Genomic DNA, 288358 nt, shown 5'->3' on the forward strand with positions numbered 1-288358 from the left:
AGTAGGATTAGGGGTAAGAACCTATTCTTTCTTTAAAGAAAGGAGAGCCGAGATAGTGTTTCAGGAGAACACTTCGGAAGAGATTCAGCTAGGAAGTAGGATGACACCGCAGGGGGTGGTCCTGTGGCCCCTACTTTAATATGGCCATGAGGAAGTTGCAAGGGCAGCTAAAGGTGCTTGGTAACCCGAATCTTAAATTCAGGATGTATGCAGATGACATTAATTTGTAGATAGATAAGGGCAGTTCAGTTCAGTCGTGTCAGACTCTTCATGACCCTATGGACCATGTCACGCCACGCTTTCCGGTCTCTCACTATCTTCCTAACATCACATAACTTCATCTGCAGTGCCTCGAGGATGCCATCTAACCATCGCATTTGCTGCCTACCCCTTCTCCGGCGGCCCTCAACCTTTCCCAACATCAAATCTTTCTCCAGCGACCCCTCTCTTCTCATCATATGACCAAAGTAGCAGAGCTTTAACTTTAGAACTTGACCCTCCAATGAGCAGTCAGGGTTTATGGTCGGCAATATCGACCGATTTGATCTTCTGGCAGTCCAAGGAACTCTCAAGAGTCTTCACCAGCACCACAATTCAAACGCGTCAATTCTTTGGCGGTCAGCCTTTTTCACAGTCCAACTCTCGCATCCATACATCACAACTGGAAAGACCATAGCACGAGTTATACGGATCTTGGTTGGCAGACTAATGTCTCTGCTCTTTACTAGGCGGTCAAGGCTAACCATAGCTCTCTTTCCCAGAAAAAGGCGTCTCCTAATTTCATGGTTGCAGTCTCCTTTCGAGGTAATAATCTTGGAGCCCAAGAAGAGAAAGTCTGTCACAGCTTCCACTTCTTGTCCATTGATGCTCCAGGACTTGATAGGGCAAGACGCCATGATCTTTGTCTTTTTAATGTTCAGTTTAAGCCCAAACTTCTCACTCTCTTCTTGTACGCGCATCAGAAGTCTCTTGAGTTCCACTTCACTTTCTGCCATTAAAGTGGTGCTTATGAGAAAGTATCAAGAGGGCTTTGGGGCTGCCTATGACAGCATCTACTGAGAGGTTGCTGGCTATGGGAATGCATAATAATTTGGCGGAACTGATTGAGGCGGTAAATGTCTCGCAGCTGGAAAGGCTCACGACCACAAGGGTGGGAAGGGTAATTTTGGAAAAAGTGGGGCTGAATCCGGTTAGGGAAGGGGCATGCAGGCCACCTTAGGGTGGAAGGCACGCGAATGTATTATAGTCACCCCATTTCCGAGAAACATGCACCCGAAATACAATAAAGAGAGAAGCCAGAAAAGGCCGAAGCTCTGGCGGGTGGAAAAAGGGGGGAAGGCACCTTAGCGGTAGTGGTTGACGGAGGATGGGGCTCGATCTCAGCACTATCGATTAAGAGTGATGATATTGATGTGGCAGAGGAGGTTGCAATAGCTCTTGCTTGCATCGGCACAAAGGCCACTTATGTGTTCAGCGACAGTAAAACTGCAATTCAAAATTTTTGTAGTGGGAGCATATATCCCATGGCACTCAAAATTTTAAGACAAAAAGAATTGAATAGGACAATTAATCTGATTTGGACCCCAGCGCACAAATCTGTTAGTGGCAAAGAGGCTGCTCACAACCTGGCTCAAGATCTCTACTGCCGAGCAGGTAGGAATGAGCAAGTAGAGGAAGGCTACAACGGAGAAGGGAGTCTGCTGTCGTATTTTGATATGACGCAGTATTATAGAAGGCAGCATTTGAAACTACCCCCTGCAGACAAGACTAGACGGTAAACAGATGGTGGCATGGAGGCGTCTGCAAGCAATGTTTATCCAAATCCGGTCTTAAATATACCCAGATTTTGAAGAGCTGCAGGATTTGTGGGCAGAGGGGCACCCTGAACCATATAATATGTGTTTGCATTCCCAAGGCAGGGCAAACAAAATTGATAGCAGAGTCTGCTGTCGTATTATGATATGACGCAGTATTATAGAAGGCAGCATTTGAAACTACCCCCTGCAGACAAGACTAGACGGTAAACAGATGATGGCATGGAGGCGTCTGCAAGCAGATGTTTATCCAAATCCGGTCTTAAATATACCCAGATTTTGAAGAGAGCTGCAGGATTTGCGGGCAGAGGGGCACCCTGAACCATATAATGTGTGTTTGCATTCCCAAGGCAGGGCAAACAAAATTGATAGCAGAGAAGCCTGGGAGGCTTTGCTGGAAAGCCCAACCCCGGAACACCAGCTACTAGCAGTTCGACTGGCCGTAGAGATCCAGGGGATTTTGGCCAGCATCTGAAATGGATTCTCACCTGCCCCAAGGTGCTTTAGGACCTGGGGTAGAAAAGAGGCTTTTCTGTCGGACAATAAAGTTGATTCACTCACTCACTAAAGAGTGCTCCAGAGGAGGTTCCTTCCAGGATGGGATCTGTATATACCACAGATGCACCTTTTTCAGCTAGACAATCATTGCATGCACAGAAAGCCATAAAATCAACAGCAGTGCGCTGTTGCCTTAAGTGGCCACCTGGCAGCTGAGGCAAGTAGTAGCAGAGTGAAGTGCCTCCTGCTATGCCTATCAGGTGGGAAACTGCAGAGTTGAAAATCCTGTCCACGCACTGATGGGATCAGAAGATAGGCATCAAGTGACTTGGTGCTTGGCGTATGGTGAGAACGGATGAATGACAAGAACTCATAAGAAAACTGCGACAAGCGCCAAACACAGCACGTGACTAGGGTGGTGCTAAGAGAAGCCAATGTGAGACCAGCTAAACCCTTAAACGCATGTAGGGAATATATTTCCCTACATGCGTTCTAATTCTAGAGCCCAGAAAAATGCATGTGCGGCCAACGTATAGTGATGGCACATAGTGCGACACCTTGTAAATAAACAAAACGATGCTGCTCGAAGTTTTCTATAACATCACACCATTTTTCTCTTATAAGTGTTTATGCAAGAGTCATTTGCCACAAGGAAAGTAAATTACATATACTGGGCCTTAAAAGTAAATAAATTTTAGCAAATTTGTACTTTGGAGCTTCCTCTAATGAACAATTGTTTTAGAACCTCATTAGCCTTCACGTGAAATAAACAGTCTGATCCAGATATATCGCGTGGGAATACAATTTCCTGTAGGCTTTTGGCAAAATCTCAAGCACTTTCTAAGCCTTTTTACTACCTAAATGACCAGGTGTTTCATGGCAGAACCGGCTTGAAATCTGCTTTTTGCACTCTCATAATGTAGACCAGCTAGTGGCTGTTACCTGCTCATAAGATCCCCCTCAACCAAGTGCAACTTAACTTGGACCTCCAGTGCCCTGTGGTAATTACACAAAAACCAGGCCACTTTTACTAGCTGCAAGAATATTAGTGTGCAGTGAAAGCCTCACAAGTGGCAGATGCGCCCTGCTTTACTTCATTGTTGACTGAACTCTTGCGAACAACCATTTGCTGTATTGACTCAAATAACGACTGATGATCACCTCCGCTTCCTGATTAAAGCTATAAAGGCAGCTCATGAGCAGTTACGCTATGAGGAAATGTTCAAATGTCATTGCTACAAGACACCCGCACATAAAAAGATAAATTCCGCTTCTGTGCCTACAGGGAAGAACATTCCTACAATTTCTGCTTCGCATATTCCTTTTTAACGTCCCTGCCTTTCTAATCTATTTCTCACCTTCTCTCTGCATCATATAAGTTCAAGCAATATCTGGCTTCAAGATGTGTTAAGGTACTAATGAAAACACCTTTTTTGAAACATTTAATACTAGAAGAAACACTCTGGGCTATTAAGTTTAAACTTGCAAGAGCCAAAGAACGGAGTAACCCAAGGGTAAAAGTAAAAGGTGGAGGGAGATTTGGCGGGACAAGAGCAATGAATTATGCAAAAACTGAAGCCTAAGGTGCAAACCAGAGGATGAAGGATGAAGCCATGGAGCAAGAAACCATTTAGGAGGTGAAACTCCAGTCAGCACAAGCGATCAGGGCCACAATTGCAACGCCGACGGCACGGAGCATGATGCAGCCGTATGCAGTGGCGGCAGTATGTGGCGCGTCGTAGAAGTCGCCACGACAAAAAAAAAAACATGGACCGATTGCCTTGGCACCCAAAACGGCGGTAAAATCTTTCCACGCCTATAGGCGCCGCGGGCTTGACCTTTTCTGGTCGCCGCAAACAGCATAGTTTCCACTCCTAAACGTTTCTTGCTCCGTGTCCTCAGCATACACCAGCCAATTCTACGGTGCATGCATCCACATGTCGCCTGAGACGAGGCCCATGAAGTGAGACAGGTCTTTCCACTGCTAGAACTACCTCACAGGATCAAGTGCTGCACTCTAGCACCAACAAACATCCCACTTCAGAATGAAATGGGAAGGAGTTGTCACCTGAAGGATGATTATAGGCGGGAGAGTAGCAAGAACCACTACTGTGACCTACATGTTCCCCTACACATGCCCAGATTGCCATAATGGTGCCAGATGACTCCACAAGCAGGCCTGCTGTGTCTGAGCCAATCAGAGCACGAGTACTGGCAGTGAGCAGTAGCATGCCAAGGAAGTCTGATCATTCTATGCAATTCACCTATGCATATCGCAAAACCTTAATACCCGACCAACTAGGCTCAAAATTTTGCATTACCAGGTACTGCATGTCTGTTGTTTTTATAAAGAACAATTCTACAGAGTTGCCCTCCATAGCAAAAAAGACATCTCCTTTTTAAACAATTATGCATAGTGACAAACGAAATGATTGGTCTGGTTTCAATTATGTGGTTCAACGTCCCGAAGCAACTCGTGCCGAGACACACCGTAGCAGAGGGCTCCAGAAATTTCAACCACCTGAGGTTCCCTAACGTACACAGACGCTTTCTGCCCGCTGCAGCCGGGATTCAATTCTGCATCCTTGGATACGGCCCCAACCACTGCGCCAGAGCTGCATAAGAAACTCGTGCTAATCAAAAACTACGGCCGAATTCTGGTCAAAAGTCAACATGCAGACAGTAAGTTGAGGTAAGGAGGACTAGTTAAAACACTGCAGTACTGCTACCACCTCGTGAAGGAACCTATTCTCTATGGGAACGCCATCAACGAAGTCTGCATCAAGGAAATTGCTTTCTTTTCACTACAAAACACTGAAAAACTAATTCCGCTGCGGCTTCCACCCTGCTAGCGCTAAGCGTGAAAAGCAGTCCAGTGACCACTTATTGTAAAGGTGCATAGCTTGCTGTAATGAAACAGTTATACTCAATGCAGCGACACAGAGAAGGTAAAAAAAGAGTTCTAGCAAGTAAAGTCTGTAAGTCAAAGTTTATTCTTATTCATTTTCTTTTTTTTTTTGCTGCTCAAAATCATAGATGTGGAACATCTTAGTTCCAGACGTTCTATGTACACATTTTTTTTTGCCATCATCCACCCTTGCAACGCACTCATTTCAGAGGCATGCCAACATCAATTCAAAATAAAGAAAAAAGTGTCGGCTGTTGTATCTCCACACGTGCCCCAAGTATATCCCTCTCCACTTGTGCAAAAGTTCCTTTGCAGTCATGCACCACACAACACGCATGCCAGAACTTTCCAGTCCAGAGAAAGAAAAAAAAACTGCATTTTAAATACACGTAAAGGCACCAAAACGGTCTCCTTTTTTTTTTTCATTTTGTTCCCCTCAGAGAGAGACTTAGTTGTACCAAAAATTCTAGTATCCTTTACAAACAGTACTGCAACCTTGTTTTTGAAGACACGCTTTCCACCAGTGGCGTAGTCAGCAGTTTTAAATTTGAATATTTTTCCTAGCTAAAAAAAAAATGTTGTAAAGGCAAAGGAGAGGAGGACAAAGAAAAATAGTAGGGAGGTCCATGACTGGAAGAATATTACATGTGAGCCCCCTATATTTTTTTTTACCTTTCTTGTACACAGTGCCACACGTACACCCAACGACCACCACCATAGAAGACTTTGTTCACTATATTAAATAACGAGAAAAAAAAAAGGAATGGTCGCACCTTCAACTGCTTTCAGAAGGAAGACCATATTTCCCCCCCCCCCCCCCATCATCTGCACTTGGTGCTGCGAGGATGGTCAACTTGACGCAGGGAAATGTAAACCTATAAAAAATAATCCTAACAGAAGTAAACAGTCCCGACAATGCTTCTATGGCCAGTCACGGTTCGCCTCACAATCCGGCCACAACATGGAAGTATGTGCAAGAAGAGACACGTCCTGCATTCAAATATATTCCTATATATTTCATATGTATAATATATATTTATATGTATATATATAATGTCATTATATATATATATAAACGCAGGCCTAGCATGCACAGCACAACAAGCATGCTGCATCTCTTGCTTGCACAGAAAGCAACGGGGCAGCTCAAGAGGAAAAAAAAAGGTTCCAGCAAAAAGCAAGGATAAAAGAGACTCCAAAGATCAGCTCAACTGTGATTGCAGCAAAGGAAGAACAAAGAACGTTTCCCCCCCCCCCACAGATTTCCACAAAATGTGTTAACCCGGCAGGAGTCTTTCAAAGCTCGCCACTATTTCATTGCAACGTTGCGGGAAAATCTTGAGGGCCTAGTCATGTACACAGCCTGGCACTTTTGCACAAGAGTGCAGAAAAAACAAAAAGGCAATGTCTGTCGGCTAAAAAAAAAAATAAAGACACCAACCTCCTCAGTGAGAAGTTCGTAGTAACAGGGAGGAGATGGCATTAATAACACCCACGCAAGGTTGGAGCAGAAAAAAAAAAGGGGGCAATCATTACATTAACTAGTCACTTTCTCACTTGTGTCAAGTCACTTTCTCATGTGTCCATGTATGTTGTTGCCAGTTCACGGTCACCGAGGAAAAAAAAAAGTGTTCATGATCACTGTTGCTTGATGTGTCAGACAGCTGCCACCGCTGTGCCCACCAACACAAGAAGTTCCTGGGATGTATGGCCGCCGGACGAAGACCAGGCCAGAGCAGGAGGAGGGGAAAGGGTGATGCAGTGAGGGAGGGAGGCAGCAGGGCATTAGAGGAGGAGAGCAGAAGGGAGGGTGAAGGAAGGAGGCATAGTAGCATCAGCAGGAGACGGCCAGCCCATGTACTTCTTTTGTCGCAGTGTCCACCACGGCATCTCTCCCCTCGAGCACAGTCTGGCGAGGACGATGCAGAGAAGCCTTGCTTGGTCCGTGCGAACCATGACATGGGCCAGCGAAGGAAAGGAGAGTGGAGAAGAGGGCCCTCCACCTCCTCTGCCCACGGCATGTGGAGTGGCCAAGAGACTGTCGGAGACGCGCATTTTATTATTATTTTTTTTTTTAGTTCTCTTCTCCAGACTCGCCCTCCATTTCAGCGAGCCAGGTGAAGAAAGAGGTTGTGGACTTGAGGGCGACACCTTTTCCCTCCTGCTCGGCAAGGTCCTTGCTGTCGGCCCACCGCTGAAACGCATCCTCAGAGACAAGGTCACAGTCGTAGAAGGCATTGAAGAGCTGCACGAGGATGCCTGCAAAGCATGAAGAATGTGCAGCGGTTTGTACCTTTCCACAATTCCTGAGCTGTTACTGTGGCTACGTAGCCTCCTTGTGCGTTGATTGCACTGTGGTTCAAAACGGCTAGTACAGCTTAGACTTGGGCTGACCAAAATCCCGCAGCCAGCCAGCATTCAATCTGTGTGTCATATGTTAACAGTTTGCCCAGCATACTTGGACTGGTGGCATTACTTTCTGAAATGATTCTATGATGCCCTTGCTGTATGGCAATGTGTTGCAACACCCACCCCCAACTAGCACACAGCTGTCTAAAATCTCAAGTTAATGCAACAGCTGTACTCTTGAACCCAGAATTGAAGTCCTGCTCATACAAGGAATTATTAGATGCAGCATGCACAATTAAGTAGGCATCCAATGCTGAAAGCCTAGGTATACAAGTGAAGCCGCATCTGCAGGAAGCCATGCTCACTCAGATTACTACACATATGTCGTGAATTTGCAAACAGCCGTACCAATTGCAACTATGAAGCCACATAGTGCCAAGTGCTGATATGTAACCCTCTAATAGACGCACCCATACCACACACTGCGCCACAGATTTTTCTTCTAATGAGAAATGCAAATCAGTGACCTATTTCCATTCACAAGTGTCAAGAGTACGGTACAAGCATCTGATCAAGAGGTCTCACCTTTCGGATGCTCGAGACGGTTGACCAAAGCCTGTAGCGCATACAGGGCTTGCAACTCTCGCTCCTCATCGTGGTTGAGGTACTTTTGCAAAAGGTCCCCGTATGCCTTAATCAACTCTTCTTTCAACTCCCCGCTGCCATCACGGTGCACTGCAGACATGACAACAAAGAAGTTGTGACATCTCCCTCTTTCCCTCAGTGTTTCATGCCTTCTGATATGAAGCACCGTATACTTACTTGTGATGGCATTCTCAGCTACAGCTGTTACCAAGGCACGGATGAATGGTGGGTTTTTCGTCTGGGCTTCACCTAGATTAGACTAGATTAGAAATGAGAGAAAAGAAGTGAAACGGTACTTGAGCAGTGTCCTAGAAGTTAAGCTGTAATGCTGCTTACTTTGCAAGAAGAAAAAAACGTAGAAACACATAGGTAGGCCAGAGTACAAGTAGTACCTTAACTGTTTTAAACAGACTTTAAAAGCATCTAAAATGAAAAACAATTGTGTGGCCGTAAGGAGTTGCCACCACTGCACTGAGCCAGGGTTTCTCACAATGGAATTCGCATACACTAATGCTCGCACTGAATGCTTGTGGGCACAAATAATGCACAGAGAACTGAGTTGGTTAACCAAAACTGGTTGGTAATATTTTTCGGCTTTAAAGGTGGGTCAAGCGTTGGCAAAGCACTAGATGTCTGCCTGAGGCAAGAAATGAAAAAACTGATCCTCTGTGTGGACTGTGGCCCACATGATGGCTCTTTTCGCATGGTTTGACTGCTTTAGTGGCACTGTGCACTGGCGATGAGTGAGGTGTGTACAGGAAGGAAAGAATGCGCGTAACTCTATAGAGGTTTTTACTGCCCATGATTTCGAGGGCATGAAACGAAATCGTATGAACAGAAAACATAGCGAGGTTTTACTGCATTTAATAAAAACTGAAAACAAATAAATGCTTACACCGCTGAAGAAAGCCCCATTCACAAGAAACACTTGACTGATAGTTACACTCCCATTCCGTTAGCATTTTTGACATAGCAAGGTGGTGTCCTCTGTAAATACTGCAACTCATGGGGTACCTTAAGGCAAACAGAGAAATCCTACACTACGCAAAGCTGAAACTGATGCCTGTCAACTGCTACAGCAGAAGAAGAGTATGTATGGCGTATTATTTGGAAAAATGCACCACACCCAAGACTTTCCTCACATTCAGAACTGCCCACTGTACAAGAGAATAGCTCACCTCAATCCACTCGATGATGTTGATTGAGGGAGTCCCTTTTGAGCGGATGAGGAAGTTGAACTGGGACTCAAGCTCCGGCATGGACGCGGCAGATCCACCAGGCGTGCGGCCAGCAGGTGCACCGGTACCTGTGCTTGAGGCAGCCGGTGCTCCACCCAACGTGAAGGCAACACCCTGCAGCCAACAAAACCCACCCTTAGCACTCTCACCCAATGCGAAGCGAACAACAGAGGGATGGCACATACATTAGCCTTGGCAAAGGCTTCGGCATCCTCCCCGGGTGCCAGGAAGTGACTCCACTGGAGGCCAGCTGTCCGCCACATGTTGGCAACAGTAGACTCACCCTGTCAAAAACATTCGAGGGAATCGTTTATACCTGGCTGCAGCACACAAGCTTACTACGAAAGGTGGCATCTTTTACGCACCAGGGTCTTGGCGAGGTGTGCCAGCACGCAGGCGGCCAGCCGTCCTGCCCTGCCAATGGGGCGCAGTGGCTCAGCCGCATCACGCAGGTACTGCAGCGCCAGGAGGTCCAGGAACAGTGGCGAGACCAGCTCAGCCACATACTCCCACACCTTGGGGATGTCCAGCTCCATGTCTTCGCCGTACTCCAACACACCGTGCAGACCCTTGGTGAAGACGTCCAGGGAGAACACTTTGCGCTTGAGCAGCTCCTTGAGCAGCTGGCCTGTTAGTCGGCGAGCTTCAGGGTTGCGGTCCAGCGTGTGGGCTATGGCTGTAGACACCAGTTGGTCCACATTGCCCGGCGATGCAAGCTCCACCACGTTTTGCACCGCATCTGGCAAATCACTGTTACAGAGGAACTGGTCAACCAGAGCCTCTGTCCGTGTTTTCAGCACGTCCTCATCCATGTTGGCTGGCCCCTTGAGGATCATCTCAGGTTCCCTTGACTTGCTGTCCGCTCGAGCAGCCTCTGGCGCGGGAGACGCGGCGGGAGCCGAAGGCGCAGCTGCGGGTGCTGGGGCGGCGTTGGCTGCAGCAAGGTTCTTGACAGCTGCCAAGGCAGCGTCCCGCTCACGTGACTGCGATGGTGTCTTGCGTGCACCCATCGATGGCATTGGCGGCTGCTGCTGGCTGCCTCCCCTACCGCGACTCGACTCCCGACTTGAGGCTGTTGACCGCTGAGCGCCACGGCGAGAGTCATAAGATGGTGCATCAGCCAGCGCAGAGAAGCGATTCGTGGCACCAGAAGGTCGCCCCTCAGGCTCCTAAAGAGGAAACCATTCAAGGTCAGAAACACCAAAAGCTGTATTACTCAGACTCTGCACTCATTCCATGCAATGCAGGCTGAATCCTCACCTGGCTGGAGGACTTTCCACCCCCGCTGCTGCCCTTGGCCCAACTGGACATGCGAGAGACGGGCCCCAACTGAATGTTGTCCATCTCTGTCTGTTTGGTGCTGATCTGCTTGAGCTTGTTGAAGTCCACGTGCTTCTTGCTTGGCACAGTGTTCCAGCCGTCCTCAAAGCCACCACCACCACCCGCACGGCCACCCTTTCCTCGCCGGTCGTCGCCTCGTTTGGGCCGTGGCATCGTGTCCCGCATCAACTCCTCATTCACGTGCTCCCGCTGGGCCTCTTCATGGATTTGGTCTATTGTCTTGGGGATGTTCTCATCTCGCCTCGGCACCCATTTCCTCTGCAAGTGTAGCACAAAAGCAAGTCACATGCCGGCAGGATAAACACAAAGACAGTCTTTCTCACCCTGCTCTGCATGAAAAATTGATTTCTGAACCCTCACAATAGAGAACCAAAAGCACTTAAAGCAAGTCTTTCTCGCTGTTCAGGTAGTGAAGCAACAAAGAGTACATAGTCCTACTTCTGCATACTCACACAGTCCAAATGCATGACCACTCTTTGTTCAAAGATCGCCCCACAGTGCCCAAAACTTATGTAGCAAGGGGTGTTACCATTTAGAAAAAAAAAAAAAAAAAATTGTTTGCAAAGAACACTCATTTTCCAAAGCTATATCCACTGCTGCACAGCTTTAACAAAAATATGGATGCAGACAAACAAGATCATACAGGCGAAGTAATCTTGAATCTTACAAGAATGGTCTTCTCTTTTCGACACGTAAAAAGGCATTTTAAAACGACTTTCACAATTCTATTTTCCTTCAAATAAAATACTGTTAGGCTAAGAATATTTTGTCTCAACTTCCTTACATCAAAAGCAAGGTTTTCCCATTGAAAATAATTTTTCAAAACTGTACAACTGCCTTCACCTACTCATGCCCAAGATGAACCTCAAATTTAACAATAATTGCTGTGCAGGGTCCCATACATTACATGATGAGTTGAGAACAGGAGTGAAAAAAGCAGTTTCCGTGAGGCTTGGTTGTGAACATCTTAGCTCTGGTAACCACACTGTGTGCACACTCCATGAACAATCATTCAAATAACAACAGCCAAATGTTAATGAAATTATTCAGCACCAATTTTCTTACACAAAATGCAGTTGTGCACATACTCATCGAAATTCTGTGAAATCTGGGCTATCCGTCGACATCTGGAACGCTTCCCAATAGACCTTTCCAGTAATCCCGCCGCACTACCGAGCGGCTGCGCAAAGCCCCCTGAGAAAGCGGAGCACCGCTGCGCTCGCGTCTCTGCTGCGCTGCTGCTTCCTGCTGTTTTTTTTTAATTATGTTGTGCCCACCATTCCTTTGCATCATGTTGTACAGTTGAGGGTTGCGTTCTAAAAAATCAGCAGACACGAAAAAGTTCGGCGTTCGCCCACTGCAGCTCCCTGTGGCGGCGTGCACATGCACAGTGCGGAAACAACTCTCCGCTATCTCTGCACCGACGCGCGTATCTGAGGCCAAAAGTGACAGGAGCAGCTCGTTGCCATGGGTACGGCGCGTCCGCTGTAGCGGCGTGCGCCACGCATGGCGACCTTGGCTTTACATGGCATAGTGAAGCTTTCGCTTCAAAAGTCACGAAAAGGAAGCACCAACAATGCGCACGAGAACACGCATGGCGGCAGAAAGCAGCGACACAGCACACCAGCACGTTTGCTAGCAGCAGAAACGGGTCGCAATCGCTCCATTCTCCCATCATGCTTTGCGCGGATCCGCCAGGGGTGGCGCGGGACTGCAATTTGTGGAAAGGTCTATTGCGGCCACTGTATGTCACACCTTAGCTCATTCAGTATGCCTGCTGGAATCTGGTAAGCTTGCAAGTTGGCAAACTCCCCTTCGAGTGCATCAATTGTTTGTTCTCTTGTTTCACCACTCTGCTCGGGCAGAATAGCAGGAACGCCATAATAAAATGAAGTACAATGCCGAATGAAGCAGTTTCTAGCGCCTGCAATTGGGCAACTTCAGCCATATTCAGGTTGACGTCTTCCAGCGGGAACTTGTGGCAAATATAATCACATGCTGCAGTGAAGTAGAGACATACAGCCGAGAATTGCTCTTTCTCATTTGAGCTCAGCGTCTCAACTACAGAGCTCCATGGGCAACATCACATGATAAATGGCATCTCTTGAGAACACCTGGTCGCACAAATAGTCAAGCGATCCTCGAGAAGGCGTTTCGAGAGGCCCCTGAGCCCATGAATCTGAGGAGCCTGTGACTGAAGAAGGCAGTTTGTCTTGTCAAAAAAAAAAAAAGGTATAACATTTTGGACAAAAAGACAGCATGTCCTGCTTAACTGCATGCCAAAAAAATCAGGCGCTCTTCACAGGTCATGTGGCCGGCCTTTCCAGATTCCTTGCTATGAAGTTTCAGTTTCTTTGCTTGTGGCGCTAAATGAGCTTTTCTTTTTAGCGAAGATCCATTGCAGCCGGTGCTTTTTTTTTCCCAACACCTGCAGCAGCCTTAGGAAGGTGTGCAGCAGTCTTTGGGGCCGGTGTAGGGTTCTTGACGATTTGTAGAGAAGTCTTTGGAATCTAGTAGACTCCAAAAACAAGCTCTGCTTGAACATTTTCTGGAAAAGTGGTCCAGCCTGATCACCAACACTTAGCGGGATGTGCTCAACTCTGTGAAATGGCATTCTGCACGAATCACAGAGGTCGCTATCACTGCATACAAAACTTGTCAGGCTTGGCTGGCTGTCCAAGGCTCGCAAGTAACCTTGGTGCTTTTTCGAAGCAATGTGGATCTTGATGTCGGACTTGCCACCATGTGAAATGTTATCACAGGCACACATGGTGTAAAATCCGAACCTGTCCTTCCTTAGAGGGCACGAAGCATGGAAAATCAAACGTGCACGACTTCAAAGATATTTGGAAGTACTGTCACGGCTTTGAGCCTGCCATAGTACCGCAAAGCCGCTACGGCTAAAACACCAGAGTCACACTGCATCGGATGTGGCCGCAGGTCACACAAAACCAGGGGCCAACACCCAAGTCGTCCAAAGCCTGACTAAGGCGGTATCAAGTTTTGGATATGGATTTGTCTCTCACCGAGTAGACAGAAGTCACTAAAAGGTTTGCAGCTGTTGATGATATCACGAACATGTGTTGCCCTCTCGTGGCCGTGAAGGGTACCATATTAGTGTTAATAGATGTCCGCACTTTTTTTTTTCTTTTTTCGAAAATAAAACATTTTCCGTATAATTTCACGCAAAATTCGTAAAATTGTAAGACTGGTCAAAATTTGTACATTTTATGAAAAAATTTGGAACAGTTGGCAGTAGTTTTTCAGACATTCCAGCATAGTTTTCTCATAAAAGTAATGAAGCTTCAGTTCCACCATATCCACAACAAAATAAAGGCAGGTAAAACAACCCCTAAGAACTGGAGAAAATACACTAACATGCCTCCTTTCTCAATTTTTCGAGACTGTTCCAGGTTCTTAGGCAGATTACATGAACATAAAATGCGAGCACTTTTCTTTGCAGGTTGCTTACGGTCTGTCACACTAGCATGACATGATGCTGACCCGACAAAGACACCAAAGGTTGGCCAACTCGTCGGCTGACCGTGTCTGGGAACAGCCAAGCTGTCACACTAGGCCGACGACGCTGACAGAAAACATGAAGTCTTCCCGGTGTGACAGGTTTTGAGGCCGGGGACACTGACAAAACCAGACTCGAATGCTGGTGGCAGAGTTTTCGAGACATCGTCCGCCGAGCAAAAACATTCTCAAAATGCATGCAGACTGTACACTATGCTGACGGCAAGCCCCTTTCAGCACTAACATGCAAAAAATTATAATTGATGCATAAAGCCTGACCCACACGCGAACGTGAGTTGCCAAAATATGCGGGGCCACCGAATGCATGTTGAATGTAAACGGCAGCATTTTCTATTCACGTGTAAGTTCAGAAAGCGTAGATTTGCAGCACTTGTCGAAATTACGAGCAACCTTTCCGAATTTTCCAACTGCACAGAACAGTGCAAAATGAACGAAGCATGTGACAAAAAAGCGATTAATTTCCTGGAGCAAGTATAGAGCTGCAGATCCTCCTGCATTTCGATCGTTGTGTTTACAGTCATAATGCCTAGTTGCCGCGTCGCTACTTCGCAAGCCAATTTCAATGCTTGATTATGCATTATGCAATAAATTTGCGCTAGAACTGAATATCAAGAATGTGTGCAAAAAGAGCAGAACTTGTGTTTACAGCAGAGCCAACAGCAGCCATGGCCCCGCAGCTGACCCTATAAGACTGGTCAAAATTCGTACATTTTATGAAAATCAACTGCAGACCCTGTGAAACCTGCTGAAGAATTTACAAAATCTGCTAAAGGTTTTATCTGCTACTGCACTACACGGCATGATTTAAACTATCAGCAGTTTGCTCTTAGCAAGCTGGACAGTCTACAGTTAAGCAGTAAACTATCGCTCCAACTGCCTTCGCTACTTTCACACTGCAAGACAGCATATCAGCTAAAATATCTCAACCACTGAAAGCACTGATTAAGCCCAATTTTTGTGGTGCAGTGGTTAGTGCAGTTGGCTATGAAACAGTAGGTCATAAGTTCGATCCTGCACAGAGGGGTAGCATTTTCTTTTTTAAAATATGCTGCATCTTATTTGCCATGGACGGCTTTTATTTTTCAGAACACTGCCGTTCTGACCCAGCAATCACAACCATAAAATACTGGGAAGCATTCAGTCTCAGCCCAAAAATCACAACTGGCGAGACTTGTTTTGGTATGGTTGAATTTATGAAACAATTAAAAATAAACTGTCCCTTAACTTATAAATTATGAGAATAAACCAAGTAAAATAAAAAAGGGAGTAGCTATAAAAAAAATTTAGCATGGCAGAAAAAAAAAATGTTTGCGTCGGCACAGCTTGACGTAGACGCAGACATCAGAAAGACAGCGCTGTTGGCAGACCAAATCAGCGCCATGTTATGCAAGCATGATTGGCCCTTTAGAGATATGAACTCCCATTTTCTTAAACATGGCCAAAAAAGAGACCCAGCAGAGGAGGGAGATGGCACTCACCATGCGTAGGTCGATGACGTCCTGTAGCATGAAGACCACCCGTAGAGAGACTTCCCGCTTCTTGACGATGTTCTCCATTTTCCGGAAATACTCGTCCAGCTGCAATTTGGGATTCACCTTACCCCCCTGCACGGCGACACCGGTGGTAGCGAGAGCAGCAGCGGTGGCGGTGTGAGCGAGCAGATTATGATCGAAGGGGGATCAGGGTTGATGGGGGAAAGAGGAAGCAACAAAACAAGGGTGCAAGTGCTAAGTTAGGGCAACGCAAACAACAAAACAAAACTGCACAAACAAAGCATAAAACCAGATTTCTTACTCTCCCAGTGCATGCAAGACTCTCATACTGAAATTAAAATACACAAGGCAGAAAAAAAACCTCAGGCAAAGTAATATTTGCAACTGGGAAACTTGCAAACTTTGCTAAGCTATATCTGTATGCACAGAGTTGCATTGCACACATGCATGCAACAACATACTTTATCAGCATATAAAACCAACCCTCCTCCACCACCACCACAAATGCAAAATTAAACGCAATAGAGGAAGGGAAAGATACCACCAAATGCATTTTTCCAGAATAAGGCACCAACTCTGTGCACAAACACTACTCATACCTAGACATATTTCAGTAGATGCATTAGGGCAAAGGGTGTGCAAAGTGGTAGTCAGAACATTAACAAAATGCAGCACAAGTGCACAAAACGGGGAGTGGCTGTCCTTTCACCTCAGCAGACAATGCGCATACCTGACATGCTTTCAAATTTGTCTTTTCAATGTAGAGGAGAACATAGATTTACTAACTCCTGTTTGTTGACATATTGTCACAATGAAAAGGAATGCAAACAGTGGAGCAGGTGCTTTTGTACACTATCAGCAGAGCCTGGTTTTGGAAAGCTAGTTTGAGGGTGGGTGTCTAAATTGGTAATGCCACAACTGTTGCAAGCATCTGTTCCCGATTGCATAGCAGCTGCCACCAGTGCAGCGTGACTTGCCCAGTTTTCAATGCTAGCCTCGCCCCGAAGGCGCAAGTCTTACTCAAAACCATAACAAAAAGGCAGTGCCATGAGCAGACCAGTCAGAAAAACCAAAGCGCCACCTGCTATGGCTTCGATGCTATATACAGCTAGAAATAAACACTGGGTAGTGCACGGCCAAGCGTGTAAAAAAATTTACGCTGCTGATGCAGGCCGGCTCAAGTGCGTCTCATTCCACAGAAGTTTCCTAGCTCTGTTCACAAAACACTGAAGTTAGCAGCTAACAGCACAACTGTGGTCAGTTTTGCATGTCAAAAACAGTAACCACATCACAGGCAACCGTCTTGCAAAATCTTAACATCTGCCCTTGCTTACATGGCATGAAAATTCTGCCGTACTAGATTTCAAAAATACTTGGAAATGACGGGGCTCTGCGCCCGCCATTGCACGGCGAAGCCGCTACAGCTAAAATACCCAAGTCGCACTCCACCGGACAAAGCTACTAATCTTGCAAAGGACGGGGCCAACACTGAAGTGACTGAAAACCAAACTTTGTTGGAGGTGGGCCCGGGGTTCGCCTGGCAAAGCCCCGTTCTTAACCCGCACGTACAAAGGCAACAGCAGCAACAGGCATGACAACTGGTTTGCGGAGGCGCTTTCAAGCTTTGGATAGAGATCCGTGGCCCTAGTAGATGACAGAAGTCACTACAGCCTTGCCGCTGCTGATGATACTATGAATACATACTGTCCTCTCGTGGCAACGCAAGGTACCAGGCTGTAGTTTTAATTGATTTCCATGCCTGTTTCCACAACTACAATATTTTCTGTAAATTTTCAAGCATGATTCATAAAACAACAAGACTGGTCGAGATCCGTACATTTTACGGAAAATTCGGAAGAGTTGGCAGGTATGGCGATGAGATTTCAGAGCCACAGAGCTTTCAATGCACTGAGCCGCCAAGCAACAGCATAGATTTATCCGAGTGACACATACTCTTAGACAACCAGGCCAACGCTACACTGTGCCCACAGTGCAGAAAAACCATGCGCTCTGCTGTTTGTATTTCTTTTCATCACTACAGTGCATGTTTGAACTCACTAGAACTGCCAGGGCTGGAGTATAGCCAAAGTAGTACGGCAGATGCAACTTACCGAGATGCAAGGACAAGGGACATAACATAAATGTGCGCAAGAAACTAGGAAATGGCAGTGAGCAGGATAAAATGTTAAGTGTAGGCTCCCATTGGCTGTATGCAGACAACCCTCTTCCATGTGAGGCAGTGAAAGAGGAAGCGCCGCAACAAGGGGCCACGAGGCACTTTGATTTGCCACACCATGACTCACTAGACCTCGTAATGCCCAAGTACTGGAACAGGATCCCGGACAGGCAGGCAGAACGCCCGCGCATTACCGAGGACCACTGGAGGCCAGCTTATGAGGTGTGGGGATCACAACACATGTACACATCATATTCCCGACCCGCATTTTGGAAGTGTCCACTTCAGTCTGTGCCAATGGCCAATTTGGTGAGCCCCAAACGCGGAAAAGGCAGCAGCGTTACAAATTACCTGCCTTACCAGCTATCGCATCAATAACTGAAAAATATGCGACTATTACAAAACTGGCGCCACAGATAAAAGTAACTGCGCAAAGAAACCTCACAAGGACATGCACACGTGGACACTCTCAGGACACGGGACCAGCTTTCGCTGCAGCAATGAAAATTTTGATGAACTTGCAACAGACCAATAATTTGCACAGGGTGCTACATTTTAAACCTGGCAGGTTAAGAAATGTTCAGATCTAAAGCCGTAACTTGTGACTACGCTGCCTTAACTGAATCTTAAGAAGGAATATTCAAGCTCCTAATACCATAGGAAAAAAAAAATGGAAGTAAGGGGATAAGAAGATCAGAAGTAAGTACACTAGCTTGAAACATCAAATTACCACGATATTCTTCAGTATTTTAGTTTTATGAGTATAAGTTGCTCAAGTTTTGACCGCCCTAAAATTTCACCGCTCATTCCTATTAAAGGGCACAGTATGAGTGCATTTTATCCCGAAGTACACAAAGTGCTTGCCACTGACCTGTGCCCCCTTGGCCGCAGCAGAGTCAAGTTCCTTGCCAATGGTGATGAGCAGTTTGCACAGGCACTCTAGAGAGTCCTCATCATTGGAGTTGATGAGCCGCCTCAGACAATCAAACATGATGGGTGCAGTGAGCATATTGAGATTATACAGTTCGCCTATGAAGCGGATGTTGCCTAGCGACCGCCTCTTAGACTTCTTCTCGTCCTCAATCAGCTCCTCATTGAGCTTGGCCTTTTCTTCATCAGTGGTGGCCTCCTCAATCTTTTTAAGCCGCTCCGCCTTGCGGATGTCATCACTGGTGTCCTTCTCGAACTCCTTCTGGCACTTGAGCAACAGCAGCTTGCGGAAATTCACCATCCGACCCTCGGGGTCGTTGGTGACGGGGACTTCAAACATGGCAAGGTGCTTGCACATGTTGGCATAGGGCACACTGAAGTTGGGCTCGTCCAGCGCTTTTTCAAACACAAGGTCGATGACCCGGTTCAAACGCTCTTCAGTGTTGATTTCCAGGTTCCGCACCTGCTCCACCAGCGACTGGAACTTTTGTGGCGTCAGCTTATTCAGGATGCCCCGGACCCGCCGGTAAAGATCCTACAAACAGCAGTGAATAGAAATTCATATTAACTTTTCAACTCTATGGCATCAGAGACATCTCGTTACAGCAAAGAATTGTAATAGGACATTGTATTTGCTCACATCCTTAAGGGGGGACGCGGCCTTTGAAAACCGAAAAATCGCGAAACAGTCGATTTTTGGAAGATTATATATTCCGGTAGTATGTCTTATAAGCTACCATTTCTGTAATTATCAGTGCCCAACTCGCCGTAGAAATACTCGAAATTAATTATTTAACAAGCGGCGGCAGCCGCGGAGCAGCGAGCAAGCGCCGAAAATTCCCAAACTTCGCGCGCGCGCCATTCCTCTCCCGCCGAACTGAGCGCCGCCATCTTGGTCTTGTTTTGTTTGTGAATTCTTGCGCTTTCTTCTGCCACCCTCGGCGGCGGCAACGGCGGCGCGGTCGAGGCGTGGCTTGCTACCGATTGAGAGCCTCGTGGCGGCTTTCAAGTTTCCCGCGCTCGAATTCAAGGCTGCGATTGGGCAAAGCGCGCGCTCCGGGAGAATGCGGGGGATTGGACGACTACTATTGGCTGCTGCGGCCGCTGACGCGTCGGTCTCCGCCTCCCCGCGTCGTCTGCTACGGCTCTTTGCTTGCTGTCGTTGTTGGCTGTCTTTGTACTTCGTACGTTCTGTTTTGCCTTTCGCCATTTTTGCGATCGCTGAATTTACGATCTCTCGTCGTGCCCTCTGAACGGTTTTGTGCAACGTGCGTGGTCGCTCACGATGCCTCGAGGTGCGACACGCATTCAGTGCAGACTTGGCTAGCTTTTTTTTTTTTTTTTTTTTTTTCCGTTTCGGCGCTTATGCCACGGAAGATAACCCGGGAAGTCGATTGTCGCGTTTGGGCCGCTCCTCGTTCCTCCGTCGAGATGCCGCGATAGATAAACCGGGAAACCGCTTGCTGCGTCTGCGCCGCCCATCATGCTAGGGCGAAATGCCGCGGGGGAATCGGGAATGCCGATTGTCGCGGCTTGCAGAGCACAGGATCGACGGATCTCTGCTTGTGGAAAGTGGTCCGCGGCACCAAGGCGTTCGCTGTAGCCGATCGGCTAGTAGCACAGATGTTCGCTGTAGCCGAGATCAACGCAGCGCCATAGCCCTAATTCATATTTTGACGGTCGCACCGGACTTGTTCGTGATAATTGCGAGTGTTCGTCTTAAGAAGTTAACAAATTACTATGGCAAGTCCCTGCACGATCATGACAACGTTGAGGAGATGCAGAAAGCTGTAATGGCAACTTTTTACCACGTAACATCTACCGATGAGCACCCACATCACGAACTTTGCCCCCAAGGACCACAGAGTTGGTGCAAACACCAGGCTGCAGAAGCAGAGGGCAAACCTCTGCCCTCCCACAACTACCAGCTTGCAAGGCATGTCGCAGATGCATTGCTGCCTGTTTATCAGCGGCTATCTGATGTCCAGCTCCTCAGCCGATGTCTTGGGAAAAAAAAACAGAATGCGGCTGAAAGCCTTCATTCAGTAATTTGGTCGCTGCTGCCAAAAAATAAAAATGCATCTTTGACTGCAACAGAGACGGCTCTCAACGAAGCAGTTTGCAAGTTCAATGCAGGGACCCGCCGTGCTTACACAGAGTACTGTGCGACACTTGGGCTGCAAACTGGCCAACATGCCCTTCGCAGAGCAGTGGAAAAGGACATCTTGCGAAAAAGAAAGGCAGCAAAATCACTTCTATCTCGAGGCAAGGCATCCAAGAAGCCTCGTGTTAAAAAGGACGCAAAAGACTATAACCCTGATGCCTTTTGATGATTGAAAGAGAAGGTGCAACTTCGGAAGCCATTTTCTCAGTAATGTTTTTTTTGTCGCTTGCTCCGATTGTTCCGCTGATTTCTTCGTGACCGTTGAAGCTATTTTGATGCGGTTTTTTTCGCTGCATTCCTTGAGAAATGGTTCAGGTCGTGACATTCTTTGTTTTCCAGTACACCGTTTGCTGACTTACTGATTTGACTAGTTGTTCACTGTCTAGATGCATGTTGTACAGTCTGCTCATAAAATATGAAAACTAAAAACTTTTACATTGTAAATAAAAAAATCTAAGAATGTCACGACCTCATCCATTCATGCTGGAATGCAGTGCACTTTAAACAAGTCTTCTATCTCATTTTGTAAATTGCTCAAGCCTGGTACAAGATGAAAAGAAGGAACATTTTATAAATAAAAACGTTGTTGAGATACCAGTTTGAAATTTTTATGGTGATATCACAGAGGCATTACCAGTAACCCTGCCAATTTTTATCAGAATCCATGAAGAAATAGGAAAGTTGATCCCGAATGCCACGTCCCCCCTTAACTTCGCCATCAAAAATTAACTTTTTCCTCGCATTACCGCTGCACCCCTAAATTTACCACTGCATGAGTAGTCTCCTGAAACTAGTTGGTCCAGACATATGGGTGCATGATGAGGCTGCGTTAGTACGCTCAGGTGTTGGTATGCTCTCATGGCCACGGAGATAGAGAAAAGCAAACACTCTGCTGGTTTGCGATGTTCCTCGTCACTGCTGTGAATGCGTTACTTTTGGCATGAGAGTATGAAAGACTCCGTGAATTGGAAGGCTCTGGAAATTCTGAGCACCTGGAGTTCTTTAGCGTGCACCACCCTCACACAGCACATGAACGCCTTGCTTTTTACCTCCATCAAAAAGCAGCCTCCACGGCCAAAATTTGATTCGCGCCGGGTTCAGGAGTCGAGCGCGTCAGCCACTACGCCACCGTGGCGGAACGCATGTGTTAGTTTTATCACCATGCTGTCAGTGCTGCTTCACTCAAGCTACACAGCTGCTTTCACGCTGCCAACAGATGCTTTGGCATCACGTTTTCTGTCTAGTACTGGCAACAGCAGATCAATAAGCCAAAAACAAGAATGCACCAGGCCATCGTGGTCTGAAGAGAGGAGGAGTTTCCTGGCATTAATATGTTACTACTAGACTCCATCAAGGCTCTTCGGGTGGATGGGTGTGGCGTGTTAATGTGGAGAAGCAGCAATAATGGGTAAACAAGCAACCAAACCTATCCAAACTAATTCAAGCAAATCAGAAAACCATTACTGTTATTAGTCATAGCTCAAAAAACGAAAAATTGGCCTCACAATGAAAAGTTTCATGTGTGCCCGATCAAACACACTTCACTGATGTCTGTTAATGCCTTTACTATAAAAGTAACGAAAAACAATATGTACAGTCTATGGAAGATGAACTGGGACTTAGTTTCACTTCGTATATCTAAGTTTAGCCGTATTGTGAAACACCGAATTATTTGAGCGCAAAAAATTGTTCAGCTACTGTATGAATCAGCTGTAAAGCACCCATGTCCAGCACTTTTCCTATTCTGGCGCTCTGTCGACCCGACGTGATCACAGAGCAGCATGGAAGTCATTTATGTCATGAAGGAAGTGAACTTACCTCAGATGCAGCATCCTCAGCTGCAGCGTCGCCGGGCGCCTTGTGAGAAGGTTTCCAGGCATTTTGTGCTGCATGCAGCTTAACGTCCTGGTTGAGCGAACTGGACAGGGTGATCACCTTCTTGGGTTTGTCCCCACCGCGGCCAGGCTGGCTCTGCCTTCGACCGGGCCCACTGCCGCCACCACCGCCTGGGGGTGGCCGAGCCACACCATTGCGAGCATATGAAGGCATGAAAAGGTCGGGGTGAGCACCGCGTCCCATGGGTCCACCAGGGCCACCTCCCATCGAGGACTGGCCACCACCCTGGTAGGGGCCACCCCGGGGAAGGTCTGGAAGCTTGTGCTGAATTGCCTGGGAAAAAAGAAGCAGCGTGCTCTAAAAGCAGCACTAGGAAGCAATACCAAGAGCAGGGAACATGTATTAATTTACATGTATTAGTAACATCTGCACTCTGTACTTCTAACATCGATAGTTATGCTCAGTGCATGCCATTCTTTTTTTGTTATTATTTTATGCCCTTTGGCATGAGGGACTAAATATATTGATGCAGGCCTGTGGCCCCAATGAATGCCAACAGCTCTCGGTGGTGTGGCCCATGAGTCCACACAGGACAAGTTGTGAAGAAATGGTCTAGTGTCGCCTCCGTAGCGGGAGCTGGGCATTCAACTGGTTACCAAGTAATTCTTTGTCAACCAATATCATGAATGGCACATCTCACACCCACAACCAATACAAAATACCCACCCTCACTAAAACCAGAACTGCTGTGTGAAAAAAGGAGAAAGTAGAGTACCTGTTCTTAAAGAGTTTCTGAAACCGCTTGAAACCCTAGCTGCCATTTGGCAGCACCAAAAAAAGTAACAAAAGCTTGAAGCTAATCCTTTATCCTCCCTCAAACAAACAGAATTGGATAGGTTCAGCTTTGGAATATCTCAATGAGGCAATGCAGCTTTGGCAACGAGAGATGCCGTCCGTAGTGAAGGGTTCCATATTGCACTTAACGCAAGGTCCTTAAACATGCACAGACATCACACTATACAAGGGCACCTTACATTTTGCCTTATCAAAAAGTGGCTGCTGCAGCAGGGTAGCACACTCGCCATTCTTGCGGCATTCCTTTCTTAAAAAAACGAGTGTTATGGACATTTTTTTCGAACCCAGGCTTCCACTCACAGAGCGCCCTCACCACCAAGCACTATGCAAGGGCAAATATAGAGCAAAGAATGGTTAACATCTTACGGTGTCCTTGATGACATCGAGGTTGGGCAGGCCATAGGGCTTCTTCAGCGACATGGGCTCCCCCTGGAGCATGAGCAGGAACTGCCGATCGTACTGCTTGCGGCCATCCGGATTCACTGGGCTCCACTGGTCCTCCCTGTAGGTGTACTTGAGTGAGGCCACCTTGGCATCACCACTTTCCTTGCTACTGCTGCTCTCCTCTTCCTCATCACCATCCTCCACCTCTTCATCGGTCACCGGTGCAGCAGGCGCCTCTGATCCATCCTCGACGGCCTCCATGTCTGCCTTTTCTGATGAGTCAGTTGCTTCGACAACTGGCAACGTGGTGGTGGCAGCGGCAGCAGCAGCTTCCCGAGAAACCCTCAGGTTCTCTTCGTTCTTGATTTTTACTGCCTGCACATTCACAGCGAGACCTTTCCATCACAACCAAGCACTAAGAAATGGGGTTCCAGTAGCATCGGCACATGCTTGACTGGAAGCTAACCTCGACCCCCCCATGCAAATCGGTCACTGAGCACAGCAACGCAGATGCTTTTACATCACCTTGCAGCTAATTACGCAGCCAGTTTTGCCATGGACTACAACACCAGATGGCTAGAAAGTTAGCTTTCACGTGCATTCTGTTTCCATTATTAAAATATGCTGACACCTGCGATCACAAAACATTACTACAAACCAACACCTTCTGCCTTCCCCATTAACTCCCCGATCATACTTTCTACGCTGCTACAGAGCATCTTCACAGGGAGTACAAGTAACCCATGTAGGCCCCACATACCTTCCTGTGCTGCTCATCCTCTCCGGCCGATGAATCCGCCTGGTCAGGCGACGTGAGAACAGTGGCTGTGGAAGCTGCCTGTACCGTCTCAGCAGCCGCCGCCGGAGGAGGAGACACTGGCACACCGGCAGGTACAGTGACAGGGGCAGCAGCAGCGGCAGGCACAGGACTTAGCCTCATCGGGGGAGTGGGAGTCCGTGCAGGTGCCTCGGGAGCCACAGCTGCTGCCACACTGGGATGGGCTGCTGGCTGCTGCACAAGGCCAGAGAAGGAACTCAGTCCAAACTAAGCCTGAAGCAGCAAGAGCAGAACCTTGCAGCTACACGTACTACAAGCTGTTTTACACAACCTTGAGGACACAGTCTGCCCGCTTCTGCCATTTTTTTTTCTTGAGTCTATCAAAAGCTGCTTTTTTTTTTTAAATTGGCAAACACCAAGCTGTGGCACTGACAAGCATCAGCCAGATTATAGACACTGCCAGGCGAATGGATGCCTTTACCATATTCTTCTAACCAACTCTTGTCAGCTGCGCCCACGTGAACCCATAAACTTCCCAACCTCAACAGCCCAACTAACTTTCTGCCATGCTTCTAGAAAGCACTAGAAGCATGGCAGTCAAGCCTTGGCAAAGTGGGAACTTTAAACATGAAATTACTTGTGACCTATAAAAAACAAAATGTGCTCTGTGGCACAAGTTGAATGTATGTAGGCAGACAGAACAAAGGACCAATGCGAGCAAGCATTTCAAATATCTGCATTCCTACTGTGAAGTGACACTTTGGAAGTATTCTCGCCGAGTGCTTTCATGCCAGCATGCGCAAACGCAACGAAAACTGAGCAAAGCATCAACAGCGCTAACTGCATAGCAACAATGCCAATTTTCTAACAAGGCCCATGCCACCAAGAAAGTGCAGCAGATCCAGTTTGTGGAAGCAACGCACACAAAATCAACAGGGTAGTAACAATGCACGAGAAAAAATTACTGCATATCGTACATTAGCAGCGCACTACTTGCATAGCAACAATGCCAATTTTTTAACGCTACAGATCCAGTTCGTGGGAGCAACGCACACAAGTCCGACAGGGTAGTAACAATGCACGAGAATAAATCACTGCATATTGTTTGCCAAAGCTACTTTTAACTAGCACAACCACTGTAATACATAAAAGGCTCCACAATGCAAATATTGGGAAATTGTGCATGCACCAAAATGCAAAGCTCTACAATGCTACACAGCTTGCACTTCATGCTAGCATATTTTCAATGGCACTCCCATTAACAAGACCAGATGCTAACACATGCTGACCAACAGCCATGGCGTCTCACCTCTTCCCTGTCAACGAAGGCGTCCATGTCACCACCTTCCTTGCTCTCCCCCTTTTTGTTCCACTCTTTCTTCTTTTTCTTGGCTGACCTCCTGCCTTCCTTCCCTGCACCACAAGAGAGGACATCCAAATTGTGAATCATTGTTGAACTGTTTACGAAATTCCTTCTTTAAAGTGAGCCACACGATGACTATTGGCTTTGAAATATGTACTTTGAAATATCATGAAATACCATGAAGGCTGAAAGTGCGAAACAAAAACAAAAACAACACTTCAAATGCCTTTGAGAAATTAAAGGCCACATGCCCAATATAGTTATACAGTGTTCATGCTGGTTTTCAGCAAGGACATTCAAGGACTCCCAAAGACCCACAAATATTTTTTTTTTTCAAGGACTTAAAAACAGCATTTTATTAAGAAAAAAAAAAACATTTTTTACATCACCCATATCTAACATTGTTGCACGCAACTTGTCACACAAGACCAAGGAAGTGTTGGGGTAAAAAAAAAATGTAAAAAGATGAACCTTTCTTGAGGGCCATTTTTACCAACAGAGTTGCTAGTAAGAGTACAGTGGCTATAATAATAGGGGACGATCCAGAGGGCGCTCATGCAACTTACATGTCCACTCACTGGTGTCTGCTCTCTGTGCAGTTCCATTTCTATTTTTCGACTTTTCTATTTTTACATGGCATTTTTATTTATTTGCAGCTATCTAATGAAGGCACAAGGAACCCTTTAAGTACTCGCTAAATGTAGCAAGGCATGGCAGAATAAAGCTATAGGAAGCAATACTTTTCTAAACATTGCATGTATATCCGTGCTTAGCCCAGGTAAACCATCGCTGATTTTTTTTTTTTTCATTGTGAATTTTGTTTTCCGAATAGCTAGGTGAGCAGCTTAAGAATTACAACATGGGGATAAAGTTGTAATTTTGTTTCCGGAATTGCTGTATGCTTCGCTGCAGATTTTGCCTAGGCTGTTCAATTTGGCTGTTTTTCTTTCTGTGAGCCAAGAAGAAACTCTTCTGTTGGAAAAGACAATTTCATTCCATTATTGATCATGCACTGAAGCAATTACCACCATTTGTTTTTTTTTGTTTCAGTCCAGCAGTATTTTTTAAATAATAAGGAAAAACCCAAGGAATCGAGATGCTTGCAGGCTATGCTTCAATGAAACTCTAGAGCTGCGCACATTTCGTGTTCACGTTCGATGCTGTCAAGCAAGATATGTGAACACTTCAACAAAACCTCTGCCTCTGAACACAGGCACATATATATTAACTAGGTCAGAATGCAAGGCTGTCGCCAGGGTTCTTCAGTAGTTTGTAGTGTCTAGCTGTTACATAAAGAATAGCACGCTCCTCAATCGGCGCTATGTTCAGTGATACCCCACTGATCTCACAAACCTTATGATGTATCAGAAAGTCCTCTCTATGCGTGCATGCATGGGATTAAAAGCAAGTCGATCTATGCTCAGAACTGGCCATCGCATCATCAGACTACTCACATGGCAGTGACTGTAGGCCCCAATTGATCGTTATACATCTTCACTTTTATGGCAGTGCTGGTACAATGGGCACAGCCTCACCTTATTATTTTCCTTGAAACAGTTTTTGACATGTATTGCGGCACCATCAGAAAAAAGGCCGTGACCTTGCCGTACAGAAGGACCGCCCAAGATCGTTCTATCAATTAGCATTTGCAGTTGTGCCGTAAATAACGTGCTAAAGCTGATGTTACAGTACATATTTTCCAAAGCAGCTCACAAATGGCAGTGTTGCACCTTTCAATTATTTCGGCACACAGAACAACTCTTCATAGCACGATTTGTATCCGCTTTTGTAAAGAGGTACAAAACAATGATTTTGTCGCCAGCTCATCATACACCTTAAGGCAGAATATGCAGCAAAACACAACGCAAGGCACCCACATCACACGCGCACTCCAGCGTTCAAGCACATATTTCACACCCCGACCCGACTGCTTCAAAGCTCCCCATAGGCGCCGCTTGGTAGCCACTGAGAGCGGTAACTGCGTTTCTGGCCGCAGCCACACCTCAGATCTGTCTTGCTTCCGCAAGCTATGTCACTGAAGGCATCATGGAATTGACACCTAGTTGTACCAACCCAAGACCTTTCTTTCATTTAACTGCGGCTGCAGTTTTAGTGTGAAACATGCTAGGCCTAGCAACAACTACGGCAGCCAAGCAGCCACATAGTCAAGTCTCCTGAAGTGCCTGCAAGCGGCATCATTTCGAAAAGACTGGCACCTGAACCAGGATGCTCAGTTTTTGCTTGAATGCAGTACGTAAACATTCTAAAACAAAGCAGTGCTCAATCACTACAGCACGCATAGAGGAAACTTTCCTGCGTGGCAGCACAAAAGTCTGCGATGCCGACGTCCCCATCATTTCGCTGTTCTTACGGTGGACAGAAAATTCTATGGAATCGCATTAGGTGAAGCTTACGCTGATCTTGAGGAGAGACGCACGCGATTGCTTTGTGCTGGCAAACCGCTTGGTTGCTACTGTATACGCTCCCTACGCTTAGGGTGCACCAGGTGCAGTGCCCGAACCGCGTTCGCATCGAGTCTCCTTTCCCTTCAAGCCCAAGCCTTGCTTGTGGAGATTACCGAGCTACAGTAGTGTGTGGCGTCAAGCGGAGACTGAGACTTCGCTTCGCAACACACTTCCCGAGGGGACAGCGATAAAAGTCGCGGCAGAGGTGTTCCAGTAATCTCCAACAAGACGACTTGCAAAACAAGAAAGGATACTAGTGTTTTTCCGTGGCCATCTCCCTCGCCACACTAGAATTCAAGGACCCCACAAAAATTTGTGAACTCTCAAGGCCCTTGAAAACACTTTTTCCAAATTCACAAGCACCCGCAGGAACTCTATTTGTATCACATAGATATGCATGCACAGTAAGTGCAATAAAATTCTCATTAATTACTACTGCCAATGTGGTCCATGTAACATGGCAGCTGGGAGGAGTTATACAGTGGAAAAAATAATCCTTGTTTCAGTTAGATGAAGCAGCTCCAAAGGCCCAATTTTTTCCAGTGTTACTGTGCCATCATCTTGGCCTGACATAGTTGTTGGTACCTGTTTTGAGGCCTGACTAAATGAATTGTCAACCAAGCAAAATGATTGACTCAAAAATGAGAGAGGCCCTTACACACTCAAACCTGTTTCCACTATCTAGCATCAGAATATCGGAATCATGTAAACTCGGGGTGCATTAGCTGAAATGGCATAGGGAGCCCTCGCTTCAAAGGTCTCGAGACTTCACAACACCTCGGGCCAACCCGGCATTTACGCTCTACTGCTACCACTCTCCAAGGAAAATCATCTGCAAAAACTAGGTATTATACATGCGCCAGTTTCATCTGTGCCTCACTAAAGCTGTGTCGCAAAAAAAAGTTCTCGCACGGGTTTGAAACCCAGTCGCAGAAAACAAATCAGCTTTCCTGTCCCAGGTGCGAGAGCACTGTGCTATCGCAGAAGCCGATCATGACTTGTGTAAAACTGCAACACTGCCGCACTGTTCAGCGAGCATCATCTTCATTAAGTTCCATCTGTGCCGCTCATTCATTTAACTCGGGTAAATGCGCCATACACATACGCCATCTGGGCGAATGCGGGCAAGGTCTGCGAACATAGTGTCAGGAAAATCCACCAGGCACTATGACAAAAACAGTCGACGTGGCATAGAGGAAACCACTTTCACTAAGGAGAAAGACCACCACAGCCATACCAAGACCACCAAACAACGAGAAGCCAGACTAGCCAGCTGCCGAGAAGCTTACCAAGTACGAAACCATGCCAAGTTCTAAGCCAGTGTCATTCAACATTTTTTTTCTTTAAAAAAAAAAAAAATCTATACGCATGTATAACTGGCATTTTATGTCAAGGGCTTACTGCTGCTTTAAAAAAAAAAAAAAAGAGGTCTATAAGTATGTATAACTTGCACGTCATGTCAGTGGCCTTGCTGTAGCGGCAGCATGATAATGGACCCTTTGGCTACCCTCACATTTTTAGGCGCATATAACCAGGTATGCTTTTGCACAGGCTGGTTGCGTTTTCTTTCATATTGACAAAATGGTACCCATGGCGATACATGTGCTTGCACAACACAAAAGCAAACATGATCCACATGATAGGGAAATGTACGCACTAAGAAAACAATTCACAGACAATTAGGAATGAAGAAACATGGGAGGCTCTCATGTCAAGCTCGGACCCAGATAAGCAAAAAGAGGCCATCAATCAACCCCAGGCAGTACCACACCATAAGAGATCCTGGCAGACGCCTAGCCATGGAGATGAAACCACCCCTCAAATTACATAAAAAAAGCTTTCTTTCTCTCTCTCTCTCTCTCTCTCCATAGAAGTGCCTCCTCTTCTGAGAGTGAAGCACTTTCATGGGGAACCAATATGGTGAAGAGGGAATGTGGACCCCTTATGATGCACTGAAAAAAGGAAAGTGCCTGGGTCACCCTGTGACCCTGAATGAAAGCTTACTAAGAACAATACCCCATATTCACTTAACTAATGAGCGGATAGAACCTGTCAGCAGCCCAAGACAACGAAGTGTTTCTTAGCTGCCTGAACTAAAAGAGCACTCAAGCTTTCTGGATGCTTAAGCACATTTCTCAGAAACAATTTCTCCACAGTGGTGTGGCAGTAGATAATCAGCCTATCGACGTATCACTGCCTGCGGCATGCTGGCAAACTTCCCTCTTATCCTCCACACTTATTCACAATAAAGCTTTATCAGCTTCAGCCTTTCCTCAACTCACCCCTTTCCAAAGCATTGTTTTTCACTGTGTGCTGGCAGGTTGCAGAAGCTCAAAGTAAAAGAACTTGCTAGTGTCTACTGCAACACAATCAGGACTTGATTATCGTTTTGACATTACCATGCTGACGGCAATCTAAGGTGCAAGCTAAATTTGTTATGGAGTGCCCAGTAGAGGTTGTTTTGATTGAAAACTAAGTTTCAGTCCCCTATTACCACTGCGGTTGCAGTGATGTTACACCAACATCCATACTGAGACCAAGTGACATGCCGACTGCAGGAGATGGTGGCCCATGCACGTGTGCACGCATATCACAAGATTTCAGGAGCTAAGTAAGGACGTAGCAAGTAGCTGTGCAAGTAGTGTGTATACACATACAATCACACTGACCCCCACTTATTGGCGTGAATAATACAATGGTGTGTTTATATGCAAGTGCTCCACCCTTTCTCACCATCACCAGGGGAAAAACTGGGAACTAGAAGGAAAAAACAGACACCAGTACAAAATTTTAAATTATCGAAAGGAAGGAATGATGTTGCCATTTAGTATAGAGCACAGGGGGTCTTCTCAGCCACGTAGTGGCGCTGAGTTAGCATTAGTAGAGGTCCTTCTCGTTAGAGATGGTGGGACAAAACATCTTTCCATCAAGAGGTTCAGAACACTGGGAGTGTACTACAAGCCGCTTGAAGTGGCTCAGAAGCAGACCCCCTGGGCTCTATCTACACTAGACAGACCATAAAAAAAAGGGAGGTCCGCTTTCGCTCTCCAATAGTAGCAATGTATGCCCCACATGGCAAAAGGCGAAAGCTACAGTGCACTGGCCCTTCATTCCCCCATTTCCATTCCGATGCGAGCGACCAGCTCACTTCGAAGACCACTTCTTGAGTAGCAAGTTCAAGGTCACGCCGTTCTGGCCCACCTAGAAGCAAAGACCACGAGAACTACACGCTGAACGCCACCGATACACGGTAGAATCGGCAAGCAGGCCGGTACGTTCCGCTCGCCGAAAACAATGCGACCAATTAAGGACCGCCTGCCAAAAATATCCGCGGAGCCACGCTAATGGCGCCAGAGGCGCTAAAGGGCCGTCTGCCACGCCATACAAGCGTATGCATCAGCACCAACCTACGCATATGCTTCGTTTATCTCCACTCCTCTTTGCGACTTGTGTTCTTCTAGCAGCACGGCCAGCAGAGAGGCTAACTCTCTCCATGACACCCGATCGCATTCCGTCCACTCTCGCCCAACCGCATTCCTTACCCTCGACCACCCTGATGAGGCTAAAGAGTAAGGAAAAAACGTGAAGAGAACAGCGCCTTCAGACAGTCATTTAAAAGCAAGAATTTTCCTCAGAAGTCCAATTAAGTTGACCAGACGAGAGGTATGCATACAAAGATAACGAAGTGGGGTGGGTGGATAAGTTCTCCTGCGGAGGGTCAACATGCACTCGTGTAATTGAGGGACGCAGATAGGCACTCGCCAACCCTTTGACGCCGTGGCGTCTTTCTGTACACGGCCGCGCCCCGACCTCCATCCCGCGGGACATCCAAGGCCCTCCTCCAGACCGGATACCGAGACGAGGGTTAACAGCAGCCGACCAGCACCGCCGGTGAAAAGTGGAGGCTAACCAAAAACGGCGCGGTGGATCCACGAAAAATCAAAACGCGTGAAAAAAAAAAAATTCCATCGGCAAATGCAGCTGAGACGGTGTCAGGTGCGGTCCCGCACAACTGACGACGATCGCAACAGCGATTGTCAAACCACGACACGTTCAAGTCGGGCGTTGACACATCGGAACAAAGAAATAAAAGTGAGCAGCGATTATGCAAGTTTCGCCGCAGCTTTACGCAACGTAACCACATATATACACGAAGAGAACGACCGGAGCAATGCGCTCACCTGGAAGGGGACCGTGCGAGCCGTTCATCGCCGCTCGGGCTGGCGGCGGTCGCAGACTCGCCATCATTGACTTGAAAGGGGACAGCAGAGCACAACCACGTGCTTCAGACGGACTCAAACGCCAGCAAAATGTACGACGAAGTTGGCCGTCCCAGTCTCCGCGAACGATCCGCGCGGAGAAGCGAACTTCTCAGTCAAGAGCGCCTTGTCGGCGGCGCTCAACGCACGCGTCAACAGCAGCGCGCACGGGCGGCGCCGGCGACAACAGCCATCGGCGGGGCGCCGGCGATCCCGGCGGTAGTCCTAGCGGCGGCTGCAAAGGCTGCAAGACGTTCCACCGCGACAGCGGCACAGTACATCGGGAGGCAGAGGGGCAGGCAGTATGACGCCGTCGACGCAGACTCGGGGCTTGCAGTCACTGGCGCAGACCGCCTCAGGCAGAGGCCCGATGTGTCTGTCCCATGCTGCCGGAGCACGCAACCAAAGTGACCTCGTGGCGCGCCGGCGTGGTCGCCGCGACGAACTACGTCGCCGCTGGGGCGACACGCGTTGTTCCTGATGGTCGTGGCCCGCCGCCGACACGCGACAACGGCATCATGGCGTCGAGGGCGCGCTTATCTTCTCCTTCGATGCGCAGTCAAGACAGCAGCGCAACACCAGAGACCGACGACCGAAATGCGCCGAGAGGCAGTCGCGGGCGCGAATACGCACGGGCAAACTCAAGGAAGGCAGTGAGCCGCCGATGAAGCCAACTGCAGCCGTCGCTTCGGACAGGCCGTGGAGAGGAGGCGACGGACGAGTCTTTCAGCAGAAGCGCCCCTTTCCTGTCCTCTCCACTGCCACCGCCCCTCCCCCCCCCCCCCTCCCTCTCCTCGAGACGACTCCTTCGGCGGCTGGGCCGACTGTGTCCGCGCCCGACGCACGCACACACTGCCGACAAATTTAGAAACCCGCAGCGAACAGGGCGAGCGCTGGCGCGGCATCCCAGACCAGGAAGGGAAACCCTCGAGCCGCCAGCCTCGAAAGAGGAGCGCGCAAAAAGAACAACGCCGTGTGGGCAGGCCGCGGCTGCAGTAACGCAACACGGCCGCAGTGAACGGCCCACACACAGACGCCGCAGCGTCGCCTTCGCGCTTTCCACTGTTGAATGTTCCAGAGGCAGACTCAAGACCGAAATCGCCGCTGACGTTGACCTGCCTTCACCGGGCGATCTCATAACCGAAGCGGTATCTCCGACATTCCGAGAGGCAACCGGTGCAAAAAGCCAGTAGCCACGGAGGTGGTGATAAACTCCGAAAATCATGAAAAAGAACCACGGTCTTGCGATTTCTCGACACCGATGAAAATAGATGTCCAGCATTATCTCACGCACGTGCCAGAAGAGGCAAAGCGCGAAAAACTACGAGACTCGAGCGCGCAGAGAACAATGCAGGCGGCGGCACATTGTAGAACAGCAGACAGCTGCTCTCAATCGCGTAACTCCCTCCCCACTTCCCGCCCTTCCTTCCCACCGGCGCACGCACCCACGAGGGCGACGTCACGCCGAAGACCGCCTACGCACGCAGGCAGTCGTGAACAGACAGACGGCGGCCCATTCATTTCTTCGCGGCCTTACGACGGGAACAGAAAAAATGGAGTGCCCATCTCGCACCGACCAGCGGCGTCACTACAAACATGTAGCGGGGCCACTCTGTGGCTCCCAAACTCCAATTAACCAATAAACGTTTCCACCACCACCACCACAACGGTTCACTGCGGTAACTGCGCAGTGCGAGGCTCACGAGGAGTCAAAGCAATGGTCCGTTCAATTCCCTTCATACGATGGGTAACCCCGAGAGACCATAAACATAACCTGAACAATAATAACAATGGCCTCAATAGCGCGCACCTCCGACTGCCCGCGCCGTCGTGCTCTCCATCTTAAACGCGGCAGCCGCTTTTCAGAAATTTTTGGTTAAGTGAGGTAAAACTGAACCATGCGAACGCTCTTCCGGTGCCGTTCGTAAATTGTCCCTCACTTAAAATTTGAAAACGTTAGCAAAGATAAGGACGATAGAACTTCGGGAACAAAAGGTTGGTTGGTTGATTTATGCTGTTTAATGTCCCAAAGCGACTCAGGCTATGAGAGACTTCGTAGTGGAGGACTCCGGAAATTTCGACCACCTGGGGTTCTTTAACGTGCACCGACATCGCAAAGCACACAGACACCCGACTCGGTCGAAAAGCGGCCTGGATTCGGTCCCGGGCACAGCCGTCGAGCGCCCTAACCACTCTAGCTGTGCGGAACCGTCCTTTTGTTTTCCCCCCGCTTCTTCCATCTAGCAACGGCCTGGGTGTGCTGCTTCGCGTAAACCCTATGCCAAACGCAACAAATGTCGGAAAAGAAATGCCAGCAGCGATTACGCCAGCCGTTGCAGCTCCTTGCACGTCTTCAGAGACTCGCTCTCCGTTGCATAATAACCGCCTCGTCCAAACCTTGCCCGCCAGCGAACGTTGTCGAAGGCGACATAACGCTACCGGTGATGAAAGGGAGGCCGGTAGCAGCGGCTGTACGCGGGTCCAGCCGGGCGGGACTGGAACGGTGGAGTTCCGGAAAGGTGTCGCAGAAACGACGCTCGGGAAAAGGAAAGAACAGGAGGGGAGGGGCTGCTTCTGCCGTCGGGAACCGAGGCTTCTCGAAACAACGCGAGCCAGCCAGCCAGGCTCGCAGCATCGCGTAACCCGCCGGTCCAAGGCCGGATAATATTAGTTCTCGCGGACGCGCGCGCGAGCGAGCACCTTGTCTTTCCCGGTTTCGTATCGCGGGCGGGAAGCCCGCGCCTTCTCCCAAGTGCGCGGGACCAACGAAGCAAACAGGGCGTCGGCGCAGCGAAACGAACGTCTTCGTAATCGGTTAACGCCGCACGAAACACGACCACGCGACCTTGTCTAACGAACGCCGAAATGTCGATATCGGTACTGTCGAAACCGATCTGAAGGGGGAACTGCGAAACCACGTGGCGTCGACGGGATATCTGCGTCAGTTCGGATATGGAGAGTTCGAATCGACACGATTACACTGCACATACGCCTGGAGGGGAAGCAAGGACTGCAGAGAAAGATAGCCTCGTGCTTCGTCAATACTGCGATTCTCGCAGAGGCCGCCGACACCAAAACTAGAGTACATATATCCTGGTTATTAATATAAACAGCGCGAACACGAAGACAAAGGACAAGATAAAAGAAAGCTACAGTACAAGCGCTGACTCACAACTATGCCTAAGCTTGGAGTAAAGGGCTTAGGCATAGTTGTGAGTCAGCGCTTGTACTGTGGCTTTCATTTATCTTGTCCTTTGTCTTCGTGTTCGCGCTTGGAGTAAAGGGCTTAGGCATAGTTGTGAGTCAGCGCTTGTACTGTGGCTTTCTTTTATCTTGTCCTTTGTCTTCGTGTTCGCGCTGTTTATATTAATGATGAATAAGTACCAACTCGCCCAACAAAGTATCTCGATATATGCTGGTGTCACTGCGACAATTGAGCTGTCCGTGGAAGGGCACCGGGCCAAGGGGGAACTGCGAAACCACATGACGCCGACGGGACATCTGCGCCAGTTCGGATAGAGCCAGTTCGAATCGACACGATTCCACTGCACATACGAGTGGCGGGGAAGCAAGGACGGCAGAGAAAAATAGCCTCGTGCTTCGTCAGTAGTGCGATTCTCGCAGAGGCCGCTGACACGAAAACTAGAGTAAAACTAGAGTACAGATATGCTGGTATCAATCACTGCGACAATTGAGCTGTTCGTGGAATTCCGCGATGAGGTCACCGGGCTTCGCTTTCACGCAGCGAAGGCTGCGAGTGCGCCGTAGTGGCTTGCTACAAGATTAGCTCGGACCTGACAATGGCGATCCCATCAGACGCCTGATGGGATCACGCTCCGAAATTGGAGAGTATTAAAACACAGGAACCATACCGCTTAGGGGAATAGCGTGGAGCGAGTGCGCATGCTCAGAAATTGAACTTTTTCCAGTAGCGCGCCCCATTTGCGGCCGCCAGGCGATGTACAGTCTTTTCCAAAAAGCAATCAGGATGCGTGTTCAGTTTCTCAGACGCGTGTAGCGTAAAATTCGTACCACTACTGAAGCTGTATATCTGTACTGCAGATGTGATGTTAGGAAGATAGTGAGAGACCGGAAAGCGTGGCGTAACATGGTCCATAGGGTCACGAAGAGTCGGACACGACTGAAATGACCAAACTAACGGCGAGTTCCTGTCCTCACTTCTTAACAAGCTCTTATCCTCAAGGAATCAATGCCAGCTTTAGAATACAAGCGAGAAGCAAAGCATGCAGCCTGGTTATTTTTGGTACAGACGGTACATTTGACGGGACGGATTACATAGAAATTGTGTAGAAATTCGTCCACAATAGTGACGCGGGCTTATTTCCCAAGCAATCTCTTGAGAGTTCCTTGGACGGCCAGAAGATCAAATCAGTCGATATTGTCGACCATAAACCCAGACTGCTCATTGGAGGGTCAAATTCTAAAGTTAAAGCTCAGCTACTTTGGTCATCTGATGAGAAGAGAGGAGTCGATGGAGAAAGATTTGATGTTGGGAAAGGTTGAGGGTCACCGAAGAAGGGGTAGGCAGCGAACGCGGTGGTTAGATGACATCCTCGAGGCACTGCAGATGAAGTTATGTGATGTTAGGAAGATAGTGAGAGACCGGAAAGCGTGGCGTGATATGGTCCATAGGGTCACGAAGAGTCTGACACGACTGACCGACTGAACTGATTTGAGTACAGGGCTGGTCTCGCCTAGCCTGTGCAGAGACGCGCGAGTCATCTCTGGACACACCGTGACAAACACCCTCCACCCGCCTGTTAAAGGAGTATAGATACTTTTTGAATTCGTGTTTTGTCGTCTTTAATGATGCGTAAGACATTACTGTATATGGATAGCCTTATGATATTTGCCTACGGCCGCTGAATAATTTATAACCGAATTTCTTTTCTCACCAGTTTCGGCTTTAAGAGTCGAGCGATGGCTGTGACGTCAAAGTCATGGTCACGTGAGGGATAAATAAAACAGCGATATAATCATTTCTGCGTCGTTTTAATTCATCGTAACACTAACGCCAGCCTGTCAGGAATTAGGACAGGAATTACAAAAGGTGAAGAGTCGGCTATTACATCGCTGTTTTTTCATGCCGCGCGTGGCCAATTCTTGATTGTGACGTCACAGCCATATCTTGGGTGCTTAAACCAAAACCGAAACTGGCGAGAAAAGAAAATTGAATATTACTTAGAGGCCGTAGGCAAAAACGGTGTGGTGATCCATATACCGGAATGTCTTACGCGCCATTAACAACAAACAGAATTTGGTGTCTATAGCCCTTCAACCCGCGACAACAGCTCGCGTCTTCTCGCTTGAGGTGAGCAGGGGTTTTTGTTGTGTGTTTGGTTTTACGGTGCGTGCCTAAGCTAAATCTATCGAAAGGGGTTAAATTTTACTTATTTAGCTTGGAATGTATACGGTTGCAGTAAAATCCTTGCTAGGAGCTCCAAGCTGTTCTGTGAGCTTCATTGCTGGGAAAACCAAACGCTAATGACTTATGGACTCCCGTCGTAATCCAGGCACGCACTATCGTCCCATGTCGTGGCGGTTGCAAAAAGCGCGCGCATGTCTTCAGCACCACGTTTACAATGGTATCAACGCGCACAATAAAGCCAAGGTAAAGCAGTTTGACGTCCTGAAGCTCGAAAACCGAGACGTCGGAAAAGAGAAATGCCAGCACATTCGCTGCCTAACCTAACCATAGGAAGATAGAGCGGAAAGATCCACCTGTGCTGCCTTCCAGGTGCGATGCACCTGCACGCGTTGCCTACCCCTGCGCTGGTTCTCTGCCTAACCTAACCATAGGGAGATAGAGCGGAAAGATCCACCTGTGCTGCCTTCCAGGTACGATGCACCTGCATGCGTTGCCTCCCACTGCGCTGCACAGAACTACTATCGTTCGCGGTCGGGCAACTAGTGTGGCGTAAACCCCTGGGGAGAGGAGGAGCGGCAGGCCTTGTTCAGTCTAGGTGGCTTTGGTGCATTCCGAAGCCCCAGAGGATGCTAGCACTGCACGTAATTATTGCACAGGAGCTTGTCGCGTTGATGAAGCTAGGGACGTCGTTTCGTGGAAAAGCACGTGCAGCGAACTTTCCCCCCATTTTCGTACGACATCCCAGCGAAAATGGAGACCGAGGAGGCTTCGCACATGCGCAGCAGCGCTACTTAAAAAACGTCCATTGCCGCAATCAGTTTTCCCGGAGGGAGGGTAATGGCTTGAGTGTAAAGGAAGAGCATGTAGAATAGCCCCCACATACTGCCACTACACCCACATTTCCTGCAGACTGAGGCGAAATTACAAAAGGATATTCCCCACCAAAATTTGTTCCAGGTAGCGGGGTTGGGTTCTAGGTTGCACAGCCGGCTGCTTCTATGCAGTAAAAAGCTTTCAAAATAAAAAGCTCCAAAACTGCCTAAATTTCACAGAACCAGCTTACCATCGAGCGAGGCACAAAAAAAAAAAAAAAAAAAGACTTCCGGTTTTGAGGATGTTTACTCTCCAATTCACATCTAACCATTCCAATCCTTACAAGGCTTCTAAAGAACTTTCTTGGAGAGGGGACACCATACCGCTGTTCAGAAGAAAAAAAAAAGGAAAAGATCCTAACCATCTCTGACCGCCACAATGCCCGATTCCTTACCTCCCCCTTCCTGGTATCATCCAAAAGGATGACAAAAAATAATTCAACCTCTGGTGCCCAAGTGCATGTCATCCCCAAAAACGCATTTCCATTCTGTATGTAGCTAGATTGACGCGAGTTGGGTTCCTTTGTGTACAGAAAGGTCGGAAACGCAGAGGAAGAGTGCAGAGTGCCAGTCAAGCCTTTCCTTTTCAAACCTCCCTCTTTCAATGCAATTACCAACTCCTATTCTCGGAAAGGACTCTGTAGGAACGACCCGTGAAACATTTTCCAGGGCCAGATATGCCTTCTCCCCTGCCTGAAAGAATAAGCTAGCTCCCCTCAGCTCAGCTAGCTCAGCTTTGCACATTGTCCATTGTACAAAGCATGGCCGGACATTGCGCGGATACATGTGACTACAAGACTGACTTCTGGGGAACCATTTGACAGGATTTGGTGCTCGTGTGAGACTGGCTTATAGCATAAAGGGTTAAATTTTAACTGCTCCTTGGAACCCTGCTTCTCTGCAGGGCAAAAACCCCTTTACCATGGCAGTCAAACCTGTTTTGGGGGCAGAAGTTGGGTGCAGCGCAGAATACTTCCATGTCCAGCCTGATGTCATGCACAAACCTGTTGAGTAGAGGGGCACTCACAAACGGAAGGGTTCTTAATCCCATAACTGCGACAACAAGAAGAGGGGTGCGGGAAATGGACGTGGCCATTATTGCCACAATAGACGTCTCCTGCACTGCACCTAATTTCTGCCCCCAAAACAGATTTTGCTCTGCAGAGAAGCTGACTTCTAGGTTTCTGCGACCCACCTATTATGCTCCAGGGTAGGCGACCAAGTGGAGAATTGAGGGCCTCATGGCCACAAAAGATAAGCTGGAACCCTCAGGTAGTTGCATATCAAAGGAAATTAGTAATTTTTAGAACCTCAACAAGCAAGCCCTATCACGGCCGCCGAAGGTTGTCCCTGCGTATGGCAAATTTTTGCGGCTTCTCGGGGCATTCTGGCGCAGCGTGGCGCCAATTTAACAAATTTCACGCTTATGGCGCAGAAATGTGCAGCTGTATCAAAATGGTGCAATTGGCGCAGCCCATCCAAAATTTTACGTGTGGTGGTCCCGCAACCTCCATAGGTGGCCCTCACTACTGGATATGCAGCGCTGTTGTTCGTATCAATTTTCTCGCGATTATTTTTAAACAATTATTTCGAGCCACGTGCCTTCTTCGTGTAGCTATCTCCACTCGCAAGCATGTAAGCGCAAGAAATTTATGCGCGTGTCGACGTACAGGAGGTGGAAGTATAAAGCTCGGCTAGTTAGCAATAGACTCATATTTTGCGAGCGACAGCGCTGCTCCTACCCGCCCTAACGTAACAAGCACGCCTTCGAGTCGCACGATAGGTGCGCCGCGACAGGTGCGCCGAAGCAATCACGCAAAGGGGTTATGCCTGCGCGACAAGCAATAGCCGCATGCGATGCTGAACAGCAACGCAGCAACGGTTGGGCACACTTCCGGGGACGCTGCTGCTGCTGCTGGGTGCGTTGCAATCGGTGGCGACAGCGTGAGGCGGCCGACAAAGGCCTACCAAACCAGGTGGCGGCGTGGTTTGGGTCACGCTAGCGAGCGCTAGGAGCAACGACCCACGGCATACGCCGCAGATCTGCACGCCCCCAGGAGGTAAACCCCTGGGATGTGTCGAGCGCGTGTTAAGGCGACGCAATCAGGCGCCGACGACCCATACGAGGAACAAGACGAAACCTCGCAGCAGCAGGTCGACAGTGAGCAGAGAACCACGGCAGAACTGAGAAAAAAAAAAAAAAAAAAAAAAGGCAATATAACCCGCAACACCCATTTCGTGTCCCCACTTCAAATGAACGTTACGTCAGTAGAATAGAACGCCTCACCTCGAGCTACCGCGGGAACCTGGTGCGCACGGTATTTTTTTTACAACCTTTACTCGTGGAACTTCACTCAGTCTGGGACGTAGAAAACGGGCGTCTAGCCGCACCAGCCATGTTTGGAGGGGAGCAAGCTGCCTCGCCATGAAAGAGTTCCTACACACTTTGTTAGAAGGCATAAAATGGGCGTAGGCGTACAAAAATTGTGCCTAGTGGGGACTGCAGTTAGGCAGGGGAAGGTACAACGCTATTCGACGTCGGTTTTGTACAGGTGTAGCAGGTGGCGCTAAGCACCTCTCAGCCGACTTCCTCCTCTCAATCCAGCCCTGCCTGGCGCATTAATACGATGCGCTTTCCTAGCGCATTACCCGTTTACATAAATGCGACAACTAGCGCGTCGAATCGCACCCGGTTCCTAGCGCGTCGCGTTCAGGTAAACAGAGGTAACGCGCCAGGAAAGCGCATTGCATTAATGCGCCAGACCGGGCTGGATTGAGAGGGGTAAGTCGACCTTTTCCGTGCATGTAAACCCGATCGCATCGCCTTAAGGACAAGATGGCGGCGCCCGGCGAAGTGGCGGCCGCGCTCCACTGTGTCTCGGGTATATTGTAAACGAATGGTGAACGAAGCTTTTTATTTGTCAGAACATGCCCGCACCACACAATTTTGGCGGAAAGACACCTCTACTTTTAAGATAGCTGCTGCTGGAATCGGACAGCTGTTAGGCTTAGCGAGTAAGCGTTGTATGGGCGCCATGGGGACCGCCAGACAGCACGGAATATTCAAACAGCTTGGGGTTGGATAAATAAAGGCGATGAAGTATTTAATTCTGCTTGATATGCAATTTTTATTACAGCTTTCCTCTTACTCCACATAAAAAAAAAAGGTTAAATCCAATTTGGAAAATTTACAACCTGGAGCCACCGTTACCTTCAATACGCGGGTGCCGCTACCACCACGGCAGAGATGATGCGCTAAATGTGAACGCTGTCGTATCGCATTACCGTGGGGCGCTACTAAATGCGAACCGATGCGCTACTGTCGCGTTCATGTAAACACGGCTGGCGATGCGCTAGTTGTCGCATTCATGTAAATACGGCTATGGACCCGACAGGATAGGGCTGAGTTGCATTATCGGGTGGAAACTTGTTACAGGGTTCAAGTAAACGCCGTCTGGTCGAGAAGTGAAGGGGTGGACAGGGGTCGAGTTGATTCAACTCGGCCCCGCTGCAGGAAGCATGCAAACGCGGTCGGAGTGAGTCGGGGCACAGTGGGAGAGGAGCACTGCGCGGAAAACGGTAGAGACGCGTGGGAAACAAAAAATCTGGTCACGTCTGCTAGTCCTTCGCCTCGACGCGAGGCGCCGCCATAATCGCCGTCGTCGGGTTCATGTAAACCTAGCAGGATCGAGTCCATTAAACTCGACCCCCGCAGTCGGGTGTATGTAAACGGGGCTTCTGACGAGATGCCGACCTGAAGCCAAAGGATTTTCGTCTCAGCCGCAAAATGGGGCCATCACGTCATCATTAAAGGCCAAATGGTACTTAAAACTCTGGGAAATTATTTAATATCACAGCAAGAAACAAATAGCATCTCATGACCCTTCAGTCTTTAATGGAGCCGTCACGGATTCGTTTTGCGGCTGAGACGAAAATCCTTCGGCACCAAGATTTTTGACCTTCGCAGACTTCAGAAAACATGCTCAGAAATTTACTGCGGGTTTAACATAAGGCTACGTGTTAGCTATGGGGGACATGGGATGATCGCACAGTACACGAACGCCTTGTGCTTCGCTTCAAGGGAACGCGGCCGCCGCAGCCAGGTTCGCCTCCGCGTCCCGCGACTCGCAATTACGGCCTGCGATGCAGGGCATCAGGCCTTCGGTGAGCCACAAGTGTGCGCATCGCATGGCGCCCGATCGAGGCGCCGTTGCGACGGGCGCACACGTGATCAAAGAACAGCAAACTGCCTTGCAAAGGATTCACAAACCTGAACGAACTGCAGCCACTGAAGACAAATCCTTCCACCGTCTAAGAAAAATTCCCCACGTCACGCCTCAGGCAGTAGCCTGTACAATGTATTACACAACGCAGGCTAACCGACAGATCATCTCTCATTGAAGCATTCACATTCATCACTGAGTGCTTTTTAAAGGGCAGGGCACGGGTCAGAGGAAAAACTGCGCCGAGACAACAGCATACAACGTGCCTCCCAGTTGTCCTGGCTTAGCACTGTTCTGACACTTTCCAGTCTACTGCCAGCAACCAACATTGCAACAGGTAGCATTCATTGTTCTCGGCGGAGTCAACCACACGAAGTCGGTCGTCGCTTTCACTTTCCCTCCCTCGCCGCCATGCAGAGAGAGAAAGGGCGGGCAAAAGAGAAGGCGGCGTGCGTCCTTCGGGAGTGTGGGGGTTATAAGGGGGAACGGTCTTCCGCCCCGCTCCTACTCCGCAGGTGCAGCGTTCTCGCTAGCGACCCGCGGAGGGAACAAAGGACGGAGAGAGGACGGGGACGACACAGCGGTAATACTCGAATACTATTTATTGCACTTGCAAATAATACAGAGCATGCCGGCTAGCTATACATCAACAAGGTTTTCCTTGGAAGGGGCAAGGCTACGTAAGAAGGGCTTTTGACTCACCGGCTGGGGAATGGGGGTGCGACTTCGGCAGCGGACATTTGCACGCGCCGTGAATATGGCGGCCGGGATCTCCCGTGCGCGCTGCATTCTTCGGACGAAGCCGTACCACGGCGTTTGCCGCGGGAGGCGGCGAGAGCGTGCGGTATTTACCGGTCGCTTCGCCGTTGGGAACCAGAAGATGGGCGGTCGTGCACGACGGGGCGGGGAGGTATTTACCTTGCGTCCTTCCGTTGTCGCGGCTCGCTGTCGTCTCTCCTCGGCCGTAGCCGGTTCCCGCCGATCTCGGCGCATCTTGCCCTTTGTCCTTTTTCGGCCAATGAGCGTCGCGTCTGCGACGCCTAGCGGTGCGCTCCTGCGCCCGGCGGGGGAAGAGGGAAACGCGGCGCAACGAGCAACCCGTTTGGGTTACTCAACCTCGGAAGAGAAGGAATACTTTTGTACCCTTCCTCCTCCGCGGCGCGCGGTGCTTCGGAGGGATGCGCGGTTCTCCGCGATCGCTACACTCCTCCTCCCTAAAGACCGAACGTCACCTGAAATCAGGCGACAGTAGGCCGGCAACGACTTCCTTGCCGCCTTGTCTTGCATCCAACGCCGCTGTCCGGGTGGCTAGTTGGGATGGTCGGGTAGTCCGGGCTTCCGTACACTTCACTGCGCAGGTGTAAGCGCCGCCACGGCGGTTTCGCGACGTCCAGTGCCTGGAGGGTTGGTTGCGCCGTAATCTTTCAGTTCGCTGCTGCACCGCTACTCTGTCTGCCATGAGCACGAATTAAGTCCTTTGCCTCGCAGCTTCCGATGATCACATGGCACCGCTCGTCGGTACGCCGACCGCATGGAAATGCTGTCACACAGCTGCGACGACCGCGGTCACATCCACGCGCGCGCACTCACGCACACACGCCACTTGAAGGAAACACGGCGGCGATATCCGAAACGCTTATCTACTTCTTTGTTGTCGCCATCTTGCCCTTCGAAGTGTCAGGCCCCATCCAAAAGGATAGGGTCTCCAGCAAGACCTTCACCAGCGTTCTTTTTGGGAAGACCCAATAAACATCTGGTTCCGGGCAAAGTCCTGTTCTGTGTTGTGTCGTATTTTGCATTACTACTTTGCGGCCGTGAGAACGGCTGCACGTGGTGTGTGATCGCGGGAGCTCTGTGTTTGCGGCCTAGACCTCAGAAGAGGCTCGACGGCTTAATAAGAACCCCCACAGGAGCGACCGATATGCGGGTTGCACGCATGTATAAAAGCGCGAGCCGTGGGCGGCTAAACGGCATCGACCGTTGCGCAATGCGCTGGCGGCCGCCGGCGGAGAGAGCGAGGAAAAAGCCGGTTCGGGCTCGCAACACCTGTTTCCCTCTCCGCCGAAGAACGGCGGCCTCACACCTGCGCTCCAAGTCGGGACAGGCACACATGAGCGTCCAAACACAATGCGAAGCGGAATGGCACAGAAATAGAACCGTACTCCAACTGGCCCTCGTATGACGTCAGTCGCCATTCATAGGGACAACGAGCAAGCGCGTCCTAGAGAAGACGCACGCACGCACCTACGCTAAACCAGCGGGTTATTTCACGAAGCTTGCACGTTTTTCAAAACGCGGCGACATTCAACTGCCACCAAACGAACGGTGGCCGCGCGCCCTTTGAAGGTCCATTTAACGGAGCAAAATGATGCGAGTTGCGCGTCGCCAACTTGGCACCTCGGAGCACCTCGGAATACACCGAGGAAGGAGTCGCAGAAAAGAGACCGGTCTAAACTCACCAACAACGCCGCAATGGTGCCGTCCCGGCGGCTACCCGGACGTCACCGGGGGTCCAACGTCGTCGCCACGCCGCAGGTGATTTCCGCAGCAGTCCGACCCATGCGACTTAGACTAAGAGGCGACCACCAACAACCATCACGTCATCGCCGCGTAAACAACAGAGACGAGGCGATCCGGCGCCGTAGGCATCCTCCCGGTGAGAGAACTGCGCGAAGGCAGATATCCGTTTAGCTCGCAAGGATGCCGACGTCTCGGGAGAGTGCCGGGGGCGGTGTCCAAGCCAAGCTCCGATACCTCGTCGACCTGGTCGAGCACACGGTTCAACGCGATCAGCGAGCGGGCGTTGACAAACACTGCACAAGACTACGGGCACGGGTCGCAAGATGGGCTCGGGCCAGCAGCCCAACACGTGAAGAAGAGGTCAACACACCTCACGGCGAGCGCACATACGGCAGTCGGATCTGCGGACACGTCGGCGATCGGAGCCGACCCCCCAAGCGCGGATAACGAAAATCGGACCAAGCTGGCGAGTGAGGCCGCACCGGCGAATGGGGGCCACCGCCGCGGAGAGCAGCTTCCCGAATCAATCAGGCCCAAAATGCGGGGCCCTGTCCGCTTCCCATGTGGTGCGAGCCGTGGCAAGCACGACACGTTTGGCACGGCTGCTACGCGCACACGGTCCGGGGGTTTGTGGGATCCCCCCCGCAGAAAGGAAGTGACGTTGCGGGCCGATCTTCCGGTCGACGCGGCGCGACGACCTCCGCAAGCGTCGACGAACAAGCAGCAGTACCAGGCGGCGGCACCTCAATCACGTGGCGGCTAAACCAGTGAGAGGGCTCTCCCACCCTTCCTCCAATTGCGAACACATTACGGAGAGAACTGTAGCCGGGGCGAAACGACGGCAAAAGAGAAGTCTTCGCCTTGCCCGTGCATACCCGTGCTTTGGGAAACCCAAAGGGCCGCCAGCCACGTTGTTCCTGGACGGGGGAGGAGAGAAGGCGCCAGACGGGGCGAGAGAAAATTCGAGCGGAGCCCTCTGCGGCGGCCACACAACTCGTTCCTTCCTCGAGCGCGCATAGCGGACGGGTGACGGCGGCCACGGATACACGCCTGACGTCGCAAGGACGACCGGAGGTCGCCAAGGAGGACACATCGTGCGAGCAGAGAAAATAAAAGGACCGGCGGCCGCCACCCGTGCGCAGTTGCACACCCTTCATCGTGCGAGCAGAGAAAATAAAAGGACCGGCGGCCGCCACCCGTGCGCAGTTGCACACCCTTCCCGCAAGATCTCTCAGCCCGATAGTATACGGGCGATCACACAAAAATCGAAGGCGCATTCCTCGACTAGCACCGACCTGTTACGTCGGCGGCACTCAAGAGAGATATGTGGAATGGAGGGACGTCCGACAGTCGGGGGTCACCGCCGAACGCAACAGCTGTTGCCGATGCATCGCACATACCGCGCCAGCTGCCGCCTCGCTCAGACTACGCCAAGTGACGAGGACGAACTGCCTCTCACGCATGCTTCGCGTGCAGAAGAACCGTCGAGTCCCACCGGACATATCGACGCCGGCCATGACACACAGCTATATCTAACGCTAACGCACAGCTATCTCGTTAAAGACAAATTTACCGTGTCACAGCCACCCTCTCCCCCCAATGACCACTACAGCCGCGAGGTGTCGTGTACAGCGAAGATGCAACCCAGGCGACGTGCGCATAAGAAATTCGATACGAACAGCGAACGACGGCACCCAATCAAAAGCGACGCAACTCCGGTTTTAGCTGGGAAACAATTGCACGAGAGCTCGGACTCCAAAAAAAAAGAAAAAAAAAGGCGGCGAGGTACAAACGAGGCAACCGAGGAAGTGGGCGATGCGAGATGAATGACGCCCACCACGGCGGGAGAAGAAAAAAGCATTGAACACACACGCCCGCTCCCAAACGCGTTGGCCGCGTGGCCTCGGGGACGTCAAGTGCACGCGTAGTAACTACTGGCGTTACTACTACTACGAGAGGAGGGCGGCGCCGGGCTCGGCTGCCACGAACAGCGACGTCGCTAAAGTACTACCAGTGGCTTTAGGCGTCGCGACGCAGCAGCGACGCCGACCGGCGCACGGGGCGAGGGTGGGGGGGCGCACGGAATCGCGTGGGATAGCGATTGCGCCATCGCCGCTACATCAACAGATGGTCACACCCCCCGAACGCGCTTTATCCCAACTTATGTTACAGAAAAAAGTTAAAGGAATTAAAGGAATTAGGAATTACTACGTCAGCACTCATATTACCTGCGATGGTGGTGAATCACGCTGCATAACAAACTAGAGAGCATATTGCAACAAAAGATATTGTCACTTATTTGCTAATCATCTAGTACTCCCACAGAAACGCATTAAAACTGCGCCCCTGCTGAAGCGAATCCCGGCAATGTCCCGAGGGGCACAACACGTGCAAGGCAAACCTGGACGGCGACCACAAGCGCGCCGGCACGTCCCGAAGACCTTTGGAAAACGAACATCGCCGCAGAGTCGCGTACCGGCAGTGGCTGGGTCGCAGCAACATGGCGGCAGAGTCTGGTCGGCGGCAGCGTCCGCGGCGACCGCGACAGCCGCGAAGGCCCTCGGCTTGGCCGGCCGGCGCCTGCGGCGTCGCCGGTCGCCCGCGGGTCTACCCTGCGACGGCTCCGTCCTGCTGCTGGTCGGGGGGCCAACCGCCCACAGCCTAGGCACGTGGCCTGGACACGAGCGGCAAGACACGCGCTCCCACCCCTACTTCTTCCTCCTCGTCTTCACCATCCCCATTTAACGCAGCAGCCGAAAACGGGTGGCGAGAAGAGGCACCACGAACCCCTCGGGTAACCGCAACGGACTGAACCAATCCCTCCCACCAAGGCAGTGCGCAGTTTCCTTATCTATATGGCAGACGGTCAGCGGGCGTCTCCACGTTGCGGGAACAGACATCCACCTCTCATTCAAGATTCCCTCTTTCAAGGTTCTAAAGCTCTTGAACCCCGCACTTTCAACCTGAGGTAGCAAACTAGACGGCCTCTGCCTTGTCCCGACGCGTAGCAAGCGTCAGTGGGATCTTCACAGGCAAAGAATGAGCTGTCCATACGGAGTCTGTGCCTGTCCTTCGAAATCAATGTTCCGCCATGCAGTAAATGTCTTAGAAACAGGTCTACATGTTTCCTGACCACAAAGCCAAGAACATTGTGCAAGGAAGAGCCGCCTACCATTCCTCCACCCCTCCCCCACACACTTAACCCAGAGTAAAAGATCCAAATCTGAACTTACTGGTCTTCGACAGCAATGGGACTAAGAGCTAATACTAAGGCCATCTCTGACTGTAGTGTATCCCCAAGCTGTTGACACATGTGCCATGTGCAGCCACACATTTCAAGGGGACACTGTACAAAAGAGTTACCAATTTGTCTCAGAAAAAGCCATCTACGACAATGACTACAAAAGCTCCACCGCACAACTTGGCTCACGATCTATACTCTTCTCGCAAACAGAGCGACTAGTTTCGAAGCCATTTTCATGAAATGGAACCTATCACTAAGCCACTGGAGGTTCTTACTGAAGGGCTCGACATCCATTCCATGCGTGTGAAAAGTGGCCCGAGAACTTCAGACAAGTGCTGCTGCTGATCAGCTCTTTTGAACAAATCAACTTCAGCATGTCTCCACCATGCCTCACCATAAACTATTCCAGTACAATGTCGTAAATCGAGATGCAGCTTTTGGAAGTTGCAGATGCCAGCAGCATAGCCATATTCTCATCTCCATGGGTTGGGCTAAGGATGCTCAGGAGCCCTCAGGCTGGGGCCGGGCTCCCAAATCCCGACTACATGCAACTTTTGTGGTGCAAATATGACCATAAGGCACTGGGCGTATCAAATGCACAATGAGAAGTTTTCTTGCGTCCCCTCCACGCGCAAGCATTAGAGTTATACCCAGATGCCGGTCCTCATTTTTCACGTGCCCTCAACATGAAAGGACCTCTGCTAGCCATCCATGACCAAACAGAAGGGCCGCTTATGGGTATCAACTTTTCACTTTCGTGACTTGCACTTCAACACCAGCGAATTTGTTAGGGGATCCAGCTGGGAGGCCGGCCGGACGGCACGAACACCCCCCTGCTGCAGCTTGCCTCTGAGAGCACCTAGTGAAAGCATCCGTGGTGCACGTGTTGCCTCTTGCGTCTTGGCCACGACAACGCACACGTGGAAACACACATGCACACAGTGGACAGGAGCTCACCGAGCACTTGGCTACATAATCAAACTCCTGTTCCAATGGTTGACGGTACGTATGCACTGCGCCTCCAAGTATATCACGAAATTGTCATCTTAAAGGGTATCCAGAGGTATCCACATTTAAAATGGTCCTCCCAGTTAGTTGCCAGAGGGAGCAAAAGCCAGTCGGTCGCTAAACCCACAAATACCTGAGTGTACTGCCAGTCGTCACGTTGGCATGCTCGACCTGGTATCACTTTTTCCAGCAATTTGCCACATACGTTTTGAGTCAGCGAGTTGCCCCTTTTGTGGTTGCGGCATCCACAAAGTAGCAACTTTTGCAGATGTCTGCCAAAGAACTAGATGAGGAACACAATGCACAGGAAGTGCCGCTACATAAGAATAATGCAGTGGCCTTGTATTTGAGTGCCACATCGCTGTTTGTGTCGTATGTGCATTCTTTATGGTGAGGACTGAACAAAATTTCCTGCCCTGGCCACTGGCTCGTTTATGGTCCATTTCACAGGACTCTTGAGGTCACACCAGTTGGGAAACTCCACTTAAAAAAACAGCTATCCTCCATTGTCACCACTGCTATCGAAAGACCTTTTTTTATCTCGCATGTCTACGGCTGTTACGTATAAGAATTATTTCTGATTGTGTTGACAGGTTTAGAGCACTTAACAATTTCATAATTTGCACTTTTGACAGTTTAATGACCATGGGCATCAAGACAACTTTTAAACACCCAAGTTTAAAGACAATCGCTCATCTCAGCTCTGACACTGGGAATGGCGTCAGAGCTGAGACGAGCGATTTTAGATTTTGCCCGTTTTTGAGTGCACATACGTAGAAGTCAGAATGTCTGACTCTCGAAATTGCTGTTTGCAGACCTGCGAACCTCAACACAAATAAGGTCAGCATATTTAAAATGACTAATTCCATTAGTGAAACAGCAATTAGCGTAGTGCAATCTTTCAAGTTTCCAACATTTCCAACTTGCCCATCAGGTCAAGTTGTAGCGCATTATGTACAGAGAAACGTCGCGGAATAAATTTCACGCTTTTTTGACACTGCTACCACATTGCACTGTGAAGGATGCGGGGGAGGCCCTTACTATTTTCAAGCAGTTCTTTGTTTTTATGCCCCTCACATTGATGGGAAAGTGAAAACTAGCCATTGGCACACTGTTCTCGTCTAAAAACCGGTGTCGTGTTTTGTCGTCAATCGGTCTTAAAGGACCTCGTGGTGAAAGTTAATTACCAAAATGTGCAGCTGACTATGACTGATGGCACAGGTACAATGTCTCACCAAGTTCATGACATCCGTTGCTTGACAGGTCTGCTTGGATGCTGTATATTCCTTCATGAAAATTTGTTGTCCAAGTATGAAGAGAAAATTGGCGGTTTGCTGAAGTTGGCACTTTTCTTGCTTTAAGATGCCTCAGATTGTGAATTGGCAGATGGTGAACAACTCAATAGTTAGTTTTTTGAAAGAGAAAGTTTCTGTTCTTGACAAGCATAACAGGTCACCTCGGTACTCTGCAGAATTGCTGGTATTTTCAAGCATTTTATTTAGTTTCTCCGCATGCTTATAGGTTCTTTCGCAGTTCCAAAAACAGACTACCCCATCAATCTCATCAATCTACAATATGTCGTACAGTAGAACCCCTTTATAGTAGTCATTGGGAAGAGCAAAAATATTTACTATATCAGGTCTTTACTATATCAGTGGTTGGTGATGACATGGTCCTGAAGATGCTGTCTGGCAGTTAAATAGGCACTTACTGAACAAGTCTTGTTGCTTAATGAAAAAAAAAGAAACTAATACCTTCCATCTCGCGTATCATCTCATCGTGCAATTTTTTCATTATAAAATATTTTTACATGTTGTGGAAGTACTTCTTAAGCATGAGGATAATGTGATTACGAATTCAACCAAGTTCGATTTCATGTGAAAACCAAAGCCTTGCATGAATATGGTTTCCCTTTTTGCTGTTTGTGTCTTTTAAAAGGCACTAAATGATAAATGCGCATGGCACTCAAGTGCTGCAAGACCGCACTCGCTGCACCTTTACTTTCTGCCTACGCTGTCTCATGCTTTGTGCTGCACAGTGCAGTGAATGTTCACTCATTTCTTCCCCTTCCCTATTTCTTGCTGCACTTTTACTCTTCTTTAGTTCCTGAACGGACCACGTTGCCACCTTGCTATATTTGTAGAGATTTACTTTTTTTTTTCCTACAAGCTTTCTTTCATAGCTCCAAAGCCTCCGTAAAGTAGGCTTCTCCTGACTGCTGCTGCGCCTAGTGGCAAAGCCACCTAAACAAACACTGTTATTTTTCTGTTTTCAAATACAAAAAATCTTTGCCTCGCGATTCTAAGTAGTGCGCGGGTGGTGATGTCATATCGTGGGAGTCGTCGCCGCGGCCAGGAGCACTTTAATATAACAGACTAACCAAAAACGTCTTTACTATAAAGGGGGTAAAATGTACAGTGTCTATGAAAGATGAACTGGGAATTCGGTTTCACTTTACTATTCATAGTTTACTATAGCGAGATTCTACTGTATATGTAACACCACAGTTGGTAATGCCCTATTTTTCTAAACAATCTTTGTAAAAGAAAATATGCTCATATTATTAACGAAATGGCTGCAAAAGAAAAAGAGCGAAAACTAAAGACAAAGAATTAACTCTTGCTTGCTTGAAACTGTTTTTGTTATTTTCTTTTCAGAGTTTTGAAACCAGTTTTCGTGCTGTATTAAATATAACCTGCATCTCTTCTAGTGTTTTCTTTGTGTTTGCATCTCTTCTGTTGTTGTCTTCACTTATTGCATCCTATGATTTAGCGGCGTAACGGCATGATTACCTCCTACTGGAAAAAAAATATGCGACTTGTGAAAGTCCTGTGCACTGTTCATTTTAAATTTAAAAATTATTTCAGATGTATCTTCATACATCTGCGTATTGATTTAAAATCAGTAATACCATATTTACTCGCATAATGCTCGCACTTTATTTCACGGAAAATTGATGCTAAGTTGGGAGTACGATAATTATGCGGGAAAATGTTCGAGCAAATGTTTTGGGAGCGCTAAAAGCAAATTTATATAGGTACAAATTGAGATTCGTAGGTCAGCTATTGTAAATATAATCAAAATATTACTTTAAAGCAGAACATACCCTTGTTATAAAAGTACAGGGTCGCCAAAAGCACGAATTGCTAAAGCACTTTATTTACCGCACGCAGCCTCACCATCACTCCTCGAGTTTCGTGGTATAATGCTCACAGCAGACCATACAGTTCTAATCTTGATCAGAGACTTGATCCGAGCCCGTGTCGACACTGCAATCGCTGTCTCCATACTACGCAGAACTCAACGCCGAAGTGCCTGCTGGCAGTGTGGTTGCCGTGCTGTAGCCCGTACTCGAAAGCCTTTCAGCATAAAAGTAGCTGTATAACTTGCATAACGCCCCACCGCGATGAGGCACCAAGAACACGGTAGACGGTGGAACAAAGCAAGCAACACGGACGGAACAAAGGAACAATGACAACAAGACAGACAACTCGCAAAATGGCGACGACTACAAGCATCATGGAGGCAAAAAAAAAAAAAATAGCATAACCGATGATCCACTCGAGCAGGCTATTGCCACCTAGTAGCGCGTGCACACAACGAGGCTAGCTAGGTTCAGTAGCACTCCAAAGATGGTGCTTGTTACTACTAGCAGACGACTCTTGAGGTGGTAAAATTGGTGGTGCGATGATTATGCGAGGAAAAAACAATGCCAATTTTTGACACCCAATGTGGGGGTGCGAGAAAATACGCTAGTTCGCCGAAATGTAACTGCTTATACCTTCAAGAAAACAAGACGAAAAAAAAAAGACATTCAGTTAGGCTCTGCACAAGCAATAAACATGACTGAAAAAAAAAAAAAGAATAATTTTCGAAGAGCATAATGAGCCCCCTGAACTGTGCGAAAGGCATGAGAGCGTGGAAACCGAACCTACAGGGCTGGTTGTTGTAGTAAGGAGACGTCGCGATGGAGAAGCCTTAGAAGTCTAGGTGATGTTGGTTAGAGCCACGAGAGCTCCCTTGGCCCCAAGGCAAAACATGAACAATACCTATCCGTCCTTGCAGCTAACAACACAACACGGCCGATTCATTCTAATTGCGCATGCAACAGAGTTTGCTCCATCATTTAAATGAGGATGGCAGCGCCAGCGAAGTGCTAAATGCTGAAAGTGCAGTGCTAATCGACCTCTTTTTTGCTGTAAACAATGTGACGTCAAAGAGCAGTTACCCGTTGAGCAGAAATGGCCACCTTCACTTCTCAACCGATTTTTGTAGTCGCAAGCGCCGACTCATTCCAATTGCCCCGATTATACGTGCCTCGCCTTGTAATCCAATCCTCCTCCTCCCATTTAGAGGAGTACCCCTGTAATTTAAAGGGCATGCTTTGAGCAACGGCCCAGAAAAACTTGCTACGATGAGATGACCATTCTTGACACCGCACGCAACACAACTGCGTTGATATGGATTTAAACACCAAGATCAAACCTTTAAATAATTTTGCTTTCACTTTGGCGAACACGAGGTGTCACACTAGAATGGCAAACCAATGATGTCCCTTCATTAATGGCGTCACTTGCATTACCTGATGTAATGTGCGCTAAGCGGGGCAAGTGCCCGACACTGCACCTCGCTGAGAGGCACAGAAGTGCAAATTTATAAAATGTCTTCCAAATATCAGCTCGTTTTTGAGGCTATCTATAAGCAGCACAAGCTCCCAATGGTCTGTACTACTCATAGTAAACAAACCTGTGGCTTCTTTATAACCATCTTTCAGAGACTCTTGTGCCTTAAATTCGCCATCCTGAAGTATTTCTACGTCATCACTTCAACTAAAATTACCAAACAATTCCCAGAATGTACGTTGCTGCATGGGGCGTCTTTTGCACACGAAATGCTTACTGTCAGGCTCTTTATTCACCGAGAGGAGAGGCTTAGAAACCACTGTAATGCCCTTGTGTTTTTAGGTTTTTGAAACGTGTCTGCAGAGAATTGTGACAGATACATGCCTTTTCTATTCTGTAAATCAATTTCAAACGCTGCTGATGCCTGCTGTACTAACGCCTTCTAGACATCTGGGTCTGCTTCTGTTTGGTGTGTGGTGCGGCATTCGAGGAAACGGCAAATGAAAGGCACCGCACGGACGCCTGGATCAGACGCCCGGCAGGGTCAGCTTCGTATATGCATGAATCGCCTGGTTACGTTATGACCTGTCGTGACGGTACATGGCGCACACCTTGTCGAACACAACCGGCATTTCATTGAACGCATCAAAGTTCACCGATGTTCTATAATTCTTTTTTTCAGGAAATTAAAAGTGCAGTATTTGTCACTTGTGGAATCCCGCTATCCTCATGGTAGACAAAGGGAATTATGATGAACGTTTCATGATCTGGAGCGTGACGCAGTTGGTAAAGCGTTCAGCTGGAGATCCAAGGGATAGAGATTCGATTCCGGGTGGAGACGAGGTTTATTGATTTTTAACTAGCTCCCTCAAAAGTGTGACACCCTCTGCCGACAGCTCCTGCTATGAGGCATGAAAGGCTCTCGCCTTAAAACGCGAGTGCTACAGGTGTGCACCAAAACGTCTGCACGACCCCGCTAAGTATTCTTGCTGCGTCCCCACCACGGACAGTCACCGGCATGGTGCCACCGCCACCTCCTCTTGGCGCCATGTGGCGCCAATACTAGCCCCTTCACATACAACTCCATCCACGACCGATGTTGGCCGCAACAGCTCTATAAGCTGAGCTATCGTCTGGCTCGGTAACGAGGCATGCGGCCGAGCGCGATACAGGAGGATCACATGGCGTGATGTTTGGGCAAAGCCGCCGAAACAAACCCTTCAACACCAGGTGCGCTAAGATGCTGCCCTTTAACCGGGATCGAAGACTATGCCAGCAAAGCAACATCTACCGCTGGTGCACCGCCGCCTACAAGAAACAACCACCACACTGCAGCCTGTCACAACCAGCACGGCTTTTTTATTTTTTTTTTTACGCGGCCAGCCACAGTTGTTTTTGCTTGGCGCAAATTGGCTTTGATCGCCTGCTTAGCCAATGATGCCAACAGTGCTAGTGGGGCCTCTGATGATGATGATGGTGATTATGATGCAGCTGCAGATTCCTAGATTTTGTAAAAACCGTCCCTACGCGGGCAGAGGCAACCTATCGGAAGATTTAGGGAAGTGCTCGTACAATCGGTAAAAAAATTGTAAGCCATGCGGACAACAGAAGGGTTGGCTGGTATACCATGTCATCCACATTCCTTGACTAGCATCTGCTGTACACCACTGCCTGAATTTCTGCCTTCAGGACATTAAGCTATCGATTACGCAAGGCTGCAAGCCTGATAACAGGCCCCGAATGCCCAAACATGAACCGCTAATGCTTAAAAACGACCTCTCTTGCCTAAGTTGCACTGTCTCAGTTCCAATCACAACTGAGAATGATGTGAGCAGGTGCCACAAATAGCCCACAGTAGCACATGTGGGATGCAACCTGCCCTCCAGGCATCCTCTACAAGCCACGTCACTTCCATACACACATGTATGCTCGTCTAAAATGAAAGGATCAGTGCCAGTCAGGCTCGGAACCAGTTGCCGACTACAGTTGAATCCCGCTATAACGAAATTCACGGTGCACAAAAAAAAATTTGTTCTCGCGGAACTTCGTTATCGCAAAAATTTGACGTGAAACGCAGAAAGAATTGCCCAAGCAACAGCAAAGGCGTTTAATGCCAAAAATCTGTAAGCTTGGTTTGCTTACGCTTCACAGCGAGCAACGCCGTCACGCGATTTTCGCACTCGGTCAGCAAACCCATTGCAACATTGTCGTCTCGGACAGCAACGAAATTCCTGATGACATCAAAAGCGTCCATCACCTGTACGGCGGTTGCCGCAGCCGGCGCTTCCTGTACGTCGTCGTCTTCTTCATCGGAAGAGTCCTTATCATTCCGGGCAGCTTTTATGATCTGCTCATCACTCACATCTTCGTGAACAACAACACAAGCGTCAGCGCCGATGTATTCGTCGAGCTCGAGATTAGGCGGCACGGTTCCTATTTCTCCCAGCGTTTTCCAGGCGGCCGCGATCCCCGGAGCCGGTGACGCCTCTTCGTCGTCGTCTGTAACGCCTGGTGTTAGGCCAGCAGAGTGTACGGGTCGACCTTCGGCAAATCCGGCGTGCCTGAAACAGTTCACAATTACTGAGCGCCCCAGTGTGCTCCAGGCAGCAGACATAATCTGCAGTGCCACGTACAAGTCCACCTTCGTGTCTCGGCCGGTTTCAGTGTTAAAAAGCAGCCGCTGAATTAACCTCCCGCGGTAAGCGCGCTTCAGGCTAAGAATCACGCCCTGATCGAGAGGCTGTAAGACAGACGTGCAATTGGGAGGGAAAAACCTCAGCTCCGTGTTAGTGAGCTTGACTTCGTCGGAGTGATGCGCTGAACAATTGTCCAAAAGCAAGCAAACTTTACGGCCCTGCCGCTTCATGTCGCGGTCGAATGCCATCATCCACTCGGTGAAAATAGCGCGGGTCATCCATGACTTGTTGTTCGCCTTGTACTGCACAGGTAGGCTACGAGTTCCCTTAAAACAGCGCGGCTTGGCACTTTTGCCTATGACTAACGGCGGACGCTTGTCCGAGCCATCCATGTTTGTGCAAAGCAGCACTGTGATGCGTTTTTTGCTGTGTTTGCCACCGTGACAGCGCTGCCCCTTGAAGTCGAGCGTCCTAGCCGGCAACATCTCTTACAATAGCCCGGTCTCGTCGGCGTTGTAAATGTCTGCAGGCGCGAAGTTGCTTAAAATTCCGGCCATGTTACTCGCCTTCCAAGCAGCTGCTCCGTCCACGTCTGCTGACATTGACTCGCCGCACAACACTTTTCCAACGATGTTATGGCGGGCCTTGAAACGGTTTAGCCAGCCAATGCTGGCTTTAAAATCATCAATGCCAAGTAGGCATGCATAGTTCAAGGCCTTCTGCTGGACGATGCTTCCGGACAGGGGGACGTTGCTGGCTCGTGCTTCCACAAACCACGCATGCACTGCTTTGTCCAACTCTTCATGGAGGGGCCGCGTCACCTTTTTGTGCTTCGAGGATGTGCCTGAAGCAAGTGCCATTCTCACGCTGTCCTTATTGCCTAGAATCGTTGACAGCGAACTTGCAGGAATTCCGAAGTCTTCAGCAATTGCCGCTTTCTTCCTTCCGCTTTCTGCTTGGGCGATTATTTGAGCTTTTTGCTCAAGGGAAAGAGTTTTGCGTTTTTTCACTTGCGTTGCCATCGTGGGATGAAAACTCGTCGTTGTCGAAGAGAAAGGCAGCGAGTGAACAACGCGACCACGACACAAAGCCAAAATGGCGGAACTGCAATCACGTGATTTCATGCTTAATGTGGCTTTGGATTTGACTTGGACTTCTCGCCAATAAAACTAGTTTCGGTTTCGATTTTGAACGCGAAAATTTCGTTGAAGCGGAAACGCTCTGCAAAAATGGTTCGTTGTGCAGAGAAATTTAGGCCATTAATTCTTATAGGATACTCGCGGGGAATAAAAAATTATTCGTTGTCGCGGAAATTTCGTTGTGGCGGTATTCGTTGTGGCGGGATTCAACTGTACACCATCGCAAGAACTGGAGAACAACTTTCTGTGCCTCTGCTGTTAAAGGCCCGCTGTCCACCCTCCGGTCGAAAATATTTTCTTCCCCGGTGACTGTGAGACTTCGCCCCTAGAATGCAAGGCCGCAAAATGTTTTTGAAAAGAGTAACTAATAACGCCGTTACAGCCACCGCAATCACCCGATTCTGTCATGCTGCTCTCCTTCCATTCCCTCAGAAAGGTTTTCCACTCTCCTGCTCGAGGTCGTCTAGCCTCCGCAAGACAAATTCCCCTTCCTCCTCCGCGTTTGGCGGGAGGTGGGGCGTGGCACTCGGCAAGCGCGAAGAAAAAAAAAAAAAAAAAAAAAACAATGGCCAAGGGAACGCGCGCCGCTGGATTCAGTCTGGCCGTGGCGAGGGAAAAGCACGCAGCGAGCGGTAGACACCCATCCTTCTCCCGTCAGTCAGCGAGACGGACCAATGGACATCGTTCGCGGTACGTACGTCATTACTGGGGCCCGTCGGGCCAGCGCAGGAAACGGGGAAGCTGGCTTCCCAAAGGAGAGTATGAGAGAGCTTTGAATTGTATTTTTGATGCTTTGTGGCGCGCGTGTCACTGTAGCATTTTGCACAGACTATCTCCGGTACCTGATCGAAACACTGGGCTCCTCTGCTTAAAAGGGCCTTCCCTGGACAGTGGCCCTTTAAGGCTGCACAAAAAAGAGAAGGAGGCAGACCTCTGTACCCGTGCCATGGGAATCGGGTTACTCGTGGTTTGTCATGAAAACATTCATAACCCTCATCCCGGTATATATTTTGCACACAACACCGCTGTAATGCCACAAGACACCATATCTGCTATAGCACTCCTTTTAGCCACCTCTGAAATAGCAGTGAAGTAAGTATGATTTGTGGTCTCTACACTCACTGGAATGCATTGATCTTGCATTTGCTCGAGAAGAGTTTCTACTGAAATTTTTGATGCGTCGAACAATCTCTTTTTTTGCACTCACTACAACAAGGTCAGACTGTACCTCTAATTCTGTCCTGCACAGTGGAATCTAAAGAATTTGAAATAGTGCTCAAAGTCATACCTTTTGCTTCAGGGGTAATCTTCAACTCTGATTTCAAATGCTCTGCTGTCGCCACCGATATGCGATGAGAATAAAAACCCATCTGAACTAAAATACTCGCACTGAAATGCAGTGCGGCAACTTGGACGGTGCCTACATCATATTTAAATTTAGGCACAGACCTTTTCGAGTACAACCATCTTTCACTATTGGACACACACAGTCAGGCCTGGATATATCAAACCAGTGAAACCGAATACTTCAAATTATTCCCTACAGCCCACCATCTTCGTACAATTCACAGTGGTAGTACCGCCTCACTGTTTGACTAGCGTTGTGACAAACCTCCATAAACGCGACCGATGCGATAGCAAGCTACATAGCCAATGACAAATCAGAGCCAAGTTTACCAAATGCAACTGCGATGATAATACAACTAGCGCCATCTTGCGGCGAGCACGCCAATCCAAGCAGTAAACTAGCTGTGGCCTCCGAGTGCCATGCCGCTGGAGCCGATCATGGAGTCATCCACATACTCTGTCCTCCCCCTAGCGGGCCCTATTTTGGACCAGTCAGAGCCCCTTGCACGCCTAGGCCTTGGTTCACTTTCTTTCACACGTGTGACGAGGTGGCCGAGCGGTGTGCGTCGCGAGTTCTCCATCTGTCTGCATCATGCCGAAGCTTGGACAGAAACATCGGGTGCTTAGTATAAATGACAAGGTGGAGATTGTCCGTGCCATCGAGAGAGGGGCAAAAGTGTGCTGGCATATATGAGAGACTTGCCGCTCTAACTACTGTGTGCGGCATTTGGAATGCCAGAGAAAAGCTACTCGGCAGTGCTGCCGCGACTGAGAAGAGATATCGAGTACGAGGATCAACATTTCCGGATGTGGAGGAGGCACTGGTGCGATGGCTGAACACAGCTCGGTCGAAAAACCTACCAGTTAGCGGACCTCTCCTCGTTGAGAAAGCCCTGGTTTTCACCTCACAGCTCAACCATGACAACTTCGTGTGCAGCAATGGCTGGCTAGCCAGATACAAAGCAAGACACGGAATAAGCACGAAGACCGTAGCTGGAGAAGGAGCCGCGGCTGACACTGAAGGTGCAGAAGATTTGAGGAATGGCTGGCTTGGTCAAATTTTGGAAGACTATACGCCTGACGACATATTTAGCCTCGATGAGTCCGCGCTCTTCTTCAAGCTACTGCCGAATAGAACGCTTGCGTTCAGGGGAGAACCGTGCACCGGCGGCAAGCATGCCAAGGACCGCATTTCAGTTGCATTCGCATGAAATATACCTGGAAGCGATTAGCTGCCACTGCTAGTCATTGGCAAGTCAGCCAAGCCAAGGTGCTTTAAAGGTGCCCCACTGCCATCAGGAGTCCTTTATAGGAATAACACCAAGGCATGGATGACTGGGAAGCTTTTTGAAGAGTACGTGCGCTTCATTGACCACCGTTTTGAGGCGAAAGGAAGAAATGCTGTTACCCTTGACAACGCATCGACACACGTTGCGGTGGATGGCCTCAAGGCACTGAAGCTGGCGTTTTTGCCACCAAACACCACAGCGATTGCCCAGCCCTTGGACCAGGGCATCGTTACAGCTGTCAAGCAGCTCTACAGGAAGCACCTACTGCGCAGGATGCTGCCTGCACTGTAATGCGGCAAGGTGTACGCCACTGACCTGCTGGGTGCGATTTACCTGCTGGAAAACTCATGGCGGCAGGTCGAGTCTGCTACCGTGCAGAACTGTTTTAAGCACGCAGGTTTTCGCGAAGTGTGAGCGGGTGACGCAGACGATGCAAGCGATATCACCGGCGTCCCAGACCAAACATGTGAGGACCTGCTGACTGAAGTACTTGAGAGGGAACGTTCTTCAGAAGGCATTACCTTCTCTGAATTCAGGGACGTCGACAAGTAGAAACTTCGCCAGACATGTCGGAAGAAGCCATTGTTGCCTCAGTGATAGCTCCAACTGACAGTGACGACGATGACGACACCGAAAGTGGCAGAAGCTGCGCGGACTGAGCGTCATGCGGCTGTTCGCTGAAAAAAGGGGGCTGGCCGAAAAGCTGGCTCGGGGCCTGAATCAGTTTGAAGCTGCTGTTGTCGCTGCCAGAGCACCGCAGCGTCGGACTAAGACTACCGACTTTTGCAGTGCAAAATAAAGGCTGCATTTTTTTTCAACTTACTACCCGTTTCCGCTTGTTTTTTTGGCAGGTAAGTAATTTTACGCTACTCCTGTTAAGCCATAGTACCGTTTAGTATGTACTTTTTTAGAGTTCCGGCCAACTATAGCTTAAGGGGAGACGCTCCTCGAAAAAACTTTTTTTTTTAATAATGAAGTCAGAAGGCTGAAATTCACACAGCTGGTATAAATTGAGCTCCTGTTTCTATATATGTAATCAGTTTTTTGATAGCTATAGTAGTTCAATTGATATGCTCTATGAAATTTATAATTATCACCTTTCTTGTGCACACAATTTTTGTTAGTAATTATTATGACAGAGCATTTTAAAATACCCTGTGTAGTTCATTACAAGCCACAGAGTGTTGAAATCTAGGTGAAATAATTTTTATCTGCATCTTTTTTAACAAAATAATTTTTTGAAATTAGGGTGTCATTTTCTTTTGTTAGTCAGTACTTTGTTATGAAATTATAATAAATATATGATGAGACTAGATATATAAACAAGATTTCATCACTCTATACACTCCAAGGAACATCTGTGCAAAATTTCATTGTGATCCAAGAACTACAAGAGGAAAAAATTGTGTGCACAAACTTCAAAAATGGGCAAAAACACCAATTTGAGAAAAACGAAATTGAAAGTTTATTTGCATGTGAATGCCAAAGTTCTCGCTCATATCACTTCAAACTTGGTGCAAATGTAGCTCAAAGTGTTCACTACTGCACTAAAACACTAGAATTCCCCTGCTGCATATGTTTTGCCCTCACAGTTCTTGCGAACTGAGTCCTCCGTACGGGCTCGCTTCACCTGGCTGCGGCGATGAGACTGCGCTTCAGCAGTCAGCTTGGTCGACATCTTCTTGATCCTTTTTTGGTCGCTTTCCAAGCTGAGTCTGATCAGCTGCTTTGAAGGGAGGACACCCAGTTCTTCCAGCACTTTTTCAAAGCTGGAGTGACCCCTATTAAACCACAGCACTGCAATGGCGGTGGCAGTCTCCACTGCAGTCCGTGAGGCAAACCGAGTCTTTGGACACAACATCCAAATCTTGCTGTTCAGGGACTGCGTGCCCCTGTACGGGCACGCAGTCCGGTTCTTGCGGAGACGAAAGTTGCGTTTCTTCTCGTCGTTCATTACGGGAAACTTCCGATAAGAAAAACGAACGCAGGCTAGTCCTAAGAGGCGATGCGATGCGAGCGGATACGAAACTGCTGGGATGGCTCCACTGCACGGCGGCAGCCAATGGCGGTCTCGGGTTCGCGTCACGTGACGGAAAACACGCTCGGAAGACCGCAGGAAAAACATTTTTTTTTTTTATATTTTCCCGTGCAGATACGAAACTGATGGATGTACCAGTCGAAAGAAGAAGGCTTTCGCCACATTTTGCAAATGGCCGCAATGGCGGCAAGCGCCGATGCGCTGAGCGGCGGCAGCTCAAAGATGGCCAAAATTTGGCAGCACTCACGATTTTTTCGGTCACCGCGAGTCATTTGGACGCGTTTTTAACTAATTTCTCGTACAAATTTAGTTTTCATATTTCGCTGCATGAAAGTAGGATGTTCAAAGATGATAGTGCAAGCAAAAACAGAAAATCGAAAAATTTCGAAATAATGCCGATTTTTCGACCCGCGTCTCCCCTTAACAAGGTTTTACTGCACTGCATGAAGGTACACGAAAGTAGCATTCTATATCTAGCCCAATTGCACCAGCAATCCAAGCTGCCATTCTAAGAGCAGTGCCCTTGTAATAATGCGGTGAAGCTAACATATCTATGTAAAAGCCCGGCAGCAGCCATTTCAAGATCTTTGCTGCCGAAGAATTTGCAGAAGCCAAGACTACCTTAATTTTGATGAGCAATTAGAGTTTATAGTGTACTAGCAACAGGATAAAACGTCAGGAGGCAGTAGCTAGTCCCAAAACACCATCCATAGCAGCTTTATTGCAAAGCAGTTTATACTTGGCAACGCAATGTGAGCAGTGGGCTGCAGTACACTGACAGGTGGCACCTTGCTAGTGCAATGTAGTTGCGCTTCTGAACTAGTGAGAAGATCACTTATTGCCACTTTTTGGACACTTATATAGGGATATACTAAACTCATTTGCAACCAATTTAGAGTCCAATACATCTGGGTTTGACCATATCAACCTGACAAAGCTTACCTGATCACTTCATTACACAATCATTTACATTCTTCTAAAACTATGATTCAAGGGCTTAGCCGTTGATTTCTGAATGTTAAATGCGTACACTGTTGAGTGTTGCATACATATGTTGTCCTACAATTCACAATAGTTCCTTGAAAAGCGGAGCTGTGCAGCCAGCATGAAGTGACGGGGGACTGTGGCTTTGTAAAAAAAACTGCTTGAGAGATTCCTCCTGCAATCCCCAAATCTGCGCATTTAGTGCAAAGCAGGAGAAAAGAAACAAGGAAAAATGCGGCCAGTTGATTTAACAGCGAGTGTGGTGGTAAAATCGAGCAACAGCAATATAACAAAGGGCAAAGACTCACCATCTGTCACCTCGCGCGGCATCTCCGCAGGTGGCACTGCAGCCACTGTGGGCGATGTCTTGGCAGGTGCAGGAACCACTGGGGCAGCCTCCTCAGCCTCTCTCCTTGCTGCTGCTGCTGGCGGTGGCGGCACTGCAACTGTCACCGCAGCCTGAGGCACCTCTTCCACAACCACATGCGTCCTAACTTCTGCGGCACTGTTTCGTGTGTCCACCACTTCCGCTACTGGCACTGCGCTGCTCTCTGCATCGTCAGCACATGCCGGCGCCTCAACCGGCTCAACACAAGTTGCCGGAGTGGCAGCAGACTCTGCTGCCTCTGTTGACGTAATGCCCTGAGAAGCCGTTGCATCGGCAGCTCGTGGTTCAGCCACGGTGGCCACGGGTGCAAGAGGACTGTGTGGCTCTCTCCTCTCTTCCGTGGCGACAGCAACCTCACTTTCTTGTGGACTGACTGCTTCTTCAACAGGAGTGGGAGGTTGCTGCTGTGGCTGCTGCTGCTGCTGCTGCTGAGGAGGAGGAGGAGGAGGTTCTAGCACCGGGGTTGGAGAAACTTTTGCTGGCGGCGGACCTGACGAGGCCGCCGCCGCCACCTGGGCGGCAAACATGCCTGCAATGTCGCTGGTGGCCGACGCTGGCTGTTCCTGGAACGGGCAGCAAGAACAGGTTCAGCAAACCAGAGAGTGGGCAAAGACTGTTTTCGACATTTGTGTTACCAAGTGCATGCAATCATAGAATTTCTCAAACAGGGCCACTACGAAGACAGCCAAGAAATCATCTTTGTATCAACATAGGCATGTGAACGTGGACAAATAGGCTACAGTATGTTATCACTGACAACCCCTAACATTTTTCTGATATCTCACATTTCCGAGGTTAGTGGCTGTTGCCGGCCCTTGGTGTTCAAGCGGCTGTTCTGGCAGCCCACAGCACACAACAGTAGTTCATACCACTCTTTCGTGCTGGCAGCAAAGCAGTAGCCGTGACAAAACAGAGTCTGCCTCTAACAACACGAGTGTCAACCATTCTATCCCTACATGTGACCCTGCTTCCAGGGCTGAACTTGAGCACATCACTTGACCAGAGACAGTCAACCAAGATGTCCAAAGATCAAATTTCATAGAAAAAAAAAAAAACTACTTCGTGTAAACACTTCTGATTACCACTATGGTGGAGGAAGGGGTTTGCAGTTTTGTGACCCTTCACAGTCTTCACATACAATGGTTACACTGACAATAGCGGCAACAGGTGTTTAATGGCTGTACTGCCGTTGGTACTTCAAGGGCAAATGCACGGGCTTAGACAAAGCAGAGATGTGAAAGCAAGCCTGCCATTGCAAGTTCACTGAACAGCCCATTTCGGCAACGCTTCAATGCATAGTCCACACAGTCCGTGCAGTGAAACATTCTCAAAACATGGTGGGGCCATTGCTGAGACTGCTACTGTGTCCCACTGCAAAAAGTGCCTCGTGTCTAATACGCTTCTCTTACGCTTGAATTCTGCTTTATTCCATCATGAAGTGACAGGATTCACTAAGAAAATCTTTTAGTTCTTTGTAACATACTATAGTGCGCTGCCAACTTGTTTTATCCTGCTCAATAAAAAAAAGATGTTTCCCGTCTGTTTCATTGTATACAGATGCGCCAAAGGTCATTCACAAGTTAATATACCGGGCGTCCCAACTAACTTGAACCAAGGGATACAAAATAATACATTTGAGGTAGGTCAGTGAAACCAATTGCATTCAACTGCCAGCCTCCTTGCGCACTACAGGCGATTTTTTGTTTTGCAATTACTTAATTAGCTAATTATGTTAATTTTTCTAATTGATTAAATATCGACTTTACACCAAACATGTGAATTGAAAACTTGTAGAGCAGCTCCAGAAACCCCCATTCCATTAATTGCGATAAAGAAAGTCTCACGTGTATCTTTTTTTCTGGGCTCAAAAGAAAGCGCGCGAAATACAAATAATACCACGTGACTAGTGCATTTGAGCGTCGCGATTGTGGTGCTCTCAGTCGTGGTTTGAGCGAACGAAATTAGCTGCGGCCGTGTCTCCTTTGCCCCATTAAAGCGGCAGGCCGATATGCCTGCGATGGCTTCTTCGCCCGCCTCCGACAGCCGGCCCACGTGATGGTGCAAGTAGCACCCAGAGCGGCGAGCCGACACCACCGGGATTTTAACAAACCCTCCTTCTCTTCCATCAGCGAACTTTACGGCAAACTGAGGAGCGATAAGATATCAGCCACTGAATCTGCGCATACAGGCTTGGGTAAAGGGGAGAGATGACATGTGACTCGACTAAAATTAGCGCTGCACCTTCATTTGCCGGATCTTTATCGTCATCCGCCTGTCGTGATGTAGGTTGCTGCGGTGCACAGGCCTGGCCAAGATCGCGGTGACGACGGGCGAGCTCGAGCTCGCTCCAACCATCGCCAACATTTCTGCCTGCCGCTGCAACGGGACCATCGGGTCACGGCCGCAGCTGATTTCGTTCGCTCAAACCACGACTGAGAGCACCACGATCGCTGCGCTCAAATGCGCTAGTCACGTGGTATTATTTGTATTTCGCGGGCTTTCTTTTGAGCCCGGAAAATTTGATATACGTGAGACTTTCTTTATCGCAATTAATGGAATGGGGGTTTCTGAAGGTGCTCTACAACTTTCCAATTCACATTTTTGGTCTTAGGTGAATATTTTTTAAATTAGAAAAATTAAAAAAAAATAGTCAATTAACTAATTGCAACACAAAAAATTGCCTGTAGTGCGCAAGCAGGCTGGTAGTTGTATGCAACTGGTTTCACTGACCTACCTCACATATATTATTTTGTAACCCTTGGTTCAAGTTAGCTGGGACACCCGGTATATACATGAAGACTTTTAAGAATGCTCTTTTTGTTCTCTCTGCTCTATAAGAGAGGTGCATGAGAGCAAACTCAACGTTCTCCATGACCACTTGCAGCAAAATTTAAGCTATCTGCTGATATTTTTTTTTGAACATTTTTATTCAAACTGAGCAGTGATTGGGTGCTTCATTGAAAAAGCAGACTACAAAACCCCATATTTTTTTTACGAGACTTGCAAGTTTCAAATTCTGCCAAAAATCCCGATGAATGTGCAGTTTCAACTCTAGATATATCGCTATAATCGCCCAGCATTTAGTCGGTGCCGTCTTTCACAAAAGCACAATGGGCAATGGTGATGGTGCTACGGCCGCACCTTTTGCGCCGCTTCCCCTCCCTCCAGAGATTGCGATGACGATAGCATTTATTTCCGAAGACCACACGCTGCGCCCCCTTGCAGATTTTTCTGGCGTCATTGGCTTCAATGTCTTTCATTATAGGGTCATTTTTTTTACTTACATTAGCTACACTCGCGTAGCAAGGAACCATTGGTGGTGTTGAAGTTTTGCTACACTGATGTAGCTGGTGTAGGTTAAAAAATAGTCCTTTTCATTCAGATATTCAGACAAGTTTCCGTAGTAAATATCTTCTGTGTAGTCGAAATATTATCGTATCCAATATGTCAGAGATAATTGCACCATTGTATGTGGTTTATTTTTACAAAAGAGCTATAAAAAATTTGGAAAATCCAGAGAATTTGATTGTTAGAAGCGATATATCGTTACCACTGGTATCGTTAAGTAGATTACACTGTACCGTTACAGCATTTATATCACCAATTTAGGGAATTCTGGCATTACCAAAATTATGGGGCACAGCTTGCATTACTGACTGCGAGAGTCAACAATCCACAAGCTGCCGAATTTTATCCTAATAAGGCCACAATGTTTAAACCCACGGATGCTATGGAATACTTTGCAGCTGGCGATATCAAAGAGCCCAGCGCCTGCAGATCTGTAGACTATCAACAGTTTCCACTCACCGAAGTTGCCGGAGGCGTCTCGGCAGGTTCAGAGTTGATGTCATCAAAAATGTTGCGCCCTGTTGCAGGGTCCTTAATCTCCAGGATGCGTTTTTGCCGCGTCTGCAGCGGAGGTGCTCCCTGCTGATAGGCATGCTGGCCCCGAGGCGCCTGCACCTGGGGCGGGGCACCGCCACTTGGTAGCGGCACGGACATCATCCCTGGTGTGTTGTAGTATGCTTGCACTGCTGATTGGGAGCAAGAGCAGGTGGAAGAAAGAAGAGAGGGGGAGAGGGGCACGCATCATATAAACAGTACGTGAAAATGCACGTGCACGTCAACATCACACAAACGGACACCTCGAGCCAAGTACAGTACAGCCCACTGCTGAAGAGAATGTGAGATCGCATGTCCTGCTCGCTTTGAAATGCGCTGCCGCGGACTACTGATGAGAATGGGTGGCATCATGTACATGCCGGAAAACCGCAGCAAAATTTGTGCCATTGCCTTGCGCCACTGTTTACGAAGTGTGGCAGCCTTTGATTGTGCTGTACAATCATATACAGGACAAACTCGAAAAGACCATGAAAATGTGTTCAATATCTAAGTTATTCACAAACAAGACCCTGGAGCCTGCTGGGTGAGTCTAAATAAAAGCAGTGATTAAGGGGGGATATTGCTCTTAAAGCTATTTTTCTTAATTTTCGACCAAACTTGATAAAACTAGGTAGTCTGATTCAGTTTCTTGCGCTGATTTCAAATATGTAACTTTTTCTAATTGGCCAATTAGTTCAAAAGATAGATGAAATTGTTCACAATTTGCAGAAACAATGAAAAAGTAACCACACTAAAAAATTCATATTGACACTTTGCTAGGTACTAGAAAGCACAATGTATACAATGTTAGGAGCACTTTGTTGATAAAACAAATATTAGCGATGTTATAGCATTTCAAAGTCCACCATTCAAATGTGGGTGCCCTACTGACTGACCTAGAGTAAAATTAAAAAATTTTTAAAACGTAAATAGCAAAATCTGCTCCTAACATTGTGTGCTTTGCACTTTTAGCTACATGCCACAACAAACATTATGGTTCTACCTCCATTGAAGGCAGAGATATCGCTTCTGCAAATAAGCAAGAAGTCAAGAATCTGTGTTTTGAGAAAACGAGAAAAAAGAGATTGGCTCTCTTGTAATCAAAAATGTAGAGAATATATTGCAATATTTTGCAATGTAAGTGAGTAGAAGGCACTAGGGATGTAGTCAGACTGACTATGGCCACCCAAAGGGCGTTTTTTGAAAGCGTGCTGCACGTCCGCAGTGGTCTTGCACTTGTTTGCAGATGCCACTGCTCGGCGGAGGTCTTTCTCTGCCACGTACTTCATGCTTGTGTCCCAGGGTTGAGGTGCAGCTCTTTCAATATTGCTGCAGAGGAGTTTTGGCAACCAGCATTAAATCTCATAACAGCCTCAGCCACAGCAGCTTGCACCGTGAACAGTGAGGCATGCTGTTCTTTTCGTGCCAGTGACCATATCAGGGAGTGGAGACATTCATTGGCGTTTTGAGTGCTGCCCCGTTGGCACCGCTCAAGAAGCCTTTCATCAGACAGGCGCTCATAAATGGGCAACAAGGCCTCACATACTTGCTAAGGCAGATTGTAGCGGTGCTTAGGGGCTGTCTCACCTTTAGCTCTTGCTACATTTTGCCGGCACTATGAGCTCGGTCCTGGTGGGCAATAGCTGTGGTCCGACACCAAGTCATTTGATGTTATGTAGCGATAAGTGGCCATCGCTGCCCTCTTCATTCCTTGCACATCACCCTTGTGAGTCTTCAGGGCCCAACCATAGCAGCTTGTCAACTTTGCCACTAGGTCCGCGGTCAGTTTGCCTTTACCACAGAGGCTCTCCAAACCAAACCAGGGCCCTTATGTTTTGTGATGAGGTTTCGCAAGCTCGTGCCCATCCGTTTCTGTACATGGTTGATAGTCTTCTTTCTCAACTGAAATGTACCCATACACCCGGGCGTCCTGCAGCGCAAGAAAAGCGCGGCTGTCACCATCTGAGAGTAGGGTGGTGTATCTCAGGTTGTGCCGTTGCAGTGATCTCTGGAAGAGGGTGAGAGCAGCCTCAACTTTCATTTCACCAGCCTTCTTGGTGGTGTTTTTCTGGCATGCATGGGTCTCCTTCCAAGCCTTGTATGCTGGGTCATCTTTGCTTGGGGCACGCTCGCAACCAGCACAAAAATTACTCAGGACCACGTAATCAAGAACCAGTCCTGTAAACAGCTCGATGACCGTGCCGCCGCCGATATGGGACGAGTGGCCGCGAGTCATCCAGGAACCGTCGTATGACACAGCAATGTTTCTGGGATTCGCAACCTGCAACTCATCATATACCGTATACACGCGTGTAATGGCCGCACTTTTTTTTCCGAGATTGGGGTGAAAATCAGGGGGTGTGGCGATTACATGAGAAAAAAGACAGCGAAAAAAATTATTTGCGGTGGTACCTGCCTTTATTATTGCAAAAAACTCCTCGTCCTCCTCCGCTAAACTCGTCGAGATTTCAGGCTCGTCCCGTGTCCAAAACATCACTCCTCGTCGTCGTCCTCCTCCTCCTCCTAACTCATCGGGACTTCAGGCTCGTCCTTGTCCCAGATGAGGTCATCCTCCGTACCGTACTCGAGAAGTGAGTCTTGAACTTCCGGAAACATGCTCTGCTTCCCTCAGAAAGCGCGCCTCTGAACATTTGTTTTCCTGAGGGCATCTTCTTGGGAGCACCATCGCCGTACACAGTTTTCGTCAACACCGAACTTTCGTCCAGCCGCTCTTTTTCCTTATTTCGCGTAGTGAATCACTTTCAGCTTAAAGTGAGCGGTATAGCTAACATATTTTCCCATCCAGGAAAAGGAAAATCTTCAGCTCACGAGCGCAGAACAAATCAGGGCAGCGATGCATTCCGATTGCGAGATCGCACGTGATATGCTTCGGGCGATCGAGGAAATGGCTGTAAAACAGAGGAGCGAACAGACTTGGATTGGACTGGATTGGATTTGCTGGCCTCACCCTTTGTAACGGGCGGGCATAGCTGCGGCTAGGAGCGCCCCCTTTGTAACGGAGGTGGTGGCCGCTGCCCCCATGGTAGACTTTTTTTTTTCCTCAAATATTTTGTTCTTAATTCTTATTGGCAATTCTACTTCTAACCTTACGCTTCATTTTGGCTTTCACTTGATTTTTGGGCCCCAGCTGGCGGCAGTAACCACAAAACGTTCCGTATTTCTTGCACCGCACAGTAGACGGCACTGCCCAACTTCCTGAAACTCATGGTGCGGCTTTTACTCGGGAAATTTTTTAAGTTCTTTTTTCCCAATTTTCTTTCTAAAGTTCGGGGTGTGTACGCGTGTATACGGTAGATCCCGGACTGACTGCGCGCACAGAGACGTTTCTTCTCGGCAGCAAGAGCTGCCGCAGGCGCCAGCTTCTTCTTTATGTACCTTTGCCAAGTTTTGTTGTGGAGGCCACGGTGCGAAAGGTTCATGGTCGCAAAAACGTCATTGAGTGCCGTTTGTCGATTCCCAGTGGCTTGCATCGCAAGCGCAGCAAGGACGTCCACAACGAACGGGTTGCGCTTCTCTTTTCCGTTCACACGGGGCGAGCTCTACGCCGACGCATTCGATAATAATCTTTATGACGAGGCCATATTCACGTTCACCTTTCCCTACCGTGACGCTACCGCCCCACACCTTGCACTTCACAAAACGACATCAACGCGAGTCCAAACTGACGACAACGAAGCCAGTCTCGATGTCCGATGGCACGGCCGCAACATTTTCAGCGCGAGTGAAAAAATCTTTCGCTTGGTGGCCGGTGCTGACGAAAGAACTTGTAGCTTTTCTTGGGCTTTTATTTCTCTCTGCAACAACTCCGTACGCTGCAATATTTCGGTGTCGCGCTGAATGCGGCTGCTGTCCGGAATGCATTTACTCGTCGGCGATCCGGTTAGGCCTAAGTCCACTTCGGTACTGTCCGCAGCTTCGGCATCACTTGCTGTTGGCGGCGGACTATTCTCGACGCCGGCCGAAGGAACTGAGCGCTTCTTGAAGTTGTAGGCCGATCGTTTCTTCTTTTTGCCAAACTTGTGACTCATGACAAAGTTCGCCGTTGCTTTTGACATCGTACCGCACTCGTCACAACCCTACGACTGAACAAGGAGAGACGTGTCGCCTGCGGAGAAGCAGACGACGGGAACTTTGCGCGGCCAATCACCGCGTGCTTTTCAATCACGTGTGCTGGCTCGACGAATAGAACCGCGCGTTTGGACTTTTATTATGCCCAGATTTTGATGCCACCAGTAAGCTGGCGGAGGCACTTGTGGCGGGAAATGGGAAAAGAAAAGCCGCTCTTTCCAACGAGACCAAGATGGCTGCGATCGCGTGTGTAGAAAACGACCTACGCGCCTCGGGAAAAAACGTTTTTGCGCGGATTTCAGCTGACAGTGATGCTATAAATTGATTCCGTGGCCCAAATACTGCACCGCGAGATATAAAACTTGGCGAGTTAAAGGAATAATAGCTACAGATGCTGAAAATGTCAGTTTCAAAAAATTTTAAAGTGAACATTCAGCAAGAGATTGTAAAGAGAATTTATTGCACTATGCATTAAGTGAATTTAACATGAAGCAAGTGCAGACAGTTTAAAATGGCATTGCGAAAACTGCGCTGCCACCCTGCTGGGGTGGCGCAGTGGTTAAAATGCCCGACTACTTTTCGGAGTACACGGGCCAAATCCGACCACTGGCGGCTGCGTTTCGATGAAGGCGAAACGGAGACTGTTTTGCGTGCCGTGCAATTTCAGTGCCCGTTAAAGATCGCCAGGTGGTCAAAATTACTTCGAAGCCCCATTGGTTTAGTTCTTAGTCTTGTTTCTTTCCCTTTGTCAGCAAAAAATACTCGATTTCTTTCCCTCACTATATTTTCTCTTCAGCTCTTCAAGCACATTAACGATGCCAAGTTCGTAGCCATGTCTCTTGCAGCCTACCTGCCAATTCTATAAGTGGATGCACTGCACACCTTTACGATCAGCGTGGATAATGCACAGGCATTTTCAATATCTGGCCATCTCTGTGCTGCAATGCCAGGTTAGTTAAGAATTCGACAGCAAAATTTCAAGCCCAAAGTCGAAAATGGTTGCAGTCTGTGCCCATGCACCTTTTCGCCCACTGAGGTAGCATGCAGCATGTGACAGGGGACGCAGTGGTGAGATCTTACTATGTCAGAAATGTGAAAAGCTTCCCCAAAAGGCCAATGCCCTGCAACGTAGCTCCCCCGAGATGTGGCACAAAGATGCATGGAAGCAATATTGAGGGTTGTCTTGTTCTAGCGTGGAAGTGTTTTCTTTATACTACACATTTTCTTCCCTCGATAGGACCATGTTGACGCCTCGAGAGTGCATTCATGGAATCTTCGTGGTTAGCACTGGATGCGAAAAATTTGTCCCGAAGCATGTGTGTTGCATTGAGTGTATGGCACACAACCATCTAAGGTTATCATGTGCCAAGCACAGAGATAAAACTTTTTCTAACTTCCAATTCGTTAGAGACTTTTGTATCCTTTAGAAATACATGATAAGTCAACAAAAGCCCTCGCCTCTAAAATGAAAGAGATGTATAACTTGGTAAACAGTGTAAAATGTTTTTCCTTAGTGCTTCAAATTTTCTACACGAGCATGAAATGGTTTGCAGCGAGGCTGCCTCCACATATTTTGGTTTGGTTTATGGCATTAATGCTGCAAAGCGACTAAGACTACGCGAGACGCCATAGTGGAGGGCTCCAGATATGTCGACCAACTGGGCTTCTCCAACGTGCACCGACATCACGTAGCACACGAACCCACTGCTTTTCACTTCTATCGAGAAACTATCACTGCAGCTGGGCTTTGAAACCCGAATCCTTGGGCACAGCAGTCGAGCGCCATAACCACTGCATTGGAGCGCTGTCTCCGCATGCATCACATAAAGCTCTGTCCTGTTTGGCAGTATGAAGTTATAAATTGTGTGCCTTATCAAAAGACTGGATGAAATCATTTCTTTGAAGGATACTTGGTGAGTTCACTATTTCCATTCTCCCAACACAGGTTTTACCAAGTGCAGCTTATTATTTACTTATATTCCTAGTGGACTGCCATCTATCCCTTATTTTACAATGCACTAACTTCAAGCAATCTTTAAAGGGTAAATTTACTTTCTTGATTTGTTTGTCCTGCGCTTGAGCCACGCATACGTCTGCTCTCTCATTGCCGTCGATTTCGACACGACTCAGGCCCTCAATGCTTTATCCCTGAGCAATGGCTATTCGTTCTCTATGATGCTTCCAAGCAGTAGTGTGACTGCCTTTCTGGGGTAAAAAATTGCGAGTATGCTAACGCAGTCTGTGTAAACAGTGCTGTTTGTAATTTTGTCATTTACTATTTTCCTAAAGCCACAGAGATGACGTAACAAACGGCAGTCGAAATGAATGAAGAGTGCGAAATTATTTTCCTTCCATCTTCCATACCCCAACCCCCATTTCCACCACCTCCATTTCACCAATCTAGCTAGTGGGGATACACACTGATCCCCTGCCCCCGTTATAACAGCCGCAAGTAATTGTCACGTGAGTTACGCGTGCCGTTAGGGAGGTTGGTAAAGGAGCGGGCTGAAGAAAGCGTCGGTGGCGGCAAAGTATGGCATACCCGACACAACCGTGCTGACTATATACAAGAATCGGGAGAAGGTGTGGAAACAACTGCAGCAAGATTCTTCTTTGCTGTCACAAAAGAGAATTCGTGCGTTGAAGTACGAGAACGTGGACGCAGCACTCTTCAGATGGTTTTGAGAAGTGAGGGCTCAAAGCATACCAGTAAGCGGCCCCATGCTCCAAAAGCTAGGAGCCTCAATACTCTTCTAGGCCAGGACGACTTTAATCCACTTAATGGGTGGATCCAACGTTTCAAAGACCACCATGTCATCAGCTGCAAAGTTGTGTGCGGTGAAAGCGGAGAAATGAACGACGTGTCCATCGCAGCCTGGCTCCGCTTAAATTTAGAAACTATGCTCTCGTCATATGCAGACCGGGACATCTACAATGCTGATGAAGCTGGCTTATTTTACAATCCACTGCCCAACCGCAGTCTCGCGCTGAGAGGCGAACCCTGCTCTGGCCTCAAGGCTTCGAAGGAATGTATCACAGTGTTGTTTTGCGCAAATATGGACGGCCCTGGTAAGCGTTGCTTGTTCATAATTGGCGAACCGGCGAGGCGACGTTGCTTCAAAGAGAGAATACCTGCCAGTGACATACAAAGCCAAAAAAGCGTGGATGACGCAAAAGATTTTTACAAGCTGGCTTTGCAAGTATGATGAGGATATGGTGGCAGAGAAGTGGCGGGTTGTGCTTATCCTTGACAATTGCACAGCTCGTAACATTCAGCCAAAGTTGACTGCAGTCAACTTGAAATTTTTGCCAGCGACACAACCGCTAAAAGTCAGCTCCTTCACTAGGGCGTCATCGCCACTGTAAAAGCACTCTACAAAAGAGGTTTGCTGAACATACAGCAGCAGCAGCCCCTCAAGGTGCATCTAACGGGCGGCAATTGACATGGTTGTTGCTTCGTGGTGGAAGTTGAAGGCCAAAATAAGCAAGTGCTTTCAAAAGGCTGGCTTCATACGCAACGCCGAGGCTCTTGAAGCTGAGGAACAGGAAGACTTTGTCGATGAGGCGATGAGGCAGTCAACGCTGACGTGCATATGTAGACACTGGCGAAAATGAGCTGGCTGTCTGCGAGGAAGCGAGCACGGACGATGCGATTGTCGAAGCGGTGCGCAGTGGCGTGGAGCTTGCGACCGAAGATGAATTGGACGGCGAGGACGATGTAGACCCGATGTCAGATGTGGCGTGCAAGGACACGCTCGAATGCCTGAGCTAAGTGAAAATGTACTGCGCGAGAAACAGCTTGAGCGACAAGGCGCTTCAGTGTTTAGGTTTTGTTGCGAATGAGATCGTTCGGAGTGCAGTGAAAATACACCACCAGACGAAAATCACCGCATTCTTCTGCTGACAATGCACTCGTGAGATAAACATTGTTCATGCTGAGTTGCAATGTGTGTGTGTGTGTGTGTGTGTGTGTGTGTGTGTGTGTGTGTGTGTGTGTGTGTGAAATGTGCAATAAATTGTGTTTAAAAGGCAGGTTGCCCGTTTCACATGCGTAAGAGCCTAAAAACGCTTATAGTGCAGATTTTCGCAACTCCCGCAACTTAAGTTATAAGTGGTCTACACTGTACTCCCTACGCATCACTCTGAAAATGAGGCTCATCCCTTGGCAATGATACACAGGCAATATTTATTCACTTTTCATGGTTGTAATTTTGTCGGCTTCAATTTTTTATGTCACCATTCTGCTGAGACTCAAGAACTTGCACTGGCTGAAAATGAGATATCGTTTCTTTTTGCTTTGAATGCAAAGAAAACTGAATACAGAGTTGTTCACACTGTCGCATTCTCAAAACCGGTTCCTCAGGCATCTGCCCACATGCCCTAAGTAGCGCTTACCACATGACAATGGCGTCCTTCACATGACACCACTACTACAGGGAACTTTTTTTTTTTCTTTTCTTGGCAGAGCCCACATTTAAGCAACATTGCCAGTGTTGCTATAGCTCACACTTTAAAAAACACGTTCACATTTGCTGCTGAACCCCTCTCCTGAGCTTTTGAGATATTCAACAGTAAATGGTATAACCACGAACATTCTTTTGCTTTCGTTTAGTCATTCTGGGACTTAACGTCCTGAAGCAATTAATGTCATGAAAGGCACCATAGTGGAAGGCTCCAATCAATTCCTACCAGCTGTAGTTTTTTTTAACATGCACCGACATTGCACACCACAAGAATTTCATTTAACAAGCTTTCTGCCCAAATTAACCAATCTGATATGTATGCTGCTTCCTCTAGGCGTTCTGTCTGCTCTTGAAGGCCGTTTTGTGGTATTTGTGCATGAGTGCGATTTTTTTTCAGGCATAACTTGGCGATCCCATATGGTTAAGCTTTTCTAGTTTATATATCTGTACATAATCTGTACGAGACCTTTCACACACAGTGGCATGCAGCTGTGGCTGTACTGAGGCAGGAAAGTCTGCCATCTCGTATGTACTTACTTTGCTGGGACTGGAGGTAGGGCTGGTGGTGGTAAACAAACTGTGGTGCTGGGCTGAACTGGCCTGGCCGCTGAGAGGCATACGGCTGCAATGAAGAGGGCAAGCATGGAAACGACCCTGCGACAGGGCAAGCGGGTTCAACACGGTTCACAGTTTAGTAATGCAGGAGCCATTTTAACAGCTCTTATGTGTCAATTTTTTCTTATGTCACATAGGATGCAAAAGGCAATCCCGACAGCGCGCCAATGTCTACACTCTTCAGCCACGGTTCCCGCGGCCGCTTTTGGCTTTTATCGCAGTGCACGTGAATTATTAAATTATTTCAATACACTGTTCGTCCATCTTGGGACTACTAGAAGAATAGATTCATTTTGCTTTCGAAAGCTGCATTTTGGCATTGGAAGAATGCAATTTGGTGCAATTTTCCGAGAACTTTGGAGCACTGAAATATCGATTTAAAAGCGCTCTGGAGCATGAGGCTTTTAGTTTACAAATCGTAGTTACAAATCGTAGATTGAGAAACAATAAAGGCAAGTTAGTGTGTGAGGCAGCAGCAAATGGTGCATCACCAGGGTGTCTAGCAAACCACTATTTTCAAACTCTCCGACTTTACCAGGTCTATCCTGATTATTTCGGTTGCAATTCCCTGACAAGTGAAAAAGGCTCAAAAATATGGCTGCTCATGATGATGAGCATATACAAATAATTCCCGACAAAAAGCTATTCATATTCTGCAATTTATAATAGTCATCATCATTTCAGCGTGACTATACCCACTGCAGAGCGAAGGCCTCTCCCATATTCCTCCAATTAACCCAGTCCTGTGCGAACTTCTTAAACTCATCCACCCACCTAGTTTTCTACCACCCCCTGCTACGCTTTCCTTCCCTTGGAATCCAGTTCGTAGCCCTCAGCGACCATCGGTATCCTTTCTTCGCGCTACATGTCCTGCCCATGACCATTGCTTCTTGATTTCCATTAGAATGTCAGTGACTCGAGCTATTTCTCTGACCCACTCTGCACGTTTCTTATCTCTTAACGTTATCCCTGCCATTTTTCTCTCGATAGCCCTCTGTCCTCAACTTAAGTAGAACCCTCTTTGTTAGCTTCCACGTTTCAGCCCCATAGGTAAGTACCGGTAAGATGCGACTGTTATAGACTTTCCTCTCGAGCGATACCGCTAAGCTGCTAGTCATAATCTGGGAGTGCTTGCCAAATGCGCTCCATCCCAATCTTATTCTTGTTATTTCATTTTCATTATCCGGATCTGCGGTTACTATACCTGTCCTAAGTAGACATATTCGCCTACTACTTCCAGTGCTTCGCTACCTAGCATAAACTGCTGTTCCTTCCCTAGGCTGTTAAACATTGCCTTAGTCTTCTACATATCGATTTTTAAGCCTACCTTTCTACTTTACGTCTAGGTCACCAATCATTATTTGCAGCTCATCTCCTTGGCTACTTAGCAAGCAATGTCATCAGTAAATTGCAGATTACTGACGTATTCTCCATCTACCCTTATCCCTAACTGCTCCCATTCCAAAAGTCTCTGAATACTTCCTCTAGGCAAGCTGTGAATAGTACTGCGGAGATCGTGTCTCCTAGCCTAACACCTTTCTTTATAGGAATTTTGGCAGCGCCCACGGCCACTAAAGGAAACTGCATCTAAGTTACGAACTTTCAGATTATTGATAAATGTGCAATCACCTGGGAAATAAAATTAGCTGATGACCTGCAGTAGCGAAAATTCTTGAAGATAACAGCCGTAGAGTCAAAGGGAGACGCGAGTCTTAGAACTGTCGAAAATGGTCAAATATTGATTGAGAAAAACTCATTTTTACAACGTTTATCCGTTCGCCCACCTGCACTCAAATTATTAACGCTGAATTCGGTCAGGAAATGCAATAAAAAAATGACTTTCGAAACGTCATGGCAGCCACGAAATGCCCCCTGAAAAAAAAAAAAATTTGTTCTAAATTCCCGCGCACATCGCCGGCATTGCAGCCAGCCGATTGCCACCATCTTGGGCTTGGCTTGAAACTGTCTTCTTTGTGCACAATTTGCGCTCTCAAAATGGCTTCACTCAAACGAAGTGGCAGATAGTGGCGGCGCGCGCAGATGTTCCGAAGACCGTTTATGGTCTCCGATTGGCTTTCACTACTGGCTGGCGTACAGACGCATTTTTTTTTTCTTTCTGTTTTGCGTTCACCGACGTGGCTGCCGCTTCGTGCGTGACTGTGTTTGCGCTTCGTGTTTCCCTACGCACCACTTTGTGCAGAGTTTTTCCTTGCGATCGAGATGCCAGGAAACAATAGATTGTAACGTGCCCACAACGAGCCTTTGGAAGCAGATGTAAGAAACGGGCGTGGAACAAAACCCAGAAGACGCCGGCCATAAACGTGCTGTCGGGGCCTGCGTTACAGCCGGTGCCAGACTTGTTAGGTGTGCAGGGAACATCAACCATGCTGTCCGACGGCAACACCGCGGGTTCAAATTACAACGCGAATTGTGTCCCAGATCACGGTACACTTCAAATTGACGACGCCGCCGCCGCGTACTACTCTACGGCGGAGCAGGCGCACTGTGTTGAGTGTCAGCGCAAAATCCGTCCTGTTAGGGAAGTCAGCGACCCAACGAGAGTTTTACCTTTGCCAGAAATACTTCTAGAAACTACTTTGGCGTCAGCGCGAAATGCGATGCCGGTATCAAGTTCGTGACTGCGGATATAAAAGTGTGAAGCAATTTTTATCGCGCATACGAAGCGCGGAACCTGTGGCGAGATCACAAAGAAATGAGCAGTCAACCACTCGAGTGTCACAATGGACCTTTTCAGGGCTACACAATGTTTTGCATGGTGGGGCTCAGGCCTCCTTGGCTCCGGACCGCTAGTTACCTCAAGAAACATTCCGGGCTCAAAATACTGTCCTTGCAACTGGGTACCCTATCTAGCCCTGCGCTCTCGTTGGATAAAAAGAATTTAACCCATAACTTCGAGAAAATATCTTTTACAATTCCATCATGGATGGAATAGGGACTTGTTTTGCAGGAGGACAGATAGTGAACGTTCAAATAAAATTTGCAGCTGAAAATTCTTCCCAAAATTTTATGCAGTCAGTGTCAAAACTTGAAATGCAATTTTCTCAACTTCATATTTTTTACCAACATGACTAGCCTTACGAAACTTTTTATTATCTTATTGTGGCATAACTCTAACGAGTCATATACTGCTGAATTCAGGAGCAATTGAGCTGTGCAGCTACTCTATTTTGATGTTGCTAGGTAAATATCAAATTTAGGTTAAGTAATGTCAGCTAAGTATATTTTAAAATTACGGGCATTTATAGTGGGGCATAATGCACTTCACTGACAATATAAATAGCATAGCTCCACATGGCAGGTATCGGCTATAGCTAATTTTAATCGGAATAAAATAATACTGATGGAAAGGATACTAACGACCCGTAAGAAATGACCTAATTAGACTAAGTTATGTTCCCATAGTATGAGAACTAATTAAGATAACGTGAAACAAATTACATTTTTGAAAACAGCAGGAAGAAATGTGTGTGCATGCCGAATTTTGTTTCAATATCTAATAAAAAAATTTGGTTTTAAGACCGGTGTCTCCCCTTAGGATGGGAAAAGAGGAAAGAAAAATAAAGTGATTTCCAAAAGGTGATGACTGCAATAGCAGAAAGCTTCTACTAACTGTTTCTAAATGACGCGACAATTCATAAGCACCCGAAAGATGCCTACAAAACCAAGTCACTTTTTGAAGAGGAGCTTCCCAACTACTATGGTCTAAAAGCTACAAAACCAGATCACTTTTTGAACAGGAGCTTCCCAACTGCTATGGTCCAAAAGCTTTCAGCCTCAGAACACGTGAGCCGCCCACCCAGCAAAAAAGGCAGGCCAATCAGAGCCAATCCAATCAAATATGTACACATGTGCCTGGCTGCACAGCTCGCCGATCGCTTTCGCGCTGGCTGCTGCCGGCGCAGTTATTTCTGCTTTTTGTTGAGTACTACTCTCACGCAGCGCTTCCACATATTTTATTGGGCGCCCAACTCATGTGCGTATTGGTTCTTCTACTGTGCCAGCTCAGCCATGCATTGGCGTCAAAAGAACATATCGCGCCTCGCTTTGCGGCATGGCAGCGGCCGCGCGCTCAGCAAGAAAAAAAATGCATTAATAACATACTTGCTGTGCACCAGCTTAAAATGAAAATGCACTGCAGAATATATCCTGCCATTTTCACTGACTTGGCGAAATTTTTGATGGTTTCCATGGCATTTCCCAGATTTTTCCTGGTGCATGAAATTTCCCTGACAATTCCCGGTTTTCCTGGTTGCTAGACACCCTGATCACTAAGTTCGTACCACTTTCCAATGTTTAAAACAAATGACCAACCACGTTATACAGTCGAACCTCGTCAGTGAAGTAGTATTCATGCAAATGAGTCTTCTGACAAAACAAAAAATGTGCACCAATAAAGACGACACAAACTTGTGAAAACACTTTTTTTATATTAAAAGCTTGGTATAAACATGAACTCCCGCCTTTCGTTGGAGAGCAAAAATGAACGCAAGTGAGGATTCTTCCTCCGCACAGAAATTTAATTTAAAAATGTTCAATCTTAGCCTTGTCTGTGGCCTCTACACCATTCAGAGCGCGCTCTTCTCTTTCTGGTTTTTCGTTGTTTTTATCACCTGCATCATCAGCGAGAATCAGCTATCGATGATTTCTTGGTCGATAATTTTGGCCTCCACATACAGTGACGCAACCACGTTGTTATCAACAGTGATGAACGACGTCCTAAAACATAAAATTGGGAAGCGCCAGCTGACGTGGTGACAAGGCTAACACGTTTCCAATCTTCTTCATGGTGCCTTTGGAGTAAGTCTTCAATCGGCACTTCAACTTTTTGCTCGTCTTCAAGACTTTCGACATGCTAGGTACAACAACGAAGCCCGTGGCAATGTGTACTTTTTTCACCTGCTCTCGACCGTCCTAAATAACTTTCGTCACAAGCCAAACTACGCTTCTGCATTGCTATTTTGCTCAATGGTGTCAACTCTCAGACTGAAGCGCACGCACACCGATCAGGCGAAGTGAGAGGGGCACGGCAGGAATATGCAGCATGTTGGTACTAGTTTTTGTTGCTGGCCCTAGATGGCCCGGCACACGAACGCAAGGGCGATTACACTTTCTGCAGTGGGCGATTCAAGCGGCTGAAAACTTGCGTTCCCTGAAGCTTTTTCCCCAGCTCCTTTACGCATTTTTTTGCCATTTGAATGCAAAAAACAAAGACTGCTTCGCTACAACAAATCGAGTGTTGCATTTTGTTTCGTTATACAGACAAAACTCCCATAGATATAAAGCACACACGAACCAAACTGATTTTACTCCATTTTATCCGATAATTCGCTAAATCCATGTTAAATATAGCAAAGTTCGACTGACGACTATAACGACTGGCGATAGGTGCAAACGACTTCAGGCAGTTTGTGCGCATTTTGACGGGCAGATCACTCTTAGCAGCAATTTGCACCACCAGCAGCGCTGCTGCAGATTTTCACACATTTGCTCTACAAGTGACTGCCATTTACTCAATAAGACTGCATAGCGTAGAATGCTGCATCATTTGGCAAAGGTGATACTGAGCTAGACGCAACAAGTGTACAAGCCCCGCCACACTTTTTTTTTGCAGCCTTGCGATTTCAGGGGAGTCTGCTTACATTTTCACCAGGCTTAGATTTGAGTAAATAGAGTACTGAACATTAAGTAAATTGCCCGGGGCCTCTAAAAATATTTTGTTCCATTCAGAAATTTGCACTTGCGGTCTTTTGTTACTGTGGGTGTTCCACTGCACTGCACACAAAACTCAAAAAGAACAAAAAAGTGAGAGGGTAAAATAAATGGGACAGTTCCCCATTGCAAATACTTACGAGCCAAGCAGCATCAGTGATCTAGAGACAAGCAGAGTAATTGCACATCACGTAAGCAGAACAAATCAGCACTAAAATGGCAGCGTTCACAATTAACCGAACTTGGCATGCCACTCAACAGAAGTATGCCTTGATTAAGTACAGCTGCAGAGTCAATTGCAAGAGGGCAACGTCAAAAGCATAGACTCAACATTCACTACCCTTTAGCACCTTCAAGAACCACCTGCAATTATAACTGCGACAGCATCACATTATGGTTACTCTAACTGTGTATCCTTGGCGAGAATAAATTACTCTTCAGCACAGCAATTGGGGCACACTGATGTGCACATCATCATCATCCTGACTATACCCACTGCAAGGCGAAGGCCTCTCCCATATTCCTCCAATTAACCCGGTCCTGTGCGAGCTGCATCCACTTGATCCCTGCAAGCTTCTTAATCTCATCCGCCCACCTAATTCTCTGCAGCCCCCTGCTACGCTTTCCTTTCCTTGGAATCCAGTTTGTTGCCCTAAGCGACCATCTGTTATCCTTTCTTCGCGCTACATGTCCTGCCCATGCCCATTTTTTCTTGATTTCCATTAAAATGCCGGCAACTTGAGTTATTTCTCTGGCCCACTCTGCATGTTTCCCATCTCTTAACGTTATCCCCACCATTTTTCTTTCCATGGCCCTCTGTGTTGTCCTCCACTTAAGTAGAACCATCTTTGTTAACTTCCACGTTTCAGCCCCATAGGTAAGTACAGGTAAGATGCAACTGTTGTATACTTTCCTCTTTAGCGATACCAGAGTGCACATGCCAGGGCGCTAGTGCACTCATCTGACAGAAAGGCGAGTGGAAAACGTCAGGAGCTGACAACAGCGTAGCCCCAAACAGGAGCACTCGGGTGGCGCATGCAGCACACTGACCAGGTTCATACAGTTGCTGAGCAGGATGGGTGGCTGGGGCAAGTGCTGGGTTGCTGGGTAGCCGGCCGCCTGGTTGGTGAAGTTGGTCATGAGGGCTCCAGAGTAAGCGGCCGTTGCCACGGGAGGCTGCGGTGGGGCCCCCGGAGGAGTGCTCAGGGGGCTCAGGCCCAGCTGGGCAGCCTGGGCCAGAGGAGGTGGCCGACCGAGGGGTGCGGGCCCACCCCCTCCAGAGGGGCCCCGCCCACCCGCTCCGCCCACTTGCTGTGGCCCAGCCTGCACCTGCCACAACCCACTCATACTCTCCGATCATCGTACGGCATCAACAGCCAGCTAATGGCGAATTCTGCTGGTCAATCCAGAGCAACTTTTACTGCTCCACATTGCAAATGCACTTTCCCAATGGTTGTTTTAGAGCAATTCCCTCTGCAGTAGATCGAGCTGATCTCCTGGACACAGGCAGACTACTTAGCCATCACTTCGACGGTGCAGTTCCATCGCCCCCAGAATGCTCAGGCCAAGTTTGTTAGCTATTAGCTTAGTATGATGTTATCAAATCATGCAGCATACATGCAGCAGAACTCCAGATTAACTTATCTTAAGGTATGCTGGCATGGGCAAATCATTTTTCACATCCACTGAAACATGGCCCCTACCACCAGGTTTGAGAAAAGGTAGTCCTGCTCAGTAGCCAAGAGCTTTAACTGCTAAGTAAATGCTAAGTAATAAGTAAATGAATGCTAGATGTCAACAGTTATATATCTCACCCCAACCGGATTGAATGCCGGCTGAAGTAGCTCAGAGCAGCAGTAGCAACAATGACGAAAACGTGTGATCTACAGAGTGTTCCATAAAGTATGTTCTCTGAACTGCATCACCAACTACCGAAAGTCCCAACAATCATGCTGCTTCAGACTACACTCATGTTGCTACTATCCGCTACTAACTATCGGAATGAAGCGGTATGCATAAATTTATAAATTTCATGCATTTCCATTTCTAGCACTGAGCTTTATTTGCTGCAGCCAGCAGGGCTGGCAAACTGCGGCACACCTCAGAAGTTAACTGCATGATACAGCTCATTTTTAAAGCACCGCTACATATAAAAATGTGGCAGGAGAACGCCAAGTTCACCTTCCAGGAATGTTGGTGCAAGACAAGTTCTGCTCAGCACCCTGTTGAAGCAGATTCATGTTTTGCTGGTCAAACAGGAGTGGTTCACTCCATGGTGGACTTGGCACCCCACCCTAAGCCAACCAGCAAAATTCGCCATGAGTAAACCTTCCGCTAGTCTATAAATGACTCGCATGCCCCACACAGGAAAACAACCTCAAGAACATAGTAGCCAATAAGCCAAGTGCCCACAAAAGCAATTCTTTTAGCAATCTGTGAAGATGCACTGAAGGCAAAATTTACAGCCTGCCAGTTTTAGCAAGTGCCTCTTACTGTACAGGCATTTTTGCTCTGAGCTTTAGTCAATTTTACCAGAGACGAGTGAACTGAATGACCTGAGATGCTGAAATCAGTAAGCACTGTTTGGGGATGCCTCTATGATTAGCCTTTCAGAATAAAGTTCTCTATATTCAGGAGAATTGAATACTTGGAAAGCACATTCTGATGAGAACCAGAAAGTCTTAAAATGTAATGTTAAGCTCCCCGAGACTTTAGCATAACCTTAACGGCTCTGGCAGAGCATATCTCTGAAAATGAAGTCTACCAAAATGGCACCCAATAGCCCAGCAGTTCCACCCCTGCAAGCATGTGTATTACACCCTGCCCAATACTTGTCCACAAAAGCACACACGAGCTCAAGAACAGCTGCTGAATGATACATGCTCTAACAGCAGCTGCATACTGATCTAAGAAATCAGCAGACCTGGCCCCTCCAACGTGTTCTGCCCCTCTTATAATAAAAGCACTGCCAGGGGCTCACCTGAGGAGGTACCACCTGGGGATTTTGCTGTGGTGGAGGGCCTTGCTGCACCTGCTGTGGCTGCCTTGGCTGGTAGTATGCCTGCCCCACATGCTGCCAAGAGCCAGAGGTCACAATAACCGGTCAGTCATGCAAAATGCAATAATCAGCATCCTTCTCTGTGAAAACATTTACCACTCTCACTGACCCTACACAGAACACAAAAACACCACAGCTGACACAGGGTAGGCCATATACAAACCCGACCCTTTTCCTCAGGATCTGCCCAGTCTAAAACACCACAGCTGACACAGGGTAGGCCATATACAAACCCGACCCTTCTCCTCAGGATCTGCCAAGTCTAAAAAAAGTGGGACTGGTAGCTCATTGATCTCTCTACTGAGCCAGAATCATTCAGAAGTCCGTCGTATATCGACTTTTTTTGCGATTTCATTTTCAGAGCAAAATGGGCAATAAGCATGACCTTGCACTAGAAAATTATCTGCATTAACATCGATAGCTCTCATGTATGTGTGCCCTGTGTTCATTAGGTACAAGGCAAAAACGCTTCTAGCGCCACTGGTTGCCAAGAAAATGGGTTACTTGTCACAAAAAGTGATGTTTTGAGATAACTGGCTTTGAACTGAATAAAAAGCACTTTATCACAAAATTATACTCAATAAATGCTAACAAGCATTTGTTTCAAAAGCCATATGCTTTCAATAGCCATGTGCTAAATATTCACCTCAACAATCACTATTTTTCTTGTTTAATCGCTTTTCCGATTTTCAGGCCTTTTTAGCGATCAGCCGTGAGCCTACGGTGGAAGAAAAATTATCCAACGGTGCAGCGAGGAGTGGCTCTTTAGTGTGACCGTTATGCATAATGCGGCCGCCAGGTGCAGCACTGGTACTGGCAGGCCTCTTGTCGCTCATTTTGGTTTGTGGGTTTAACGTCTCAAAGCAACTCGGACTATGAGAGATACCGTAGTGGAGTACTCCGGAAATTTAGACCACCTAGGGTTCTTTAACGTGCACTGACATCGCACAGCACATGGACGCCACTTCGTTTCACCTCCATCGAAGCGCAGCCGTCGAGACCGGGATTCGATCCCGCTTCCTTGGCACAGTAGTCGAGCACCATTATCACTGCGCCACCCCGGCGGGGCAGACTGACACTTCTATGACCGTGCTTGGCCCAGGCGCGCGATCTCAAAACGTAAGATATTCGCTTTCTTGAAACAGGCTTAATTTTTTGTTGGAGAGGAGGAGGAGGAAAGGCAGGGAGGTTAACCCGTAAAAGAAACCGGTTTGCTACCCTGCAATGGGGGAAAGGGGTGAGTGGATATAAAAGTTGTGAGAGAGGGATGGATGAAGTTAGTACAGTCAGATCACAGACATGTCACAATCACATCACGTCACAGGTGTAGCTTTATAGTGCTGTCCCCATTCCGTGCTACTATTCAACTCAAGGACCAATTTGCGCTTTGGCGTGTTCTCATAAGAAGGCATTTTTCTTTCTTTACCAATGTATAGCCACATTCCCGAAGACATGTTTCATCCGTCTGTATGTGCTGCCAACGCCCAGAATATTGAATAATTACAACTTGTATAAGACTAGTGGAGCCCTGTGGTGAGCGGCATTACCACAGTACAAAATGATGGTCACCATAGGAGTATTCAAGGCTTCCAAAACCACTGCCTTGGTGTTAGCCATTTAAATAACAGTCATATGATATGATGAAAAAAATGATATTTCGGGTAAAACTGCACTCAAATAGTGCATCAGTAAACCACGTGTTTTAGGCAGAATGCTTGAAGTCAAGAGCCAATCTCTCTACAACAAACTGTTGCAACTTTTTTACTGCCGACAGATGAAACCTAACAATCGCTCTAAACCTGTACACAAAAGAGCTACACATTGCATATACATATATTATCGTGAGGCAACCAATAGTAAAGGAATAAAATTCCTTTGCCCGTGCCAATGTGAAAACTTTGTGAATTCGAACTGCAAACATTTGAATTGGTTTTATGGGGCTTATACCCGTGTTACACGGACAATTTCAACTGCCGTTCAGTTAAATCACAGTTCAGCGTTCCAACTGACGTTGAACTGAACGGCAGTCGACTGTAGTTACACGGAACATATCGCGAACCTCAGTTGACCCCCAGAATCACGTGATCCTCCACATGCAAGCAATTCTTACTAAAAAAAGTGCTTTATTTTTCATATATAAATTACTTTGTACAACATTTGCACACTTTATATTATTAAATTGCACATTTTGCACGAGTTTTCTTTTTCGAGTATGGAACAAATGAACTCGACACAAAGCCAAGTCAATCCATTTGAGGTGCGTCTGGCTTCGCTGTTTAATCGTCGCTTTTTGCTGCCGCTTCGCGCGCTTGTGTTTTGACACTCGTTTGAGTATTTAAAGTTGCAGGCTGGGACTTGCGTTAGCTAAGGCAGCAACCTTTCATGTGATTTTAGAACGCACAGCGGTTGGAAATGCCGCCGACTCGGTCGATGCGGTGCGTCCGCTGACAGCCACCTTGTCAGTTGACTGGTTCAACTGGGACCGCCGACCTCAGTTGAACTGAACCGCAGTTGAGATTTCAACTGCAGTTGGCGCTGCCGTGTAACATCGCTAACTGCCGTTCAGTTAAACTGACCGCCAACTGAACTGCCGTTGAAAACGCCCGTGTAACAGGGGTATTAAGGTCCCAAAGCGACTGAGACCAGGATGTCTAGCAAACCACTATTTTTAAAATCACCGACTTTTCCACGTTTTCCCTTACTATTTCAGTTCAAGTTCCCTGAAGAAGAGGCTAAAAAATGTAGCTGCTGATAATAATGAGCATAGACGAATAGTTCCCAACAAAAAGCTATTTATTTATATTCTGCATTTTACAATAGTGAAGGGCTGTTAATAGCCGGTAAAAACGTCAAAAGTTTACTGAAAATTAAAACCACATCGATCTTAGCCTCAGCAGAGCTCTTTGATACTACCACTTGGGAAACTTCCTATAAGCCCCATATATAAAAAAAAAACAGCGATTTTCATTGGTCAAAATCCGGGCGTATACAGAGTGCCTCGCATTGAGGCACCCTAGGTGCATAATAGAGGCGGCACCAGCGGCCATTAAAGGAAACTGCGTCTAAGTTGCAAACTCTCAGATTGTGGATAAATGAGCAGTCACCTGGAAAATAAAATTAGTTGAAGACTTGCAGTATCGAAAATTCTTTAATATAACAGCCGTAGTGTTAATTAAAGGTAGACGCGAGTCTTAGAGCCATCGAAAATGGTCAAAAATTGAGAAAAACATTTTCTGAATGTTTATCTTTTCAAGCGCCTGCACTCAAAGCCAGGAAATTCTTAACGTCACGAAATACCCCTCCAAAAAAAATAAACTTGTTCGAACTTCCTGCACGTGCCGCGGGCGTTGCAACCGGCAGATCACTGCCATTTTGAGCTTAGTTTGAAACTGTTTTCTTCATGCAGAATTTGCGCCATCTCAAAATGGCTTTGCTCAAGCGGACTGGCGCGTGCCGGTTTTCCGAAGGCCGTTCACCGATTAGCTCTCACGCGATGCGCTTTTCAAGCGCGCAGTTTCGAATCTCCCATTGGCTGGCATGATCAAAGTGTCATTTGTTTTCTTTTGCATTCGTGCCACTTCGTACGAGTATGCGTTTGCGCTCGTGTTTCTTGACACACCGCTTTATGCAAAGTGAAATGTAAATGCACTGCAGAATGTCTCGTGCCATTTTCCCTGACTTGACGAAATGTTTGATGGCTTCCCTGACATTCCCCTGATTTTTCCCGGTGCATGAAGTTTCCCCAACGATTCCCAGTTGCTAACAACCTGGAGACGCCGAAGTGGAGGACTGCGGAAATTTCAACCACCTGCGGTTTCTTAACGTGCAATGACATCGCATAGCATACAGGCGCCTTGGAAGTGCAAACATTCGAATTTCTTGTCAATTCAAACTGCACTACTTGGTCTGATCAAGCTTCACAGGAGTGTATGTGCAAAGCAGCCAGCTGATCCAGACTTGAGTCGTTTCTGCCAAGGCTCATTTGAACTATGGTACAATACAACTTAAAATAAACAGCACTGCTAGCTATGGGTCATCGCACGCTGCACTGTATTACTCCTCTGAACAGTAAACAAAACCAGCATTTTTTTTTTGTGATGTTTATTACGTCGAGACAAAAAAGGATATGAAACTAGACCATACCACACAAACCGATCCATCAAAATTCTTGAGCTTAAAATTTAATTTGATTATAAAAGCAACCAGAAAAGCTTCCACAGTGAACTATCTTCTGTCGCTGTCATTACCCTTAAACAAACAGCAAGGCTTTCCACAGTAAAGTGCCTCCTCAATTTAGCCTGTTCACAACCATGGACATGCGTTACTTGTGTCGACAGATAGCCCTATTTATTCTACACTATCTAAAATACCTCCCAAAGATTGAAAGGAAAGAGTAAATAACATGTAAACAGAGCAACAAAATGTTCGCCGTGGCAGCCCCAACAACATAGCATTTATGCCGGAAAGCAGCTGCTTAGTTTGAAAAATGAAGCCCTTGGAGTCCATTTCTACAGGATAACCATTTTAAACATGAACAAGGTCTAATGTAAACTTTTGTAATTAAAACAAAACAAAAACATGATAGCATCGGTTGCAGTGTTCTTTAGTTTAGGTTTAACATACCGATGTGAGAGGCTACGAAGGGCACCGTAGTGCAGGGCCTCTGAATGTTTGACCACCTCGGGTTCTTAAGCACGGACATCGTGTGTACCGACATTGTGATGCTACAGTCTCGCGTCCATCGAAACGTGGCAGCCAGGACCAGTTTCGAACCCGGTGGCATTCACCCAGTGACACATGTGCTTTTTCCCATGAACAGCTTTTGCAAGTAAAGCTGAGGACAATTTTCAGAGATAAATACAGTGATGCCTTCTGTACGACTCGGAGCCTCATTTGAAATTTGCCAGTCCCACAAACAGCTGCAAGAGAGTTGATTCCTTTGTCGTTCTCTTCCTGTAAAGAGAAGAAAGAGTGCACCCTCTTTCTCACCATGGTGGCCGGGTGCTGGGGCTGCTGTGGCTGGGGGGGTCCCTGCCCCAGAGGTGATGGCCCCTGGGCCAGGTACAGCCCACCCGGAGGGGGCGGCTGTGACCCCAGCGCCTGCTTGCTCATCTCATGGGCCCCGGCGGCGCCAGCGCTGCTCACGCCCCCTCGTGACAGCGGCTGCACGTGCGCAGAGGACTGAGGAGAAGAGGCAGCACCAAGACAAACAGTGGCATACTTGTGCTTTACGACAGCCCACACTAAATATAGACCGAATCATGCAAATGCCTCCAATTCACAGTTCTATTTACATGGGTAACCTTTAAGTAGTCAAATTGCCACTACTATTCCCCTCCACACAGGCAAAAAAAAAAAAAGAGCTCCCTATAACTGAAATTGAAGACAAGTTCTCCCATGCATTTCAGTCTAACATTCCAAATACAACAATGACACACATACTCCTAAAGCTCACCCCTCTGATCTCTCCACAAATTTCCATATTTGGTGCCCACTTTAGCAACAAGTGCGCAAAAATGCAACGTAGGTGCAACAGCATGCTGTTTCAGACAATATGACTCGTGCTTGCGAAATCAAGCTCTTCTGTCATCTATATAATGCAAGCTAAATGTTGCTTGCACGGACAGAAGCAAGCATGACTTCCATATGCATATAACAATTTGGGCAACAGAGAATGCCAAAGCACGATCCATATCCTTCGACCCACAAATGTACTTGTACCTAAGACCCATTCAACGCAGACGGCCATACCTTGTCCATGTTTAACTTAGCTTCTCGCATTGAAAACAAATGTAACATCTGAGAGGGAGTAGGAATCCAACACTTACATAGGCGTGTTGCAGTCTGTAGTCTTCTGTGCTCAATCGGCAACACAGGCAAAGAAAGAAAAGAGTAAGGGAGCACAATCAAGCTTCAATCTAAAAAAAGGAATCTTAACAGTCACCTCCTCTAGTTTCCCAGCATTAGCAACAATCAAAATATCGCGCTTGGGGTATCCTTTAGACGACAAGTACAGGTCCCTTCGGAAATCATCCAAACCAACCTATACACAACCTTAAGTCCTGACTGTATGCTCAAGGAAGACAAAGGCCATTGAGCAAATGTAGTGTACCAGAATCGGCAGACAAGCCTTGGTCTCACTGGCTCCTGAAATACGGCAGGGCATGTGTAATCAAATGATACTGAAAGCAATGGTGGCACTCCATTTTTGTACCTCCCACCTTTGTCAGTATCTAAAACAATGCAGAGTACTACTTTCTGCAGCCACTACTTTTATCGTGCAGCTTTTTAAGTGTGATTTTGTTCAATGCATTGTGATTCCAGCCACAGGCTGTATAAACTTCAATGCATTGTGATTCCAGCCACAGGCTGTATAAACTTTCAAAGACTAATTTCTCAATAAAGGTGGACAGTCACACCACAACAAAACTAAACATTGGTTATGCTGATGGCCAGCTGCTTCACGGATTTTTCATGCCAGGCCAATGCAGAAATGTTCCACATAGGGATGTGTGGTTACTAGATTTTACAGCTTTCCTGCAGGACAAGCAAAAAAGAAAATCGGCAAATTTCATTGTTGCTCCTGCAAATGATCATCGAACATTTCTTACTAGCTGTTACTGAAACACATTACTGCAAGCGTAGCTTTCTAAAAAACGTATACACCAAATTATGGCTGAATTTTTCTGTTTGTTTGTATTACGTAAGACATTACTGTATGCGGATCACTACGTGGTTTTCGTACGACTATAAGATCTATAATTGAGCTTTTTTTTTTCACCAGTTTTGCTTTCAACAGCCAAGCAACGGCTAAATAATATCGATGTCAAACCTAAATCACGTGAGGAATTTTTTTTTCACCAGTTTTGCTTTCAACAGCCAAGCAACGGCTAAATAATATCGATGTCAAACCTAAATCACGTGAGGAATTTTTTTTTAAAAATGCGACGTAAGCCGTACTTCTTCACTCGTTCCTGCTCCCAAGGCAAGCTGGCTTCAGCATTGTGACAGGGAGAGATTATATCCCGGTTTCCCGTGACGTACACTCGACCGATGTCCTGAGATTGCTTTATTGTTGAAACCAAAGTGAAATAGGCAAGAAAGGATTTGATATTAAGTTATTTAACGGTCGTAGAAAACTAGCATATGATCTAAGTCTAGTAAGGCCTTACACAATACTACAAAAGAATAAAACAGGCTACCAATTGGATGTCTATAATTCTTTAAAGAAAAAAAGAACGTCTGGTAGCAGGTTGAAACTAGACTTTCCTGTAGTCAATGCCCAATACAATAGAGATGCAAACAATGAACATCCCATTATGCTTCCGCCTGTTCTCTTCTGGCTGCTGTGGTCGAGCCACACAAGGTATAGGCAAAATAAAGCTTTCAATAGATCCTTTACACCAACAACAACTTGCAAGCATTTCACCGGGCTTAGCAAGAAGCCGGAAAACGGGTGCACTCACCTCGAGAAACCTGCACTGGATTCTGTGTTCTGTGCTGTATACTGATTGAAGAAGCAGTCAAGGATGATACACACGGTACACAAATGGCAAAGTGCATTCGGGAAGCACACTTCTTAAGTCATAAAAATTGTCAAACTTTATACACAGGTAAGCTGTTTAACAGTGGAAATACTCGGCAGACACGAGCTGAATAAAGTAAGGAAGATTCTAAAATGAATTTACTGAAGCCTGAACTTCAGCCTTTGCTAAAGTGTGCTACAGCAATCTGCAAAAAACAGCCAATGTGTTTCTCAAAACAAAACTTTGAATGCACTGAAGACAACTTAATTTCGTGTACATTAATAGGAAAACTTTTGTTCAGTAATGTTGTTTCAAGATTACTAAAAGATGGGGAAAAAATGGTATGGAAAAAATGCCGGCCGTAAATGTTCGAAAATCTATTCTCCCCTAGTTCTGAAGTTTAAAGCATGAAATGATGTGCTTTATAGTAACGACTTTTCTGCACCGTGTACTCTGTCCAAAACTTGAAATGTACAACAGCCTAGTGAGGATCACAACTACCTGTACTATCCTAAAACTCCTAATTTGGATTTAATGTTCTTGAACTAAACAAAAGAAAAAAGAAGTCGACACACACGAGGGTTCACCTAGCACGCTCCGTCTTAAATGGCAGCCCAAGAGGCTTTTCAACGTCCTCATATTTATCAAAACCTTTCAGGTTTCCTTCTCCAACACACCAAATTTCAAATAACGTAACAAAGCAGGAGATCATTATCAATCAAATGTGCGCATTACATCCGGCGAAGCAAGAAACGGCCGAAAGGCGGAGATGGTCCCGAACAGTATACAATCTCACGAGCACCGCCCTCGTTTCCCGCTGACGTTGGCTTATTATCCGGTACGGCGTAGCTGATGTATCGCTTCAAAAAAACGAAACAAACACCAATCGTGGCAGTGACCTGTACAGTGCGCAATCCCCACCCTCCCTCCCTTTCCTTCAAACCCCCCTCGCATTTTCACTTTTAAGCCATGAGAGCACATATCGGTTGTATTCTCTGGAACCAACCCCACGGGCTGCAAACACGCCGAAACCCGGTATCGGCTGCACGCGACGAGCGAACCACAAGTGAAAAAGGATGCGTCCACAACGAAGCAGAAGCCGAACTGTCGGCCAAGAAGAAGCTCGCGCCGCTCTCGTCGCCGCCAGCACCGTCTCCTTCGACGATCGTCGTCACGAAGGCCGAGGGCGATGCCGCCGCGGCCGGCAGCCCCCGCCTCCTCCTAGCGAAACGCATGCGAGACGTCTGCTGCTTCGCGCGGCGGCAGCAATCCAAGATGCGACGACGACATGGTGCTGCTGTTTGCAGCGACAACGAACGCACCAAACGAAACGGACACGAGGTCCCGGGGCCGTGGAACACCGCAACCAAGTGGCACACCGCAATGCCGCGGCCGTCACGACAGCAAGCAGAAAGCAACGGCAAATCTGCACGGGAGAGGGGGACCGGCGATTGAGCTCCTGCGCCAACGCGCGCTGCCGGCGGCGAGCGAAGCAGCGGCAACAACCCGTGACGTAGAGAGGGCGGCCCGATGACGTCAAGCGCGGCGCGTCGGCGCTTCTTCGACCGATGCCCGAGAGCGCGCGGGCGGGCGAGTTTCGGCGGCGGCGGCCTTCGAGGAATGCCATCTTTACACATCGCGCGCACAAGCGCTCTCTTCGCGTGGTGACCGCCGCCTCCTCGCCCTCAGCAGCGTACCGGCACGACAGGCGCTACGATGATTTCAGACGCCGCTAGTGAGTGACCCGCATCGCGTGGGGAAAGGGGAGGAATGGAACGAAGGCGGATCGGCATGCCGAGGAATTTCGCCACCGAATTACAGCAATGAGAAAAGAGTATTCGATGCCGAAGTCGCACATTCTACTCACTCGAAGCACAAATGGGCAGCTCCAGTTCACGCGCGCGTAATGCGCTTACAGATCAGTTACACCGCGAGAAACATCGAACGAGCTGACGTTACGCGATAGCTATCTCAATCAGACGAACATAGATAGATAGCTACAGCGGCCAACCAACTCGGACTGCCCGCGTGGCACACGCATTTGACACACTAAGGTGTGATACCACGACGTTCGAGACAATCGGCAGCCGCTTAGTAACGATTACGATTGAGGAGGAGGCAATGACAAAGGCGGGTCGCACCAGCGCTTGTTCTACAGTGTAACGCCCTGACAACACCGAATGTGGACGCGCCGTGCCGGCGAACGGTGTCGGGAACCTTTGCTCCGCTTGTCAAAGAAAGTAGATGGTGCAACAAAGCGGCCGCAACTCTCTTCCTCTCCAGACCCCCCTTCGCACAGGCCCGAGGGTAAAAACATCCCGAAATGCGGCGCAGCCAGCTGCTACTACTACGCAGCGCCTTCCAAAATGTAAACAGGCCGCAGCTCTGGCAACGCTCGTCGTCGCCGCTGTAGCAAAACATGGGAAGGGGGGCTTCGTCAGCGGACGGGTTAAACGACCGACCGAGCGCAGTGGCGAAGTGAGCGCAGCGATGTGTCAATCGGTCCGCTGGCTCTGTCACCACACGACGCCCGCCAGGAGCTCACGCCCTCTTCGACTCCCTCTCTCCTCGTGATCCGGCCAGAGAGCAACAACCAGCGTCCGGAGCCGCGAAAACTGAGGCTCGACAGCAGCGCGCAATTTCCGGCGCCCACGGGCAACTGGTGTGGTTGGGGGGAGGGGGCATACCACTGGCACACCACCGTTCCACCAGCGCGCGCCAAGACGTTTCCGAGAAGAGGCAGCCGCCTTTATAAATCCACTAGGCTGCACTCTTCCGAGAAAAACAAATTTGATAAAGAAAACAGCACACATGATAACCCAGTGCCATATACTCTGAAAGAGAACTACCGTAGCAAATCACGATAATATTGATTAGGTGAAACGGCCTTACCATCTCATGGAACAATGGACCCATATGGTTACAAAGAACGGTCTCGCTGGCCAGCAAACAATGAAATTTTAAAAGATGCACAATATGTGGCAAATGCACAAAGATTTTCTGCGAGCAAAATAAGTTGAAGCTGACAAAAAGATAACCGAGTCCATGCCGATAAGATTCTCGATACTCAGAAAACGCTGCCCTTCCCAACGACTTTTCACTATGGATTATATAAGGTTGCCAATTTACAAATCCTGGCTTAGTAGGACATACAACCGATGCAATCATCGATCTCGCCGACATGGTCTCATGCAACACGAGCATGTCAAATTGTTGGGAATGAAGGTTCGGTGCACTGGCCGTTCGGCGTGCTTTTTTTTTTTTTTTGTCTCCTCCGATATTGAACGCCAGGTTTCCAGCAATTTTTTTATAATCCGCCCACCTTAATTCATTTCCAGGATGGGCCAACTGTCTTTGGACAATTTCAAATTTGGCAGTGGTCTCTGACGTCATCTCTCAAATGACCGTACAGGAAATTCCGTTACGGAGAAGCCCCCATTTTTTTTTTTTTTTTCCGCGGGGGGTATTAAATTGCTTTATCGACTCTCGTGTAATGTTGCGAGAGCAACTCCGGAGACAAAATTTTACAACTCTAAGCTCTCCCACACACGCGCATTAGAACGAATACGTACACAAACCGAGATAAGAAAGGCCGTATGTGCTGTATCGGCCAGGATTTGTAAACACAATCCGGTCCCGGATTATGTTAGCGCATAGCACGCCGAGGATGGCTAGCATGATAGCACGCCAAGGCCGCCCACCGAGCATAAATTGCCGCTCTATGAAAGTGATGTTCAATCTCTTTGGCTTCTTTCCTGTTATTTTTTTTTATTCTCCCTCAGATACTAAATGAGTCTCTCTAGTCTCTCACGGACACTTTGGAATGCGAGAGAAAAACGCACATCGCGATAGATGAAGGATAAGATAAGACCACGGCGACTAGAAAACGTTTCGCTCGTCGTCTCTCGAAGTGCATGTACAGGCGTCGCAAATCAGAGAACCGCGAAACGTGGGTTCGGCTTTTCTTAGGGGCCCGCACCTCGATCCCCCTCCTGTACGGCAAGCGGAGTTGAAACATTACACCCCTGCGACTCTTTCCCCGCGATGCGGCGCTTGACAAATATCATGGCCCTAGGCGCTACATGTAGGCTCCCTAACCGTGGCCCTTAGTGCCGTGCAAAGGCTTGGTCAAAAGAGCAATCAACTGGCCGCTCTTGCTTAACTGACGGAAGATGAGCCTGATAAAACGCAGAACGGCAAGACTGCCACTTCGACCAGGATTCATGACACACGAAACGTCGCGCCTCAAACCAGACAGCCAAAAATGCTTCCGTGACGGACCACGCTTGGTCACGTGACAACCACCAGGTGACAACTTGGTGTGTGTGTGGGGGGGGGGGGGGGGTTCCCTCTCCACCAAGAAAACACAGCTATGGCGGCAAGAATAAACAACGATGTATCAACCTCCCAGACCATGCTCATCAAAAACTTGGCCCCTCGGTTCGCTCGTACTGCGGCGCAGGCAAGCGACGGCAGACGAGCCTCAGACGGCGGTAGCGGACTTTGGGGCAGCGCCCGGGCCGGGGGGCGACGACCAACACGCCGGTGGAGAGAAAAACACTCCGTCGCCGCCAACAACACGCCGCGAACGTCCAGGTCCACGGCGAGAAAGGGCTGCGAAACCCGGGAGAGAGCCGCTACGAACAGCGCTTCGTCGTGAGATGGGGAGAGGGGTGCAAGCGAAAGGAGCAACCGTCATCGCAAGACTGGCACGTGCAGAGCGCGTGCTCGCCGCGCAACAAGCAGGCCGAAGAGCGGCCAGCCGGTCAGCCCAGTCCCCCGATTGCAAGAGAAGGCGCGTGCTCCGGAAAATGATGGCATGCCGGTGCGGTAGTGCTTGCTTTCTTTTTTCTTTTTTTTTTTTTTCTTCCTGCACGGCGAAAGCGGGTCGCGGCGAAGTAGCGGCCGCTATGATCGCTGAAAGCCTCTAGTGCTTTCAGCGATCTTCAGAGCTTTCAGGAAAGTACTCGAACGGAAAGCCGAACAAGAACCGTGCCTTATGCCTGACTCCCAATTGACACCACATCGTGACGTCACAGTCGACGCGGGTAATTCGAACAGTGCTTTAGGACGGTATTATCGATCTGGCCAAGTTCAAACTTCCGATATTATGTTTTCCCCCTCAGCGCATAATGTGCGACCACGAGCTAACTCTCGAGCCACCAATCAATCTAGCGAACACTTCGAGCCATGTTGCGCAGTTCGTGTACGACGGGGGCGTCGTTTTACGCAGTAGCCCATTCACGATAAGTGAATCAGTGCATTGAGGAGGTGCTCCCTTTCGAAACTGGCCGGCCCACAACACAACGTTCCACAGTGAGCCATTGATCGAAAACACGACTGCTTCCCGCGGTCGTTGACGTGTTTCGGTTGCCTTTTTCGTTGCGCGCCAAGCCGGGGGTGAGTTATGACAATGGCTGGGCTCGTGCGCATACTGCTAACAGACATAGCACGTGCACGCAGTGTACGCACTACACGTAACTGTGAGATGATACAGAGCGAGCTTTTATTTTCTTGCTGCGCGAGCACTGTGAGTGATCGCACTGCACGGCGGAATAAACACACTCAACAGCACATATCATCGTCGCAGGAGGAGGGAAAAGCACCGGAATCCGAGGCCAGAACGCAAGCAACAACCGGCGGCGACGCCGGCGGAGCGCGGCAACGGTCGGAGAGCGGTGAGCGCAGTGCGGGCGCCACCGGCACCACGGCCACCAGAAAGTGCACCGCCCCAAACGCGCGCGCTCAAAGGTCAACGCATTCCGCGCCGCGGCTCGCGTACCCTCCTCGCAAACCGCGCGAAGCCGCGAGCAGCGCCCTCCGCGAAAGCGACAGTGAAGGTGAGAGAAGAAGAAAAAAAAAAAAAAAACGCACGCCGAGAGGAAGCAACGAAAACTAAAAAAATAAAGAAAAAAAAACGAATGGGGCGAGAGTGTTTACAACCCGAAAAGATGAAGTTAACAAAATGCGGGTAAACGAAAACTCACGAGGCTGGCAACAACCCTCCTTGCCCCCGAAGGGGCAAAGGACTCGAAAAGGAGAGGCGATAGCGGCGGGAAAAACTGATGAAAAGGTAAAAACGACGGAATAGAAAGGGGGGGGGGGGGGGGGGAGGCCCGAACGCACAGGGCGAAAATCCACCGGGCGTCCGCGGTGACAACGACAGCCAGGTGAGCGGTAGCAGCCTGTCGTGTCCCGCCTTCTCTCCAAACACGGCTTCGCAGTTTAGGGGGGGGGCAGCCGCGAGGCGCTGAAGGTAAGCGCAGGGCTCGTGCCCGCGCTGTTGTGCCCGCATTCTTCCTCCACAAACGAAGCGCGGTGTCTCCCGCCTCCCCTGTACAACGACGCCACGAACAGGTGCGAACAGGGTCTGGCAAGGCAGGCAACGAGGCACGTGCACTGCACCACTGAGGGAACCAACCCGGAAGATCGACCGACGAAGACCACGCGCATACCTTTCCGGTCCCCCACAAGCGAGACGGCAAGAAGAACATAGTGGAAGGTGGAGAGTGTAAAGAGAAGATATCAGTCAGCACGTACCGGGCACGGACAAGAAAGGCACTGCACGTGCGACCACTGCGCGAAAGGCCAAAGGCGCGGTCAAATTCTCCAGTGGCGTGAAACGAAAATGATCTCAACCTGGTTCACTTCTCGGAGAACGATTACACGGGAAATAATACAAAGAATAGAAATCAAGTTGTATAAGTAACCCCGAACCGAGTGGTATCACCACAACTGCGCCAACGCTGGGAAGGAACGGGACTAGGTGGGTGTGAAACAAGGCACCGCCGCCGTAGAGAAATATCTGGACTACCTAAGGATTCTTGACGCGCGCCGACGTCAAACGGCACACGGGCGCCTTTTTGACATCGAAATACGGCAGCCCGAGCCCGGGTCCTCCGGCTCAGTCAGTAGTCGAGCGCCTATATCTACTCAAAGACAGCGGAATATAATGACGCGAGACGACCGCGGCGATACTGCAGTTGTGGGCACGATTACTGGATAAACCTTCTTCCCGCGTGACTGAGACGATCCGACAAAGCGTTTGAGCACCCACCTTCCCCGCCACACGCACACACAGCGAGTTATGTCAGCGTCTCTTCGCCCATCTACGAAAGTGACTGAAAAAAGCGCACGTCGCGTCTTTCTCAGCACTGCAGAACTGCGTAACCTCCGCGTGGATCACACTACACCTTAAGCGTTTAGCACAGACGGCAAAGGTACGCCCGCCGGAATCCAGAAAGACGACGCAAAAGCTGCAGAGTTCAACCGAAGAAAAAAAAAGTTCACAAACCGCTCCGGGCCCGCAGACCTCCCCCAACGACACAACCAGCCGCACCTGGGAAAACGAAATTTCGAATGATTGGCACTAGTTCTCTGGTTCGATCGATAGTGGAATTTCAACAAGGGCGAAATACCAAAAAAAAAAAATAAAAATCGGGGAAAAGCTCGTCTTAGGCGCGCTTTAGAGACAATTAATTTGCTCAGATTATTCGAAAACATTCCACCCGGTTGATTCACAGGCCACCGTTTATTTTAGAGGGGGGGGGGGGGGGGGGCGTGAAATTTCAGTGTCACGAGTTTAATCGGCTCGTTCTTTTCCGAAACCACTACGGACACGGCGGCGCAGTGCAGAGTTCAGTTCCCCCTTGGTACTGTGCTACACCAAAGCACGGCATGAACTGCATTGTGTAGGAGGTGTAGAGTAGCGACTACTATCCAACGACAGAGGCGCGAACTGCGCTGTGCAGGTTCAAGCACCAAGCGGGTGTCACTAGTTTCTCTTTTTTTTTTCCCCAGTGGCTTCACCACAAGACATCGTGCGCTGCAAAGGCGGAAATAACCGAGATTCGACGATCGGCCCACTTCTTTCTCCTGCGAGAGAGAATCCAATCTGCGCGAGACTAAACAGGAAAAAAAAAAAAAAAAACGCGAACATAAATCCTCGTAGAGAAGAAAATGGCGGGAAAACGAAACAAAGAAAACTCGCGGTGGCGGAGCGTTAGCGAAACAGCCGGGGCTGTCCGCCGCTCAGAGCGCGCAAAAAAAGATGCGAGCAGAGGGAGAAAGGGGGCCACCTGCTTCCAACAGGTGGCAGCCATGCTGAGGCTGGCAATTATTACAACGGCCGCCGACATGAGCTCGCGCAACGCGACGCTCCTCTCAGTCCCAGAACAGGCGCCCGAAAAGGGCTGCACACAGAAGTCGCGCAAACCACCATCACGCGCGCAACCAGCAAGCGGCGTTATCGGAGAAAGCCCGGTAGGAGTCGGACATGGCGAGCGCACAACACGTTTCCAAATACTTCAGTGCAAGAGCGCGAGCTTTTCGGTACAATTTTCGACGTCTCCTAAAAGAAAAGCAAGTGTGGAATAATAAGAATAAATGTTTAAGGAGGAAAATTCACAATGGAGATCGAACGAGCCGCTTAACGAAAGCCGGGGAACCGTTATTTAGTGGTGATAGGTGCCGGTAGTAACGGGACGACCTCTGACAGATCGCAAATGTGAGGCACAAAACACGCATGGAGAGAACAGGAAACCACAGGAAGGGGCATTTCAACACAGCGTGTCACGAAACCCACAAGCGACGTGTGGAAAATGCAACGCCGCCTCGAGCGACTGCGCGCCGCAGCACGCGGTTCAGATTTCTCCGCGGCAGAGAAGAAAAAAATATATTTACAATTATAAACGCGGCAGAGAAGAAAAAATATTATATATTTACAATTATAAACGCGGCAGGCGGGGTGAAAATAAGGACCGAAATCCGAGCCCCACTGGAGAAACAACGGAGAGCACGAGGAGAGAAGGGGTGTGTGAAAAGCAAACAAAAATTAAAAATTGCAAGTTTGCGCCGCAAGGCGCAACCTACCCAAAAGCACAAACACTATCGCCAAAAGCATCAGATGAAACAAATAAGGAGGAGGACGCACAGCATTCCGACTTCCGCACCGACTGCAGGCCACCTATTGAGCCGATGCTAAGATCAGAGCTCGCTTGAATACCGCTCGGTAATAGCTAAGACGCACATTATCTTCTTTTTTTTTTCCGGTTCTGTCTCCTCAGGTACGAAATCTACCCAACGGCATGGCATCGCTGTGCGATTACGGTCAATCGGGTCCGATTTCATTTCGGCGATAGCGCTAAACAGCAAAACCCTCCCCTCGACGAGTCTATTGGTGGCTCTGGAACAGCTTGACCGGAAAACTTCACGACTGGAGTTTTTCGCTCTTCCTGTTTTCAGCCGGCGATGTCTATCAACCATTAACTCCAGTAAAACTATAACGCGCGACGGAGTCGGCGCCTTTTGTGTGTATATATAAGAAAACTCCGGGATTCTTTCCTGGAAAAACCCGTTCTCGAGTGTTGGACAAAAAAAAAAAAAGGAAAAACACCATTACCAGCTCCGGAACACGGCCGCAACGAAAGGCACGCCTCGACTTCGCTAGAACGGGCTATCTCCCAGTTTCCCACCGGTCACGAAACTCCCGACGTCATCGCGTTATGGTTGGTTTGTGAGGTTTTAACGTTCCAAAGCGACTCGGGCTATGAGAGACGCCGTAACGGAGGGCTCAGCAAATTTCGAACACCTGTGGTTGTTTAACTTGCCAGGATTCGATCCCGCATCCTTGGGCGCTTCACGATCGCGTTAAGGAACAGGAAAATAAAGCTGTAAAGAAAAATCGCACTTTTAATTGAAGCGAGTGTTTCGGGAATTGCTCGCAAAAGCCGTCGTTTTTGGAACCGAAACTGGAAAAGGGGGCCAGCCATTCCCAAGAGCAGGAAATGACGTAGAAATGGGCACAACCGGACCCTCTGGCGCTGCAGTTTTGGCATTTTGGCGGCCTGCTGCTATTTGAGGAAACCTCATCGAGTGGGCACGTTTTATATTCGGGCGTTGCGAGGGGTGCGAACGCCAATCGCATAAACATACATCGCTGGGAACGAACGCCAACCGCAAACACGGTCTACAATTTGTTTTGCCCTTTGTTTTCCTCAATTTTGGACGCATGCAGTGCGACCGTTATCCGACGGCTGTACAGCCTTCTCGGCAAAGGAATCGAAGCAGATAAGCACACGAGATTAGCACAGAGGAGACATGTACTGCTTTTCCGGATGTTTCCCATGCGCACGCGCAGATGGCCATGCCTTATCCCAACCTTTGCACTGGGCGCAGCTCGCGTCCTGTAAAACGGTTCGTGTTTGCGCCAGTACGTATCCGCTATGATAAATATCTCCATCATAAAAAAAAAAGAAAAAAACTTCACATTTGTAACAAACCTAGGGCCTCCGCGCCATGTATCAGCTTCCAGAATTTTACACCACGCCGTCCGTAATCCGTGTTCCCCCACAATGGGCCCGGCTTGAGTCCTCGAGTGGCCGTTTTTACGTCATATCCGGCAACTTGCCCAACTCCGCGACACGCCGCCAGGTGCACGCGTCGTCGGCTACATTGCTTTTTAACACCTTTTTAACAACAGAACTTGGTTCCTGCAAAACAGTAACGTTGTCACGGTTAGCTTTAGTGCTTAACGACTACGTTAACGGGCACTGCAGCCTGGGCAAAATTTCGTTGCAGTCGGCCTGTAAGGGTGCGTTTCCGTGTTGAACCCTCAACCTGGTATCCCCTGAAATGGGTGTAAAGTATTACTTTGCACCGGGCACTGCAGCCTGGGCAAAATTTCGTTGCAGTCGGCCTGTAAGGGTGCGTTTCCGTGTCCAACCCTCATCCTGGTACCCCCTGAAATGGGTGTAGTGTTACTGTCACTCCCATCGATGGGGTGTGACAGGTACACTACTCTCTTCCCGATTGTTTTGCAGGTTCACAAGTTTGCTTTAGAGCTGTACAGGTACCGCCTGATTAGAGAGAGACACTAGTCGTTTTTGGCAGGGCGTGCGCTCTAGGAAGGAACCGAACTGCCCACGAAAAGAGACCGACCATATCTCTCCAATTATGAATATGCACTAAAATCACGGCGCCATCAACTATGACACTCAGATATGCAGTGCGCGGCGTGTGCCTGCACATGCTATCCGTAAGACGGCAGTTTTGGTGCCCGCGTAATGTTCATCGCGCCGTTTTCTAGAATATGTACTCAACAACAAAAAAAAAAGGGAGACAAAAAAAAAGCAAAGCTCACTGTAAAGCGGAGGGAAGGTGGCCCTGACGCAAGTTAAACTGAGGTCGCTCGTTACCTCAGCACCGTTCCCAACCGTTCTATCGTCGTCATAGTTGAACGAACCCCTCCGGCCCACTACCATGTATACGTCATTGCGATCTGCCGACACGCACCGCAATGGATACGTACCGGCCGCAACAGGCGTGAGCCAGGCAAGGCCCAAGCTAGACGCTCCGCAAAAACAAAGGGGGGTGCGGAACCGGAAGGCGGAATAGCGAAACCATGGATACGACGGGAGCGCCCGGGCCAAGGATTCCCGGGGCGATGGAGGCCCAAGGTTGAGGGCTCACGACGCGCAACTCACGGCAGCAGCACGCGCGCGTCACCGTGACCGGGTTCCACTCCCGCGCATCGACACACGTGCACGGCTGCCATCACGCCGGTCCCGGTGGGGAGAGAATGGAGGAGCAGGAACGCCTGCACCTGCGCCATTATCGTGTCGAAGAGCCGAGGGAAATTTGAAAAATTCAAAGAAATTCGCTACGGAACGAGGCAGAAAAAGAAAGAGGAAAAGAAGGGCGGGGGGGGGGGGGGGGGGGGGCATGCAACGTCGGAGAACGACGCAGCGGCAACAAGCTTGATACGACGTCGCGCGCAGCTGCATGCGAAAGTCACAAACTACGCCACGCACTGAAAGACTGTGAAGGCTCCGGATTGGCCGGGCCGCTGCCTACGTCACCGCTGCGACGACCAGGACGTACTACTACTTGGCTACGGTGGCAGCAGCTGCAGCGCACAGCGGTTCGAGACTTCTCGGCACCGACAGGTGCACGCGCTCGGAGTTGAACGCAACGCGTCCACGTGGCGGACATCCATCAGCGTCGCGAGCAACGCATGCGCTGGTGTCAAAGTTCAAGGACTGCTCAGACTTTTAAAACGGCGCAGTCTTTTTCGGCACAGAGAATGGCTGCGATTCAACGTTTAAGTCCACGTCAAGAGAGCGGAAAGCGAGCCGCGGGCCCGTCGTCCGCTGGAGGAGGCGACAAGGCGGCTTGTCGGAACGTTGGCTCGGCAAGGCCCTCTATACCCTTGTTCGGTGCTCTTTCATACTGCGTGGCCAGTTTTTTTTCTCTCGTTCTACCCTTGACCATGATTCCGCACCGATGTAACCACCATGAAAACGCTATGTGTCCCCGTAGGCCCAAGATTGTCCCTGGCCGAGAGGCGTACCACAGGGGGCTAAAGGTATAGGCCTTAACGTCGCAGTATAGCAGCCCCTCATGAAAGCAGCTATTTCCTCATGTTAGAGATCACATAATGAAGATACCCCCCTCCTCTCGACGCTGTTACCGCGAGTAGCAACGAAGCTGCCAACGCTGGGCAAGCTTGTAATTTTATTGGTCGCTTCCCCCCCCCCCCCCCTCCTTTCATTTCTAGAAAAATCCAGGTAACCATGTGGCGACACATATGGACGCGGCCGTAGCGAGTCACTGCGGACCGCGCAAACAGTTTGGGGCTGGTTCTCGCTTGGCTCGACACCGCGCTTCCACCGACGACAGGCCCCCCGCATAAGTCAACTACGTATACATGCGCACGCAAAGTGCGGGCAGACAGACTCCATCCGACATGGACAATAACGGAGTGCACGACTTTCCCACAAGCAGTAACAACGCTGCGAGATCCCGCGAGTCACAATTAGCAGATAAGAAGGCGTGCCAGAAACACTCCATCCACCAGCGAAAACGACAACAGCTGCGCTCTGCTCCATCCTGCTCACCCAATCATTCGCTTGGTTTTTGAGGCATTCGCTACGGACTTCGGCAGCAGACGGAACAAAGCGGAATGCAGACGCTGAACGAACTCTGCCCCGATAAACCCGCAGCGATGCAGACGAAGATAGCTGCTACAGACAGTTCAAAGCTCGCCCCGCGAACACTCGGAAACCTTCTGACATTTCAATGCTAGAATGCTGAAACATGCCAGCGGTGGAATTCATACCCTGGGCTAAAGTGGTATTCGAAGTAGTACAGACCCCCCAAGTTTTCGTTTTGTATTGCGTCTGTAGAATGAAACGTAGCGCATCAATAGAGACCTTTAGTTTAGCGCTACTACGCGAGAGTCAGTGCGCATGCGCAGATAACCCCGAGGCCGACAGATGGCGCCACGTTCATGTCTAATTCGGCCGGACGCGCTGTGCTGACGGTGCGCGGTAGCGGTAAACTAAAGCCACGTGGTTCGCAAAAACTCAGTTTCGGTTTCATCCGCCTAACGAAGGCTGTGACGTCACAGACGCGTTGACGCTATGTACAATAAACTGCTGTATTATGCACCGCTCCAAAGGAAGACACGTGCATCAGATTTTTGCGCCTCTACACCGTTAAACTTCGGGAAACCATTCAGCCTGCAGCGTCTGCAGAAAATTTCAGTCTGCCTAGACAGCCTTGTACTGCTTACTTTCAAGACTGGCCAAACTTGCACTACAGCAACTCTAGAAAATCAAATTGAATAGGAAAAAAAGCCATCCCAAGGCTTGTAACTCGTCAAAGTTCAGAAGCAAATGATGAAAGCCTGAACTGAAGACCTCCATTCATAGCACACATGGAAGACAAGCACCTGTGTTGAGAGTAGTGATTGTACTTGACATGGTTTTCATAAAGCACGTACAACGGCCCATGACGCATTGCAACTTGCACGAATGAAAACAAATTTGAATGATAACCATTGCAAGAAAGAAAAAACATCACAAGATGCTTAAAGGTTTAACGGTTATATTCTAAGCCTCCTGACAAGCGACTGCTCAGGGTTCTTCCCGAAATATACATATGAAGACCATTGCTCAAGGCAAATGACAACAGGAGGTGGTTTGGTTTGGTTTGTGGGATTTAACGTCCCAAAGCGACTAAGGCTACGAGAGACTCCGAGAATAGCGGAGGACTCCGAAAATTTCCACCACCTGGGGTTCTTTAACATGCACTGACATCACAGAGCACCCAGGTACCTTGCTGTTCGCCTCCATCAAAAAGCGGCCGCCAAGGCCGGGATGCGATTCCGCATCCCTAGGCACGGTAGCCGAGCTCCCTAACCACTACTCAGCCCCCGGAGGGGCACAACAGGTGGTGATGTCATTTGCTAAATCATACCATAAAACTTGTACTCTGCTAAGCTGGGCTCAAAAAACATGAAACAGTCGAAATTTCCCTGATATTAGAGCCGCAAACCATTTTGTAAAAACACACCTTGAAGAAAAGTAACTAAACAGAACATAAAATAGCACAATGTAAAGATAAACCAAGTGAAGCGGCACAACACCATCATTCACACAGAGTAGCTGAAACAAGCTCAACTCCTCTAAATACCACACCTGACTAACGAACTCAGCCATGTTCAATAAAGGTGCCGCGCAAGCCCCTTACTCCAACCTACAAAAATGTATGGCGGCTGCAGCAAAACATGATTAACACAAAGAGAGGTGCTAAAATGCTGGGGACGCTTATCTTAAGGTCAATTCAAGCTCCACTGAATAGCGCTGGTCTCATAAGTGTGCGGCTGTCCCTGACCTCGGCTAAATGATGCAAGGCAGTACTCTAAGCCAACTGCATCACGCAGTTGGAAAGCAGTTTGGATAACTTCCAAGGGTGCGTCTGGGCAAGTCCATAGACGATGGCTCGGACCTTGAGCTAATGTACACCGCACACAGGAACGAAATTGTGCATATGTGCTTCGGCACCACTAATCTTAGGTAATAGTGAAAAGCTGTACCTTGCAGCTATACACGGTTTTTGAACAGCATTGACTCAACAACAAAAAACAGAAGTGCTTGGCAAGCATTTCACATTTCAGTGATGCAAGCATTGAAAGCTATTGCTTGTCGATGTCAAATATAAGCAGACGTCACGCTACCATTACATCGCTATTAGTCATTCGAATACCACTAAGATTGCAGAACATGGCAGTGAAGTATTATCATGCAAAGTGATGACCACAGCTGGCTTCAGTTATGCTTCAGCAGACCAGATGAATTAGAGCAGCCAAAGGCAAGAACAAATAGCTAAAATTGTTTCGAGACACCACAAAGCCTTGCAGGTTTCCCATTGCTTTGGGATGCAAAATCATGTGAGCAAAGCTGAATGTACTAGGTCGCAAACATGTTATACAAATCCTAGCAACCAGCAGAGTTCAAGAAAATCGCAACCTCAATGATGCGGTAGTGAGAGCCCAAGGGAACGAGACAGCCAGTTTGGAGCTCTTTTTTCATCAGGTATGTCAGTTAGGTAGGGTTGACATGCGGCGTTCCTTCCCACCTACACTCCGACGCGACAGCAGCCTAGCAGGTGTTCTCTTTTTACTTCCGTCACGTGCCTGTGATGTAACGCTGCGAGACTGGCCGCATAACAATGTAGCTAGCACCAACTGAGATGCTTGCAGGCAAAGAGGGTCCTATTAGCCGTCTTGACCACATATGCAGTCAGAAGATTACACTGCAATGTAGTTTTCAAGAGCTGCCCCCATTTATGTGCTGTATACCACTTTCACTCCCGACAATACCAATAAAACAGAACCTTGCTAAAGTAAAATGTTTCAATAAAGAGCACACAGAATGTTTGAAAAGTTTATATACTTTTCCACGACTGGCAAAGGTAGTATTCCTATTATTAGGTATAATTGCGTCTGATGTAAGGTGCCAAATTAAATGGGTCAATTATCACGTTCTAGCAATGAGCTTATGCATTAGATTGGATAGGTAGACTCGGAGACTAAATAGATTATGTAGCCTGATTCTGACTTTCTCCACCTTTCTTTCAATGTACTAGCTCTAAAGCCCCCATTCAATGATTTCACCGCATCTGCCTGCTTGAAGCAGTTGACAAGAGCGGTCAAATTGGGCAGCCCTTTTAGGTGGGAACTGAACCATCAAACGTGGTACTTTAAGGCCATGCAGGCAGATTCGTACAGTGCTGTTAATGCGGGATGTTATGCCAAGAAGTCTTTCACATGTTTCGGTAAATTAGGACTGTATGCTAGTGAACACGTATATACACAGGTGAAACCAAAGTGTCAGCGCATGCAATTCAGATTTGGCCTTACCACGCTAAATCACCCCTCATTTTTTTTCTCTACCAGGGGTCACCAAAGCAGCCGGAAATTGGTGTTGCATTTACGCTTAACCAATGAAGTCTGTCTCCATCTGTGCACTCTGTAATCATGCATACCAAGAAAAAAAATAATTTTGATTTAAGGGACCAAAGCATGCCACAAGATTACAGAGGAAATGAAAAGATCTTGCCCCATAGTGTTAGAATTCTGCACTGTAGCACTTAAATAATTATGAATTTTGGCGAGGCACTAGACTGCATAAAATAAGCTGAAGTGACATATTGCACTGAAGCCTTGTCATTAACAAAAAATCCCACTTGACCAGACTACAATAAAATACAATTTAAACACTGTTAAATGCGTGCATCTTTTTTTTCTTCTAGAAATGCTAATTCAGGACAGCCTCGCAGTCAGCACGCGATTCTGAGAATAAAGGCTAGCCATGGTAAGTATACACGCCCCCTACAATGCACCTACCGATGACAAGCAATTGTCCCTTCAAAGCGACGATGAAGTGTGAGCATTTGCCAATTGACAACACTGCTATAGTCTTCCATAAGAAATGTGAAAAATATTTGGAAAGCACATTTATTAGCAAAAAGAGGAAAATTATGCACAAGAATCAAAGTGCGACACTTGGGCAAACAATGTTCCCCTAATGCTGGCAGCAATGGACACCAGTACCCCCCCCCCCCCTCCCCAATTTTCTATAAGCAACCAATTGTTAGGTAGGAAAAACTAGCGAGGAGTGACCTGCATATATTCTCCCAAGTTATTCGGCACCCAACAATGTCCTAAGAAAGAGGCCTAGTTCGAAGAAGCCAAAATTTAAGCAAGGAAATAAACTGCCCTTTCTTTTTAGTACATGCTGCCACCTACATTACCATAAGCACTCTGCGAATGACGCACTGAACATAACTTATAGGAACGTGGAAAAAGAATGTTGAACTGTTATTTCACATATCGTAAACCTATGGGGGTTTTCGGGGCCAACTACTGGAGGCATTTTATGTTAATCATAGTACTTAACGGCAAATAATGTTTCAGCATTCCACCACTAAGTCTGCGAAAAAGAAACTCTGCGCAATTTTCACCTCCACAACGTAGCTAACATATCTTCCTTGCGGCTACACAGGACGCAGCATTTTAATGTGTACACAACGGAGTCTAGACCAGTTGCTTCGTAGCGCAGCTGTTCCACAAAACAAAGAGGCCTATAAATTACTGCTATCTGGTGTCTTTTCCTTTCTTAGCGCTCCTCAACGCATTCTAGAGTTTGGAAGCAGTCTCGTGACCGTAACATTCTGCTCCATATCGTGTTAAAACATTAACCAGTTTAACACTACGAAAAACAAGACACATCTGAGAACTTTCAAATTTGCTCGCCTCTGAAGCCGCACGTTCACCCAAAGTGCCCTTGGGAAGAAGTTCATACGAGCTGTTAATCAGTAAAATGTTACTCAAATATTAACACCACATACAACTGGCAGCCTACCTAAACATGAAGGTCCAAAAAAATCATCCCAGTATTTTCTGCGTAGTACACATAGTGCAGAACGGTCTAGTAATAGGCCACATTGTGTGTTTTCTTTCGCACAAAACATGTGTCGCCTTGTTAAAGCAAAAATAGGCTGTGCAAACATATCACCTTATGACGTGCACCAGCAAAATACCTGCCCACATCTACTTGTGTAATCGTAAGATTAAATATCTTGGCCAGTAATCTGTACCTTAGTACAGGATATATAAAATATCTCAAAGATCTGCAACCCCTGCCAGCTTATAATGTGATCCACTTTTGCAAAGCTGAGACCAGATGCAGGTCCCCATGACCTCAAAGCACAAGACGTGACAAATGTGATGAATTTTTGGCCAGTTTAATTGCAGTAGTACGTCAACACATGATACTCCTAAATGAATTCTTGCACTATTTTAGGCTACATAAATTTCTTCAATCTGCATGTTATAAGAAATAACCTAAGCAATGTTAAGAGCAATTTGCATGAGTACACAGTATGTGAACGAGTCTCAAATCTATCCTGCTTTTATCATTCTTTGCTTGTCAGCATGTAACGCATGAAGAAATAGTGGATATCAGTTTCACAAGGTACAAATGAAAACTGTAAACCTGACAATCTGTCAAAGTTAAAAAAGAGAATAAGAACAGCTTAACCTAATGCAACTCCACCTTAAGTCAAGGAGGCTGCACTTTCACTAAAATATGAGATCTTAACAGCTAAGCAAAGGAAAAAATAATGGCACTACCACGCAGCATCCCTTGTGTGCAGTAGTCTAGCAACACAATTCCCTGCTAACAAAGCAAAAGCTCACTGCAACTCCTGGTTACTACAGGCAATGCTTGAACGTAATTGGAGCCTCACAGACCACAATCCAGGCAAGCTAGCACTCTCCCCGAAAACCATGAGCTCCTCGGCAATTCCAGATTTTATGACCCTGAGATTGAGTACTTCAAACAAGGATGACATAAACTACCTTTCACAACTGAAGTGTAGCGAGATCAGGGACAATTTTAAATGGGCTCTTAGAGCTGGTGGACCTGCGTACTACAGAGAACGAAAGAGTAGATGCCTGAATACTGCGATAAATTTTCGCTTCTGAACACTCACGCACTTTAATCCCCATTTTACCTGCTGTCGTGGCTTAGAGGACATAGAATTTGGCTGCTGGGTCCAAAGTCAATGGATTGAATCTTGGCCAGAGAAGCCACGCCCTTGAAGAGGAGATGCAAGCTGAACCCTTCGTGGTCGAAATTAATCAGGAACTCTCCACTACAACCTACCTTGTAGTTCACGTTTCTTAAAGACATTAATCCAATATAACATAGCAATGAAGACAAAAAGCAGAAAAACGAACTGGCTATGCATGATGATATACCAGCTCAATCTCAACCTTATAAAGCACCTCATATTACGGTGGGCTTGGTGTACTTTACTGTCATGAATGGTGGATGCCAATTATTAAATGCAATGGAATGCTACCTCGCCAAAGAAGCAGGTTCTAAATCTGTGTAGCTACAGTCAGGACTACGTCCGCTTGGGCAAACAGCTTGAGAATTCCACAAAATAAAGGGGGCCAATAAAATTCTGGACACTGGTGCAATGAAAAAAACAGGCTTCTACATTTAAAAGCAAATCTGCGCAGGACGCACACAAGATTGTTACAGTAACAATTGTCCCTTCATTCCCTGATAACTGAGTATACACCTGTGAACAAAGGCACCATCACCTTCTATGTAATCGAAACGAACAGCAAAAGGCCACAGGCATGTATGGACCTGTATTGTCCTACCACATGGTACGATGGACCAACCAACCGATGAAAACGACAACACGCTACACTACCAACTCAGGCGGCGCGAGAGGAGACGCGTTTCAGAAAATTCTAGTGGCACAAAGTCTCGTTTCTGTCTGGCTGAGTCCTCGTGAAATATATTTGTGGACACAGGCCATGATGTCTGTCTGGTTCTTCTACGTCACAATTCCGTCAGAAAAAAAAACTAGCTTTCACAAAAATATTCCAGCACACCTGCCAAAAACCAATCATATACAGTATCAATTAGCAAAAGCAAATTTATAGCTTGCTTGCCAATCTCACTTCAAGAGCATTCCCCATTTCCCAGGCAAAAATGAAGCAATCCCAAACAATAAATTGCCAACTCAATTGGCATACTTCTAGAAGATAACCACAGAAACTGCTGCATAGCACGATGCCGTCACCTACCTATGCAAGCAATGCCACCACCTACATGTCGACCTCACACCGGACAGCTGCACTGTGAGACCTTGTAATGCTGCAACCCATTTTATTTTCACAAAAAGCTAACGGATAAGCAGGTAAGCAGAGACCATTCCGTCAGGTGTTTACTGGTCCTGCAGAAATTTCATTAATGTCTAGGAGACTAAAGCCTCATAGCATAACAAGCCGCGTCTCCAAGTAGATGTGTATATTGAACTTTTCGGGTCGACTGGGTCGCTGGGTACTACGTCTTCAAGAATACACCTTCACCATCACTTATAAATCTGGGCAAAAACACCGACGCTGACGCTCTCACTCGCTGCCCATTGATACCTACTGACGCGGCCCCACATACGGTCTCCTCTCCCTCTGCCATCCGAGTCAGCCTTCTGCGGGCCACCTGAATGTTGCACCCATCGCTACAGCTCCACTCGAGAACAATGGCGATTTCTCGTCCCTGCAGCTGACTGACCCTTACTGCAGCACAATCATCGCTCGCCTCTGTGGAGAATCAGATGTCCCAAACAGTCGCTTGCGCCGTCAGCTTCGTCGGTTCCGATTTCACCATAGAACACTTTACCGCGACGTTTATCACCCTACGGGTCAACGCTGGGTACCCGTTGCCCCTCGCTCCCTTCGTTTTAAAATTATGGAGGCTTACCACAACGACCCCACTGCTGGACATTTAGGCCACTTTCAAACTTACGACCGTATCAAGAGCCGCTACTTCTGGCCTGGGCTTTCTGCCAGCGTCGCCAAATATATTTCATCATGTCAGTCTTGCACAAACGTCCGTTCTTTTTCAGAACCAGCTGGCACACTATGTGTACATCAGCTAGCAGGCATCTTTTCAGCTATCGACAGAGCTTTCTTTCAGCAGTGGGCTTGGTTCCCAAGGCACGAAACTATGCCACAGACACCACTGCACCTGAGAAGTGACACACAGACACTGCACCCCTGTTCTGGTACACAATGCCATAAAGAAAAGCTACAGCCACATGAAAGGTCCACCAGGAAACCAAATGTATGACAAGCATTGTGGAAATACAAAAGGGGAACCCTCCACAGGGAGATGAGCTTCACAGAGGGTGCTACATCTGCATGACGTGTCAAATGAACGCATTCATTAAGCTTCTCTCTCAGTATTGTCAGTGCACAAGAACAGATTTTGCAAATGCCCCCTCCAGTGCACTCTTGAATCACAGTGACTTCTTTAAATTGGCAACCAAATGCACCAAGGTGATAATGTCAGGTGCAAAACAGCCCTGTGAACCAACAGCATACCCTGCGACAGTATTCCCAATACGTTTCTAACTCAAGACCTACTACAGTACAGACACGCAAAGATAGCACTGCTCCAGCACGCATGTCTTAATTTGTGCCTTTGGCCGCTAGGATAGACGCAATACCGGCAAAGTGGCGCTAGTATATGCCTGCTGTGACAAATGGCTACCACCATTATTTTATTCCATAGAGGATATTAGTATCATTTATCCATGCAAGTGCAGACACAAAGCAAGAGGCAGAACAGATACTCTCCTTTTCTGTCCTAGAGTGAAAAGCTTGTCATTATGGCTGTTTTAACTGCAGATTTTGAGAGAGGAAAGAAAGCCTAAGCAGATGTACTTAAATGCAAATGCAGAATGCTGATCTTTGACGACAACCATCAATGGCTAAAAAAGAAAGTTGGTGCACACAGCTCCATAGGGCCCCACTATCTGCACAGGTCCATAGTATATACAGTAGGTCTTATTTGTAACATATGCTCCTAGCTGCTCACAACTATGTTGCTGCACCACTGCAGGCTATGGATTTAGAAAGGCTTTTCAATGGAGGCCTTTTCTCTACACAAATGCTCTTTTCTATAAGCGAGGCAGCTTCTCAGAATGAAGAAATAACCCAAGAAAACAATTAACAGCACAGGAAACAAATGAATGGCGAACATGCCGAGCAGTCAGAATGGATACTAACCCGAAGGCTGAACATATGCAGAGTTCCCTCTTCCACTGTGGCGGTTGTAACAGTAGTTGTAATATGCCATGAATCAGGACACCACAGAAATGGGCACAGTGCAGCCTTGCCTGCACTGTGAGCAACTGACTGCTTGGGCAGAAGACAGTGGGGCTAAAAGACTAACGTTAATCAACTATCAACATGTTGATGGCTCAGCATGGAAACATCAGATAACGAGCAAGAGATACTGCGGGCTTGGCCATACAAACCAGATTATGTGACCTTGGCCCCTAAACAAACCATCGGCACTGAGCCTCCCAAAGGCTGGTATTATAAGAGCTTTCCCTAACTGCAGCTCAAGCTGCATAAATCTTATCTCACGCACATATCCAACAACCTCCAACTGCAGATAAACATATCTACGAGAGGCTGCCTTGAATCTCAAAATATATGCTGCTGCACATCTATTTATGCCAGCAGATGTGAAAAAGTATCATATGTACATAATCCTGGTGCTGTTTTACGTACAAGCCTAAAATGTCATTCAGCGCTTCGAGGCATTTGGCAAGCAGACCTAAATTTTCCAAAGGTAACTCGATATATCTCTTCTCGGGTTCATTCGTATTTGTACGCTTACCGCATGATCGATGAAACTTCTTACCCATTAAAACAAACATGGCAAGGAAACACCCCTCTTGCCTAACATATCCAATGAGTATGTTAATGTGAGAGAACTCAACTACATCCAGGAACAACTGTAAAGTACCAACACCATGTTTCAATGTTTCCTACCCAACATTACTAATGAGAGCACATACATGGCACCACTCACGGCCTAATGAAACGAAACCTCGCTACAAGTGAAAGCCTTAACAATACGCCACTGCATGCATCTCACAAACCGGCCTAAATGTACGTATGTGACAAGCATCAGACACCTCCACTAAATAAATAAGAGGTGGCTAGGACTGTACGCCGGGGTGACAATACAAGACCTCGATCCACCGGCTTTCCCACGAAATAAATACGTAAGAATGGAAGGCAAGTGTAGGGGCGTCTTTTCCTGTCAAACTCGAGCCAATGAATGAGCACGGAAAGCAAGACAGCGGCCTAAACCAACGGCGTCTGAGGGCATGGGGCAAGCACAGCACAACAGGCGGTAGAAAACGACTGACGAGTACTTTAGGACCCGCCAGAAGCTGATTTCCGACGCTAGACGCTGACCAGAACAAAGTGAAAGCCAGCAGTGAAGCGCTTGGGGCCAAGAATGCCAGCTTGGACGCGAGCGTGGAAGGATGGGCAATGGCGCAACGCCGATACGTGCCGAGGAGGCGGGGTGCGGCCTCCGACCCTTCTATGCCTCCCAGGTGCGATGCCCGTACAAGCCGCGGTTTTCCGAAACAAGAGATCGCCGTACACCAGGCACGCTGGGCTCCCCCTGAGTTCACGCGTGACGTGAGCACCTCAGCGTCGCCGACCGAGAGACGTCCGCTGACCCAAATATTTGGCCCAGCGAAACCGCAGTCAGGGTCACACCGCGGCCGTGTCGGCGAATTCCGATCGTCCGTCCCGCCGGGGACCCGGCACCGGCGCGTACCCGACAAACGACAAGACGGCACCGATTTTGTGCGGGAAGAGCTAAACTGAAACTCCGGCGCACAGGAAAGCGCGCGGAGTTGGCGGTCCGCGAACCCAGCTGTTACGATCGCCGACGACGGCATCAAAAGCTCGCATTTGGAGGCGGTATTGGCCCGAAAGAGGCCGGCAAAATCGCCGGTAATCGTCAGGCAGTTACACACCACGGGACACGCGACTCGTAATCGGCCGCTGCAACAGCGGCCCGGTCCGTCTGCGGTGGGCAAAAAAATCACGCTCACAGCGACGGGTCATGCGCCTAGGCCTAAAAAGTCGACGGCCCCTAAGAGCGGACAACGGGGAAAATATCGCAAATTTAGGGTTAAAAAATCAAGTCAAACCTTTCGGCGATTCTTCGGCGCACGGCGGGTAGGTCCAGGGGTGAAATCCGCAAAAAGGATACGTATGAGGTCCTCTTGACTGCTGCGCTATGTTTGGCGAAACCCCAGAATATTTTGACTTCTGAGGTAGGCTCATTGCAAAGCGAGACAAGGATGAATTGGGGTCCTCATAGGTGGCGAGCGATGCCTCATACGGGTCGTTGCAGTCTGCACACTCATAAAATAACCACTCTAGGCCCTAGAGTAGACATCAGAGCTCGAGCATAACGTCCACAAAACCTAGTATTAATTATTTTAGCTGTTAGATTGGGTAGGATATTACATCAAGTGAACAATATGGCTGACAACAGCGCGTACCACCGCAAGACGACGTACTTCTAACTTCCTGTCCGCGGCACCACTTCCGGTCTAAATGCGAACGCCCGCTTACCACCGAAACCGAAAAAGAAGATAATACGGGGAAATAAGCGAAGAAAAAAAAATTATTTTGCATTGTAAGATCGGTGGAATGCATTAAAAGGCAAAGTTAAATTCTGATTCGTCGAAGTGCCGAGAACACCGTTATATAGTGTTTTTATTTTTCTGTCTTCGGCCGAGATAGGCTGCTCGAAGCGCTCGTAAAAAGTACGACGTAGCAAGTGAAGGGGGCCGCAAATGTCGCTTGATCGCTCCCCGTTAATGACCGAAAAGCTAGCGAACGCAATACACCTAACGTCGACGCGCCACGATACGTACTTCTAGAAAATGTTTTCGATGCCGGTACCGAGTGCCACGAGACAAGACGACACGCGCGCAGCACATGCGCTAACTCCCCAGCATATTAATAAAAAAAAAAATGAAAAAAAAAAAAAAAAAAACGCGCGTACAGCGCTGTACCCAAATGAAAGCCTCAAAATTCTAATTTAAAGACTGAAAAAACGATATCCCCGAACGAAAACGAATGGGCAAGCTACGAACACGGATAAGACAAACTGCGACGTCTATCACACGTAACCAGTGCGCCGCGAAAAGCCGATCACGCCTGGGCGCAATCGTTGCGACCAAAAAGACTGTTAGCAACAATTTTTTCTGTTCATTTTGTAAAGTTACCTTTCGTCCACATGTAGGCAAGGATACTAGACTCTTGTTCGGGTTTCCTCAAAGCAAAACAGCGAACCAAGGCCAGCACCGTAAGCGAATACGACGTGCGCACTACGACGTCTGCTCTGTCCGTCTCCAATCGATGCGTTTTCCCGCGCTTTGGACAGAGGGCGCCACATACCCGCGCGCAAATGTTGCAGTTTGGATTCTTTTGCCTTCATTATTTTTCTCGCGCTCTTCGGTAGTGTGGCTGCCTCTTCCCACAATGAACTTGCTTCAAAAGCGGTGGAGAGAGCAGAACGCGAGGAGTGAGGTAAAGAACCAGCCACCGCTCGAGCATGGCTCGACGTCGAAGAGAAACGCTCTTCATCACCGTGATTTACTTCGTCGTCTGCTACAGGAGCTACCTGTCAGATGCGGCGGCTACACCGGATAAAGATCTTCGTCCGCTGACGCAGGTAAGTAGTGCTATTAGCAAGCACAATAATTAACTGCAACCGAGATGACCTGACGAAGCCGAAAGTTTATATTTGCAATGTGTGGACGCGCAAGTGTAGATGAACGTGCAATTTTTTTAAAGGCTACTGATGGATTAGCTCCCGTTATAACGAAATTTCGATGTAGAGAAAAAAATTTAATTCGATAGTTTACGAGCAGTATATTGAACTGAGCCTTACCTCTTGGTTAAAATTAGCCTTCTAACGATAACATCTAGCTCTAGCTGGAGAAAAATGCCATTTTGTGCTGGCAAGTTTGCAGTCAATAATGCTAAATGCGGGTTTAGAGCATGAAGCCTTATTCTGTGTAGATTAAACGCATGCTTTAAGCTCGAAAACCGCTTTCCCTGGTACTAAATACCCTGTTCTTCTTGTTCACAAGAGAGGCTCTTGCAGATAACTGTGCCCGTCATGTGAGTTCTGAGGAGCGGTCTTATCTTCTCAGTGCTCTTTTGCTAGTGTTTCACGAGTGTCGACACACAAAATCGTCCTGTGTCATAACCAGCTTTCTTAATGGTGTGCCACGCGACACCGTTGCACTTTCGCTTTAGATACCAGCTCATCTCGAATTCAGACACGGTACTAGTTCTCCACTGATGTTCTGCAAACCGCGGCCGTGTTACCCGAAGCAGTCATACAAATTTTAGTTTCTTTTTTTTTTTCACTCTTTCCTTAACCTTCAACGTAGCAGATAGAAAAAATAGCGAATATTTTCAGGCGCAAACTGATTTTATTGGATAATCATCGGTCGCGATTTGCTGACGTGAAATCAGATACATATTTCGCGGTGATGTGGCGCTGCGCTTTCATGTCTCTGTGCTCTAAAAGAAAATCGTATCGATGCCTGATCATTGACTATGCACAGTGCGATGTACTACATGTAGCCTTGAACTTCCGTTTTGGCCGCCACTGTCCGATCACGCAAGCCGCCACTGGATTATCGTAAACTCGCTAAAAGCGAACTATGGAAATTGGACTAACAGATTGCAAAACGCTCGCTCGAGGAAGAATTACAGGTCAGAGCTTATACACATCTTTCTGCCCGCAAACAAATTTTTTTAGTTTCCTGAGCGGCCGGCTTTCTGAAGGTCAGCACCACCCAGAAGCTCGGTACTTAGGTCACATAAGTTTTAAGTGAAACAGTGGTCCAAAACCTAAATGTCTCTTGCGGTTAATTCTCGAAAAATAGTTCAGAAAGGCGTTACCTGTGCCTGTATAGCGAATTATTATGGCGGAGTGCGCACAACGTTTCGAAAGTAGATTAGGATTTTAGACAAACTTGGATGGTTTATTTTTTATCCGCAGTCTCGCATGTGTCGTGATAATATGCAAACTGTAGACACGTTTAGCGGTGGCCGTATGCCGCACCACCCTGCTTACAGGGTTCAGCCTTATCCATCTATATTTATGTCAAATTTCGGCACCATTAACAGGTTTTGAGGCTTCACTACTAAAGCAATACATTTCTGACTGCTGTTTTTCACTAACTGTGCAAAATGGCAATTCCCCCTCGCGGGTAACTACCACCCATATCACTCTAAAAAATAAAATACATATTTAATAGCGAAAAAATCTCGCTATAACACCAATAAAATTGCTGAATTTAATACCAGAAGCTACCGTAATTTAGGTCATGACATATGCCGTTAAGTGAAGACGGACGATTCGTCCGTAATTGGTTCATAATTTTTATTTTTTTTTCTTATCTTGAATACATTACGCTTTCAATTAGCAACTGCACCCAGTGTAATCACGTGAATATTTGCATATTAGGCAAACAACATCGCAACGTCAATATGGTTTCTGTGATAACAGCTGTCAGCATGTTAACCTTCAAAACAGTATTCATCATTTGCGCTATCACTGCGGTCGAAATTAAATAACTGGGGTAAATGGGCAAGCGCCCCTGGCGCCAGAATTTAAGTGCCAGAAATGGGACACCCTATATATAGGGTAGATATAATATATGCGCTTATATATGCTAAGGTGCATATGAGTATACATTGTATGCGGGTTTCTCTCTTGTATGGGTTAGCTACTGTTTTAAAAGGACACTGAAACCAAATTTATGGCAACAGATTCGTAGAAGTTGTCTTTGTGAGTACTCGAGTCAAATTTAAAAGCACTGCGTGAAGCCTATAATTTGCAAACAATCTTTAAAAAATGCCCTTGAAAACCGCTTGATGGCAACCGATTGCGCGACTCCACCGCCTGTTCGTTGATGGCCGATAGAATAGCGATTGTTCGTGCACCTTTTCTAGTTTTAGGAACTTTTCATACTCCCATTTAGCTGAAGAAACTTCCGTAATCCAATACATGAAATCTGTGTTACGGATTTTGTTTTATTCTTCAAAGTGTCCGTTCTAAGAATTACGGAGAATGGCTGGAAACGAATTACTCCTAGGTTGTACGTAAATGAGAGAGTTTTTACGCTGCATCGTGTGATATCATTACTGGTGGCAAGAAGCTTTATTCGTCGTGTTCAGCGTATGCTAGTATAAATTTATATAACGCCGTTAAAAAAAAAAGAAATTCTGCGACAAAGGCGCACCTCATGCAGTTCGGATTAAGCAGATTTCGCATTAAGCGGAGCCATTTAATGAACTTCATGTTGACAGGGCCAAAGTATCGCGTCAAAATAACTGGAATCCTTATAAAGCGAGTTTAGCATTGGATCCGCTCAGATATTTTTGCGCTTTCCATAATGTATGAGCCGACGCTTGAAGTTGTGCACGCGGTTCGGAATGAAGCGTGGAGAGCTGAAAAATATTTTGCAGCTCGGCAAGTGGCAAAAGGCAGACATCAGGGTAGCCACCATTGGTGGGCGTGAGGGCGTCGGTTTTATTCTTTTCTTTGAATTTCTGTACCATGCGTTGCACCGAAAACGAGATTGACGCTTGTGATACTGTGCTGTGCGATGCCAGTGCACATAAAAGATCCTCAGGTGGTCGAAATTACTCCTTCCACTACGGCACCCCTTTCTCTCTTTCTGCTTTCACTCCCACTTTCCTCCCTACCCTTATGGTGCGGTTCAGGCGTCCACAGACTCCCCTGATGGGGATGGGGCAGGTAGGTCACCGCCGCTTGCGGCGGGGGCTTGCCTGCCACCGAATTTTTATCTGTTGTAGGCCGTCATTGCACCCGCGGTGGTGGAAGACGGCTGTTGTTGCGGCGCGCCTCTTTCTCTCCCTCTTTCTTTTCTTTCTTCTCTATTTTCTCTTCTGTCTGCACGAGGCAGCGGAGGTGGCTCAGCTACAGAGCCAGTAGCAGGCCCGCGCATTTTCTTTTCCCTCTTCCTACAGCCACAACAACAGTACAAGTGTAACAGATACTGCGCCTTTCCTTTCCTGTGAACGAATTATTATTATTATTATTATTATTATTATTATTATTATTATTATTATTATTATTATTATTATTATTATTATTATTATTATTATTATTATTATTATTATTATTAATTTTGATACTTGCCTTGGGGTTGCGTTGCCTATGAGTGACGATTGATGGGTGAGGCGTCCTTGGAGATGCTTAAACTTACCCCAAAAATTCCGACCAAGCGCATGTTTTCAACGAGTTGTTTACGAATACAATTTTCTCGCATATATCATAGCATTGCACCAGGACAATCGGCAAATTCACAGATTATTCCCCGGGGCGCTGTGAACTGTTTTTACATTTATAGTAAATATCTTGTCCATGAGAGAGGCCATAGTGGAGGACTCCGGAAATTTCAACCACCTGGGGTTCCTTAACGTGCACTGACATCGCACAGCACACGGGTGCCTTGCTTTTCGCCTCCACCGAAAAGCGGCCGCCGAGGCCGGGATTCGATCCCGCATCCTTGGGAGCAGTATAGTCGAGCTCCGTAACCACTGCGCCACCCCGGCGGGGTGAAACAGAAGGGATTACAGGTATAGGTGCTCGGCTCTTTGGGCATACTGTGCGATGTCAATGCACATTGGAGAGCCCCTGGTGTCGGAACATCTGGAGCCCTCCACTATACAGTTAAACCATATTGTTTGAGAGGCCCAGGCGAGGAGGAAACGTGTGTGCTCAATATGGATCGAAAGGGGAGGCTTTGTTCTGAATAGCCAACCCACTTGAATAAATTTCCTTTTTATTTTTCTCCGCTCCTTCCTAGACGTCATTGCGGGCTTTCCTCTGTGTAGAACTTTCTCGCCAGCATAGTATACATATAAAAGCGTACCACCGAAGTGTAGCCGGCCGCGTATTTGGGTTTGCTCGGTACGGTGGCTCCGCAAGGGACAAAACGACAGAAGAGACGAAGAAAGCGGGCTGTTCCGACTAGCATCTACCGCCCCCAGGAGCCGAGCAGCCTAGCGATTAGCGGCGCATGCTTTTAGCCGGCCTCCGCTGCACCGGCGGCACGAGGGCAAGTGGAACAGTGCAGTGACGTCAGGCAACATTTGCCGCTTCGTTTGCCTCGTCATGCGCCTTGGCGCACGGGCAGGTAGGACCGCGCAGCTTTTCTCCGTTTCGCCTGTCTCACTGAACCCACTGCGCGAACCACTGATACACTTGGCAGAAAGAGCGCGGAAGCGCTGGGCCGGACGCCAGCACCGGCCATGGCGAAGCATTTTTGAGCAAAAGCTCGCGCGTTTTACGACATCGGCAATGTCGAAAGTGTTTGTTTTTGTTGTCACTTTGTCAATGTTGTGTCCTCGACCTTGGAGGAGCCTTAGAATGCGAATCCCGCTGTGACGTCACGTACAATGAAGTCTAAAGCCGTGGCAGACACGTTCGGAACTTCGCACCCTTGTCATCTAGTGATGACCTAAGCCAGTTTGGGCGACGATTTTTTTTTTTTTTTTTTTTACTGCGAATTACCCTCATCATCCACTGTTCTGAGTGTTCTATGTCCCATGCAGCTACGGTGCGGCAGTATTTTTGTACGTGCAATAGCGGCGAAAAAAAAATCGGAATGGAACATGAGCGTATCGTTATATGTTTATCCGGTTATCGAAAGCTGTTGTAGCACGGTGATGTCCCATTTGGAGAAAGTTATGGAATTTGAGGAGTAACCTTTGGCTAAAAAGGAATTTCTACGAAACCTTATTAACCAAAGTCGCCTCACTTCTTTCGAATCTACCAAATTTTCAAGGTGACGCAGTAAATAAAAAAGGCCTCGATAGGAATTCTGTTTTGGTCTAATTGAGGAAATTTTCGTTGGCGGCACAGAACATGACACGACGATTATTCCTCTTTTGATGCCATTCCGCTTTTATCATGGCGGTTCCCCGCGATAGCGCGTAAGATATTAATTGCGCCAATCAAAAATAGCAAAGCGAATAAAGCTAGATTAGCAAATAAATAGTCAGATTAGCGACTACTGCTCCATTCAGCTGTGGATTACAACCACGGGTTTATTGTTCAGCCTCTCGAGTTCCTTTATTTTTCTCATGAGGTTTCAGTGTGTTGGGTGGTGATCCACAAAAGTCTAGCAGGAGGAGAAGATTGTAATGTATACGTGCATAGTCCATTGATACAGCATGAGAATACTAATGAAATGTGATTAAGGCAAAGGATTGCTTGATATGCAATCATCAAGAGAAAAGAAAAAACCGTTCTACGACGAATATGCATTGACGTTTGACCAGCATGCGGCTGTCTCTCCTGAACCCCGCCAAGAACACATCGGAGTGGGAGGAGTCGGAAGAGACAATGACCCTGGCCTGTGGTTGATACGAGCAGTGAAACGGGGGGGGGGGGGGGGGGGGGGGGGGGATACTGTTCGTACTCTATAACAACGGTGAGAGGTTTCCTTGCGCAACATGCGTACGTTGTGGGAAAGCAGGATATTCATGCATGTCACAATCGTAGCCTAGATCCGGTCAGGGCTATAATTGAGTCGCTTTTCCACACGGTTGGAGTTCGAGCACCGTGGCAAAGCACCCCGTCTTAGAAGCGGATAGATTTGATTTGTAGGAAGGGAAAGGCGCGGTAACTGTCTCACCTGTTTTGTGTGGACACCTCAACCAAGCCGTAAGGGAAGGGAGGAAGGTGGGCGTGAAAGTGGAAAGAGCAGCCGTAGTGGAGGGCTGCGGAGTAATTTCGACCACCTGGGGATCTTTAAAGTGCGCTGACATCGCACAGCACACGGACGCCACTTAGTGTCGTCTCCATCGAAACGCAGTCGCCGAGGTCGGGTTCGAACCCGGGTACTCCGGCGGCACAGTAGTCGGGCGTCTTACCACTGCACCACCCCGGTGGGGCCTTAGAAGCGGCTTGATTGTTTTAATTGATTGATTTATAGGAAGGGGAAGGCGCGGTAACTGTCTCACTTGTTTTCTGTGGACATCGCAACCGCGCCGTAAGGGAAGGGAGGAAGATGGGGGTGAAAGTGGAAAGAGAGAAAGAGCAGCCGTAGTGGAGGACTACGGAGTAATTTCGACCACCTGGGGATCTTTTAACGTGCGCTGACATCGCACATCACACGGACGGCTCTTCGTTTCGATGGAGGCGAAACGAAGAGGCGTCCGTGTGCTGTGCGATGTCAGCGCACGTTATCTGCGTACTCGCTTTCATGGTAGCTGAGAGAGAGAAAGAGAATTTTCGTTTGACAGATTTTTGCCAAGAAAAGGAAAGGCGTAAATATTAAGAGAGAGAGAGAGAGAGATTAAGTGGGGACAGCTGCTGATAGCTACAATGTGGCTTAACAGACATTATGTTGTGACTGGCATCCGTGTAAACGCCTCCGTTAAAAGCTCGTGTATGGTCTCTCATCTACTTAAAGGGCAGAATATTGTGACGAAGGAACTGCACTGCCTCACCTAAACCACAGGTGCCTGTTGTTAGTGCCAGGTGCACCGAGACACGAACATAAATCTATAGGCGTCATATATAGGGATCATATTGTGCCTATAGAAGAGAATTTCCACGTAATGAAGAAGACAGCGCAAAATCCGGTATACACATTTTCATACCGTGCACCGTCACGTTCCAGCTGAGCGATATTCGCTGAAGGTACATTTAACAAGGAATTTGTACTTATATACGTAGTACCTCTGCTTAAAGGGCTGAACTTCAATTCCGTCGAACAGAATTTTTCGCTGTGCGAATAAATCGACTCAACAACAATAATAATAATAATAATAATAATAATAATAATAATAATAATAATAATAATAATAATAATAATAATAATAATAATAATAATAATAATAATAATATCTTCATATAGAACAGGAAATTCGCCGTATCTGTCGCACTTTTTGGACACCTGAGCTGCGCCACCAGAGAAGGGACTCTTGCAACCCGTTTGTATTTCTTGAAACGATGTCTCAAATGATAGGGTGACCAAACGATACAGGGTGTGCCGGTAGACTCAAAAAACGATAAGGATCGAATCAAAGAAATGTTGTCAGCTTTCTCAAGAATTATACCACGCTCCTTAAGAAGCAATGTCACACAAACGAAAGTCGATGAGCTTAGCGTGCTTGGATGCATGCTGGGTAATTCGCCATGTTGTCGTCGTTGGCAGCAGACGATGCAGCACGGCACTGCAGCACAGCCTCGTCTATGGTCGCGTAATGCGCGCAGGCGATGCTGGCGCGCCCCGCGGAGGAAGAGGTGCAGGGGTTAAGATGCCCGACTATACTGTTCCGAAGTACCCGGGTTCGATCCCAACCGCGGCGTCTGCGTTTCGATGGAGGCGAAACGAAGAGACGTTTGTGTGCTGTGTTATGTCAGAGCACCTTAAAGATCCCCAGGTGGTCGAAATTATAGCCCTCCACTACGGCTCCTCTTTCTCTCTTTCCACTTTCCCACTTTCCTCCCTTCTCTTACGGTGCGGTTCAGGTGCATACAGAAACAAGTGTGAGAGATACTGCGCGTTTCCTTTCCTGTGAACCAAGTAAAAAAAAAAAAAATGGCAAGATCGGACAGGCCGACTGCGGGTTGTTCACCATCTCCAAACACCCGAGTACGAGAAGGCAAAGGATCCCTCTAAGCGAAGCCGACGCGAATGGCTCGCGTGGGCTAGCAAAAGCGAGATCAACGCTAATCCGCCATGATGTTGTCGTTGGCAGCAGACGACGCAGCCCGGCCCTGCCCACAGCGCGCAGTGCGCGCAGACGATGCTGGCGCGATCGAACAGGCCGACTGCGGGTTCTTCACGATTCCCAAAATGCGTCTGCACGAGGGCGAGAAGCTCTAGCGACGCCGGCGCGAATGGCTCGCACGGGCCAACGCACGCGAGATTGACGCTAAAGTATCAAACTACTCGCCAGAACTGAAATCATGAATGTCGGCGATGTCGACAGGCGGCCAGATCCAGACGCATAGTGCAGTCAGTCGTTGGCGCTTGAAGAAGCGTAGCTTGAACAGGTCCGCGACGCACTGTTTTGCATTTCTCATAGCGCGCCCGATTTTTCGGGCGCAGTGTTGACGCGTATGTTCTTCAGGAATCTGCCGACAATTGCGCGCACGTAAAAGCAGCGCATGAAAAGCCGCGAGTTTTCTCTGTGGAGCGTCGAAAACGACAAGGCACTTGCTCAATTCAGCCTGGCTGCGCTGCTCGCCGTCTGCTGCCAGCGACATCATCATGGCGGATTACCCAGCATGCATCGCTTCATGCAAGCTCCCTATACAATTGAGGGTTGGGAAACACCCCGGTTTGCAATTTCCTGCACGTAATTTCTTCTTCTCTGCTGAGCTGTTTATGCGCTGGTGGATAGGTCTTACGACCGAGCTTGTAACGAGAATGCGAGTCAGTGCGTCAACGGCGATCGTCCGGAAAGTGAGCCCTCGGGCGATCGCGTGCGCCTTCTCGTTCCCCTCAAGGCCCTGATGAGCCGGGGACCAGATCAGTACGATTTGTTCTGCTGGCACTTGCGCTTCTTTCAGAATTTCGGCGGCTGCAGCAGAGATTCTGCCCATATTGTAATTCCTAATGGCTGCCTTAAGCCACTAACTATGACACTTGTACCCTTTTGTGTTATTGCTAAAGCAATGGCAACCTTTTCTGCCTCAGTTGAACATGGTGCGAACCTTCGGAGTGTTCAAAGCGGACAGATAACGTACCGTCTTTGCCAAAAGTAACCAGGCTGCCCGATTTGCTCCTTAGCCCTGTAGTTAGGCGTTTTACAGGACATGCCAAGTTATTAATCCCCTGTGTGGAAAAAAAGCCCATCACTCTTATCTGTAAAGACCATTTTTTTGCCCTTTGAAATAGATCAAGGGCTCCAAACACGGTTGAGAAGGAAACCCTGCAGCCTGGTTACTTTTGGCAAAGACGGTACCTAGAGCAACTAGGGATATACCCAAAATTCCCCCGTTGCCAAAGAACATGCATCCGGTATTTCACGAAGGTAGACGCAAAGATAGGGCTGTGGCCCTACAAGTCAGATTTGAAGGTAGAGCCGACGTGCTCTACACGGACGTTGCCGAATACGCTAACAAGGCATCACACACAGCGGTAGGGGAGTAGAGTGTCGTGCTGCACCGTTACAATTACGAGTAATATTCAGGGCATGTGCCCTTAAACAATCCATAATGCACTTGTCGGACTAGGTTACGTAATAAATTTCACTTACCTGATTGACTTACAAATTGATTGATACATCGACCGATTGATTGATTGATTGAGTGAGTGAGTGATTGATTGATTGATTGATTGATTGATTGATTGATTGATTGATTGATTGATTGATTGATTGATTAACTTATTTAAGTGACCTCTATTGGAGCTCCACCACCGAGGTCCTTAACCATTGGTTTACCACACGGCCATATAAACTCTAAGGGTTCGCGCCAAGGAGCAGCTTCCTCCCCCCCAAGGGAAAAGCCAAGCTCCATTCAGAGCACTACACATACACGGCGGAGGGTGCAGTTTAGTCGCGGACCAGGGCGCGTACATTGTTACAGTCGGGCACGTTTTGCTTCGCCCGCAGAAAACGTAACACGCCCCTCACCCGCGCCGACACTTCCGTGCGGTAAACACTATATAAGCGCCGCCGCAGACCCATCTTCGACCCTGCCCGGTTTGTTATGGCTCCGGTGATGAGGGAAGAGTTAACGCTATGCAAACAAACCACATCGTATGTGTATTTATATCTACTGACTTTTTTTCTGCTCTCATTCTTTCCCCTTGGGCGCAGACGAAATAAACCAGAGCATCGCTTTCGACGGCGCGTGTGTGTGTGTTCGCGCGCGCGTCTTATTTAGGGTTTCCACGCTGTGTTATCCAAGCGACTCGCAGCGGCGTGTGCGCTATATATGACTGTGAAAAACGGATTGAGGCCCCGGCTACGAGCCCCGTGAGTGGATTCTGGAAGCCGGCAACGCAATGTTGCTATTGGCGGAACGAGGATACCGGAGCCCGTTCCACCTACGAAGGTTTTGTTCCTTCTTGAAAAAAAAAAAAATAATTACGACATGAGGCGAGTGATGGCTGTAAACCAAAAGGGCTGAGTAATTCGCTGCCTTAGAAGGATCAGATAAGTCCGGTGTAAGTAGCTATACAATTACTCTGTTGTTACTGCTACCCCTATACTGCCCCCACCAATATACTACTACTACTACTACTACTACTACTACTACTACTACTAATAATAATAATAATAATAATAATAATAATAATAATAATAATAATAATAATAATAATTATTATTATTATTATTATTATTATTATTATTATTATTATTATTATTATTATTATTATTATTATTATTATTATTATTATTATTATTATTATTATTATTATTATTATTATTATTATAGTTTTCCATTCTTCTTGGGATAGGGGAAGGCGTTCGAACTGGTTTAGGCAAGGATACAGGTGAATGTACAAATACCCGCAGGCACAGGGAGAGACGATGCAATGATGGCGTAGAGGTAGAAAAACCGCCTCGCATGCAAGTGAACCGTGGTTCAAATTTCTGTGCCGCGAAATTCTCCACAGATTAAAAAAAAAAAAAAAAAAAAAAAAAACACGAAAATCCACGTGCCGATGGAATTACATAAATGTTTGTGGTGCGACCTGATGCCGGTGAACACCTGCGGCAACGCATTCCCTCACCAGAACAGGATTTGGCTACCCTGGTGTATCAGTTGGCCACAACCTCCTATGATTAGTCCAAAAACCCTCGGCCCTCAGTCACCAGCTGCTGCGGAGCAACTGACCACGGCGGCGGTCAGACCTGTGACGCAGCAGGGGGTGCTAAGAAAGCCTGGCTCCGCTGGACAGGCCGCCATTGGAAACTGACCCTGGCAACGTTTAACACTAGAACCCTAGCTTGTGAAGCTAGTTAAGCAGTGCTGTTAGAGGGCATGAAATGGGATGTCATAGGGCTTAGTGAGGTTAGGAGGCCGAATGAGGCATATACTGTACTGAACGACGGGCATGTACTGTGCTATCGAGGTTTACCGAAGAGGCGAGAACTATAGGAGTAGGTTTCCTTGTCAATAAGTACATAGCGGGTAATATAGATGAATTCTATAGTATTAATGAGAGGGTGGTAGGCATCGCAATCGGCTTAATAAGCGGTATAAACTGAAGGTTGTACAGGCCTACGCACCTACATGCAGTCATGATGACCAAGGTAGGGAAAAAGCAGGCATGGGGACCAGGCAGTGGGTGACTATGGCATTGGTTATATAGAAATAGCAGGGGGGAGTTACTAGTTGAGTTTGCAGATCGCAATAATTTGAGAATCATGAATACCTTCTTCAGCAAACGGAAGAATCGGAAGTGTACATGGAAAAGTCCTAACGGGAGACTAAAAATGAAATTCACTTCATATTGTGTTCTAACCCCGCCATTATGCAGGATGTAAAGGTAATCGGGAAAGTGCAATGCAATGACCAGAGGATGGTAAGGCGACCAAAATGCAGACCGCACACATTGCTAGCGGGAGAGTCGGGAGACCCTCCTCGCTGTACGCGCGGGGAAAGAGTTTATTCCGCTCTTTCCCTTCCCACTCCTTCCCCACGCAGACCAGTTCGGGTGCCGTAGAGAAGATGCTCACGGTAACGGGAAACATAGACTGGGAATCGTCACAGTTTTGGTTGCAGAAATATTTGAATGATGAGGACAATCATTAATCGCGCATAAATATGTTAATTTAGTTGTTTTTTTTTTAAGAATTAGGCTGCAATTACATGAGTGTGGAAGTGAGCAGCATGCCGTTTTTAAGCCAGCCGTATAATTTTGTTCAGAAATTTGGGCTTCCAAATATGCACTCAAAACTTTTTCAGATTTTTCTCTATATGGTAGAAAATGTACCGTTTGTGAAAGTACTTAACATTACGTCTAACTGCTAAATGTGGTGCGACAGTTTTCAGGCCGCCAACTTTCGGACCAATAAGCGAGAAGGATGTTGAAACACGACCTTGTCCGTCGGATATTTCACAACGGGCATGATTAAAGACTTCTGTACAATCACCGGTCATCGCTCAAGGCAAACATTCCGAGAAAAATGCTGCGCGCGTGGGAGATTTCGTTTGTAAATATACGCGCTTCTTAATGAGAGGGCTCGAAGCGCTATACGCTCGCGCACTCACAGCAGGGCGCTGCGCTCGAACGTCAAAACACGACGTGTACGTGTCTTTAGTTTCAAGCAGAATGAGTACAACGCTTGAATGGCTCGCGCGCAGGCTTTGCGCTTGACAGCTTCCTGCTACGTCGCGTGTGGAGACCGTTGTTGGAGCTTTTGTTTTTTCGTCGTCTGCTAAAGCGTCCGCGGGTGCGTAGCAGACGATCCACGCGTTGGCAGACGGTTGCGTCGCTTTGCGAGTAGTCTGCGACGTATACATACGCACATGGCGCATCTCGTGTTACCGTATATCTTCACGGCTGTCCTGAAGGCAGATAGTGATGGGGTGGTTCTCGCACATGTGGGTGCGCCGCAGCCCAGTTATTTGAACCACTTACGGACGACATGTAACTAATTAGGCGCGCAGTTACTCGACTTGTATGTACATGACACACTGCAGATGCTGGAAGCAATGCCGCTGTTGCCGAGCGGACGTAAAAGCTTATCCACCATTCTGTGCCCCAAAACATTTATTTTAAAGTCCTCCTGTCAAGATTAGATGGCACTGCGCCGACACAAACGACGATGAAGGTTTTGTGGGTTCTCCGGCAGAAAACTGAAGCTCGAGCTTCAAGTGCTTTCTCTCTCTCACACACACACACACACACACACACACACACACACACACACACACACACACACACACACACACACACACACACACACACACACACACACACGCACGCACGCACGCACGCACGCACGCACGCACGCACGCGCGCACACACACACACACACACACACACACACACACACACACACACACACACACACACACACACACACACACACACACACACACACACACACACACACACACACACACACACACAATACTCCGGATGCTATCTGCAGTGTAACATCTAAACCCAACACTTTACTCTCAGTTCCCGAACCCAACAGGGATCGAAATACCAATCTCACATTCTTCATTTCCCTCAGCCATCGGTGTTCTGGACTGAGGACTCCGCACATTAAGGACAGCTGCAAAAAATCTGAAATAAATGTTTTTATTAGCCGCATCACGTCTGGAAAGGGGAAATACAGAGACCCTGAATAAACTTGAGCGCTCAACGAGAGAACAGAGCCCTCTTTTTCCTTACTCCGTGGTTCAGGTGTCCACAGAGAAGAGAGACGTTTACTGTGGCTTTTTGTTTCCTCAGGTCCGATTTTCATGTCTCTTTTCCATGCCAGTCGCAAAGGTGGCCATAACGTTGCACGGTACCAAGCACTGTACGTCTATCGACGCAGCGGCGACGACGGAGTAGCAGTTGTTCGCGAGTAACCTCGGTGTTGGAGTTGAGTTATAACTTGATGATGCTGATGTATTAGTGAGTGCTTTGCTTTTCTGTTGCTGGTCTGCTAACTTCAAGGATGTGTTGCCTCGAAGCGTTGCCAAGACTAAAGTCGGCGACCGACGAGCGGAAGCTCTGCCACCGTCACTTTTAATGTCTGACTGCACGATGCATCAAATCATCTTGAGCTAATCATTTTGTCCGGCGGTTAGGTTTTGGTTAGGCAACAAGAGTTTTAACAACAGACTGCTTTCCGTCACGGTAAGCACATACTGGTGGGCGAGTTCGTTTGATATTCTTGCAATAAGGTCCTCCCGTGTCCTCTTTTCTGTCCTCCGTGTATTTTTTGGCGCTTTTTTGCAAGGATTCCGTCACGGGCAATACTGTGTGACGGCTACTGAGGACTTGAGTTGTATCCGACTATAGTTTGTGTCGGCATTTTTTAGCATTCTCTTTACATGGGAAAAAAGCTGGGATGATATGGGAGAGAGAGATTTTATATTGGATGTCTGGAGGCTTATAGTGCGTCTGATAAGTGGCAGCTCGAACAAATATCGCTTGAAATCCAGGTCACTTGGACAAACGAGCGCGCGACAATATATGATGCGTGATTACGCTGCGAGAGGCTGCAGATGAACCGAAGGATTTTTCGCAATTGATTTGCCTGACTTTATTTTTATTTATTTTTTTTTTTTCAGTACCGCGAATGATCGCATGGGACAGAGTTAAATGGAACGCAACTGGACCGACCAACAAGAGCTAGAAAAGAACGACGCAAGTCGAGATAAGGCGCCCCAACACGGCTGCACTGCGCTGCTTGTCGTGCCGTGTTATCATTCACATTTCGTTTTAGCTGCAGCTGTTCCATTTACACAAAGAGGGCTTCCCACGCTGCATATCTCGCAGGGAAGCGAAGCTTGCGAACTACGCCGCGAGTGAATTACCAGGAGACTCCTTAACAATCGGACAAAGAACGTATAGTAGCTCTCACGAAGCAAACTATCAAATAGCGTTTTCTTCTGCTTAGCGCGCCTGCTATTTACGGGATCGAAAGGGATAAATTCGATTAAACCGAACGTTCGAATTAAGCAAGTCCGCATCAGTGAGGCTTCGCTGTAATTCAAACTCATTTTCGACCCTCTTCGATTTGACGAGGCTTGTCTGTGCCAGGAGTGTCGTCCTTCCTTGCTGCGACCAAGCATAGCTCCATCCCGATCCACGGCCGTCTTTGTCCTCTTTTTTTCATCTCGCAGCTACCTAACACAAGCAAAAGAGCAGGAGCGGCGGCAAGCAGGCACGGTCGCCGCCGGCATGCCGAGATTTCCGGTCTCCCCGGCACACTGATGATGGCGCTGGTCGTGGAAATCGGTTGGCTTGTGTGTTGCGTGCGTGCTCTCTCTCAGCAGTGGGCTCATTCTCCTTCTCTCTTCCCTGCGGGACGAGAGAGAGAGGAAAATGGCGGAAGGTTGCCAGGGCTGCGCTCAAGGCTGCGCGCTGTGTCATGATTTGTGTGTGACTGCGAGCGAGCGTCGCCGCAGCTCGGCCCTCTCCAAGGCCGCCTTGGGCCAACGTCGGCGAATGGGAGAATGACACTGTATAGTATATTGCGCGCTTTCGGTGCCCCATTGGTTTCCGCGCCTGGCGGCCAGCTCTTTCTATCGGTTGCGTGGTGCGCTGTGCCGCGTTTCCGCGAGCATAATGAGCCTAGTTCGCAAAAAATAATAAAGACGTGAATTCACCCGCTCGAATGTGCACGTGCAATGCGCACGTACAGGTGTATATGTTCGATAACGTACACGTTCCTTATCAAGCCGCGCCGTCCCCGTTGTGCACCCTACCTGTCCTTAATCCACACAAATAGGACTATATGCCATGCTGACTAGCAAAGAGCGTAATCGCAATAGTAAACGTCCAACGAGCTCGCCGCGGCCAGTGACGGAAAGAATAAAGCTGCGATTACTTAGTGATCAAGTAGCTTGCGTGCTTGTTTATTCATTTATTTTTACGTGCTAGAGGCGCATTCTGCGCTATACGAAATGCCTGCAATCAAGTGTTTGCCGTTTCACTTTGTTCAGCGTGATCTGCGCCGAGCAAATTGGACGTGGCACCTGTGTAAATTTCCGCCATTTAAGGAATTGTTCTACGAAAGTGAAATACGAGTTCGGGAGTTTTGTGCATTACGCCAGCGTCAGATGCGATCGCCGCTGTCAGAAGATGAAGCTGTCGTTGAGAAAACGAAACTATATATAGACTATGTACCCTTTATAGTTTTCGAAGCGAAACACTGAATAAATAGAGAAAGGAAGAGAGAGAGTGTTAAATAAAAGAGAATAAATATCGTAACAAAGACAACTGGGCACAACGTGGAGAGAGAGAGAGAGAGAGAGAGAGAGAGAGAGAGAGAGAGAGAGAGAGAGAGAGAGAGAGAGAGAGAGAGAGAGAGAGAGAGAGAGAGAGAGAGAGAGAGAGAGAGAGAGAGAGAGAGAGAGAGAGAACAGCTCGTCGCGCTACTGCTCCGATTAGCTCTTGATTGCTGTAGTCGTTGAGTATACTGAGTTGAGTTCAGTGAACTTTCAACTAGGCCAGTGCAGCATTTAAACAGTTCACGTTGCTGCGATTGCGCGCATTTGTACGCAGCTTGTCCGGCTCTTTCATCGCATACTAAGCGCGCTGTCCAGGGGGGACTAATTATCTAACCAGCGTGTCTCGAGCTACCTAATCTAGCTGTTCCATTCTAGTGTACACCTACTGTGGCCCCAGCACTCGTTCGAAGCTTTGGTGCGGTAGCTACCATGACGCGCACGATGAATCATGATCGAACAAATTCGGTACATCCTATTCCGTTTCGTCGGGCTCCGCAGAGAAGCTTCTTGCAAAACTCTCTCTGATCAGTGATGCATGTGGCTGAGAAATACTCTGGCTTCATACGCGATCCTGCCTTGCATAGATTTGAATCTCAAAGCCAGTTTATTGAAATTAAAATTAGAATTAAAATGCGCCTTTCTGATTGGTCGGGCGTCCAGTTAGAGCTTCCTTGTAAGGGTGAAATGGGATCGGGAACGTAATGCCTATAAAGTACGGAAGGTTTTCGCAGTAGAAAAAAAAAATGCGCGGAAATATTAAAGTAATTGTATACACCAATGTATGCGTGCGTAAGCATTCTTGCTGTGGCTCCGTAGACTGAGCAATCCTTGCCGTCACGTCATCAGACGTGTCGTGACATGCTATGGGTGAGGTAGAGGTCAGATGATATATGTGGCCGGTTGTCACGTGATGTGTTGCTATGGTCATGCGGTGTGTGGCTGACGGTCACCTGGCGTGGGTTAGGGGAAATGAACTTTGAATGAATTACGTATTAATTGATTAACTACACCTAGGTAGGTGCTCGCTAATGAGCTAATCAAGTTCGTATTACTAGGGACGAAGACAGCTCAAAACAAGGACACTCAAATGCTGTCTTTTCTTCTCTTTTTTTTTTTTTGTCCCGTCTTCTTTCCAAGTATGAATCACCAACTAGCCCAGCACCATGCTTTATTGAAAAAAGTTGGTATTAACTAATTAAATACTATCAGTATAAAGGTCAAGTTATAATTACAATTATTTGTACTATTATTGTGTCTCCTATATAAATCTAGCATAGCGGCCGCGGCGGTCGCTTTTTGATGAAGGCGAAAAGCAAGGTGCCCGTGTGCTGTGCGATGTCAGTGCACGTTAAAAAACCCCAGGTGGCCGAAATTTCCGGAGCTTTTCACTATATGCCGTTCTCATAGCCTGAGTCGCTTTGGGACGTTAAACCTTCACGTAAACAGCTTTAAGACGCTCCGCGTGGTAGCTTGTAACTCCCCTGCCGACCATGCTTGGTGGTCCCTGTGCACTCGGCCCCCTGGACAATGAGCCAAAGCCGAAATACGCTTTAGTGATGCCCTAGTCGAACTGCAAATGTTTTTTTCAACCTATTAGAAATAGAGCGTAAAAGGCGCGAGCCCGCTTTCATTGGCATGAACGATTCTTCATTCTGCTCAAAACGTGTACAGTAAAGGACCTGCTTCCTTTCGTCGCCACAATTATAACAGATGGTCACCGTTTATATGTCCTCTTTTTTAAATTTTTTTGTCGATTCCGCTATGATTTAGAATGGTAATCTGCTTGTTTACCTACTATTTCAAGATAACATGCAAATTAGCGCGTTGCCGCATTAGCGTTCTATCATTGTGTTGGCTCTCTCACCCTCAGTGCAAGCATGCCAAAGCAAGCCTTATGCATAACAGCGGCACCATCATTGTTCTGGGGCGGTACGATCAGAGCTCGATTGCTTGTGTCTCAGTTACACCATTGGGTGTACAACAGTTTAATCGCGGTTTATATATCGCCCTAAAGACACGTGCAGCGCTTTTTTTTTATGCTTACTAAGGTAATTGCTCCGACGACCGCATGTAGATGTCCAAGCAATACGAAAAGGAACACTTCGTTCGGAGTGGTAAGACAAATTTATTTTTACTTCTACGGGGCCCTTATCGATGAGTATCACCGAGATCGTTCGTCCAGAGGAAAATACCTTTGCAAGATACTTCCTTCCCTCGCGCATTGGGGAGAGAAGAATTTGTTGGTAGCACCAATGCGAGGCGCTTTCTTTCACTGCAGATCCTGGACATATACACCGTCTCTCACTCTTCACAAGTGCAGCCGAGAACAAGCGTCGGCTGTTCCGTGTCTGCAAGTATTCGGTCCCGCGAACCAAGCAGCTAGTTACGCAACCAGCAGGAAACGAAACCGTGCGACGAAAAAGTTCGAGAGAGATAAGGCGGTTATGAATTACTCGCGCGGCTAGCAGAGAACTCCAGGGCGATAAGAACGCTCTCCTTAGCCTCACATTCTCCTATAGAGAAGAAGTAGGACCGAAAAGACGACGGAGGCCTTTATTTCTTCCTCTTCTACTTTTCTTCCTTAAAGTATTTCGTTTCAACCCCACACAGCCGGCTGCCGTGCGCGGCAGCGCGTGCAGAGAATACGCAATCATTCGTCGTTGTCGAGTTCGCCATCTATTCTTTCACCCTTGCGCAAAAGGCGCTTAAGCGCCGCGACGTGCTTTATTTGCGTTGGTGACGCGAATATCTTCCTAATAGCCGCCGTTGGAATACAGAAGGCTCCACAGTAAGCCGCGGGGTGAGGAACCATTATTTTTCCTACGGCGCCAACAATGAATGCTAATTAAGTGAAAAGTATGGGAGGGGGGTACACTCCGAATGTGCCTTGCCTACTTCTTCTGTTCCCTCCTACTCTACTCTTTCTTTTTATACATGTCTTTTCTTGCTCTCTAAAATCCCGTCGCTCTAAAATCTGAACGCGCATTGTATAATACTACATGTCTTGCACTCAGAGGAGAGCAGAGAATCGTGCAGCGTTTGTTGGACGAATGCAAAGAGAGTAGTTTTTGACGTTGCGTCCCAGAAACCGACCGACCAAGCGACCCCCCTTGGAGCAGCAAACGAGCCGTGTTGGATGGAGCAGAGAGAGAGGGAGGGTGGCGCCCAGTTGGTCGGAATTGGCTTCAGGAAAGAACGGTGCTGTGAGCACCGAGCCAGTGAGTAAAACGACGAAGCGAAAGCCCACACAACTTTCTCGGAATGGGGACGAGTCGATGTATCGCTGCTGGTGCGGAAATGGAGGTGGATAAAGAGAAGACGCTGGAGGCGTGGGCACACGCGGGATATTGTTTGCCGCCCCGCAGAATTTTCCGCCTCGCGAGTCGCCACGATAATTCGACTAGCACGCAAAACATAAAAGGGTGTAATAAATATGCGCACCCCTGCAGAAGATATATGAAGCTTCTCGTAATCAGGGGTTGCGGCATACGTGCACAGTCTTGTTGAAAGCTAAACATTTCGACAGATTTGCCTGTCTGGTTGGGTTGATAACTAAATAAGACTTGAAATTTCTCCAACCAACACTTCTGTTTTATAAAACCCGACGTTTCGGAGCCGGCTCGGCTCCTTCTTCAGGGGTGCATGACGCGGGGCTGCGTGCAGCTATAAGTAAAGGAATGGTCGAGGGGGAGAAGAAGGTGGGGGGGGGGGGGGGGGGGGGGGAATGGGGAGGGGGTGGAATGTGTGTGAAAGGAATGAGAAGGAAGGAGGGGGGTTTAGACGAGTGAGGGTGCCGCAGGTGCAGGTGTGCTCGCTGGCGACTTTTTTCTTTTCTTCTGTGAAGTGGCCAGGAGAGAGCGAAGACCTTGCAAGTATACAGCAGGGAGGTTGCCTGTTGTCCGGTTGATGTTATTTGCGGTAGACTGTATGTGCCATGACTCGAGGAGGCGTCTTTTGCGGTAATTGGTCTCGGTCTCCAAGATGAACGTTTCTTCGAAATTTATTCTGTGGTCGGAATCTTCTGAATGTTCAGCTATGGGGTTGCGTTCTCTTGAAAAATTTCGTACATCGTTCTTGTGTTGCCGAATTCTTTCTTTTAGGTTTTTTGTTTCGCCAATGTAGCTAGCATCACAGTCGGCGCAGGGAATTTTGTAGACAATGCCTTGGGCTCTTTCTCTTGGTGGTCGATCTTTGGGGAAGGGTAGCAGGCTCCCCAAAGTGTTTGAAGGCTTGTGCGCCACTAGAATTCCCTCTTTTCTTAGAATACGGGCGATGGTTTCGCTGGCGCCTCGGACATAGGGGACAGTGACGTACTTTTGAGATGTAGTTGTTTGCTGCTGGTTATTTTCTTCCCGGGGCCTGTCGTTGCGTTTTTGGCGGCGAATGATTTTCCGGATAAATTTTTTTGGGTAGCCGTTCATGGTTAGTTCCTTGAATATTAAGCGTTTTTCGTTTGCTTTGTCGGGCTCTGTGGTGCAATGTGTTTCCACTCTTTGTAATAAGGTCTTCACAACTGACGCTTTATGGCTTGTCGGGTGGTTCGAAGTGAAATGCAGATATCGCCCTGTGTGGGTGGGTTTTCGGTATACGGAGAATCGCAGGCGGTTGTTTTTTCGGGTCACCAGAACGTCCAAAAACGGCAGGGCACCTCGCTTCTCCATTTCTAGGGTGAACTGAATCTCCGGTTGAATGGAATTTAGATGAGAGAGGAAATTGGAAATTTTGGACTTCAGATTTCTTAATAATTGAGAAACAGTCATCGACATATCTCAGAAAAATTTTTGGCGGTGGGCGGAAAGAGTTGAGAGCTCGTTCTTCGATGTGCTGCATAGTTATATTCGCCATAGCGACAGAGATGGAGGCACCCATTGGTGTTCCCTTAACTTGTTTGTAGAATTCTCCTCGGCATGAGAAGTATGTGTTTGATAAGCATAGTTCCAGAAGGCGGCATATCTCGTCTACACTGAGTGGGGTTCGTGCGCTGAGTGTATCGTCGCGTTGTAGGGCTTCTCGAGTGGCGGCCAACGCGAGATTTACAGGGACATTTGTGAAAAGGGACACCACGTCAAAGGAAACAAGGCACTCGTCGGCCTCAAGGCTCACCTGGGATACGAGTTCGATGAAATGCCCGGCGTGTCGGACGTGGGTCGCGGTTTTTCCCGTGATTGGTGTTATGAGCTTGTGCAGGTATTCCGACAACGCACGGAGGGGGGAGAAACGGAAGTCGACAATTGGGCGTAGAGGGACTCCCTGAGTCCCTCCCCCCCCCCCCCCCACCTTCTTCTCCCCCTCGACCATTCCTTTACTTATAGCTGCACGCAGCCCCGCGTCATGCACCCCTGAAGAAGGAGCCGAGCCGGCTCCGAAACGTCGGGTTTTATAAAATAGAAGTGTTGGTTGGAGAAATTTCAAGTCTTATTTACAGTCTTGTTAGCTTCAGTTATGCTGTAGGTAGAACGAGAGGAAGAAGATGGTTTACACGGTATGAAAGAACAGTGAACAAGAGTAGATGGGGGGAAGCCTCAGTTCGCAGGTCGAGCCAACGTTTCGACAAGTGGGCTTGTCTTCGTCCGGGCCTTCGTCGACCAGTCCACTTGTCGAAACCTTGGTTCGACCTGCGAACTGAGGCTTCCCCCCATCTGCCCTTGTTCAGTTATGCTATAGTTCGATTAAAAATCTGAGCATTTCTCTCATTCAGTTCCTGAAGGCGAGCGGATGGGGCGCCCATTCAGATTTTTAATTGCCGTCGTGTATCTTTTCCCGTCTTCTAAATATTCCACTGTAGTTCATTTGACTGCCGAAGGTGGCATGAGCTAACCTCCACTCTGTTTCGGGCCAATCAGGGATATATCGTTGATACATGTACACATCCCTGCATGTATCTAATGTACCGTTGATACGTGGGTTTCGAGGGGAGCTTCGCACCTGGTGCGGGCAAGCAGATATAATGATGATGAACAATTTTTATTGGTACAAAAAGACAAAAAAGAACATTGCTTGTTACTCTAAGGCGCTCATTGTATACGTGTTGGTTCCATCACAACAGACACTGCAGTAGCCGATGGATGGCAGAAACAAAATAAGCCGGAACAAGAGTTGTTGTCGGGCTAGTTGGCTTGAATCATGTAATGCCACTAAGGCTATGCGCAAAAAAGACAACACAAAAAAACAGAGGCAACGACAGGACGAGCGCTCGTCCTGTCGCGCTCGTTGCCTGTCATGTCCTGTTGCGCTCGTCCTGTCGTTGCCTCTGTTTTTTGTGTTGTGTTTTTTTGCGCATAGCCTTAATGGCATTACAAAATAAGCCGGCGACCTGGTAACGCCAGCTTGGCAGTTTCCCTCAACATGCATGCACTGCACGCTTTCTACTAAAGGCGGGGATGCCAAGGTGCAGGTGGGGACAAAGGTGGAAAGAGTGCGTGTTTGTCGGAAAGTGTTTAAGAAATTATGCTGATTGCTGGGGAGGAGTTGGGATACTATACGCGATGGCGTTGGGGAGGTCGTCGGCTAGCTAGGTGAGCGTGTCGGATCGGTAATCGGCGCGCGGGTGGAATATATATTGTCTCTCGAGCCTGGGTAAGCTACGAAAGAACCCCCCGCTGAGCGTAGGCGTTTGCGCGAGGCACTTCCTGCGTTTGTTTGACGAGCGTTGTGAATGCAACGCCTCGAACAAGAAGGCGTGGGGGCTGCCTTAATAAAAGTGACTCGAAACGAGGAGAGATAGGCTGTTATTTTATTAACTCATGCGCGAGTTTGTTTGCGCATACGCGCGCGCTGGCATGCCTGTGAATCAGTCGAGAAGGCCAGTATTTTCTATCTGGCCCCGATAATATTAAAGGGAACAAGTTAGCTGGTATGTGAAGCCCATAATTCATCTTTGCTCAGTCGTCGGACCTACAGAAAGCTACTGTTAGCTAGGTCCACTCGTCCCATGGGGAGAGAACTTAGAATTAAAAAAAAATACGAGGGCGAAAGTCTGAGTGTCGCATTCTGTAGGCAATTAATTAAGTACGTAATTAAGTAATTAATCATTAATTATTGAATTACTTAATCGGTCATGATCTATTTATTAATTAATGATTGATCGTTGATTGGCATAGGACCATATAAGGCACGCGTTCGCGCATTCTGTGGTGGTGCTATGTGATTGGTCGAGACCTCTATGACGTCATCCCGCCTTGGCCAATCACAGCCGCCGCAAAAGCGGGACACATTTTGTCCACGACAGCATGAGCCATTAAAGGCTTTCGCCTTAAAAGTGATTTTGAAGTGCGTTTAACTATGTATTATGCTGTACAATAGGTTAATTTCACTATGACAAGCTGCACAGAGCTTGCTTCTGGCCGGAAACTTGAAATTGAGTAAAACAATATTGGGGACACTGTCGCAGTTTCTCGTTCTCTGCTTGCTTATACTTACGAATCCCTTATTCTATGTCTCGTATATCTCACGCATCCTTTTTACCATTTAGTCCACGAATCCAGCTACCAGACGTAGGCGACCAGCGGACACAGATTTTAACCAAGGCACACGAACATGGGTGTGTATAGCCTAGGAGATAGCGTCCCTGACTTGGAATCCAAAAGCACTGGAAGGCTGATTGCTATTCCACCATTCCACCTCAAATGAGCAACTCGGATTGGTAGCTCTTTCCAACTTTGTGATACTGTGTGGTGTCGCTAAGTCACACAACCCATCGAACAGTACTGGGCCACGTACTGCCGGCTAATACCTGCCGAACCATGCCCGTCATTTTTCTCCCACAACCCCGACAACGCTGCCAATGCCGGATTTTCTGAAGCACATTAAATAGCAATGCATCCTCAGTGTTCAATCTGCGTCACAAGATCACGGGCGTAAATATCCGTGCTTTCCTGTACGCCCCGTGCACCGCTAGAGGAGCCACTGAAAGCCACCTAGCAGTCATTTTCAAAAGTTCTTCCGGGATACGATCTTGCCGCTGCTCATGCGTCGCTGCGAGAATTGCCGACGTTCGCGGCGGCGATATTTCTCTTTGCCCCCCCCCCCCCCCCCCCCCCTCTTCCCCTGCCGATTTCTTTCTACAGTGGCCTTAAACATAGAAAATACGGCACCCTTTGTGCAGAAGCGAAAACATTGATGATGTTTCAGCCATATGGGAGAAACTAATGCGTACAGGCTTCAGTTGCATCCTGCAAACAAGCGCTAAATGACTATCTGCAACGCTGAGTCCCGCTTTACTCTCGGTATATGCTGCATCGACTGATCAATTACTTCAAACGATTACTCGCCGTTTTCTCTTTCTTTTTCATTTAATCTGCCTTTCCTTTGCAAGCTCTTTTCATACAGGCTCATGGTAATGTGCCTCCACCCAATTTATGAGTCACACTGCGCCAACCACCGTTACATCGTGCCAGCACCGCAATCTTACAGGTAGGAGGAGGAGGAAATAACTTTATTCAACGCACTATTAAGCATCGATAATGTCTTCGGCCAGAGTCACCAAGGCCAACGGTCTTTGAGCGGGTCAGAGGCTAACCAAGCCCGCCACGTTGGGAGAGGAGGGTGTGGAAAGTGAGGTGATTGAATTGCGACAGGGCATGAAAACATGCTATGTTCTAAGTTTGCATAGTGTTCGGAACGATTTGGGCATGCGGGGGAATGTCTGATTCGGTATGCGTTATAAGTATGCGTATATATTGATTCGTCGGCCGAATTCCCAGGATTTTAACGCTCTGTCGCTGAAGGTTACGAGTCAGAAAATTTGGCGGTGTCGTCATTTGTCGTGAACGAAGCGTATCCCGACGGAAAATTCCCGAGCAGTTTAAAACGTCCGGATGGACGCTAAATTTCTCAAGGAAGTTCCGTAACGAAGGTATGATAATTAAACGGAAATGAAAATTGAGTTAATTTTAAGTGACGGTGGAAGTCGAAACCAGGACTTTCGCGTCGAGTTGCAGACACAAGCTCATATATATCGCGAATGCTCGTTGGTTCAAGCTGAATAAAAGCAGACCTATTGAATTCGCGATACGCTGAATGCTCGCTGACATCACTGAACTTTGTAGCTGCGGCAGTTACACCATAAAATGAAGCCTTGCGTGTACAACCAGGATAAGGCCAACGCTTAAGGCCAAGCCTTAGCCTACGCGGGGCATACGAAACGAAAGGCCGGCGGCAGGCGATTAAGCCTATTGTAATGCCATTTGTAATGTCGAGTCACCGAGGCGCCTTCCAACTATTCATTCCATTGTTAAACGGGACGGCTTAGAGCAAATGAGCTGTAAGATGGACGATCTGGGTGCGGATACACCTAACACGCATCGCTCACGACGCGTGAAAAGAGACACGTTCCGCGAGGCCGCTATATTGGGGTGCCCGGGGCTGAGTGGCTTGGCGGCTGAGTCCACCCGCCAGCAGGGGAAAGAGAGACTGCTTGTGTCGTGTCGAGTTTGGCTCTTTCTTTTTCCTTCTGCGTTTGGATCCCATTCCTTCTACTCTCCTTTTTTATTTTGCACAATGTTTACTGCAGGAAGCCGGAATTGAGGCCGTTAGCCCGCTCGGGGCGATGCGAGTAGTATACCGCTTCACGCAACAGCTCTGCGGCCTTAGCAGACGACCGTCGGCACGGGGCAGACGATTTTTCTTCCTCTCTCTAGCTGGCAGACGACGCTCCACGCAACGACGGCCGCGCACAGCTAGCAGACGACGGACGCCACGAGGAACGCACGATTTCTCTTAGCCTTGTGTGCAGGGGTAAGGAGAAGGCGACGACTCATTTTGCCGCGGAAGACAGGCCGCCTCCTTTTTTGCGAGACGCCGCACCGCGTGTCTATTCGCAATGTCGAGTAGTTCGTTGTGCCGAGCCGCTTGCGTGTAATGTGCGCGGAAGAGATTCGCCGAGGATTGGCGGCGCCAAAAGAAACTACACCATAAAGAAACGTCATCGTGCGCCGCGTCGAGGAATGGGGAACGTGGTTGTGGAGGTGCTACGGACTGCATGGTGGTGTGCCGGGCTGGTGAGGCTATGTAGCTGTATCAGTATAGCGGTGGTCGTTGTATATTCAAGCGGATGTGTTCGTGCATCTGCTAAGGAACGCCTCAATTGCCGCGGGAAAGGAAAAAGAAAAAAATAAAGGAACAAAGTAAAGAAATAAAGATAATGCATGTAATCTCGTCACAGATCTCTAATACTTGCGAGATGAGCTCTGAAGTGAACCCGTGAGGTGAAACAAAGAAGAAAAAAAAGAAAAAAAAAAACTGGGCAACACGAAAAAAAAAGAAAAAGTGACGCGTCATAAGTTGCTTGTGACAAGGCATTTATTTGAGGCATCTTTACTGCAACCACTACACTTGCATTATCTGCCGTAAGATTCGCGAGTAATTCCTGGAACGAGCTTGCGATCACTACGATGAAGTAGATATAAAACATTAATTTCAGCTGTTGAAGGAGGGTCCCGTTCATGGCAGGAGGGCCTTGCCCAAGAGTAGGGAGCACCCCCCAGTCCATGGCTCGGCGATCACCAGCAACGTCGTCTAGTTCTTATCCACAAGTTTTATCGACACTACTACAGGTTTTTTCTTTTTTTTTTTTTTTTTGCATTAATGAGCATTTTTGCAGCTGTGCGCGCCTCTAGCGGCCGTTAGTAGCTCTAGCGGCCGTTAGTAGTTAGCTCTATTGAAAGGGATACGAGGGAGTAGAACCGTCATTATATCCATTTTCAATTGTAGCCTGTTGACATCACTTTAGGGCGTATAGTAGAAACAATGCTGCAGGACTGTGTTTAGCCAGAGCAGATGTGCGCGATCCCGGCGCAAGAATGCCTGACTGACCCACCTCTGTACGCGCCTGCCGCGCAGTACGTTAACTGTCAGAGATAAATTGTCTTGTTCTGGCTGATTTTCTTTATTAAACCTCCACCAGCACATGTGCAGGGACCACGTACTATAACTGCGCCTAATTATTGTCCCGAAGTCTGTCGCGTCGTTGATCTAGAAAGCGCCTTTCATGGACGAACACCTGTGCAGCGAACTCGTCAGCTATCATTGTAAAACATGCCACGCGAAAACGGTGGCGAGGAGGCATGTATGCCCAGAATGTTACTGGAAAAGCACGCATTAAGGCACTGTGCTCTGCTTGAGCAAATGGTAGGGCTTTACTCCTTCCGTTCGCCAAGCACATGGAAATTCCCCCTCCTTCCTTCTCTGTTCTTCTATCTCAATTGGTGCTCCCGCATTACGCGTTAGGTGCAGTATGGAAGCGCTCGCGCAAAATGCTTTCTGTTTTTCTTCTCTCTCTCGCTCTTTACTTTTTTTTTTTTTTTCGCGGGGCTGTTCACGCCACCCTATCTTCGCGAAAGCATTTCACGTACCGCCGAGCATAACGGCAGCGGTCTTCGAGCCCCCCTCACGGGCTCTCCGCAGTCGGCAGCTCTGAGGAACACGGCAAAGAGCATCGACCGCGCGCTCTAGCTGCCTCCGCCGCGGCCCTGTTTTGCTTCTTAGCCCTCCTTCCTCCTTTTGCTGCTCCCCGTCCCTTCTTTTTCACTCGGAGTGAGAGCGCGCGCGGTTCCTTCTTTGCTTATGTGGTTGAGACGCGCCACCATCACTGCCCCGAACTCTGCCTTAGCAGGAGCAGCTATGCTTGGCGCTGTGTCCCCCCTGTCACGGGATATCTAACGCAGGCGACCGAAACACACGTTGCACACGTCGTCTGCTCTGTTCTGCGCGCGCGCCGCAGTACATCGCACCTCAGTTTCGTACTTGTAATTGTAAACACACTATACTTGCATGCGCTTTACACGACTTCCTGTCCGGTGAGTTGTCGTCTTGCTTCCTGCCGTCGGCTGCGATGCACTAAATACGTACTATAATAAGCGCGCAGGCGTGCAAGCGGATGGGAGCGCGCAATATTGCACCGTCTTCTGCGAGCGTGCAGACGACGTAGTCTTGGATGCGACAGCAGGAGCAGACGACGCGTGTGTGCGTATTCGAGATGACGGGCCAGAGGCCGCGTGCAGACGACGTCTCGGATGTGGCAGCAGGAGCAGACGTCGCGCGAGTGGGTATTCGAGGTGATGGGCCAGAGGCCAACGGGTCTTCAGGCGTTGGCTGCTGAGGCGGTTGTACTGTCAAGCATGCGTGCATACATATGCCCGCGGTGGAACGACCCGCGCGTGAGCGTGGGTTGCTGTCAGGGCAACCCTGTTGCGAGCTAGAACGCTGCGGTGCGTTCTGGCTGGTTGTGATGCTGGGTAGTGTATAACTAGTATAACCTACGCTTTTGGAAAAGGCGGGCGGAGGAGGATAAAAACTGCGAGCCGTTCTTGTCGCGCGGAGGAGTGACGTGCGTGGGATCACTGTGCGAACACGTAATGCGCATTAACTGCCGGTTTAAACGCCCCATGCAGCCCTTTCAAAGTCCCTACTCGACCGTTTTAGTGTGATCGCGCCTGAGACTCCATGAGGTTAAGGTTTCTGTATACATGTGGCCAGAAGCGGGCTTCATCCTGAAAACATTTGCCCGTTAGCACCACCAAACGGTCAAATCTGTCAGTGCATGTTGCATCGAGGATCAAGTGCAACACACCAGCGTTCGTGTGCGCATGACACAGGTGATCTCTGCATTAACAGACCAATCACAAGAGTAAATGATATCCGGTTTTTTCATAATTGTCTACTACACCAAACAAGTCAGGGACATCAAAATTCCTCAGCTGTCTGACCTGCGTCCCGAATATGCCAGCGCCCTTGCCGGCCTTTTGCGGTCATTCAGCGACATTTTTGATTTCGGTCACGGATCCCTGGGCCAAACGTCCGTCGTCACACATCGTATTGATACTGGAGATGCCCGACCTATTCATCGACGGCCTTACAGAGTTGCTCTTTCCGAACGCAGGATCATTCAGGACGAAGTAGAGAAAATGTTGGCAAGCAACATTATTGAGCCGTCGAGCAGCCCCTGGGCGTCTCCGGTAGTACTCGTCAAAAAGAAAGACAACAGCTGGAGGTTTTGCGTTGATTATCGACACCTAAACAAGATAACAAAGAAAGACGTGTACCCTCTTCCAAGGATCGATGACGCTCTCGACTGCCTGCATGGTGCTAACTACTTCTCCTCCATCGATCTCCGTTCTGGATATTGGCAGATCTCTGTTGACGAAAGAGATCGTGAAAAGACGGCTTTTGTCACCCCGGATGGCCTCTACCAATTCAAGGTGATGCCTTTCGGCTTATGTAATGCCCCTGCGACATTCGAGCGTATGATGGACTCCCTATTACGCGGGCTCAAATGGACCACATGTCTGTGCTACCTCGATGACGTCATCGTATTTTCATCAACCTTTGAAGGCCACCTTCATCGTGTTTCGGCTATTCTTGGCGTCTTCCGACGAGCTGGCCTTCAGTTGAACTCTAAGAAGTGTACCTTTGGTCGCCGGGAACTCAAGGTCCTAGGGCATTTAGTCAACACCCATGGCATCCAACCGGATCCCGACAAAATTCGTGCTGTAAGGGATTTCCCTAAACCGAAATGTAGCAGCGACGTGCGTAGCTTCCTCGGTCTTTGCTCATATTTCCGGCGATTTGTACCAAACTTCGCAGAAATAGCCCGTCCGCTCACGCAGCTTCTGAAAAAAAGAGGTCTCCTTTACCTGGGGCCACGAACAATCGGTCGCCTTCGTCGCTCTTATTGCCCACCTCACCGGTCCGCCAGTGTTGGCTCACTTCAATCCGTCAGCGCCCACAGAAGTGCGCACCGACGCAAGTGGTCATGGAATTGGTGCCGTTCTCGCACAACGTCAGCTCGGGTTACCCCGCGTCATCGCCTATGCCAGCCGACTCCTCTCTGCGGCCGAACAAAATTATTCCATCACTGAACGTGAGTGCTTAGCCCTAGTTTGGGCCATTACAAAGTTCCGCCCTTACTTGTATGGGCGGCCATTCACAGTAGTCACTGACCACCACGCACTGTGTTGGCTTTCTACACTCAAAGACCCTACTGGCCGCCTTGGACGTTGGGCCTTGCGCCTTCAGGAGTACAATTTTTCAGTAGTTTATAAGTCTGGCCAGTTGCATCGAGACGCCGATTGCCTGTCCCGTCATCCAGTCGACCCGCCAAGCCAACCTGAATATGACAATGACGCTTGCGTGCTCTCTATTTCTGATTTCTCCAACATTCGCCATGAGCAACGCCAGGACCCTCAGCTTCGCGAAATTATCATTCGCCTCAGCGCCGATCGCGATGACCCTTCTCTTCGTTTGTTTGTGCTCCACGACGGCACCTTATACCGGCACAATATGCGACCTGATGGCCCCGACCTTCTACTAGTAGTCCCTCAGCACCTACGCTCAGCCGTCCTTCAACAGCTTCACGACGTTCCTACAGCGGGTCATTTAGGCGTCTCTCGCACATACGACAGTGTGCGTCGTCGGTTCTTTTGGCCAGGCCTATATCGCGCAGTCCGCCGTTACGTAGCTGCTTGTGACCGCTGTCAACGCCGGAAAAAGCCATCACTTTTACCAGCTGGACTTCTGCAGCCAATCGACATCCCCATAGACCCATTTTCTCGAGTGAGTCTGGATCTTCTAGGACCTTTTCCACTGTCCGCATCGGGGAACAAATGGATTGCGGTGGCCACTGATTACACAACACGCTACGCGGTCACACGAGCAATACCAACCAGTTGTGCAACTGATGTCGCTGCTTTCCTCCTCAACGACGTTATACTCGTCCATGGAGCTCCCCGCCAACTGCTCACCGACCGTGGCCGTTGCTTTCTGGCTCGTATAGTAGACGAGATCCTACGGCTGTGCAACGTTCGTCATTCTTTCACGACTGCCTACCATCCACAGACGAACGGGCTTACCGAACGCCTTAACCGGACACTGACTGACATGTTGTCTATGTACGTTTCTGATGACCACCGCGACTGGGACATAACGCTGCCATTTGTGACATTCGCTTACAATTCGTCGCGTCACGACACTACCTGCTACTCCCCCTTCTATCTTTTATACGGCCGTGAACCTCTGCTTCCTTTTGACAGCCTGCTCCCGTCTGTCACCACTGCCAGCTCATATGCTCGTGACGCCATAGCCCGAGCTGATGCTGCCCGCGTTGTTGCTCGCAACCGACTCGCAGCCTCTCAGCACTCCCAGAAACGTCGCTATGATTCCTGTCATCGCGACACCGAGTATTCTTGCGGCTCTCTCGTGCTGCTCTGGACTCCAGCTCGCCGCGTTGGCCTCTCGGAAAAACTTTTGCCCCGGTATACAGGACCCTACCGTATTTTACGACAAGTGACACCAGTGACATACGAAATTGCGCCATTGCATCCCGTCCGCCATGCCTCTACACCACGCACCGAGACGGTCCATGTTGCACGCCTAAAACCGTACTACATGGACCCTGGTTTGGACGCTAGTACGCACCGGGACGGTGCTTTTCAGCCGCCGGGGTAGTGTCGTTGTTGTTGTTGTTCTCCTCTAATGTGATGGCACATACCCACATAGGGGGATCGGCCAAGAATTGGGGTGCAGAGATATTAGATTTTGAGATGTATAACTACATCGGAAAAAAAAAAATAATAATAAATGCTAGGGAATAGAGAAGGAAATGTAGATATGATAAACCAAAATATATAATAGTAAATACTAACGCACGCAGTAAGAGAATAGTAAGATTTATATGTACAGAATAAAACTTCAAAGCATATTAGTCAGGTAGACGTTTTGTTTCTATTAAGAAGTTTTGAATGGCGTTGAAAACATACCTGTGGCTGTACCCAAGCATGGTGGCACCGAACGATAATAAAATTTGGCTGCTCAAATTAAGACCCAGCTGTTGTAACGGCTTCTCTAAGTACCGTTTTCTCATCATGGTAAAACGGCGGCAAAATATCAAGAAATGGTCTATTGTTTCCGGTTCCCCGCAGAATGCGCAGACAGGAGAAAGCGCCAAACCAGACCTGTGCATATAGAAATTTAGGGGCGGAATACGACAGCGTAGCCTTGTTAGAGAGACCTCAGTCTGCCTTGATTGACATGATTTCCTATTCCACGAATACTTGAGGTGCAGGTAGTCATCCGAGGATAAAATAGATCCAGACTGCGTGCTTAATAAGGCACGCCGCCGAAATCTTGCTGCTGTTATGTACGCTGTTGCCGGGAGGATGGGCAATACAGGGCCGTTCAGAGAATCTTTGGCTAGTCTGTCTGCAATCTCATTGGCTGTCACATTGCTGTGTCCTGGTACCCACACTATATGTATGAGCCTCAAATGTGAGGGGAGCAATGAAAGAAAGGTGTTTAAAATTTGCGAATCCATATTCGAAGAAAGCGACAAGCACAAAGAATAAGAGTCTGTAATTACAGCCACTGTTGATTATGTTGTGTCTAGTTTGCGCAGAGCAAGCACCACCGCCAGCAACTCCGCCTGGAAAATTGGAGTAAAATCCGGAAGACGGACTGAAAAAGCCCAGTCTAAAAGCGGACAGTATATTCCAACGCCGGCTTTTTCATTAAATTGAGAAGCATCCGTTGCTATTGTTATGCTAACTGGAAGACTTTGTAAATGATCTTCTAATAATCCATTTAAAATGTGAGGTGCTAAGTGTTTCGCATTATTTGGGAAAATGTCATCAAAGATAATTTGAACCGACGATGCACTTACTTTTGTTGGAAAGATGTTAGAAAGGACTACGTGCAAAGGTTGTAACAGATTTTGCACTAGAATTACCTGCGGGGTATGAAACCGAGGCCATACGACTCCAAAAAAGGAGTCTGGCTCGCAACAAAAAATTGATATGGAGCGGTGGAATTGTGATTCATATATTTTCAGATACGTCTGGACAGTCAAGAATTGTAATCTAGTTATTAACGGTGGTATTCGGGCTTCAAGGTATAGTACATTATTAGCCACGAATTTGGGGAGCCCAAGGCATAATCTAAGCGCTTCCCGCTCTAAAAGAACAAGCGGACGAATTTTGTAAGCAGGTGAACCAGAAAATAACACAGATCCAAATTCTATAATTGGGCGGACATACATAACATAAATCATTAATAGTGCGTCTCGCCGCATCCCAGACCTTGGACTGCTTAACCTGCGCAACATACCCACAGCACGTGCCCCCTTCGCTGCAACATGTTCAATGTGATCCCTCCATGCCAGATGGTCATCGTAAATCACCCCTAGATATTTCAAAGACTTAACTTGAGGAATCATTTCCTGCTTAAATGTTAGAGCAAGAGTTACCGGATCCTGAATTTGGAAAACAAGGAACGCGCACTTTTTAACATTTAATTTAAATTTTAAGTCATCTAACCAATTTTGAAGGAAGCTTAGGTACGATTGCAGGCGCCTGTTGAGGGATTGAATGTCAGGTGCAGCAGTAAAGAATGCGATGTCATCCGCATAGACATACGTGCGGATCTCCTGATGAGTGGGAATTGAACTCATTAAAATGTTAAAGAGCACGGGCGAGAGAACTGCCCCTTGAGGGACACCTCTGGTTTGTTGATATTTGCTAGAATGAACTCCATTCAATGAACAGTAAAATTGTCTGTTTTGTAGGAATGTAGATATCCAATCAATTAAGTATTGTGGAAAGCATAGCGATTCTAATCTGTGCAATAAAATTCGGGGCTCTACACTATCATAAGCCTTCTCTATATCTAGAGTCACCAATGCAGCATGCATTTTTTTGCGCCGCGCAAGAAGAATTCGACTCTCAAGGTCGGTATGTGCATTCCATATTGAAAATTTTGCTCGAAATCCGATTTGACAGGGACTAAGAATATGTTTTTGTTCGACAAACTCGGTAACACGTTTGAGTACGACCCTTTCAATTAATTTTACCAAGTTTGATGTTAAAGATATTGGTCTGATATTTTCCAAAGTATAGCCACCGCCATTGTGTTTCCGTAAAGGAATCACTTTGGCTAGTTTCCAGTCACCAGGTATCCAAGAATGAATAATTGAATAATTTACCAATTCTAACAAGGAATTTGGAGACACTTCAAAGAGGATTTTTAACATTTTTGACGTTACTCCGTCAGGGCCAGGCGCAGCAGTTGGCAACGTCATTATAATCGAAGAAAGCTGAGAAAAAGTAATTTTAGGAACATCCTTAACCGTATATACTGGGCCTACTAACGTAGGGTATTTGGGAAGTGTTGACAAAAAACGCTTTTCTAAACCTTTAGCGATGTTTTCTACTGTTCTAAGAGCTTCTTGAGGAGTCGAAACACATGAGGGTAAATTTTCTGAGACAGGAATCTTTTTCCGCGATTTTAAAAACCTGAAAAGTGCACGTCTGTTATTAGATTGTGAAAGGTAATTGAAATACTCATTATCATAATTATCTTTCGCTTGTGCGACTGTGCGTTTAAATGCAGCTGCAAAAAATTTATAATCATGCCAATTTTTGGGGCACTGGTTGTGAAGGAGCTTCTTCCATGCAGCCTTTCTTCTTCTATAATCGCGCGAACAATCTGCATTCCACCATTTTGGTGATGCATTGCCTTTAGATGTACGTACTAAAAATTCACACTTCTTACGACAGGATGCAATAGCCTGGCATAATGTTTGCGATTTTAACTCTTCCGTAGACTCAACCACAGACTCAAGAGACGAAATCAAAAATGAGTGAAACTGGTTATAATTTACGTATGATCTCAACTGAGATGTCGGCAGAGTTAAGCGGCAGTTAACCTCAAAAACAATAGGTATATGGTCGCTAGAGGTGCCACCATCAATTGTCGACCAATTTAGTATAGAAACACTAGTGTTTGAAAAAGTTAAATCTATCACAGATTGACTGTGAGCACGTACAAAAGTTGGTAAGCCAGAATTCATGCAGTGAAGGTTATTGTCTGAAAGCCAATCCCACAGACGCTTGCCGCAGGGATCCGTCTTGTAACCCCACGATACATGGTGCGAATTAAAATCTCCAGCCAAAATAACCGAATTTTGACAATTAACTAGTAGGTGGTCTAGAGATCTGGTGTCGTGAACACCATGAGGGAAATAAATATTCGCTAATGTAAACGGACTGAACCCTGGAATTTCAAAATCTAGAGCCAATAATTCTGAATCTAAACTAGAATATTGAAAGGAAATCTTAGCCCTATGACAAAATTTTGAAGAAACTAGAATTAGTAACCCACCACCTCTTGACTGGCGATCTTGTCGAAATGATAGATAATTTTGTAAGTGAAAATGTTTTTCAGTTGTAAGCCAAGTTTCTTGTAAAACAATTATTTCTGGATTATGTTTTAAAGAAAGATAAACTAAATCTGTAGTAGCTGAAAGAAGAGATCTACAATTCCACTGAAGAACTTTTAACTTTCCTATGGTTATGCAATCCGGGCAGCAGCAACAGCCTGCCCCAAAATGTTTTCCTTTGGTTTAGATCCTAGCTGTTGCTTTTTTGATTTTGCTTGTGGGCGAGGTGATGACGGGTTTGACAACGGGGATCCACTGCGTTTTAGAATTCGCGTATCTGTCTCATCCATATCTGCATCGTGAGCCTCGTCCGACTTGCTGGAATTAGGCATAGGTAATGCGGAAAGAGACTCATTTTGCGAACAAGACATTGCAGCTAATGAGTGCTGCACTGATAGTGAATGTCCAGGTGCCGTAGAAGAAACCATAGCAGGTTGCACAGTCTGAGTATTATTAGCTGCTAGAACATTGGATATGCATTCTGTGACTATTGTCACAATCCTATCCACCATTTTGGTCATGGTTGCTTCCATAGCAGTTATTATGGTTTTAGACATCGTGGAATCTAATGGAGCTCCTGAACGGGCCGACACACCTGCATACCCATGAGCTCTGTCTTTAATTTCCTGAATTGCCTCACGCCTCGAGCAACGTTTACGGTCAATAATCTCCAGAATTTTCATTTCATGCGCTCTAGAGGGACATTCCAAAGAATTTGCTGAGTGAAGTTTGCCGCAAAGACAACATTTGAGAATTTGATCTGAGCATAAGTGTGTTTTATGTACTTCACCGCATTTGCAACACCGCAAAGTGGATTTGCAACCGCCTGCAGTATGGCCATAACGCCAGCAGTTGTTGCACTGCAGCGGCTTTGATGGTAGGTGATCAACTCTGAATATTAAAGGCCACGCTTTAATCTCCGATGGACAGACTGTGCCTGCAAATGTAGCAATAACCGATTCTGTCGGCACACGAACATTATTTAGCTCCCGGCTACAGCGATAGACCGCAACAACGCCTGCCGCGGAAAGAAGGTCAAGGGTTTCTTGTGGACTTAATGAGGAATCTACACCTCGGACTAAACCTCTTGTGCAAGCCAGGTGTGAAGGGATAAAACTGCTTACCTGATGAGAGGCGAAAGAGGAGCATTTTAGCAGGTCCTTTATGCATGATAGTTCTTGCGAACGGCAAAGAATCCCGCCGCGACCAAATTGGCGCACCTCGGTTATTCCTTCGTAGAAGGAAGTGATTTCCTGCAGGGCAGCTCGAACAGCTCCTGGGTTGTTCATTTTAATGGTGCCCCCATCCTTAGGTACGAGTGCCACAGGGATGTTACGGACACCGGAGCTCTGAAAAGCTTCCAAGGGCAGATCATCGGTCAGGAGGGAAGCCGACCAAGGGGAGCGCCCTTGGCCGGGGGACTGCGTCGACATTACCTTAAATTGACAATGTCACCGCGTGCGTTAGTCAACAGAGAACAAAAGAAGCACAGGAGAAAGACAAAACCGGGACTAGCAACCCAATACTTAGCCGATCGTCAAGGAGCAAAGGGCGTCCGACGCTGGACAATGTGAAGCCTACTAGCCTACTAGTTGGGAGCGTAATTCCGTCTCCTCAACGGTAGGGTCTCGAGCTCGCAACAAATGACATTAGGCGGTGCAACGCATAAGGAAAGAAGAACGCATACGCATAAGGAAAGAAGAAGAAGACTCTCGTGAGTTTTGGAGAGAAGACGACGTTCAACAGCGTCGGCTGGTGCCTACAGAGAACGTCCGTTGGAAAGCCTTGTCTTCGGTGTCCGCCCTCTGCTACAAGCTGAACTACCCCGTAACAATATATAGCCTCGTTTTAACAACGGAGTACTATAATTTCTCGCGGAGGAATCGGGTGCGGCGATAATGAATATACACATAAAGCGGCGCTTCGCTGCAGGCTTTAGTTGTATCCGCGGCCACATTACCAGCCAATCTTAACAGTTGGCTAATATCGCGTGCACGCCTTTTGTAGAGCAGCCAACGCCGACTGCACGTACCTCACAAAGAAGCAGTACGTGATGCGGTACCAGCAAATGACAGTTGAAGATATACCAGGTGTTCCAGGTAAATGTAGCCAAACTTTTGAAAGATCCCTAGCCCAGTAAACCAACCGAGGTCTGTTGCGAGTAGCGTGGAGTACTGTATAGTATTTTTTCGCTGTCCAACGATAATTAATTAATAGAGGATAACCAGCTAACTTTTTTATTTAACTAACACGAGGGTGTTCCCTTTTTCCTTTTCGAGTTGCATTCTGAAGTTCTTCCGCGCCAAAATCGCAGTTTCACTAGATCATATTGGAAGACAGCTGTCTGAGATATTTGACTTACCGTCCCCTACAAGACCGAAAAAAAAAAAAAAGAGCACTTTACTTAAACGGTACCTCGGTGATACACTTTCAGTCAGCTGTTCTCCAAAGATGAAAGTGGAAAAAGAGAAAGAGAAGCCGTAGTGAAGGGCTACAAAGTAATTTCGACCGTATGGGGATCTTTAACGTGCACTGACATCGCACAGCACACGTACGCCTCTTCGTTTCGCCTCCATCGAAACGCAGCCGCCGCGGTCGGGATCGAACCCGGGTACTCCGGCACATAGTCGGGCGTCATTCCTCCCTTCCCTCACGGCGCGGTTCAGGTGTCCGCAGAAACAAGTGTGACAGATACTGCGCATTTCCCTACCTGTGAACCAATTATTATTATTATTATTATTATTATTATTATTATTATTATTATTATTATTATTATTATTATTATTATTATTATTATTATTATTATTATTATTATTATTATTATTATTCAAGGCAGGCTACAATTGCTGCATTGACATTTTGTTCCTGAAGCAATTAATTAAAAAGTCAGCTAAATAGCTTTACTGTACTTAAGAAAACAAAAACGATACTGCAGAAAGATACTGCGCTTGGATACTCATTTTTTAAGCTTCGTTAGTATGAGGTTGGACGACCCATCTATATAAAGCTGTGATCTTAACCGGATGAACGATCGGTCTATGCGCTAGCTCTGGTTAACCAAGAACCCCACTTTCTTCGCGCCAGGCGTCCTTGAAGTGGACCTCGCCCCGACTGAAAACGACTTTTGAGAATCTCCCAGCACTCGTTAGACAAACATAAGCCAAAAGTGAAAACAACAACAAAAAAGTGTGTGTGTGTGTGGGGGGGGGGGGGGGGGGAGAAGGGCAGTGAAGTTTTGGTCGTACCATTCCAGCGTTTATACGAAGCTTAATTCTTTCAAAGAAAAAAAGTGAACGTCCAGCGGTAAAGGCCCTGCAGCACACGCAAGAACTGAGTCCACCATCCCAAATCGCTTCTCGTAAATCTATATAACCCGAGGTAGTCGATAAATTTGGCTTCACGGTGGCGGTCGAACGCGCCGTCCCAGCGAGGCGCGCGCAAGCTATCCGCGGCCGGATAGAGATTTACTTTACGGCCTGGACGGCCTTCGCCGGCGTGCGGAAGGACACACCCCGTCGTTACGCAATATTGAGGCTCCCTGCGCAAACATACATACATGAACGTGATCGCGCTGCTCGGAGCGCGTGAGATTTCTAGCTCACCCAGTCACGGCCGCTTCTTACAACGCTCTCTCTTTCAAAGATCTTCCGTATCGTTTCTTTCCTTTTTTTTTTCTTTTTATTGAGGCGTTTTTGCAAAACTGCCTTCGTACTGCCGCGTACTGGCGAAGTACCCTGGAAACCAACTTCGCCGCTAAAAGGAAGCGGTGGCCTTGTGGTAGAGCGTCCGGCCGCCTCTAGGCTAGACTTCAAGAGACGCCGTGTTTATATACCGGCTCTCATATGGGTATAAGATTATTCCCCTCGCTTGGTGCTCGGCTTCTCTGGGGTGGATCGTTTGGAAAAAGGGTCTCGGACCAAATAGTCCAACCAAGATCGAACCTAGCATCTCCCGACTGCGCGAAGCGAATGCTTCACCACAATAAAGGCCACCGCTTCCGTGTCGTGACTAGGCATTTCGATAGCCTCGAAAATTGAAAGGGAAGGATTCCCTTTAAGGGGATTTGGAGAGCAGAGAATGCCGAACAAATTAAGGACCCTGTGAATGCATGCAGTATGACCTAGAAGTAGTGCATATCAAAGGCTCACTGAACAAGTGCGCTGATGCATGCACTCTCGCGCCTAGAATGCAAGGAACAGCATTAAAGGGATATTATTTTTATTTTGCTTGCGTGTTTCCTTTTCTAACAACTGCAAACGAGTGATGTGGTGTTCGATTTTTTCTTTTTCTTTTTTTTCATCAGTATATGTACTGGCTGTGCAGTTAGTGCCTGACTAGCTCCCTGGCAGTTGACAGTCATACATGTAACGAACATGGCAAGTTCTGGAATGAGCTGACTAATGTCCTAACCTTGTGTGCGCGGAACGAACCGACTCTGTGTGCGTGCAGTGATGCTTGAAACTTTGCGGCTGAACTGAAATCTCCCGCTGACAGCCAGTGTCCGTGTGACATTCTTGGTTGGGAGGTGTGAAGTTCGCTGAACCTTCTGATGCGCCATGCGGTCTCCAGAACAGAGTGTATGACACAATGTAGCTGCTCAATGTGCACCTGTCTCCGGTCGTGGCGATTACCAATTTGGTAGAACCGCGGACACACGACGGAGGCGCGGTGGCAGCTCTATTGTTGCCGGCGGCACCCGCCGCCGCAGAGCGCTCGTTCCCTTTGTGCAGTGTTATTTGCAGTGTTGAGTGTCATTTCTGTGGCCAGGGGACGTATTTTTTTTTTATGCATTCTAGCATCGATACGTGCGCGTCTTTGTGGGGAAGCAGGTGTACGGTGGCTGACCAGTGCGGGATGAGGCGCAGTGGGTAGTTTGAGCTGCAGGTGCTCAGAAGAAGCGCTTTGTTAAGCCGGAGTTGGCACTGAGAGTTTGACCCCTCGGCGACAACTTTCTTTTTTTTTTTATATATAAAGAACTTCAGCTATTGTTCCCGCGGCATAGGTTGGTCCCGAAAAGAAATGTAGGGGAAAACAGAGGTGTTGAACAAAGAGATGCCAATGCTGTTTGTATGTTTGCTTGGTACCTCTCCTTTCCCAAGTATTTCATTAGCCGATATCCTTTCCTCAATCTTTGGTTAGGTGACGGAAACTATTTTTCTTTCCCTATACCATCGATTGGTGGGAAGTGTCGGCTAATTCCTGATTGGTTGCCGTCCCCGCCAAGGGCGGAGACAAAGAACTTAAATCTAACCAGGGCTGATTTCGTCAGATTAACGGGTCAGTCGTGTAATTAGTTTTCTCTTTGCTTGTTTTTTCTTGTTTTATTTATGTGTAAATAAATAGTTAACCTTTCTATCGTGCCATCAAGTAATGTGAATAGGATAGGACAGAAAAGACGTTTATTGCTCTATATAGAAAGTTCTTGTGCTAGTATAGTAGACGAGAAAGAATGTTAGCGAGTCCGAACTATCAATTCATCAAGAAATCCCGATTCCATCATAAGTGTTTCCTCACCTGGTCACCTGGAGGGGAAACTCAACTGACCCTCTATGGTGGACTTTCTACACGACTGACATGCCCATAAGAATCCACATTTCCTGTTTTTCTCATTGTCACGAGGCAGCTACGCATGCTACAAGTCCAAGAGGAGAGGTTAATTATCAAACGCATTAATTAGTTCGTTTGTTAATTTATTTGCCAAGAATAGCTGAGCCCTGAAAAGGTATCGCGCCTTCCATTTAGTTTTGACCACTTGACGACAGGTGTTCAACGCGAGAAGAGAGAGAGAGGAAAAAAAAAAGAACAATGCGGATTCGACGCTGCAAGTCGACTCCCAATAATTTGAATTCGAAGGACATCGAATATGTGTTCGAATAATGCGTAGCTCGAATTGAGAACAACACTTTTTTTTTTAATACATGTGCATGTTGCTTATGACTCCAAAGCATCGTCTCGAATGAAGCGAGTGTTCGAATAAAGCGAGTTCAAATTAACCAGAGTATAATGTTATATAAGCTATCTCGAAGTCCCCTTCCATATAGTGCTCGTTGTCTTCGCGGCTTTTTCTGGTCCGGTCCCCGTGTACAAACCCTCTCTTCGGCGCCTTGCGACGCTACTATACTGCTGAGGTGCGTGCGTACTGTTTCTTCAGCCCGCGTGTTCTCACGTCGGCGCAGGGAACGCAGTATAAAGAAAAAGACCTTCGCTGCGACGGAAGGAAGATGGAGTGCGCGCATGACCCTTTCGTGCCAAACCCATGGACGCCTGCCTGTCCTCTCCCTCTGTGTGTGGCTCAAGGATTACGCATATTCCGCCAACTGGATGCATGCGAGGAATGAAAAACATGCTCGGAAGTGATGGATGCCTTGTCACGTGGTGTGGAACCTGCGGCGAAAGGCCGCGGAAAGGCTTACGCACACAGCAGTAGTGAAGGCGCAGGGAGAGTATACACTCCATAATGTATCGCGATATACGCAGCACCCCGATGGTCGCGGACTTGTACTACCACGCACAGCCGGCGGGAGACGACGGCGCAAGCCCTCCACGAAGCCTGAGGAGATGCGCGCGATGATAAATCGCTCCCTCCGCTAATGACTTTCACTCGGATTTTCACTCGACCCTATACTAGTGTCGTGTGAACAGAGACGCCGCGATGAGGCGCATATGCCATCGCACGATAATTCCAGTCCGCGAATGGTTTATGTACTGGCGCGATATCGACGATACAGCTTCCGGTCGAGGACAACTGCAGGTTGTACAATTCTTGCTCTACGATCGAGCTTTGTGTCGAGTACCGAGGATTGTCATTCAGGCAATCACATAAATAAATGCTATCCGATTATGCGTTCTCATTAATGCGTGTGACCAGCTGAACTGTCAGTGATTTTTCGATTAAATGAAAGGACTCCAACGCGCAGGGCACGTTCGGGCGGCTCCTTGCTGCCGGTGACGTCACGGTAAAGTTACGTAATGGGTTGCGTCAACTCTCGAGGCCGACGACGGCTGCGCATGCCACATGTGAGCCACTAACAGATTCGCTGCAAAATCTCGAAAGGAGAGCGCCGTGGTCTCACATATGGCCCTTTAGCTGTCGATGTTTGTCCGTGGATTCAGGACTCTCGGTCGCAGTGGGCAGGGATGTCCGTGGGCTGCCGGAACAAAGCTACATCGACCCTTAGCGGCTCCAATGAGCCACTTCACTAGCCTTCAGCTATCTCCGAGTCAAGATGATTCTCGCATCTGCAATGAGGACGACATCGCCCGCAGCTTTCCCGATGATGAGGATAAGCTCTTTATTTACTCCCAAAGAAGGGGAACCAGCCGAAAGACTGGTTGCACTGCTTATAGAGAAGGTCAGCAGGGAATCCCTTGGGACTCTGTGGCCTCCAATGCGCGCAAAATGAGCTGGCGCTGTTGGGTGAGCTCAGTGGTACGCAGGAGGGACTCCCACGCATCCACTGTAGCTGTTCGACTCCCGGGAGCAGAGCGAAAGCCCCTGGACCCGAGACAACGCCGATAGTCCCGAGATGGTGAGGGGAGCGTCTACGTCGTTCAGGCAGCCACATTCAGAGAATAAATACATTTAAATAAACGGTCAGTTGTTTACGTTGATTCGTTCTTTCCTCACCTTAACACGAACCCGAGCTTAATTGGCAACCTAACCCGTTGCAGTCTGCGGCCTCAGACTAGAGACGTCATGCCCCGAAGGCCGTATGACTCACTGTTGGTGAGCGCTGGTTAAGTGGAGATTAGAGACAAAATACCGTGATGTGCTTCGGACGATAGAAGACGTTTCTAGCCGAAAACGACTAAAAAAAAAGACGAAACGAAACATACGGGCCGCCACCGGCTAATTTTGCAAGTACAATTCTACTGAAAAAGCAAAAGTTCTACGGGGCAATATAACCTCACACAATCATGAAATGGGATAGACTCTCATACGGTTCACATCATTATCATAAAATATCTTCCATAATTTATTATAATGTGCAAGAAACTATGAGATATCCAATTCTATGCGGCATGCATTTGATTTCTTGTGTAAATTGAGTGAAATTGTGTGAGAGACGGGAACTCGAACTTCGAACTAAATTTTATCAGCCATAAATATTTATTTTATTTTGAGCTGTCGAACGAGCCGGATGGAGTTGTCTTTCTTCAATGTCCTACCACTAGCCCACCTCAACATGGTCCATTCAGCCCAGACGGATCTCGTAATTTTCGGTACAGTCAGCACCACCGAGATGTCAGCGAGATGCCAAGTGCGCGAGGGCTCGCATATCTGATGCTAGCTGCTTGACCCTCGGTCAGTGAGCGAGTTGGCGCTTCCACAGTGACGGTATGGGCGATTTCAGATAGTTATTTAGCCCAACGGGCGTTATAATGTCAAACTGTTGACGGTATAACGACCAGTTTTTTGGTGCCGTGACAGCCTTGTCACCTTTGATTTTTATTTTTTTCCATTCAGTTTGTCATATCCTTGGCAGTTGGCTGAGTGAGTGGCCAAGCAAGACAAGCATGTTATCGCCTCATCACCAGCGAGAAATGTTGCCAATATAAACTTTCGTGACTACCTTTTGAAAACGTTGCTTTATCTGTTACGATGTTAGTGCAGACACGGTGCTGAATGTAAGGGCTTACTCTGTATTACTATGTACAATCATCGCGAGAAGGGTCAGCTTACACTCTTCAATCTTCCTGCAGGGGCGCAGAAATACTATTTGAGGCACAGCCCGAAATTAAACAGGGATGAAAGAGTTCAATAAAACGGAGAGTTGAGCTAGTTGGTACATTTTTAAGGAATAACAGCGCGGAGACGAAGGACAAAGGACAAGGTGTTGTCTTTTTCCTTGTCATTTGTCCTTCGTCTCCGCGCTGTTATTCCTTAAATATGAAAGAGTCCCTAAAAGGACACACCTCTTTTCATCATTCACTCGTCGTGTTTGGTAAGCAAGGCGACCGACACCCTCCCCCTTATATATATTTCCCCTGTACACATGGAAAGGGACAACTGCAGCGCACCGTGTTATCTCGAGGAGAGAACACATGACACTCGAAGAACGCGCGGACCTTTCCGTAGCAATTTCACCCACTTTGGCGGTGTAGCGCGTTCGTCGGAACGCGGTTCCGCAAGGGCATAAGGTTGAAAAAAGAGTGCTTAGCACTCGGCGATGATCTGCCGATCTTCGCCTCTATCCGATCCGCCGTGACCCGGGTTCATGCTTTCGAAGTTCTCGCACTTATGTACGGACGCGCGGACGGGATATCTCTTTGCGCAGATGCGAGAGAAGTGGTTTCGTCTTGTGGTGGATATCTTTCACTTCACCGCGAAACACCGCTACGAGTGTTTATTATATTCATCCCACTTCACAGTGCATCAGCACCGAGGTACTACATACATATCGAACGACGCACAGCACCACTCGTCCGCGAAAGAATCTCGTTTAACTTCTCCGCACGTACGTCGTATACAGCTTGCCCCTATTAAGCTCCATTGCCTGTCGTTTCTCGCGCAACGTTTCTCGAGATATTTCGCATGGCGAATCAAGCCACAGCGACGGAGAGCGCCAGATATATTACACGTAGCTGCGCCTCGTTAAGGTGACAGCCAGTAACAAAACAAAGTCTAACAACGAATTAAACATAATTATCTTCGAAAGCCCCTACGGAAACCGGTTTGCTCAATACCTCGTCACAAGAAAAAAAAGTGAAATCATTCGACTATGTCTGATGCAGCGAACTTTCCCACAACGGTAGCAAGAGATAATCGGTGTTTCACATTCGCCTTCGTACTGGTTAGGCCGGTTGGCAGCGCTCGTTTGGCGGTTTTCAGACATGTCTCCCATCGCTTTCACCTGGGCAAGATGCGTACAACCAACAGCCAGACAAAGGAGAATCCTGGTTCAGAGGGAGGTGGTTACGACGACAGTATCAGGTAACAGCCGCAGATCTGGGTTCTTGCAACGAGCACACAGCATGCATTGCTGCATTATATGCGCCTTAAATTACTTGGAACGGTCTCGAAATAGCGGCCAAGGCGGATATAAGGAGGAGAGGAACGAGGGCACCCCATTCCGACAGAGAGTTAAAAAAAAAAAGAAAAAGAAATGGTAAAAGAAATACGTGGCTTAAATGGACTCCTCCCCTACCTTCGTTCAAACCTCTCGTTCCACTCCAAGAATGACGTGCAAACTTACCCCTGATAGCAACCCACTGCTGGGCGCAAACAATGGCTTGAGCATTGGGTGTAAACAGAAAAAAAAAAGGTAAACTTAGATCGAATTCAGTTTTCCAAACAATGTTTTAACCGAAACACCTGGTAGGCATCTTTCAAATGCAGGCCATAGCTTGCTGGCTATTGATAATAGTAGTACGAGTTACAATAGGTTACGGGGGATAACTAATTGCAGAAGCCAAGAGCGCGATGAGAACGGAAGGGTTGGAATAATTACTGTGCATGTACAGTCTTGGTCAAAAGTCCTGACGCCAAAGAATCTTCGTCGTCTCAGGCGCAAAATGAAGCCCTATATATTCCGCTACTTTAGATACTTGTCAGGTGCATACCCAAGAGGCTTCACTATCTCGTCAAGTTTCGTCTATTATAGCTTGACGCTCTCTGCTCACATACTGTCATCGCCTTATCGGAGGCGTTACTCGGTTAAGTATACATATAGTTTTCTCATGGTAATATATAAGCGAGGGCACCCGCAGAACTTTTTGGAAGGGGGGCGGGGGGAGGGAGCAACCGTCAAAAATGCATTATTTGCGATCTAAGCTATACAGATCGAGCAAATATGTTGTTTGCGGTTACTATCTTCTTTACTTAGAATCGGTTACTTAGAATCGTTCACTACCTTAAATAATTAGTATAGCAAGTCTTTCACTGATGTTATATGAGTGGCAAGATTTTCCACAGTGTGCAGCGTCTTAAGTTCGGTCGCAGTTTTGAAGGGCGCTTCGTAATGACACCCGCTGTCTGAATGTGCTGATCAAGCTGTATACCTTTTTGCGACTGCATAAGAATATCATCCGAAATTCTAGGATGGTGAAACCACCCTCTTCCCTTTCCAGGCACCCGCGGCATATATACAAAGACACTGACAGCGTTTTGTAGCTGCCGTCATGACGAAACCATGCATAATTAGATACCACGGAAATGTGCCATGCTCTGACTTCCGCGACGCCTCAGCGTCACTTGTCGCTGCCGTAGGTCATGCGGACCAATTGATCGGAGGCCCTCTGGAGCCTTCCGGCGCCTTGCTTTCAAATCCGAAACTTTGTTTTTGTGACGCGTTTGACGCTATCTGAGCGCCCAATGGAGTAGTGAGCAGTGTGTCGCAGGAAAGGAAACGAATGCGCTTTCATTTGCCGATGCTAGATAAATATGTGATAAAGCACCAAAACGCGCGTCGTGTCGAGAGTGGCGATCATCGTATATGTTTCGGAGGAACAGTCAAGCAATCGAAGCGCTGTTCCTGCACTGCACGTACGAAGGTATATAGCACACTGGCCCTGAAGTCCCGGCCACGGTGGTCGCGGCATACCCAGCACAAGCTGATGGGTTCAATGCCGGCCGTGGCAGCCACGCGCATTTCATGCTTACATTTTCGCCCGCCAAGATGGTCGCAGATAATCCACGACGTTCCACGACGTCGTACCTGAATGCACGAACTCACAGGTTCACCCACGTCAGCACATTTATCGACTGCTCCGCGCATTACCCATATCCTGTCTTACAGGTGCGCTAGCAAAAGACTCTCCGAGTGATATTTTTAATCGGCGCATCCTGCACTTCGTCAACGCTCCCGCGTCCAGAATGGGACGCGGCGTCTCGAAAAGAAAGATTGATACGACGAGACTAAGAGAAACGCGGGGGGCGGAGGAGGTGGCAGAGAGGGAAAGCTAGGTGCGCGCAACGTTGCACGTTTCGATCATAAAGCAACGAACCGTCGTCAACATCCCAGAGGCGCTCTCACGCAGCCAGCAGGGACGCGGCCGAGCGAGCAAGATTTCAAAAATAGGACTGGGACGGCCGGTTCCATTCTTTGCTTGCTTTATTTATGCATTTATTTTTTCCGAGGAGTCCCATCGCCTATGACGCAATCAGACGTCACAGCGCGGACGGGCGCGCGTCGCTCGAATAGGTCCGTTGCCTACGCGCGCTACGGCACAGGGAAGAAGCGGTCCGGAAAGTTCACCCAGGCTCTCTCTCTCTCTCTCTCGTCCCCTTCTCCCTGCCGAACCCTGCCGGCATTGAAAGAAACGGGGTAAAGTAAACAAAACCAGAGGTGGCACCGAGACGACGTGTCGAAACCGTGGCAGCTGCAGGGAAGGGAACGGGTGCAGGGACGTAAAAGAAGGCATGCTCGTATAGAAAGTGGGAACTGTCGCTTGCACTCTGCACTGCTTTATTTTGCGCTTGCTTCGGAATTTTTCTCTTACTCTTCGGGAAATCGGTAACTCTACAGCTGTCACAGGTATAACGCTCAGAGGCGATGAGTTATACCACGCGCTCGCTGCATCTGCCAGCTCTTTTTAGGGCGCGGCCTCCTTGGGAGGAAAGAAAAATAGTGTTGCTTCCTACGCTTGAAAACGAGGCGACTCTATACCGAAGGTGGAGTGCCTCAGCCGGTGCACGGTCGTGTGGTATACCCGCATGCTTGTTACGTACGCTCCTGCGGCTTTCTTTAAAGTATGCCTGCTTGCAAAACCGCATTCGCCGAAGCCAACTAGGCCATACGCAACGAGCGTAAAAACGTCAGCGGCGCGATAAAACTCAACCAAGTCGATTCACACGTGCGAAGCGGTACACCTGGACACGGGGCTTGCAGTGTTTGGAAGCCATATTGGCAACAACAACGAGCTCGTTTGAAACGTTGCGACCAGAGGGGGGAGTTGAGCGATGAAAAGCTGATGCACTTCCTTCGGCTAGACGCCCGTGACGTCTAGTTGTTGTTATCGTATACGACAACGCTGTAAGCACGAATATGGTGGAGACAGAGGAGATGGTATGTACTGAAATTGATCAGAGAAACTGTGGAATGGAAATAGCTATAGAGCGCCTAGGGAAAAGAAGCGAGATATCGTATACCTGGATGTGGTGGTGACTCGTTGTGACTGGCAGAGAAGAGAAGTTATGTCATACGTATAATAGCAAGGAAACACCAAAGGGTCTGCTGTGTAGATCAGGTGTAGGGAAATTTAATCGGACATACCTGCGGCTGGTGGATGACAGATCGAATTGGTGATCGATGAGAGAGGCATTTTTATATAGTTATGGATCTGTCGCTACTGATGACAATGGGACGCGCGGCATTTGGAGGTGGTTCGTTTATTTCGCAGATGGAAATGTTGGTTCGTGCCGGAAATAAACTGTCTCGGCGTGTTAGGTCGTTTCCCCGTTGATGGTTACCCCACAACCAGGTCCGCCTGGAGTGATTGAGTCGGTTATTCATGGGTTCTCGCGATATGCCTTGGCTTCTTGGTCGGCAAAATACATTGCGTTACGTAAGTAAATCTGCAGTTCTGTACCGAAGCGCGATGCGAAGCGCCGTAGCAGGGGGCTTGCCGCAGAAAAAGAATAGGACATCGCAGTATGTATACAGATTATTACAGCAACAGTGACAAGTCAGCCGACGGGCACGAGTACATACCACAATAACTACAATAACCCTGTTTACAGGGACCCGACAGCGATGGGTCGAGTTGGGGAGTTGAGTTGAGTGGACTCGACCCTACCGGGTTTATATGAACCCGATCCGATGAGCGCAGAACCGGCTCTCGACGAGCGGCGATTACGGCGGCACCTCGCGTCGAGGCAAATATGGTTGGTTTGTGGAGCTTAACGTCCCAAAGCGACTCCGGCCATGAGAGACGCCGTCGAGGCGAAGTACTAGCAGACGGCATCCGATTCCGGTTTTTTCCCCGCACACCGCATTTTCCGTACTGTTCTCTTCCACTGTGCCCCGACTAAACCCGACAGCGTTTACATATGCTTCCTGCAGCGGGGTGGAGTCCAGTCAACCCCACCCCCTGCGCGGGAGTTGACTGGACTCGACCCGTCGTCTTCTCGACCCGATAACTCTACTCAACCCACTGCTGTCAGGTCCATGTAAACGCCGCTAATGGCGCTGGAACTGCACAAGACGAAGTAGCCGTAAGGGGGACTGAGAACCTTCATGTCTTATATGGGTCGACCACCTAATTTATCTATTATCACTGCTATCACAAACGCAAAGTGGCCGATGCGAAAAACACATTTCTGCGATCAGTCACACCCGACTCGAGCTGCCGCGTTGGCCACGCGTCGCCGGAAGCTTACAACTGTGCGCCTGCGAGGCACCGTTGCAAGCAGGAAAGTAAACCAGGCGAGGAAACAGAAACAGGCAGCCTAAACAGCCAAGCGGCCATGTACTAACCCGTTGCTCCAGTTCCCGTTCCGGCGCCTTAAAAATCTGCCTCCCTCTCTCCCTCTTGTTTTTATTTTGCTTTCTCTCCTTCCTTCTCTCACCTTGGAACTGTCAAACCGCGCATACATCTATATTTTACGTGTGCCGTGCGAGCTTTTCGAAAGCAGGCAAGCGGCGCTGCCCCTGACACTTCTTTCGTCGCTCCGTCCTTCTTCGCTTCCCACGTAGGCGAAAGCCCGGCGGCAGCCGTTTGCTTCCAAGGCGGTTGGTTCTTCGCAGAAGGCCGCTTTCTTTTTTAGCCGTCGTTCGACGACGTTCGTTTTACGTCCAGACTCCCATTGATGAGCGGCCCGCTCCTCCTCCTCCCCTTTGCCCCTCTCCACGCTGCCTCCTTTCTCCTAACGAGCGGCCCGAGGACCTTTTGTTTCTCCTAAACGCGCGCGCCGTTTTCAGACTGACCACCCCGCAGTCGAAACAGTGAGGAGAGCTGAATGGGATAGGTGGGGGTACATAAATGCGTACATAGGCGCATCTTCTTTAAACGCGGTACATGGCATAAAGGTCGCGTATTGTTTTCTTCCTTCTATCTCGACCACCCCTCCCTATGTTTTCGTCGTCCTTGCGTCTTCATTTCGTTATATAAGTGACTAAAAGAAACCGCGTAACAGTGTAGCTTCGTCCACATGTGGAGCGAACATTCTCGACTCTCGCGTCTCGATTACCCCTCTCCCCCTCCGCTCCACCCCAGATGGGCTGATCAGTGCCCAGACTGCGAAGGTCAAAGCACGCGTGTACTCATCTTTGTTTCCCAGAAGAAAGCATCGCCGGAGGGCATATGCGTGTGGTGCAGTTACAGGCGCGGCTTGTGCAGGGCGGTAGTATGGTTCACTGTAGCAGCGGCAGTTCACTTGGTTGAACGCGGTGAGAGTAAAGACGGCGGAGAGAGATGGATGCGCGGGGAGCACGTACGGGACAAGCGCCGCCATGGCTCGGACAACTTGGTACCATCGGAATACGGCGAGACATGAGATCACGTTTATTCGTGCTCTTAAGGCGATCGTTCATCGACTTGATTTGGGGCAACTCGGCTGCAGATGCTTCGTACACTAGGATACTATATATGGGCATGACGACACCAGAATATGTCTATTGACACTATAGAAGCGTGGCAAGGGTGGTGGCGTGAAAAATGTGGCACCGGAAGGAAGAAAACTTAAGTTCTGGGTGGGCCTGTGGGTGCAATATCTTTCTAGAATGGGTGCAGTATCTTTCCCTTGGCATGCTGCCCGGCTTCCCTAATGTGAACTGATTGAGAAATTTTTTTTTTTTTTTTTTTTTGCCCCACACTCTATAAAGAAGAAATGACCACAATCGGATTTAGCGCGCAAGGGGCATTTTGGTACATACATACGCATTTTCTATGGAATGAGGAGTGAAACATGGCCGCCCCTACCGATGAGATAATTACCTGATACTACAGATAATCACCTTCCCAAGAGCTGAGGTTGTGGCCGAACGCCAGGTACATAACGTGTTCACACTCTTTACTCGTAGATTTCCAGCGACATCGCGGTGTCTCGCCCATGGCGGGCGACCACAAAGTTACCCATGGTTGGGAAGGGTAGCTCTTTCCTGGTGGATCCCCTCAAATAACAGGATTACACCTAGACTTTTGGCCGCTGGTGAACAATTTGGATAAGATGAGCCGGGATGCGCAAGCAAATTTGTTTGAGATCTGAAGAGCACGGATTTCGTGTTTTTTTTTTTTCAGGATTTATATTGATTTTATTGTTTTTGGACCATTCTAGAAGTGAATGTAGACAATCTGAGACTTGCTTCTCGAGTTCTACTAGATGTGTGGCGTCGGAAGAATAAAGAAGGGTCAAATGCGTGATGGCAAACATTGGGTGATTGCTTACACAGACGATGTCACTGCATTGGCATTGAGGAGAAACAGAAGTCCCAAGTACTACCACGAAGAACACCCGACTTGAAATCTGATTAAAAGCTATTAATGTTAAGTTGTCGTATCAGAGAACCTAAATAAGACTTGATCATGCGAAAAAAACTGTCCGCGAAAACCAAAATGTTCGAGCTTAGCTAACATTATTTTGTGGTTGATGCAATCGAAAGCTTTTGAAAAATCTACAATTATTCCGAAAGCAAGAATTGTTTTTGCTGAAATGATTCTAAAATTAGTTCTTTGTGGGTTAGTGGCGAGGTCTCCTGCAAAATGTGTTTCCTAAAACCATGCTGACTAGAAGTTATAAAAACCAGACATTAATAAAAATAGGATTTTCCAAACATTTTGAACAAACAGGTAGGACGGATATGAAGCGATACTAATTTGAAAGGTAATTTTTTGTCTTCACCTTTATGAATAACCGTGATTTTAGCGATCTGTATATTTGGGGGGAGCACTGCATGTCCTGAAACAACACATATTGTAACACTGGACTAATCACATCAGCTACATGTTTACACAGGTGCGTTACCACTGGTGGCACTTCTCCCACAGACCAGGCCGGGTGATATACTGGCGGGCCTCGGTGAGGCTTGAGAGGCCGGGTGGTCCGCTCGTACCTATAATTGCCGGTTCGTGCCCAGGCACTCATAAAAATGTCTCCCAAGGTCGCAGCGGACGCTGCTTAACGTTCCTGGCACATCCCGAATGCCACTGGTGTCAGTGCACGTTAAAGAACCCCAGGTGTTCTAAATTTCCGGAGCCCTCCACTACGGAGTGTCTCATAGCCTGAGTCGTTTTGGGAAGATAGACTCCACAAACAAACTGAATGCCACCTCTAGCTTCCCCCTGAGCGCTGTCGTTAATCGAGGAGCATATTGGTACATAATCTGAGTTTGGTTTTAACTTAAAGGGGTCGTGAAACGTTTTCCGGAAATTTTGCACGGCTTAGTTAAATGGAATCCTTGTCCTGCATCATATAATATACCTCGATTCGTTTCATCGCCCGCGTTGATTTAATAGCGACAAAAACAGAATTTCGGTTTCCTAGCGCGCGTCCTCCTCAACTCAACAGATACGTCATAGCGCTAAGCCAATGAGAAGTTCCCGTTGCCGGAGCCTGCTGAGCCAAAGTTGACCAAGCTCGGTGTATTTTAGAGGTTTTAATTGTGCCCTACTCTACGCTCACACAGGGTTTTTTAATATGGCCGACGCCTAGATAGCATAGGTTCCTCCGTGGGTTCCGGCGTCGCTGTGCTGCTATAGTGAACTAGAATATAGTCGCTACTGTTAAAACATGGTTACATCGTGGGCTTTGAGCCTTACGCCGACGCAACTTTTCGGGTGCCAGGTCGGCGAAGATGGACCCTGCGAGCGACCGGTACAGTAACACTTGTGTCGAGAGGCCGCGGTAACCGCGGCACAACTCCGGCTTGCAGAAGCCCCGACCGTCAGCCTCCCGATCCCAGCCGTTTCGGAACTACGCATTGGTATGTATGTCCGAGTCTTGCAGCCTAGCCTACGTTTGACCGTTGCGAGAGTGCGCAATCGCTAACCGAAGCTTTCGAACAGGTGCAGCTGCGGGCGGTGCGTGCCGATGCCGACTGCTCTTGAGAGCATCTGGCGAGATCCCGGCGGCGACTACGTAGTTGAAGCAGCCGTCTGGGTGTTACAGATCATCCGCATTTACTCCAAATGCTTCTTGATCATGGACTGCAAGTCGAGAACACAAGGTAAGAACCTTGAGCGAAAGGCGACATAACTTGAACAAGCGGCACCTGTTTTTCATTTTCTCGAGCAAGAAATGCTGTAATTAATCTATTGCGGAAGGCAGTGTTAATAAAATAAAGCTTCCCCTTTAACGTTACTTACCTGCGATCATCTACACTGTCTACAGTGTTGATATTGCGCCACGTTAGCGCGAACACATCGCTGGTTTTCATATTTTTCTTGTTTTCGTAGAAGCGCATGAGCATGACGTTTCACCATGCAAATTACTGGTTTGCTTAATTCCATGCACGAGTAAATGAGAAAACACGCATCATCTGATAGTGTGAACTTGCTAAATGGAAAGGGCATGCACATTGATGTGAAGTAACGAGGGGGAGGGGGGGGGACGCTTGTCTGGACACATTTGCTTGTTTTATTAACCAGGTATGACCTTCAGCAAGTGCAGCACTTCAAAACATAAATACATAAGGAATACCACAAGAAATGCAGTAAATAAGTACAAAAGCAATCTCATTTCGGAGGACTCTGTGCTAAGTGAAATTGCATGCAGTGAAGTAGCCTGTCTCCTGCGGAAGCCGTGGGAAAATGCACTAAAAAACGACACAGAAAAGAAAAACACACAGAGCAGGACTGGCTTCTGCAGACGATCACTAACTAGCCCGACAACTCTTGTTATAGCCTGTCCCCACTTGCTGCCAGAACAATCACCATACCAGCACTCAAAGTTTTATTTGCTAGTTTTTTTTTTACCCACTTGCATTTGGTGAGTGTTGTATAGTGTGCAAATATAATTAAAAAAATTGACTTCACTGATACCATCATTAACACCTGCACACAGTAAACCTCTCCAAAATGCTTTGACACTGACATTTTACATGTGCTGAAATGTAACAACCAAAAAAAAAAAAAAAGAAAGACGTTCTCCCGAAGGCCACTACACCGAAACTTCCACAGTTTGAGTAAGTGTTGGAAATTTTACAGTTAGCAAATGAAGTTATAGAGTAGTTTTGCGGCACTTGCAGAAAGTTTGGCACGTGCCGTGTTGTGGGAAAACAACTGAGAGCTGTTGACAGAAGTGCACTTGTAGTTTATGGCTCCTTCGAATAGAATGACTCCATGCACAGAGCTGATTAATGCATAAGTCGCATACTTAACATCTTCCTGCTATGCGGATGATATCAGCGTGGACATTGACATCGGCCACAACACTAGTATAGAGGGTGTAAGACGACTACCAGGTTTTGTCAGTCAAAAGCTGCATTGCCTTCAGGCATTATTTTGCTGCAGTAGCAAATTGTGATTGCACTGGAGTTCTAATATTGGGTGGGTCTCATTCTCTCTCAATCACCTGCAGCAGAATGCAAAGTTTGCCATACTTCCAGGGAGAATAAATTGACATGAAAGTTACACTGTACAGCTTCTGTTAGACAGGAATTAATTGTACAGATGCATGAATAACTTTCAAATTTGTAAAAGACCTAAATCATATTTTCATTTTGCTATGCTGAAAAGTGAATATTGCTTTTTCTCTTGTCAACAGGAGGCACCACTACATCTGCTACAGCCAGCTTGTGCACTGGCTTTGGGGATGCCTCGGCAGACATCACAGTAAAGTCCTCCCTATTTGTAATGCAAGCCAAATAAGGGAAAGGTTTCCATCTGACAGTTACACTGGTTTCCAGTTTGTGCAAGGTTTGTAGAGTCATCACCTTATCATTCTGAAACAAGCCAGAAAATATGAGAAGAGAGAATTGCAGGACAGCTGGACTAATAACTGGAATTTTGCTAAAGGATGGAGGCAAAAGAAGACTTGCACAGAGATGCACATGTAAAAAAGGCTCCAAAAGACTGTTGACCGATTTCTTAGCCACACACACGTCCTTAGCCTTTGCAGTATAGTGTGCCTTTGGACTTGGATCTGTGGCTTCCCTTTTGTAACGAGTGGTTCTTGACCATAAGGAATTTGCTTTTTTTAGATTTTAATTTTTTAGACCCTTTCTGCTTTCCACGCTTTCACTGCTTTGGGGTTTTTTCGTGCACGTGCATTTCTGTGCGAATCTTCTTTTGCCTCTTTCCTTCAGTAGCATTTCAGTTGTTAGTCCAACTTTGTCTTGTGCTCCTTTCACGTTTTTCGTCTTCTGGCTGGTTTTAAGATGAATCAGTACCAACTCATCCAGTTGGTAAGTCTTGTTGATATCACTAGCCTGACTGCACCCACTGCTGGGCAAATGCTTCTCCCATATCCATCCGAATAACCCGATCCTGTGCCAGGTGCATGATTCTCGCAAACTTCCTAATTTCATCTGCTTGCCCGAATTTCTGCCGCCCCCTGCTACGCTTGCATTCCCCTGGAATCTACAAGACATATATAGGCTCACTTAGAATGAATTTTGTGTGCTCACTCCCCACCTATACCTTTGATGGGTGGAATTTTTTTTAGCACTGACTGCAAATGCATCATAATTGTGCAGTTGTGTATATACCTGCTTGCATAGATGTCTCTCCCATATCTATCCAAATAACCCGATCCTCTGTCAGCTGCATCCATCTGATCCCCGCAAACTTTTTATCTGCCTGCCTGAGTTTCTGCTGCCCCCTGCTATACTTGCCTTCCCTTGGAATCTACAAGACATATATAGGCTCACTTAGAATGAATTTTGTGTACTCAATCTCTAACTATACCTTTGTCGGATGCATTTTTTTTATTTAGCACTGACCTCAACACATCATGATTGTGAAGCTGTATATACACATTTGTATATTTAGGAGAGAGGAAGACAGCAAAGAAGCGTGAATAAAAGATGTCTTGCTCTAGGTCAACTTCCTTCTAGCCTAAAAATTTTGTATGCACTGATGAACCTGCGGCCAACCAATAAATTATTTTGAAAGCAACATGTCTCTAACACTCATTTGGTAACATTAGATAATGCCCAAATGTACTACAAAGTGGTGGTCCTTGTGGCACTGACAAACCTAGATTTTCTAGTTGCCGCGTTCACCTTTACACGGCCTCGAAAAATAGTGGCTCATGGGGAATAGAAAAATCAAACCATTTTCTGCAAAAGCTGCTTTGAAAGATGGCCACTGTTTTCAGCATTTTCAGTCTCATTCAGAAGCAAGCCAGCATAATCTGCAATCTGTAGACATGCATACAATAATATGTGCCTTATACTTTGAAATGTACCAGACTTTAACCAGTCATAAAACAGCGTGCTGGAAAGGTATGTATAGTAAAGCCTCCTTCGTTGATGATACCCGTAGTTTGCATGAAAACATCTGCACTAGAACCTGCATGACGTTGAGTTAATTGGCCTGCTGGTTAAATATGCCAGCAAAATGCTGGTAATACAATGAACTTTGTCGGTGCTGGGGTCAAGTCTAGAAATATAAAGTTGGGATGATTTAATTGTGAAACCTTGCTGCTGAATTCACTGCAGGCTAGAATGTAACAGGATTAAAGGGCAGCTGTAGACGTAAGGGCAGTCCACATTGTCACGGCATCTTATGCGTCCTAGTACACATATCTACATACCGTGCATGTTTTGCTAGTAAACAATGTAACCACAGATTTGCGAAGCTCCAAGAATGCTACACTGATGCTGTCTGAGTGGCTGCTTGTGTCGCTGAATATTGTGAAAGCCTTTTGATGGAACGAAAACTGCTTGGTGAATATTTATGCAGAGTGAGGTTGGTCAGGAGCGCAGGTGATATGTACACCCTCGCAATTCTCGCAATTTAACCATACAAGCACAGACTGTATGATACTCATACAAATTGAAAAATATAAGGGAAGGAATTGAACTGAAAACTTCGCGGTTCGACAGTCCAAACTTCTACTACATGTGCTTTGGGCTGTGTGTGCTAGCCCGCCTGCAATCTGATTGCCCGAGCCAGGAAAATGGTACACACCCATATGAGCACCACTCCCAGTACTCTTTAACATGTACATAGAAGTGCAGGTGCTTGGGTTGAACCTTGGCTGCCGCAATGCACCTCAAACAATGGCATGTTAGCCAGAATAGCAGGTTGGGCTTGTTGGTTTTCCATCCTGAGGTAACAGCGCAAAATGTGGACGGGAGCACAAGACGAGAAGACGATGAGACATTGTGTCGTCTTCTCGTCTTGTGCTCCCATCCACGTTTTGTGCTGTTACTTCAGAATGTCACGTGCCTGCCGAATATCTACATAATTGTCGCACGAACCACTTTGTGTGTATTTACGACTACTTGCACAACACCATTGCCACCCACTGATGATGAGCAGCTGAACAGCAGTTTTTCACGTACACTCCGCTGCCATTAATTACAAATGCTATCATGCTACGACTTCCCATACCACCCCACCCAACCTCTGTGTGTAATGACTCAACCTTTGGTGCGTTTGCATGTTCTCGGGATACTGGAGAAATCCAAGATATCAATTAGTAGACTCAAGCAACTTAATCTGACATACATCTGGTGAGAATATTACAACTCTATCCATGTATACACAGATCTGTATCACCGCAAGCGTCGCCTACAATTGTGGTGATGCCGCTCAGAACATGACTCATCTTTTTTTTAAGGGCATAATTCTCCACAAACCGCTGCTGAGCTTGTGGCCCCTTGGTAAGAGGCTTTCCACATCTGTGGGAAACCACCTTAGAAGTGGTGTGAATTCACAGTTTCAAAGCCTGCATTACAAATTTTTGGAAGTTTTCAACACCACACCCTTACCAGCCTTTGGCACTACACATCACTGAGTTCCTTATATCTACTTGTGCTCAAGGCCACAAGGTAGTGCTTTAGTGGATCCATACCCACTTGCCAATTATATGCCATTATGCATGCTTTCTCCATAGACTGCATCTAAATGTGGTTTCACACACAAATATTTATACTTAATTGGACAGGCAGACTGCCCAGAATGTTCCACATGTGACATTACGGAGACTCTGGAGCGTGTACTAGTGGTGTGTCCCAGTATATGCGTGCAAAACAATAACTCGAGTTACTTCTTTGAAGTGTTTTGGCAACAGGCCTCTCTCAGAGGACTTATTGGCCGGTTGGCCAGAAATGGAAAGCTCTACAGGCAGTGCAGGCTTTCTGCTGCTTCTTGCATGACACAGGACTTGACTCGTGACTGTGGCGCAAGTTACTATTCCTGTATATATTTTAATCAAGTCATGACCCTCTTTGTTCTTCTCTTTCTGTAGCAGGTCAGATATTAAACTTTTAAGCCAATCTATCCGCCTTTCCAATCAATAACACTTGCGTGAATGCATTTCTCCTGGATGGTTGATCTGGTAATCACACCATCGTAATGCAAGGAGATGGGGCATATGAGCTTTTGAGGTGAACAATTTTTACCCTAGAAATGTCTTTTAAATGATGTGAAGGATTCTGTATATATTTTAATCAAGTCACGACCCTCTTTGTTCTTCTCTTTCTGTAGCAGGTCAGATATTAAACTTTTAAGCCAATCTATCCGCCTTTCCAATCAATAACACTTGCGTGAATGCATTTCTCCTGGATGGTTGATCTGGTAATCACACCATCGTAATGCAAGGACATGGGGCGTATGAGCTTTTGAGGTGAACAATTTTTACCCTAGAAATGTCTTTTAAATGATGTGAAGGATTCTGAGCTCTGCTCAACATGATCCTCCTCTTTGGAGTCTTCATCAGGTTCTATGGGACTAGATGAGTGCTGTGGAAAGAACGTGATCGAAGTGGAACCAAGGGGCCTGTTCTGGGTGGTACGATATGCTGGTAGGGGCACCTGTTGTGCTGGCCTCACGGTATCGTTCAAAATAAAAAAAAAATCCAAAATGCGCATATTACTGCTATGAGGGCAATCTGGCAGGAAACAATCAAATAGAACTGGTGGCTTCTGCGAGTCGAGTAGTTCTCAAATAAGCATATCTGTAAGGCTACAAATCGCAACTACGTTTACTGCCTTTATCACGCGACCTACACTTTTTTTTTGCCAATGCACTGGGCCAGCGGTTTTGCGTCGGTGCGACGCATCGTTTGAGGTGAGCTTTCTTCGTTTCCGGTCCATGCCGAGGCTTCGAATGACGCCGAGGTTCATTTAGGACTTCCAGTAGAAAGTAGTACGAACACATGAACCCAATCGGTGTGCCAAAACTTGTGAAAGCGAACGTTACTGCCACTCGGAGAAGCCGTGCTGCAATCGATCGCGACGTACACGGTTGGCATAGCGAGCACTCAAACCCGCACAACACGCCTAAACCCAGAACCTAACGGTGACAGGAAAAATAGGCGAAGTCTGAGCACTGTAGACGTTGTAGGAAGTATGCTTTTTTTTTTTTTTAGAAAGGTTACGAGAGAGGCGTCGGGAAGGTGGGGGAGCAAAGCTGCGACAACGCGTAGGTTGAAAGTGCCACCCAAGTACATTGTAGCAACCTTTTTTTTTTTTTTTTCGGTTTCCGGCTTTCCGTGTAGTGCCATAGTTCAGGTCATCCGGCCGAAATAAAGGAAGCGAAGCTCGACACGCTATTCTCAGTGATGCAGCGCCGAGGCGAGCAACTAATATACGAGTACGCGCCGCGGCGCCCGCTCCTGAAACACTCCACCCACCACTCGGATTGAACACACTTGTCGATTTCTTTGACCTGGAACCGTATTTAGATCGTATCTTTAATGACGCCAAGAATAATAATAAAAAAAAATTACAGCAGCGGCCGCACAACCAAGTTGTACCGGTGGTATGAGACTGCTCAAGACGTTGTGCTCCATCACGAATGTTCACAAAAAAAGAAAAAGAAAATAACAACAACAAATTAGATTGGAACCATTGCCATTTGGAGTACCCGGCGGAGCGAGGTGTAGCCTTCGTTACCGAAAATCTGAACTTGAGCGTCACCTCTCGCTCTGTTCCAGAGCGCAGCGAGAAGCAGACACCACCCGTAAAGTGAGCTTTACCACCCGTCCTGCTCCGCCGCCGCCGCCGACCGCGCGTCACGTGACAGTATTGTTGAAGAAATGCGTTTGAGTGAGCGAATAATTGATATAATATATTTTTATTTGCTAACTTTAACAGCAACCTATTATTGTATGGGAAATAATGATTATATCTGCGTTTCCAAACGGCTAAACATGACGTAGGCGAGTACTTCTAATTCCGGCCTACAGGGTCGCATGGTCGCTTCAGGAACGCAAGAGAGAGAGAGAGAGAAAACTTTTAATGAGCATATAATCAGTAAATATTCGCAGGAGCTGGGTGGTCGGTGCCCCTAGTCCAGGGCTCCGCTGGCAGCAGCTGACTTGCGGACTAGCTGGATAATCCAGGCTTGCTGGTCCAGGTTGTCGCTGGTCAGGGCCGCCTCCCACTGCTCGTGTGTCGGGCATGGCACTATTAACGTTGGGTCAGGTTTGTCCTGGCATTCCCAAGAGATGTGAAAGAGTGTGGGGCTTGCACCGCACCAAGGACAGTAACTTGTGTATTTTGTTGGGCTTATCTTATTTAAAATTTGAAGATTAGGGAATGTGTTTGTTTGTATTTTTCTCCAGTCTATAGCGTCCGAGGAAGGAAGGTGTTTGTGTGGTGGTGAGAAAATTCTTCTTTCTAACCGTAGGTGTTCCAGCCTGTCGCCGTAGGGTCCTAAGAGAGGGGTGAGGTAGGGATGGGGATCCGCCCGGTTTGTAAGAGCTCGGGCTAGATCATTCGCTACCTCATTTCCTTCTAGGCCTTCGTGTCCAGGTGTCCATGTAATTGTGTGCGTCTGGGAGATGGAACGTAATATTGCACACGCTCTTTTGTGAGGTTTTCCGGCCAGGTAGTCCCTGCAGGCTGGTTGGGAGTCCGTCACTACGTGTGATGACTTATTTTGGTTGTCTTGTGTTTTTATGGTGATGGCTATTGCCAGTGATTCCGCTTCCGCAGGATCCTTGGCATAGATCGAAGCCTGAATAATTGGCCTCTTCTTGTGGTCAACTGCAGCTATTGTGAACTTGCCAGGTTCGCCGTAAGCCCCTATGTCCACGTAGACAACTTCCGGGTCTTTAGACAATTGTTTTTCCAATGATTTGACTCTGGCTTTCCTTCGACCCTTCTGTAACTCATGGTGCATGTGCCTGGGTATCGGGTTCACATAGATGTTGTTTCTTGTGGATGTCGGAATTTGTGATTTGATCTCAGAAGTTCTTAGTGCCTGCCATAGCCCTAGATTTGACAGGATTTCCCTACCCGCCTGCGTTGTTGTTAGGCGTTGTTTCTGACTCTCTAGAACCGCCTCCTTGAGCTCCTCAAAGTTGTTGTGCACTCCGAGTGCCCAAAGACGTTCCGTCGATGTTGTTGGCGGGAGGTTTAGGGCCGTTTTATAGGCTCCTCTTATGATAGTGTCAATGGCCCTTTTATCAGTGAATCTAATTTCGTGATATGGGAGCCCGTAGGTAATTCTGCTAACGACCAGGGCCTGTACAAGGCGTAGGGTGTCCTCCTCCCTCATCCCTTTCCGGTGGCAGGTCACCCTTCTAATCATTCTGGAAATTTGGTTGACTGTGGTTTTGAGTGTTTTGATTGTGTAATCCACTCTCAAATTGCTTTGCAACCACAGCCCCAAAACTCTGATCTTGTCCTTCTCTTGAATTATCTGGTCTCCTAGAGAGAGCTGAATTTCTCCTGGGGACTTGTAATTTCTTCTGTGTAGCCTGATAAGTTCGGATTTTTCTGGGGAGCATTGAAGACCACTCTCCCCGGCAAATTCCTCGACTAGGTCTATAGCGGCTTGCAGAGCTTCTTCTTTTTGCGCCAAGGATCCCTGAGTAGCCCAGATGGTGATGTCGTCCGCGTATAAAGTGAAGCCAATATCAGTGCGGGTCAACAGTTTTTTTGCTAAATTTATCATTGCTATGTTAAATAGCATTGGAGAGATTATTGAACCCTGCGGTGTACCTTTGTTCGGCATGGGTACTTTTGGTGATCGGATCTCTCCAATTCCTATGGTGGCTGTGCGATCTGAGAGGAAAGCCTTCACGTATTTGAAAATTTTCTCTCCGCAGTTGATATTGTTTAATTCTTGCAATATGGTTTGGTGGCCAATGTTGTCGAATGCTCCTTTGAGATCTAGTGCCAGAATGAAATTTTCGCCTTTTCGGGGTATGGTGTTGATTACCTCTTCCCTAATCCGGAGGAAAGCATCTTGCGTGCAGAGTCCCTTGCGGAAGCCCAGCATGCAGGAAGGAAAGATGTTGTTTTCGTCGATGTAATTTTGGAGCCTTAGGTGGACTACTTTTTCATAGAGTTTTCCCAGGCAAGAAGTGAGGGAGATAGGACGGAGACTCTCCACAGCCGGTGGCTTTCCAGCCTTTGGTATGGTGATGATATCCGCGTGTCTCCAAGCTGATGGGACCTGTCCCTTCTCCCACAGTTCTTCGTTGATGTACTTCGTTAGGTCTTGCAGATGTTCGGTGCTTAAGTTCCTAATCATAGCGTAGGTGACTTTGTCTCCTCCAGGGGCAGTGTTTCTTGTAAATGTACGGGCGGCTGAGTAGACCTCCGCCAGTGTTATGGGGGAGTCAAGGGAGGGGTTTGGTTGACCCGCATATGAAGTTGCGGGTATTATTAAATGCAGAAGCAATATTTCGACGAGATATTTTGGAATAGGCATACCTAATGTTTACTGAAGCAAGGAAAATTGCAACTGGGCTGCTACATTTTCGTTTCACGACCCCTTTAAGAGCACGAAGAGGACTTTGGCAGTGTATGTAAATGTCTTTGTTGACAGAGTGGATGACACGAAAGAGCGCGTGCTGAATGGCGAAAGCCTTTCCTTCTTCTTCTCTTCTTACTCTTCTGTCTACCACTTCTCCTCTTACTCTATCTTGCGTGTTTGTGTACTCGTTATAATTTCATTAATTTCATTTCTTTGCCTTCGTCGTCAGAACCTATTGCGACGTCTCGCTGGCACATCTCGCGGAATCTCGAACAATCTCGCGGGCACATCTCGCAGACGCGAGATATTCACCATAATCAAAGGCTTTCGCTTTGAAAGATGAAGTGGAGCGTCATTTTGCAAAGAAAGCGTGAAACGGCGGCTTTGTACCGGCTTTGTTTCGTCTTCCTCCTCGTCGAGTGTATTTGTAAGCGGTTTTATATCTGCAGGCCGTACACAGCCCAATTCGCCGTGTCCTGTTTCGACTGTCGAATGGTCTTAGCCCAGCTTTACACCTGTTCAAAGCTTCAGCACAATGCAGTATCTATAATACCTCGACAAACGGTCAAGATATCACGGTTTTCTCTTTCTTCTTTTTTTGCCGCGGGACGCATACGGTAGGGTAAAAAGTGAGTAGGGAGCCGGTGCGGTAAGAAGCACAAGGTGGTGGGGGGTAGGGCGCTAGTATATATAGACACTGATCGACTACGAGTGTTTCTCACTTGACTTCAGAAGGATGGCGGGCAGATAAGAAGAACCCGATACAAGCTCGGGGGAAAAAAAAAAGAAAAAGGAAATGACATACCACTACAACCGCCGGCAGCACTCTCTTATCACATGCTGCTTTGCTGGCCCCCACGCCCACCCCTTCATTTTCCTTTCTTTCATTCTTTCTTTTTGTTTCATGTCTTATACCGCATTCGAATTCTCTCCATTGCCTTCGTACATAGTACCTGACTACACCTAACTAAACACCCCTACACGCGAGCAAGATATCCCTGCAATCCGTGCTCGCATGCAAACGTACACGAGTTGTTTATTTTCGCGCGTTCTCCACTTCCCGACCGCGTTACTTATGCGTTCCTCGTGCGCGCGGGCGTTGCCCGATATGCTGCAATGCATAGCTGTATAATGCGTCGCAGTGCTCGGACATCGTAGGAGCGTGGGCTGCGCTCGGAGTTGACACACGCGCTCACACCATCCGTACGTACTGCTCGCGTTTATGACGTCCTTTGTGGTTTTTATATCTTGGAACATCCTGTACTTCTTTGCGATGACACTGCAGGCATCGCTTGCAAGCCCCCGATTGCGCCTCCTGCTCCTCACTTATGGTTCTAAGACGACCAAGATAATCTTTGACGCCAATGCGGTCATCACATGGCGCGCTTTTATGCGTACGTATCAAATATGCATACAGTCTGCATACGCACGGGGCCTCTTAGATAGTTGATTTGCTTTGTGTGTCCTGGATCTACCCTTGGGTCACGACGACTGCTAAACACTCAAACACATGCGCGCAATAGAGGTGACATAATAGAGGTAATTAAAATCATAAGGCAAAAGACGTGCTTTTTTTTTTTTTTTTTTTTTTTGTACGGAAGAAAGTACATTAAATAGACAAAGCGCACAGAAGGCTTCCCACTCAACGAGTTTAAGACTAATCGCCCACCGCGTGCTAATAAAGCGTCCCGCATAGTCATTGGTTCGATTCGCACATTGTTTCATGTTCGATAATTTATTTTTCTCGATACGACGCAGATAATCCTTTTGAATGTTTTACCACGAACTATTTCAGCCTTACGCCTATTAACGCACTTGAAAGGGTATGTTTTTCCGCCGGTTCTGCGGTGTTAGGGGCCGAAAGGCATGCAAAAGTGCTAAGTAAAAACTCAGTACGGTCCCGTGTGATCCTGCAGTCAGAGCTGTCCAAGTTGCTGGCCGACCTGCTGGCGCTGAACCCGGACGCGGCGGACTGCCCAGCTCCCCGTGTGCCAGTGTCCCGGTCCCGGTGCCGGGCCCACCCGTGCGTCAGTGACGACGACTGCCGATGGAACAGCCACCGGTGCTGCTTCAACGGATGCGTCTTTACCTGCCTGCCCAAGCTGGCGCCGCCGCCAGGTATATAACTAGCTCATGCGACCTTTCTGCGGACGGGTGGCGCACATCATCCTAACTCGGAGCAGATTCTGTCGAGGATACTGCAATATGCTAGGCCCGAGCAAAACACAGAGTAGGCGTTGGCCAGGCGTAAAATGTGCGAGGGAGCTCAGCCATTATTAGCACGTGCACTCGGTTCGCGTCACCGGGGACGTCCTTCGAGAGTGCGTTGGGACTCCCGTATGCAGACTCATGTCTCGAAGGGTAGAACGTCCTCGAATCCTTTCTAAGAGCGGCAGATTTGCATCGCGAGTGGCGACGACTTTGCCGACTTCTTCAGGGATGCTGGAATAATACACCCTTCGGTGGTGCAGCAGCGCCGTACTCCACCTGTGGCATAGCCTCCTTTATACTCTGCCTGTGGGCAATGCACCATACCAGGCGTGCATATAGCTAGGCTGCTGACTTTCCAACTGCTCTTCAGACCTTTAGCCAACCTTTAGGCATCATATCCCTACTGAAAAACGAAAAGCTCTACGAGGAAATAACCTCACACAATCTCATCAAATCGCATAGACTCTCATACGGTGCACATCATTATCATAAAATATCTTCCATAATTTATGTTAATATACAAGAAACTAAGATCTTACGCAATTATATGCGACTTGTATGCGATTTCTCACGTGAATTGAGTGAGACTGTGTGAGAAAATGTGAGGTTATTGCCTCATACAATTTTTTCAGTATAGCTTTCACTATCTGTTGCGCAACTGCGTTCCTCGCCGATAGCTGTTCAGCTCTCGCATGAGAAAGGTAAAAATAAATCCCTCTGAGAAAAGTGACTGCCACAATATGCCACAGGTTCCCAAATACCATCCTGGCACTGATGCCCTCAGTACGACAACTTCGTTGGCTTTCTCTGTTCTTTGCGACCATGCATGTCGCTGGCTCCGTCACGTCCAGAAGGCGAATATATATGCTTTACACCTATGGCGTACATTGCTCAACAGGTGGTGTTGGTTCCAGCCCGACGTGCTGTGGCATTCGGTTCACCCGTCCGGTCCAGTCCACGCAGTGGGACTCTAGGGGAAGGCCGTCGTCCCGCTTTGTTATGACAGTGCCACCCGGGCTCGATACATATGGCCACTATTTTGGGTGTTGCGGGGAGCCAGGCGACGGGCTTCAGGAAGGGGTGTCTTCCTGGGTCACGCCCCGCCGCCACTCGCTCCGTGTCATCGGCGCCCCAAAAGACGACGGCTGGCCCTCCGCATCTCTCCTCCCTCTCCACATCTTGTCGCAACACCTCGCGCGTGCGCATGCCGGCGCGTACAAGCGCGGTCACAGACCGCGGTGTGTCGCGTCCCCTGCCCCCTTCCCCGGTGGCGCGGCATTTTTCGTTTTAGTGTGACGATCAAAAGTGCGGCGGCGCTGCTGTTATTAAGTGCGTAGACGTGCGCAATTAGCCAAACCATGCGCGCCCATCTGTTCGTCCTGCGGCCGCTAGAGGGACACTATATCGATGGAAGCCGGGAGGAGGCGAGGAGGGACGATACATCCTGTGCCCCCTTCATTTGTGTTCTCTTTTTTGTCCGTGTAACAAACATAAAGCATAAGGGGGTTGGAGGCGTGCCTCTTGGGGGCCCTTCGCGCACCCATCTGAGGGAGCGGCTGTGGCGGCCTGGATGGTTCATTTATTTCCCGCCAGGCTTCCTCCTTGGATGGCTTTTGCGCGGCTGAATACTGTTATCAGCGGCCTGACGATATACGGGGTCCCGGAACCCGTTACAAGGCAAACAGCGATGGGTACAAGGAGTGAAGAAAACGAGCGGGGAAAAGAAAAAGCAGTAGATTCTAAGAACAGCACCCGAATCCTCCATAAAGGCGGTGAGATCCTCGTCTAGCCGTGGAGTTATATGGTTAGCGTTGCGTGATGCGGCCGACGCAAGTGAATAGCCCGCGTTGCTTTCCCGTGTGCTGGGCCTGCAGTGCTGCGGAGAAGTATACGAGGCCTCTAAAAATGGTGCTTTTGAAAACCGTCGCGCCGAGTTATAAAGCAACACTAGACCGAAGGATATATGTCAACCAATACAGGGTGTGTATTGGTTGACGAGAGGTCGCAAGCATATCTAATCGCCTTATCATCGCCTGCTCCGGCTTTCACTGCTCACCCCTGCAGCACAAAATGGCGCCCGTGACGTCCCTTATCCACAAGATCAGTAGCCATTAATACCGTTACTTGTCGCTATATTAGTAACAGTGCTATACTACGCGACTACCTACCAGCGCTGTAGCTCAACAAATTTTGGCCGTCACGGACACGTTTCGAAAATCGCGCGTCTTAGACGCGCAGAATCGCATGTGCTACGTACGCGACCTTCTCCGCCCCGTTCGCGCTGTGGAGCTCTTCGTGACCGTGACGGCCAAAATATGTTTAACCACAGCATGCACCAAAGGTAATCAAATTTTTAAAATCCTAAAAACTGATATGAATAAACCACAAATGGTCAGTTGCAAATCCCCAGTCAGTGCACTAAAGCAGTATTTAAACCTCGGAAATTTTACGTTCAAAGAATTCCCAACTGGTTATTTCTTTCGCTTCACTTGTGTCCGTAAAAGACAACAGCTGGCAAATTGCGCGAATAATTAACTTATTCCAGCCATATGTGCTTCACGGTCACCGCGGGCTTCTCATTATGCAATAGAGAACCGTGACCCGTTCGTCTTTTTTTCTCTTCGTTTCAGTGATCGACTGGGCGAAACAGGTTCGCCCCGGCAACGCTACCAATACGCCGAAGCACTTCACAGGTAGGGATGGACCTGCTGTTTTCCTTCCTTCGCGTTCACATATGTCAGAAAAAAAAAAACAAAAAAAAAAAAAAACAGACAAGCAAATGAAAAAAAAAAAAAAAAACAGTGAAGGAGCGTAATCTCCATTTATAATTAAAACACACGTGCACGGCAGACCTTTGGAGGCTCTTTGAAGACATTCCTCGAGGTGTGAGGCCTTCCGGCACAGCCACGGAGTTAATTTATACGAACTGGGTACGCCAGGCCGCATTCCAGAAACAGCAGCCAAGTTAGTTGTTGATACACGACATGAATGCGCGTAGCACGACCAGTGAAGCATGCACGGCTCTTGGACGGCGAAGGGAATTAACCTGACGGGTCAGAGGCTACTGAAAAAACTGTAAGGGGCAATAACCTCACATTTTCTCACACAATCTCACTCAATTCACATAAGAAATCACGTACAAGTCGCATATAATTGCATACGTTCTCATAGTTTCTTGTACATTATCATAAATTATGTACGATATTTTATGATAATGATGTGCACCGTATGAGACTCTATGCGATTAAATGAGATTTTATGAGGTTATTGCCCTGTACAACTTTTGGTTTTTCAGTCCTCAATCAGGGTCTTGACATGTGTGCACTTAATTACTTTGACTCACCGACGCTCCCCAACCACGCCTTGCAGAGCAAGCTCAATTAACGGATTCTTTTATCACAGACACGCATATTTTAAATGTTGCAGTGATGTAAGCGCGCTGTACCTATACCACGTTGTACACGTGAACCGTCTGCGCGAATCTAGAGGAAGTGTTGACAACCATATGCAAGGACAGGAATAAGCAGAACGACATCGAAGAACTGTATGGTACGATGTGACGGCCCGTTCTGAATACTCCCGTGTTCAAAACCAAAATACAAGGAGGTCCCCACTTGGCACAGACCTACAATGCTCAGATCAAGTACTGTGTTCAATTACAGCGAATTTTGACAGCAAGCCTGCATATATGCACGGTGGTAAACATCGCATGGCAGTTTGTTTCAAAGTAGGAAACATAAAGCGACGCGACAGCCCATGAAATGTGAAGTAACGTAGTTGGTCACGGATATAACGCAAAACGGTTATAACGAAGCGGCTTATAAGCGCTCCTTTACAGAACGGATTAGTTATGTCGAGGTCTCCTGCGCAGGCATCGTGTGCAGCACGGCACCGGTGTACGCGCCGGCGGCGCCACTACAGTGCCCCGAGGGCATGGTGTGCATCACCAGAGACGTCGGGGACCCACTAACCGGGCAGCCCAGCCTCGGAGAGTGCATCGTCGACCCGCACGCCGGGACGAGTGAGGGTCTACTTTGTTATTTCTCCCCATCCTCTTTCTTTTTTTTCCAGAATGAAAGGTGGAATGAAGGTCGAGTGCAGAGCATATGCCTTAAGTGTCCACGACCAGCTGCCTAGGTGGATCTTCGCCACCTTATATGGGCATGCCCAGGAATGCAGCCGTCAATAAGACGACTACAAGAAGTTAGACTGTCAGCTACTAAGAAGGAACATTTACACTTGTGGCTAATGGACAATATTAAGAAAATAGACTACATGACCTCCTTTAAGTTAAAAGAAAGCCTCATTCTATGCCACACCATGGCAAGCCTTCGAAAAAAATAAAAAAGAAAGAAAAGTGGAATAAGGTTAGTGTCTAACACATTGCACCGATGAGAAAAAGTCCTCGCACTCCAAACTTTTATCTCAGTCAAGTGAACAAACTTGCTTACATTCTTTTGTTTCGCGCTCAGTTCAGCTTTCAAGCCACACTTTTTTTATTTTGAAAACTTTTTTGCACACCTGTACTCCCTGTACACTGTTTCAAAAACTGCAGCACTACAAAAGGAAAGGGTGACCTCAGCAAATCAGTATGGCGAGCATTGAGTGATTGCATTCTTAAGTGCATCTCAACATGCACAAGAAATCGGGCAGGAATAAAATCATGATGTGTGCGTCATACTGACTGGCCCACATTACCCTTGCTTTTCATAATACTGCAAACAATTTGTAAACGGAGTTTAATATCTCTTAACAATCAACGCAAGGTGGGTCAAAATGTTGATTAATGCAATAGCGTGAGATGCCCTATTCTACACAAAATCTGGCGTCGGTGTTGCCAGTACTGTGAGCAAGAAATCAGGAGCATGCCTTTGACAGGTGGTACTTGGCAGGTGAGATGGCCCTGCAATTGAATGGTCGTTTGGTTGGGTGATGTCACAAGACCACATGACATGGCCAAGCTGGCAGGAGCTGCCAACTCGAGCTTTGTCTTTGAGGTGGGATGGCGAGGTCAGAATTCAGTCGTCCAGGACCCTAGGATCCAAAGCTAGGTACACTGCTCCCAAGTTCGCGCAGGCGCGTTCATTAGACATGGTTAATGTGGGGCTTTAGCCTATGTTGAATGGTCTTTCATATGATATGGTAGCTTAAAATTGTATTCTAATCAGTGCTAATTAGATAATGAAGATGCAGATTAAAAGATTAGTGTGTTGTGAGTAGCAAAGTGCGTGCAGGTGAACAAGGATCTCAATGTGGAGCTGGCAGATAGAGTCATTAGGGCCATTTGTTTAACCTACACCAGCTACACCAGTGTATCAAATCTCCTATACCTACAATAAATTTTTGCTGCACTGGTGTAGGTGGTGTAGGTTAAAAAAATGGCCCTATAAAAGCGGTCACATCATATCCTTAAAGGTGGAGCGCCCAGAGATGACTATAAAAATACTGGCATAATTGATTAGATCCTACCTCTTGGTGGCAGTAATGAAGGCACAAATTGCAGTTAAATTGATCAAGAGAGTAAGGGGTGAGCAGATGGTGGCGCCACGCTGTGTCCTCTCATTGCAGCTAACATGGCAGCTGCCTGCAGCACATGAAGTGAATGCCATGTTTCACGTCTATACCAGAGCGTTGTAAAGACAGTTATTTTTGGTTATATAAATTTTAGAATAGACTACTTCTCTCTTTTTCAATAAAGTGCAGCTACTTTCATTGTTTGATCTTGCTTGATACGCTTTTAAAATGATTTCAAATCACACAACCAATGCTGCCGTTATATATGCAGCGGCCGGCATCGACAGCGCTGCTGCGGGCAAAAACGGTTGTTGGTAATATCTGTGATAGATATTACCAATTTTATTTAGTGCATTTCATTGCTATTTTATTTAGAACTACCTTAGTCATCTCAGTTATAGTTTTAACAAAATCTGTGCGTCTTGGTTGATGTCATCCTCGGAATTGCCATTGCAAGCCACCTAAATGGCGCGGTAGTTGGGTTTGTAGACACAGTCTATCATTGAGAAACCGAGATTGCCAAATTAAAAAAATTCAGTTTTAATTGGTTGAACTGTGTTTCACAGTGCCACAACCCAGTGCTTGTTAACTTGGGAAAGGAGCTTTTGAGTGACAAAGGAAAGCAGTTGTTGAAAGAGCCAGTAAATTGTGACTTTAACTATCCTCTTGATTTTTTTACAGTGTGCAGGTTGGAATACTGGGTCACATGATGAAGTGTGATAGATTTTAATGTAAGGTCTGAGGAGCAGGAATTCTCAATAAAATCTGTCCCACAGCTACATTATGTAACCCAGTATTCCAGACTGCAATGCATAATAAATGACCCATGCCGCAGTGAATGTGTTAATGTCAAGCCACCACAGTCCAACTTGAATGTCATTAATTCAGGAGATGATGCTGCTCTGTAACCTGCATTTTCAAAAGCAAAAAGTATATAAAAAAAGAACATATTTTGCCTAACCTCTCGACACGAGCACATACTCTTTAATGTCAAAGCACGCACTATGCCTCTAGGTGGAAATGAGAGTTAAGTGCTACACAGTGCTTTTTTCTTGGATGCAACAAAATAACCTTGTGCAATAGTAAATGTTTTTATCATTATCATCAGCCATAGCTCAGCGCAAAATTTATTGCATAACAAGACAATTTCATAATGAAGCTGAATGTAATTTCAAACTAAAGTTTGAGTTACCTTCACCAAATTCTTTACCACACATGTGACAAAAGTGACAGTAAATGCTTAAGGCTTTAAGTATGTTAATGGCATTACTTTCAGAGTTAGTGCGCCTGTTTCTATAAGAGCCACGATGATGATTATAATGCTCGCAAGCCAGTCAGAAATTTACCGATTATAAACTGCTTGTATACAAAATTTCTTGTCAAATTGTCTAAATGTAAAATTAAAATTAACTTGAAGAAAATAACACTGTTCTTGGTTGACAGATTGAAAGAAGTAGCTGCAACCTCCTGTGTCAGCACTCAAGCCAAGAGTATCTATGGCGCTATTCGCACTGAAAATATTGCAGAGGTGCCTCAGTTGACAGAAACTTGTGAACAAGTTAAAAGCTGCTTGATGGAAAGTTATAAATAACAGATTTGCATGCTTTTCTGCTTGTTAAGAGGAGACGAGACATGTATTTTTCAGGTGAATGAATTGTGGCAAACTAAGCATGTTGCGAATAGCAGGAAGTTCGATCTCATTAAATCCCTTTGCGTGATATCGTGCTAATGTCATAAAAGTTTACAACAGTAAGCTCTTATTGGCATTATATTTGTCGATGTGTCATGGACATTTGTATGACTTGTACAGAGCCCAACTAGCTATACTATGCATCACAACTTAGTGGCACTGAAACGAAAATTACAGCCTATGCTAGCCGATCAATTGCAATTCTATCTATGCACTATATTTCTAAGCGGCATGCAGCACAGATGCTGTGTCCCATCATGAGCGTATCAAGCATAAAAACCAATTAGTCAGGTCATCTTTATTAGATTGGTTAGCGTGACCTAGCAAGTCAACTGACTGTCTGATGAAAAGCGCACATTACAGGAGCAATCATGATGTGCTAAAGAAGTGCCCAGAGCTAGGCAAACAGCTAGGTGATAATTCGTTGCAAACAAACACACACTAACAGAGGAACAGTGAAAAACAAGCTCCTGTATTGTGGCCTTTTACTGTTTGTGTGTTTGTCTGCCTGTGTTGTTTAGCCAACACAAAGAGTGCCTGGTCGTACTACTACTATTTTTATGCAGAGTGTTGAGTGCATTAGTACATATCACAGCTTCCACTCCACTGCCAACAAATTTTGAGATAGGGTGTTGATCTGCACAGCATTTCAAGTGTGATTCTGCACAATTTATGGCCTCAAGCGGAGTGTGGCAGACATAGAGGGCAAACGCATCACAACAATAAAGACACACTGACAGAGCCTCTTCACCCTATTTCTGTCCCTTACAGCACTGCCCTCTGGCGATAGCAGCCAGTCACAACTGGAGAGCTTGGGCAGTGAAACAGGTAAGCTTTCCAGCCTATCCACTTGAGCGTCCCTGATAAAAGTCAGCAGACACCTGTCTCCAAAACGTTATCAAATAGAAGCCAACAGCGGTCAGTAACCTACAAAAATAAATATGACCCTGAAGTGATGATAATGACAACCTGGAAGTGACTGCTGATAGTATTTGTGTTTTCCAAGGTCACTGTTTGTCTAGGACCCAACAAGAGTCATTGCAAGCAACAAAACAAAAAGTTCACTGGGATAACCACATTTTCATAGCTAGAACTATAATCATAATTAGGGATGCATATTTTCTGTTTGAATTCTAAAGTGTTAAGTTGGCATTTACTGCAACTTTCAACAAAGGTATGAGGAATTATGTAATCTACTTGATCCATCAGTGTCCATTGTGATTTTGTGCCATAACTGGTCTTAAATGAACCTGACATTCAATTTTTTTTTATTTGCATAACCCTGGTCATGATAAACAAGAAAAACAAATACAAGTTGCTGTGTTGAACAAAAATTGAAATGGTGGTAAGGTAAAAAAAAAAAAAAATGGTTTAAAGGAGTGAACAGCAGTTTAAAGGAGTATTTAGGAAATGCATAGTTTCCCTACAATACCACAAATTGTCCTTCCTTTAGTGCAGAAAAGAAAAAAAAAAGCACAGCGGAGCTGATTTTTTTACAGCAAGTTTCCTCAAAAACCAGGAGGTTCAACTAGTAGAAGAGCAATTGGCACGTAAAGTGTCTTGCATGCGACTATTGAGGCAGCTCCACGACATTTGACTGATCAACTTGAATATACTTGTCGTATTACCCGATGTGGGAATGATGACCAAGATCATTTCCTGACAATATCTCTATAAAATGGTAACAGCATACCAAATTTCACTGCATAAAACAAAATTATCCCTATTATTATTCTAGAGCTTTGAGCCGATTCTACCTCGTTCATTTTTCTTTTGCTTACTTTTAAATGCAACATGTAACAGCATGTCTGTTATATACATGTTTAATGTTTTCCAATTTCTTACTGCCTTAATGCCATATGCCTTGAGGATGTTATATAAATAATTACACATGATCCAGTATCACCGCATCTTAACATAATATAAGCACACTGCCTATCACTGCAAGTTGCATATAGTTCTTATTATTTCCCTCTTTACAACACAGAGCAGAATGCTTTTGATGCATTAAGTACAGCATAATTTCTGCCCCTGCTGCGATTTTCTTTTTGTTGCAGTGTTCCTACCCGGTGGTTGCATCCTGACCAAGGAGCAGTACAAGAGTATGGAGGAGTTCAAACAAAAACCATACATAACAGGATGGTAAGGCACTGGTATTACTAATGTTGCACAATAATGGGGATGCAATTCGTAGCACATTTAATCTTCAGAGCACAAAACTTTATTGGAAGACAAGCACATTGTGTCATAGTAGAACATGACTTTGCATAGTGCTTCACTATGACCAAATACGAGATTCTTGTCACAAATCCAGAGCACACAAGTTTGTTATTGAAACCTTCTAAGATATGTTAGTCAAGCATGCTTATCTCTGTGTGCTGCATTTGTTAATAAAAGCTATATTTATCAGTTTGCAGGAAAGACTAGATGAAACAATGTGAAGTATGTACTAGCACCAGAAGAAAAGCTTTGTAGACGACTTCGAGACATGCAAGAATTTAACTTAACTTTCTTACAAACATGCAAAAGGTGCAGTCCGTGCACAAGAGGACAGTTATACCATTACACCGCTCATTTACGTCTTATATAAGAATTTTGTCACAGATTGTGTTTTCTGTCAAATTTTGTACCTACTTAGCGAGCCAAGCGAGTGCTAAAAATGTTTCACTGGTACCACTACATGCTACATGCGGCGAGTTTTACTGAAAATACTACTGACGTCCTGCTTCTGATGTTCATTTTCAGCACTTGCAAACAAGGCTCTGTCGAGTGCAAGATATCGACACAAAAAAGCTTTGACCGCAGTGAGTATAATTCTGGTCACTATGCACACTCCACTTCAGAGCATTGCTTGTATTGCCTGGGAGAACTGTACACCATCCATTAACTGCCACATACTGCAGTACAAATAAATTATAAAGCTACGAGAAGCGCAAGCCAGAAGTGCACTTGACTTGAATTTTTGCATATAGAAATGGTTATGAAGAATTTATATGTGACCAGCTGCGGCTACTTAGGACATTATTGATTGAACATATGAACATTTTATTTTTGATTCAGATGGGGCAGATCATGCAATAATGCTGAACTTTCGCCTTTATGGTTAAACTATATAACCTCTTGGCTCTTTGTAGTGCTAAAAGCCAGTTTACCATTGAACTGTGGCTACCATTGATAAGATTTGCAAAACAAATAGACAAGCTCCACTTTCTTTGCTTTGTAGCTCCAGGCAATGTTAACAAAGCAACAAGTCTGCACGAAATTGTTACAAGCGTGAGAGAGCGCTAGTCACTTGCACAAGTTCTTGGAAAAGAAACAGTTTCAATTTGCACATGAGAGTGATGGAAATGTTAAGAAATGACTAGTTATTCCGGAATGTAATCAAGCAACATCATGTAGTTAGGCAGGTAAAAGAATATAACCAAACAAGTAAATAAGTTATTCTCAAGTCCCGAGCAAATTTTTTTTTTTTTTTTGAGTATATAGAATGTTCACATTTGATAGGCAGGTGCACAATGGCAGGTCAGCACAATAAACAGTGTCATCACATTTACCTGACAGCACAGTGAAGTTAATATGCAACTAAAAAATAATAAACTTTACTTTCATGCTAATATGGTTAAAATAACAGTATCTGCTCAGTTTAGAGCATCCGTAAGGCACTTTTCCCGACACAAACGGCACATTCACGGCCACATAAGAGTTGACTCCGCTTCTCAAGATCATTAACTCGTGCTGGGTTGTCGACTCATAAGTACAGCGTGTTTGTTGCACAATAACATGTGCACCATAAAATGTTTCTCCCAGCTAAACTGCTGAATCCTTGCAGCTCAAATTTTGCACAAAAGTAAAATTTGGTCGGCAGTATTTTTTATACCAAATTTATTTAGGGCATTTGCCGAGTTTGATCATAAAAGTCGCATGTTTTCATCATATGTGGCGGCGGCGTAGTAAGACAAACCGCTGCCCCAGCAATGGCACTAGTGGCACCATCTCATGGCAGTTGTAGCAGGTTTGTCACAGAAAAAGAGGAGGCAAGCATTGTTTGGCGCAGTGTTTTAAGATGATTTCTCAGATGCTGTATTAATAATAACAAACAAAACTTATTTTGGCCATAACTGCCAATTTCAAAGACTTGTGTATCACACATGAAGACTGTTGTAGAGAGCAAGCTGAGAACTGAACCCAAAGCCTAGTGGTTGCCGTCATGGGCAGGTTTTCGGTAAAGAAACTGGAATGCAATGTTCAGAAAAAAAAAAAAAAAAAAATCGAAGACGAGCAGAGGGCAGCATAACCAGATATTTTGGTCTAGCTAGCTGTATGAATTTCATGCACTCTTTTGCATAAAAAATTGTAACGAATGATCGCGGCCTTTTCACGGATTTTCCCAATCCAGTCAGTCATCACAGGGAAAGTTTTTTGAGCTTCCGAGTGTCGTCTGCTTTTGTCTCTCTGGCACCAATAGTTCAGCTACTCAGTCTGTATTTTTCCCTTTCTCTTCCAAATTGAGTACAGAAACTTTTCATCCAGAAATGATAACAAACTGATGAAGAGAAGGCCATGGCCAATTCAATGCGTTTCGTGCGGAAACAGTTCCGTGTCATGTTTCGCCACTGAACACCGCATTGGAAACCTTTGCCAAGGTGGGTTGCCAGATTGCAATCCACTGGAATCAGGGAGAAAAAGAGATGTGATGCAGGGAGCTCCTGCCCATGGTGCTCTCAGTGATGTGATTGAGACTGCCTTCGAATTCGACTCGTGGCTTCCCTGCCAACACGCAGGCTTGTTATTCGTCACCAGCGCGTCAACTGTGAGCTGAAAGCTGAAAAACAGAGGACTGCCTCCTTACAAGGTTCGCATATAGCAGGAACTCACCTCCCAGGACTTTGAACAATGCATAGCAATCTGTCATGCAGAACAGCAGTCAATAGCAGCAACCCGTGGTCATCTGCAGTTTTTATTATTCACCGATGAACCTGTTTTTTATCTTGATGGCACGGTGAACTGACAAAATACATGATAGTGGTCCTGGGAAAAGCCGAAGTTTTTTATCGTACATCCTGTGCACTCTCCAGGTGTGATCATGGGGTGCGGGATTTGGAGACAAAGTGCCGTTGGAATTTTTTTTTTTTTAAACAACAAAGTGACTGCTGACATGTACCTCTCGCTGCTGCAGAATGAAGTTCTGCCACAGTTGAAAGAAAGGCACATGAAGCAAGATATCTGCATATTCCAACATGATGGTGCTGCACCACAATATGCATCAAAGGCTCGGCACCTTTCGGACGCAACCTCTCCCGAGAAATGGATAGGTCGCGAGTCGCCCAACATGCCCTGGCCAAGGGAGGACACCCGATCTCAACCCATGTGAATTTTTTGTATGGGGCTCTTGTAAAATTTCTCGTGTACACCGCAGGCACACATTAGGTGTGCCAAAAGAACCTTCGAATTCGACTCGTGGCTTCCCTGCCAACACGCAGGCTTGTTATTCGTCACCAGCGCGTCAACTGTGAGCTGAAAGCTGAAAAACAGAGGACTGCCTCCTTACAAGGTTCGCATATAGCAGGAACTCACCTCCCAGGACTTTGAACAATGCATAGCAATCTGTCATGCAGAACAGCAGTCAATAGCAGCAACCCGTGGTCATCTGCAGTTTTTATTATTCACCGATGAACCTGTTTTTTATCTTGATGGCACGGTGAACTGACAAAATACATGATAGTGGTCCTGGGAAAAGCCGAAGTTTTTTATCGTACATCCTGTGCACTCTCCAGGTGTGATCATGGGGTGCGGGATTTGGAGACAAAGTGCCGTTGGAATTTTTTTTTTTTTAAACAACAAAGTGACTGCTGACATGTACCTCTCGCTGCTGCAGAATGAAGTTCTGCCACAGTTGAAAGAAAGGCACATGAAGCAAGATATCTGCATATTCCAACATGATGGTGCTGCACCACAGTATGCATCAAAGGCTCGGCACCTTTCGGACGCAACCTCTCCCGAGAAATGGATAGGTCGCGAGTCGCCCAACATGCCCTGGCCAAGGGAGGACACCCGATCTCAACCCATGTGAATTTTTTGTATGGGGCTCTTGTAAAATTTCTCGTGTACACCGCAGGCACACATTAGGTGTGCCAAAAGAACCTTCGAATTCGACTCGTGGCTTCCCTGCCAACACGCAGGCTTGTTATTCGTCACCAGCGCGTCAACTGTGAGCTGAAAGCTGAAAAACAGAGGACTGCCTCCTTACAAGGTTCGCATATAGCAGGAGCTCACCTCCCAGGACTTTGAACAATGCATAGCAATCTGTCATGCAGAACAGCAGTCAATAGCAGCAACCCGTGGTCATCTGCAGTTTTTATTATTCACCGATGAACCTGTTTTTTATCTTGATGGCACGGTGAACTGACAAAATACATGATAGTGGTCCTGGGAAAAGCCGAAGTTTTTTATCGTACATCCTGTGCACTCTCCAGGTGTGATCATGGGGTGCGGGATTTGGAGACAAAGTGCCGTTGGAATTTTTTTTTTTTTAAACAACAAAGTGACTGCTGACATGTACCTCTCGCTGCTGCAGAATGAAGTTCTGCCACAGTTGAAAGAAAGGCACATGAAGCAAGATATCTGCATATTCCAACATGATGGTGCTGCACCACAATATGCATCAAAGGCTCGGCACCTTTCGGACGCAACCTCTCCCGAGAAATGGATAGGTCGCGAGTCGCCCAACATGCCCTGGCCAAGGGAGGACACCCGATCTCAACCCATGTGAATTTTTTGTATGGGGCTCTTGTAAAATTTCTCGTGTACACCGCAGGCACACATTAGGTGTGCCAAAAGAACCTTCGAATTCGACTCGTGGCTTCCCTGCCAACACGCAGGCTTGTTATTCGTCACCAGCGCGTCAACTGTGAGCTGAAAGCTGAAAAACAGAGGACTGCCTCCTTACAAGGTTCGCATATAGCAGGAACTCACCTCCCAGGACTTTGAACAATGCATAGCAATCTGTCATGCAGAACAGCAGTCAATAGCAGCAACCCGTGGTCATCTGCAGTTTTTATTATTCACCGATGAACCTGTTTTTTATCTTGATGGCACGGTGAACTGACAAAATACATGATAGTGGTCCTGGGAAAAGCCGAAGTTTTTTATCGTACATCCTGTGCACTCTCCAGGTGTGATCATGGGGTGCGGGATTTGGAGACAAAGTGCCGTTGGAATTTTTTTTTTTTAAACAACAAAGTGACTGCTGACATGTACCTCTCGCTGCTGCAGAATGAAGTTCTGCCACAGTTGAAAGAAAGGCACATGAAGCAAGATATCTGCATATTCCAACATGATGGTGCTGCACCACAATATGCATCAAAGGCTCGGCACCTTTCGGACGCAACCTCTCCCGAGAAATGGATAGGTCGCGAGTCGCCCAACATGCCCTGGCCAAGGGAGGACACCCGATCTCAACCCATGTGAATTTTTTGTATGGGGCTCTTGTAAAATTTCTCGTGTACACCGCAGGCACACATTAGGTGTGCCAAAAGAACCTTCGAATTCGACTCGTGGCTTCCCTGCCAACACGCAGGCTTGTTATTCGTCACCAGCGCGTCAACTGTGAGCTGAAAGCTGAAAAACAGAGGACTGCCTCCTTACAAGGTTCGCATATAGCAGGAGCTCACCTCCCAGGACTTTGAACAATGCATAGCAATCTGTCATGCAGAACAGCAGTCAATAGCAGCAACCCGTGGTCATCTGCAGTTTTTATTATTCACCGATGAACCTGTTTTTTATCTTGATGGCATGGTGAACTGACAAAATACATGATAGTGGTCCTGGGAAAAGCCGAAGTTTTTTATCGTACATCCTGTGCACTCTCCAGGTGTGATCATGGGGTGCGGGATTTGGAGACAAAGTGCCGTTGGAATTTTTTTTTTTTAAACAACAAAGTGACTGCTGACATGTACCTCTCGCTGCTGCAGAATGAAGTTCTGCCACAGTTGAAAGAAAGGCACATGAAGCAAGATATCTGCATATTCCAACATGATGGTGCTGCACCACAATATGCATCAAAGGCTCGGCACCTTTCGGACGCAACCTCTCCCGAGAAATGGATAGGTCGCGAGTCGCCCAACATGCCCTGGCCAAGGGAGGACACCCGATCTCAACCCATGTGAATTTTTTGTATGGGGCTCTTGTAAAATTTCTCGTGTACACCGCAGGCACACATTAGGTGTGCCAAAAGAACCTTCGAATTCGACTCGTGGCTTCCCTGCCAACACGCAGGCTTGTTATTCGTCACCAGCGCGTCAACTGTGAGCTGAAAGCTGAAAATCAGAGGACTGCCTCCTTACAAGGTTCGCATATAGCAGGAACTCACCTCCCAGGACTTTGAACAATGCATAGCAATCTGTCATGCAGAACAGCAGTCAATAGCAGCAACCCGTGGTCATCTGCAGTTTTTATTATTCACCGATGAACCTGTTTTTTATCTTGATGGCACGGTGAACTGACAAAATACATGATAGTGGTCCTGGGAAAAGCCGAAGTTTTTTATCGTACATCCTGTGCACTCTCCAGGTGTGATCATGGGGTGCGGGATTTGGAGACAAAGTGCCGTTGGAATTTTTTTTTTTTAAACAACAAAGTGACTGCTGACATGTACCTCTCGCTGCTGCAGAATGAAGTTCTGCCACAGTTGAAAGAAAGGCACATGAAGCAAGATATCTGCATATTCCAACATGATGGTGCTGCACCACAATATGCATCAAAGGCTCGGCACCTTTCGGACGCAACCTCTCCCGAGAAATGGATAGGTCGCGAGTCGCCCAACATGCCCTGGCCAAGGGAGGACACCCGATCTCAACCCATGTGAATTTTTTGTATGGGGCTCTTGTAAAATTTCTCGTGTACACCGCAGGCACACATTAGGTGTGCCAAAAGAACCTTCGAATTCGACTCGTGGCTTCCCTGCCAACACGCAGGCTTGTTATTCGTCACCAGCGCGTCAACTGTGAGCTGAAAGCTGAAAAACAGAGGACTGCCTCCTTACAAGGTTCGCATATAGCAGGAACTCACCTCCCAGGACTTTGAACAATGCATAGCAATCTGTCATGCAGAACAGCAGTCAATAGCAGCAACCCGTGGTCATCTGCAGTTTTTATTATTCACCGATGAACCTGTTTTTTATCTTGATGGCACGGTGAACTGACAAAATACATGATAGTGGTCCTGGGAAAAGCCGAAGTTTTTTATCGTACATCCTGTGCACTCTCCAGGTGTGATCATGGGGTGCGGGATTTGGAGACAAAGTGCCGTTGGAATTTTTTTTTTTTAAACAACAAAGTGACTGCTGACATGTACCTCTCGCTGCTGCAGAATGAAGTTCTGCCACAGTTGAAAGAAAGGCACATGAAGCAAGATATCTGCATATTCCAACATGATGGTGCTGCACCACAATATGCATCAAAGGCTCGGCACCTTTCGGACGCAACCTCTCCCGAGAAATGGATAGGTCGCGAGTCGCCCAACATGCCCTGGCCAAGGGAGGACACCCGATCTCAACCCATGTGAATTTTTTGTATGGGGCTCTTGTAAAATTTCTCGTGTACACCGCAGGCACACATTAGGTGTGCCAAAAGAACCTTCGAATTCGACTCGTGGCTTCCCTGCCAACACGCAGGCTTGTTATTCGTCACCAGCGCGTCAACTGTGAGCTGAAAGCTGAAAAACAGAGGACTGCCTCCTTACAAGGTTCGCATATAGCAGGAGCTCACCTCCCAGGACTTTGAACAATGCATAGCAATCTGTCATGCAGAACAGCAGTCAATAGCAGCAACCCGTGGTCATCTGCAGTTTTTATTATTCACCGATGAACCTGTTTTTTATCTTGATGGCACGGTGAACTGACAAAATACATGATAGTGGTCCTGGGAAAAGCCGAAGTTTTTTATCGTACATCCTGTGCACTCTCCAGGTGTGATCATGGGGTGCGGGATTTGGAGACAAAGTGCCGTTGGAATTTTTTTTTTTTAAACAACAAAGTGACTGCTGACATGTACCTCTCGCTGCTGCAGAATGAAGTTCTGCCACAGTTGAAAGAAAGGCACATGAAGCAAGATATCTGCATATTCCAACATGATGGTGCTGCACCACAATATGCATCAAAGGCTCGGCACCTTTCGGACGCAACCTCTCCCGAGAAATGGATAGGTCGCGAGTCGCCCAACATGCCCTGGCCAAGGGAGGACACCCGATCTCAACCCATGTGAATTTTTTGTATGGGGCTCTTGTAAAATTTCTCGTGTACACCGCAGGCACACATTAGGTGTGCCAAAAGAATATATTGCGCACGCATTCGAACAGATCACTGATAAAATGTGTGCCAACGTCTTCAGGAGCTAAGAACAGTGCTTGGAGAAATGCATTCAAGCCAATGGCAGCCACATATAAGGCTGAACTGCACATCTTGAGAAACGGCCCTTTTCAGGGTTACCCAACCCTTGCCTGATGAGAGGTTGTGCACCACCACTGCTCCTGACCCTACTCTGAGTACCAAATGGTGTCCACATCATAGTACCAAAATGCTTTCAGGATAGCGTTTAAATGCTACTATGATTTATTCTAAAGTACAGACGACAGCGGACGACACTCTAAGCTTGAAAAGCTTTAACGTGATACGCATACAAAAGTCTTCGAAATTAGTGCAGTTTTAGCCAAACTATGTTTTGTTTGTTATTATTAACACAGAAGTCAAGAAATGATCTTCAAACCTTCTGCCAAACAACGTTCATCCCTTTTTTCCTGTGACAGAGTTGCTGCAGACCGCACGAAATGGGGCACCATCGCTTGGGCAGTGGTTTGTCTTGCTTTGCTGCCACTGCATACGATGGGAACATCAGACTACTTCTGATTGAATCAGGCTAATACCCCCCAAAAATATGTGATAAAGAAATACTGGTGACCAAATGCCATTTCTGCGAAATGTGAGCTGAAAGCATTCAGCAGTTTAGCTGCGAGAAGCATTCTACAGCGTGCGTGTAATTGTGCAACACACTGTTATATCGAAAGTTCAGTACATTTTCCAAACCATGCAATTCTGGAGTCGTCGTTACGGTTTCACACAAAGATTAGCTACTCCATTTTTCTCCATGACACATAGTTATGAGCCCCTCATTAAGATTAACACAACCATAACATCCACGTTTTTGTGTTCTGTGCAATTATCTTTCTTTTGTGTCAGTATGTCAGGGGCATAAGAAATTATCCCGTATTGTAATGTTTTTTTTTCTCAAGTATGAGGTCACAAATCAACGTACAAGTCAACTTATAACTGGGCAGACACAACAGGTCTACTCATACTTTTATACATACGCCAGGCATTCCCCAGAAACAAATATAGAAACATATAAACACTATTCAAGACCTTTAACACAATTTGCTATATATGCTGTGCATTAGAAAAGAACTACTCAATGTGTCCTTTATCACAATGTATGCATACTGTGTTACTAGAGCTAATGCAAAACAAACTGTATACAAAAATAAGAAAACTCAATGAATATCACAGCTGAAACGTCACTCTCACAATGCCATTTCATCTTTGCAGAAAGGCCCAAGAAGCGGTGACGTCACTATTCTCCAAGGATGACATCTTGAAATCTTTTGTACATAGTGTACATAGCACTCGAAGAAGAACATGGCTCCCCTTAGCCGCCAGTGATGTTGACGTTATGTCACGGGCAATGTCGACTCGACAAGGCAACCTGAGCAATCAAGGATAACAACATTTCAGTCTCAGAGTTCTGCCGAGCATGACAGGCTGAACCAGAAGTGTGTCAAGACCTGGCACAAAATGTGCTTGCTTTGAGTTTTAAAACTCATGTCTGACATGGAAATGCAGGGTTGATTCCCGTGTCAGTAAAAAGTATTTTTGGTTGTGATGAATAGGAAACAAATGAGGTATGAGTAATCATTTTGTGCTGTTTCACAGTTGTTAACAGAAACATGTGGAATGTGTGTTTTCGAAGCCTACTTTCTATGATCCAAAATATTTTCCACGGTATGATTAGTGTATAACTGCTCTTTAGCGGTAGGAACAGGCAGTTTTTCAGCAGCACAGCTATGGCTATGATAGGAGGATCAATTTTTTAGAATGCTTAATCACACTGCATACTTTTTTTAAGGAAAGAGTGCTGTGCCTTATGAGCCAAATGCCACCCAAGCTATATATTTACACATAATCAGTCCTGGTGACAAACTTTACCAGTAACAGATAGCAAATTAGACCGATGTGCTGAGAGCAGAAGTCAGATGCACTATATTCGCAGACAGCTTTCTGTGGCTGTGCAGCCAAGGCCACAGGAGTGGGACTTTTGTCACTGTGTTACTGCACCAAGCAATTTCAGACTATCTGGCCTCAGTTACGGTTTCAGTTTCAGCTCCGCCCTTGCTTTGAATAATAGCGTTCGAGCTGCCAATGGTGCAGAAATGTGTTTCATTAAACCACCAAAGGCTTGAGTGAACTAAATTTGCGGTTCACAAATATACCACACTATGTAAGTAGTAAAAACAAGCAAACTGTGAAAGAGTTCAGAAACTGGCAGGTGGAAGCGCATGCACAGCCCACGTACGCTTCGCAGGAATCCCAACAGATGGTGCAGCCCTCAGCATTCGCACGGCATACTGTACTGATGCTATAATGCCACACTATGTTGTACTGGCTTGCATTGCAGTACAATCTTGATGTAATAATAATGTGAACGCTTCCGTATTGGTGTAGTATTTAAGAGCCCAAGTTCAGTTAATGATGGCTATTTTCCCTGCAGACAGTTACTGCAGTGACGCAATTGTTAAATGACATTGGCCAAACGTGCAGCAACCAGTCCTGTGGTTGCATTTGTCATGCTGCAGAAAGCTGGACTAGGTACAGAGCAATGATCACCTCCACATCTCAATAAAGGTTCTGTTGAATTACAAAAGCAACCTACCGTTACCAAGTTTTTTTTATTTATATTTTTTTTTATTTTTTAGCAGAATCTGTGGATGGAAAGGACAGAAAATAAATGCAATCACGCAGAAAGCAACTTGCAAACAAGAGCCGGAAGCGCTGGCTAAGAATTATTTGCCAAAATGGTATTACAATATAAGAGCAGTTCATTAGCAATGCTATGTTTTACAAGACTGCTGGTCCCGCCTTGTTCATTCAAGGTCAAAGCCACAGAACAAATAAATAGATACGAGAAACCTCTCCCTCCGCTTAAGTTTGGAGAAGCTGCAAAAGGACAGCTTGAAGAGTAGCTTAGTATGCTTTTTCTAGCTTTAATATGGCGAACTGCAACTGATAATAACTTTGATTACAATTATGTACTGCATGTAATGTGCTAGGCTTGAAGCAAACATGTACAGCTGAAAAAAATGGTAAATTCGTCAAGATCTGATGTGAAGCTACAAGCGTTTCATTTGTTCCTTGAGCACAATTGTAGCAATGTCTGCATACGATATATATTTCAACGACAATCGTTTCCCATCACACATGTGCAACAGCGCATATTTGCTGGAGACGATGAAGTCTCCATCAAGGCTGAGCTCTTGGCATTTTCACACATCAAAGTCTGCCACCTTTTAATCACTCAAATTACACAAAAATGGCGAGAACAGCCAACTTGTAGCAGGTGCTCCGTGTGTTACTGAATGCCTATAAAAAATGTGGCTCTGGCACTCATGAAATAATGAATTAACATGGTAACTTGAGATGCAAAGTGGGGTAGCAGACATCAAGTACTTGCAACTTGATGCCAAACAGTATTGGCTCAGCACTTTAATTGTGCTAGTTTTATAATTTGTAAGACCCATTACTGGCTGAAATTTCTGCATGATAAAGCTTCTCCACATTTTTATACTGAAGCACAGAATTAATCTGAAGTAGCCTTACACAGGTTGCAAACGAAAATAACAAGTCATGTACGTTCATACTTTAGAATATAAACATGGCCTTGTTCAGGGCACCTACAATTTTAAATTGGGTTATTCTAGGCTAAGTTTAGCTATCTTTGAACAGCTGCCAGCTTTTTCTGCATTTTGTGCTCTTCATTATTCCTTGTTCTATGGTACAGCAAACTTGAATAAGCGTGGCAGGTGGTTTAGTATGGTTTGGTTTACGTGGTTTAATGGCCTGAAGCAACATGGGCTACACAGGGTACCACAGAGGAGGGCCCTGAATAATTTGAATAATTGTGAGCCAAGAGGAAGACAGGTCCTCTTGTCAAAATATTGATCAGTGGACTAAGATTCCCTTCTTGGTCAAGGTGACGCTGTGAGAACCATCTTCAGTCTTCACTTCTACATGTGTGTCATAGTGTATGCCACCTTTGGTAAATATTGCACAGCAAGTCAATCTTCTCTTTTCCCAAAACATAGCAAGGACTCAGTAGACGCAAACAAACTTTTCTCGCTCAATAGATTAAGGAGCAAATTCCGAAAACTGTAGTATCTTCCTGTACAGCAAACATGGTTGTTCGCAACCTCAGAACATGTATATATATATTGTTGAGTTTTTGAAGCCAGCAGAAGACAATGCTCAAACGAATAAAGAAAAGTGAGCAGAAAAACTCTTGCCTCGAATTCCTTGCCTGGTATGAGCATTCCTCTTAGCTCTGGGTGTCACCCCGAGTTGAGAGACAGCGCAGCTTTCCTGACGTTCTCAAGCCCCTGAGATGGGCAGTTACAACGTGGGCAAGAGTAGTTGGCATCGGCTGTGACTTGGCTCTGTGAAAGAAAAAAAAAAGTGATATCCCAATCACGATGACACAAATCTCACAGGGTCGCAAGAAATATATTCTATCATTATAAAATGAACCAAATCACTAGAAATGCGTGCATGAAAATCTGTTTATGATTATGTGTCGTCCTTCAGTGCTCATGGTGCGTGCTGCCTGGCAGAACATTGAGGCACACGCGCTGGCTGGTGAAGGCAGCACATTCTGCTCACGGGTGCCTCCACAGCCTGTGCATTCGTATAATCCATAGCGGCAAGGGATAGTACTCAGAGCAGCCAAATTTTTGCGCATTCTACATGATTAACTTTAGCGGGGAAATTTTATTGATCTGCATCACTCTACAACTTCTGCGGCGGTATTATCAAGATTCTACTTAGTTGCATTACATGCAGCAAGTTCCACAATTTCTCGCATCCCTTAGGGTGCTTCCTTCAGCTGAAGTATTGAATTGTTTGTGCTCAAGGTTTGCATAAAACCGGCATTTGGTATTGTTTTATACCACATCTGTTTGAGGTACTAAGCGGATTTAATTAGATGAAATTGGAAGTTCGCACTGCCTGCGGTGATGGCAAACCAAAACAAGCCGCTATCCCAGTGATGGTATCAGTAGCACCATCTCATTTTGTTTATAGCAACGCTGCCACGGAGATCCAGAAAAAAAAGAGGGGGGGGGAGGCATTGTTTCACTGCGTTGTGTAGTGTTTAAAGATTCCTTCTAACTTATGATCATCATGCAAACAAAACTTAATTTGCCCAAAACTGCACTAATTTGAAGACCTTTGTTCATGTATCGCAATGAATCACTTTTTTCTATCTTAGCATAAAATGAGATGCAATGGTGCTATCGTTGGGACAGCGGCTTGTTTTGCTTCACATTAGGTGCACACAATGGAAATATCCGATTCCTTCAGATCGAGTCAGGGAAGTGACCTAAACAAATGTGACATAAAACAATACAGCCGGCCAAGAGTCAATTCAGATTTGAGTGAACAGTATACTAATTTAGCTGAGAGAAACAACCTACAGGGTGCATAAAATTATGGATCACGCTACAGTGCAACACCTCGGGTAGTGCTTGTGACTATCAACAAATTCGTCATTTGAAATGAGGAAACTGAACGCATCCAACATAGAAGGGTATCACCTAAAGTTTGAATAAGCATTAGCTGAGCAGCTTGATATTCTGCAGGCTTGTCTTGAAAAAAAAAAAACACAAAAAAAACACAAAAAAACTAACTGTGACATAACTTTAGAGTTTACAAGAACAGAATGGTGGGCTAATTGCCTCGTCATCACAGAGGAGCAGTACCAGAGAAACACGACAGAAGTAAATGAAGTGACACATTCAATGTGCTGGTCAGTGATGGTACCATTTGCTATGAAAATGCAATTTTTTCGTACAAAAAGCAAGAAAGGGACATTAGGAATGCCTGTCAACTGTGACACACAGAAAGTCAATCTCCTTTTGACGTGACATAACAGAACTGCTGCTACCGTCATTCTTCAAATAGTAAAATTCAAGAGAATTCAACTTCATCAGCAGCAGACTCGTTAATGCAAGCTTAAAAAAACCAAAGATTTGTCTTTGGATTACCAGAAATGCACCTTAATGTGATCCAAGGCTAAACATGACTAGTATTATAGATAAATATGCACAGAAAAAGTATTTTGAAACCATTTCTATGCAAACATCGATAAACACATTAGCACAACATAAAGTACTATCACAAAGCATGGCATGTTCACTTGACTAGCAGTTAAAAAGAAAGGTAATAATGCGTGCTGTTTTATCAATAGAGCAAAATTGTATTAACTGAGACCTCACAGATTGAAAAAAATAATAATAATAATAATAAACTCAAAATTATTCTAAGGTGAAATAATTAAATGAGTAATTAAATGACGCCTGTGTCAGCAGCCCGTCCTTGGCGTTGTCAGCAAAGGAGCTTAGATATCTAGCTACAGGGAAGTGACGTGGTGGCATCACACGTGCTTTCAAGTGTATAATCAAATGTGTATCGCTTCTGTGTTTTCTTTTGTTGCTTGGAGCCTGATATATATATTACCACGTTCCGAGCAATAAACATCAGTTGCAAGTCAGCGCCTGTCCGTGTTGTCTTCCTTCCGTCGTTGTCGAAGTCGCGCTGTTCTTCAGAAAATGGCATACCAACTCGCCCAAGCATCAGTTCTAAAAACAAACTGGGCCCCAGCCAATTATAAGCATGAGGCATGTGTGCACTTCATACTGTTATATTCCGTGTATCGAACTGGCCTTAGTATTAGTGGACAGCCCCTCAGTGTCAGAATGTACGGGCAACATCGCTGCCAACTATGTCATTGATTCCATAATTTAGCGTTCTAGTACACATCAGCTACACAGCACAGCACTAGTAGCATGCTAACAAAGATGCAGCTAAAGATTTCTAGAAGGCAGTCAAAATTTCTGAGAACACCACAAAATACAATAATGCCTTAAAGCATTGCAAACGACAGAGAACAGGTAACGGCCTAGGGCTCGCAATTAATTCTGACCGCGAGCCGTTTTGCTCCCTGGCTCTATTTAAATCCACTCAGGGCAATGAACTAATTTCGACCAGGCTTATTTTGCCTCCATAGGAATGCTGCCGCTGGAGCTGGAAATAGAGCCTGCGAGCCAACGCTCATTAGTGGCATGCCACAGGCACTGCATGGGCCTGACGAGAAACCGTGCACTATACATGCACGCTGTCTGCTGACACTTCCCTGAAGATAGTTTTGTTTAAAAATCCGTAGAACATCGTCAAACAGTCACATATTTATGTGACTGCACAGTGTGCAACAATGGCAGCTATGGAGCTATGGTACATTACTAGCGGCTGTTCCGCATTGCTTCATTCCAGTGATCACCCTTTGTTGCCATGTACATTGCACTTTCTTCTTAAACACTGTAAACAAAAAAACCAGGAAACCTTGTGACAGGGTTTTACATGATACTGCCATGGATTTTATGGACAGTAAATAATGCAAGGTGCAGTGGTGGCGTAGCGGCAGAACATCCACCTTGCATGCAAAGGGACCGTGTTTCGAATCTCGGTGCTGCGCAATTTTCCACCGGAAAAAATATATATTGGGCACGAGCGCCACCACTGGAGCGAATGGCATTAGTGTCGACCTAGGGGAGAAAGTGGGATCACGTGACTCCTCTTACTGCTGCTGAAGCAGACGCTTGATTGAATTTGTGCGTTTTAAAAGCTAATAGTCGCGTTTATTTCTGTAGCTTGGTTTGATATAGAGTGCCAGCCTTGCACTTTTTGATCTTGCATCGTTACTGAGGCTTCTGAAGTTTATTTGAGCTGTTACTACGTTGCGTTACTGCTCTGTACCCAGACGTAAGCGAGGGAACCCGGCGCAAGCTCCCATTGCTACCCGAAACATAAGCTCACAAAATTCTCCTTCCTTAATTAAGTTTTGAATGGACAAATCAGTGAGTGATCATTCTCATGATGTGCACTGCAGACATTTCAGCGAACGAGATTTTGTCCACAGAGTTGGCGCTAAACGTTCCATGAGCAACAGAAGAAATGGCGCGCATTTTAATTTGCGCTTATCATTTGTGAAGCTAACGATACTATTGCTGGAAGGATGGAAAAGATGCTGGTATCTTCATGGAGCAGTACCCTCCCAAAGAAAGGAGGGATCGCGCGAAGGCCAGAAAATCTCAAATTATTCTAAATGAACGTGTTGGCACGGAAGTTTCACTGAAGTGAACTAGAAGATTCTGCCACCTCGGGCAGCGGTATGCATGGTGAGTTGTCTCCGGCAGCGTCTCCAGCACTATAGTAATTTCAAATGACAGAGTCCGTGAATAAACGAAAGATAGAGCATTGCATGCATGTTGTGATGTGCTGATCGAGATATGCGTAAAAAAAAACTTGTGCGTGAGAAAAACAAATATCTGCTTGAATCAATAGTGTCAATGACGGTAGTCGGTGCGCAAGAATTCGCTGCGTTGAACACACGCCTTGACACTTGCTAAAAAAAAATAATCCATGTCATCCCCGCAGTCAAACTTGTTTGCTCTATGGAAGAAGGCGAACGGTGCCGCTTTGCCGGCGCTATGCGAAGGTCCTTAACATCTGTCAAGCTGCTGACAGCGCTCTGCTCTTGCAGAGGAATATACCGTTACCTATGCACTGACTGCTTACATCTGACTGATTGTGTGGTAGCCTCAGCTTTTTTTTTCACAACCGCAGAAATGCTGCAGCCGGTGCGCGTCATCGCAACAGTGAAGCTAGCTCGCCACCTTCGATAACTCTGATTCAATGAAATGCACTTTTGCCGAATTACTGGGTCTCATACCTCAAAATAAGCTTATACAGGCCCAGACCAAGGTGTATATTAAATAAATAAATGAACGCAATGCTACCGCGCAACTGAACTGCCTCAGAAAGCATCCTACAGCAGCCGTTCAACGTGCGTTATCCCACTTACTGCGTCATGCGGGCACTTCCGAGAGGTGGCGCCACGGTATGTCTTCGCACCCAATATATATCAGTGTGTTGATAGAATTGCATAAACAGGTTTGGGGTGCAAGCGGTGAACACCTTCGGCAACGCACTCTCTCACCAGAACAGGAGTTGGCCACCCTGGTGCAGTAATTGGCCACAACCTCCCATGATTAGTCCTATGTGGAGGCTAACAAACAGGGTTCTACTTAAGAGGCCTTCGCCCTGCAGTGGGTATAGTCAGGCTGATGATGTTGATGAAATAATGCAAGGGCTGTCACTATAATATATATATAGAAAGGCACTAGATAATTGCCATTTACATTTTTCTTTTTTTTTTTTCTTCTTCTTCTTTTTGGCTGATACAGTCATTTTGCGATTACAACGCAGACTGTGTGTTTTAGCATATCACAAAGTGTCGTTCACAGTATTTATCACAGAGTTATAAAAGTGATGATGGCCCTGCACCCTCATACACTATCTTCTGCTGATAAAAAAGGCAGACGCACAGAAATACTGCCGTCTTCGGCACTCCGAGCCTGTGCAACTCTTTATGAGGACTCACCGCAATGCAGTAGTAGCAAAAGACATGCTTGCAGCCAATCTCATGAGGCTGTGTGGGGCTGGCACTACATATTCCACACCTGCCCATGTCCCTCAGTGTCCTCTCGTTTGGCCTTGTGGCACGCAGTCTACGACGCAGCAACTTTCGACTCACAAAGTTCTTTGCTGGATATACGTTGATAAGCGGGAGAAGGAAACTGATGAACTCCTGCAGAAATCCATGCCAAGATAAGAGACAATAAAGGAGACAATAAAGGACTAGAAAATTTGAGAAAATAGTTCTGATTGAGAACATGCACGAAATTTTCACTGACTGACTCTGAAACGCATGAAATTAAGAAGTAAATAAGTGAACAAACAGTTAAAACAAATAAAACTTCCTTAGCCTGAACATGTCAAAACACACACACGCATAAGCCCTACGAAAGGGAACCTGAAATGAGTAGTGAATGTAGTAAACTATCACTTGAGTGAACTTTAAGAGACCCAAGTAAACAGTTTACTTAACCGAAAGTTCGCTAAACTGAATAGTTAGGAGAACATGAAACAACATAGGGCCCAGTATATATTGAGTCAAAACTGTGAAATGCAATAATGGAGTTACATTCATATATACAAAGTGCATAACAATGGCATAGCTGCCTTTCTCATCTTGAAAAAGAAAAGGAATAATTTTCGTTTGCACTTGTGCTTTTTAAACGTAAGAAATAACGAAGTTGCCCAGAGAGTCTGTTTTAGAAGCGGAAGCTTCACTATGGCAGCCAACTCGAGCCTTTAGAGTCAGTGTTGGTGGGTGCTTGAAAGAGCACCAACTCGAACTCTCCTTTTATGTGGAAGGGTGATGTAATCAGCCTGCCATGGCATTTGAATTCACGTTACCCCTAAGCCACGGGCAGTAGCTGCCAATTCGGGTTGCTCCTTTCACGAGGGAGGCTGACATCAGAATCAGCCTGCCAGAACCCTTTGCACTCATGTTACTCCCAGAACATGCAGGCACATCCATACGGCTTGGTTAAAGCGGGAATTGGTAGCTCACGCTCTCGCGTCATACCCTTAAAGGCTGAGCTTAAGTGTCCGCAATAATGTAGCACCCTACACTGATAGGGCGTGATAGAGGAATAATGCAGCAGGTAAACGAAGCTTCCACTTCCATCCAGGTTTAACCAGAGCTAAACAACAGCTAATTTTTTGCACACTTCCTCTGTCACAGTTTGTTGCTGAGACACAAAGTCTCACACCTTTCCAGGTCATCCTATAGATTAGGATAGAGTTACATGGTTTGAATCTGGGTCTGCCATTGTCTCTTCTCCATTGCACACAGCACAGGTAACAAGCTGTCAAAAGTGTTGTCGTTGACATCCAGCTGGTGACACATCTTTGTCTACATCCTGGAGTGGACCGCCTCCTTGCCCTGTTCCCTGAATCACTTTTACTGTACTAGGAGAAAAGGATAGACTAGTGCTACCAGTTACTGAATGTAGGAAGTGATACTAGGCCAACGCCGAATAGCGCAAAGCTTAGTTGAACTGATTTCAAAAATAAGTCTCAGTCCACCTATCAGTTTGTTGAAATGAAATCTATTTTTTGCATACAAACACAATGCACAGGAAAACTGCTGGGAATTTTAAAATCTCAAGACAATCATTTAGTCGATGTACATAGAACTGAGGGTTTACTGTAGATTGCAGCCACGAGGTCCTACTAATAGAACAAGCTGGTCCAGTAAAGACCCTCATATCAAAACGAGCACAGGTCACACGAACATAGGCCCCCCGCATCAATACCATTGATCGCCTGTGAATTTAGCAAGTTCACTGTCCTAGCGCCCTTCCCTGCAGATGAAGAAAGCAGCATTGCTGACCCTGTGACGTCTGATTCCATGATAATGTCAGCGAAAAGCCCAGAAGCTTCAAATTAAGGTAACAGGTTTAACCTTAGCACAGGCGTTGGTAATTATAAAGTGAATATTCATGAGGAAAGAAAAGGAGTAAATGAGAGAAGAGGTGGAGAGGTCGGTCGCTGAAAACACAATCCTAGTCTGTTACTTCACATGCAGAAAAGGAGAAGTAGAGAAAAGGAAAAAGTAGAATGAAAATGGAAGGTGATGATGCCATAATACAATATTAATACCATGAGCTGCATGGAGTGATCCAGACAACAGAGGTGTGCATACATGCACTGCATTACATGTGTTTTGCTTACATTTAAATGCACATACAAAATGTGCTCTTACCCGTCTCCTTAAAAAAGAAACCCAAGCTCTTAAATGCTGAAAGTTCATTTGATACAAGGGATTCTATGTATGCGATTAAATTCCGATGAGGAACTGTGAAGTCTTATAGAAGTCTTGACATCCTGTCAGTCAATTTTACAGATATGTACTGTCCCTATTCTGAGCAATAGCTACTTCAACGTGCCGTGACAGTATAGACTAGAAGAGTGCAAACCTAGAATAATAGATGCCATTAACATTGACACATATTTCAAACAAAAACAAGCTTAAACATACCGCAAAGCCATGCCATAGAAGTTCCCGATTCATGAAGTCAAACTGAACCTGCAAAGAGGCAGCAAAAATACATCGTCTATTGCAGAACTCGTGAGTTTCCCCAACATTCCCGCTGGTGCAAAGCTACTAGAAGGCAGAAATGCAGCACGAACAAGGAATTTTTTTTAATATAAAAATATATAAATAAAGGAATAAAAAGTCACCAAGCTGACTGCCACACTCGGTGCATGGAAGTGGGAAATAACAGCTGATACCAATACTACTTCCTCTGCTGGCTTCTATGGCTCAGCTTTCCCGAAGTGGTTACTTATTACTTTCTTTCTTCCCTTTTTTTTTTTTGTTTTTATTAAAGAAAGGCACAAGTGGCCAAACATATTTTGAAATTGTGATTGTGGGAATAGAAGAACTTGGCCACACTGGTAGAAAAAAAAAAGGATGGTATTGCCAGTGAAACTATGAATTATAACAGTAACAGGGCACAGACTATTACACAGAAAAATAAACTTTGGGGCACATCTACAGTACATTAAGAACAAAATGTGATAGTATTAAAATCCAAATTTGTTGCTACTTTGGTGTTTGTATCATTTTTTTCCACTTTTCTTTTCAGCAGAAGGGCTTTTCTCTTTCCAGAGCGACTTTGCAAAACTGTTTGGCTGAGACTGTGACCTTGTTTATGATGTTGCAACCTTGAAAAACCCTGTCATATGACCTGCCAACTGTCACCTGCCAGACCACCTACTAACTTGGCTTCCAAAATCTCCTGACTAGTCAAGAGGTTGACAACATTATGTTATGTGATCTGGCCTAGCACTCCCTGCTCGGAAGGGCGTGTGTGACATCATGATCCTGACACAATTTATGCGACCTCTCTCAAACAATCAGGGAATTTGCTATACGATGGATAGTTTCATAATCCAAGGCTCTTTTCCTCTAAATGTGGATTATAATGTTATCACATTAAAATATCTGTAGCTATGCTCTATACAGAAACTATAGAACAGTCAGTCTGAACTGGATTATAATGCTATCACATTAAAATATCTGTAGCTATGTTCTATACAGAAACTATAGAACAGTCAGTCTGAACCAGCAACATAAGTGCATATTGGTGTATATAACACAACCATTCTTCAAAAGACAATCTACTAGTTTCACTGACCATATCATTTTTGTGTCAATCGAAACCTTGCTGAGAAATAAGTGAATATATCCAGTTGTAGTTGCTGAGAAGCACAGCAGAACAATGTAAAACATAATGTAAAACACTTTCAAGTGGTAGTCAGCAACAGCAAACTCTAACATCATGGACACAACAGCTTTGTTGCACAGGTAGGATGCTGCAGCCGTAAGGAGCGCACCCGTAATAGAGATGCACAGGTTTTCTTAAGATTACAGCTCGTGGTATTTTGGAATTCCGCTGTTGTCGCTGCGCAGCTGCTGCCTGTGTTTCGCGGTGTCCTCCTCTTTTCCTTTCTCCCACCTCAGGTGGTGGACAGGTGATGATACGACTTGTCACCGTCATTTGGCCCAGCACCCCAATGGCTCTTTTCTATTGGAGCAATTTGGTAGGAATATGAAACTCAGCTATGTTAAGCTAGGAGCCAAAGACATGTTTGCTCAGAGTGCACATGAAGTTTGAGTTGTGCTATGGGAGACATTCTCTTGATGTCATACGCAAGTTGGAAAGGCATTTGCCATGTCCATGGTTGAGAGTGCAGACACCACAACCGGCCGCAGCCCTGAATTCCTTGTGGTCCAAGAAGCAGGAGAGCCTTTCGTGTCTTGTCATTGATAATTTCTGTCTAATCTGTAAAACCGCCGTGCAAGAGTGAACACGTTCATGAACTGTGTGGAACAGGAAAAAAAGTGGACCTGGTAAAAAAGTTTGCTTTGTCAGAATGTTGGCTCGTATGACTGTGGAAATTATGTTGTGGTGTTTGACATACAGGAACACTGCCACACGCTGAGTTCACCGATATCAAGGCGTACCTTATGCAATGCGGACTTTATGTGCACAGAGGGTTCCACAAAGAAGGTAATTAGCATGAAAAAATCTTACGGACAACTCCTATATAAGGGGTACCAGACAGCGAACTTGATGCTGTGCAAGTCAACGCGTGCCAACGCCATCGACGACCACGAGCATGGTGCACTAGCTGTGGCAACGCTAGCACCATCTGGTAGCACGGTCTCAGTGAATACCGCCTATACTTGACCTCATGTACAAGACAGGGGTCTGATGTGCAACATAATGTCGTTTTTCCTAGAACATTGCACTCCACAATCTTCCTTTAGCTCGAGTGAACTATGCATGCGCAAAACTCTAGAAGTGCACAACGGAACCAACCTAAATGGCGTTGCTTTGCACCACTCCCATAGAAAAAAACATGGAGGGTGTCTGCCTCATCTCTTTGAAAGCTACACGGTTTTGCTGCACAACTTACCTCCCGCATCATGGGTCTTGCAGCATGGCCACTGACAACGCCAACAATCCTGTTTCCCAGTGAGCAATAGCGGCCACGAACAAGGAATAGCACGAAGTTGGCAACGGACGCCACACGAACAGCTGTTTCAATGAGGCTGATTCCATGCTCCACCTGCATAAACCGAGAAAGTGAAGGTCAAGAGAAAGAAAGGCACATCTTAATGAGGACTGCCAGACATCTATGCATAGGTCCTTTGATCTTCTCTACAGAACAGCACAACTGCGATATTTAAGCACTCAATAGACTCAACAGCATCAGCCAATAGTAATAGTTGCACATTAGTAAGCATGGTGAATGAAAGTACTATATCACATACGTGTGCATGTGATCTCAAACCTAAGCATCTGGTACCATCTCTCCTCGCGCTGCCAACACGTTATGAAGTGCCTTCACATCATGCACTAACTACAAGTGGGTGTTGTAACCCTCGTCAGTGCTTAAAACATCTTCCACTAAGTTCAAAAAGTCACCAGGCCACCCCTGTATTGCCAGTGGATGCAGTTACGACCAGAGGAAAAAAAGCGGCTAGGTTTTTGAGCACTGTGTGCGATGTACACGATATGCATCTTACACTGTGGAGTGTTAGTCTGTATAGTCCTGCATAAGGTGTTAAAAACACCAGCGTGTCAAAAATGAATTGCTGCAGTGCGTAGAAAATAATCATGAGCTAAGTATGAGTCCAAATGTAAGTAATCCGCTTGAAATGGTCTGCCTAACTGCGTGCCCATCACAGTACGTTTAGCACTTAGTGATCGTGTTACTGGACATTGAAGGAATTCTTGGAGCATTTTTTGTGACCAAAGACAGACCAAGCGAAACACATGACCTGCGCTGCTTTTTGACTAAACAAGAAAAACAAGTGCAGCATGCAGCTGCAGCACTAGTTTGCTGCGTTTACCCGTTAGCAGCATCAATGGATGAAGTTGCCCTAAAATATTGCAATGGCTAATGATGGGATCAATAGAAGCGAATGTATTTGGTCAAGTGGAGAATTGCCATGGGCCCAGATTGGTCACTGTAACTGCCTTATTTGCCTTTGTAGCACGAGTGCTCAAGTGTAATAGTATTGATTTATTTACATAATACGGCTAGCACTGCAGTACGTCCTTAGAAGGAGTGGGACATATGCAGTTCAGAGTACAATACAAAATGCACCGAAAACACACCGTTTCACATTTTAAGATGATACTGAAAACAGCCTCATGAAAAGAAAAAGCAATTCGACAAGTAGTCAGAGCATAATTACTGCTAATAAATTGCAAGCATCTTCGGACAAAAAAAAAAAAAGGCATAGTTTGCACATTGAAGGAAAACAAAACAAAACAAAAAAGACAACAAAAAGCGCTGCCTGTACATTGACAACCAATTTTGACAATAAAATATGATATACACACTTTGGGAGCAGTATATGATTGAATCCTTGGCAAGAATTATCAACATGATAACAAATGGGATTTAAGTTGAGACATGAATGATGTCACGGCAGAAGATGCTACAGTCTTGGCTGGAAGTCTGTTCCATGTGTTGATTGTACCGGGCGAAGGATGACTGTAGAACTGCTAGAGGGCTTTGGTATATGGCAGAAAATTCATTTAATAATACACCTGCTCTTTGGTCACAGTCTGGATATAGCTTTCTCTCTTTATACTGAGCCTACCATGAATGATAAGATATAGATATAGGGCTCAGGCATGTTCAGCCTTCTCAAACCTGCTTTGAGCATAAATTTAGTCTGCATTTCATAATTGCATTGACCCAATGCCTTTGAAAATTGCTAGCAGTCCTTACAGTTTTGTTGTGGTGTTCTGCAACAGCTTGTGCAATTCATGAAGGGCCAGGAACTGCCAGCGAACTTTCACTAGTTCTGAGGCAAGTGATACAAAAAGGACGGGCATAAAAGGAGATTGCAGCAGTATGCACAGCCTACTGTTTATTTTTTTTTTATTCGTAAGTATTGGCCTAAAAGTTGCATTGCGTGATAGCATCGCGTAGATTAACATGAATGCTAGCACTGAACATGACTGACTCGTTCACTAACAGTGAGGATGAGCTTTTAACATTTTCTGTGCTTCTGAAGGAAATATGTGCCATTAGTACACATTTAAATGGATATATTAGCATCCCAGAGATTAAAAGAATAAAAAGTTGCACCTTTTTGTTGTCGTTCATTTATTTCAAACTAACGATGCAAAAATTGTGAAATATCATGGGAGAAGCAACACGTTTTCAGTTCTTTTTATTATTATTTTTTTTCCAGGCTGCAGTTAGTGTGAGTTCATACAGTAACCATTTTAAGGATAGTTTAATAAGAAGGTTGTGTAAATCAGCAATTCGTTGTTACAATGTTCAATCAAGGGTTGAGCGCGGCTACATTTACATTTTAGTGTTGCTGTAGTCTGAAGGTAAGCTTCACTGCACTTGTCCATTACTTAATTATTCTATTGTTCTTGTATTACGGGTGGCAGTTGACACCTGCGAGGCACTTTGTTCAATTGCGTTTCAAATGGAAGCTGAAGGACTGCTGCAGCTCACGGAGTATGTCTGTTTTACATTCAATAAATGCAATTTTTTTCTCCTTCTGATTAATATCGCAGACTATGGCTACTAGTTTAGAAAATGCTGTTTAACATAGTCAAGCTCTTCAATAGGCACAACAAACGATACAATGAAGGAAGAGTACTGAAAGCGCTAAATGAAACACTTTCATGTGAGCACCGTCTTGCTAGGAAAAAACCCTGCCACCCCGCTCCCACACTATGACATTCTTGTCAAAGAGGGCGCAGACTGCTCACTTCTGAGAAACTGCCTGGCCGAGCTTCAGATTCCAATGCCAAACAGAAGACCTACTTGGTTCCATCAAGCTCTATCTACACCTTTATAGTCAGAAACACCCTCAACAAAAGGGAAACATGGAACAGGCAACAAAAGATGTATTTTGTCATGAAAACATTGCCTTCACAGACTTTTATCACCATTCCATACAAACTCATGATGTCTACAGTTGAAAGAGCTTCATGTCTGCTATTGCAAAGGTAGTGTATAAACGCGTGTAAGGGCCGCACTTTTTTCCCCAGATTCGAGGGCCCATTTTCGGGGTGCAGCCCATACACGTGACACATGAAAAAATATTTTCTTTTTCAAGTAAAAACAGACCAATCAATGAATGTGCGGCGGTTATTTACCATTAAATCGTCGCTCGCTACCAATATGCTTGTCTATCATGCTAGAATGGCAATACTCAATGGAAATTCACAAAAGATAAAGCAGAAAGCACCCAAGAGCCGCAACTATGACGTGAGACCACGTCAACCCCGTTACCACTGCTCACGTGCCTTTGACAGTTGGCAAAACAAAGCCAGAGCCGCCAGGGCGAGCGATACCGCAATATGAATTGCGGAAGCTCGTGGCAGAGGGAAAATATGATGATGACCCGCGACTTCGGGCGTCATTTATGGGCAGCATCTGGAAGCTCTGGTACACGTTCATTTTGAAGGCTATTCCCGCATGGGTCATGGTAAGTTTGGGTGTGGCCCTTACACAGATTTTAAAAGGAAATATTTGCCTTGAGAAATAGGAAGTGTGGCCTTTACATGCGTTTATACAGTACATAATGCCAGCATAGCCTATCCCTTGGGATCTGTGCCCAAAAACTTGTGCCGAAGCATCACAATTAACTTGTGAGATCAGCCAATTATATATCAATTCTGATATTTTCCCTTCCGACCTAAGATTCTGCCCATTTCAGGATTCAGCTTCACAGAGCCACACCGAAAGTCAACCGAAAGAGGTCTGTACTGTGCTGCCAATTAAGCAGGAAAGCACATGACCACAGAATAAGTTTAGAAACACTGAGTGTGAACATGGTAAGGGAGGCTAAAGTGCCCCTCAAAAATCCCCTTTTTATAGAGTAAAATGATGACCTCCTGCTGAAATCATGGATGCTATTGAGTTAGTATTTACAAAAATTCGTGCTTTCTTTACAAATGCATTCAATGCACCTTTACAGAAGCATTGAAAGAAAACCCATTTTTAAAGCTAAATGCTGAATTGGTGCAATAAAGCGGATGCAGTCGGTGTACATTGTACTATTAAATGCTAGAGAAGACAGCTACAGGTATACAAAAATGCTGCTATGAGCAGAGACACATTGCGGCAGAGGCCGAATTGCACAGAAGTGAGAGTGCTACTCCAAGTGATGCCTCGAAAAGACAGCCAGCAGCCTAACACCACTGAAGATACAGAGAATCTCTCTACGAAGCCAGAAATGTTACATATTTAGAAAGGTGTAAGGTAATACAGCACAGAAAAAGAGAACTTTAAATGATAGCCTGTGGTTGGCAATAACTTTCCTTGAAATTAAAAAAAAAAAAAAAAGAACCCTACAGGCATATCTGTGCAAACCAAATTTTTGTGAAACAAACGAAGAATGAAAGCATTAGCATCATGAATAGAGATTTCAGTTTTCAATTTAGACCAAAAAGCATTGATAAAAAGCAGGCCGAATTCATTTTTGTGATATTGGTTTCAACTGAGAGAGGTCTGTACCGTGCTGCCTATTAAGCAGGACAGTACATGATCACAGAATAAGTTTAGAAACCCTGAAGCCAGAAATGCAGTGAGACAATGGTATCATTGGATTAAATACCTCTGTAACCTTCCTTTCATTGCCAAGAAATGCTGTTGCCAAGTGTAGTGCCGCACCGTCTGCTCGCAGCCTGTGTCTCCCGTTTAAAGCCATGGCTTGGCTAAACAAATTTTTCCACAGCATGCCAGGACACTGACATGTTTGTAACTGGAACAAGCTGCTGCCAATGAGGTACCATGCACAAGTGGCATGAAAAAGTGCCATGCTCTGGTTTAAAAAGATGGTTCCATAGAAATTCCAGCCCTCCTGCTGCTAGCAAGAGTACAAGGTACAAACATGCAGCCCTTTCGATCAACCCAGACTCCAACCAGAACATGATAATAAAGCTTTTGGAATGAAATAGCCAGTTAACGCTTTTGTCTCATTGCCTGATCGCTTAACCTTTACATTTACATATTTTGGTAAAGTGACAAAATTCCCTTCTCGAATGAATAAATATGGCTTTTTGTCTGGTACTTAAAAGTACCTTCACTGTTTGTGCCACCCGGCACTCATTAGGTCAGGCTAGTGCAGGCTTGATTGCTTTTTATGAAAAAAACTGAACATTAAGAAAAAAAAAAAAAAAAAAAAAAGGAACTAAACAAACAGCTGTGTAGGGCTGCTTAGTTGTACACGGAAAAAGGAACTGGACAAACGCTGAGGTTAAGCGCAACCTCAGCGTTTGTCCAGTTCCTTTGTCCATGTACAACTAAGCAGCGCAGCATTTGTGAGAAGATGTTCCAACTAGCCCAATCTCAAGCACTTCTTAGCTGTGTAGGAACTGTTGTGACCGAAGTTCTGGCCGAGCCCACACAGATTCTCCAGCGGCTGAAAACAGAAACGGACCTAGGGGACAGCGGCGAATGACCACGACCAAAGGCACCGAAGCGGCGGCAACAGCGGTGGAGTGACTATTTGTCTCCTGCTGTATTGAAAGCAGCTTGCATTGAAAGTTCTCATTCGGAAATTGTCATAGACCTGAGTAAATTAAAAAAATCAGAGCTGACTTTACTTTGTGAAGAGTTAGGTATTAAAGCCGGGGAAAGCCACAGCTAGCCGTACCTTGTGAGTGCGATTCAGGAGTGTGGAGCAGAGGATGACGAAATTTTGGAGACATGGGAGTTCATTCAGCAGAAGTTCAGGGAAGCTGAGGACGAGACCATTAGGATTGAAAAAGAATACATGTTTCTCAAAGAATCAGAAGCAAGGTAACGTGAGCTCACGTGAGCTCAGACGATTGGGTTTACAAATCGCCGAGGTAAAGCGAAATAATTCCAGTAATAATCAGGCTGTTTCGGCAAAATCAAAAATCAAAATTGAAGATCTTCAGCGAAGGGAATCGGAGCAAGCGCACGTCTGATCAGGATCGAAGGCTGATGGGGATAGTCGGGCGCACTTTCATGCAAAAGGGAAAAATGGGAACTCCGTGAGATATGCGTCGTCTAGTACCTCGCCTGCACAGCAGAGGAGTGGCTCATGTAGTACAAAAGAAGAGAAAATAAAAGAAAGGGCTTTTGAAGGTAGAAAGCCGGTCGTCTGTTTCCATTGCCAAAAGCCTGGGCACCTTGCGACCGGCTGCCGTAAGCCAAAAGTAGCCTTTTCGTCGCGATCTAAGGGTGACCACTTGCAACCGTCACAGCCCTTTCGGCGGGAGCTAGCAGTAACAGGAAAACCGCCAAAATTTCCCCGCGACTTGGCTGCTGGAAAGGATGTTGTCCACCCGATAGACATACAGCCTGCGGAAATCACAGGCGAAGGTGCTTGCAAAAGGCAGGCAGTTAAGATAAGTGTAGGTTTGCCCATCGTCTGTGTCGAGATCAAGGAGACATTTGGGCTTACTCAAACCGAGGCAGCCGTCTTGCAAAACTTGCCCAAGCATTATCCTTTCAGGCTCCCTATACTCCGTTTCATACGTCAAGTGAAACACTACCAAAGCAACAGCTCTTGTTTGCGATCTCCGCATCCGCGATAAAAAATAGTGCCTGCTCTTGACGAGAGAAAATAATAGTTGCTTTGTCTGCAAGCTTAATACATTTTGCATTTGCCATCAACTTCATAAAAAGCACCTTTTTCAGGGAGAAAAGGTCGGATTCGGCTAATTTGTATGTTTTTTTTTTTTGGTCGTTTTTGTTCGTGCCGCGTTTTGCTGCCCCGCAACCTTGCCAGCTGTGCCACCAGATGGCGCTGGCTGTGCCCTCCGCGGTGCGCATCTCTTTTTGAGAAAATGGTTCTTTGGTGCGCATTTTTTCTATAAGATCCGCTCTGTGAAGATGTCTAAGCATGCGAAGCATGTTATTGCAAACGTGTATGCTCGGAATAGAGCCCGTTTCGGCAGGAACCACTCGCCTACAGAACGAGCACGTAGTGATACGCCTCCTGTTTTTTTTCTTGCGGACTACTTGCGTAGCTTTCGCTGCGTTGCACCTGATGTATGAAATGGAGTATAATCACTCGGGTATGCCTGGTAAAAAAAAAAAAAAGAACTTTGTTTTGGAGTTGCCGTCTGTGATCTTACCCAATTGGGGCCTCAAGAAAGCGCAATGCAAGGAAGATGTGGGTATGAAAAGGACAGGAGTGAACCTTAAAGTGAAGGAGAAGTTCATGGTTGCGGGAAAGAGCAGGAGGTGCGCAAAATTAACCGTGGGATGAAAAATAATAGCTTAATCAGTGAGGGCTGCGTGAACACTTGTGACACACCGAATAAACCAACAGTGGAAATTTAAAACGGGCAGCATCACCTAGGGAAAACCACAGGGGAAGGTTTCAGTGATGAAGAGAAAACTCAGGTCATTTTCACTGAGGAACTGAAAACTGGAAAGCTATGTAAGTGCCATAAATCGACCCCTTAATAATCTAGGTTCTACACACGTCACGTGAGAGGAACAGAAGTTAGGCGAGCGCAACCGCGACCGAAACCACCTTCAGCGAGGTCAAAGTCCAGCAGTAAAGGCTGTCGCATAAGACCCCTCGGCACTTCGAGCATGTCGATCTGTACCTCAGGACACCCAGGTTGTTGTCGCCCGTTGGGTAACATGTTTCGCTTGCTGAGAAGGATGCGTAGCTACCGCGTGGAATTAGCACAGGCTAAACACGCGCAGCGGAAACTAAAGTGAACCAAAGCACAGACAGTGTCAGGATGTAGAGGATTTTCTAGATGCAAAGGTTCAAGGCCCCTCGCCGTTTCAAACATGCCTACCTGCACCTCGAAACACCCAGTTTGTTTTCACTTGTCAGGTTGTAACATGTATCGCTTGGTACGGAGGGTGCGCAGCTGCCGCGTGAAAGGGCACAGATTAAGTGCGCGCAGCTAAGAGTAAAGCCAACTATGACATTATCAAAGTCTGGCGGTGGAGGCTTTCTGAGTTCGAGATGATCCAGGCCCCCCAAAAAAGTCAGGGCATCGCAGTTGTTGTCCAGTGAGGGTTGGCACGAGTAGCTTGCTCAGAAGGGTGCGCAGCTGCCGCGTGAAATTATCACAGGCTAAGCGCGTGCAGTGTCGACCTAAGCGAACCATGGCATGATGAAAGCCAGGCCGTAAAGGCTTTTGTGGGTTAAAATGCTCAAGGCTCCTCAGCATTATGAATATGTCTACCTGCACCTCGAGGCGCCCATGTTGCCGTTCTTTGTCAGGTAACATGCGTCACTTGCTAAAAAGGATGTGTAGTTGCCGTGTGAAAGGGCACAATGGAGTGCACGGCGGTAGGAAGGGGAGGAAGTATGCGAACAGGATCCAAGACAACAGGATTAGCAGGTAACGCGTTCGCAGTCGCTCGCACCTATCTCGCGTTCGACTTTGCAAACGCCGGCCAAGCTTCGGAAATGGGCAGTTCGGACGCGGGACAGGCCAGGATCGCGAGCTGATGTCGCTTTGTCAAATCGCAGCATCTACAGTCGCTGTAAGACCGCGGCCGCCTAAGCTGCAGCTGAAACAGTAAAAGTTGCTAAGGTCCAATAGAACTGAAGAGAAAAAAGTATTGCCACAAAGCTGCTCTTGCCAGTCAAGCAGCTTGAGGGTTCTGGACTACGGCCATCTTTTCTTTTTGTGCTGCAAGCAAAGACGAGTGACTGCAGTGTAAGGGTCATGCTCTCCAGACAGGTTGACAGTGGAGGGCGAGCACCCTATGCTGTTGGTGAGCAGGCAAGCAGTGCGTCAGAGAAGGAAAGCACTGGTCTTTTTGAGCTATTCAGAAATTGCAATGTATTTAAGCAGGACTTGTAGAAATGGCCTCTATCTTTTTACCTGCCATGTTAACATGTATGCTTCACTGGAGCCTAGCTTTGCAGGACTTTGCATTTGATATGCATTACAGAAAAGGGTGTTGATGGCCTCAGCCTAAGCTTTCCTGGGCAATGCCCTCTTGTTTTGCTCCCAGACATTAACTCGCTAGGCATATCATATTTTTTTTCTCTTTTTGCTTGGCGCGATTCTTTTCTTCTTTTTTTTTTCATGCTCTTTAATTACCTGCAGCTCTACCTCATGATATGTCCTTGCAGGAAGTGGCTTTCTACATCATCTCTCATTTACGACATGAATAAAAATTTTAGCGAGCATATTCGCTTTTGAACAGAAATTCCACTCTGGTTTCTTGTTTTCTCTAACATGGGTTATTTCAGAAAAGGACCTGAAATTTTCAGAACAATTTTTGTTTCTTTTCTTTTGAAAAGGCAGGCTTTGCTAGAAAGAGCAGCCTGGCACTTCTCAAAGTTGGTTTTGTGCTTGCTATTTGCTGTGTTTTGAGCCTTACGTGGCTGAGACTGCTAAAGATGTGACCTTCTGAGGAGGATGACCTTCTGGGAAGTACCACTGAGAAAATGACCTCCGCCAACGGGCGACTTCTCGGCTGTTTCGCCTTGGTGAAGAATCTCCACCACCAGCAAAAGATTGTCATCGACATTGGAGAAGCTGGCCCTCGCCACAGAGATGTGCAAGGAGGTTCAAGCCCCACCCTCGGCAGTGAGCGGCATCTAAAGTCATTGCTTGTGCCCAACTAGTTGGAATGTACATACTGAGCTTTGTTTCCCCAGCTAGAGATTGTCTCCAGCAGGAGCTCCGTTTTTCTGCTTTCAGCTTGCACATATCCCACCCTGTAAAATATTGTTTAAAAACCCCCCTGGCTGCTCCTGCCTCATCGTCTCGGCTCCCCATGGTTTCACTGCGGTGAAGGCTAGGCCCCCAAATCCCGATCTCATCAGAACTAAAAAAGTACGAGCAACGAGCGCCTATTCAAGCTGGGCACAACCAAATATTCTATGAGAAAAATTTATAAAAAGAAGGGCTTTAATGCAAGTGTAATCCATTTTCCTTATAAAGCGCACTCTGAGAGAATTGCTGCGGACTTGGTCTTTGAGTCAACTAGCTGTTCATGGGTGAGCCGATAAATGAGAATTTTGGCTTCGAGGTGCACCACAGCTTTACTTATATGGTGAGGAGACTTCGTACAGCAGTGAGAAATATGTTGGAATATTATTTTCAAATAAAAAAAGAGCTCCCCTTCAAGCACGGCTGAAGTCAAAAGCCTCTCCTGATTCGAGGAGAGAGATTTATCCCAGGGCAGACTTTCAAAGTATATTTTTTAAGCATGAATTGACGCAGCCTTGTCAGACACCTAAAGGTGATTTGACACCACCTCAGAAAGAAATTATGATATACTGAGCACTCGGAAAGATGTTTTTGAAGCAGGAGCCATCGAAACTGACATAGACATGATCTGCCTCTACAACGAAGTGGATTCTGCCAAAATAATGGCTCGGGTGCACCTACTACATGAAGAACACTCTGGTCTGCAGTTTGAGGACATAATTGAATTACTCCAAAAAAATGCATAAATCAATCTGCCAGTATTCTAAGGAGGTAGGGACACCTAATAGGATTACACTGGTAACCCCAATACCTTCATGTGAAGCAGAACAACATTTCAGTGCCCTGTGAAAGCTAAAGATATGGCTCCGGAGTACAATGGGGGAAGAACGTTTGTGTAGTATGACAGTTGCGTATGCCTGTCAAGAGATTGCCGACAATATTAACTTGACTGAACAGATGAAAATTTTGTCAAAGCTTGCTTCAGCTGTGCATTGATTTTTGTTTCCCTTAAAAAGTTTAAAATTACGGAGAAGTTAACAAAAGCCTAATGCAGTGTTTTTTGTGACCATGTGAACGAATGCTGGGTCTGGTGTTACTCTAAGCACTTTTTGTTTGTTTGGATGTGAGATTAACCAATTAACCCAAAAGAGTAACTTTTCTTGAATGTTTTAGTGATCTTTTTTTTTTGTTCTTGGGGTGACAAGAAGAGTACATATAATTTTTGCGAGTTATGCTGTAATTAAGCCGATGGTGGTAACTCTGTCACTGTGGTATATATTATGTGGTAGTGTATTGGGCTCGTGCAGGCCAAAAGGCTGTAGCCGGGCCCACATGTGAGATATAGCATAAAAGACGTGCGGAAAAAATCCTGTCATGGCAGCATGTGGCAGTTACCAGAACTCTATTAAGACCTGACACACTGTTGTTGCCAAGACAGATGGGGCCTCTGCACTCTAAGTTTAACCGCGCGCTTAAGTCAATTTCACATGCGTAAGTACCCCAGAGGGCCACAGGCCAACACTGTGTCGTACTCTTAAGCGGACCTAAGTCTCCCCATAATTTTCTTCTTATAGTGTCCCATACCAAGATTATGGCATCATCACGTAATAAAACAAAGCTTGCTAACTGCACTTCTATCGATCAACGTCAGTAACTCTTTCTAGTATCGTACCTTGTTCATCTACAAAAATAAATAAGATGCAAATATTCAAAATGAATTCCCCAGCAAGCTATATTTACACCTCTGAAATTTTGTGGATTTCAGCCACTGCTATTTTGTGAAATATTTTAAAGAGATGAAATCTTTACCTGGATCTGAAGTGACCATCCATGCACAATGAGAAGCACAAGACAAAGCAATCAATGAAAGTGAACTGCTTCAAACTTCATGCCACAATTGTATCGCATTATGGTTTGGTTTGGTTAATGGAGTTTACCATCCAAAAGCAACTCGGGCTATGAGAGATGCTGCAGTGGAGGGCTCCGAATATTTTGACCACGTGGAGTTCTTTACATGCACTGATATCACACAGCACACGGCCACCTTGCCTTTTAGCTCCATCAAAAAGCAGTCGTGGTGGCCGGGATTCAATCCCACATCCTTGGGCACAGCAGCTAAGTGCTCACAGACCCTTCACATCGTAAATAAAAAGTTCTCATCCTTGGCTTTTAAACAATGTCACATCAAAAGTCAGTTTCTACTCATTCCTTTCATCTGCCTACAGTCAGCAACAAGAGTGGAGTCAAGTGGATCCAGTGTCTACAAATGCACCCATGATGGTTTTCTACATTGAAACAGATTACTGATTCATAACATACATGGCATATGTCGACTACAATAAATTCATTGGAACACTGAAACTAGGTTTCGCAACACAATAGTCAACACATAAAAAGTATGTTAAAAGCAGGTGTCATTGCTTCGAAACCCAAAAACTTGCACCCTGCAGAATATGATTAGTGTGATCATCCAGGGAAAGTGGTGCTTTCAGCATAATACACAAATCGATAAGTAAAGCATCAGAACAGGTGAAGCATGCCACATCATTCATGAATGTCTCTAGACGAGCCTTTGACACACCTTGTTACGCTGCCGCGCAGGAGCAAATCGAAGGAGGACTCTAAGGCACCGCTCCCGGAACCAAGGCAGGGCAACGCTGAGAAGTATGACAGCCAGCGTTTGCCGCCTGGTGATGCGTCCGAGACTCATCCCATTTGTGAAGTACTCCAGACCCAGCAGCCTCTGTCCCACTGTGGCTCCGCACTCATAAACAGTGAACTGAAAGTAATTGCAGGATACGGCATAAGAGCAAAGCTCACGAGGGCACTGTTACATGGGAACCCTTAGCAAAATCAGATGCCTTAAAATTTATTGATTCAAACAACCTATAATTTCCCTGCAATAGCTTTACTAGGGAGAAGGGGGAGGAGAGATGGTTCTATTGTACTTAGCGATTTAAGCGTTTGGCTGCCTCTTGGAAGGGGTGGTAGCAAAGGGCACAGTAATATTTGCGCAAGCAATGTATTGATGGATTTCTCGACACAAAATGGGGTTTCATATAATTTTTCCATCGAAACTTTCTCGACAAGAGAGAAGAACTAGCCCTCCCCCCTTCCCCATTAGGTTTGCCACCATACATCATAAGCCAAAACTCCCATGGTGACGTCTGGCTTATGAGAGTGCTATACAAGAGCAAGAGAACTGAAGGTAGGTGCCTTCAAGGAACTACCAAGTCAAGAATGCAGCAGTGAATGCCCTCCAGAGGAGGTCCTCCACAAAATAGTGTTGACAGAACGGAACCTCCTTGCAACTTAGGCATGAAAGTATATTTGAGCCCTGATGCTAGTAGGTGACACTTTGTATTGGCGACTGGTGTTCAGTACCTGGAAGAAAGGAAAGGAAGAAACTGCCCAGCCTAGAGAGGCATGGACAGAGGCTGATGTCCAAATAACCAAATAATTATGAGAAGTTCCATTTTCCAAAAGTAGAAGTATCTGCTTCTGTTTGTAAGTTACCGTCAAGTACTGCACAAATTATTTTATCTAACACGGTCGTGTATGCTGCATATTTTAAAAAGGTACAAAAATTGAAACCACTATCAACCTACACTGTCTTGGGCTCGTCAAAAAGCTTATTTCTTCACCTTCAAACATACTGCGCCACATCCAGAGGCAGAAATTCAAAAAATAAGATTTTAAAGGCCTCGCCATACAACTGCCGCTTGTCAGCACATTGGCATCCTTCACTGCAGCACCTAGAAACTGGTGATCTCTACATAGGAAGGAGTCCATAAAGCGGCATCTGCTTTGCGCTGCGTTGGCTACACTTGCTCGATTGTTACAGAATATATTGCTTTGACAGCTCAATGACGAAGTGCAGGTTTTGGGTTTAGATTTCTGTGATTAAAGAGCGATGCTCTGTTAACAACTACAAAATGGCACATTGTTATGACAGCCAGAAGCAAAAGTAGTTAACAGCCAGGCATGGTAAGAAGAAATCTTTGCAGACTACTGTGAGTGACTTCATGTTACTTCATCGCAGAAGGCATCATAAGCAAGCATCCAAACTTTTCAGGCTCTGCTGGCTGCGTGTGTGTGGAAATTAATTTGCTTGATCAGTCAATGCAACGGATGTGTCGTTGAGTTGTTCGTGCACGGTGGCTAGCATGCAAGAGATGACTACAACTAGCGGGAAACAACGCCATGCCCAGAAAGAGGCAGCCAAGAAGTATTGCATTAAAAATGACACCAAGAACAACAACTGTGGTGCCTTCATAAGTAATTACGTTAAGGTGTGCTAAACTTTAAATATATTTTTATCTAAATACAGTTTTATTAGCTTCTCGCTCATTCTGAACGACCCATTTTTTCCAACGTGTTTCGTTCCCTTTGACCATGTTTGCTTTGCTTACCTCTAGAACCATATTATAGGATTTCCTTGGTATTGAAACTTCGTAAATTATATTTTGTTTAAATTATTTTTATTAATTTATATATGTCTACAGCAACTGCATCACAATAATTCAATGTTCAAGATTCATGTTTTGAGGGGAAAAAAAAATCTAGGCATGTCCCGACTTGTAGCATTCTAGTAGAAATGTGATGTAGGTTGAACCAACTTTCTGCCGCAATTTGTTAACTTTGTGGTCTTTTCACAATAAAGCAAATGTCTATCAGAAAAAAAAAAAATGTTCCCGAGACATAACCATTAATTTTGTAAGACTAGTCATATTATTTGTAACGGTCGTTTATTTGTAATAAGCTCAATGAATTTCTTGCAAATCACCCAGAATTGTGGCACAACGTAACAAATACATAGACAGAAACGCAACACAGGCGCACACTGCCAACTGTAATAGAAACGTAATCCGAACTTCCTCTTTCACACTCAGCCACAACTTCCTCCTCTACTCCCTTGACCATGTTTCCGCAGTTCTGGGTACTATGCACCAACTTCGCTCCTCAAGCTATAATTCTTGCAAATCAATCGAGAAAAATATCTTTACCTGAAAGCTGTACGCCCCCTTAAAAGCTGAGCTTTCTGGTCCTTGCTTTCAGCAGAGCTGAACTGATCAAAAACAAGAAGCAAAATGAACAATCAAATTTCATTCATATTGATATGCGGTGAGGATGGCAGTTATTATGATAGATAATTCTGAATTACGTATATATGTAATGCTAATTACACGCAGCCTTCAGCTTGTACAGCACATGAATGAAATACTGATGAGACGATGTACCAGTCAGAAAGCGTACGATAGAATTAAATGTGTACTCACGCCATAGAGAACTGCTTTCAACAGCGCCTTGACCTCAGGTTCAAAGGTTGGATAAAAGTTTCCCTGCAAACACATTCGTCGTAAAGGACCTAAACACACGTAACTTACAGCACAATTAGGCCACTTCAACCAATGCCAGATTACGTAGCACACTTACGCCGGCATGCTTGAATACTTCATTGAGCTTGTTCTTGAACAACGAGAACAATTCATCGTCGAGTTCAACAGCATCAAGCTGAAAGAAGTACGCCACCACATGAAACCGAGTATAAACTCAGCAAATTGCTATTATGCGCAGCACAATAATAACATAATATTTCCAGATGTTTCAGGCTTTTAATCATGGCCAAGAAAAAGAATTTACGGTGCAAGGTGCAACTTCAGCTGGAAATCCGAATTTGTCAAGCTATTTTCGAAAAGGGAGATGCTATGAGGAAGTCTCTAGTTGACTCTACCTGGACTCAATTAGGAACTTATTCAGTTTTAACAGTTACAGTGTCACAAGCTAAACTTGCCTAGCTACTGTTTGCTGGAAGGAGAAAGCGAAAGAAACTACACACAGATCACATGCTACGCGGAAGTTTAGGTGCAAGTTCGCCTTGCCACTGTGAACAGTAATTAACATACCTGATTGACCCGAGAGCCGATCACAGGCTTTTCTGTGCTCATTTCAGGCTGAAATGTGAGAGGCCCACAAATATTAAGAGATGCCAGCATGACAGAATGAAAGCAGACGAGCACGCAATGAATTTCGTTAGCGAAGCTGGCCGACGGCTGCCGCTATAGTGCCGCCGACACACCAGGCATACTAAGCATGACAAGTCTACATCTTTAATGGTGTGAACATGCTTGATTATATACTTACTAGCAGGTGATTCGCGTAAACGAGATGAGTTACCGACGGCAAAGCAAAGTTGCCCCAGTTGCAGTGCTGTTTGGCGGCTCCGACGCGACGTGATCGGTGAAAATAAAGGTGGTCGTAATTTTCCCGGTTTTGACCCTCTTACCCTCTTACGCTCTGAAAACTACTAAAGCATTGCGTTTTAAACCTTATTGGTCTTAAATTACACTTAATAATTACTAATCAAATTTAAATTTCGGTCATTGAATTTTGCAGTACGAGACTTTGCCATGACTTTGCCATTGATATAGCGCCTAGAACCATTGACTTTGCTTTGAATCTGCTTAATGATGATGATGCTCAGGACCATTTGAAACAGAAACGATAGAAACGGGTCGGCACAGAACTGGTGCACAGGTGAAAGGAGAAGAACTGGTGAAAGGAAAAGAGAAGAAGAAAAAAAGGCAATGGTGAAACAACACACAAAACAGAAAGAAAACCTAGTAAAAGGGAGCACGACATGGAGCACGGAAAGGAAAGTAGGTAGGTAGGTAGGTGGGTAGGTAGGTGAGTGGGTAGGTAGGTAGGTAGGTAGGTAGGTAGGTAGGTAGGTAGGTAGGTAGGTAGGTAGGTAGGTAGGTAGGTAGGTGGGTGGGTAGGTAGGTAGGTAGGTAAGTAGGTAGGTAGGTAGGTGGGTAGGTAGGTAGGTAGGTAAGTAGGTGGGTGGGTAAGGTAGGTAGGTAAGGTGGGTTGGATAGGTAGGTAAGGTAGGTTATGTAAGGTAGGTGTAGGTAAGGTAGGTTGGATAGATAGGTAAGGTAGGTAGGTAAAGTAGGTAAGGTAGGTTAGGTAGGTAGGTAGGTAGGTAGGTAGGTAGGTAGGTAGGTAGGTAGGTAGGTAGGTAGGTAGGTAGGTAGGTAGGTAGGTAGGTAGGTAGGTATGTTTGGTAGGGTAGGTAAGGTAGGTAGGTAGGTTATGTGGGTGGGTGGGTAGGTAGGTAAGGTAGGTTAGGTAGGTGGGTAGGTAGGTAGGTAGGTTGGTAAGTAGGTAGGTAGGTAGGTAGGTAGGTAGGTAGGTAGGTAGGTAGGTAGGTAGGTAGGTAGGCAGGTAGGTAGGTAGGTAGGTAGGTGGGTAAGGTAGGTAGGTAGGTAGGTAGGTAGGTAGGTAGGTAGGTAGGTAGGTAGGTAGGTAGGTAGGTAGGTAGGTGGGTAGGTAGGTAGGTAGGTAGGTAGGTAGGTAGGTAGGTAGGCAGGTAGGTAGGTAGGTAGGTAGGTAGGTAGGTAGGTAGGCAGGTGGGTAGGTAGGTAGGTAGGTAGGTAGGTAGGTAGGCAGGTAGGTAGGTAGGTAGGTAGGTAGGTAGGTAGGTAGGTAGGTAGGTAGGTAGGTAGGTAGGTAGGTAGGTAGGTAGGTGGATAGGCCGGTGGGTAGGCAGGTGGGTAGGCAGGTAGGTAGGCAGGTAGGTTAGGTAGGTTAGGTAGGTAGGTTAGGCAGGTTAGGTAGGTAGGTAGGTAGGTAGGTAGGTAGGTAGGTAGGTAGGTAGGTAGGTAGGTAGGTAGGTAGGTAGGTAGGTAGGTAGGTAGGTAGGTAGGTAGGTAGGAATAAGCATGTCCTTTTTAACTGGGTGGTGAGAAGTGTCACTTAGCCCGTAATACGTCGAGTGCTCAATAGTTTTTATGTTAACTGATTATTTCCTCTGCGCAGTCCAACACCACTCCCTTGAGCCTTTCCACCAATCCTCAAGTCGCCTCTTGCTTCCACTGTTTCATAGCTTAGCATGCCATGGAAGTCTTGAAACCCCAGTGCTTCCGGAATCCCTGCGTCGGCGTCGTGCACTGGTGGTTGAAGTGCCTTACATTTTAGGGCTTATTTCATGCACAGAAAGGAAGACGAGCCGATGATCAGTATAGTAAAACGCGGCCACAATCTTTCACACATGCCACACATGTGTCCAAACGTCGTTCACGAAGTCTGCTCCAAATGTTTGGGTCGCAGGGGAACTTTCTGACAGTCGAATGATATGATCAGTTACATGACGGGCCTTTACGTCACCCGCACCCGGTGCCTCCGCACCGGGTGCAGGTGACCCTAGCGACGCTACTGCAAAGGCTCCATCTGCTATATGTGCCGCCTTTTACGCTCTGCGTCTTGGTGTCTGTGCTTGTCGAGATGTTCTCTCTGTTCAGGCGTCTTGATTTCCCCCTTTTTTTTGCTCCTTTTTGCTTTCTATCCTTTTATTTTTATCTCTTGGCCTGGTCCAGAACTCTGCGATCCCCCTCTGCAAATGGGAATAGCCGCATCAGCATCAGCGTCAGCATCTGGCGGTTCGCACTGGCTCGCGTCGCGCGCTCGCACTGCTCGTACCAGGCGTTCGCCGTTCATACTCAAAGATCAAAGCTGAGCTGTTCAATTTTCTTGCAGAAGGATCTGGAATCAATTGTCACTACCAAGCAGAAGCAGTTTCTTCGTGATGTCCGAGCAGTTGGAATTGAAGGGAACCCTTAGGGGCCACAATGGCTGGGTCACTCGCATCGCAACGAACCTGAGATTTCCTAACACGGTGCTGTCTTCGTCGCGGGACAAGACCCTTATCCTGTGGGAGCTCACCGGAGACGAGGCATGCTACGGTATTCCGAAGAGGCGCCTCAAGGGGCACGGTCATTTCGTTACCGACGCTGTAATGTCATCGGACGGGCAGTACGCGTTGTCATGTTCGTGGGACAAGACTCTGCGGCTTTGGGACCTGATAGCTGGGCGCACGACTCGCCGCTTTGAAGACCACCAAAAAGACGTTCTCAGCGTGGCTTTCTCAGCCGACAACCGCCAAATTGTTTCGGGTTCCCGGGATAAGTCGATCAAGCTGTGGAACACACTAGCTCAGTGTAAGTACACCATTGAAAATGCGCACCATGACTGGGTCTCATGCGTGCGTTTCTCACCGAACAACAGCAATCCCTTCATTGTATCTTGCGGTTGGGACGCCGCGGTTAAGGTATGGAGCTTAACTAACTGCAAGCTTAAAAAGGCGCATGATACAGACCACGAGGGTTACCTGAACACTATAACCGTGTCGCCTGATGGGACGCTGTGTGCCTCTGGAGGAAAGGACTGCCAGGCAATGCTCTGGGATCTGAATGACACCAAGCGACTATACACCCTGGACCATCAGGACGTCATCAATGACCTCTGCTTTAGTCCTAAGCGCTACTGGCTGTGTGTGGCGACTGGAGCTGTCATCCGCATCTGGGATTTAGAAGACAAGAACCTGGTGGACGAACTGAGGCCTGAGGTGATGACGACCAGTGCCAAGGCTGAACTGCCACAATGCGTCTCGATGACATGGTCCAATGACGGACAGACACTGTTTGCCGGCTACACGGACAACCTGATCAGGGTCTGGCAGGTGACCACCCACTGAGCACGATGCAAGATCTGAGTGGAACAAAATAAAACCCCGTTTTTTGCCGCGCCCTTCATGAGAGCGGGCGCAAAAGATGAAGTGGACCTAAACCATAACGGGTTATTTGCTCGTTGTCTCGTAGTAATATATTATGACTGATTACGAGACTATATAGTTGACAACATGAAAAGGATGTGCAGGAGCGGCCGAAATTAAAAAGACCTTGAAGCGGTATGTACTGAGACTACACGCGCACAAATAATCGCTGCCTCAGTCCTCTCAACCACTCAAACTTTTTTAAAACTTAGGTCAAAAATGCCGAATGTACCTGCGATCAAAAATGAAGCTTCTCAGCGCACACCAGCACGAAAGAAAAAAAAAAAAAACGAGTTTGGATTGGTTTGTACGGTTTAACGTCCCAAAGCAACTCGAGGTATGAGGGACGCCGTAGTGGAGGACTTAAGAAATTCCGACCACCTGGGGTTCTTTAATGTGCACTGACATCGCACAACACACAGACGCCACTGTTTTGCCTACAAAAAGGGGTTCAAATGGTTTAACGCTGCTGAACCGAATGTTGGGCGATAGCTCTGTTGACATAATTAGATTGGATTGTATTGGTACTGAGGCTTCCCTTTTTTACCAGGAGGTCATAAAAGGTTCTAGCGGAGTATGTTCCGCCGTGGTGCAACGCTAAGACACAAAGCCGGTGTCGATGTTTATTTCATTGATCTCTTTCAGGCTGTAAAGATTTTACGAACAGAGCCTTGTGATCCCTGTAGTAAACTGCAGTGGTTTCTATGTTTCTAAGAAGAAGAAGAAAAAAAGGAGACAGAAAAAAAAAAGTAGAAAAAGAAGACAGGTAAATCGGTAGTTGGTAGAGGCGAACGACAACAGCGAGTTGCTAGGACAGAAGGTTCGTTCGAACGTTGTGACAGCGGTACATTAAATCCAGATGTCCGCAGAAAAATTCGCTGCAACACACAACTTTCGCTCTATCACTAGGTTCAAGCCATGCTGAAGACGAGCGGCGTGCTCGTTTTGAAACCAGGCGGCGCTGGGTGTCTGATTTTAATAATGCACCCCAGATTTTAAGCGCGCCCCTTGGGCAGCGCAGGTTCCTTATATGAAAGATTGCAGCAAGTAGTGAGGACTAATAAAACAAAAATCCAGGCCTTGACATGCACTTGTAAGCAGATTGAATATGACTGTCACATGCTGCCCCACATATAGAGCGGAAGTTACGGGATCTCCCCGCTGCTCCGAGTATACTTCGACATGACTCTCTTGCGCAGCGACCGGACAGCTAGCGCGCGTCCTTGACGATGGGCCGCAGCGCAACCAGCCGACGGGATAAAAATTGCCCACGATTACGTTACTTTCTACATGTACACTTACAAACAACTTTTTTTTCTTTAATTTTTCACACGTATTCCATCAAAAAAATACTCCACTAACAGTTCTTGGCTGTCATGAAAGCAGCTTTGTGGTCGGAGAAATAAAGAGGGCAGTTGAGTTATCGGAAGATTGCGGGAAGCAGCGCGCGGGTCCATAGGAACATTGCGCGACGAACAGATAGCAGCGACTCTGACGCCGCTAGCGAGTGAAGCGAGTGAGAACGGGATGCACCGTGATCCGCTGATAGCGAGACTTGTACACAATACAACACATACAACTCAAACACCGCAGAGACGAGGGAGTCTCTCCTGCGCACTTGCGAGCCAGCAGACCAACGCTGGCTTATCCAGCGCGCGGTGGAAGCCGCGACATCCCAAGGAATCCCCGCCGACCTCCTCTAAGCCAGCGCAACCGGTCCTTAGACTAGTCCCCTGTTTTTGGGCGCAATAAAGGCCGGAATACATGCGACGTTTTTTTCCACGATTTTCGCGCGTCGAAAACTGCCGCGCCGACGCGACACCCAGCTCGAGATGCATGGCGCCGCCGCGGATCCCTCGATGCGAAAGCAAATGCATCAGCGAGCGGAAATAACCGCAGAGCGAGGTACGTGAGAGAAGCGACGCTGTCCCTTGTGGTAAAATCCCGAAAGTGCTGATTCGAATGCTACTGTGCTAAATGTAGAAAACGTACATAGGTGCGCTCGAATGAACGAAGATACTTCGAAATACCCGCTCGGATACCAGCGGCACGGATTTCTTTTTATTTTTACAAATTTCACTCCAGGGAGCAAACAAACACACAGCGATCCGAGAGTAGGTCGTATACTCACAAAAAAGCGACATTCCGTGCTTGATTAAGCTTTTTTTTTTACGATAATCACATTTCTGCGGCCAAACTGCCCCATACCTCGTCAACCATGGCGGCCATGTTGGTTTGGTTTGGTTTGGTTTGCGGGGTTTAACGTCCCAAAGCAGCTCAGGCTATGAGAGACGCCGTAGTGGAGGACTCCGGAAATTTCGACCACCTGGGGTTCTTTAACGTGCACTGACATCGCACAGCACACGGGCGCGTTGCTTTTCGCCTCCATCGAAAAGCTGCCGCCGAGGCCGGGATTCGATCCCACGTCCTTGGGAACAGTAGTCGAGCGCCGTAACCACTGCGCCACCCCGGCGGGGTGGCGGCCATGTTGACAGCGGCCGCTCAAACCGGAAATGACAGCTTTCCGCGCTCCTATTGGCTCGCGTCGACAGTCGTTTCCGGTTCGAGAGGACGCCGCGCCGCACGCGCGTCATGCGTCAAATATCTGGCAGGGCCAGATCGGTGGCGGCGCGCGTTTTTTCTGACGCGGGGCGTCGAGTGCGCGCCGTCGGGCGTAAAACGCCGGTTTGACGCGGCAAAAACGCTCCATGTTCGCGTTTCGGCAACCAGAGAGCACCCTCGCCGCCACGCAGGAAGAGGGGGTGCGGACCCCTCCTCCTCTTTCTGCATGACGGCGACGGTGTTCTACGCAGTCACTGTGCCGGAGTAGCCGGGTTCGAACCCGACCTCGGCGGCTGCGTTTCGATGGAGGCGAAACGAAGAGGCGTTGTGTGCTGTGCGATGTCAGCGCACGTTAAAGATCCCCAGGTGATCGAAATTACTCCGTAGCCCTTCACTACGGCTCCTCTTTCTCTCTTTCCACTTTCACTCCCACCTTACTCCCTTCCCTTACGGCGTGGTTGAGGTGTCCACAGAAAACAAGTGAGGCAGTTACCGCGCCTTTCCCTTCCTATAAATCAATCAATCTACGCAGTCACGTTGTCTTGACTCGCTAGCGGCGGCTGCGGCATCAGTCAGTCGCTGCTAGCGCTGCCTCCAGCCACCCCTCCCCCCTCCTTTCCTCGTGTTCTCCGGTTGCTGCGCGCGCTCCTGCCCCCATCGTTCACCGCTGAGAGAACCCCCCCCCCTTTCCTGCGAGGCTCCGGTTGCCGAAGCGCCGGCTCGAACTGGGGGGATGAAAGGGGGGGGTGGAGATGGCTACGAGGCCGACGCTGCCGACTGCAACACTGATGCCGACGACGCGAAACCCAGGAACGGGAGCCAAAGAGCTGCGCTCTAAAAGGCAGACCACAGCACGCCCGCGGCAGTGCGCTCTGGGGAGATGCAGTCTCACGGCCCACTCTCGCAGCCGCTCGCTCTAGGAAGGTGTTAATTACCGAACCCGCGATCAACTCGTCGTTTCCTCACATCTTGTACGGCCGCCGCTAGCGATCAACTCTGCGACTGTACGACGCCTCATCGAACAAGAAAGCCGTGAGAATTCGTTTTCACCACAGACTCCCGGTTAATTGAACATTGTTTTAGCCTTTGTCTAAACCTTGATCTGGCTTAGAATTTTGCGCTGTGTTTTCTGTGTAATGCTTGCTCTACTTACTATATCTACTTACTAGAAGACTATAAAGGTAACACTTGCTTAGTTACCTTTATAGTCTTCTTTTATCGCAGTGTTTGTTCATCGTCGGTTTTCCATCTTGTCATTTACCGAGTTGATCGTCTTTTATCACTATCGAGTAATGGCGGTTTGTTTTGTTCGATTATTATGCAGTGTAATTTAGACTACTAGCTATAAATATGCAATTGATTGTAAAGAAAAAGTGACTTTCTTGAACTTATTCCTCACTTCCACACTGTCACACGTACTTCACGGGTTGACCGGCCTAACTTTTCACTGTGTCCTCAAACCTCATAGAGGTACGGCGGGTAACCGTAAAGGGGATTCCGCGCCTCTGTTGACGTAAAGGCAGGGGTTTGTGGCAGCCACGTAATCCGTGACGTGCTGTTGCAGGTCTCTGATGGGCTGTCCTGTAACTGGCGTCTAGCTGTGCTACTGGCGCATCAATGTCTCTGTCCAGTGAACTGACATACCGCCTGCATTTTTGATCCGCCGACTTTACATCTGCTCTCAGGGCTTTCATTTGCTCTTTATTTTCAGCAGATAATTTTGACTGTATCAATGACTGAACCTAGTGCTTGTGTAGCAGGTAGGATAGCTCACACCGTTTCTACTGTGTAGCAACTAGAGTCACTGAAAATTTTCCAGTGACTCTAGTAGCAACTAGGGTGCCTCGATGTAGCGCGCTGGTATCGAGTAAAGTCCCTCGATAAAGAGAAAGTACCGCCACGCTTTGTACTTTGCCGCCACCGCATCACCTCCTCTCCTCACCTCCTCGCCACCTACTCGGATTCAGACCCCCGCGCGACGGGCACCTCTGCGCGACGCCGCGCGCAGACGCGCGGCGCGTTCCGCTTCGCGCTAATTGGTCACTCTGGCTGTCCCCGGGGTCGCCATGGTTACACGCGCGCTTTTTGCATTCTTTGTGAAGCTTTTCGTTCTTCGCGCGCCATTTTTCACCCACTCAAGCAAAGGAGACCTTGCGCACGTTGTTTTTCTTTGCGATGTACCTCACTTGTTAAAAAATCTTAGAAATCATTTGACTAAAGGGCACCTCATCTACCTTCCCGAAGAAGTTGTGCAAAAACATAACTTTCCAACTAATGTCGTGAATTTTGAGTTCATTAAAGCACTTGTAAGGCACGATAAAACGGATGATATAAAACTTGCCCCGCACCTAAATGCTTCCTGTCTTGATCCAAGCCACTACGATAAAATGAAGGTAGGCCCAGCTTTTTCCATTTTCCATAATGACACAGCTTCAGGCTTGCGCTTGCTTCAAGACAGAGGAAAAATTCCGAGAAACGCTCTTACTACTGCATGGTTTATCGAAACCGTGTTCAGGTGGTTTCGCCTGATCACGTCACGGACAACAAAGCTAGCTTTTAGCCACGCAGTTCAAGAGGAGTATGACTCCAGTGTAGCATTTTTGGAAATGATAATCGAGCTCTTCTCTAAAATTCAAATTGGACGTGAAAAAAATGCTGTCTGGAAGCCTGTACAATCGGGAATTATACTAGCGACAATAACAGCACTAGAAGTACAAGACGTCCTTCTCAAAACGTACAACTTTCATTATGTGTTCCTGAGCAGGTTAGGCCAGGATGGGCTTGAAAACTTTTTCTCTACATTACGCGCCAAAAACCCCATCCCGAGACTATATGAGTTTAAATGTAGCTTAAGGAACGCAACACTAGGTCAATTTTTGAAGCCTAGCAAATCAGGAAGCTACTCCGAGGAGGAAGATTATTTACTATTACATTTACGCGACACAAGTGAAGCAAGAAGCGACACAGATGCTGTTCAAGCGCCCGATGATATTCTTGACCTGAGCCCTGAAATAGAGCAGTCATTAACGTACCTATCAGGCTACGTTGCTTCAAAACTTGTGAAGCGAGTACAGTGTGAGAATTGCTATAATTCTCTGATTGAACGAGACAGCTCTACGACGCTGATAGAGCTCAAAAACTTTTCAAAGCACCAGCAGTCTTTGACCACTCCATCGCAAGGGGTGATTGAAGTGATAAAAATAGCAGAGAACTACTTCCGCACTAATAAGGAAGAGCTAATCCGTAATTCTGTACATGAGTCGGAGGTGAAGCCATTACCCAAAGCGTAACTTCGCAGACATGCTTTCCTTCTTGCCATAACTTACTTGAAGACATTGTTAAAATATTCGGCAAACTGCGCATGGAAATTTTAGTGAAAAGTGAAGCGGCTAAAAGATCTTCTATTGAGAGTTCCAAATGTGCCAGTAAAAGCATTGGCATGCGCGTTGCTGTTTCAAGCATTAAATGATGTGTAGACGCTTCATTGCTTGCGAAGCAAAGGACCTTTATGTGATACTTTTAAAACAAATATCTTTCGTAAGCAGCAAGCCACTGCCTGGGATAAATTTTAAAATTTTACAGCCACTGTGTAGTTAATATCTAACGTGAGGATTTCGCTTTTCATGTCGAAATAAATTTTGTTCACAACAGAAAAGACTTTTTTTATTTCAATCCGCTTTCAATTTACTGCAACATAAAACTGAAGGGGCTCAATGGTAAAGTGCACCAAGGAAAAAAAAAACTTCAGAACGTCCACAAAGGGTGAAGGAGAGACAATAAACGTTAAGAAAACTGCGTTCCGTGCGTTGAACTTCCTTTTACTGGAGAGTTTCGGCTCCAAATAATGTGCTGGCCCTTGCACCACGTAGCATCGGCTTCATTACATGTCTGGAAATCGTAAGCAGTTCATGCTTGGTACCGTGTTGGTCATTTTTCAGCCGCACTAAATCGATTCATTAATAGCGTGATATTGCTTTTGTACAATTGTGCTTGCTTTTTGTGTTGTGTTTTGAACTGTCAGTTTTGTAAGTTTTTTTAAGTCCATCACTTCTGCGCCGCACATCTCACTGCATGCACCTGCGTTCACATCAGGAAACTAAACACATCTTCTTGCACAGCACTTACAACTAATTTATTGTACGCCGCCATAAACACTAGCAAACCGTTAGATGTCTTGCACTGATAAGCTTAATACGCATTAACTTATGCCTGGAGCACTACTTAGTTGATTACACGCCGCAAAACATCACATCTCCTTTCAGAGACGGTTTTCGTAAATGACACCCGCAGAAGAATGTTTTCTTCTGGGAAATATTTAGAAATTAAGTGCCTTAAAAAAAAGAAAAAAATCCACAGAATTTTTTCTCAGCATTCTAATCGCTTGGGTAACCGTTTATGAGAATTACTTCCACTACCGAAGCTGTAAACGGTGCTTAAAAAGCACGCCAGCGTTCAAAGGCGCGGCTGGCCGGCGGGCGCTTGGGTGAAAAAGAGTGCCGTGTGCAGCGCGGGCGGCTGGCGGGCGAGGAGAAACGAGGAGGAATGCGCCGCGAAGGATTAGAGTGTCGCTACTTTCAAAACATCAAGGGGTTTTAGTATCGAGACACCACTAGCGCCATCTAGTGGCTGTCACACAACTTGCTTAGTAGGACGACCGTGGCTACCGCGGCTGTACAACTACCGAAATCGAAGGCATATTTCATCTGCCAGTGCTCGCCTACAATAAAAAAATTACTATATACTTGCTTCCGTCGTTACTGTACAAAAATAGTTCCCGTAATCGAGAGTAGATATAGGCATAAAATGGTTGCAGGCATAGCACATTGTCGGCAGAGGCGAACAGCTTTCTGCCGTGACGTATAACTGTCAATGCGATCACTTTTTGTAAGACGCTTCTTACCTCAGTTTTAATCAGACTCCATTGCTCAGCTTAAATGACGGTGACGGCATTGGAATGTAGAACGATGTAGAAGCGCGTTCGAGTGCTCTCCGAGCGTGTTTATAGTGGATAGCGTGTATACATCCGCCTGCCAAAGGAAGAAGCGCCGTGTGATGACGCGCAGCACAGTGGCAGACTTGATTCCAAATATCCGAAAGCGCTTCAAACTTCTCCGCGCATGAATGAGTGGAATCGTGGCGCCATTCTTGGGGAAGCTGTTTTTTCACGGACCGCCGCCCCCACCCTGTAACGTCGGAAAACTCGTTTCTTTAAATCTGTTAAATCTCGTTTGGTGCCCTCGTGATAGAGTTTCGGCTCACGAATGGCGGAAAACCAGTGCCCAAAAAATCGGTTCCCGGATGTTGTCTATCGGCTTTGGCTCGACGTCACTTCAAGGTTCGGTGACAACGGGGCTAAGGACATTTCATACCTAAAAGAGCAGCGACAGTGTTGGATTCACGTGACCGCACAAGTAGCATGGCAGATCGTTTTGCTCCTCGTTCGTGCGTCAGTTTATCATGTTTTAGATAACGTGGCTTCTCCTATCGTACCATAGATGTAATAACATTTTGTTTATTCGCTGTTGAGATTTTTGAACTAGTAGAGACACCGATTCTCCGTTGTGTATTTTGTCTGTGGACGGATGCGCAGCAAATAACCAAGCATGAAGTCACGCTCATTGCGCGAAAAAGCGATAAATCGTTTACAATTGAAATTGACACTGTGCAGTTACGGTTTCAGCCTTCCAAAAACGGCTGTGACGTAACAGACACGCCGAGGCGCAGGCATGCGAACTAAACCGTAGTATACATAGTCGCTTTGCTTATTTTAAGACAAAAGAAATAGGTCATCATACCCGACGTGTGTATTACTCCGCTGACCAGTACACAGAATCAGTTTTTGACATCTGACCGCACCAAACAAGCCACGGAGCATCAAGCCTCGAGCCTGAAACTTAGTTTTTTTCTTAGGTAACCAGAAAATATTTCAGTGGGCTACTTCAAAGAAGGAACTGTGTGCGGCGGTTACTGCACATTTCAGATGATCCGACTATCGAAGGAGTGAGGGAGAAGAGACAAAGTTCAGTCCCTGCTGAAAGTTTACCGTGCTCGGCATGTTGATTCTTGAAGGAATCACTCTGCCAAGCAGACATAGTAAAATATTTCGCACTAGAGAAATAATGAATAAATGGAAATGAAGAAATAGGTCGAGGAACGGTACTAACTATATTCAATGTTCTGGAATTATGCGTGCCGAGCGTGCCAGCGCGAAGGAAAAAAAAAAAATCAAGGGCCTTTCTGGATAGGTTTGCTTCAAATCTGCCGCATGCTCCTACCAATGAAATATTCACCACGCGTCTCTAATTGCTAGTCTAAAGCTTCCCTATATAGCTCTAATCACAGGCGGAAATGAACCGTGTGTGTACACACGAAATCCATTGAGCACCCAATTTTTTCTTATCCGCTTTATTATTGGGTGATTGGTCACTTATTCTGTGTGTACTCATCTGGACAAACAGAGCCTGGTTAGAATGAAGGGCAAGGTAATGTCGGCTACCCTCCTCCTCCCTCTTTTTTTGCTCACTTGCAGGGAAGGCTGACCAGCGGGTCGTCAGTTCTACAGAGGTGCCAGCCATGGACAGCATTCTGGCGCCGGTGTCGATGGAAGTTCTGCTGCTGGTGGTCTCCTGCCTACCCGGAACACAGCGAGCGGCAAATACAGCCAGACCGGTGTTGCTCTGTGGTAATAAGGGAACATCTTTTCAAGCCATTACTTCCAGGGCAATGAGAATTGCAAGCCTATACCCGCAAAAAGAACAAAAAAAAAAAAAGAAAACTGTGGGGACACCTTTAAGAGAGAGTTTAGGATCAAACCCTCAGGGACCCCTTGGATTCCGAACCAGACACGTTACTCTATAGGCTACACGGTAACGTTTGCACGACTGAGAGCGGAGATTTGTCAGTTTCACGTAATCTTTTACAAAATGTGGTAGCTTATACCACTTTATGCTAATTAGCGTGTGCGAGATAATGGATGTAAAAATTAGAGATAAGTGCTTATGCAAGTAGCAAACTGCACGTAGTACGAGAATGACAATCTGCAATGCCTTAAAATGTGACTAAATTGTCTCGCATTACCATACAGTCGTAAGGTATTTTAAATATTTATGTGAAAGTGCACGCGACACAGATACCTAGTGTAAAGCATGGCCTAGGAGTGTACGTATCTTACTCGTAGCCCAGTGCATGGTCCTGGTAGGTTCGATTCTCACCCGCATCTCGCCCACCCATCTCAGTCTAGAAGCCCGAGTTGGCAGCACCTGCTATGTCGTGTTTTGCCGTGAATTACGTCTCGCAATCCCCCAAGCAATCAATATACCTGCTGATGTCACCTGCCCAATACCCCATGCCAGAGCCATACCATGATTTTTCGCTCACAGTACAGACAACGCCGGATTTTCCGCAGAACGAGGTAGCCGTTAAATGACAAGCTTCATAGAAATATTGTATGAGAACATGAGAAAAGCTCATGGTCATTTAAAACCCCACATGTTGAAATTAATCCGTAGCCATTTTGCTCTGTATTAATTTCGGCCAGTTGGGGTTCTTCCAAATGGTCCATTAAAAGCTATTTACTAAAACTACAAAACGGGCACGAACAACGGGTATCCCACCAGCCGTTTCCGCGACGAAAGAAATGCTTAAATTACTTCATAAACGTCGAAGATATCGGCGATCAAAGATCATGCCCCCCCCCCCCCCCCCCCCCCCTCCGCATTGTCTTCTTATCTCAACGCAGGCCGGCGTGCAAAAAACTAAAATAAAAAATAAAGGAACTAAAAACAGCAGGTCGTGAGAGCAGCCGAGTAACTTGGGCGCGCCCAAAAAGCCCAGTTGACTTCAACGGGTATGTGTGGCTAAGAGCGCGTGATGACGTGTTGCCCTAATCTGATGCAGGCGGTCGTCAGAAGCACTTTTTAAAAATTATTTTTAAATTATTGGGTTCATGCCGAGTGCTAAAATTTTACACTCGAATACTCGTAAACACCACCCTTAGTGATTCGTTTCATTAGAATATAGCTATAGACATCATTTTATGACATCACATGGTACACGGGCGCCTTACATTTCCTCTGAATAGGAACTTGGCTACCGCAGCCGGGATTCCATCCCACTACCCTGAGCTCAGCAGACGAATACCACATGGCACTCAGTCACAGCGGAAGGAGGGTGTGTGTGCAACGGAAACGCGTGGGTCCTATGTGAGCGCACGTGCAGAATGCGAATGCGGTATGGGGACACATTATTTAGAGTTTTTTTTTTTTCATCATCACTGGCATCGCATATTTTTTTTTTTTCTTAATGTATTTTTTCCGCGATCTATTATTACGAATGGTCCGTTTATGAACAGTTTTGGTTAGAAACCAAAGTGTGCATTAATTACTACTGTACATCCAAGTAACTCGTGCTATGGTCTTTCCAGTTGTGATGTATGGATGCGAGAGTTGGACTGTGAAAAAGGCTGACCGCCGAAGAATTGACGCGTTTGAATTGTGGTGCTGGCGAAGACTCTTGAGAGTTCCTTGGACTGCCAGAAGGTCAAATCAGTCGATATTGTCGACCATAAACCCTGACTGCTCATTGGAGGGTCAAATTCTAAAGTTAAAGCTCAGCTACTTTGGTCATCTGGTGAGAAGAGAGGAGCCGCTGGAGAAAGATCTGATGTTGGGAAAGGTTGAGGGTCACCGGAGAATGGGTAGGCAGCGAACGCGATGGTTAGATGGCATCCTCGAGGCACTGCAGATGAAGTTATGTGATGTTAGGAAGATAGTGAGAGACCGGGAAGCGTGGTGTGACATGGTCCATAGGGTCACGAAGAGTCGGACACGACTGAACGACTGAACTGAACTGACATCCAAGTATGCAGCCGTTTTCATTTATACAAGGTGGAAAAGTTGTGCATTTATGTATTGCGAAAAGGCGGCAATGTTATAGTTTTTAACAGACCGATATAAAGATACGTTATCAAACAAGAAAAGTTACAAGAAAATGTAAAGTAGGCTTACGCGTGGTGTTAAGCAGGACCAAGTAGATTTAACAGAGCGTAGAACGCACTTTTTACTACAGTAACCCTTCAGCCTCGTAGCTCGTACTTCTGGTGACTTTCTCGTTTCCATGTTTTCTCTTGAGTTCTTCTTGTAGCTTGACGACATATTCGGAATCCATAGGCCCTGTATTACGGTTTTGCTTAGCGGTTTACCATTGACGGTTTGGAATTATTAAATGTTCTATTTCACGGCATGCAAATGAAGGTAGATAAGACGTTGCGTCACTAGTTTGCTACGAAAGGTGGATAGTCTGGTGCCACATGAAGGACCGTTAGGGATGACGTATTAGCAAATGAAGCGCAAGAGGCAGTACAGTCAAAACTCGATTTAACGAAACCAGATTTAATGAAAGTCCGATTTAACGATATCGCGATTCCCCCTCAGACGCTCATATGGTCCAATGCTTGGAGTAACTCGAAATAACGAAATTAACTTCAATCCGTCCCCATATAACGAATCTGTAGCTAAAAATGAAGGTGGAAAAGTTTATTTTTGGTATATTTTGCACAAAACACTGAAGAATATATTGACTGCGAGCAAACGGCAAACATCGTGCAGCAACTACGTTCCGCTTTTGCCAAACTTGCTCGATGGCTCGATGAATGCTTTCGCACTAAAATAAGCGACGTCGTCACGCGGCCGCATGACGCACACAGCAAGTCGAACATCAACAATGCATTATTTGGATGCATCCAGACTGATCCGCGACAGAGGCCACAGCCTTTTCGGGCAATCCTGTGCGAGTAGTTGACGAGAAATTCGGAGGTCAAGGGATCGAATTCTACCGGCGACATGTGGTTCTTTTTTCTACTTTCAGTCACTTCCACGATTAATTATTACTCCACATTGTTTAACTCAAATAAGAAAATGCCGCCACTTCCTGGAAGACGTTGAAGTAATGCGCGTTAGCACTTTGGTTTACTTAGAATTAATATGAATGAGATTAACGTGATTAATGGGATTAAAGTAAGGTACGCAAATGGAAATACAAATTTGTAGGTTTATTTTCCCATACGATAAACACACTCACTAACACTTCATTTGTACATATTACAACCAATTTCCGACACATCACTGCTTTACATCTCTGCAATGCTGCAATGCGAGAACGCTTGCGTTCGCGGTCACTCTGCTGTCTCGTCCTTCGCTCCTTTTCGGTTTTGGCCGCCCGCGGCGTTGTTTATATCCGAGTATGTCTGACCTTACGGGCACGAGCCCACCCAATTTTAGTGGCCCCCACCTTGGCTATGACGTCCCATAGAGAGCCGCCATATTGAGTTTGGAAAACAGAAACTATGCGCCATTTCGTCCCCTGACGTGGTAATCACATGGTTCCACTTCTATCCGCCATATCCGACCGTGACGTCATCAATTGACACCCAAATTTGGCCGCCATCTTGGATTAGAAATTTCGAAACTATAACACCACCTTTAATTATGATGTCATAATCACGTGTTTTACTTCTAGCCACCATATTATATTATGACTTCATCATTGGCAGCCGAATTCGGTCGCCGTCTTGGATTGTGACGTCATAGTCACGTGGTGGCCTAAGTCGGCATTCTTAAATACCCTGGACTTAGAAAATTTCACTCCGAAGGGACGTGGTAGCAGACCTCAAGAAATCGAGAAACGTGATGAGTAAGAGATAACGCTCTTAAAAATTTACGCTTTCCTTTGTGTTCGCGGCTGTTGTATCCTACTTATATAGTGCTCACCACTGGACATCTTATATGCGGCGCCAGTTTTTCTCACTTTCGTATCAAAACCGTTAAACAGTCGTTTGTCGTACATCATTCTGGATGGTGCAATAGGATTCCCTGCTGTATTTAACATACATGTGCTAGTCAAGTTCGAGGATAACTCGCGACAGGGATTCGAACCGACAACATAGGTACCTCCAATTACGTGCTTTCAAACTGAGGTTTCGATGAATACGGCTCCCAGATTCCCTATAAAACTTGCCAGTCTACGCGTAAAACACACACACACACACACACACACACACACACACACACACACACACACACACACACACACACACACACACACACACACACACACACACACACACACACACACACACACACACACACACACACACACACACACACACACACACACACACACGCACGCACGCACGCACGCACGCACGCACGCACACACACACACACACACACACACACACACACACACACACACACACACACACACACACACACACACATGCACGCACGCTCAAACACGCACACGCGCACACACGCACACACACTGAGTACAACAGCGGCAGTAATTATCGGCAGGAGAGATGAGAAACTTGGTACGAAATAGGAGAATGATAGTTGCATATTGCAACAATCCAGTTTCTTTCATTGATTTTTTGGAGAATTTTGTGCATTCAAAATAAATAAATACCATTAAATAACCATTAAATAAAACCACACTCGTAAACATTACCCCGGCGAGAATGCTTTCGCATTCATGCATTGTACGTAAGCAGTCTTAGGTGTCTCTGCCGAATTTTAACCCAGATTTAAGCGCAGAATTTGCACCGCATGCGTAAGAGTATATAATCATGCGCTGTCAACCGAGAAATATAAATGTTCCTATTCCGCAGAAATGACGAGAGATATGAAGGTACACATGTTCGAGTGTTCCAAGAGGATTCTTCAGCCGCACGTGAGTGGCTTCTTTTAACGTTTTTGCGCGTTTATGAAGCCATCGTAAAAATATTCATATTAGTTAAAGGCTCCTAGAGGCGTTTGAAAAAGCTCGGTATGCGTTCTTTGAAAAGCAAGGCACAAAAAAAAAAAAAAAGAGCCAATACTAATAACACGCAGCCAACCAAATTTTCTTAATGAAGAATTCGTGGGTGGAGTGCGGTCCGCGATACTTGGTCTGTATTCTTTGTTTTTATGTTTTTTTTTTGTTTTTTTTTTTTTTTTTTTGCTCGCCATGGTGTATGAGTTTAGAGGGAAAATGTGGAGAGCACTCAAGGCGGGTTTTCTGGCTAAGAAAACATGCCCTCTGCAATCGATGAGTGGTTTACTGCTTAGAGTGTCCCAGTTTTGAAGAAAAAGAAATCATAGAATATACAATGCACGGAAAAGAAGCGCGGATTATAGAAAAACAGCACAAAACCGCGCCTCTTTTGGAGTTGGTGACGTCGTTTCGCACGCGTTTTTGCATTGTACCGCGATCACTGGCCTGATATTTTCGTTGCGTCGCACCGTACCAGGTGATAGTGTAATTTATTCACCTTTTCCCCAGCGTGCGCTTGTTCATTACGGGTGTCAAACGGCCAAATTCAGTGTACCAACCAGCGGGTACATTTCGCGTTCTAAAATCTCACTGCGGCGACATGGTGTTATAGCTACGCCGGGGAGAAAATTGTAATCCGAAATTAACTATTTGCAAGTGACGTGCATGCACTTTCGTCCTCTATTTGTGTAAGGCGAAGTTGCTGCGCCTGATTTTCGCGACAGGCGCACTGCAACACACGACAAAAAATACGGGGCAATATGCTATATACAGCTGACGTGCTAGCATCTTCTAAGCCCATGCAGATGCAAATTTTGTGCTCCGACCTGGCTTAAGAAAGGATCTACATGACATTGTTCGCTATATTTTCATTAACTCGAGGATTAATATAGTTCATACAGCACTGCCAGGCGAGTTTGCCACAGACTGTGGCTGCACATCAGCTAGCTTGACAACGCCAGCACTGCTGCGATTCTCTGCAGGATTGCAGCCGCACAGGAAAGCTGACTGATAATTCATGTATATAGCGCGCCAAATGGAGTGAGTTCGTTGAACTTAATGAGGCGAGTACTTTTTTGCAGCTGATGTCAGCGAATTTGATATTGCGACGCTGCGACATTGAATCTAAAAGCGATTATAAAAAAGAAGGCCAGCATACAGTGAAACCGAAGAAATAATACGGAACTTTTTCTGTATGTGATGTTGGTTAACGGTAAATTATCAGTGCAATAATTTTTGAAAATGCCACTAAATTTGGCCGCATGACTGACATTACTACACACTCGCGAAAATGTAGGACCTTCTGCAATTATGTTTTCATTGAAGTTAGGCTACGAATAATAGTCGCTGCGAGGACACAAAAAGCAAATAACTGCTCACGGGCGTGGTTGGGCGCAGGCAAGACGTTTTTAGGGAATTATTTCTTTGGCCCTGTAAATATCGAGCAGTGATCAGTGATCAAAGCAAAATTTTAGAATTATTATTTGAACAGGGGGCGGATATAAGGCTCGGCGGTTGCATTAAGTTGTATGAACGTCGGCGACCAGTTTGCTTCGACCCGACACTTAACGACATCATCGCGGTGTTTGAGACTCCGCGCGGCAAATATTATCAAGCGCCGATGACATACTCGGCTAGTACATTTATAACCTCCGTTTTAGAGTGGGATTGTATTTCTGCAGCAATTAAGAAGTCGACAAGTAAATAAAAGCGCATCAGAATCATGAAACAAACATCAGACACCCGTCATGAGCACTGATGGCTAGCAGACGACGCGAGCGTGCATCCACATTGAGGGGGTTTCGCCGCCGCGCCGCCGCGCCGCAAGATGGCGATTCTGCTCGACCTTGAATGTGAAAGGAGATGTTGACGATGGCTTTGGCAAGAGGTAACAGAGTGCCAAGAAGCCTCCGCCACAAATAGGCAAGGGCCAAGAGGCAGTTCCCTTCCTCGCCTTTATGACAATAGACTTTTAGTTTAGCGCTGCCGCTTACCGCTACCGCCTACCGCTACCGCGCGAGTGTCAGTACGCATGCGCAGATCACTCCGATGGCGACAGATGGCGCCCCGTTCCTGTCAAATTTCGGCGGACGCCGCACGCGGGGACCAATCAGCGCGTGCTGTACTGACGGTGCGCGGTAGCGGTAGACGGCCGCGGTAAGCGGCAGCGCTAAACTAAAAGTCTATTAAATCCCATAACCCAAACCAAACCATGGTTGCATGCTCGCAGGTCGTGACGCTCCTCGAAAAGCGGAGCAAGAGATTTTTCAAGGGGCGCGACGTTGTGGACGGCATTACCGACATGTGTGTCGAAGCATCGAAAATTGTGAACAATAACGTAAGTATGTCTCCTGACTCCGGACGACGATGGCAGGAAAGAAAAAAAAAACGGCAAAAAAAGTACAACCGAACCGGATCAGCATGAGCGAAGTGTGGTATCGGTCGGCTCTATTTACGTTTATCTCGCTCGGCATGCTGTAGGAGTTGAGAGGAAAAACGTGGGGGCTGATTTTAATCGCCGATATCTCTGCTGCTACATATGCTATAGACTCAGAAATTTCTGCGGGAAGGTAACAGTCTATTCTACATCTTATCGGCTTTATTTACCGCAATGGTGGAAGCAGGCTGGAACACTTTGGAGCAGGTTGGGAGCAATAAACTCGTTTGACCCTAGAACCATGCTTCAATTGAAGCATAGTTCTAGAGTCAAGCGAGTTTATTAACTTCAATTTTCTATTCCTGCCACACAAATATATCAACTTTTCCTTTTTGTTAAACGTTCAATGCTTTGATGCATACTTATGCATCTCTCACAAGATAAGACAAACTGCCAAAGCATGTACAGATGCTTAAAATAACACAAATATAGCCTGAGCAGCAATTTAGAAAATAAAAGCAAAAACTGAATGCTTGCTCCAACACTTAATGACTAAACATTAAGCTTTACTATTTTGACTCGATAGATTGAAACGCAGGATCTACTAGCACATTTCCGTACTCTATCATGCGCATATCCTTTTTGATCCTATGTCAATGAATTCCTGTATGCTGGTCAGTAGTGCCTTTGGAAAAGATGGGCTGCACTATTCCCCCTTCAGATTCTTTACTTCAGTCTTGTGACAGTGGTTCATGTTTTCGCTTGAGCTACGCTAGGGCTTCCTTAATTTCAACACATTGCCGGTAGGCCCTGTATGGCTTAGCAACACATCAGAACATTTCTGCGATTGGCACTTGTGCACACTTCATTAGGTCAAGGTCACCTGAAGGTCAAAGTTAGTGCCACGCGAAGACCGGCCCTACCTAGCGTAGTGAACATTTAGCTTCAGTTGTAAATTAGTTTATAAGAAAAGGAAGGCGCAGTATCTGTCAAGGTCACTTGAAGGTGAAAACCAGCGCTACGCTGAAGTCTCTAACTACCTGCCATAGTGAAGCTTCCGCTTCGAAATTCAGCACAGACACTTGGGACGTACCGCCAATGAATGTTGTTGTTTTTGTGGCTTTAGGAAGAAGGAAAAGAAAATGCACGAGCCTGCTACTGGCTCTGTAGCTGAGCCACCTCCGCTGCCTAGAAAAGGAAGAGGGAGAGAAAGACGCGCGCCGCTACAACAGCCGTCGTCCACCACCGAAGCGGTGGCGGGTGCAATGACGGCTTACAACAGATAAAAATTCGGTGGCTGGCTAGCCCCCACCGCAAGCGGCGGTGGCCTACCTTTCCGCTCACTCCAACGCTGTGTCCCTGCTCATTTTTTTAAAGGAGAAAGCCTTTCTGGGCTCATATGGAACGAAATCCTGTGCGCCAGTTCTGCATGGGATTTGTGTGCTGTGCCAATCGTCCTGATGACGTCATTACAAAAAACAAGAATCCTGGTTCCACTGGGAATCGAACCTCCCCCCTAAATAAATTACCGTTACTTTCGTGTCGTTATTGGGAAATTATTGTTAAATAGGACATAATTTTTAAAACCCATCAATAATGGACGTCTGTTAGTAAATCAAGGTCGAACCAGATAAAAACGCGACGTCCATGTCCTTTTAATTTTTGTCCTCAGACTTGTCTTATTCTTTCAGCTGTGAAGCATTTATCCTGCAATACAATGAATATGCGTGAAATTACACGAGCATTCCACCGCAAAAGAGCCAAGTAGCATGGTAAGAATGTTGCTTATTAGGTTCACCATCATCAGCAGCAGACTCAGCAGCAGCAGTCGGATTATACCCACCTCAGGGCGAAGGCCTCTCGCATATGCCTCCAATTACCCGGTCTGCATCTACTTGACCCCTGCGAACTTCTTAACCTCATCCGCCCACCCAACTTCTTGCCGCCCCCTGCTACGCTTTCCTTCCCTTGGAATCCAGTTTGTTACCATAAGCGACCATTGGTTATCCTCTTTTCGCACTACATGTCCTGCCCATGCCCACTTCTTCTTCTTGATTTCAACTAAATGTAATTAACTCGAGTTATTTCTCTGACCTACTCTGTACGCTTCCTATCTCTTAACGTTACACCTGCCATTTTTCGTTCCATAGCACTCCGCGTTATCCTCAACTTAAGTAGGACCCCTTTTCGGTAGCCTCCGCGTTTCAGCTAATTAGGTTACAATCCAATAAAACGGTGGTGAAAGCCCCTCAGGGGAAACCCTCTAAACTGATCATGACAAGTCTGCACCTTTCCTTGGGTGTTTTGGGTCTTGACAACCTGAGACTCGATTTGTGGTGGCCGGCCTACGAGGACTTGCTAAACTACACATATGTGCGAAGTTTGCTCTTCAATAACGCTGCACACTGCCTTCTTGCCTTGCAGGTTGCTCTCACCGTGATGCAAGTCAAGGTAAGGACGCTCGCGCCCTCTGAAGGCCTCGCGTAAATTATTCGCGTAAATTTAGCTTGAAACATGACGATACTCGGGTGTTCATGAAATGCAAGCCGGAATAAGCGGGAGCGCATTACTGAGAAAATGGCAAGGCAGCTTGATCAAAGGATATCAAACAATGTAATAAGAGAAAACAAAACGAATACAATTTCATTACCTCACCTTTCTTTCTGTGGTTTGCGTTTATAACCAGTCACTTCCTTTCAAGTTTTTTCTTGGGGCACATATCAAATTCCGAGTTTTCTGCAAAATTGCGATAGCCACTGCAGCGATCGTTTTACCTTTTTTTTTTTTTTTTTTTTTGTTTGCTTATACAGGACGAGGACAAGAACTTCACCGAGTACGCCCTCTGGAACTGTATGAATAGCACTCGATACATGATGGCGCACGAGGGGTCCTGAATGCTTATGGGAACGCCGTGAATACTCACATACTGTAATAAAATTTACTGCGGTGTATTGAGGCTTTTATCCGCATGGGTTGTGCGCCAAATGTTTTTTGTTGTTGTAGTAGTTGTTGTTGTTGTCCTCATAAAAATAGCGCATATCCACAAGGAGGATTGGCCACGACCAGACGGTGATTACAGTTTCTGAGATTCCATTCTGTAGAACTGAGATTAGAATTTTGATAAAATCCTGTTCACTGACAGTAATGGTTGAGGGTGGTGCATGGGCTTGCTGAAACCTTAATTAATGAGATTAAAATAATAGCAATATAGATAAATAAATAAATACATAATTAGGAATAACAGCTAGTAAGTATATCAACGATAAAGGACAAAAATTATAACAGCCAGTTATGATAGAAAACGTTTTGATTATAGTAGAAAATTTGGTACAGCAGAGTATATGCATTCCCAACGGCACGTCCCAGCATAGAAGCGCCAAGAGACAGAACAACCGCTGACGACAAGTGCAAGTTAAGTTTCTGTAATGACATTTCTAGAAGACGCCTCCTTAGCGATGTATATTGGCGATAGAAGAGCAAAAAATGTTCAATTGTTTCTGGCTAATGACAATATTGGCACAATGAAGAGGCTGCAAGACCAGGCCTGTAAAGGTAAAGTTTCTTTCATCCAGGAAAGTAAAGGAATTAGTGCGAAATTTTCGCCTTAAAATATAATTACGAAAAATCGCACAGGTTGGAAGGAGGTCAAAGATCGGACCACTCAGGGCTGCTTTCGCTAAAGTATTAAAGTATCAGCAGACTCATTGAATGAAGGCCCCTGTGACCAAGAACCCAAACTATCGTAATCGATTAAACATGAGGAGCGATGATAAATTTAAATGTGCGAACTGCGACTCAATAGACTCAGATAGGGAAGTGCCCATCGATAATGTGTCCGTAAGTATTAAAGCCGTTGAATAAGAATTTGGGAGCATACGCAAGGCAAGAACTGCAACTAATAACTCTGCTAAATAAATCGGGGTGAAATCTGGAAGACGGAGAGAAAAAGGCCAGCCATGGGGCTGAGAGAAAATGTTCACACTCGCCTTTTCTTCACATACCGAGGCATTAGTTGCAATCATAACATGTGAGCGGAAAGTCCTCAAGTAGTCCTGTAGTATGCCGTTTAAAAAGGGGAAAGGTAGTAACTTGGCCTTAAGTGGATAAATATCATCTACGATTATATTCCCACATGATGTGATTGGTCCTACAGGAAAAATTTCAACCATCAGCACATTTAGTGGTCCCAGCAAGGATTCAACGAAACAAATTTGAGGAGACTGAGACCTCCTTACACTAAAGGATTCCCCTGGATAAGTAAGGAAAATCAACTTGGTCATATGTCGCTCCGAATCGCATAATTTTAAGAATGTTTTGACGGTCACAAGGCGAAACCTCGAGGTAAGGGGTTGCAATCGCGCTTCAAGGTACAAAACATTGTTGGACACAAACTTGGGGAGTCTCAAACAAAGACGAAGGGCTTCTCTCTCTAAGAGTAGAAGCTGACGAAGTTTATATGCAGCGGCTCCAGAAAACAGGACACAGCCAAATTCTAAAATAGGGCGAACATACATTTTGTAAATCATCAAAAAGAGCGCGCCTGTGCATACCGCACCGGGGGACTTCTCAGCCTACGCAGCATTCCTCCCGCCCTGACTCCTTTCGCAGCAACTTGCTCTATGTGAGTTTGCGAAGTCAGAAAGGCATCATATGTGACTCTGAGGTACTTTATGGAGCACACCTGAGGTATCACATTATGCCGGTAAGTTAGTGAAATGTTAACTTGCTGAGCCTGAATAGAAATGAGAAATACAACCCTTGTTGTTGTAAGGGTAAGAGCGAATAACAGCATAATGACAGCAGCGAACAGCAGCAGCAGCAGCAGCAGCAACGACAATAATAATAATAATAATAATAATAATAATAATAATAATAATAATAATAATAATAATAATAATAATAATAATAATAATAATAATAATAATAATAATAATAATAATAATAATAATAATAATACGACGTTTTTACTGATTAATAAATCAGGTATTATACAAAGCAAGGCTTATGCCTGCTATATGGGGCTAACTGAAGAACACTATAGGCGAAACTATTCGAAGATCACTTTATTGATCCATTATCAAATTTTGAAATAAGTTTGTTGCGCGTGAATGAAGCCATTGGCTTACCGGCAGTCGGGTCTAACACTCTTACGGCCGCATTCAAGCCGTGTGCCCTTATCCTTGCACGTCACGTCACTTACGCGATCGTTACCGTTGAGCAGCCCTATTGAAAGCTTTCATCATGACAGGTTTCATTGAATACCCCCTCCATCAGGGAACTTCCAAGCAACAGGTAGAAAGAGCGACATCTCGGCGAGGCGTTGCGAACGTTCCAGGTCGCTGTCAGACTCACTCGCTAATGTGTGGCGCTATTCGCTCAAGGCGTTCTAATCTGGCAGCGAGCTAAAAACAATGCCGCCTAGATAGACAAGGCCTAGGTATATAGCCTAGGCATTTCTTCGCCTCTGCACACGAATGACGCAACAGCGACGTTCGACGTCTCCGTTAAGGCTTGGGCATGAGCCAGACATGGAAGCTTACTTTCGCAGACAGCTGTCGTGTGTCAGAAGCTAACGCTAAATAACGTCACTTCACCCGCTTTTTTTTTTTTTTTACATTACTTCAATCGCTTGCTTCATCTTGACATGCGAAATCTCGACAAGCTTTTAGGACTTCTCACGACTTACAATAAAAACAAACACCGGAGAAGAATGAGATTCATGCGGCATCCCATATTTTGCGGTGGCAAATTCCTTTTAAGTGATTATTATACATGTGAGGTCCTGTAGCTGCCGACATTCCTTTCAGGTGGAGGTTCCGAGATCAGTGGGATCATATAATAGTCTTATGGTCAAATAGGTGGGCACTCCCATGGCACCTACCAGAGATATGCTCCTGATTTTTCGAGGCAGCAAAGCTTGAGACGAGGGGGTATAAGGGTTGCGAGTGTTCGACTCCAGTTCATCCCTCCATATATGAACGGAGCTGACAGAGTTTGCAACTCCCTCCTAGAGTTACCACTCCCTCCTCACCACTCTCTCAAATGGGACACACTTCAGTAACAACTATAAGCCTGGCTTTATTGTATCCGTTAGCGTGAGTGTGTGCGTGCGTGCGCGCACGCATATGTATGTATGTATGTATGTATGTATGTATGTATGTATGTATGTATGTATGTATGTATGTATGTATGTATGTATGTGTGTATGTGTGTATGTGTGTATGTATGTATGTATGTATGTATGTATGTATGTATGTATGTATGTATGTATGTATGTATGTATGTATGTATGTATGTATGTATGTATGTATGTATGTATGTGCGCGCGCACCGGTGTGTTGTGTTTGATAGAGGAAATCATGTATGAATTGATCCTTAACTTTAGATTCCTCAGTGAGGGGTTCGGATAATGCCGAACATTACAACAGTCTTATATTTAGCTTTGATCAAACGTTACAGATAAAGATAAGACGCACGTTACAGATAATGTTACATTTCTTTAATGATACGAACAAACGATGGACTAACCACACACACACACACACACAGAGAGAGAGAGAGAGAGAGAGAGAGAGAGAGAGAGAGAGAGAGGTTAGATAGATTTAGGCAAATATTTCGAGCAAGACACATATGTACAATTACAGACAACCTTTTTTATAATTTTTCACACGTATTCCTTCAAGAAACACTCCACTAGCGGCTCTTGGCTGTCATGAAAGAAGCTTTGTGGTCGGAGCAATGAGGAGAGCCACTGAGTTATCGGGAGGTTGCGGGAGGTTGCGGGAGGTGGTGCGTGGACCCATAGCAACGTTGAGCGACGAACAGATAGCAGCGACTGACTGATGCTGCTGACGCTGCTAGCGAGTGAAGCGAGTGAGAACGGGAACCGTTGATAGCGAACCGGCGTTTCGGCAACCGGAGAGCACCCTCGCCGTCACGCAGGAAGGGGGGTCGGACCCCCTCCTCCTCTTTCTGCATGGTGGCGACGGTGGAATGAAAGTGGAAAGAGAGAAAGAGGAGCCGTAGTGGAGGGCTGCGAAGTAATTTCGACCACCCGGGGATCTTTAACGTGCGCTGACATCGCACAGCACACGGACGCCACTTCGTTTCGCCTCCATCGAAACGCAGCCGCCGTGGTCGGGTTCGAACCCGACCACGGCGGCTGCGCCCCACCGGGGTGGTGCAGTGGTAAGACGCCCGACGGGTTCGAAACGAAGTGGCGTCCGTGTGCTGTGCGATGTCAGCGCACGTTAAAGATCCCCTGGTGGTCGAAATTACTTCGTAGCCCTCCACTGCGGCTCCTCTTCCTCTCTTTCCACTTTCATTCCCACCATCCCTTCCCTTACGGCGCGGTTCAGGTGTCCACATAGCAAGTGTGACAGATACTGCGCCTTTCCCTTCCTGTGAACCAATTATCTACGCAGTCAGCCCCGCCGGAGTGGTGCAGTGGTAAGACGCTCGACTACTGTGCCGGAGTACCCGGGCTCGAACCCGACCTCGGCGGCTGCGTTTCGATGGAGGCGAAACGAGGAGGCGTCCGTGTACTGTGCGATGTCAGCGCACGTCACAAATCCCCAGGTAGTCGAAATTACTCCGAAGCCCACCACTACGGCTCCTCCTTCTATCTTTCCACTTTCACTCCCACCTTCCTCCCTTCCCTTACGGCGCGATTCGGGTGTCCACAGAAAAATAAGTGAGACAGTTTACCGCGACTTTCCTTGGTGCCCCTAACTGCTCCACGCTATAGACGGCCCCGCTCCCCAACAGACGCCAACCGTGCACTTTTTAACCACTTCCGGCGCAGAACAATTTGAGTCCATTGTGCACGTGTACCCTGTCACCCTAGTGAGCCGCAATATAGCTGCGGTCACAGACGTGAGTGTGCCCTCCTCGTTGTGTTCTGACCTCGAAACTCGATCACGACCGTTTAACGGCGAGCAAATGACAGGCGCGCAGCTGCTAATAAGTGGTCCGCGTCCTTGCACAGACGACCTTCCCAGGCATTCACTTCGGTCGTGCTCTTCATCCTCCTTCTCAGTGCCCGTCATGCACCCGTCAAGGTTCCAGCAGTGCCCGTCACTCGTCACTCAGTGCGCGTCGTTACGCATGTCGTGACGATACGAGCTCCGAGAAGACGCGCGCGCTCAGATCACGACGCCGCATTGACGAGTGCCATAGTAGCGAGCGAGCATGTCCGTCCGGCGGAACAACGACGAGCGTGTTATAGCGTTCGTGTTTCTACACACGGCAGGTGGTTGTCGAGGACACTGATAGATTCCACACTGAGTCGCATCATTATACTGCAGCCGAGAGCAGCTATAGTTATAGAGGCCTCCTTCGACGCCGGAGACAAAGAGTCGTAAATACTTGTCCACTCGAGTTTGAGAAATGGAGGGAGAGAGATATATGATGATGATGATGATGATGAGAAGGAGGAGGAGGACAGAGAAGCCCCGTAATGTGTGCGTGTCTGTGTAAGTGTACGTTGCGAGTATTCGTTACGAGTGCACATGTTTGTACACTACGCAATGAGTTTCATTTGTGCATATTCTGGGCGTGCGTGCTGCCTGTGTTTAAAACGTTATGCGTACGCGTATACAGTAAATGTTGAACACGCGAATATTTTGTTGAAATGTGTGTGTTCTGCGAGATCGTGTTGTGCAGATGTTGGGTGTGCATGTTGTGTGCGGTGTTCGCGCCGTGCGTCGGAACGAAGAAGGCGGAGGTGGGGTAGCTTCGGGCAACGCGCGCAGCGAGACTCGCCCGCGCAAATCGTGCGCGGCCCTACTTTCCATGTTCCGAATGGCGGCGGCGGATAGGGTGCGTGAGCGTGCGCGCAAGGACACGACGCCAGCAGCAGGCGCGCGATTCTTGAACGGGCTGCGAAGACGTTCTCTCTGCCCCGCGAGAAAACTGCTGCATGCGTACCTCTAGAACGCGTGCGTGTGCGTGAGCGGTTTCTCCGCCGTCTCTGGCTCGCCCCCGGCCGTAGTGACGAGCCTGTGCGCTTTCTGCAGTGGGGGAGGAGGCCTTGGCCGTAGCTCCCGCTGTTTGAGGAGCGAGCGAATCAAATATTAACAAGCAGACGAAAAATAAAGTAAAGTCGTGGGCTACTCGCACACGCGGGTGAGAGCCGGACGTGTATGTGTAGTTAGTATACGTGCCGACGGTTTTGACTGAAGGTCCACCTCCACCACTCACGTGATGTTCATCGTGCTTCTCCGAAGCAGCTGTCCACTATTACGAGACGCAGTTGTAACGAGCCCCGCCGTGAGCGCGCGTGTCGTGCGTACGCTCGTGAAGCACTTCCGGCTTTCGAAATGACGACCGCCGATCGGCATTGGTCGTCACCTTCGAAGGCTGCAGCCACGAGCCGCGCGTAAAGGCCAAGCGCGGCCATGGAAGAACGCCTTCTGCAGCTTATGAATCCGCCAGCCACAGTTAAAGGGCCCCCTGAAATGCTACTTGCGGTAACAGTCTAATGCAAGAAATCCGTATACGAATAGTGTTTGTAAGTATTTGAGTCAAATTTAAAGACTTTTTTAAAGCCTACGATTCAAAAATAACTTTTAAAGAGGGCTCTTGGCGACCGCTCGGAACCGATTTGGGCTACACACCCTCGCGCGCAAATCTCCTCAGTGACGTCACTGGGGCTTGCTGGGTGCGGCCGCTTATTGGATGCTCCCAAGTTAAGCAAGCGATACGGGGAGTGGTGGGGTGCTGCCTCGATCGCCCATATGTTCGGTGCTAATGAAGCCATATAGCTTAAATATGTTTGCGTTGCAGAGAGGATTGATGGGATACTTATTGCTCGTTTCTTGGTTTTAGTAAATAGCTTTTCGTGGGCTCTTAGTTAATTTTTCTCTAACGCCGAAATTCTCAAAGTTGTTTCCTGCATTTTAGGCCGGAGCGCGGCTTCATTTATACAAAACATATTCCTGGGAAACATCTTTGTTTTAAAAATATATATGCGGTCCTCCTGCATGGTTTTCATGCATGGAAGGCGTTTACGTGCGCCGAAGCAGCACTGAGGGCTGAGGAGTAGGCTGCATTCGAGGGCTTCGGATTAATTTCGGACACAGGAATTGGGGCCGAATACACTCAATATTTGGCTTTTCCGTGACACCAATTTGACGTAAGCATGGGGGAGAAGGAACGCAAACTGTGGGAGGACAAGGGGGCAGACAACAGCCAACCGGTTTTGATGGGCGGTTCCATCTCGGTTTCTTGTATTTTTCAGTACCATATGTTACCTTCAGCACGTTTTTAAGCTCTAAATGAATGTATTTGGCTACAGAACTGCAAATTTATTAATCAGAGCTTATAAAACAAACACAGTTTATTTTGGAAAGGATTCAACGTTTCTCGCGGCGCGCAGAGTAGTTTTCCCTGCCTTGTGTGCGTGCTTGTCCTCGTTCGGCCATGGGGCGCTTTTAGCTCTTCGAAAGCCTGAAGTGCCTCCGGAAAGCATCGTCAGGCATGTCGAAAGGATTGTCATGTTATCATGTCGAAATGGTTATCAAAGGATTACCAAAAAAAAAAGGGGGGGGGGGGGGGGAGACAGGAGGGGCTGGCATGTTTCTCAAGTAAACGCCACATCCGTGGTTCCGCACACAGCAATCGAATGAGTTTGCTTTCATTTGATTGACATGGTCTCGCCTCCGTGATTTGACGTCATCCCCAGCAGTGGCGACACACGGCCAATGGAGCGAGAAAGCGAGTGAAAAAGCGAACACATTGCAAAGCGAACTCTTTCGTGGATTGGGCCCACCTTTCGCCTTCATCAAAATGCAGTCGCAGCTGTCGGAGTTGAACCCGCGAAAATTGGCTGAATAGGCTAGCGCCCTTGTCTTTGCGTGAGCCCTGAAACATCTACCTGGTCGTCGAAAGCAAATACGCTCTTCAAAAGGGCAATGCGAAGCCTCGCGGAGCTTTAGACACTGAAGAGCGACGGAAGGACAGATCGAAGTTAGACTGTTACTTTCATTCTTCTATGGTAGCGTCCTACCATTTTCCCTCATCCTAAAACACGTGTTCTCTATTGATTGCTTGCTATGAAGGAAAGAGCAAGATACGTGGAGGAAGAGGGCGGCACAGAAACGCGTTCCTCGACGTTTCTGGGCTGTGAGGAGAAGTGGTTGTGACTACTGGATGAAAAGCAGCCGCTAATTATTATCACGGCGTCATCAGTTTACACCTACTGGTGCTCCACTTTCACTAGCTAACGCTAAGCTATTAATACGTCAGACACCTTGACCCGCAACCATCAACCACGCACAATCTACGATACTCGCACCACTTCCTTAGGAAACCATAGCTTGCAGCCATAGGCTAGGCTGACAGCTAACCGCTACCAAAATATTCTCGTTGGACAAATAACAATATGGCGTTCGAAATTCAAAAGACTGAACAAATTGAGCAGCCTATAAGTATGGCTCCAAGCATACATCTTTCCGTTTTGTGATAATAAAGCTACCTTATTAATATTATCCTTATTATTGTTGTCGTCATTGTTATAATAATAATCACTATACTACAGATGCTGATACGTCGTTCAGCATTTCAGATGTCGTTCAGCTGAACATGAACCGAATGCTGTTCTCAGCCGTCCCGCGCACTGAGCTCATCATTGGCTGGCTTGAGCGGAGCCGCCGTCAATAAACTGCCGGCGGTAACGCGATGTTGAGACGTAACCACGCGCATGCTGCTTCCATGTGACTACCTGGCCTTTTGACAGGTAGGCATGGAGCCGGCTGCCATGCAGAAGGCATAATCACGTCACGCTATGAGACTGCAGTGTTTTCGATTATTAACGCTGACAATTTCCTTCATACAGATATGTGCATAAAAGGAGAAAAGAGTAAAATTAAGAGGCGTGATGGTGAGAAATAGAGAGGAAACCGAGTATGGCATCTCAAAGCGCGGAAACTTGCAGCAAGTAAAGAGAAAGCAAATATTTAATTTGAGATATAGCCCACGAAGATCCGGGCTATGAATAAACACGGTTGCTTCTCGGAAGAGGTGCAAATGCAGTGCTTGTCGCATGTTCTTCGGAGACGCTTCATAGTGGAAACTTAGGCATAATCTAGGAAAAGGAAAGAGAAAAGGCAAGTTTCAGCCATAAAAAGAAATTACGGCGCATGAAAGTGAACTTCTTTGTGAAAGGGTTGCTTCGTTACCAGCAGGTGTGCATTGCGAGAAAGCGACCTTCAAAGTGGTCTTATTCTGGTAGCACTAACGATTGGGAATTGAGAGATACATTCTTGGTCACAATCACGACCTTCATCAGCCCAACCACATCCATTAAACAACAAACGCCTATTTCCCACTGCTCTCCAAGTGTCCCCGTACCGCGCCAGCCGCGATCGCCTGTCCCGTCATTTCGTGTTAATTTCTCGTCACTGACCCTTCCGCGCTGTGGTCGGAATCAACCTTAACTAAGAACCAACTATCCCAAAGCAAAGTACTTATTGAGCCTAGCTCATCACGGAAAGTTCAGCGCGCATGGTCATAAAATTTGATGATTGGTCGAGACAGTGAGGAATTTTCAGGGTCACGTGACATGACTGAGCGCTGATTGGTCGACGGGTGTGTGATGACGTGAGAGCCCGTGACGTGTGACAGAGCTGGCAGGTATACGTTGGTCACGTCTGGAGAAAGTTGGTATCTACGCTTGGTTGTGTGCAGACGCCTCTAGACAGCGCCACACACCAGACTGGAATGAAGCCAGAATCAAGGTCACGCGTTTCCGGCATAGCGGAAAATTCTCGCAAGCGGAGAAGGCGACCACTTAAGTATGTCGCTGAAAATGCGGCGGCTGCACATGGTAAGCTGCGATCACGGAGGACGAGAAACAGTCCGAGCGGAATTAGTGCTATCGTATTCTAGACACGTAGTGTAATTAAGTGTCCCCTAGCTCTTCCAAACTTCCCAGTCCCTCCTACCGACTTAAGTGTGCCGCCTCCGCTCGCGTTTCATTTCCCTCTGAGGCAAAATTGATCAGTACCTTAATGGTAATATTTTCTCCATCCAAGTCCACGCCCCAAAATATCCAAATCCCAGCTCACGTCACGTCTATGCCAATGTCTCGGCCAACTCAATTCCTTTCTCTCCATCACGAGGTAACAATTCATGATAACCGCAGTAAACCATGCGAGAGAAAAATAGGGAATTCAGATAAATCGTCCAATTTTCTTTCTGAAACATTTCTGGAATATCACTTATTCTGACTGCTGGTTTCTACGGGCCGCTGTTTACCTTTGGCCTGGGATTATGAGTCTACTGGTGCTGGACTTGGCTTGAAACATGCCATTCATTCTAGAAAATGTTAGCTGATGGTTTAGCTATCACTGTAAAATCAGAAAAAGCATACACTAAAGTACTGTTCTTTCTTGATCAGTCCACTGCATGTTGCACCTCATATTATTCGTTCATTCGTTCGCTCCCTCACTCCCTCCCTCTCTCTCTCTCTCCCTCCCTCCCTCCCCCTCACTCACTCACTCACTCACACACTTACTCACTGGGAGATGTTAATTTACACACTGACGCAAACAAAATCACCCATAAGTGGCTATAAAGGTACTTCGAAATGAAGCAAGTTCACATAAACTGTGCTCAACCATTTTATGTCGATGCGGTGCCCATCTAACCAGCCATACACTTGACCCAGATACTAAGAATATATCAAGCTGCTCTACCGCACCGGATTCGCACGGCTTCTTGACTCGTGGTTTAATCACACCCCATCGTGGATGCATAAGACAGGTCTGTTGTTGTTGTTGTTGTGGCTGTAGGAAGAAGGAAAAGAAAATGCACGGGCCTGCTACTGGCTCTGTAGCTGAGCCACCTCCGCTGCCTCGTGCAGACAGAAGAGAAAATAGAGAAGAAAGAAAAGGAAGAGGGAGAGAAAGACGCGCGCCGCAACAACGGCCGTCGTCCACCACCAAAACGGTGGCGGTTGCAATGACGGCCTACAACCGATAAAAATTCGGTGGCTGGCTAGCCCCTGCCGCAGGCGGCGTTGACCCACCGTCCCAGCCCCGTAGGGCCAGGAACAGCCACCCTTCCCTCCATAGACAGGTCTGGCAGCGTCATTGCTGTGTACCGTTTTTGCCAAAAGTAACCAGGCTGCAGGGTCTCCTGCTCGGCTATGTGGTAGTAAATTCACACCACTTCTGAAGCTTTAAAAATCTGCGAAAACTGAAGGCCAGTGCCTGTTCTCACTTCTTAACGAGTTGTGATCCCGTGGGAATCTATACTGGCTTTATTATACAAGTGAGGAGCAAAACATGCATCCTGGTTACTTTTGGCAAAGACAGTACATTATGTGGCTGCAGAAGCGGATATATTGTACCCAGATTACAACGCGGCTAGGTGTGTCCTACTCGCTTCCCTCAAGACGGCAGAAGAGCCACGCATGTAATTTCAAGATATTGTTTACCGGGCAAGAGCATTCTTGCAGGCTAGTTGGTACCTATAACCAGAGACAAAAGAAACGAATTATACGGGACACGGCGCACTACTAAAGTTGTTAGTAGCACCATGTCCCGTATAATTCGTTCCTTTTGTCCCTGGTGGTGGTAGAAACTTTATTTTGGTGGGTGCACAGCACTTGGGGTTCCCTCCCTGTGAGGAGACACCCTTACAACGGCAAATAAATCCCTTGGAGCGCAATCCTTCTCTTGGCGCTGGAGATGATTCGACACTAATATTGAGTGAAGACGCTGATCTTAACAGTATCTATAGTAAGACTCAGCGACGTTCGGTGATGGGGATGAGGGAAGGTAGGGCATCTCTGAAAGGTCCCTGTCCTTCCACGCTGGAAGGCTGGTAACACTCTTTTTGCACACGCGGAAGCAGGTGCCGCCTTCTAAAATTGCTTCAAGACTCTGATCAGGACTCAAAATACTAATATCAGTAATAAATTACTATATTATGGGTGCTTGTGAAGGCTTGTATGCTTGGCGGTGTAGCTGTGCTAAGTCATAGATATATGCCAAAACTCTTATAACTGACATTTAAGTGCGAATGATGGAACAAACGCCGGCAGATTAATCTCAAGGCTAACCCCACCAGCCATACATGGCAGTAATTGAATTACAGTATTGAAATTACTGTAATTTAATTACCTTTTTTGGTAATTTGTAATGTAATTAATTACGTTTTTCGTTTTGTAATTTAGTAATGTAATGAATTACTTTTGGTAGTGATTTCGCAGCAAAAGTAATTAATTCCCTTCGAAATTACTTTTACTCAACTGCGTCTGGTCTGTTCCGGTTTTTGCTCTGGTCTTGTTTTTGTAATGGCAAGTGCTATAGGAAAGAGGGAAGGAATAGCTCTCTGGGACGGAATTTGGCGGAAAGACGAAAGAATGTGTGTGCTTCGCGTCTGGAGAACAAGTTGTTTTTGTTTTTTACTAGGCTTACTCAGTTTTTGCATGGATGGAAACTAGAAAGTAATTTAAAAATAATTGAATTACCCAGTAAAAGCAATTGTAATGTAATTTCATTCCTTTCTGGGAGATGTAATGAGTAACGTAATTTAATTACTTTTTGTAATTTTATTCAAAGTAATTAGTAATGTAATTTAATTCCTTTTCAAAAGTAATTTTGCCATCTATGCCACCAGCAGTTTACAACAGCTCAACTAAACCGGAGAATGGCATCGATGTTACAAAATTCGTACCAGTAATGCGTCACATACTAATTTCGCATTGCTCGAACTCTTCGAACCCTTTCATAACAGCTAGACAGAGTGATCAAATCAGCAAGCTTTCCGAATGTGCGCAGGCAATTCCAGATCCTCCTCTCAGCTTCTTGCCCGTCGGCAGCGAAGGCTCGTTGAGGGCGCCAAAAAATTTGCCGAGTCGCCCACGAATCCGCGAATGTTTGGCCGCTTCTTCGCCCTCTTGAAATGTTATTCCGGTCTTTTTTCTGACGGTCCGTGGGGCGGTGAAATAATACTTCATGGGTGAATTACGAACAAAGAGGACAAAAAAAAAAAACATTACAAAAAATAAGGAAACAAGAAGCTCTAAGTATGAGGCGAAATGAAAACGAGCGCTCTGCCTACGACTGGGTAACAGCTGTCGCGTCGTCGGCAGCGGTGTTTTGCGAGGCTCCCGCACACGCACGTACGGTTCATTCGGCCAAAAACGCCGAAGCCAAGACTCCCACCACATCCTACTTAGTGTCCCCGTCGCGGGTTTTCGAGCGCAGCGAGTTTTGTTGCGTCGTTCGCCCAGCAACCGTAGCTGCCGCGTCCTCTCGTACATACGTACAGGCGCAAAAAGACGTCAGTTTTAGCGTAGATGTATTCTGGGCCAGCCTGGTGCCCACTGCGAACACGCAGTGGCCTCCACGCCGATGCCCTTGGTACCAGGATGGGCCGATGCACGCCCACGTAACTATTTCTACACTATATTATAAAGCTTTCACGATTACACTAGCTGGCATGCGGCTAACAATTACTCTCGAAGTATGATGCAAGCGGTAGGGCAGACAGCTACTGGCACTAAGCAGAGCATTGGGGACTTTTTTCTTCTTCTTCTTTGGTGTCGACCAATGAGAAATACTAATGCGATCACGGAGATAGTTGATTAGAAAGTAAAAGAAAAATCAACCACATTCCGCCGCTGGAATTCGATACTAACGACCCCTAAATTTTGAGCCCGGTGCTCTGCGAATTAATTTCAAACATTGTTTCCTCTATTTTCCTCTATTACACATTTCGTTAATATCTTTCCAGTTTCAGTGCATGTTGAAAAATAAGTTTGGTCTCATTCAGGTCGTACATTGGCGGTTTACCAGTGCCTGCGTTGCTAAAGAAATGTGCAGTCTCGAAAGAAAGAAAGAAAGAAAGAAAGAAAGAAAGAAAGAAAGAAAGAAAGAAAGAAAGAAAGAAAGAAAGAAAGAAAGGAAGGAAGGAAAGAAAGAAAGAAAGAAAGAAAGAAAGAAAGAAAGAAAGAAAGAAAGAAAGAAAGAAAGAAAGAAAGAAAGAAAGAAAGAAAGAAAGAAAGAAAGAAAGAAAGAAAGACTATAGCGGCTGGAGAAGCAAGAAACCGTCATACAACACGGTCTTATGTTTTTCATGCCCACACTCTCTCTCTCTCTCTCTCTCTCTCACACACACACACACACACACACACACACACACACACACACACACACACACACACACACACACACACACACACACACACACACACACACACACACACACACACACACACACACACACACACACACACACACACACACGCGCGCGCGCGCGCGCACAGAGAGAGAGAGAGAGAGAGAGAGATCTTTAATGAAAAGCAGATAATTTAGCCGGCGTGGTGACATGCCGTGGGCACGAAATAAAAGACAGGCGTAGTATCACGGGGCTGACTTGCACCCGCAAAAAAACAAAGCAGCAAATGTGCTCGCTGGTCGCCGCACTACGAATGTTCGCTGCATTCGGCAGCTCCCAATCTAAACTCAGCTAAGAAATATCTGTGAAAAAGGCTGACGCCGAAGAATTGACGCGTTTGAATTGTGGTGCTGGCGAAGACTCTTGAGAGTTCCTTGGACTGCCAGAAGGTGAAATCAGTCGATATTGTCGACCATAAACCCTGACTGCTCTTTGGAGGGTCAAATTCTAAAGTTAAAGCTCAGCTACTTTGGTCATCTGATGAGAAGAGAGGAGTCGCTGGAGAAAGATTTGATGTTGGGAAAGGTTGAGGGTCGCCGGAGAAGGGGGTAGGCAGCGAACACGATGGTTAGATGGCATTCTCGAGGCATTGCAGATGAAGCTATGTGATGTTAAGAAGATAGTGAGAGACCGGAAAGCGTGGCGTGACATGGTCCATAGGGTCACGAAGAGTCGGACACGACTGAACTGAACTGAAGAAATATCTAGATCACCTCCCAAAGGGGACGAGATCAACCTGCAACAATGTGGAAGCAGACGCAAGTAATCATTCCAGGTACATCTTGACGCATTTTGCGCGGCAAATAAAATGATAAAGCCCGCTCTGTGCGACACGGAGCGTGAATAAAGAGCAAATATGATAAGGGCGCATTCTGCAGGCCTTTGAAAGCAACAAATAAAGATCACAATGGTTCGCGGCAGTTTTTATACTTAGGCATGATGTGAGCCAGAGCTATATGACACAAGTAAAGGGGCTTTGATCAACCAAATGACAAGCGAGTATAAGTATATTACATATGAAGCATCAAAGAACGCAGCAGCGGTAACAACAAAATACCCATAATCACATAAAAGCCCGGCCCAGATAATTTCTAAAATTATCGGGAACAATAATATTGTCTAGTAGAGGACTGCAATCATCTACAGTCCCTGAAAAAAAAAATAAAAAAATATAGAACAGTTCTGCGTGTCAATTCTCCATTAAAGCCTCCTGGTGATAGTCGGCTTCACGCTAACTGGTCTAGTGATGTTCAGGTTTTCATATATAGGTACTAGCTATTAAGTAGCGTTAAGCGGATGATTTTTCCACGGCTTTGGGATGTTTTAATATCGTCTCCTATAGATGGGGCATTTCATTTTTTTCTTTTCTTTTTCGCTTCGCGGCCGCTGATTGGTGGGCGCGTTGCCTACTTCTGGCGTGACTATATACTTTGAGGCTTGCGTGTCAGCCGCTTTTACCAACCATGTACTGAGTCTAGCCTTCTCATTTTACTGCGATAGCAATATACTGCGCCAGGTTTCGAGCCTTCCCGTAGTCTAGGTGGAGGCCACGCTTGACCTTAAACAGCCGGGGAGGAGGAGGAGGAGGAGGAGGAGGAGGAGGAGGAGGAGGAGGAGGAGGAGGAGGAGGAGGAGGAGGAGGAGGAAGAAGAAGAAGAAGAAGAAGAAGAAGAAGAAGAAGAAGAAGAAGAGGAAGAAGAATGGTAACTTCCGCTCTCGCGCGATACTCTTAAAGGATGAGCCTAAGCGTCCCCAATAATGTAGCACCTTACACTGACAGGGCGTGATAGGGGAATAATGTAGCAGGCAAAAGAAGCTTCCGCCGTTGCTATCGCCATTCAACTAGGGTTAACCAGAGTTAAACCACAACTAATTTTTATTCCAAGAGTTTTCTTTATTTTTTCCACGGCGTAAAACGTGTACGGGAGTGAATAATTACACTTGTTTCATTATATATATATATATATATATATATATATATATATATATATATTGTGAAGGAGAGCAAGCAGAAACACGGCCGCTCCTTAGACTGCCCTGCTTTATTCTGTCTTCATCGTCTTCTTCCCTTCGCTCAATCACTGTTCACTTCGTCATCGCTATAGGCCATCGAATATATATATATTTTGTTAGCGCAATCCGCCCCCGTTCATAATACGTGCCCGCTCCAACAACACAATGCAGTTTATCCAGCGTATAGTTTATAAGGTTAAAAATATATATATATATATATACGCGTGCGCGTTGACAGCTTTGAGTATAGGCTGGAACAAATATTTGCGAAGTTGTTGCCAAGAAAAAAAGAAAAGGAAGAACGGGATGTGCGGAATGGTGGGCCGTATTGCGATGCCTGAACAATGTATGCGCGAGCGGACAAAATGTCTGCTAGCCTCACTATAATCGCATCTTATATTTAACTATTCCTGTGCTGGCACGCAACTTCTTAAGTGAACTGTTGAGCGTGCATATGCACAGTGCTTAGCTTTTCGTTCTGTCGGTACGCCGGTAAAAAATTATTTGTGGTGTTTAACGTCCCACTCAGGCTATGAGAGACGCTGTTGTGGAGGACTCCAGAGGTTTCGACAACCTGGGGTTCTTTAACGTGCACTGACATCGCACAGCACACGGACGCCTTGCTTTTCTCTTCCATCGAAAAGCGGCCGCCGAGGCCGGGATTCGATCCCGCGTCGTTGGGAACGGTAGTCGAGCGCCGTAACCACTGCGCCACCCCGGCGGGGTCGTAACAATAGTTCAGGTCATTGCGTTGCTGGCGACGGCCACCAATCAGAGAAATTAAGCTGCATTTCTACGCGTGAGATTAGTGGTAATGTTAACTCCAATCAGTAATATAGATCAGTAACCAGTAAATATTAAAACAGCGAAGCGCAATCAGAAAAAAAAAAAAAAAAGCTGAATATGAAAAGAACGGAGATTTTTCTGGCCGGCATGCATCCCCCATGTTCAGCTTAGTATGGGTCGTGCTATGGTACAACACGTAAGTCGATCCTATAGAGCAACAAGCACAACCATATCATTATAAGATTTCCTGGACACCTGTGGAGCACTCAGCGGGCTCGCAATTTGTTGGCTGATACAGATTCAGCGCAACGTGGCTTCCCTACGCATTTGTTACCGCAGATTATCAGGAAATACACTCCTTTCTCTATACCCTCTAGTCAGCAATGACCGAAGAAAAAAAAAAAAAAAGAAAAACGTTATTTTATATGCATCCTGTGCCGTCTCTCCGACTATTCTAAACTTATTCTGTACCCCGCTTTAAAGTCCGTGCATTTAGAACTAAAGCGTTTTTCAGTGATGCCTTAGCTTTTGTGTCCTATTTTTCTGACCACTGTACTGTAAAACTGCCAAGCAAAAAAAAAAAAAATCATTAGTGGTGGTTTAGCTCTGGTTAACCTTTAGTTGAATTTCGAAAGCAATGGCGGAAGCTTAATTTGCCTGCGTTATTCTCCTATCACGCCCCATCAGTGTAAGGTGCTACATTATTGGGGACGCTTAACCTCATCTTTTAATGGTATGACACGAGAGCGTGAGCTACCAGCCCACATATAAAGTCAAGCTTTTGTCGTGACGCTGGGGCTACGTCGACCCGGCCTTCACTTGGTAGCGTGCAGAGACTCGGGGTTGAAGTAGGATTGAATCTTCGAAGTTGGTGAAATATGTACAAGCAGGTTTAATGGCACTTTGAGAAAACTTATTTACAATATTTACACGAAAAAAGAAGGGTACATCAGCAAAATGGCAAGCGTTAAGAGTTCATAGCGAGAAGCGACTGGATGAGCCGTTTACCCAGGGCCCAGAGCGACATTTCGTGCTCTGCAGCGTCCTTAAAAACCCCCTATGTCCAGCCCCTCTCTGAAGATGCTGACCAACCAAATCCAGGGCACGCCCCTCAGGTATCGGCATCCAATCGAACACATCACTGCACTGATGGTCTGAAGCACTGACTGGTCCGGCATTCATTCGTTGGGCGTGATCACTTGTTGGCGGGAAAAGCTTGGGAACGGCGAGGAGAGGAGGTACATTTCTATTCTTCAGCAAAGAAACCACAGGCTGGTTCTGACAAGGGGTTTTACTTCTCAGAAACCCGAGTGCACGTGGCGCCGCATAGGGCTCCCAACATGGTCCGTTTTCGACAATTGCAAATCTTTCCTGCATTCCCGGGAAATCACTTAATGGCCGTATGAGTCATGCTCCTTTCTTGTCCTGCACGTCAGCGGACATGTCACTCTGTCGTCTCCTTTGGATAGGAGGCATTCATCACTGGAGGATAGCACTTCTCGACTGGAAGGGTGAACAAAAGAAAGAAAGCACTTCCTGCTATTTCCCTCAGGGGGACGTTTCTTTGTGTTTTTCCAGACGTTCTCTTGACAGGGTCAATTTGGCATTTGCAGGTTGTCCACAAAGCAAAACATGCTTACAAAACAGGATTCCTGGAAACAGGCTCACTTAGAGCCATTGGACCATCACCACATATTCACAAAACTTATCCATGCCCACAGGCGAACAATAGAGTGCGCAATTGCGGATGCTTGGTCGTAACAGCCTCCTCCCCCGCCAGAAGAGTCTCGGAGGGCAGCAGTCGCAGCTGCTGCATGAAGAGACGACTTAATGGCCTGCACGTGAACGCTTGAAGCTCGCTGTTGCTTGTCGCGTTGTCTTGATTGTCGTAGGCCAAATTGCTCGAGCTGTCTGAAACTCAACCACATGTCGAAGCAAGCACTCGGCTCCCGTCTGAAGAGACCAGGTCAAAAGAAAACTGCCATTGTTGTTCGAGAAAAGCCCACACTCAAGACGTTAGGACCTACGTATTCCTAGAAAACCAAACGTGCTGCTTTACATAGTCACACATATACAAGCGCACGAAAAAAAAAAACCTGATTATCAATTTGGATACATGGTGAGGAACATCTCGGACCGCTTAGAAAGAGCGGCTAAGCGCGTCCGCATTCCCATTTAACTTCCCCTTTTTGTATCTTATTTCAAAATTGTACTGCTGTAAAATCAAGCTCCACCTAAGAAGGCGACTGTTCTTCGATGTCGCAGTTTGCAGCCAAGCCAGGGGACAATGGTCCGTCTCTACGGTGAATTTGGCCCCTCCAAGATAGCACTGCAATTTTTGAATGGCCCATACAATGCAAGCGCACTCTTTCTCTGACGCGCAATAAGCCCTCTCTCTAGAACTCAGTTTTCTGCTCAAGTAGAGCACGGGGTGCTCATTACCGTCGTCATCTCTCTGGCAGAGAACAGCACCTAGCCCTCGATCACTGGCATCACACTGGACCGTGAATTCTCGGTCATAGTCTGGAACTCGCAATACCGGACGGCTAATCAGCACAGCCTTCAGGTTTACGAAGGAGGCTTCCTTTTGTTCGTCCCAGACTACATTTGTCGGTTCTGTCTTGCGGAGAGCGTCGGTCAGAGGGCTAGCCAAAGCTGAATAGTTAGGGATGTAGTGATTGTAGTACCCAGTCAGACCCAGGAATGCTCGAATTTCCGTCTTCGTGCTCGGCCGCGGGTAGTCTGCTACCGCAGAAATCTTAATCTCGCTGGGTTTCCTGAAACCTTGACCTACATTGTGACCCAAGTAGTCCACGGTCGCCCTTGCCAGGCAACATTTCTCGGCCTTTACGGTTAGTCCAGCTTGACGCAAAAGGCTCAGTACAGCTCTTAGATGTACCATATGGTCCGCCCATGAGTCGGAAAAAACCGCAATGTCGTCTAAATAAGGCACCGCGAATGTTTCACACCCCTTTAAAACCCTATCCATGAGTCGGGAAAAACAAAATGGAGCATTTTTGAGCCCGAAACTCATCATTGTTGGCTGGTAGCTGCCCGTCGGAGTGACGAAAGCCGCGTATCTGCTGGCGCGTTCAGTGAGCGGTACTTGCCAGTATCCTCGAGTAAGGTCCAGCGTAGTCACATATGCCGCTCTACTGACCTGTTCTACTCTCTCCTCAATATTCGGAATAGGATACACTTGATCCCTGGTGAGAGAATTTAGCTTTCGGTAGTCTACCACAGGCCTAGGGTCTTTACCTGGAGCTTCTACTAAGATCATAGGCGAAGCATAATCGCTTTCCGAGGGTTTTATTACTCCCAATTCCAGCATGCGAGTTACTTCCCTATCCGGAATTTCTCCTTGCCTTGGAGAAAATCGGTAGCACCTTGATCGCACTGGCACGTCTGAAGTCAGCTCAATATCGTGCTCAGTCAAATCAGTTCTGCCTGGCCTGTCCACGAAGCAGGCCTCAAACTCTGTTATTATCTCGCCCAGATCGGACAGCTGGGATTTCTTTAGTTCTCCTCTCTGCTCCGTCTTTTTGAGAAGCTCCTGAGCGTTGCTTCCCTTTCCGCTGAGGCAAATCAAGTTGTCCCCCATCTCCTCGGGAAGGTTTAACGTTAGATTTACCACGGCTTCCCTCTGCACATAAGGCTTCATAAGATTGCAATGATAAATGCGCACTTCTTTACGCCTACCGGGAATTTTCACTGCGTAGTTAGTGTTAGAAAGCTTTGCAACGACTTCAGCCGGTCCTTCCCACTGTACTTCGAGCTTATTCTGCCTTGAACTTCTCAGCAACATCACCTGGTCCCCGATACAAAACGTCCTTTGACGGGCTGTCTTATCATAGTACACCTTGGAACGAGCCTGGGCTGACTTTATGCTGGCCTCAACGAGTTCCTTAGTGTTATGTAAGCGATTCAAGAGGTTCAGAATGAATTCTACTACTGTTGGGTCTTCTCCGCGCCCCTCCCAGGCTTCGCGCACCATTCGCAAAGGTGAGCGCAGTGACCTTCCGTACACCAACTCGGCTGGGCTAAATCCAGTGGATTCGTGCGGCACTGACCGCAAAGCGAAAAGCGCTGCAGGCAGGCAGGTATCCCATTCGCGCTTGTTTTCATAGCACAGTCCCCTCAGGACTCGTTTGAGAACAGAGTGCCATCTTTCTACGCTGTTGCTCTGCGGATGATGGATCGAGCTATGCACTACCTTAATGCCGCATCGCTCGAGAAATGAGGTGGTGAGGACACTCGTGAAAACGCTACCCTGATCACTTTGGACCTCGGAAGGGAATCCAACTCGTGCAAACACTGACAGCAGCGAATCCACTACACTCTCGGACGTCACCTCGCGCAGCGGAACAGCCTCTGGAAACTTTGTGGCTGGGCATAACATAGTGAGGATATAACGGTACCCTGACTCTGTCACAGGAAGTGGCCCAACTACATCTATTACTAACCGGTGAAACGGCTCGGTAATGATTGGTACTAACACCATCGGAGCTTTCCACTTATCTTGCGCCTTTCCAACCCGCTGGCACGTGTCGCATGACCGTACAAAATTTTCCGTGTCCTTAAAACATCCAGGCCAATAGTATTCTTGCAACAGCCTCTGCTTTGTTTTCCTTATTCCAAGGTGACATGACCACGAGCTGCCGTGGGAAAGTCGCAGTAAGTCTCCGCGGTACTTTTGGGGAACGACTAATTGGTCCCGCTCTACTCCGCGCTTATCCTTGAATAAGCGATACAGCACTCCCTTTCTCATCTCGAAAGAAATATTGTTTGCTGTCTTAGTGGCGCGGTGGCGCTCCCTTATCTCCTGTATCTTGGGATCATTGGCTTGCTCTATAGCTAAGTCCTCTCGGGTTCCACTTAAAAGTCTCGTGAGATTACTAGACACTGGCGGCAAGAGGTTACTCTCAAGAACGTCCTCATTCCGCGTCTCATCAAGCTCACTTTCAAGTTGACATATCTGAGATGCCTCGCTCTCAAAGTTTTCTGACCTGCTATCTTCCGCATTTACCACTGTTTTAACTGCCGTTTCCTCCGCTGTGGATTTTTCTGGAATGAGCAGTGTAGCTAGTTCTCGCGCCTTTGAACGTGTTAAGGCTTGCACAACTCTGTCTCCGAAAAGGATGCCCCTCTTTCGCAGCAGCATGTCCGATTTGTGGGAGAACAAATACGGATAGCACTTAGGAAGCTTTCCTGAAACGGCAGCCTCGGTTGTTAATTCGCCGAAAGGGCCCTCGATGACCACGTTCGCGATCGGCAAGCACACACTCTGTTCCTCAACTACCTGTCGGATCCATGCACACTGTCCTGTATAGTCGGAAGGCGATACATACGCCGGATGGACAACATCCATCGTTGCGGCCGAGGAGGAGGAGGAGGAAAAAACTTTATTAAACGAGCGAGTTCAGACCCTTCAAGGGCCCAGGGCCACCGCACGGCCCTCACATTACGTGCATGTGTCCAGGTCACGTAGGGCCATGGCACTGGCACCCCGGTCCACACAGCGACGTTGTATGTCCAGGTCCTGCGACGTAAGGAGGGCCTCCCATTCCTCCCATGATCCGATGGCGGGCTGTCCCTGCGGGGGAGGATCGGCAGGGCAGCCGAAAAGAATGTGGTCCAACGTTGCGGCCGAATCGCGCAGTATCCGCAACGTACCTTGCAAGGCTTCCCGTTGACTACTAGGTCATGCAGGTAGGGTTCTAAAAGCTGCATATTTTCATCGCAGTCCCTGACATACGAGAAAGCAATCTTTTCTTTCCGGCAGTTGACGGCAATGTGACCCTGCTCATTACACCTAAAGCATGTGAGCGGCTTCCTAGCCTCAAGCTTATTCTTTGTGTTCTGCACGTTGGTCACTTCCCCACTTTTCTCACTGCCGTCCTTTCTAGGGAATTTGCCTGAAGAAACCTTCATTTCTTCGTTTCCCACTCTAGCAAAGTGCCTTTCCTGACGGTTTTTCACACTGAACTTGGGATTGCGGGGTCTATCCACTGCTGGGTTGCTGAATTGTCGGCGCGAAGCATACTCCTCAATAAGTTCGGCAGCTTCAGTTGCCGACTTAATTTCGCCTCGGTCCTGTAACCAATTTCTTTCTTTTTCTGGGAGGCAGTTATAAAACTGCTCCAAAAGAATTCGCTCGACTACAGCGTCCCTATCACTGTAGGAATCTGTGCTCTTTAGCCACTCGCCCAAATTTACTCTTAAATTGTACAGGAATTCAGGGTAACTCTCGTCCCTGGACTTAGTAGCGTTCCGAAAACGTTGTCTGAACGCCTCGGCGCTAAGCCTATACTTTCTCAGAAGGCAAGCTTTGACCTTCTCGTAGTTGTCCGCGTCCTCCTTGCTTAGCCGCGCGACAACCTCCGCTGCCTCGCAGGGCAGAACCGTCAATAATCTCTGAGACCACGTGTCTCGCTGGAAGGACAGTTTTTCGCAAGTTCGCTCAAAGTTAGCCAGATACAGACCGATATCCCCTGATATCACATATGGCTGCATGTACTTTGACATCTTGAAATCTGCCTCCTTGTTGAGACGAGGTACCGCTAGCTGGGGACAATCGCCCGACCTCTTGCTCAACTCTAGTTCTAATTTCCGGAGCTCAATTTCTAGCTCCAGCTTTTTTGCTTCTCTTTCAATTTCACGCTCTTTCTGCTGTCTGAGCTGTTCCTTTTTTTGACCGATGAGGTTCCATGCTTCACTGAGCTCCTCATCATCGGTTCCCAGATCAGTGATTGCCTTTATAATCAAGGGTTTTCGTGCCAAACCACTTGTATCAATTCCCAATTCCTCACACAATAGCAACAGGTCCGGTTTCTGCAGCTTTTGTAGGTCCATGATCGCTCCGAGTGTCGGCTACTTCCAAAACAACTGTGCAAACTACCAACCTAAAGGCGTTTCCACACTCTCTTTACCAGTTCTAAAATCTAACCCTGTTCTAGAACCTGGTCCACATCAGAAGAAAAGCCAAGCACTCACCCACACATGCGATCGATGTTCCGAGCTGCCCTCTTGGCCGATTGTTGCTCCTGCTTGTTGCTTGAGATGCCACCTCCGATCACAAGGTGTTGTGGCTTGTAGCTTCAGATCCACCTTGAATCACCAGATGTTGTAGCTTGTAGATCCAGATCCCACCTCCAGTCATCAGATGTTGTGGCTTGTAGATTCAGATCCCAACGCTGGTCACCAGTTGTCGTGACGCTGGGGCTACGTCGACCCGGCCTTCACTTGGTAGCGTGCAGAGACTCGGGGTTGAAGTAGGATTGAATCTTCGAAGTTGGTGAAATATGTACAAGCAGGTTTACTGGCACTTTGAGAAAACGTATTTACAAGAATATTTACATGAAAAAGAAGGGTACATCAGCAAAATGACAAGCGTTAAGAGTTCATAGCGAGAAGCGACTGGATGAGCCGTTTACCCAGGGCCCAGAGCGACATTTCGTGCTCTGCAGCGTCCTTAAAAACCCCCTATGTCCAGCCCCTCTCTGAAGATGCTGACCAACCAAATCCAGGGCACGCCCCTCAGGTATCGGCATCCAATCGAACACATCACTGCACTGATGGTCTGAAGCACTGACTGGTCCGGCATTCATTCGTTGGGCGTGATCACTTGTTGGCGGGAAAAGCTTGGGAACGGCGAGGAGAGGAGGTACATTTCTATTCTTCAGCAAAGAAACCACAGGCTGGTTCTGACAAGGGGTTTTACTTCTCAGAAACCCGAGTGCACGTGGCGCCGCATAGGGCTCCCAACATGGTCCGTTTTCGACAATTGCAAATCTTTCCTGCATTCCCGGGAAATCACTTAATGGCCGTATGAGTCATGCTCCTTTCTTGTCCTGCACGTCAGCGGACATGTCACTCTGTCGTCTCCTTTGGATAGGAGGCATTCATCACTGGAGGATAGCACTTCTCGACTGGAAGGGTGAACAAAAGAAAGAAAGCACTTCCTGCTATTTCCCTCAGGGGGACGTTTCTTTGTGTTTTTCCAGACGTTCTCTTGACAGGGTCAATTTGGCATTTGCAGGTTGTCCACAAAGCAAAACATGCTTACAAAACAGGATTCCTGGAAACAGGCTCACTTAGAGCCATTGGACCATCACCACATATTCACAAAACTTATCCATGCCCACAGGCGAACAATAGAGTGCGCAATTGCGGATGCTTGGTCGTAACACTTTAACCAAGCCGTACAGAAATGCCTGCGTCTGGTAGGGGTAACGAGAATGCAAACGGTTCTGGCAGGCTTATTCTGATATCCCCCTGACCGATATGCTTAAATTAGAGCCTCTATTATCCCAGACATACGTATTAGCTTACAGTCGCAGCCTACCCCATAACGTGAAAAACCATCCGGCAATGCCGGCAATCATAGATATGAAGGCCCAGTTTAACCAAGCAGCACTGACGTGCCGGCGTGGCCTATAGGATTAGCACGTACGACATCGAGATCCAAGGGGCCCAGAGGGTTCGATTGCCGTCTCAGCCATCCGTCTCAAAGCAAGGACCCCAGACTCACAGCTCCTGCCAATTCTATCACGTCACGAGCCTCGTGCATTATTACAGCCCGACGACCATGTTACTGCCCGGACACGTCACCTGCCAGCTACTACATGCTCGAAAAGCCGACGCAAGATTTTCTGGAATACAAGGTCTTTAACGCTATCTCATTATTATTATTATTATTATTATTATTATTATTATTATTATTATTATTAGGCTTACTGGCCTAATATTTGGACACTGACAAACATACAAATATAGACAGACGCATGCGGACACACAGATATATATGCAATGTGCAGAAGAAAAAAAAATGCGGGCAAACATAAACAGGATGAAAAGAGCTATTCAACTGGAGTCGAGAACAGCTCAAAACAGGGAAGTGTCCGGCTTGCAGTGCCGATATTGAAACGAAGCGATAACAGCTATCTTAGCAGCCCGGCTTATAACCAACGGGGCAATGTCGCTGGTGGTCAACGCAAGCGCTGCGTGCGTGAGAACGAACACACACACACACACACACACACACACACACACACACACACACACACACACACACACACACACACACACACACACACACACACACACACACACACACACACACACACACACACACATGCACGCGCGCGTAGGTGCGTTAGTTTTTTTGTGGGGGAGGGGGGTGGAGAGAACGTCATTCAAATTTTTTAAACTAGCCGTGCATGATGAGATGAAGGGATTCAAGAAAATTCTGGTTGTCGCAACACGCCCTGGGTGACGCAAATTAGCGAGTTGTAAACACGAACGCTTTGGTCACGCGTGGGCGTATATAGACGATGAAAACTTTGACGAGGCTTGCGCAACCTACCAAAGGGTATTTCGTAAGAGGAGCTCTTTCGGAACCGACGTTTATATTTTACTTGATTCAGACACGACTGCATTTCTCTCTCTCTCTCGTTATTTTCTTAAAGCGAAGTGATGTCAACAACGACATAGCGTTCTCTTCACTAAAGCGCCAAAACGCAAGCTCGTTTCGGCTCCATTCATTTCGTTGCGAGACGGACGCTTAAACACGTCGTTCATACGTTGTTCCATTAATTTTCCAGAAGGAACGTGTGAAGGGTGATGGTCATTACAACGCAGTCTGTTGCCGCCCTTGCTTGCGACGATGTTTTTTCATCGCATATTGATAGGTCATCCTTTTCAGCCTTGCCTCCTCATCCCCCACCCCCCTTTGGTCGTAAAACTTCACCTTGCGTTAGACGTAAAAAAATCCCCCCCTTCCCCGAGCAATCGCAATTCGCACCCACGTATACACACAACTCTCGTAAGCTGCGTTCGGGAGGCCATGCAGCTCTCTGAACGCTGCTGTTTTATTTATTTTATTTCACACGTCCGCTGTTTCCGGAGTTCGGTATGATGCGTTCATCTCCAGACCCCAAAACTTGGTGAACAGATGCAACAATTAAGCGCACCTTTTCCCAAACAAACATGACCCCCCCCCCCCCCCCCCCCCCCGCCAGGAACTCATGCGCTTGCCTCCCCGATTTCGCAAGAGGACGATATATGCCCACCTATGCGCTTTTCGACCCAGGCCAGTCCGTAATGAGGTCTGCAAACAACGCCGGGGAAAAAAAAAAGTAATCCTAAAACTGAAACGCAACCGTTGACGCAAACGCCTCCCAGCGTGAGAACGGCGTCTTAGTCTATTGTGGACAGACGCGTGGTTTTTTGTAGAGCCCAAGCCATTCATATAACCAGCGGAGAGTCACTTTCATCCAGTACATCTCCATCTCACGCAGATGGGGCAGCCAGAACAGGTTTTCGGAATCTCTCTCCGGCATTTATGATTTATGGTTTTCCCAGAAAAGCAAGTATGAAACAAAAATTGGGACTCATCCGAGCGCTGAAAGCACGAATCAATGAGCAGTGATAAATAAGACAGCCCATGCCACACAGCAGGTGAGCGCAAAGATGAATCCGTGTTCCCTTACTGTAAATGTGCCGCCAACGAGGCGCCCCCTCCTAACACTCCCGTTTCTTTGTTGTCTACCTTTATCCCCACCTCTTGCTTACTTTCCGTCTCGCCGCTCATTTGCCATAATGGCAAAAGCACGCGAGTTGACTCCGCCTCTAACTATCACGTGACGGGTCACATGACGCGTCACGCTTCCGAGCTCGTGCTCTCTTGGTGCGCGCGCTGCCGCGGCATGTTTACTCCGTCCATCTGCTCGCTGTCGTCTGCTCGCGCGGAAGCACGCTAGAACCGCGTGCGGTGTATTACGGTCGTGCTTATATATAAGAGCCCATCTCAGAAAGCGTTAGAGAAAGAATGACCGTTGAATAGAGGAAACCGCTCACAACACACGCATATCGTCCGCGGAGTCAGCCAAAAGGGATCATCTCAGAGAAATAAATAAGACCCGCTTTCTTACCTCTTTCTATAAGTCATTCATACTTCCACCGTTGTGTTACGGGTATACAGCGCAAAAGGGTTTCGCGGCTTTCAGTATAAGCGATTGAACGCGGTGCTTACTCCGTGACGAGGCGTGAATGGGCGACGTGTTGTCATAACGCCCTCGAAGTGGAAGTTATTAGGCGATGATTTTACCTTGCGCGAGAGCAAATGCCACGGGGCGCTGCTATTCTGGTTCGTGGCGCCTTAAGATGCACGCGCCTCAATTGACCGCACGTTGATGCCACGCGATCGAAACTCAATGGGTTTACGTATATAAACACTTTTATAAGGCCGCAGTATGTAACACGGCCGCAGTTTATCGGCCGAAATAACCGACGAAGCGATATGAATGAACGTTTCGAAACGAACGTAAAGGGTTTGATCTGTCACACCTTTTCGAGAAGGAGCTCGATTGCTCGTATGGGCAGTGAAAGAGTATATCGGGACACGAGGCAATGAAAAGGGCAATAAAAAAAAATAGAAATAATTCGGCTCCTTCTTTAAAATCAATAGAAGAAAGGAAACAAGAGAACAACAGCTGAAAGGGAAGCTGCCGGTTGGCTGAAACATTATTGTGTGCTGGCTTCTATTTTCGATTCGTCGCGATTGACAGTGACGTCAGCGAGGTCACATGCGATGCCGCCGGATAGGGGGATCATGAAGGGAGAGGGTGCCTGTCATCGATTTCCTCTTCCAGTGAGCGACAGACACTGTCGTTGAGAATTTGGATGCTCACTACTTCGATTCGATTTGGGGAAGGGGTGAACGCAGGGTTAAAGTAAGGTCGCGTCGTCATATCTGTACGTTGTTACGCGTCCAGGTCGATGCATTGCGACGACAACCATATTTTTTTTTTTTTGCACTAGTTGAACCTCTTTGTCGCATATGTAGCCGCGGGGTTTATTTTTGATCTTCCCATAAAAAGCCGCGCTCGAATATGGATCAGAACCGGTCGCCTATTTCTTGCCATATCGTGAGGCGGCGGTTGCAGTTTTGACAGTGGCATATGACCTGGTCTTAGTTCTCTTCTGGTGTCTTTTTATACAGAGATAGCGTTCCGCCTATGGGCGCTTTTAGTTTGATGAATACTTCACTTCGACGCGACTCCAGTCGAGAGGGATATTTTAGTTAACGCAAAAGCAGAGTAGCGGCGCGGATTGGAAGAGCAGGAAAAAAAAAAAAAAATTCTCTGTGGGCATATATGCGTTCAAGTGTTGCTTGTATCGGCTCCTCTATGTTTGCGCTTTTTTCTCAAGGGATGTCCTCAGTTCTGTCAGATGACTCTGCAAAAGGTAACGACAGAAGTAAAAATTCATAACTGACTATATATTGATCTGAACTATGCGAGTTCTTCTTGTGCCAAGCAGCTGACACCCCCACTCACCTCCGTCTTTTTAATTATAAAAAAGCACTATTCGAGTAAGCTGCCAGTGTCAACCCCACCATACTTTATTTATTTAAAATTGATTTTGTTAGATTTGTTAGGGAAATAATAGCAAATGCATCGCCGAAGAATTGATAACGGTAATCTGTAAATAAAAATGCACAAGCTCTTTTACCTTTCGTCAACTGTGACGTCAATTACCCCTATAAATACCGATGGCGGGAATATCAAGGACTGTCCTTTTTTTACCTTCTTTTCTTCTTTAATGATTGTGTTTAATTAAATAGCGGTGACGTGAATAGTGCTCAAGAAAGGAAAGAAAAAACATATGGGTAAACAACTAAACCGATGTACCCATACGACACAAAGGCGAAAGTTTATGAATAACAAATTTTACAATTTAGTCCAGCTTATGGCGACGCGCTGATGGCGAGCTTGGGTAGCATAATATTAACTTTCCCCACAAAAGAACGCCATTTGACCACGATAAATATCTTATTGCGCTTGTTTGGCCCACATCGAAACCACTCATGTTACACGTGTGCCAACACCAAGCAAGCCACTTATAAAATGAAATTTTTTTCGTTGCGGTAATCGACAGCAACATTGAGATATTTAGAGTGGAAAGAGTAGTACTGGCGCAGCTCTTCTTTTTTCTGTTATTTTTCTTTTTTTTGGAGAGGAGGGGGGGGGGGAGGTCAAAAACATCTGAATGATATCTGGACAGTTTTCGATGGTATTGTACTTGATAAATCAGACTACGAAATCACAAATCACTGCTTGACTTGACCCAGTGCCTTTCTAACAAGGCCCATGCTTTCTGAACAAATGGCATCTGTGGGGCCTTGGCCTGTCGGTTTTATACTCTGGACTTAAAGAAGTTGCGCGTGTTCAACATTAAAGCTCAGCATATAGGAGGCTGAAGCGAAGAAACAATGGTAATTTCGCAGTCATAGAGGGACGGCGCAGATGTCACGGAGCTTCGACCATATGGTCGTGACGTCATTCAGCCTGGATCTCTCGCCGCGAAGCCATCGGCCGTAAAAAAGTGTGTAGGTTGAGAAGGAAACTTCCTGAATGAAAAGTCGAGACCGCGCACTCGCATAATCTCGCCACCGCCGCAAGCACCGCTGGCCGGGCCATCTGTTGTTCCGCGCAAGCATTGTCTTTTGATTATACGCATCGACGTTACGCGAGTGTCCTCGGCCCCACAGGGGTAGTCGAGTCGTCGCCTTGGCCCTCGCCTTCCCGAGCGCTTCGGAGTTGACCCCAAATGCATTCGCTCCTTCCGCTGCGCCAGAGCCAAAGAGCAAAGCGTACAACTCTCTCTCTCTCGCGCGCGCCCGCGCTCACTCTCTCTTTCTCAATCTCCCTCTCATTCAAGCGACTCCGCTCACTCTCGAATGGCTTTTTTATGAATGAAATCACATCTCCATCAGAACACCTGTCGCTATCCGAATGTGCGACTGCGCTAGAGCAGCGCCTCGTCAGTCGTAAGCGTTTTTTCACGAGTAGACAGTATTTGTTGTCATTACCGGTCGATTCGATTCGTAAAGTGAAAGCGCGAATCGTGAAAAACAAAGCTGCGCGCGGTTAAGCCGCGTGCGAAGCGAACGTTCTCGAAACGCCCCCGCTGCTACGTTGTAGGCAGGTAGGTAGGAAGGCGGGCGATTAGGAACAAAAACGACCATATTTGTCGACGAAAAAGAAAGGCGGTCGGTCGCGCGCGCGCGCGCGGACGTGGAGAGGACGAGGAGGAAGAGGAGAAAGTCGTAGCACGCTAGAACACGCTTTCATTTTTTTATTTAGCTTTTCTTTTGCCGACCGCTTCTGTGGGCGCGCTCGATCACGGAACCCGGCACGCATAACCCGTTGCGCCACGTGACGTCACGAGCTCTTCGAAAGGCCGCTAACTTTCGTCTTCGAAGAGCACCCTCTGCGCTCGTTTTGGGCAGCGTGCCAGCCTCGTTGACGTCACAGGCACTGCGATTGGCTGAAGCGCGCGCGGCTCAAACGGTCTTGCCTGCGCTTCGCCAGGTGTCGCGCGCGGCGTCAGCGCCCGCGCGCGCGACACCGCACGTGCTTTTCGGTGTGAATGTGGGCCGGCCCACTATATAGGAGAAAGCACGGTCGACGGCGGTCGTAGTTAGAAATTTGCGGCTTTCGCGGGCGGTTGTCTCGGTCAGTCCGCGGGACCACCGATCGGCACAGCGACGGTACCCTTCGAGAGCGCCCAAGTTCGGCCTGGAAGCGATTGAGAGGAGGGCGCGAGATGTGTCCTCATTCTTAACCAGCCATCGCCTTTTTTTGCGCTGCTGCCTGGCACGCCGTTCGGCCGCCCTTCCATTCCACGCAACCGCGAGGCGTTTGACAGCCGGTTCCCATCTCGTTGGTGGCGAAGAGCTCCGAGGGAAGGCGAGACCTGCACTTCGTCCGGCGGGCGGGGGAGGTGTTGCCCTGGCGCTGGTGGCAGCTGGACTTTTGAACCACCGCGGGCCGGTGTCCAGTGAGAGTCGAACCCCGAACGTGAGTGTGACGCCTTTTTCTCGACGAAAGCTTTATCGGAGCACTCTAAAATGATTGAGGATTTACCTCTACTTTTCCATTTAATGGCCTTGACGGAGCAGGTGGCGTTTTTGAGGACCCGCCCCGCGTTTTGACGCCGAAAAAAGTGCGTCGCAAGAACTGAACAGCGGTCGGCTGCGACCGTCCAGATTTTCGTCTGCTACGCCGAGCTTTTCGTCTGCAGTACCGGGTCTCTTGTTTAACGTCTGCCCTACAGCCCGCCGTTCAATGGATTCGGATTCCGAGGTAGCCGGCGCTTCGCGAGGCATATATACAAAAAAAAAAAAAAAAAAAAAAAAAAAAAGGTTTCGGTTGGCTTCCCAGTCAGGTGTGACACTCGAAACGCCGCTTTCACCGTGATGTGTTTGTGACTTAATCCAAGGATCATATGTTTATTGCACAGATCCAGGAATTTGATTTACATA

At 47.0% G+C, this 288358-nt stretch overlaps 4 protein-coding genes and 2 pseudogenes across 19 annotated transcripts; 4 read left to right on the top strand and 2 right to left on the bottom strand.

Annotated features, from left to right (window-relative positions):
- Positions 1-6638: 6638 nt before the first annotated feature.
- Positions 6639-118396, bottom strand: LOC146196490 (eukaryotic translation initiation factor 4 gamma 3-like). Of its 15 annotated transcripts, none has more exons than XM_084598244.1 (22): positions 118059-118396; positions 94039-94079; positions 92401-92423; positions 91562-91735; positions 86495-86587; positions 84565-84843; positions 77707-77791; positions 68543-68769; positions 64656-65298; positions 26259-26362; positions 24932-25183; positions 24154-24546; positions 22915-23265; positions 18874-19467; positions 15812-15937; positions 10713-11051; positions 9818-10621; positions 9638-9736; positions 9393-9566; positions 8392-8473; positions 8155-8304; positions 6639-7479 (listed from the first exon to the last, which is right to left on the bottom strand). In XM_084598244.1, the coding sequence occupies exons 1-22, from the start codon at positions 118130-118132 to the stop codon at positions 7295-7297; spliced, it is 5292 nt and encodes a 1763-aa protein (XP_084454370.1). In that variant the 5' UTR covers positions 118133-118396; the 3' UTR covers positions 6639-7294. The 15 variants fall into 15 exon arrangements, with proteins under 15 accessions (XP_084454370.1, XP_084454368.1, XP_084454369.1 ...); XM_084598242.1 differs by having other exon boundaries at positions 91562-91753; XM_084598243.1 differs by having other exon boundaries at positions 92401-92426.
- On the top strand, positions 73948-76610 carry LOC146196491 (uncharacterized; annotated as a pseudogene).
- A 932-nt stretch (positions 118397-119328) lies between the features above and the next one.
- On the top strand, positions 119329-203897 carry LOC146196492 (uncharacterized). 2 transcript variants are annotated; one of them, XM_084598247.1, is made up of 8 exons: positions 119388-119534; positions 184668-184869; positions 187593-187655; positions 188834-188983; positions 192938-192994; positions 194224-194308; positions 194912-194970; positions 203763-203897. In XM_084598247.1, the coding sequence occupies exons 1-8, from the start codon at positions 119415-119417 to the stop codon at positions 203780-203782; spliced, it is 756 nt and encodes a 251-aa protein (XP_084454373.1). In that variant the 5' UTR covers positions 119388-119414; the 3' UTR covers positions 203783-203897. The 2 variants fall into 2 exon arrangements, with proteins under 2 accessions (XP_084454374.1, XP_084454373.1); XM_084598248.1 differs by lacking the exon at positions 203763-203897 and having other exon boundaries at positions 119329-119534; positions 194912-196418.
- Pex2 (peroxisomal biogenesis factor 2) lies at positions 200683-233054 on the bottom strand. The gene is made up of 10 exons (XM_084598246.1): positions 232826-233054; positions 232588-232635; positions 232118-232195; positions 231961-232023; positions 229263-229460; positions 216936-217088; positions 214489-214536; positions 211981-212187; positions 206771-206920; positions 200683-203919 (listed from the first exon to the last, which is right to left on the bottom strand). The coding sequence occupies exons 2-9, from the start codon at positions 232627-232629 to the stop codon at positions 206816-206818; spliced, it is 894 nt and encodes a 297-aa protein (XP_084454372.1). The 5' UTR covers positions 232630-232635; positions 232826-233054; the 3' UTR covers positions 200683-203919; positions 206771-206815.
- A 2214-nt stretch (positions 233055-235268) lies between these two features.
- On the top strand, positions 235269-236216 carry LOC146196494 (small ribosomal subunit protein RACK1 pseudogene; annotated as a pseudogene).
- Positions 236217-245204: 8988 nt separating this feature from the next.
- On the top strand, positions 245205-255981 carry LOC146196495 (uncharacterized). The gene is made up of 6 exons (XM_084597028.1): positions 245205-245211; positions 245386-245538; positions 250522-250583; positions 252895-253002; positions 255466-255492; positions 255852-255981. The coding sequence occupies exons 1-6, from the start codon at positions 245205-245207 to the stop codon at positions 255933-255935; spliced, it is 441 nt and encodes a 146-aa protein (XP_084453154.1). The 3' UTR covers positions 255936-255981.
- Positions 255982-288358: the final 32377 nt, after the last annotated feature.

Source organism: Amblyomma maculatum, chromosome 3 (assembly GCF_055883805.1).
Source record: "Amblyomma maculatum isolate TAMU_Amacu chromosome 3, ASM5588380v1, whole genome shotgun sequence".
Classification (NCBI taxonomy): Eukaryota; Metazoa; Arthropoda; class Arachnida; order Ixodida; family Ixodidae; genus Amblyomma; species Amblyomma maculatum.

Coding starts and splice junctions, on each gene's coding strand:
- LOC146196495 (XM_084597028.1), top strand. Junction 253,003..255,465: donor CGAAAATTGTGAACAATAAC/GTAAGTATGTCT, acceptor CTTGCCTTGCAG/GTTGCTCTCACCGTGATGCA. Junction 255,493..255,851: donor TCACCGTGATGCAAGTCAAG/GTAAGGACGCTC, acceptor TTGCTTATACAG/GACGAGGACAAGAACTTCAC.
- LOC146196490 (XM_084598230.1), bottom strand. CDS start 95,333: ATGCGTTTCGCTAGGAGGAGGCGGGGGCTGCCGGCCGCGGCGGCATCG. Junction 92,427..94,038: donor TCCAGTGCAGGTTTCTCGAG/GTGAGTGCACCC, acceptor GATTGAGCACAG/AAGACTACAGACTGCAACAC. Junction 26,363..64,655: donor GCCGCGCGAGGTGACAGATG/GTGAGTCTTTGC, acceptor CTTGTGGTGCAG/GGAAGGAAGGCAGGAGGTCA.
- LOC146196492 (XM_084598248.1), top strand. CDS start 119,415: ATGGCTCGACGTCGAAGAGAAACGCTCTTCATCACCGTGATTTACTTC. Junction 119,535..184,667: donor ATCTTCGTCCGCTGACGCAG/GTAAGTAGTGCT, acceptor GTGATCCTGCAG/TCAGAGCTGTCCAAGTTGCT. Junction 188,984..192,937: donor CGACCCGCACGCCGGGACGA/GTGAGGGTCTAC, acceptor TGTCCCTTACAG/CACTGCCCTCTGGCGATAGC.
- Pex2 (XM_084598246.1), bottom strand. CDS start 232,629: ATGAGCACAGAAAAGCCTGTGATCGGCTCTCGGGTCAATCAG. Junction 232,024..232,117: donor AAGTATTCAAGCATGCCGGC/GTAAGTGTGCTA, acceptor ATGTGTTTGCAG/GGAAACTTTTATCCAACCTT. Junction 212,188..214,488: donor TTCTATGGCATGGCTTTGCG/GTATGTTTAAGC, acceptor GGATTTCTGCAG/GAGTTCATCAGTTTCCTTCT.